The sequence below is a fragment of the Barbatula barbatula genome (assembly GCF_947034865.1).
Source record: "Barbatula barbatula genome assembly, chromosome: 20".
NCBI classification, from domain to species: Eukaryota; Metazoa; Chordata; class Actinopteri; order Cypriniformes; family Nemacheilidae; genus Barbatula; species Barbatula barbatula.
The window spans coordinates 9,750,073-9,967,950 of record NC_136783.1 but is presented as its reverse complement, the minus strand read 5'-3'; the positions used below and the strand labels follow the sequence as shown (position 1 = coordinate 9,967,950).

General features: G+C 39.8%; 17 protein-coding genes across 26 annotated transcripts; 10 read left to right on the top strand and 7 right to left on the bottom strand.

The window, feature by feature from the left end:
- Window positions 1-2,332: 2,332 nt before the first annotated feature.
- tbr1a (T-box brain transcription factor 1a) lies at window positions 2,333-4,919 on the bottom strand (the record flags this gene model as incomplete). The annotated part of the gene is made up of 6 exons (XM_079483794.1): window positions 2,333-3,083; window positions 3,244-3,305; window positions 3,391-3,543; window positions 3,640-3,761; window positions 3,999-4,153; window positions 4,342-4,919. The coding sequence occupies 6 exons, from the start codon at window positions 4,917-4,919 to the stop codon at window positions 2,333-2,335; spliced, it is 1,821 nt and encodes a 606-aa protein (XP_079339920.1).
- Window positions 4,920-5,898: 979 nt separating this feature from the next.
- On the bottom strand, window positions 5,899-11,274 carry psmd14 (proteasome 26S subunit, non-ATPase 14). The gene is made up of 11 exons (XM_079483107.1): window positions 11,153-11,274; window positions 10,549-10,605; window positions 9,144-9,215; window positions 8,937-9,056; window positions 8,524-8,594; window positions 8,271-8,421; window positions 7,001-7,108; window positions 6,673-6,747; window positions 6,443-6,568; window positions 6,205-6,267; window positions 5,899-6,081 (listed from the first exon to the last, which is right to left on the bottom strand). Exons 2-11 carry the CDS (start codon window positions 10,594-10,596, stop codon window positions 5,983-5,985), a joined length of 933 nt encoding a protein of 310 aa, XP_079339233.1. The 5' UTR covers window positions 10,597-10,605; window positions 11,153-11,274; the 3' UTR covers window positions 5,899-5,982.
- A 13,623-nt stretch (window positions 11,275-24,897) lies between these two features.
- rbms1a (RNA binding motif, single stranded interacting protein 1a) lies at window positions 24,898-40,504 on the top strand. Of its 5 annotated transcripts, none has more exons than XM_079483322.1 (14): window positions 24,898-25,235; window positions 29,475-29,644; window positions 33,051-33,109; window positions 33,492-33,583; window positions 34,383-34,540; window positions 34,625-34,704; window positions 34,809-34,915; window positions 35,130-35,176; window positions 36,421-36,508; window positions 36,596-36,643; window positions 37,207-37,317; window positions 37,438-37,518; window positions 37,648-37,729; window positions 38,208-40,504. In XM_079483322.1, the coding sequence occupies exons 1-13, from the start codon at window positions 25,179-25,181 to the stop codon at window positions 37,723-37,725; spliced, it is 1,176 nt and encodes a 391-aa protein (XP_079339448.1). In that variant the 5' UTR covers window positions 24,898-25,178; the 3' UTR covers window positions 37,726-37,729; window positions 38,208-40,504. The 5 variants fall into 5 exon arrangements, with proteins under 5 accessions (XP_079339448.1, XP_079339445.1, XP_079339446.1 ...); XM_079483319.1 differs by having other exon boundaries at window positions 24,902-25,235; window positions 34,809-34,924; XM_079483320.1 differs by having other exon boundaries at window positions 24,902-25,235; window positions 34,809-34,924; window positions 37,651-37,729; window positions 38,208-40,503.
- Window positions 40,505-43,080: 2,576 nt separating this feature from the next.
- On the top strand, window positions 43,081-55,217 carry itgb6 (integrin, beta 6). 3 transcript variants are annotated; one of them, XM_079483965.1, is made up of 17 exons: window positions 43,081-43,208; window positions 45,787-45,856; window positions 46,128-46,207; window positions 47,042-47,240; window positions 47,485-47,731; window positions 47,933-48,098; window positions 48,192-48,353; window positions 48,990-49,085; window positions 49,451-49,540; window positions 50,503-50,637; window positions 51,220-51,485; window positions 51,559-51,710; window positions 52,065-52,287; window positions 53,115-53,209; window positions 54,080-54,196; window positions 54,298-54,464; window positions 54,644-55,217. In XM_079483965.1, the coding sequence occupies exons 2-17, from the start codon at window positions 45,802-45,804 to the stop codon at window positions 54,731-54,733; spliced, it is 2,340 nt and encodes a 779-aa protein (XP_079340091.1). In that variant the 5' UTR covers window positions 43,081-43,208; window positions 45,787-45,801; the 3' UTR covers window positions 54,734-55,217. The 3 variants fall into 3 exon arrangements, with proteins under 3 accessions (XP_079340091.1, XP_079340090.1, XP_079340089.1); XM_079483964.1 differs by lacking the exon at window positions 43,081-43,208 and adding an exon at window positions 45,585-45,669; XM_079483963.1 differs by lacking the exon at window positions 43,081-43,208 and having other exon boundaries at window positions 45,685-45,856; window positions 46,074-46,207.
- A 137-nt stretch (window positions 55,218-55,354) lies between these two features.
- pla2r1 (phospholipase A2 receptor 1) lies at window positions 55,355-77,008 on the top strand. Of its 2 annotated transcripts, none has more exons than XM_079483580.1 (30): window positions 55,355-55,590; window positions 58,128-58,499; window positions 58,669-58,842; window positions 58,942-59,106; window positions 60,268-60,381; window positions 60,640-60,786; window positions 61,460-61,648; window positions 61,913-62,070; window positions 62,305-62,415; window positions 64,863-64,975; window positions 66,214-66,359; window positions 66,439-66,653; window positions 66,784-66,929; window positions 67,383-67,467; window positions 67,632-67,764; window positions 67,843-67,878; window positions 67,952-68,112; window positions 68,207-68,262; window positions 68,442-68,539; window positions 68,616-68,752; window positions 69,840-69,957; window positions 70,043-70,155; window positions 70,246-70,384; window positions 72,122-72,357; window positions 72,635-72,821; window positions 74,340-74,471; window positions 74,572-74,694; window positions 74,797-74,973; window positions 75,120-75,155; window positions 75,584-77,008. In XM_079483580.1, exons 1-30 carry the CDS (start codon window positions 55,437-55,439, stop codon window positions 75,799-75,801), a joined length of 4,389 nt encoding a protein of 1,462 aa, XP_079339706.1. In that variant the 5' UTR covers window positions 55,355-55,436; the 3' UTR covers window positions 75,802-77,008. The 2 variants fall into 2 exon arrangements, with proteins under 2 accessions (XP_079339706.1, XP_079339705.1); XM_079483579.1 differs by having other exon boundaries at window positions 66,190-66,359.
- Window positions 77,009-80,674: 3,666 nt separating this feature from the next.
- Window positions 80,675-102,187, top strand: ly75 (lymphocyte antigen 75). Its single transcript, XM_079482833.1, has 35 exons — window positions 80,675-81,039; window positions 82,647-83,015; window positions 83,965-84,138; window positions 85,263-85,421; window positions 85,692-85,808; window positions 87,850-87,984; window positions 88,057-88,257; window positions 88,593-88,750; window positions 88,891-88,998; window positions 89,338-89,426; window positions 90,188-90,357; window positions 90,479-90,687; window positions 90,795-90,937; window positions 91,035-91,116; window positions 91,230-91,301; window positions 91,780-91,903; window positions 92,120-92,155; window positions 92,252-92,421; window positions 93,010-93,083; window positions 93,213-93,286; window positions 93,522-93,658; window positions 93,763-93,871; window positions 94,309-94,472; window positions 95,727-95,856; window positions 95,976-96,202; window positions 96,320-96,482; window positions 96,680-96,838; window positions 96,987-97,109; window positions 97,219-97,407; window positions 98,218-98,441; window positions 98,587-98,770; window positions 98,849-99,004; window positions 99,851-99,973; window positions 100,146-100,328; window positions 100,691-102,187. Exons 1-35 carry the CDS (start codon window positions 80,934-80,936, stop codon window positions 100,861-100,863), a joined length of 5,214 nt encoding a protein of 1,737 aa, XP_079338959.1. The 5' UTR covers window positions 80,675-80,933; the 3' UTR covers window positions 100,864-102,187.
- Window positions 102,188-103,331: 1,144 nt separating this feature from the next.
- Window positions 103,332-121,469, top strand: myom2a (myomesin 2a). 2 transcript variants are annotated; one of them, XM_079483581.1, is made up of 37 exons: window positions 103,332-103,414; window positions 104,558-104,669; window positions 105,194-105,286; window positions 105,661-105,796; window positions 105,990-106,144; window positions 107,137-107,229; window positions 108,622-108,710; window positions 108,794-108,835; window positions 110,044-110,208; window positions 110,310-110,471; window positions 110,594-110,735; window positions 110,858-111,051; window positions 111,447-111,503; window positions 113,045-113,172; window positions 113,501-113,684; window positions 114,154-114,328; window positions 114,418-114,539; window positions 115,639-115,826; window positions 115,983-116,109; window positions 116,286-116,464; window positions 116,563-116,677; window positions 117,436-117,595; window positions 117,702-117,808; window positions 117,883-117,927; window positions 118,018-118,154; window positions 118,290-118,434; window positions 118,521-118,580; window positions 118,648-118,715; window positions 118,810-118,923; window positions 119,035-119,122; window positions 119,227-119,265; window positions 119,451-119,556; window positions 119,673-119,836; window positions 119,976-120,012; window positions 120,115-120,137; window positions 120,345-120,400; window positions 120,566-121,469. In XM_079483581.1, the coding sequence occupies exons 2-37, from the start codon at window positions 104,584-104,586 to the stop codon at window positions 121,061-121,063; spliced, it is 4,479 nt and encodes a 1,492-aa protein (XP_079339707.1). In that variant the 5' UTR covers window positions 103,332-103,414; window positions 104,558-104,583; the 3' UTR covers window positions 121,064-121,469. The 2 variants fall into 2 exon arrangements, with proteins under 2 accessions (XP_079339707.1, XP_079339708.1); XM_079483582.1 differs by lacking the exons at window positions 111,447-111,503; window positions 113,045-113,172; window positions 113,501-113,684 and having other exon boundaries at window positions 103,352-103,414.
- Window positions 121,470-122,162: 693 nt separating this feature from the next.
- On the bottom strand, window positions 122,163-127,186 carry lgsn (lengsin, lens protein with glutamine synthetase domain). The gene is made up of 5 exons (XM_079483699.1): window positions 127,046-127,186; window positions 125,511-125,782; window positions 124,752-125,382; window positions 124,495-124,664; window positions 122,163-123,872 (listed from the first exon to the last, which is right to left on the bottom strand). The coding sequence occupies exons 2-5, from the start codon at window positions 125,538-125,540 to the stop codon at window positions 122,685-122,687; spliced, it is 2,019 nt and encodes a 672-aa protein (XP_079339825.1). The 5' UTR covers window positions 125,541-125,782; window positions 127,046-127,186; the 3' UTR covers window positions 122,163-122,684.
- LOC306909706 (uncharacterized protein) lies at window positions 126,610-130,129 on the top strand (the record flags this gene model as incomplete). The annotated part of the gene is made up of 2 exons (XM_079483701.1): window positions 126,610-126,648; window positions 130,046-130,129. The coding sequence occupies 2 exons, from the start codon at window positions 126,610-126,612 to the stop codon at window positions 130,127-130,129; spliced, it is 123 nt and encodes a 40-aa protein (XP_079339827.1).
- On the top strand, window positions 130,046-132,219 carry ptp4a1 (protein tyrosine phosphatase 4A1). 2 transcript variants are annotated; one of them, XR_013788107.1, is made up of 6 exons: window positions 130,314-130,556; window positions 130,697-130,789; window positions 130,879-131,009; window positions 131,112-131,186; window positions 131,288-131,648; window positions 131,796-132,219. XR_013788107.1 is itself a non-coding variant. In XM_079483700.1 (5 exons), exons 1-5 carry the CDS (start codon window positions 130,452-130,454, stop codon window positions 131,403-131,405), a joined length of 522 nt encoding a protein of 173 aa, XP_079339826.1. In that variant the 5' UTR covers window positions 130,046-130,451; the 3' UTR covers window positions 131,406-132,219. The 2 variants fall into 2 exon arrangements, 1 of the variants encoding a protein (XP_079339826.1); XM_079483700.1 differs by having other exon boundaries at window positions 130,046-130,556; window positions 131,288-132,219.
- A 9,170-nt stretch (window positions 132,220-141,389) lies between these two features.
- col9a1a (collagen, type IX, alpha 1a) lies at window positions 141,390-153,226 on the bottom strand. The gene is made up of 31 exons (XM_079483970.1): window positions 153,031-153,226; window positions 152,507-152,581; window positions 152,317-152,355; window positions 152,157-152,219; window positions 150,729-150,782; window positions 150,519-150,554; window positions 150,130-150,153; window positions 149,663-149,716; window positions 149,503-149,556; window positions 149,385-149,417; window positions 149,105-149,161; window positions 148,948-149,001; window positions 148,673-148,726; window positions 148,344-148,397; window positions 148,212-148,265; window positions 147,635-147,688; window positions 147,502-147,555; window positions 147,357-147,410; window positions 147,225-147,278; window positions 147,086-147,130; window positions 146,917-146,970; window positions 146,757-146,810; window positions 146,614-146,667; window positions 145,019-145,090; window positions 144,798-144,833; window positions 144,647-144,691; window positions 144,135-144,167; window positions 143,422-143,568; window positions 142,973-143,216; window positions 142,762-142,839; window positions 141,390-142,540 (listed from the first exon to the last, which is right to left on the bottom strand). The coding sequence occupies exons 1-31, from the start codon at window positions 153,103-153,105 to the stop codon at window positions 142,335-142,337; spliced, it is 2,064 nt and encodes a 687-aa protein (XP_079340096.1). The 5' UTR covers window positions 153,106-153,226; the 3' UTR covers window positions 141,390-142,334.
- A 389-nt stretch (window positions 153,227-153,615) lies between these two features.
- On the top strand, window positions 153,616-159,141 carry hyls1 (HYLS1 centriolar and ciliogenesis associated). The gene is made up of 12 exons (XM_079483923.1): window positions 153,616-153,731; window positions 153,964-154,065; window positions 154,174-154,287; window positions 154,366-154,439; window positions 154,528-154,766; window positions 154,860-154,915; window positions 157,816-157,976; window positions 158,081-158,126; window positions 158,291-158,354; window positions 158,466-158,547; window positions 158,695-158,721; window positions 158,811-159,141. Exons 2-12 carry the CDS (start codon window positions 153,966-153,968, stop codon window positions 158,976-158,978), a joined length of 1,131 nt encoding a protein of 376 aa, XP_079340049.1. The 5' UTR covers window positions 153,616-153,731; window positions 153,964-153,965; the 3' UTR covers window positions 158,979-159,141.
- On the bottom strand, window positions 158,949-161,351 carry mrpl4 (mitochondrial ribosomal protein L4). Its single transcript, XM_079482912.1, has 9 exons — window positions 161,141-161,351; window positions 160,878-160,959; window positions 160,414-160,582; window positions 160,243-160,294; window positions 160,022-160,139; window positions 159,780-159,886; window positions 159,579-159,688; window positions 159,432-159,505; window positions 158,949-159,262 (listed from the first exon to the last, which is right to left on the bottom strand). The coding sequence occupies exons 1-9, from the start codon at window positions 161,186-161,188 to the stop codon at window positions 159,117-159,119; spliced, it is 906 nt and encodes a 301-aa protein (XP_079339038.1). The 5' UTR covers window positions 161,189-161,351; the 3' UTR covers window positions 158,949-159,116.
- Window positions 161,352-162,013: 662 nt separating this feature from the next.
- Window positions 162,014-163,902, bottom strand: cUnh6orf120 (chromosome Un C6orf120 homolog). The gene is made up of 2 exons (XM_079483742.1): window positions 163,797-163,902; window positions 162,014-163,168 (listed from the first exon to the last, which is right to left on the bottom strand). Exon 2 carries the CDS (start codon window positions 163,127-163,129, stop codon window positions 162,569-162,571), a length of 561 nt encoding a protein of 186 aa, XP_079339868.1. The 5' UTR covers window positions 163,130-163,168; window positions 163,797-163,902; the 3' UTR covers window positions 162,014-162,568.
- A 1,953-nt stretch (window positions 163,903-165,855) lies between these two features.
- On the bottom strand, window positions 165,856-168,072 carry krt95 (keratin 95; the record flags this gene model as incomplete). The annotated part of the gene is made up of 6 exons (XM_079483793.1): window positions 165,856-166,080; window positions 166,329-166,454; window positions 166,825-166,986; window positions 167,141-167,297; window positions 167,421-167,503; window positions 167,590-168,072. The coding sequence occupies 6 exons, from the start codon at window positions 168,070-168,072 to the stop codon at window positions 165,856-165,858; spliced, it is 1,236 nt and encodes a 411-aa protein (XP_079339919.1).
- A 1,854-nt stretch (window positions 168,073-169,926) lies between these two features.
- Window positions 169,927-174,195, top strand: LOC306909760 (keratin, type I cytoskeletal 19-like; the record flags this gene model as incomplete). Its single annotated transcript, XM_079483792.1, has 5 exons — window positions 169,927-169,974; window positions 172,820-172,981; window positions 173,356-173,481; window positions 173,730-173,950; window positions 174,135-174,195. 5 exons carry the CDS (start codon window positions 169,927-169,929, stop codon window positions 174,193-174,195), a joined length of 618 nt encoding a protein of 205 aa, XP_079339918.1.
- A 4,346-nt stretch (window positions 174,196-178,541) lies between these two features.
- On the top strand, window positions 178,542-181,476 carry LOC306909759 (keratin, type I cytoskeletal 19-like; the record flags this gene model as incomplete). The annotated part of the gene is made up of 8 exons (XM_079483791.1): window positions 178,542-179,309; window positions 179,634-179,716; window positions 180,134-180,290; window positions 180,371-180,532; window positions 180,683-180,808; window positions 180,914-181,134; window positions 181,302-181,315; window positions 181,403-181,476. The coding sequence occupies 8 exons, from the start codon at window positions 178,542-178,544 to the stop codon at window positions 181,474-181,476; spliced, it is 1,605 nt and encodes a 534-aa protein (XP_079339917.1).
- Between the last annotated feature and the right edge of the window lie 36,402 nt (window positions 181,477-217,878).

Sequence of the window (217,878 nt, the reverse complement as noted above, 5' to 3'; positions counted from 1 at the left end):
TCGACAAAGAGTTTACAACTAAACTCTGATGCTTTTTGGTAACGGCCACTAGGTGGCGCTTCGGTAGCGCGGCAGCCATTTAGCGCACCTACAGTGTTGTAGGCCTGTACACATTCGATGTAGTTTTAGCCTACTTTATTAAGCGTTTATATTTTACACAACGTCAGCATTTCCTGTTACTTTTATTAGTTATTACTCCACTAAGTCTGAAATATAAATTGTAGGCTACTGTACTTTTTTAATGTTTTCATGTGGCCTACCTCATGTAACTGCATATTCTTCATACACTTTCATATAGTGAAGATAAGATCATAATAAATATATTTTATTTGTAATCTTCAACATAGCATTCTATAGCTATACCTTTGACATCAAATCATGTGACAAGAAAAAAAATTATATATAATATATAGGCCTATATATATATATATATATACTGTCTAAAATATATAAATTTATAGATTTTATTAAAATATAAAATACTGCCATAAGCTGGATGCAGCTTGCAGGCCGAGGTGGCGAGGCTGCACACGTGTTGTAGGCTACTTTCTGAACAGTATTGTTATGATGTAATGAAACCCGTTTCTGAACAGCCGTTATGAGCACTGTTTATTCATATTACATATTACATGTTCAAAACGTTTATAAAAGAGTCTCCACATTAAATATGTTAAATCAAGTTTTAAATCACGCTATGAGTTTATATGTAGGCTATATTTCTTTTGGTTTTCCAATGGCACCTTATTCCCCCAAATCTATATAGGAATTCAATAATAAAACAGCATCTGATAAGCAGTTGAACCTGGAAGCGATGGTGCGTGACGTCAAATTTAACAAGCGGATTACAGGAGGGGTGTGACAGAATTTATGATTAAAAAACAGTTATGAATGTTGGTGAAAAAAAAACGTTAACTGACAATGTATAGTCACACACGCTGGCCAGCTGTGTAAAAGATTACAAGTAACACATATTTATTATCATCTTATCTTCACTACAATATTCAGTTTTTTTGGAGTATAGGCCACATGAGCAATACAACCTACAATATATTTTTCAGACCTAGTAGAGTAGAGTAGGCCTAATAACTAATAATAGTAACAGGAAATGTGTATAAGTGTGAACTTGAATAATGAAAACCTGAATTTCACAACCCGAATTTATAGAACGGTAAATTCTTAGAATTAGATGTTCAAATATTTAAAATTAAGAACACTAAAGCCGAGGTGATAAAGGATGTAGCTTTTTTTTATTCAAGTCCTGGTGATATAAATCTGACGTCATACGTCGCGACCGCGTCCATCACTATTTGGGCGCGCCCGCCGCGTGTCTACATTTTAATAGAACTTGTGCGCGCAAAGGACGCGAAATGTGAATCGTCCTTAAAAGACCAATTTTTCTAGGTCAAAGACACCCGCAATTTTGTGACCTCACGACCATACAGGGATGTTCGGGTGACATATGCAGCATTTGCCGGAAGGTGAGACTCAAACTCTATTAAAAGAATAGTTCACCCCAAAATCAAAATTCTGTCATAATTTGCTCCCTCTCAAATTGTTCCAAACGATCTTATTTCTTTGTTGTGCTGAACACAAAGAAAGATAATTGAAAAATGTTTGCAACCAGTTCTGGGGTACTGACTACCGTAGTAGAAAAAAACCCCACAAAAGAATATATTTTGAAGAATGTATGAAAGCAAACAGTTCTGGGGCTCTTTTAATTTCCGTTAAGTTCCTATTGTGGTAGTGGATGATGCCCCAGACTTGTTTGGCTACAGACATTCTTTCAAATATCTTGCTTTGTGTTCAGCAGAACAAAGAAATTGCAGGCTTGGAACAACTGGAGGGTGAGTAGCCTAAATGATGACAGAATTTTCATTTTGGGTGAACTGTCCCTTTAAATAAATAAATGAATAAATAGAAACGACTCTCTTTATTGTAATTTAGATTTAATGTCTATTTAAGATAACGTGACAGTTTCTAGCTTTAAACATTCTGACACCAGCAGAACGTCAACACTTAACATGAGCGTATACTGTACAGTATATTATACAGCAATCTAATCTAAAGGTATTGTTTTGATAGGTCATTATTAAACACTTAAACGGCATTAATTCTAGAAACAGTTCACATTCATTATATTGGGGCTGCATATTTAAACGAATAGACCTACTAGTATAATAGTCTATCGTCTTTGCTTTTTAACATGACCATCACAAAAACATAAACAGCACAAGGGCCTCATCCTTCTTCAAGTGTCATTACTATAAACATAAAACCAATAATACACATAAATCATTATACAGTAACAATATTATTGCTATATTGACAACAACTAGTCCACACAAGTTGATGTCTGAGTATTGTAATGAAAAATGTCTGATTCTTTGACACCATTTCTGTCATTATCCTGTGACACCTGCGAGTCTGTTGTCAATGCAGTCTGAACCTCCGAAACAGGAGTAATAGAGGGAGATGTGTGTTTTACCTCCTCTAAAATCCTAAAGTCACGGGAATCAACTGATTTGACAGAAGATTGAGTGTCAGTCCATGTCAGATCGCCCGCATCATTTCTTTCAAGTGTGGATCTGTCCATTTCCAAAATATCTCCATCCACTTGCAAGTAATTTGGCTGCGTTGATCTTGCATCCCAAACTGTGAGATTTGAGGTTTTATTGCCGATCTCTGCCGAATCCAGTAAATCCCATCCAGATGGACTGGTGTAGCAATCCAGACCACCAGTATTAGGCAGACTTTTGACCCCTACTGTAGCGTAAGAAAGCAGAGCTGCTGTGTTAATATCAGCTTCATACGACGGAGCAGCTGAGGAGGAAACAAACCAGCGCTGGCCAGGCATCATGCTGTCTTGAGTTTGTGTCGGGGTTATGGGGCTGTTAGTTAATGTGATTACTCGGTCAGAAGAAGTGTTAGAAGCGAGCGTTGTAAAACAGGATTTAGTGTAGCTGTTGAGAAACTGATCTTGTAATAAAGCATTTGTCATTGCGTACCGGGATGCAGACAGGGAATGGGAGTGTGGAGCATCGGATGTGGGGGTCAACTGGTCAGTGTCGCAGCCGATGTAACTTCTAAATACGTAGAGAATGAAAATGAGGCCATAACGTTTCCTTAACATGTAACATAACACATTTACACGTTAAAAAATATCTCATTTCGGTATGAATTCATCTTAGGAATCTGCAAGAGACATTATTATCAATGCATTCATTTGCATAGCAATATACTTACGTCTCATAATTGTCCCGAAACCCTTTAGCAAATGGATTGTGATCAATTTTCAGCTGCGTTACCTGAGGAAACATATTCACCAAATCCTTAATATGATATTAATATTAAATTCATGCAATATGGAGAAAATTATGGACTGGTTCTTACATCAGTGTTCTGGTAAGCTGTGACAGCCATGAACTGCGTCTCGGGAAAGGTAAAGGTTTGCGCTCGATCAGGACTTGCTTCCTCTCCGTTCTCGTCTATTTCGATCACATGTATTCTCGGTTGATACTTGTGAAGAGATTGCAGGACGATCATCTTTGAAGAGAACAAAGAGATGTATCCGCTTTTGTTAGAGAAGTTTCAATAAAAACAATTAATTTCTGATTATGACGAGCAAATGATAATAGAAACCTGTGTAGAGTTGCTGATAGCTCCTTTGTTGTTTGTCAGCTTTAGTTTGCTGAAAGAGATCTCTTGACGCATCCAGTGCGCACCGGTGTTTGGAGAGTCCGTGTGCATGTACACTCGGTTTGCTTCAAAGCACAAAGAAAACAATAAATAAATATTGACATAATAAACATCAACAATTTATTCATTACCACGTTTCATTATTATTATTAGTGTAAAATTAACATCACTAGCTTTTTATTATTTAGACAAAGACTGCCCGTGCGCTTTGGAGCGTCTTTATGGAAAGGTTTTTTCCGTTTTTACTACAGTAGTGCGAATCCACTTTGTATTGTTTCTGTCTGGTGACTACTTCACTTAACCAGTAAGATTTGTGTCCGCCTTGCCACACGGAATCCACTTTCCACCTTGGAACCTCCAGTGGTTCGGATCCGCCAAAATGACATCCACAACAATATTATATTGACGCGTTGGGTCAAGACCAGAAATGCTTAAACTTAGAAACGGGAACATCCGTCTGCAAGACAACGAATCCATTTTTTTAAATAACCAGATTTATTATTGACCATTTTATATAATTCATATAAATCAAACGGCCATGTAGCAATTATTTTCTTATTTCTAACCTTGGTTAAATTGTGTCCAAGAAAACACGCCATAAAAGTAAACATTAAATAATGATCAAGGGAAAAAAAGAGTTCTTACCGGCCCTGTTTAGTAACAATCATTTCCGTTTGGTGTCTGTGGAATTTGAACCAAAGAGCCCGGTTACACAGGTAAACCTGAGCTTTACCGGGTACCGAGGGGAACGGATAGACCGCGCTGTTATTTGCGTAAGTTTGTCCGTACGCCTGCGAGTACGCGTAGCTCAGCCCGTTATACTGCCCGCTGGCAATGGCCGGGTGAGGTGTTACGTAGTGACCCGAAAATCCCGGGAGCGCGGGCGCAACGTGCTGCTGACCAGAGTACAAAAACATATCTGACGACGAGACGAAATCTCCCCGCGCTTGAGTAGAGTCCGGTAAAAGACACTTGTCGGTTCTTTCCCCGTCATTCCGTGCCGTGACTCGAGCGCCCCTGTCTTCATCTATGACGTCCGTCAAATCGTGTGAAGGGTCTCTTATCCCGGTGGAGAATCTTTTCAGCGGAGGCTCGCTCTCCAGGGAGTCACCGGAGGAGGAGACGCGGTCCTCCCCCGGACCGGTGTTGCACGTGAACTCATCGTCCACGCAAGTCCGTTTCTCGGTCAGTCCGGAGGACGAGGGAAGTTGATGCAGGTGCATAACTCGGAGAGAAACTTCTGGAGCGCGGTGTTCAGGTTCAAACCTCAGACATTGTGCTTTGACTGGATGTTCAGCTTCTCTGCCACGCGCTTATTATAGGAAACTGACGTCGCGTTTGAGAACCCCAGAATGGGCTGGCATTTACATTTAGATTGACATTAAAGCTGGTGCAAGCGTTTTAAATGGGTTTTCACGTGACAAATGTCCCTAACATGAAAGACATCACTTAAAGTGATACTTCACCCAAAAGTGAAAACTCCGTCATCATTTACTTACATTAGAGTTGTTCCAAATCCGTATAATTTTCTTTGCTCTGATGAACAGAGAGAAAGATATTTGGAAGAATGCTTATAACCAAACAGATCTTGCCCCCCCCCCCAATGAGGAAAAAATACTTGAAAACAATTTGTTGTTCTGTTGAACACAGAAGACATTTTCAAGAATGTAAACAGCAAACAGTTCTGGGGCACTTTTGACTACCTTTGTATTTTTTCCTACTGTGGTAGTCAAAAGCTGTCTGGTTATAAGCGTTCTTCCAAAAATCTTTGTGTTCATCAGAACAAGGAAATGTTCACAGATTTGAAACAACTCGAGGGCGAGTAAATGATCTTTGGGTGAAGTATTCATTTTAAATAGGTATTTTGACAGCCTTGGCATCTGTGTACAAAATAGGGGTGAGTTCAGAACTGTTTGGTCAAAATGTAAATATTAAAAGGTATATTGAGGGTAAAATCGACTTATTACTCAGCTGTGTATTTGCTTGATATTCAGATTCTGAGACAGGCTTAAAGAGTGGTGACATCAAAATATTATAGATGCGTTTCAGTGTTTAAGTCAACCTTAGATGCAGAAACGCTTATCTACATTGAAAATACATTCAGCAAACTAGCAAATAAAAAAACATCACTTATTTAACATGCATGTAATAATAGTAACATTTTCAGCATCTGAATGATGTGTGGTACGACAAAGCTGTTACTGGAATTTTGTGTTTATTTCTTAAAAAGGCAAAAACAACTGTAGAATATGAACATTTATGCACAGACAGAGACTGAGAAGGAAATCACTGAAACACAACCGTGTCCAGCATTGCTGCAAGGCACTGGACAATGTTGGATGTCATGAGAACATCGACATGCTCTTCCAAATGCCGTTTGGGATCCTACACAAACAGAGAAAGAGAGATATATAGGTGGATAAGTGCACTACACACATTTAGAGGACTGCCCTGAGAAATTGCAAATAAAACAGTAGTAAAAGAAACAGAAGGACTATAACTAATAACCTGTTTTCCAACGTTCTTAATGGCCAGTTGTTCAGGGGTCATCTTGTCCTCTTCTTCTACAGCCTGAGAAGATGAAAACAGGCAAAATATGACATTATAAATATATAACTTTATACATTAAAAAAAACATCCGTCAAGATTGATCTACCCTACAAAAACTCTCAAAAAAGTGTGTCAAATCAATGGATTTTGGGATATTGATAAAAACTTAAGTGAGATTTACAGTGCAGTTACTCACTTTATTATAGTTTTTGGCCAGTTCAAGCATCTCTTTGACAATTGTCTCATTCAGTTTGCAGTGGTCGCTGTAATCCTGCAGGGTTAGACCCTCCATCCAGCTTTTCTTATGAAGGTTTAGTAACATCTGAACACAAGGCGAACACACAATGTCATTATGCAGATATGCACCAACAGTCTACGTGTTGTTCAAAAGAATAAAAAAGTTGTGCATTTTATTGATCTACAAACCTTCTGCTCCAATTCGTTCTTCCTGTAGTTAATAGTGATTGAGTAATAATGCCGGTTGAGGCCATGAATCAAAGCCTGTAACAAGAGAAACGACTTTTAATATTCTTTCACGCATTTTTAGTGAAGCGTTTTAAAGGATCAGATTTGAAAGTAAACAAGGTACTTGAAACATAAGTGCCACCAGATATTGATATCTGTACAGTAAAAACCTTATTTTTCATCTAAAGGTTGAAATTGGCATGGAATTGCCTGAAAGTAGTTTCGGATAAAAGCGTCTGTCAACTGCATAAAAATCTATACATGTACAAGAAACAAAAAGAGATGTGACCTGAATTGAGGGCTTGTTGAGGTGTCCAAGGTTAGATGTGGTCTGACGTGGCTCATGACCCAGAACCATCATATTGGCATTTATTAGCCTGAAAGCATCAATTACAACCTGTAGGAAAATAAATAATGAGACTTTATTAATCAATATTTAAAAACATGAACTTTAGTTCTGATGCATTATGGGATCTAAAGAAATACAGACATGTAAACTTGTTCTATTTCTAGACAGTGTGAGGAGGACACCAGCAAGACAAATCTATCTGTATCTAAAAGACAAAGTGTTAAGCATGGGAGAGAGCAGATTGTGTACCTCAAGAGCGCCAAACACTTGCTACACTTACAAAACACACTCATACACAAAGTAACGCCTCATGAACCCTGGGGGCTTGTTAAATCTGACTGAAGTGAACTGGTGTAAGATCCTGCAGTGTGCTGAGGGGGACGCTCTGTCTGTCAGTGGATTTAGGTGTGTGATTTTTGGGAAGAGTTTGGAATTATCGTGCACAGAAGACAAACAGAGAGAACCATGCTGGGCTGACATCATGTAGACCTCACAACCTTTTTTAAAACCACATACATCAAGTTCACAGAAACATGATGATGCTCTGATGATGTGGGACATGAATATTTTAAAACAGATATCAGACGAGTCCATTTAACTATTGAGCTTGAAAATCCAGATCCATCTAAATGCAAACAGCCAAATGAAGCTGAATCCGATCACAACGAACAGAAATATTTCGCATTAATCTTTACTTTCATAAAATCTATTGTGCGCATCATCATGATTATTTCTATACAAATCCTTGCTAACAAATACTGGGTATACATCGGTTTTCTTGAGTTGTTCATGCTCCCGTCCTCCTTCGTTAAAACCTTCTCTTCTCTTCCTGCCCCCACCCTCCCAGCTAGGAATGATGGGATAGATGGAGTCCTCACACTATCACACGTACTTCAGCGGGTGTTAATAGAGCTCACAGCAGCAAGCAGACAGGAAAAAAAAAATCACAGACGCTCTCACACTCCCAGAAAGTGAGAGCACACGTTCACATATATAGAAATGTAAAAAAAGATGGGAGAATAGAGACGATATGAGATAGGATAGGATCAGAAGAAATGAAACAACAAATGAAGCCATGAGAAGACAAGACGAGTGTGTGTCAGACAAGGGGAGATTAGACCACGCAAGACAATGTAATATTAGGTTATAATCTCCTTGTTGCTGACATATCTGCGTTTTTTTATTTGTATGCCATTGTATGGACCATTACCTTTCCCTTGACGCTCTGAATGGGGTCGACAACCACAGCGACAGCACGTTCCGATAGAGCCTCAAAACTCTGCTGTGTGTTAATGTCCACACCCGACAACCAGCAGCCAAACCCAGGGTGACTGTGGTACCAGCCCACCACCATTTCAGGCCTGAAACACGAAAACTGTTATAAATTCTTTAGGATTAACATGCCTTATACATTTCTACAAATTTCTTCAAATTATCAGGATCAGAATATTGTTACTACTCACCTTCCTGTCTGCTTCAACATGTCCAACATCTTGGCTTGAAACACAGGGTCCACGGCCTCAACGCTCACACCCTTTTAACACAGAAAAACATACGTCGCTCTAAAAACACCTGGGGAGTGTTGCTGTGTGATTGCTAGGGTGTTGTGGGTGGTTGTTAGGGTGTTGCTAGACAGTTCATTACTGGCTTCAATTAAAAAGGTAGGTTCAAAAATAACTTTGATTAAATTAGACTTGGTTCTAGGTTTGGGTGCATTAGAGTTTTTGCTTGTTTTATATTGATCACTTGTGTAACAGCACACCTTCGCATGATTTGAAGTATAATTCATTCAGACTGTCGCACAAATAACATGGGACTAAATTACACACCAGTGTTGTCTTGAATCAGAATGATGTTGTAAAATGCTCTCACTTACCGTTCCTGACTGCGGCATGGCGAACACGTCAATCACACGTACAGTGTAATCGTCCACAAACTCTCCTAACATCAGACCCATGACTTCCATGGGCACACCAGCTCGCCCGTGTTTCAACATCTGTACACAGAAAATAAATGACCATGCCTATTTATCTAGAAACGTATAATGTAAAAAAAGAGAGGAATGGCAATGATGTATTCTTACCTTCAGCAGGGCAAGAGAGGATATGTACACCTGTTCAGCAGTGTCCACAGCGGGGGCATCTGTGGGAGGACCCTGCATATAAAACACACAGCTTCGAATGATATGAAACATCACTGTAAAAGGGAAGCCAATGTGTCTCGAAGGAGAAAACAATACCCTGGGTGTGCTGCTACCTAAACATGACTCCAGTATATTAAAGAATCAGAAAATGGCTAAATAAAATAGATTTTAGTTAATACCTACAGAATCCAGCAGATTAGGCTTGTTTTATATCTGAAAGGTTTTTTTAATCAAGTGGGAGATGCAGGTGTTAAAAACAGATCGGCAGGGTCTGACTGACAGCTGTCACATAATGTGTAGGATTGTTGGCTGGCAATGCTTGATAAACCGGATAGACTGCGATATCGATCAGTCAATTTGAAAAGCTTTATGAACAAATGTGGCTATCTGGAAAACCATCAGGGCACTTAACCAATAAAGAAACTATGAATATAACATACTTGTGAGACTTAAATAAAACTTAAGTGCTAAATTAAACATTAGGCATGCCATATGCAGCTTCAAAGACAAAAATAAAATATGAATGTAAAGAAAAGAATCATGTGCTGTTTTTCTGCCCACACCCCATTTTTTCTCGCTCTCTTCCTTGCTGACTGGTGGAGTGAGGGTGTGAATCAGAGGGAGGCAGTCTGTTACAGGAAGTGTTAATTGGCAGACAGGGCTGAGAGCAGCCTCCCTCCCATCTGAGAAAACCTCGTGAGAACCCCCATCCTCAGGATCCATAAAAGCATCCTTTTTGTGCTTCTGCTTACCACCTGACACATTCACAGGAAGTCCTTAGAAGTCTCAAGCAGGGGACCAGGTTTTAAAATATTCAGCATGTAAGACCATTTTAAGTGTGTATTATTCTAACCGCAAATCCATTACCTGCATCAACCCAAATAAATAATTTTCAAGAATATTAAAGAAAAGCAAATGATGCACGCTGCTTTTATGAAATAGATTTACTAAAAAAAGCACTGTATGTCTTTAGAAGTCTTTAATAGTATATACAGATCTTAGGTCACTTTCGTGGTGAATTGTCAATGCTTCATTCAATTCAAGTTCAGAGATTTTATTAAAAAGAATCTCTATTCTTGTCTTCCACACAAAAAGTTGAATCAAAATAAGTTCATAAAGACAGGATCTGTTTCATGTACTAACCCTTTACATCTACATAATAATACACGTTAAAAACCTAACCGTACTTATGTTCCAAGTTACAAAAACCTTCTGTCATTCTGACAGCACACATAGTAAACATATCTGTGTGTAGATGCCTAATAACTGCAGGTGGCTGTCAATCAAAGCACAGGCCACATGAACAAGCAAATACACCTCAGCATCTTAATAAGTGACATTTTACCTGACTGAGTCCAGGCATTCCCCCTCCAAGCCTCAACAGCCGGTCCATGATGTAGATCTACCGTATAACAAAAGAAGCTTCTTTTTAAAATCCTTTTTATATTGCACTGACTTCACAGCTCAAATGTTGCTGAAGTGAACAGTTCACAAGCTGTAACTTATCCAAATAAACACATTATACACTGTCAACTGTTAGACGAATATAAAAATACATATATTGTATGGATGTATTCACAGATCAAACACAAACTGTTATTATCTAAGAGCTTTAAGTTAAATGCACATACATGATTAGAATGCTAACATGCTAGAGTAGTTAGCACAGTGATGTTTAAAGATTATAAACTTAAAAATAGCAGAAAGATAACCATTTGTACAGGTATCGTGGCACTGTATATTAAAAACAAATGTTGTTCATTTTACGCATATAACTGATTTATCATTACTCACACAGTATGAAACAGCAGTATGAAAGGCTAATGATGCTAAAGGGCTAAATACATCATTTAACCCCTTTACAACAGCTTATAAACACGCAAACTGCGTCGCAAAACATACTTTAATAAACTATCATTTTATGATGATACGTGTATATTATTCTTTACCTGTGCAACGAGAAAGTAATAATGTCAGAAAGCCTGCTGAGTTTAAACCCGTCTACAATGAATCAGCCAGAAATAACGTAGCGAAACGCACCACAACAGCGATATACACAGAGGGTTGATGTGGGTTTCAAAATAAAAGTTCCCCCGAGTTCGTTACCACAAAAGCATAAGGTTATCGTAACATTTAGTTAATGTCGAAATGTAGTTTTTATTATTTAATATTGTAAGATTAATTAAACTTGAATAGATCATAGAGTATATAATAACATACATATATATATGTCTGGTTTTAGCAAGTGATATAATGTAGAAGCATTTACAGCGAATACAGCTGCTTTTTCCATTTTTGTATTTCTGTTTTATCTTTAAAGGGAAAAAGAATATTGACATAGTTTATCTTTAACCGCATTTTCCCTCCTTTTTGGCCATTTTGACTCCTAGCAGGAGACTCAGCATCCTCCAGCCCATCACTCACAACCCGGCCTCCTCCTCCCCACAAATGTGAGATTCATAATGAACAATTCTGCTGGGAATAGCATCTGATAATTGTGTGACAACAGAGAAACATCTGCTCGTGCTCAGCATGCCTCTGATTTACAGCTTTATTTTGGATAATTCACAGCAGTGCATAAATACATTGTTTGCAGTTACTTGATGTGTACATGGAGGTTCAAAAAGTCACAAGGAAAATTCAAGCTTGTTTCCCTTTTCCTTTAAAACTTCAAAACACAAGTATTCAATTCCCTGGATTGGAAATGACAGACATATATGTGCAATGAGACCTAATGACCACTAGATGGAGGGCTTGAGCTTTCATTGTGTGGCTTGGTTCATGTAGCACCATAGAGTTGTATTACAAACATTTGGTCACAATAAATCCTTAATGCAGACATTGATAGAATTTGACATTGCAATTACTTCTGAACTGCTTTGCTAAAATCAATCTTTTAAAACCAAATGTAAACTTTAAACAACTGGTAGATGACTGATGTGTTAGAAATGTGAATTGTACAATGGTTTTATCTGTTTGGTCCATAATCCCAAGCATGCAGAATACATGCAAAATGGTTACTTATGGAAACTTCAGAATTCCACCATTAAGTTCTTCGCAAAACACTTTCTAGAGGTCAGAGTTCAGAACAGGATCTATAGAAAGATGCATTTCAACCAATCCTGTTTGAGCTCCTGAGTGTTTCCACGGCTGCTGAGGTGTCTGTTGTAGTAATTATTCCCACAGGACACCCATGTTTATGAGAGTCAGGCATGACCTCAGAGCAAAGTTCAAAGGAGACCTCTTGTCCTGGTATAAATGAAATGTTCTCCAGAGGGCGGCCCCTCTCCTGTCGAGAGATGTGCTGCATGACAGAGGCAAAACCCACTTTGTTGTGCAATTTTTCCTAGAAGAAAATGACGTACTCCTGTTTATATCAGATTTTGTTGTCAAATTGTTTCTGAATTGAAACTTGAGCTACTTCCTTTTCCACGTCCCCAACAGGAAGTGGTACATTGATATGTTGGATGACATCCTGTGGAAATCGATCCCTTGCTAATCGAATCAGATATGGTAACGTTCGGCCTCTGTCAAAGCCAACAGTCAATAAAGCTAAACAGCATCCTTCTCTTTTCCTTTTAATCATTCACAAGAGCCGAAAAACCAAAAAGTGTTCACAGTTCATACAGGTCATCATTTATTCAACCTCATGTTGCTCAAAACCTTTCTTGTGTGGAACACAAATATATTTTGAGAAATGTCTCAGTGGGCAAATTTGGCTTCTACAAAGTATTCACTAAATTTGTGCCAAAGTACTTCAAATAGTTTTGCCAAGTCACACGATCTTCCATGTCAAAACAAAAATAAAATCCCATTTCACTTACCATCCTAACTATGCAAAATGATATGGATGTGTTTATTATGCTGTCACTGTAACTCCATCAGAACAAACCCTTCGAGTCAGTATTAGGTCATGACCCACTGCTTTACAACACACGTGTAGGAAGTGGACATCTGCTTCATGATCTGGGGGAGGGATAGAGGAAAATATATACATCCACACATAAAAACACTTGTTTATATAATCCCCGGCTGACCTCTCACCTAAAGCAACGCTTCACCATTGATCCTTCAATACAGTTTATTCTGTCTCTTGTCACATCGGCAGTGACACGATACATCTACAAGACAGAAACCTATATGGGTAAACGTGAAAAAGATGGACGCTTTCTGCACCACAGTGTCCATGTAATGTGAGTTAGTCATTTACCCAACGGTTTCATCTCTGTTACCAGAGATTGTGGTTTGAAACTGATCTTACATTAGCACATGCAAGGAATGTGTTAAAAGCAATCATGAACCCATATCGGTGGTGCTGGTGGGGTGGGGGTGGTGGTGGTGGTTGATGTCATACAACTGTTAGCGTGAGAGGAGAGAGGAGAGAGGGGGATGATGCGGGTATATACAGATTAAGATGCACTGTAATTGTGAGGGCCAATCTTTGGAAAAATGTACTTGCCGGCAGTGACATTTGTGGCCAATTTAGGTGGTCCAAACTAGTAATAAATGCTCATATAATGGCTAAATCATATTTTAATCTAACAATATGGGTTTGATATAGAATATGAAAGAAACTAGCCTGATGATCTACACACTGTATGTGTGTGTTGTGTGAAAAGAACGGGATGGAAATGGTTGTTAAAACCAGACTTCATTTCTGGTATGTCAGTAATGCGTTATGACCCCCTCCCCAACACACACACTCCTTTTCTCTTGTGCACAAATGCCCCTCTAACCCACTCAGGGGAGCTCATTCCGTGGAATCTCGTCTCCAGACCTCTTGGCCCCCTCGGCAATAAATGCCTCCAGCCCTTCTCCGACCACCCACCCACCCTCTCCTGCAGGACAGGATCCCCTTACAGCACTTCCCTCTGGTCAGCAGGAGATAAGACTCAAGACTTGAACTAAGAAGCGCACATCGGCTCGATACGTCTAATCAATTCAATTCAATTTTATTTATATAGCGCTTTTCACAATTTGCATTGTTCCAAAGCAGCTTTACAGGGGAAAATAAGAAAACCACAAAAAAGGTAAAACACAGTACTTGAAAAGTTTAACTTGTTATATAAACACCTAGTAAATAATATCTAATGTCAGCAGTCTCCCGGTGGGATTTTTTTTGCATATTTTGCATCAAGTGAATGCTTGGCTGAAAAGATTTGTCTTTATTCTAGATTGAAATTGGGCGAGTGTGTCTGATCCTCGAATAATATCAGGAAGGCTATTCCAGAGTTTAGGTGCTACGTATGAGAAAGCTCGACCCCCTTTGGTGGATTTAGTTATTCTAGGTATTATCAAATCTCAGACCGAGTTCTGCATCCTGCAAGCCCGCATTACGTTCCATACTATCATGTTACTGCATTAGAGCCTGGGCCTCTAGAGCGGATAAAAGCTTGAGGATGTAGATGTTAACTGCATGGCTCACGATAATGGAACTGCTCGGATTCAGGAGCGATATTAACAACGTAGCTGACAAATGTGGAAGAGATCGGAATGCGAGTCATTAAGTCAACCTGTGGGGAATTTCGTCACGGGCCGGTGAAGGATGTGTGTTTTGGTGGGTGAGTGGTGGTGGGGTAGGGGGGGAGGGACGATGGCAATTCCTGGAATGCTAAGAGTAAAAATTCATAGATCGGATTACAGGAAGGAAACCACGAGGAAAAAAACAGCGAGAGGAAATAGGCATCAAACCGCCTCCTGGTTTTTAAGCCAGTAGAAGGCCAGTAAAGTATGTTACAATATGAAGCCTATAAAGGTTATGAATAAAATAAATAAAACACATACTCCTAAGGGTCAAGTAAAGTATACTTAAATAATTTACAAAATAAGTGTCAAATAAACCAACTGTCAAATGCCTTGGTAATGAGTTTGCATAAGTTTTCGGTTGAGACGTTAACAGATGTAGATGAAGTATTAGCAGTCATATTTTAAACATTTCATCAAAAATGTGGATTTTTGTGCTTCCTGTAGCCATTTCGTTATTCTGGTTGACCCATAAATGAAAATTCTGTTATCATTTACTTACCCTCAATCTGTATATAAATGCCTTCGTTCTGATGAAAACAGAGAAAGATATTTTGAAGAATGCTTGTAACAAAATACCATAGTAGGAAAAATTGCTTTATCAATATCTTTGTTCTGTTGAACACAAAAGAAGATATTTTGAAGAATGTAGTACAGCAAACAGTTCTGGGGCACTTTTGACTACTATTTAATTTTTCCTACTTTGGGGGGCAAAATGTGTCTGGTTATAAGCATTCTTTCAAATATGTTTCTCTGTGTTCATCAGAACAAATACATTTATACAGATTTGAAACAATTTGAGGGTCTTGCCTGATCTCATGGGGATTCGTAACTATTTTACGAGGAGGCTAATTCATACGAATTCATTTTCGATGTGAATCAAATCATACGATTGTTAAAAAGCAATACTGAAGCACCTCCTAACCTTACGTCAGTTGTGTCGCACTTAAATGTACAGATAAGATCATACAAATTCATACGAATCAACCACCTCGTGAGAACCGATTTCTTTGAGGCTCTTACCTGCAAATGATTCGTCTACATCATTCGTTTTTGAGTTTTATTCATGAGAAAGGACTCGTTCAATCTGATCACTGCGCCAAATTTCAAATTTAGTTAAGAGTTCATTCCAGTCCATTGCTATGCAGATGATCTGGGTGGTTGCTACGGTGTTGCTACTGTAAATTCAACTTTCTTGCTTAACAAAGGAAAATCATATCTGTTTGCACACCTCACCTCCAAACATCTCACGATATGAAAATTATTAGTCTGAAGCACCAAAATGCATTACAAGTTACGTTCCAAAGCTTTATAATTAGGGTTAAGTGCGAATTCCTCTTTTCCTCCAAACACATGTGGTGTAGTTTTCTGCGGTCTGACTGGGATCTTGAATTATTTTCTGACTCACATCCATTTGGCCAATAAGTGAACCGTGTTTGGGAGCCTCCCAGTAGGTGATCACAGTGGGCCTTAGGGCAAAGGAAACTCCTCTGGGAATAAGAGAACAGAATATCCCATCTATTATTCAGCAATGGAGTTTGAGATGTTGCTGGCCGAGAGCTCGCAGTGAAATATAACCCTGCTCTTCTGCTCCTTAAATAGAACCAGCCCAGGTTTAGTTGGTTTTGGATCTTGATAAATGAACGAAAATGCTATAGAAGAATCAATCATCTGTGAGAGAGATTTTATTTAAGAAATCTTATAAGGAACAACTTGCTTTGGATACAATGTAATTGTTTGCGAGAAGTTTGGAAGAAAAGCGTATGCAGATGGCAGCATGACCGTGGATTTCTGCTTTGATTTGTGCCTTTAACACTACAGCTCTGAATTTACTCATTCACTGTTATTTCCAAGAGATATTTTAAGTTCATTCCCTGTTTACGAGAAGCGAATGAGTCAAGCCTATTATGTATGTTAAATTGCTTTCAGCTGAGCACAACTGTTTCCTTCACAGCGATTTTAACATGCTTGTAAAAGCGTCTACTCTTAAGTCTATATGCCTAAACCGGCTTTCCTGTTACACTCTAGCCTGGCTCAGATCTGTCAATAAGCATCATGCATGTTTAATGCAGCAGAATTGCCGTACAGATCGCTTTCTGAGAAACTCAAACCACAGGGTTTGAAATCAAAAGAACCAGATCTAACATTTCCAAGCACTGCTTTTGAACATGAGCCAGGAAAGCGATGCTAGAGTAGATAAACGATCAACGTGTGTCTGATCGCATGTATCAGAATAGATCAGGATCTGACTGAGCAAATGGATCATTTTCTCAGACTGAATAATTAATGAGAGGCAATGCAAGAACATAAGCTATTTACATCCATCCCTCAGGAAAAATGATCCAGCCTGTCAGATAGGCTACAGTGTGGCACGTCTCTCCATCTGGTAATGTTGATAGCTGTGGAAGAGCTAAAGCTTCAAAAGCTTGGTCATTTTTGAAAGTCTCATGTTTCTTAATGCAGGAATAATAGCACATGCATTAGTTAGATATTAACATTCTTGAGACTGCTGTTGGATCTACTGAAAGCTTTCATATACGTAGGTGGTTTGAGCAGCAGCAACATAAACAAACGTTATGTAGCCCAGATTTATAAGGATACTTCACTCAATAATGAGATGTCTGTCATTGTTTATTCACCTTCGAGTTGCTCCACATCTGTATCAATTATAATAATGGTGAGAAGTATATACTGTACTGTATAACCAGACAGATTTAGCCCCCCATTGACTAACATGGTAGGAAAAAATACAAAGTGCCCCAGAACTGTTTGTAGTCCTACATTCTTCAAAATGTCTTCTTTTGAGTTCAACAGAACAAGTACTTTTTACTATTATTGGAGTCAACCGGGGGCAAAACCTGTCAGTTATAAGCATTCTTCCAAATATCTTTCTCTGTGTTCATCAGAACAAAGAAATGTATACTTTGGAACAACACGAAGTAAATGACGACAACTTGCAATAGACAGAAGCAAAAAATCAATAACTGTTAGTTTTAATATAATTTAATACACAATCAAATATCAATATAATATAGAAATATAATATAAATTATTATATAAAAAGATTTTTTACAATTAACTATATATTTATATAAACTGTATATAGATACTGTACTTATTATAAATTAAATATGAAATAAATTGTTGTATCATAACCAAACACGACCAGACCAGACATGTGCGTCTGATGAAACTATACTACTGCAGAAACAAATTAAGAGATCACATTTTCTATTATGTACTATTTCTAGGTACGTGATCAAGAACATTTTATTTTGTTTGTTTATTTTTGCATTCATTTAGAAAATATTGAAAAGGGGACAAAAAATATGACATTTTTGCAGATCTTGAATAGCCTACTTCAAAGAAAAGAAGGTCATATGCATGCTTAAACAATACTGTACTGATGTGTCTTCATGTGTTCCATGTGTCTTGTCATGCTGTCTTTCACATTGCTGCTGGATGATTTTATGTCACTCCTAAGGTTTGATTTTGTTGAATATCATCAGACAATGGACCGGAACTGATACAGTACATCTAGAAATGCTGATTAAAGGCAATTCTTTTTTTCATGGCTGTTAATGGGACGTCAATGTAAATATCTGTATTTAACTCATGAATATGACATGGGAAATGTTGAACTCATTTGGCCGCTGGGTTTTTGCCAGAATGCTTTTCTCTGTTCTCAGGGGACCGGATTTCTGACAGGCCACAGTTTATGACTGATGAACTGATTTTCCTCTGGAATGTAAAATGTGCTCAGTAAGACCAGCGGTCACACTGTAGTTATTGCAGATATCTGAGAATTAAGCGTGAACCTGAGGTCATTGGTCCCATGTGGGAAAGAGGTTATTAAAAACTAAGTGAAGTTCATGGATCATTATGAATGACCACACAGCTCTGATGTGTAGAAAGTGTAGAAAGGTTAGTTAGAAAAACGCTCATGTGGAGCACAAAAGAAGATATCTTGGGAAATGTCTCAGTGGTTTTGTGTCCATATGGAAGTCAATGGGGGCCGGTGTTGTTTGGTTACCAACATTATTCAAAATATCTTCTTTTTCTGCAGAAGAAAGATTGCAGGTGTCTCTACCAACAAGTGGCTTGTTTACAGCTGCCTCTGTATTTACATTTACATTTATGCATTTGGCAGACACTTTTACCCAAAGCGACTTACATAGCATTATCCTATACATTTTTACATAGGTATCTGCAATCCCCTCGGATCAAACCCACAAACCAACAACGCAATGCTCTTCCCACAGAGCTACAGGAAAGCTACAGGAAAGTATTTTAATATTTTAATAATAAAAACGAGTTTTTGCATAATTCACCTTTAAAGTTAATGCTTTCCATTGCATATTCACTTGTGACCTTATTATTCTCTGCAGACTAAATAAAGACACCGACTTCAAGTGAAGTGTTTCCTTATAGTAATGTGGAAAAAATGATCAGTTCAGAGCTATGCATTCTCACCAATCGCCTGTTTAATGGAAACTATGAATACTTCATCAAAATCTGTTGTTGAAATGTGTCAGGTAAGGCTGTGCATCGAACAGTGTGGGCTTGACCTTTCCCCTGTTACCATTCATGAGCGTGTCATGGGAGATTAGCGTGTTGTAGAAAAGGAGAGAGAAAGATAGCACGTGCTAGCCGAACTGCCCTATTTGTGTCTGGGCGTAAAGCCAAGCGTTCTGACTCTCAACCCTGCAGCCTTGAGAGGGGCCACCGGTCCTTTAAAACAGACCGTTGTGAAGCTTCTCTCCAACAGTCTGTACGCACATGTTAACGTGAAGCCGTGTGAGTTTACCTGTGCGTGTAAACGAGTGCGAGTGAACTCTGTAAGCGTAGTGTGCTTGTTGTTTGTGCAGCCCTGCAAATTTATGGAAAAAGAGGTGAACGCAACAGGGGATTGCACAAACTCAAGAGCAGAGACTCGGCCCTCGTTGCACGCAGACTCGACACTGTGTTTACAGGCTCAGTTTGTATGGTTGCACGGCAACGGCATCAGCCCAGTCACTGCGGGCCACTATTGCTTTGTTTTGCAGTGTTGTAACTGTGGGGAAGAGTGTGTGTGTGTGTGCGTGTGTGTGTGTCTGTGTGTCTGTGTGTCTGTGTGTGTAATGGGAGAGGAATGCATGTTAAAACCCATGACTTTTGGACAGGAAGTGACAGAACCCCCACATGATTCTCTCTGTGTGTGTGTGTGTGTGTGTGTGTGTGTGTGTGTGTGTGTGTGTGTGTGTGTGCGTGTGTGTGTGTGTGTGTGTGTGGTTTTACTAGTATGCAAGACAACTTTTTTTCAATAGTTGTGGGTGTATACATTTTTTGGTGTAAATCTTAGGGGCCAAGAATAACATTAACATTATCTCCTTTCTCTCCTTGGTGTGCAGAGAATGTGCAATCTGCATTCATGTGTTGACTCACACACCTGAGTAAAATCCATATCTACAATATACCAGAATATCGTTGCTGTCGGGTGGAAACCACATATGTTTAAAGGGGTCATTTGACGCGGCTAAAACGAATTTTATTGTTTGCTTTAGATGTAATACAATAAGTAAACTAAATTTAAGGTTTAAAAAACGCTGTATTTTCCACATATTGTGCATGTTTGTATCTACTCTTCGCTCTGCATTTCTGAATCGCGCTGATATTTTACAAATCTCATCGCTCTGAAAAGCGAGGTGTGCTGTGATTGGCCAGTTCACTAGTGCGTAGAGATTGGTCGAATATTGCACGGAAATGTAACGCCTCTTATAAACAAACTACCATATCATACAGAGTTTGTGTGAGATAGAAACAAGCTTGCATTACAGAAGGGAATGGTAACATAATAAATACCGTGAGTGCATCGGCCCTTCTTGATCAACCAGTGTTACGCTGTGTCTCGTCACGACTCAACAAAGACAAAATATACTTACAGGCTGCGAAACTGAAGCGCCAGACAGCCCTTGCAGAGTTTTAACTATTGGAATTGCCCCACTTTTTAACAAAAGCTTCCGTGCCCAGCCGGTCTTGATCTCTCCCAGATTCGTGAAGCATTCTTCCGTGAAATGCGCTGCACACACTTGAATATTCGGACTGTACTTTTCTGGAACAGTATTGTATATAAAATGTAACTATTTGTTTTTAGTTGCCTCGTCCTTTGGAACGAAACACACATCGTCTCTGCAACATGGCTGTGCCAGCGACAGCACAATGAGATTTACAAGACCTCACTTGCGTTTAAATTTTGCGGTCTCAGTCAAATCCTGTTATGAACTGACGTAGATTTGCCGGGATGTGGTTACATGAGGCGTTTCAGGCAGGTCTGGATGAGGATTCGATTTAGATAAAATACTTATTCTGTTCCGACACTTACATTTTTGCAATTTTACGTTTCTAATACATGCATAGGCAACTTATAACACACCAAAGACAAAGAAAAACACATTTCCGGCGAATCACCCCTTTAAAAGTGCTACTTTTCAGGAAGCGGATATTCAAAACTTTATCGATGAAATAGTTAAACAATGTCGACAAGCTTACATTGCTTAAATATTTGCAAAACCCACTAGCAAACATAAAGGGTGACCAACAGTAATGATTTATGAATAAAAATAAAACAAAACGAATAAATAAATATTTAAATCACCTAAAAATCATGAAATACCATTTTTTTATTGTGAAGGAACCACGCATAACACCCTAGCAACTGCATAGTAACAGTTGGAAACTGTCGTCAACACCCTGGAAATGTGTCACCCACTTTTGCATGGAAATTGATTTAAAAAATAATAGAAATCGAGATATTATTTCACTGTAAAAAACAGTTCAGAGTCCAACTTAAAATGTTCTGATTATAACCTTTCCTGATCATTTTTTTTCAATTGGCTCAGTATAAATGCATCACTTTTGGCAAGTCATTGTTTTAAAGGCGTTTGTGGATTTTACAAAACTTTAAGACAATAAAAAAGGTTAAGAGATGACTGAATTTTCTTAACAATGTTAGCATTTACTAAACTGGAGAGATTCTCCAGTTTACCAGCATTCAAAAACATTGTTCAAGATCATTCTCAGAAAAGCATATTTCATTGCTATACATCGCCATGTTGAAGAAGACATCTATCGCGCCAATGACCCAATAAAAAGCCAAAGTTAATTAAGCTGACAATGTCAAACTGTAACAGGCACAATCTGCTGTTCTACCTGCCTCTCCTCTGTGCCCTCCCACAATGCTGAATCAGAGCTTTCTGCCTCTCAATTTCTCTCGCTCTCCTTTCCCATCTCTGTTGACCTATTGAATTTTTCCTCTACAGCTTCATGGACTGTTGGGCTTCATTCTGTTTGACCTCTGGTGTTCAGTGACTGACCCTGTGCTGTGCGTGCACTCACCCCTGGAGAGATACAAAGCCTCGGCTGAATTTCCCTTCATCCACCCAATAGAGACCTGACCCGGCCAAACAAAAGACACCTCGTCGAACAGATCTGGGACACTAGCAGCAGAGAATACAGAACATAGCTTGCTTTTCAAGCGTTTTCAAAGAGCTTGACCGCATCGAGTACCCTAATTTACCTACGAGTAAGAACTGCCTACTTGCATAAATTACCCTCACAATTTGCTCGGACACCAATCACAGTGGGAATTATTAAGCCACGTTTTTTTCGCTTAGATAGCATATGAGATGCTTTAAAAGGTCACTCACACATATCTTTTTTAAATCAGTATAGATGTGGTTAAGATGGGTGTACGGCTGTCCTATCCAAGATCACTGAAATACTCTCAGCAGAACTCAAATGTGCAACGTCAATATTAAATCTAGTCCCAGCTGACATTAATGACATCCAGCTAACAAAGATTGATGAGAAATAAAATGTAGTTGTCAATCTTAGAGTATCTATTTATAATAGGAGACAGTTCCAATTGACTGGTTAAGCTTTAACTAAAATTTAGTATTGATACCAAGTTGTGGTTCGAGTTGTATAAGGTAAAAGAAGGGGTTGTTAGGTTGACTGTGGTCTTTTGGTGTGGTTGTGGTTATTGGTTGGGTCTGAAAGTGGGATTGTGACTTTTTGTGGTTACTGTGGTTCAGTCTTTGATTTTACAATACAATTGAAATGTTTGGGGTCAATTGCTTTAAGTCGTAAGTCGCTTTGGATAAAAGCGTCTGCATGCTTAATGACTAAATGTAAATGTAAATTGCTAAAAAAAATTATATTTAAGAATAATTTCAGGCTCATTAAAATGATGGAAACTCACAAATGTAATTATGGTATTTAGGCTTTAACTATAACTCCAACATAAATCTAAAGTTATTCTTTAGCATCATGACTGTTGCCAGCATTTGCCTACACTCATAAAAAAGGTGCTTCAAAAGGTTCTTCGATGCCATGGAAGAACCATCTCGTTCCAGAACGAACCTTTGACATCTGAAGGTTCAAAAAAGGTTCTTTGTGGCGAAAAAATATCTATAAGAAAGAGATGGTTCTTTGAAACAATAGTTTTATTTAATTAACACTGCATATAGGAATTTATAGTCTGTCTGATATTTGACCTGCGTTAACCTTATATGTTTTGCTTATAGTCAATGTTTTCTGCAGCTGCTTTGTAACAATGAAAATTGTGAAAAGCGCTATATAAATAAAGCTGACTTGACTTGAATGGTTCTTTGTGGAAGCAAAAATGGTTATTCTGTGTTATCACTGTGAAGAACCTTTTAAGTCGAACAGAAGAGTTCCCACCAAGATTTTGTACACAATACATCACTATGTTGTCACTAATACTGAATATTTTTGTCTATTTTAAATTCAAACATTTAGGCACACGCCTTCAGATAAAAAAAATAATTTTATTCAATTTACACGATAAAACCCGTTTTTAACTGTATATTGTAATATTATTGTTTGAGAGTTTGATGTATAGAATGTGTTTGTTTTTAGTTTTAGTTTTACTGTTTTGTTTGATTTGAGATATGTTGTTTGTTTTGCTGAAACTACTTAGTCAAGTTGTGTTCAAATAAGCTATGCATGAATGCAACTTGCATATTACAGATTCAGAATTTAGCTGTCACTCTGTATTAAATGACTTAATGTAAGAAAGTATGAAAAACATGATTTGTACAGCTGGTCTATTTCTCCAACACAAAATGGTTCTGCTCTTCACATAATCAGAGCTCTGTGGCCTCTGCTCTGAATCACTTTGGTTTTCTGCCTCACTAAACTCTCACATACATCACATTAATGCGTGTGGAACAAGAAACCTCAGTCAGACAAGAGTTCATAAAGGGAAAAATCAGCCAGTCAGTGTTTGCGTGTTTGTGTGCTAATAATAAGAAAAACAATTGCATGCCTTTACTTAGAGAGTAAAACTGCATGACGAAAGAAAACATGCTACTTTTGACTCTAATGCAATTTTTTAAATGACAGAGAAACTACTCTTATTCATACTGGATAAGAAATCGTTTTACCCTGCAAAAAGACTAGTCGATTCAAGACCCAAGCACATTTAAACATCATTGTGTCATTTCGGTTAATTTAATATTTGTTTTGTACCAAATTGCAAACTGCCATTGAATAGCACTAGGTGTTCCTTCAGTCAGTATATAAGCTGTGAAATGTGATTACAGAGGAACATTACCATGACAAACAGCAGATAAGAAAGGCCCTGGGCAACACGGTAGGAGGTGTCATTTAATTTCAGCCTTGTTATTACTGTTGCAGGGGGGAACTTGTTCACACCTCTGTCTTTTGGTTTGTGTTCCGAATCTCACAAAGTCGAGTTAATACTATTTGGTGCATCAAAATGTAAAGAAACTCTTCATCTGGGTGTAGTATCTGTAAGTGGGACTGTCCTGCAGGTTACTGCTGTGTTTCTATGGCTGTGTGTATTACAGCTGGATCTGATGGAGAGGTTGTGGAATGTGTTGCATGCATGCGGGATTGAACCAAACCACATGAAGGGGGAGACGTTTAATGCGTACTCATTGTAAAACCCTATCCGACTGTGTGTCCACGTAGAGTTTTCAAACATCAAGTTGTTTATAACTTCTTATTCACTGAATAAATTACATCGATGTGTATTTAAGAAAACATGCGTCGTAAATATGAATGAGATACGTCATCACCCTGCTATCTGACACGAGAATGGATCGGTCCTCGGTAGGTGGGTCTTCGCTGCGGGCAACAGAACCGAGATCAATGAACCAGGCGATTTACCGAAACTGGTCGGACAACCCAAGGTGGGAATAAACCATCGGTTAACGCGATCGCGCGAGGTTTTTATTACTATTATTATTATTTGGCAGAAATCGCACCTCCTCGAGCACGGATTAACGTTACCACTTTACTCCGATCCCAACATTAAAAGTGCGATGTGGAAAACCTGCTGTTCTCTACTGTAACCTAATATCATCTATCTGATTTTGAGAGTAGATTTTTGTATTCATCGTTGGGTCAGATAACGCACGGGAATACATGATGATCTTCGCGAATACGGCCAATCCGCTAAGAACTCCGTCATACCGAAAGCAGGTAGGTGAAGTGAGACACATTGCAGTTGATGATGATGATGATGATGATAAAGATATCGAGCTTTGTAGAATGGACTCACAGAGGGTCTATAGACCCTTTACCTGGGACAGATATTATTTAACCCCTCTTATTTGTGTGCGCGCGCTACAACTGCTGTGTTATAAAACTGAACTGTGCCTTAGATAGGCTGCTTTGTGAACTCACCTGATTAAAAATAATGCATAAATTCGGCAAACACCTAATAATAAAGGCCTCAAGATGCTGTCTAGATAGGCGGCTCACTAGGTTGTGAGACACAGACTTTGCTTTTTGAGTAACGTTATACCATTCCACTACTATCGTCTGGTTCGGGTTAACTAATCCGCTGTCGTTATTAGTCGTCTGCATTTATAAATTAGATTTTCTAATTCAGATGTCGTTTTTACACATTAATACTATTTACTGTAGGCTACTATGGCACAATGCGGCATTTATAAATTCTATTGACGGAACCGGAGTCCGGAAACCAGTTTCTTTTTCTTTCTCTTTACTTTGGGATGTTACAGCGAGTTTAGGAATATAAAACTGCATCAATGGCACTGTAATAAAGGGATATTCCGCTTTATTACATTTCAACATTTCGTTATTTGCGTGCATCCAGGTTGTGTGGTTTTAAAGCTCTTGAATTCGTTCCTCGCCTCGCTTTAAAGCGTCACAAAGTGTACAGTACGTCACTAATATGAGTGGCGTTTAAAAAGATCGTCTTTAATATTCCCAGAGCTGGTGTTAAAGGGTGGAGTGAGGCGAGGATGAGAGAAGTCTGTGATGAAAGTCTACCATGGCAACTTGCTTTAGGAGATAGTTGGGTGTGTTCTGAGGAAGAATCGCAGCCTATTTGATATTCATGATTGCATCCGGTAATTAGCGGACCGGGTGGGCGTGGCCTGTGAAATTATATTTGACATAGCTTGTCGTATGCGTTCCGTTTCTGTAAATGTGAGAACTTATGACGCACTCACGCACACGCTGCGTGAAATCACACATTTACACATGCATTTGCATAGGCGCTTATATGGCGCGCTCAGAGAGGGATGGCCTGTGATGGAGGTAGCACAAGTTAATGGGCTCCAAGATTTCACAGTTTATAGGAACCATATGGTCTAGGATGACTACAGCGCATAGCTCAGGACCCGAGGGACACGCAGACGTATGAGAAATGGCTTATCCCCGCCTTGCTGGCTCTCTCTCCCTCTTGCACTCTCTCCAACTCATTGCTTTTTCTCTGTCATGGTTACCCTTCCCATGACTTTGGTATTTTCCCTATCGCAAAATGGAAGATGTTCCTATGGCAGTCAACAGCGCCAACATTTATAGCTCTCTATGTTGAAAGGTAAAGTAAAAAATGAAAATGCGGGACCTTCTGTGATCTGACAGATTGATGCGGAAACTAGGACATTATCTCCATCTGTCAATCCCGTTCACCTTTCTCATTTCAATTTGTGGATGAGCTCTTTGTGTCCCCCAGCCTTTTCTGTTGGCTCAATCCTGTTCTGCTTTATGTTCCCAACAAATCATCGTGAGTGTGTGGTTTTCACGCTGCCGTGGAAGTAAAGTGGCGCTATCTCTTGCCTCGGTAATTAGGAGACACTAACAAGCTTATGGAGACACGTCCAGTTTCACCTCAGTGCACAAGTGCTTGTGAGGCGCTGCCGGGGAAATGGGTCAGTGTGTCAGAAAACAGAGATCTCCCACTAACCCCACTGAGATACTGTCAGGTGGGTTTTTATGTGGTGTGGCCACATATTCACACAAACCCGCATGCAAGTGAGCTCCTCTACATGAGTCTACAAGTGTATGCTTTCACTATTGAGCAGCGTTCAAGTGTCTGTTGTTTTTTTGTCACTTTTTTGGGACAAGAACAGTTGCCCGGTGATGTTTAACAGGCAGCCATTTTGTGACGGCTGTGAAAAACGAAGCCGCTTTAATGAATGACTAAGAAACAGGAAGTGAGTCAGTGATGTGGGCTGCGGTGGCCACTGTTCGGGGTGGGCGAGAGGCCCACACATCCTGTATCCCAGAGCACTCCTGCATCATATGATCGTTCTCTGAAAAACATTCCTTCCTCTCTGCTCAAGTAGAGTTCTAGAGAAATCACTACTTCGCTCAAGGGATGCAGTTTTGGTTCCCCAAAAACCAACTATCAACTTCAAAATTTAAGAATGTTGTGCAGTTGAGTGAGTTTGATGATGTTTTTTGTAACCAACAGTTGTACCACTGGAACTGAAAGATGGATAAAAGCATACCTCAATAAAAGTTCTGACCATGCATTGTTGTTGCGGTTACATGACCTTGTAAACACATCATAAAAGAATAGCTCACCCAAAGCATCTGTCATCATTTACTCTGTCGTGAGTACTCTGGTCATTTCAATACATCTGTTGATTTGGTTCACAAAACTGAATGATTCACTGACGACAGTCTTTAGTAAATGATGACTTTTTTCATAATTTTTTTCCATACCGACCACTAGGAGCTTTCTGTTTTTTTCCTGTTGCAAAGAAATTTTAAGCAAATGCGGCTGTCATTACTTTCACTTTTTACTCAGCTGTCCAATCACAATGCAGGAGGGTGTGACAAATTTCACAATCGCCAACCATCTCATCCTACTTGTACAATGACTGAACAATGCAAGTAAAGTTAATATTATTGCTGGTCTGTGAGTATCTACATTTGTACCAGATGACATCCCCAACTTTGCAGAATAATAAAAGTGTTAAAGACCCCCTGTGGTGATTTTTTTTATGTTGTTTATGTGATGTTTATGTGTTTTAAGACAAACCATAAAACTGCAGTTTACCAAAGACAGTTTAAGGCCACATCAACACGAAGCCAAAGCTTTCGCTATCCAATCTTTTTTTCCTTTTCACGGCGTCGTCTCAAGAAGATATCTGCGTACACACAAAACCACTAAAACCGACTCAAAACGATGTAGAATAAATGCCAAATAATTTTGTGGCGCTGTAATTCTGCTACAAAGAAGGAGCATGCGCATACACTTTGCATGCTCAGGGTGATGACATCATCGATTTAGAAAATATATGGATTGGCTGTACACACGAAAACGCAAGGGAGGCGTTTTCAGATTTATCCACTCTGGTACCTGGTTTCCAAAATAGCGTTTTTTTTAGTTTGGACGAAAAGCCGATACGATACAAAATCTTTACGTGTACAGATAAAAATGTCTCTGTGTGAATGGCCTTTAAAAAAGCGTCTGGAATTGCAGAATGCGGAGCATATTCATGCATCTGCGTATACTTAATGAAGGTGGGGTGTAGAGTTAAATTCAAGCTATGTTAAGGCAGGAAAATTGTTATAAACGTTCATTTGATGGTCAACAATTAGGGATACAATTATAGACTGCAGGGGACCTTAATAAAACAAATCGCAAACCAATCTGCAAAATCATGGATATTTTATATCATAGCTGGTGAAGTGCCTCCACAAGTGCCTCTCAAACATCCTCAGAAGAGCGCTAGCGTGTTTAACCCCTTAAAAACGCTTCAATGCACCCACAGCCTTATCATGCTTTTCTTGACTGTCTTTATACATGTGTAAAAGAGCCGAGGCATCAATACTAACTTTTTAAATTTCACGTGTAAGAAAGTTTGAGTAAAGAGACATTAAGAAAATAACAACAGAAATGTCACTATATGGCAGGAATTGAGAGCAGTAGGTGGCGCGTTATGAATTTCCGCAGTGTTAAATGGGCTTTCTACCAGTAAAATGGTCCCAGCACTTTCTGTTCTGGAAGAACGCGTAGATTGGACTGATATGAGTGTTGAAGGGCTGACTGTGCCTGTAGGCCTGTTTGTGTTTTGCTTTAATGGGAATAAGACTGTGGGGAGTTGGGATGTGGGTAGACTCACTGGTGATGACTGAGCGTGCAATAATAACACCAGGTCACTACAGATACAGATAGAGGTATAGATATCATCATGACGAATGGACTGGCCCCTACGCAGCATGTTTGAGGAGAGGGTGAGAGGTGTATTATCTTTTTGCTCTAATACCTGTAATGTCTCAATGAGTGAAGATTTTCTAATAAAGGAGTTTAATATTGAAGGAAGAATAAGAAGGTATTTATTATCTGTTTCAGCAAACAAAACTACACAAATCAATGGTCGCTAAAACAGTTTAAGCCAATGGTTGAGCTTTTGAATTCGATCAAATCAATGAAATTGTTGTTCTTCTCCTTGACAGCCTCCAGTTGCTCCACCCACCCTCCCCATGGCCCCGCCCAGTCCGAGCACCAACAACAGCAGCAGTAGCAGCAGCACGACCGGCTGGGAGCAACTCAGCAAAACAAACCTCTACATCCGCGGGTTACCACCAGGGACTACCGATCATGACCTTGTCAAACTCTGCCAGCCGTGAGTACTTTAGTCAGCGGTTACTGTCATGTTCTTCTGACAGTCATTCCATTCACGTTTATGCATTTAGCAAACATAATACAAACTGACTAAGAGTGCAGTCAAGGTATATTTTTCTATGTTTCTAAGTGTGTGTTCCCTGGGTTTCCAACCCATGACATTTGCATTGCTGGTGCAAGACGAATCAGCAAGATTATCAATGATGAGAATTTATGACAAATGCAATTTTATTTTTGTGTATTTTATTTATAGTGTGAGATTTTAGCAGGTGTCTGTCAGCAGGCCGAACATTGGTTGTCAAACCCTCATGAGCCTGTTTACCTTAAAAACATCCACAACAATTCAACTATCTTCACCACTAATATCCAGTTAAACCTCACCACCCACGTTGCTGATATTATGGGGTCTATTGAAATGCTATATAGTTTACAGAATATTGTGGAATTACCACTTTAAATCACATATTTTCTATAGTATTTATTTCATATGTTTAATTTTATTATAAATATAACTTAAGTCAATTGTTCATTTTTTGAGTATGTGAAACAGGACTATAAAACTTGCTGCATCATCTTCACTATGAACTAAACACATAGCTTCTTTCAAACAGCGAGTGGTGTTGAGCTCTGAATAGGTTATTTTTTTAATTTTTAATTCACCTTTGCTATCCATCAGCCTGGAGGTCATACCGAGTGCACTCAGTTGTGGGATACAGTATGTGCATTGTATTATAGTATATACAGCCATGGAAAAAATGTCTAGATGTGTTGTGTCCATTATCCTCAGGAGTGACATTAAGTCATTCAACAGCAATGTAAAATACTGACAACATGACAAGACACATCTGATAAAAATTGATGTAGAAATATGACTGTTTTATTGCTTTTCTTTGCAGTATTTGGGGTCTGTTTTTGACCTGATACTCCAGTGTTCATTTTCTGCAAATAAATGCAAACAAAATCATTTGAAATTTCATCATTGAAAATATTGTTAGGAGTATTGTAAGGATAATTTTACCTTAACACATAAAATAATCATTTTGACATGGACTATATATTTTTTTCCGTGGCTGTGTAAACTATTCCTGTGCATGCTCATAACATGACCTCGAACTTTTTTCACAAATGGCAGATAATGTTGATGTAGAACTCCCTATTCACATCAGACCTCTCTCTCTTTCTTTGCTTGTGGGTACACGATGTCACCATCTGAATCATCCCCAGTGTGTTTTGTGATCCGCTGGTTCATATCAGACCAGTGTGTGAGCAATGCCTGCAGTATTAGGCCAGCAGCCGTGATTCAGCAAAAACTGAAGCCTGAAAAGTCGCACGTCTATCAGAGAGTTCTGAGAATGTTTCCAAAACATTTGTTGCGTTGTCTAGTTCCCCTAAATGATTGCGAGACGGCCGCTGCTAATTTTAATGCTGCTGCACCCAGTGAAATATCTGGTATTGTTAACGTTATTTTGCCATCAGTGTGTCGTATCTAACACAACGTTATATTATTCGTAAACGTGTGTGTGTTTATAACTGCGTGAGAGGGCTTTTACAGCAGTGGCGCCTTGATCCTGTGTGTGCTCCATTCAAACATTCTTACCCTGGCTTAATTTACCCCTCACAGCCCCCGGGAGAACAGCCATCGCCATGGTAATCCCTCAAATTGATTGTAAAGAGACAGTTGGGGGGCCCATAATCCTCTTGGCTTGTGTCCTGGTTAAAAGTGAAGCCGGGGTCATACATGCATTCCAACTGTACACACAATACCACTGAATTCATGCTTGTTACCAGCGGCTCTATATTTCAGTTAAATCACCATATGTAATGTGTCCGTTCAGCTTTGAGGTCTCGCGTGACATTGTAACCTCGCTTTCCGGTGGCGGATTGATTTGCTTGATCCGCATCAGGCAGAAACGCAGTCGCTCTGGGAGTCGCTGACTGAATTCCGCCGGTGGGGGCAGGAAACGGGCCTCCCCGCTCGAGCACACGGGTCAGGGGCAAGGTCATGCGGTCCTCCAGCTTGTGAAGTCTTGTGATCCGCGCGCGAAACACGATTGGCTCTGCTTTTCCCTCCCTTGTGTCACGGGACACGCCTTTTCACAACAAGCGTTTGCTTGCGCAGCACTTCCAACGTCACACCGTGCATGAATAAACATTTATTTATTAAGCCAGGGAAATGCTTCTGTATATATGACAGTCGAAAATAGGGCCCTTGGTGGAGGGGAATGAAAAATAGCCCCTTTGCAGTCAGCACTACTGTCACGGCTTGCGCAAGCCCCGTGAGGGACGCGTCAATAAATCTAATCCTGCGGAAATGCGAATACATTCACAAGAAACACAGTCGTTCCAATTCGAGTCCAGTGGTTAGCGCACTTCTTCCATGACTCCTATGTTGTGTTAACATCACACCCTCTTTTCTGTCACTTCTATTTACCACACATTAAAATAAATGAAAGGGAAAGCCTAAAAAATAAACACATTGGCTGTGTTCAGTAAAGCGTACGACTGTAATGGGGAGCGTGCAGTATGTATACTGTGCATGCACACTATGCAAATTTTCTGTCTGCATGCAAAATAGGGATGACCTAATATTTCCAGAAACACGCAGGGTATCAGAGAGTTGTACGGAACTGTATCCCACAATGCAATGTGCTTGACCTGACCTTATATTACCTGTGTGATGAATGAACTGTTCTAACAACTGTGAAAGCTTTCTTCATGCAGTATCTAGTAATAATTTATAAAAATAATAATAATTGTACTATTAACTGTACTTTTAAACAGGTATCTTACCCTAAAATACAAATTCTGTCATTTATTTACCCATTTTTTCAGTTTAAAACCTGTGTATGACTCTTTCGTCTGTGGAACACAAAAGAAGATATTTTACAATGGAAGTCAATGAGGTACAATTATGTTTGGTTACCGATATCTTCATTTGTGCTCTGCAGAAGAAATATAGTCATGCAGACACGACGGATGAGTAAATGATAAAATATAAAAAACAATTGGGCGAACTATCCCTTTAACACTGTTTCCTTACATGCTAAGCACTGAGTTTTTCTTTGGACGGTGGTGATTCGTGTGCTGTAATAACAGGCTTCACATAGACTCTCATTAAAGCAGCTCGGCCCTTGTCTGTCACACAGCACCCGGAGTGACGGCATCAAGTGTCTGCAGATGATTCTGTCACAATCAGCCCTTTGTTTCTGCATTAAATGTGTTTAAAAAGGACTTTGAGAGCTCTTTTGGGTGGTGTTATTCTTTCTCAGCTCGGGGATTATTGAAGATCTTGAGTTTCATGTCCTGCAGGTCATGAATTCCTGTGCTGTAGTGTCATTTAACACAACGACTGACTTGGAGAGCTGAGCCATGGTTAACCTCGCATGTTTTGCTCTCTTTGTAAACAGATATGGTAAAATCGTGTCCACTAAAGCCATACTTGACAAGACTACAAACAAATGCAAAGGTTTGTCATGTAATTCTATGTTTACTTGTAACTGTTGTGTAACCAAGGTCTAACATGAACATTCGATAAGCCCCAAATTGGCTTTGGCGAGTAACTAAAACACAATAAAAATGAATAAAGCTCAAAATGCGACGTCTGTGGACAGCTTGATATTTATCTTCTAACATATAATTATGGTCTGATATGTAATACCATCATTGTAGCATGCTTATTGTTGGACCTACGTATGAAATAGTCATAATATAACCTCAAATAATGACTTCAGATATATGATGTTGTGGCCTCAACATTTCCCAGAGTAAGGATGTATGTTTGGTCTAGTGGTTTGTTTCAGATTAGGTATTCTGTGTGTGTGTGGTAAAGCATTGTGTCATTTTGGTAGGATATGGGTTTGTGGATTTTGACAGTCCTGTGTCAGCACAGAAAGCCGTTGCAGCACTTAAGACAACTGGAGTTCAGGCTCAGATGGCCAAGGTGAGTCAACGCTGACATCACTTTTTAATCTGTGTATCATGCCTCGTCTGTTCAGATCGTTTAGGAAATAACTGCTTTCTTCTCTCTTCCTTTCCACTCGTCCATTCACACACTCATTTTCTGTGCACGTTTGTGCGGCAGAGAAGTACTCTTGCAGAAATCCTGCAGTGACCTTCTCGCAGGTTCTGCCGAGCGCTTCTGCCTGCATCTTCAATTTTTAATCTGCCCTCTTTTTCTTCCTTTCTGTTGTCAGCATTTTACTCTCCCACTTTCCAGTTAGCGTGTGTGTGTAGCGTGCAAATGCATTTGATGGTCATGTGTTGAGGAATGACGTCTATTTCTGTCCGTTCCCTTTTTTCTGCTGATACATGTAGAATAGCTTTTTACACACTACAGCTTCAGTTTCGTCAAAGAATGACGTATTTAGAAAATTGCAATAATACTATGTATTCTGTATGTTCTGTATATTTTCATATTCAAAACTACATATTTCTATATGCACTTAAAGCTGCTTTCCAACAATGCAACAAAACTGTGAAAAGCGTTATAGACATTTATTTGACTTTTGTTATTTAAACCTCGGTTGTTAGAATTGTATAGTGTTCGCAAAGCTCTCACATCAAAAGAAACGTCAACCAGATCTGCAAACTTTCGCACCCTACCTTTTTTCCACTGTACATCTCATATCGTGTTTCACTTTGAAATACATTATATAACTGAATTAAAGTGGGTTTTGAATGACATTTTAACATTACGTAACTTCATTCCGTGTGTTTTACTATATATTGTTTGAATACAGCAACAGGAGCAGGACCCGACTAACCTGTACCTGTCCAACCTGCCCATTTCTATGGATGAGCAGGAGCTGGAGAACCTCCTCAAACCCTTCGGACAGGTCATCTCCACACGCATCCTCCGTGACACTAACGGAGTCAGCCGGGGAGTGGGATTCGCCAGGTCAGTGACAATCTCTTCATGTGTGAAACGTTGTCAGATACTTTCTTTCTCTGTGCGGATGTGTCATTCTCTCTTTATATTCAGGATGGAGTCCACAGAGAAATGTGATGCTGTGATCTCTCACTTCAATGGGAAGTTCATTAAATCCTCCTCTGGAATGCTGGGTAAATACACACACAAGGACATATAATAGTTTCGTCTATAGGCTATTTTGAGCCTTTTTCTTTGTCCGGTACAGTAAATGAGATGATGTGTGTGCGTATTACAGGTGCATCAGAGCCGTTATTGTGTAAGTTTGCTGATGGCGGTCAGAAGAAGAGACAGAGTCAGGCTAAATACATCCCCAATGGCAGATCCTGGACACGAGACGCCGAGGTGAGACTAGTAAGTCCTGTTTCTATTTGTGTGCGTGAGGCTGACAGACGGCGAGGGGTGTGTCATGATGTGAAAAGAGCCATTTATATTTGTTACTGCGTAGGACATCATGCATTGTTTGGTTCTAGTTATTTTGCCTTACGCAAATGTATTTTTTTATATTTTAACTGCAAACTAATGTCAACCGCTAAAAACAATTCTTGTACTTTTTTAGAGTGGAATGACCTTGACCTATGACCCCAATGCTGCCCTTCAGAATGGGTAAGAAACAGGGTACATACAGTATGTGTATATATAGGAAATATTTACATAAATATATATAAATCTATATTTAAATATAATTTACATTATGAATAAATATGTATCAGAGGTCTAAAGTACTTGATTATTTTTACTCTCTAGGATAAAATATGTTTACTTCATAAGAGTGTTTTTTTTACTTCCCTACATTATAACGCATAGCCTATATCATACTTTTCTAATGATATAGATACAACATTTGATAAATATATGTTCATTTTTACATTAAAGAGGTATATTAAAAATCATAGTATTTTCTTGCTTTTGATCAAGTAATTTTACTCCAATGTTTTTATGTAAAATTACTTGAGTAAAAGAAAGATAATAGATTTGTAATGTACTTGAGTAGTAAAGGAAAATGTCAAGTACACTGTGTGCATTGTAATGTAAGGAAGTAAAGCAAATAAAATTGCCCTAATAATGATACTTTTTACTAGACACCGCTGATATGTATTACTCCTATTTAAATATATACATTTCATCATCGGACGCGCGCGCACCTGACCCCCAGTTAACTTCCGTTTTGTGTTGGGCTAGTATCTAATAAAGTAACAATTTATATTTAATTTATGTTCATATTAATTTGTATTATTATTTTACTGTTTAATAATTGTATGTAATAAACGATTCGTTGAATTTCGTTGTATGTTCATTATATTAAATAAATAATTTGTTGCATTTAAACGAACAGTATGGTACATTGACATCTAGCGTTTGAGCTTGGTATTGCAGTCTAAATTAAAAATATTGGAGAGACAAGTTTAGCCAGGTAACGGTTCTTCTCGGTTTCTTTTGATTGTTATCAGAAATAACCTACAGGCACTCTATTGTTTGTGAATGTGTACCGGAAGTTTAGTTGGGGTCATGTGCAGTAACGTTTGTTTATGTTGTTAAGATGAAACGTCTATATAGATATAAATATACACGCCACACCCACATTCATTATATAAACAATTGATTACTTGGGATTAATCGATTTGACAGCCCTACTTTAGAAACATATAGCATATTTCATAAAAAGTCCAAAGCACGAACAATTAAAATAGTTTTAGACAATTTTTATCAGTACTCAGTTGCATTTAATAAGATACAAGTATATTTGTTATCAAAATCTCTCTCAAAATACCAGAAATATTTTCACTAAACTCATTGCCATGTATAATGAGGTATCGGACTCATTTATTCTTTTATTCAATGTCTCACAGGTACTATGCTGCTCCTTATCCAATGGGGAACCGGTTGATGGCTCAGCCAGGAATGTCTCCATACATCTCTCCCATGTCCACTTACCAAGTACTCTTTCTCACCTGTCTCACATTCACGCTATGTTGATATCAGCACCTGCTACCTGATCTAACATCTGTGTATGTTTGTCTCCAGATACAGAATCCCTCATGGATGCATCAGCCTTACATCATGCAGCACCCAGTAAGACCCAATGATTCTGCCTCTCTCTCTCTCTCTCTCTCTCTCTCTCTCTGTCTCTCTCTCGGATCACAGCATCAGATGGATGTGTGTGTGTGTGACGTCAATGTGAAATCACACTCACGACTCACGACACACTCACAACTTTATTTATGTAATGTGTTGCATTTCAGAGTGTCACTTTATCCAGGTGGAATCGATTGAATTGTGAGCAATTATCGAGCCTTTGTGGCCTTAGTGATGTCAGAAAAGTTGTTCCGAGAGAGAAGAAAGTTTTGACATTTTGTTTAAAGATAACAAATATTTATTGTGTATTTTTGATTAAATATGCATTGATGAATCATTCCCAATAAGATTGGAAACATGTATTGAGAAAGTACATCAGTGTTGAGTGCAGTGTTGACTCTAGGATAATAATGAATTCCCTGTAGTATTTACCAAGTCTATCCCCATGTGGGCAACATATCGCTGGTTTGCACTGCAATTGTACTTGAATAGTTTCCTTCTCTTTCCCTGTAGATGTCAAGTATTTGTTTTCTCATTATGTCCTCATGTCTCCACTGCAGGGAGCAGTTCTGTCGCCCTCTATGGAACATCCCATGTCAATGCAGCAGTCCGCTATGTTGGCTCCCCTCAGCCAGCAGATGGGCCATCTCTCTCTGGGCGGCACTGCAACGGTAGGATCCTCTCACACAGCTTGCGCTATTATGGCATGAGCGAATATGATAATTAATAAATAATATCAGCACCTGTGTTTTTAATAAATCCACTAAATTCCTGATTTTGCACTTCTGCAGTTTATTCCTGCCAACACAGCAATGCCAGGAGCTTACATCCCTCAATACGCCCACATCCAGCCAGCTGCTATCCCGTCTGAGGTCAGTTCTGTACTTCAGTTTCATTTATAATGCAGGTTGTTATCCTCGTTTGTCTGTTGTTGTTTTATTGAACCAATTATTTTGGATTTGGTCTGGATGAAAATGTAATTTTGTGACTGGTCATTTTAGCAGGAAACTAGTGTACAGCCGCAAGAGGTTTCCTCTTCTGACCATTCATCATATCCTTTCCAACCCAACAAGCAATAAAATGGTAATTCGTTTTTTTTGTTGTTCTTGCATTCATATTGTTATATTACGTATATTTTTTATGTTGTATTTAAGATATATATTTTTTTCATATCTAGAAATAAGGCAATTTAATACAATTATTATACAGTAAAATAATACAATTAATGAATATTAAAATAAATGATATAAAATATAAATAGTTATATTATTAGACACTTGTCAAACACAATCCGGAAGTTAACTGCACGTCCGATGAATATTGGTCTATTCAATAAAGTTGAATACAATAAAATACAGTATACAGAAATAATTATCCCTCAATTATTGCTGGAGCATTCATTTGCTGTAGCACAAGTAAAAATATAACAAATAACTCTTAGATCGATATAATATTGAACAGCCATGAATGAAATAAATGAAGGTTGTATTTATTGTTAAATATAAAAAAATGATTCGCAGAATTGTTTCTTGAGACTGATTCTGTGTTTGTCTGCTTGCAGGTTAACTGTCTGAGGTCAAAGCCAGACACAGTCCGCTTCTAGTTACTATGGTAACAGCTTCTGCTTTCTTTTAGAGGAAGTGACATCAGAGGAAGTGACGCTCGTGCACAGGTTTCAGAAAATGTGTCCACGGTTTAATCAACTGATTCACGCAATCAACGAGAAACCTCAGAAAACTCTTTTGAACGTGCAAATGTTTTCTTCAGCAACCAAGACAAGGCAATATTCCACCATCTATGGACATAAAAAGGGGAGCAGAGTTTTATTTTGCTAGAAAGAGGAAGGAGAAGATGGCAAATGCTTATTTTTTACCAAGGACTATTTACGCAGACCATGTCTGCGAGTAATGTAGAGTGCGCTGATGGTGATAAGACCTTTCGATGCATGACATTTTTTAAAATATGGTTTTTAATATGTTTTTATAGACAAAATATTTGCCGTTGCAATCAAAATGAAGAGTTTTTTGTTTGCTTTTGGTCTTCCACTTTTTGCCTTTTAGTAGTGGATGGGGTTTAGAATGATGTAATGCTTGCTGGCTATTGGTCCTTATTCCTGTCTCTAAAAGCAAAAGCTTTCATTTTTCCTTTTTTTTATTTTGCTCTGAAGACGTTTTGTTTCAGGGACTGTGTGTCTGTTGTGGATACGTTTTTTATTGAATCCACATGTAAAGTCTGTTAGATATAGAAGCTAATGTTGAGATGAAGATTAGGTGGGTGGGCGGGGTTTGGTGGGAGGTGGGGCATGACTGCTTGGGTTGAGTGGGTGGGGTTAAACTAGTTGAGGTATGTGTGGGTGGTGGGTGGGATTTATAAAGGGATTTGGGAAAGCTTACATTTTCCCTTCTGTTTTAGGTTGATTGTGATGTTTTTCGTGCCATTTTTTATTTATTTTTCTTTTTTCGAACACATCAAACACATGAGGATTTCTTTGATGTTCATTACAAGACAGAAGTGCAATGTTTCATTTGTTAGGAATTAGAAAATGTATAAATTTACTTAAATAGCGGAGGATTTTCTACTTTGCAAGGAAATAAAAAAATTCAGCACTCTGTAATTTGCAGAAAGATCCATAAATCTTAATGCTAAACGGATCCATTTAGAAATGTATGAAATCACAGTTTAGCAAAGGAAAAGTACCCCAAAACTTCTGAATCTGATAAATGATTCAGTTCTTCGATCAAAACAATGTAACAAACAGGCAACTTGAAGGCAACTATGACACTTTCCACCAAAGACTTTTTCTTGCCTGCTATTGATAACTTCAATAACTTACAATAGTATGGACTACTACAGTGGATTTTGGAAGAAAACCTGAATGGTAGCCTGGAAATTTGCATCTGTTTTCCTCAGTCTTTGCTTTCTGCTTTCCTCTAGTTTTCATAAATGTGGACACAAGAACATCTCTGAACAGGAAGAAGGAATGACTTACTTACAGGTTCATAACACGGTTGTAAACAAGCCTGTCGTCTTTAATACATTTAGTTTAGCCGAATTCTGTGTGTCTGTGTGTGATTGTGTATTTAGATGTGCGGGTCAGCTTGACCTTTGATCTACCTCAGAGTTGTATCTGTTTTCTGATTGGTCGGGTTGCAGGTCTATCCTGTCCAATCAGATGTAAAAGGACCGGCTCGGGAGCTGGTGTCATGCAGAACTTCATCTTTAATGCGTCTATTTGTCCTTCTCTTTAATAAAACATCTGTGTTTCTGTATCTGTATGTCTTTCTGTTGTCGCTTTTGTTGTTGTTGTTGTTTTTTACATGGCATTGTAGTGTTGAGCTTGACTGTGTGGAGAATTTCTGTTTGCGTGGAGAATTGTCTGCTGAGATTTGTTGTCCATTTTCTTCCTGATAGGATTCGCAAAAAAGGCTTGTGGAATTTTTTGTTCCTGCGTTTGTTCGTTTTTGTACCAAAAAACCCCCATAAATTACATTCTCTGGATGTTTCGTTGTTTGCTGGAGCCTCTTTGTGTTTAGAGGCCTGATTTGATCAACCAAAGTGAAATTTTATCATGATGAATAATGTGTCAAAGAGCAGCACATATGCTTTTGGACAGCCACGGTTCAAGTTTCTGAAAGTTAGTTATCCACACAGTGTAATACTTACAAGACTGTTGTTGAAATGCTGAATTTTTAAAAATGGGTTTATTTTATAAACACCTGCCACTTGCACGTCCAGAAATAAAAACTTGCTTTTGTGCTCTTTTTCTATTTTCCCCTCATTTTTATTTAAATGTTTTTTTTTATTTCTATTTTTCTGTTGTGAAAATACTTTTTTCAAATTAAAAGAGCTCAAACATTTGCTGGGGTTTTAATTGTGTTTTTGTGCATCTGAGTGGGAATCAGCGTTAATAGTTTAGATTTTAAAAATACGCTTTCAAAGTTTTAATTTTAGAAAACTAAAATAAACTTGATGGGAATGACCGGTGATTTCACAGCTGTATGAATGCATACTTGTGCGGGAACCATCAAAAACCCCGATTTTCTGGCTGAGTTAAGAACACATATGGTAGCTTGAATGTAAAAATGCTGTGAAAAACAGTTAAAGCAACTGGTATTTTAATTAATTTAGCTCTATTTTTAAACGCTCATGTCAACAGTAGTCTACAAATCTACAAATTCTGAATGTTTATGCTTTTAAACTTTACTAAAATAAAAATGTCTACGTTTACTTTCTATATTAGTGATTTATATAATATGCTTTTTACAAAGTCTCCAGATGGGGTCTTTGTAATATCAGCTAGGGGTTTTTTCTATAAAGCAGGCCTAAGACGCACAGGCACCCTGAATATCTCTGTCTACAAAATGATACAGAAATATCTGTGCTCGTTCAAATCCCTTAACTTAACTCTTGTCTCACTATTAACCACATTGACAACCATCACCGTCCTCAAAAAGGTCTTCAAAAGCAGATGTATTCATTATTATTGGTTGTTTCTTAGGGAGGAATCACTATTCTTGTTTATATTTATAGTTGAGAACATGTTGCTTAACTAAATGATCTATGGATTTTTGCAGACTTTTTTCACAAAGATTAGTGACAACCTAACATCACACTAGAAACACCCAGAGCAGTGTGAATGTGTGACACATCACACACAATAAAATAACATCAGAAATGTTATTCAAAACATGCAAATATCACATTATTACATCAACTGTCATTAGACCAGCAGATGGCGGTATTGTCTAATTCACAAAACTGTGCACAAGCACATGTAAACCGCACAAAACACATGTAAACTTGAATAAATTGTGTCTTTGCCTTGATTCCAATCTAAACCATTGCTAAGCTACATTGTTCTTGTTTATGTTGAGGTAATATGTCGGTTTTGTTGTCATCACTTTTGCAAGTGATTTCGCACCTCTTCAGCCGAGGGCATCCTGTGGATGGGCCCTTTGTAATATCAGCCCGCAGGGTTTTATCATAAATCCAGGAGATTATGTCTAAGACTCCCAGGCACCTTGCATGTGTGTCTCTCTCTCTGTGTATGTGTATTTTCCATTGTCTAATAACCACAGACTCTAACCATGTGCCGGTGTTAGACACCGTTTCTCCTGCTCTCTTTTTCTCATTGTCTCGTTTCTCATTGTTTCTGTCAGATGTTTGAATCCTGATCTATATTAATTACAAGTTCACATTTAATAGCATGTACACCTGTCTTCCCCCCGAAAACCCTGACAGCTGACAGAACACACAGCCTGTTCCTATTGGTAGTGTGAAGGTTAGGTGCATGTGTGTGTGTGTGTGTGTGTGTATGTGTGTGTGTGTGTGTGTGTGTGTGTGTGTGTCCATGTGCATGTCTGTACTTGAACATGTGTGTGAGATCCAATTTAACTCAAATTCAGAAATATAGTTTAATGTTTGAAATGTGTGTGTTAACAATGGTTGTGTGATCTTATGTAGACATATCTGTCTTTATCTATTGTAATCTAAATACAACTGTCATCCCACCACAACAACCTGTCAATCAAAACCCACATGTCAAACCCCACGATGGAAGGAGACATTTACAGGCAAACACCAATATCATTTAGCTGGTCTATACCTTACATTTTAAAGAAGTTTTATTATAAAGACATAAAAACTGCTGATATTCTTATTTTTAAAGCATATGGTCTAAATGTTTGTGTACCGTTTAAACTACAGTAAACTATACAGAGATATTTCGTGTAGTTTTAATCTGACAAGGACTTTTTATAAATAGTCTGGGTTAATGTGTAGCGATTTAAAATGAACCTAATATAACAAATAGATGGCTATGATGTGTCCTTATTTAGATAATGAAATGAGTCCGTGTCTGTGTTTGTGTGAAACAGTGCAACCACAAAGCTCTCGCTGCCCACATTATTTTCCCTTTGACTCTATATAAAAGAGACTTTCCTTCTCAGTTTTTCTCTCACTCTCCCTGGCTATCTCTCTCTCTCTCTCTCTCTCGCGCTTTCTCCGCGTTCCATTCATAGTTCATTGGGGAAGAATGAGGAGTAATTCAGTGCCAATCATTTCCGGTGAGTAACCCTACAGCACACACACACACACACACACACACACATATAGTGGGCATGCTTAAACCTGTCACAAAACTAAATGAAGTACATGACACTAATGTCAGATTTTACACCAAATTAGTTTAGTTCTAATAAACAAAAAAGAACAACACAGACTCACATGCAGTGCACACACACATGCCCATGCACTGTTGCCCTTTCTCTCACTAATGAAGAAGCTTCAGTGTGTGTGTGTGTGTGTGTGTGTAGTCCTGCAGTTGTTGCCATCATTCAGGCCTAGAAGTGTCTGTGAGAGAGAGAGAAAAGGGGGTGAGGAAGGGAGCGCAGGCGTCATGCTCCATAAAGCCACTGTGATAGTTTGAGTGTTCTGTTGCTTCCGACTCACAGTGCCAGCCGGACGGACATTCACACAATCCAGTATTTCAGTTGTATCCCGCTTGCTGCCGTGGTTTGGGTGTCGAGATAGGACAGCATGCTAGCTGCCGAGGCCTCCAGGGGTGAGTTATGGTACAAGAGCCAAACTGTCAAAGTACATTATTAAAGTTTAGAGTCTGATTTTTGTTCTGACGTGCGGTAAGGACTAAATCCAGCATATGATAGTATATAAGATAAAATATGTATTATATTATAAATATTATTATAATATATAGGATAAGACAAAACAGTAAAGTATAGGAATAGACAATAGAGTATAGAAAATGAGTAAGCTGGTATAGTATAGAAGAATCATTTATTGGAGAGATTAGTAAGACAGTATGGTATAGGAGAGGATATACCATACAACTGAACTGTATAGTACTGGAGACATATAGGAGACAAATAGATAGTATAGAAGAAGATATAAGACAGTATTGTATATGAGTTTATGACAGGAGTTTATAGGATAGACAGTATAGTATGAGTGTATAGGGGAGTTTAGTATGAGGCAATATAGGAGTGGGTAATATAGGAACGTAAATGGTAAAGACAGTATGGTATATGAGAAGATAGGATAAGGCAGTACTGTATAGTACTGGAGATGTATAAGAGACTAATACACAGTATAGAAGAGGATATGATAAGACAGTATAGTATTAGAGAGTATAGGATAATATAGGATGGGGCAGTGTAAATAGAAAGATTGAATGAATTGCAGTTGCCTGGTACCTTTCTGATTGACTTATAATCTTCCGTCTCCACCACTTCATTGCTACATTTCTGTACTATTCATCTCATCTTTCTTTATAATTTCGTCTTTTCTTCTTACTAAAAATGATAACAGTGAATTTAAGTTATCACCGGAGTAACCGAAAGACCCGAGGCTGCGTCCGACCTACTCATCTAAATGTTTTACGCTCAGATGTTAATCATTACTTTTTGACATTGTTTTGAAATATGAAAGCAAAGTTATCGGGTTAAAAATTTACACGCTATCACCTGTACATGTCTGTGCTCTCTGAGGTCTCAGACGGAGGCTGAGTCACAGGTGTCTATTAGCCAGGCGTGGCTCTCTTACACACCTGTTTTCAGCGAGTGTAACGTGTCACGCGCAAGACACTCAGCAAATATTAGGGTTATACCTCTCTAGGTCAAGGGGATTCCCACCGGCATTGTGAGAGCATCAGGCTGTTCCCTGAGGACATATAAGAGACAGCTAAATAAATCTGATTTCAAAAGTATACCGTGGAAAATTAGACCCCTAAGGAATTCATTCCCAATGATGTCTGTGACAGTGCCAGATTTGTTTTCATCAGCAGTTGATAGGAGCGAGCAGGTGTTTCATATGTATAGTAATGTGCTGATAAGGCATTATTTACGTGAAGTCATAACCTGAGGTTAACCTCTGTGTTTACAGAAGGCTTGTTGTCAGCTCCAGTTACAGTTAACCGATGAAGGGCCTAAGATAAAATCTCGACAGAAACTCAAAGCCGAATAATATGCCATATGCAAGTAAGAGCGGGTTCTCAGAGAAAGAAAGAAAACAAAGAATTTTAGAGACATAAGCCACAATTTCATTTAAATTGTACTAACACAAGGGCAACATTTACAAACAAATTAAGGTAGACTTTTTTAAGAGGAACTTTATGCTTTATGACATGGTAACCTGACAATTTTGAGAAGCTATTCTGTCTGATCTAAAGTGAGAGTGTTGCATCTGGAATAAATGTATATTCATTTGAATAAAAACTATGTGATTTATAAAGTGTATACTTAAAATGTATCATGAGGCGCATTTTTTAGGTTAACAGATTTTGTAGTTTACATGTAGGCCTATTAAATCGGTTTCCTCTCGAGTTCACACACACGCGTGGCCTTATTCCAGTAAACTTGACTATAAAATATATTTTCATATGATAAAATACAGGTTAGGCCTATAGGAAAATGCTTATAATTCGATTTACGTTTGCTCATTTCCCAATTTTCATGAAACAAACGTTCAATGTCGTTAGAGACACCACACAATACTGTATATGCAGAAGTGAGACACACAAACGTCTGTGTAGACAAATGCCACATTGGTTTAGAAAGTGCTACACTGGAAAGATGCATTTAATAAACGAACAGCATATATTTTATATTTGAATCGAGAATTTTTATTATTTATTTATGAGGAAAGCAACATGATAACAGAAATTAAAAACAGTGATGAATTCAGTTTGGGAAATTGCGGTTGAATGCTATCCTAATGGTGAGTAAAACATTTAGGAATATTACGATAAACAAGCCCATTTAAAATGCAATAACATGTTAATATGTTTATATATAATGCTTTTACGCACGTTTTAAATATTGGACATGGGCTTACAACTACCGATGCAAATGCTTTGAGTCCATTTCTAAATCAAATGCGATACAAAGTAAGGTGAGTCAGAAAGGCTTTCGTGAACTTCTCTGTTCGTGAAAGTGTTTCCCCCATGTGGGTGACTTACCTGTCGTGTCCTCACCTGTACGGAAGTGTAGCCTATATAAAGGGTTCAGGTAAGCGCACGCGCTGAGTCTGACTTGCCAGGTGATATCGGACCTTCAGCTCTTACTAAATGATCGCGTCCACGTTCGTTGTGAGAATATGAACTTTATTTTGTCTCTTGTGACCAGAAACCGTGAGGACTAATGGGGATTGTTTCACTCTGCCTTGTCCTGCACTTTTGGTTTAGCACTGTCGGAGGTAAGACTGAAAAACAAACCAATCACACATCTATGCGCTTTTGTGCCTGATCCATCAATTAATAGGCTACTGTATATATAAACATTAAAAAATATTATGAAATCAACCACATATCTATTCTGTACGTTCGGTAGCTTGTTGATTTAAATGCCTAAGGAGGAAAAGCGGATGATTTTCTTTGGTTTGTCATAGCGTGCGAAACATTTGTTCCATTTAGAAAAGCGAACCGCATCCACAAACCGCGGTGTGTCGTGTTGTGTTGTATGTGCAGGGACGTGTTCTCAATTCAGCGCCTTCTCCTGTGACGAGTGTCTGCAGCTGGGGCCAGACTGCGCCTGGTGCACGCTACAGGTGAGACACTTTTCGCTCCTTTTCCTTTAAAACCAAAAACCAGAGTTTTCGGAAATGACTTTTTCTAACGGTTCTTAAAAAAACGACGCTCAACCAAAAATGAGCTTCTAGGATGACATTTTAAAGCTGAAGGTGTCATTAAAGTAGTCCAATATATGACGCAAAATAAAGCAGAGACACTTTAAGGCAAGATTATTCAATACCCGACCTGCATCTAATACCTTGGGTAACCTTGGTTGCATTAAAATGTGCTTTAGAAATAAAACCAGAAATATGTGAAATACACAGCTGATCTGATCTGAACACATAGATTGTCCAGTCATTTATCAATTAATAGGAGAAATGTCATATATCTGTTGATGTGATGGAGATGCTGGTGTTTCCCAATGTAAGTAGGAGTTGTAAAGTACTTGCATGAGTAGAAAGAGCTGCCTGAGGGAATTACCGTTAAAGTTGCTGAGTGAACTACTTTCCCTAAACAGACTTAAACAAAAAGCTATTCAACTTTTTCCTAGATTTTGCACGCACTGACACAATGAAATGAAATGTGTCAAGGAGTGCTGCTGCGTCACGTTTGACACCAATGACAATAAGGGCTGATGGTTTGATGTCAAACCTGCCTGACTTTTCTGTTAAATAAAAAAAACGTGTTTAAATGACATGAGAATGAACACATTATGCTTTTAAAAATTTCATAGTAACTTTTTATGGTATTAGATCACCGAGCAATAATGTGCATATGCAATTATTTGTGATTATTGTTTGTATTGTAATGAAATATATAAAGACTGTAATATCAAGCGTTATCGATCATTTAAATGATTATTTATCCAGAATTTCACAGACTTTTTCTCCATCGACGAGAGATGCGACACGCCGGAGGGTCTTCTTCACAAAGGATGCTCGGGAGAGTTTGTGGAGTTCCCCGTCCCGAACGTCAAAGTGCTAAGGAATCAAAGCTTAGGAAAGAATGCCGGCCACGCCAATGTGTCGTACATTGCTCCCCAGAAGATGCATCTCCAGCTTAGACAAGGTATGAAAGTGGGTGACACAGATTTTGAAAATCAAAGAAATGTCTCTGTCTACCTACAGTCTCTCCTCTGCACTTGAGGTACTTTCCTGTATGGTAGGACTAGAAACATTTAGTCACAAAAAACCCTCTACAGACGAACTACGTAATGTCTAATTTTTCTGTGGGGGCTGACAGTTTGGTCTGATTTAGAAAAAAACCTAATGTTGCCATTTAGAGCTTTATTTGTTATTTTTGCCTCATGCAGGAAGTCAGCTGAACTTTCAGATTCAAGTGCAGGAACCAGAAGACCATCCTGTGGACATTTATTACCTGATGGACCTGTCAGCTTCTATGTTTGATGATCTGCAGATGATCAAAGACTTGGGCTCGGCTCTCTCGAAAGAGATGGCTAGTCTTACAAGCAAATTCAGACTGGGATTCGGTTCCTTTGTGGAGAAACCAACGCTACCCTTCATCAAGATAACACCTGAGGAGCTGGCCAATCCCTGCAGGTGATTCTCACAATACACCACCATAGCCAGATCTAAAGGGTCTGCCAGGAAAAACCCAACCAATGACAGCCAATGAGAGATCAGCGGGTTACCTGGGGTGCGATTTTATTTCAACCGTACTTTTTACAGCCAGTTAGATCAGTGATGTCATCATATCACCCTCCATTTATATGACAGTCTCTCGATTGTTTTCTCTTGCAGGAGTGTTGATTTTGACTGTCTGCCCACATTTGGGTACAGGCATATCCTGTCATTAACAAGCAGCACAGACAGGTTTAATGAGATCATCTCGAAACAGCGAGTATCAGCGAACATTGATATTCCAGAATGTGGGTTTGATGCTATCATGCAGGCAGCGGTGTGTGGGGTGAGACAGTCTGCACAGTTTTTATACAGTATTTTTCACCTGCACGTTGCCATTTTGTGTTTCAAGTTCATGGAAATGTATTCCTCACCTCAGGACAGGATTGGCTGGCGAAACGATTCCATGAAGCTGTTGGTGTTTGTGAGCGACGCAGACTCTCATTTTGGGATGGACAGCAAAATGTCTGGAATTGTTATTCCTAATGATGGGAGGTGTCACTTGGACAGCAAGAATGAGTATTCCATGACTGCCCACCTGGTAAGGTGAAGTCTAGAACTTTATTATAGAAACTAGGGGATCGCTCACCCAAAAAATGTATTCTCACCATCATGTTATTTCAAGGCGTTTCTTTCTTCCGCAGAACACAAAATAAGAGGGTTTGATTACTAATAAGATGGTTTGATTACTGTAACGCTACACAACACAACACTGGCCCGCATTGACTTTCATTTTGTGGGCACGAAACAACTGAGCCATTTCTCAAAATATCTTGTGTGGTGTTCCACAGAAGAAAAAAAGGTCATACTCATGTACAGTTTTGTAATGTTAATATATGTATTAAAGGGATAGTTTACATTATCTCTTGACATTTCAAACATGTATGACTTTCTTTGTTCGGCAAAACACAAAATACATACAATAGAAGAGAATGGTGCCGGAGCTTTTCGGTTACCAACTTTCTTCAAAATATAATCTTTAGAGTTCTGCAGAAAAAAGAAAGTCAAACAGGTTTGAAATGACAAGAGGGTGAGTAAATGGAGACTTCCTTTTTGGGTGAGCTATACTTTTAACTCATCAGCACTCATCATCATCTAAAATAAAGAAATTAAAATATATACTTTCTGTTGCCTGATGTAATCTGACTGATATCTTCTTGTTTTTCTCTGTATTTAGGAGTATCCATCATTAGGGCAGCTCATAGACAAACTGGTTGAAAACAATATCCTCCTCATTTTCGCTGTGACTGACAATCAGAGACAGAACTATGAGGTGAGGAAACACTCCCACAGGGACTTTCTCACTCATGTTTATTCATCTTATGCCATTATGAGGCAAACAAAAAGGCATGTGTGTTCGTGTGGATCTTGAGAGTTCCTCAGAAGCAAAGTGTATCAGCGGTGTGGATAAAGTGCATGAATCAATGTGTCGAGTTCTCCTCACAACATGTTCAAACACAGCATTATCACATCCCCAAGAATGAACTCTCATGACTCAAATATTTTATGAATTCTGAATTCTTTCTTTCTTTGTCCTTCCCTCCCTTACACCTTATCTCGCTTTCTCATCTCAGATTCGGTGGCTACTGTCCAGGAGTGTTGAGTTGATGGTTAACTACTTTTGTGTATTTCTAACAGAATTATGCGAGTTTGATTCCTGGTGCCACTGTTGGGGTGTTGGCGACCGATTCGAAGAACATTCTGGAGCTTATCATGACTGCATATAAGGTACACGAGCATGACATATTTGTTTTATGGTAGGTCAGAGCAAGTGTGCTTCATAAATGAACATAGTAACAAAGAAACAAGTAGGAACAAAATGATTTTATGAGAGAATGTTTTTCTTTATTCATGGTGACTTGAGCCTTATCTGCTCTACCTCCAAACCCCCCCCCCCACTCACTGTCTTGCGGTTTGCCGTGTTCACAGAGCGTGTCGGCACTCGTTCTTTAGCTGATGTTTGATCTCTTTAGCTTTGTTTCTCTATCCCCCCTCTCTCTTGCTGTCTCTCTCTCTCTCTCTCTCTCTCTCTCTCTCGCTCTCTCTCTCTCTCTCTCGCTCTCTCTCTCTCTCTCTCTCTCTCTCTTGCTGTCCATCTCTCTCTCTCTCTCTCTCTCTCTCTCTCTCTCTCTCTCTCTCTCTCTCTCTCTCTCTCTCTCTCTCTCTACTAATTTTTCTATCTCACTGTGGGGTGGTGTTTTTATGTGTAAATGTAAGTTAAGGTTTCAGAGAAGAACAGAGTTTAAATTTCAGTCGACTGTTGTAAAATTCTTTGGACATGTTGACACCTGGTGTGCTCGTGTTGCTTGCTCAGCATGCGAGTCATCCAGTCAAAAATTGATGGGCTTTACATATGCTCCAGTTTCATTAATAAAAAATCTATTTAGACCTCAGGATCATTTGACTGAATTATCAATCATGTGAATAATTTCTACTGTAATAATTATTAGCTTAAACAGTCTTGTATATTCATACATCATTGTATATCTTCTGTTAGGCCAATGCTGCTATGAAGATCCAAAGTAACATAACAGTATAGTACTTTGTGTGTTGTTTTTGTTTTAGTTGAATTATTTTTATTTAAAAACGAGGAACAGAGGGTCTTCGTGAGCATTGCAAAGTCAATTCAACTTTCATACACTTTTTGGAGTACAGTACACTCAATGGTGTTTTTGTTATTTTATTGATAGGAACTGAGATCAGAGATTGATCTGGAGGTTCTGGGTAACACAGAAGGTCTGCAGATTTCCTTCACGGCACTCTGTCAGGACGGGACCATCCTACCGGGACATAAAAAATGCTCAAATGTCAAAGCTGGTGATGTGGTCAGTTCTGGGTTTTTGTCAGAGTAATTCTGTTCTAGTGGATCATCATAAAACCTAGAAACATTAAATAAGGTATTATTATCTTGTCAATAGTGTAACCAAATGGAACAGCATCCTCCATTTGTTTGGACAAACATGTAGTACCACCCCAATCTCAATGCATTCATTTAATGTGATTCAGACAATTATTTAGATTTTTTTTTAATGCAGAATAGAACTAAAAATGGTATAAAGCTGTACTTACACATATACATAGACGGGAGAAAGTACTTAAAAAATACCAAATATGCACAGTTACGTTTTTTTTTTAAATACTGTAGATATTATATTACAAGCTCTCTACTTGGAATGCAAGAAAGTTGGCACACAAACAGTTAGCATATTGTATTGCACGAACATTACAGCTTTATTTATTTAACCAAATCAGCCTGACTGTTAGAAACAACCTGTCTGAACAAGTCTGACACATTTAGAAAATATTAGCTTACAGTGTTTGTGTAAAAGCTGGAAAGATAAGTTAATTATTATATCACATTTGCAAAATAAGACTCAAATAAAAACAGGTGATGTTTTTTCTCTCAGGTGTCATTTAATGTTACAGTGGAGTTAAAGAGCTGTCTTGATGGTCCCCGGCGGTTTTCACTACGACCTGTGGGCTTCCAGGATGCACTGGAAATAGAATTGGTGGCCCAATGCGTGTGTAACTGTCATCAAATCCCCGAACTAAACAGCACCCACTGCAGCCATGGCCGTGGAGCTCTGGACTGTGGAACCTGTGCCTGTGATCCAGGCTTTGTTGGGCCAAAGTGCGAGTGCCCGGAAGGCGAGGATCAAGTCAGTAACTGCAGGTGAGACAATACGTTGGTTACATGTCAACTTCGAGGCAAGCCAACACTTTTAACCTGAATCTTTGTGTGGTAGATCTCACGAAGGCACAGAGATGTGCAGCGGCCAAGGCGAGTGTTTCTGCGGCCAGTGTGTGTGTCACCCATCCGCTTTCGGGCGCGTGTACGGGACGTACTGTGAATGTGATGACTTCTCCTGCCTTCGGTTCCGAGGAGAGCTTTGTGGAGGTCAGAACCCGCCGTAACGCTGTCGGGAAAGCAAAAGAGAGGGAGAAAGACATTGAAGTTGAAGAAAGAGCTGACACACAGTGGGAGAGATATTTGATCTGTTCTCGCCCATGGAATGTTAATGAAAGAATAACATTGTGATAATTGCCAGAACAGTTGCTGAAACAAATGGGGGGGCTGGTTTAGGTGGGCTGCCGTGTGTTTATATTTACTTGCATTTACATTTTGGCATTTGGCAGACACTTTTATCCAAAGCGACTTACATTGCATTATGTAATGTAAGTCGATAATGAAATATCTTTACAGTCATAGTTTGTTTATTTACTTGATGTGTGTTTGTTTGTTTGTGTGTAGGTCATGGGGAGTGTGACTGTGGAGAATGTCTGTGTCACAGCGGTTGGATTGGAGAGTTCTGCAACTGTAGCACCAGGAACGACTCGTGTGAGTCCGCGGATGGATCCGTCTGCAGTGGACGCGGCAAGTGTGTGTGTGGAAAGTGCGAATGCACCGTTCCAGGTGCGTCGGGAGAACGTTGTGAAAGATGCCCTACCTGTGGTGATATCTGCGGTTTACACCGGTAAGACAGCACACGGCTCTGACTAAAATGATGACTGTAAGTCTGTAACACTTACTTTCATAATAATTATGCAATTATTTCTTTTGACTACGACCTGGTTTACTCTGCTGAATAATTGAGGGCTTTACTCATTTTACGTGGAATCATCCCTCTTAAAGAAATCCTTGCTAAACGTGTATTTTAAAAGTGAAATCATTTATACATCACCAGTATCAAAAATTCCAATCAGTAAGTCCCTCACACCATTGGTTGATCCATGATGAATTTCTTTCTTCTGCAGAACACAAAAGACAATATTTTGAAGAATCTTGGTAACCGAACAATGGCGGTACCCATTCACTTGCACTGGTTTTTGTGGGTACAGCCGTTGTTTGGTTACCAACATTCTTCACAACTATTTATCCCTTTAACTAATTTCTTAAGTCACAATTTTTTTACAGGTAAAGTTTGTAAATCTCATGTAATGTCACACAAAGTGTGATAAAGTTGTAAGTTCTTTATTTGACCATTGAAACTGAAACCGAACATCATCATGTGCTCACTTCACCAGGAATTCCCTCAGTGTTTTCATGACTGCATTTGAGCTTGTGTGAGTGGGTGAGCTCTTTGTGTGTTTGTGAGTCATGCTTTTGTCTACTCATTTCCAGAAGGCACGAAATGGCATGTGGTTGGTCTGGACAATTCTTTTTCCTTCTTTCTAAAGGTCCTGTCACCCTGTGGGTCATTTGATTCTATGAGAGATATCTAGTTGCTAGCTTTCTTCAGGGACCATTCTCTGTGTGATTGACAACTTGTTTTCTGTTGTGATATGTGTTTGTGTCCCGCAGGTCTTGTGTGGAGTGTTACCTTAAAGTTAAGGAGTCGTCAGAAGAATGTGCTTTGAAGTGTAACTCCCTTCATGCCACAGTCAGCAATTCCTCAGGTCAGAATAGATTTTTTTCTTTACTGTTTCCGTTATCGGTGGTCACATGGTCAAATTGGCTGTTGCACAAAAACATGTTTTTTTATTATTATTTTATTTTGGTATGTAGTGTAATTCTTAAGTAAACACTATCTATCAGTTAAAGGTGTGGTTGATCCAGTTTACTCACCCTGATGTTGATCAGAACCTGTATGACTCTGTACACAAAATGTTTGAATATTATTTACACATGTCTGTTCCTATACAGGCTATTTTTAAGAAGGGTTTTCAGGGTAACGATACAGATAAAAGCCAACCGATCATAATGTATTTCTAACAAAAAAGCTATTTTAATGTAAATGTACTTTTAAACGGCAGTAAAGAATCATCTTAAAATGTATGAAAGAGTACATGAAAACATAATCTCAAAGCAGACATCCTTTGAATTGGCCCTCTTGACACTCAACAAAAACGACATGCCACTTTGCTTGTTGTGGAGAGAGCCTATTGTCAGGGTTCGTTGGCTTCAGGTCCCTCAAGTGTGTATAGAACATCAATCTATTATATGGACACAGTGATCACAAGGCGACTGGTGTCTTAGGGTCTGTCTTTATACAGGGAGACACAATGCAAAGATACCAAACACCATATGTCTCTGATAAAGATACGATTGGGACAAAGGTAAGAGATGGAAAGAAAAGAACAGAAATGGCAGACAGAGGAGGGGTGGGTTTTGTGTGAGGTAATATCATACATGATGCGGCACATATAAGGGCATAAAGTTGACAAATATTTAAAGGATGAGCTGTTTTTGAGAATGGTCGATATCAGCACATACCATGGAAGTTGATTTTGACCTCTTATGTTCATTCAATGCTTTTGTTTCGTCAGATTTTGAGGACAGACGGGCAGCTTTGTGCACCTTACAAAGCGAGGACAACTGCCTGATGTCTTTTAATCTGGTGGACAGCGATCACGGCAGCACCATCTACAACCTCAAACTCTATGGTATGAGAGTTGCTATTATGATATTAAGATTACACATTACGTTTTAACATTTTTATTTTGAATTGTACACATGTACAGTATGTATTAAATATGTCTCGCAGACTGTCCCGAGCCTCCAAACGCTCCATTGATCGCTCTGGGCGTGTGCATGTCTGTTTTCATCGTCGGCATTGCGCTCCTGGTCATTTGGAAGTTTCTTGTTTCCGTCCATGACCGGAAAGAGGTCGCCAAGTTCGAGGCAGAAAAGGCGAAGGCAAAATGGCAGTCGGTATGTTGCTTTTCAGAACGTTTTGGCAAGTTTTCTGCATTATTTAATCCTGGTTGATATCTCGACTAATCCGCTGCAGAGTGACATTCGTCTGGCTGGTTTTCTGTCTAATTTGCCAAGTTTTTAAATCCCATATTGAAATCACTTGAATAATTGTGGGCTTATCTTTCTGTCCTCAGGGCACGAATCCTCTTTTCAGGAGCTCCACGTCGACCTTCAAAAATGTGACCTACAAAAGTACAGGGCAGCAGAAAAGTGATATTTCGTAGGCCAACTGATAGACTGAATATTCTGCACCCGTTTACCAAGAACAATCACTGTTTTATTATTATTATTATTTAATTTTTAATGTGTGTGTGTGTGTGTGTGTTTGTGTAAATGGGTGCATGGAAGTTGTGGAACATGACGTTTGGAGTATGGTACTTCTTTATTACTGCCAGCGAATGTAAATAATTCAAACTGTGTTTTGCTGCTAAACATTTCTAATACTTTAATACGTAAAGTGCTAAAATTAATGTTAAATCTGGGCACACTGGATCTTTTTATAGCTTTGGTTTTATTGCTCTGTGGTTCTCCCCTGTATTTAGTTTTTCGGTAGTTGGTATTTTTGACGTTTGTGATGGTTAGTCGAGGCTGAGCCTTGAACTGTCTTAGCCATGTGATAATAATTCGTGATTAATTATGATTTTTGCTGGATCAAATGTCTCGAATCTGTCTGTACTGCTGTCGTTTTGTAATATATTTGGTTTTCACACTCCGTGTCCTTTATTTCACATCACATCACATCGATCTGTACCGATATACATCACTGCACCGATACCTGCACCGCATCACAGTGACACACGACTGGAGCTCGAGCGTGCGCCGCGTGCAGAAGGGGAAGAGCCCCGTGGAAAAGTGACGTAGGGGACCCAAAAAAGTTTAGGAAAGTGGTGCGAAAACAGACAGCGGTGCTCATCTCCAGCTGAGGAAATGCGGGGATACACTGTAACTCTTCACGTTTGCTCCCATGACTCACTTTATGTCATTTATACGCTTATGTTTGTCAGTAGTTTCGCTTGTGCCTCTGTGGAAGTGTCGGGAAAAACTGGCGTTTCGGACAAAAATCGACTTCTCGATCTACACAGTAAGTGCATTCGGCCCGTGCGGTGTATTTGACTTATATCTTTGGGTTTCGCGAGCTTGTGTAGGAATGCACGCATATGGGTTTGGTCTGATCGGATCGTGTTTGTAGTAGTTAAAGCAGATATACTGAGCGCATAGTCCACCACTTATCTGTAGTTTATAAAAGATGTTTCGGGTCTAAATTGAGATCACCGTTCGAAGACTACAGTTTTAGTCTGCGCTCGGAGGACGACCGGCCGAAATAACGGTTTGTTGTTATGCGTTTTATAGAGTTACACAATGGTTTCCATTCGTCACGATTTAGTGAAGGTTTACGCACTCAAACGAACCGATAGGCGGCTGCTTATCACATGACACAACATATCCAATATTTCTTTCATTTGGGGTCAATACGCTTTAAAGAACATACAATAAACGATGTATTAAGCACAAAGCATGCGTTTTGAATATCGCTGATGAACACCCACGAACATAGACTAGAGGAGTTTTACTTTTTTTGTTTCAAATCCCAATTCGTTTTGATGTTACATGGGATGAGATATTGACGGTATGATAACCTTTAGCAAAGGTGTCACGGTATTGCAATTGCAACACTAAAACGTGTTCTTTTCAAATGTCTGCGTGTACAAACAACAACCTTTCAACTGGACACAAATACGTTTTATTTTTAACCAACATTCATATCATTTATTTTTGTCATAGCCCATATATTAGGCATAAACATCAAACATTGCATTACATGTCTATTTTATATATTTGGTGTAAACACAGCTCATACCTTAGAAAGGGTATCACAGAGAATTGAAGTGGTTTTGAAACCTTGACTCTTTCCATAATCGATATACCTTGAAACCAGTATTCTGCCCATGGCTGTGGTCTTACAGACCATATAATATCGCATGATGGCCCGTGTTGAAAGACATATTTTTTTAGTATTTGAAGTGTAATTTACAGTAAGATAAAAATTCTATCATCATTTATTCATATATATCTACATGGTTTGAAACCTGATTCTTTATGTGAAACGCGAAAGGACAAAACCTGAGAAATGTCTCAAAATGTGTTCACACTTTTATCCAAAGCGACTTACGAGTAGTTTTTTACAGTGGCACATTACTGTATGTGTTCATACGATGTAAGTCAATGGGAGCCAAGGCTGTTTGTTTGCCAACATTCTTCGAAATATCTTCTTTTGTGTTCTGCAGCGAAAAGAAAGTCAACGAATTTTCATCACTACCCACCTCACATTTTGAATCCAAACAGATTTTCAGTGCATTTAAAGTCATAGGGTTGTAAATCCATTCCCCAAATGCATTAAAGGTGTATTTTTAGCATTATGCATTCCCTGGTTATAATATTTTCTGCTGTTTCATCTTTTGAATGATATTAAGAGAATGCATAAAAGCATGCACACCCTCACACAGGCTGGTAACAACACGCTTAACATGTCCCATTAAGGACTTGTTGTTCCTTGTTGTTTTATTATCTCTCATCTATCAAATAGTTAAATCACCTGTTGGACACACTCCTGTATTATTTAAAAACAATGATATTCTGGATATAAAACTCTATTAAAACAAAACTCAAAGCGGAAGCTAAGCAAAATGGTTAATACCAGACTATACTTTGATGCTAATTCTTTCCGTCAGATAAATGGTGAGGATAATGCATACCTCTCCTCTCTCACAATACTCTGTATGTGTTCGGTTATTTGAGGATATCTTTGTCTTTACTCTGTGTCTTCAATTACTCTGTCGTGTCAACGTCCACAAAAGACCCTCACCCTCTGTCGGCTTGGAGAACTCTGAAATATTAAGCCCCATTTTGTGGTTGTGAAACTGGAGATAGTAGCTGTATCTTTCTATCTGTTCGGTGGATAATCAGAGCTGTCTGATACCTCAGTGCCTCTCAATGCCTTCAACTCTCCAATATCACTTGCCTTTATAATCTAACATAGCTCTAAATGTAAATGGTTATATAATACTCCTAAAGAAAGACTTTTCCCACTAGGTAAAAACCCTACGACCTCACTTTCCCAAGTGGGATGTATACAACAAGCTATATACATATTTTCTGCATGCTTTAGCTTGACCATGTACTCAACCTTCAAGTTGTTCTAAACTTGTATAAAGTTGTTGTTCTGATGAACACAAAAGAAGATATTTGGAAGAATGTTTGTAACAAAAAAAAATATGACCTTACGTTGTGTCAATCACATAAAACAATCCGGACTGGGTTAGATTTTCTGCGTTTTGCATCCATAGCAAGCATTTTGAGAGGCGTTTTGACAATTCAGAGACACTGTACAAACGTGCGTCAAATGCGAAAAAAACGCACACAAACATTTCGGATTAAATGTGCAAAGACCTTCAGTCTTCCAAATATCTTCTTTTGTGTTAATCAAAACAAAGAAAGGAAAACAGGTTTGGAACAACTTGAGTTATGTCTGAATTTTTGTCCCTGTCACTTAAACCAATACACAAACTGCCATATTCATTTTTTAAAATGTGTATGTTTTTGTTTCTGTTTGTGGTTTAGGTAAAGGTGTGTTTCGTTTGGAGAGCGTATCACAGAAGAAGTGTCTCTCGGCCTCGTCTGGTTTATCTCTGACTACTTGTGAACCCCCGTCTGCTGCCCTGCTCTGGAAATGGGTGTCCCGGCACCGACTCTTCAATCTGGGCACCAGTCGATGCCTAGGAATCAACATGCCCAAGCCTGACGTTGGCATCTTTGAGTGTGATGTTTCCCTTCCAACGATGTGGTGGCGCTGTGGGGGAAGCATGTTGTATGGAGCCATGAATAATAAGCTGGTGGTGGAGGACTCAAAGGTGATGGTGAAGAAAGCCGTCATGTATCAGTGGAGGATTTACGGGGCGGCCGGTGAAGGTCCTTGTGCTTACCCGTATGAAGGCAAGAGATCTGTGTACACATTCCATTATCACAAAGCCTAGTGGCAGACACAAATACATTCTTTTATTAAGGGGTTTGAGTATTTCAGTTATATTTCTATAATCATATGGGCATATGGGTGTCTGAATATATATATTTATCCTATAGCTGCTGTTTTTGGTGTTGACAGACATTCACACGCTGCAAGGAAACTCTCACGGGATGCCGTGTTCCCTTCCCTTCAAATATAACAATAAATGGTTCCGGGATTGTACATCTGAGGGGAGAGAAGACCGTCACCTCTGGTGTGCTACTACCAGCTTCTATGATCAGGATGAGAAATGGGGCTTCTGTCCCAATCCAGGTGAAACCACATACATACACTATGTATCATTTATACTTTTATATTTATTAAATAGGCACCATCAAGCTAAAGGCTTGTATTTGTGTTCATTGTCTATAGTATCAGGCTGTAGTGAATTCTGGGAAAGTCATCCTGAGCTGAAGTCCTGTTACCAGTTTAACGTGAACTCCATACTCACCTGGAGTCAAGCTCTTACTTCCTGTCAGTCGCAGGGTGGAAGTCTTCTCTCTATCACACAGTCCAATGAACAGACTTATATCAAAGGTATGCACACATATTTTGATGTGCATTTTAATATCATCTCCTCATTGTTCGTTTTCAATTTTCACAGATGTTATTTTTGGCACATTGCAAATGGTGAAATGGTGTGATGCCATTGGTTATCTTAGTGATTGACAAGCCTAATAGCTCAATTTCTGAAAGACGACATTCATTAAATAACTCTTGAATTTTGCACTATTTTTGGCCTTAGAAGATTTGGAATATGCTACACAAGCAAGGTTGGGAATAGAAAATCAATTACAACTCTGGAATCGGAAGGTTCCGAATCAGACACTTGATAAAAAAAAAAAAGCCATTATGACAGTTAACCATATTTTTACTATGATAATAATACAGTTTAACCATGTTATTTGAAGTAAGGCACAGTTAACCATTGTTTCATTGTGGTAACTTCATTTAATGATGATATTAGGAATCTGTCATTATTTATGCTACACGGTCTCTTGTCATTACAAAGCTTTATTACTTTCTTTCTCTTTCATATTTTTTTTAAATGTTGGTAACAGAAAACCGTTGGTTCCAATTGACTTTCATTTGTTTTGTGCCTATACATTAGAAGTCAATGGGGACCAACAGTTTTTGGTTACCAAAATTTTTTGGTTACCAACATTTTTCAATATATATATGAATATTTTGTTTACAAAATGAGATAAAAAATGATTAAAAATGATCGAAACTCATGTATTTATTGTGTTATCATGTTTTTATTTTGTTTAATTGTGTTATTATGGCTTATCAAAACAAACCAACTGCAGTTTGATTGATATTAATTGGAATACATAATAAAAAAACATGATTTTTAAAAAAGTTATCCCATTTTGGAACCAAACTCTTCATAAATTATTTAGTGTTCTGCCGAAGAAATAAAGTCAAACATGTTTTAAAGACAACAGGGTAATTAAATGAGGATAGAATTTTCATTTAAACTATTGTAATGCAAATTGTAATATATCTGAAAAAACATGGTTGCTACACTTACTATGTATATAAACCGTGCTCATAAATATTTATTTTTTGGCAAACCAGTCAAAAAGGAGTCAATATTTACCATGCAGGTTGATATTTAAACTTTGATATCATTTTTTACGACAGTGTTTGTAAAAATGTAATTTGTTCATCACTTTTATCATTGTGTATCACCAGAAAGGCTTTCAGATATGGGTGTGATGGTCTGGATTGGACTAAACCATCTCAGTCATCATGGAGGATGGCAGTGGTCAGATGAATCTCCTTTGGCTCTTGTCAGTTACACTACAGGTTAGAGAGAATGATGGTATTGAATTGATGCTTTTACAATTATAGATGCTTTTATCAAGCTGTACATTTTATCGACATGAGAATCAAACCCAATAGCTTGGTGATGCAAGTTTTATGCTTTACTAGTTGCACTTTGGAAAAATTATTGGCTTTTGTTTTTATGTAGTTATATTTATTTGTGGTTGAATGCCTGAAAAGGGTCGATGAGGTTTTTCATGGGAAGTGCATTTCAGAGGTCTCTTTTCTCTTCCTGTCCAGATTTGACCTCTACACCGGTACAGCAGAACCAACAGTGTGGAGTTTTTAACTCCACACAAGGTTCATGGCAGAGTCTCTCCTGTGAGTCAGCACTGCCCTACATTTGCAAGAAAACGCTAAATTCAAGTCGGAAAGCAGAGCCGCTTGGTAAATAGATGAGTGATGTTCATTCGCAGTAATCCAGCTTTTTGTCTATCCATCCATTTATAATAGCTCTTTGTCTGCATCTAATGATTTTGTCTGCATCTTTAGATTTTCCACTAATTTGTCTGACTTCTCCCTTTGCCCTCCGCCTCTTTTTTCAAGTTTGTTCAAGCTTTAGGTCCAGCGTGTACCACCACGTTTTAAGTAAAACGTGTGTCATTTTTTATTGCGCATTATTAAGTGAACTGGCCTTTTGTCAGATACAGACTTATGACTGTTGTCTCCAATTGAGTCAGCACTGAGAGTGATTGGTTAGAAGAGAAGATGTGGGCGTGTTTTGGATTTTACACAGCTGTGGCCTAGCTAGAGTCTGAACCCATGGCCCTGGCTATCCAACACACACATTCTCACTGTGTGTATGTCAACAAAAACAGATGGGGTCATCAGCAATAATCTAAGAATTCTCGGTCAACATTTCCCATCAAGCCTCTTTTCTCTTACATCATCATTTCATGTGCACTTTCTTTTGAATACTTTAAGTGGGTCTAAAATGTTTTCTTCATTTTTTTAGAGTCATTTTTTGTTATGTCCAGTCCATTATTTGCTTTCTTTGGTACATGTAAATATATGCAAATAGTGAGCATTTCATGTTCTATATCTTTTCTATGTTGGAAAGCTAACTGGCTGTACAAGGAGACGATTTGTCCTGATGATTGGTTGGAGCATAACGGGTTTTGTTACCATTATGTGGAGAAGTTGGTGAGCTGGGACGCATCTTCCAGTGCATGCAGGGCTCTTAAAGGAGAGCTGGTCAGCATCCACTCGCTTAGCCAGCAAGAGCTGCTGCTGGCACTGCTTTCAATGGGTAAGCCGAATATCTTACTGACGTAAAACAACAGGATTCTGACTTAATCCTTTCTTTCTTCTGCAGAACACAAAAGAAGATATTTTGAAGAATGTTGGTTACCACACTTACTTACATTGGTTTTGTGTCTATACAACAGAAGTGAATAGGTACCTCCATTTTTTGGCAACCAACATTCTTCAAAATATCTTCTTTTGTGTTCTGCAGAAGAAAGAATCACATTTTAGAAGAAAATGTAATGGTCTTTATGTTTTGTCGTTTTAGTCTCTGAATCTAAAGTGTGGATCGGTCTGTACAAAGAAGCAAAGTCTCCTGAAGTTCAATGGTCTGATAATTCTACCGTCACATTCACATCCTGGTACTCTCAGGAGCCCTCCCATCGCCATGGCGACAAGCGCATCTGTGTGACGGCAGATGCTAAGGTGAGATTAAATATGATTGGTCAAAGATCACATTAAGGACACAGGGCATTAGTCAAGAGCGAAGCATGCAGAAATGTAGCACATATCAGACGGACAGCTGCAGTTGGAAATAGGTAGACTTTAGGAAGACTTTAATTAAAATAGTTGTACAGTCATCATTTAGTCACAGGAGTGAAGTCAGGAAAGCATCAGTTTAGCCAAACACCAAGTCACAAGTGTGTGTTTGCATTGTAGGATGGCAGATGGCAGTTTGAAGGGTGTGAAGAGCAGCATATGGCCATGTGTAAAACATCAGGTCTTGTTCCTCTGCTCGCAACTGGAGAACAGGAGGAAGGTTGTCCAGAGGTAAGAGTGTACTTTGAACACGCATGCACACAGAATTGTGGACGCTCTGACGTATGTGGTCGGAACCAAAGTTTACATTGCTGAGTTATCTGGAAACCTCCCAAGCATTGGAGTTCTACATTCAGGTTGGTTGCCGCCGAACAGCATCATAGCTCATTACCATAAAGTTTACTTGATTTCACCTCTCCTCGAACTCCCAATGGCCAAGACTCGCCACTGCTCGCCAACGGCTGACATTGAAAATGAATGACTTCCGGCCACTTTTACGCTCTCCACAGCGGCGTTGTGAACGCTCAGTAAGATGCCGTCACGTTTTCGCTTCTTTGTTGAAGGAGATAAAGTGTTTACGAAACGAGCTCTGTAGAGCAGTTCATCCATTTAGGGCTACTGTAGAAACAACATGGTGAATTCCATGTATGGGGGCCGGTGGTGTATGTAGATAGAAACAGCTCATTCTAAGGTAATAAAAAAATGACGGTTCATTATGTACGGTCTTTCTACACCTCTGAAGCATAGTTATGTATTTTATATTGCATTTCTGACAATAGATCCTCCCAAAAATTACTTACAGGACCGTTACATTTACAATAATAAACGGCTGGGTTATACATTCAACCATTGATGTGGACAGGGGTGTAAACATGAGGGCTATAAACAAAGAAACTGATTAACTTAACAAAACACAGGTGCACATAGTTGACCTTACATCAATAACACAAGACTTTCTTGAATGAAAGCACAACATGAACAACCATCTTAACCAAAAGTTTCTCAAAATCATTCACACACAAATCACAAGACATTTACCATGTCACCCAAAAAAGTTGTGGAAAATATAAATGCAGTGATTCAGCCTTTGAATCATCACTAACAAGAAGTCTGCCCTCATTCTTTTTACCGTCACTCTCATTTCATCTGTTTGCGGCATTTCTGATTGGTTGTTGTCCTGAGATGGGCTTTGTGTGAGCTGAAGGCGGCAGGCATGCAGTCTATCCAGAGGACTGTCAGTGAGTGGGGTCACGGCTAGAGAACAACAGACTGATTCAGATCGGTGCTGCTTTCTTTCTGCTTGTACTTGTCAGGAAACAAAACGACTGTGAATAGACTGCGATGAATGCTGCCAAACAGGGAAAGAGCACGTGTAATAGAACCAAACACGCTAGCCCACGCTTCTGCACGTGCTCACAACCACACATACTCGGCTTGGGGCGTGTGCCGGTCACTGACGGTACATTCATACACACACAGCTATAGAAGCAGCATTTATGCTTCCAATAAAGATTTCTACCAAATTGGCAGACATGTTTTATTCAATACTGAAAAGAGTTGCTAAAAATAGCTCGGGGTCATTAGCCTCAAACTCCATTGAGATCAAGTCTTTTGCGCTTCTGGTGATGTTTGTGTAGCAGGGTCTGTTTGTTGCTAATAAAATGCTTGTTTCAGTCTGGTCCAAATTATATGAAGGACACGGACAGAGGCCAAAGAAATCAGAAACGCAACCAGATGGCACTGAAAACGGCTATGTCCCTCTTTGTCTCATTGTAGTGTTGCTGCATCCTGTTTAGAAAGCCAGAATTTCTTGCGTTCTTTGAATGAAAAGTGCAAAGAATGACACTTTGAAAACAAAATTGGTGCAGAAAACTGATGTCGCCCGCTGGTTTGTCGGTAGACTCATTTCCGGTCGTATATCACTATCGAATGTAAAAAGGATATGTCATATAGCTTTTATATAACTTATTTTTTATCTAAAAGACACCCATATTTGCAGGCCTCCTTTTCCCATAGGCTACAGTGTTATTCAACCGGAAATTATTCTGCCAACTCTGGCATCCCAAAAGCTCTCCGGCGCCATCTTGTGCGAATTTGCATACTATTTAGGACAGAACATTTGCAATAATTTTGGATCAAACCCTGCATACGAATCTCTGCATTCAAGTTTCCGCATCTCACACACTGTTTACTTGGAGTACATACAGTAAGCCTTACTCACATACTACGTAGGGCAAATCATAACATTCACATCTGGTACGAAAACCCAACCTGTAATCTTTTGTGTTTTTTGTGTTGTGTTGGGGTCAGTTGTGGCCTAATGGTTAGAGCGTTGGGCTTGTGATCAGAAGGTTGCTGGTTCTAATCTCAGTGCCAGCAGGTCATGACTGAAGGGCCCTTGAGCAAGGCACCTTACCCCTGATTGCTCTGCAGTAATGTGCCACTGTATAAAAAACTACTTGTAAGTCGCTTTGGATAAAAGCGTCTGCCAAATGAATAAATGTAAATGTAAAATGTGTTTTGTTTTCTATTATATGTCTGCCACTATCTAAGCATGGTTTATATCCTTTTGTTCTCTTATTATTTACAATGAATCAAATATACATAAAATCCAGACCGTCTGTTTCTTGTGTTTATAGATTGTATTCTGTATACATACTGTATGTTTTTGTGTGTAGGGCTGGAGGAAAAAAGAGAACTGGTGTTATATGATCAGTGAAACTGAGCAGACGTTTGAAGATGCAGTGAAAGGATATTATTGCAAAGCTCCTCTTGTGACTATAGAAAGCAGGTATGTTGAAAGTCCTTTAAAAGGGATACTCCACCCAAAAATTATTCTACACATCTAGAAGTTTCTTAGATATTTTTTTAAGATAATAGGATGAATGTTAGCAAATGACAAATGACGAGCGCATGGCGGACTGTCAATACAATGAGCCATGCGCTCAAAAAGACGAACACAGACCTTAGACCACAAGCACCGGGGGGGTGACCGGGATCACGACAGTTGACATTCTTCCAAATGTAACCCTGGAAATGTGCACATTTTTCAAAATTACGATTTATACCTCATCTGAAAGCTGAATAATGAGCTTTCCATTGATATATGGTTTGTAAGGATAGTATAATTGACCGAGATACATACCATTTAAAACTCTTGAATCTGAGTGTGTAAGAATCGAAATACTGAGACAATCGCCTTTGAAGTTGTCCAAATGAAGTCCTTAACGTAGCATATTACTCACAAAAATAACGTTTTGCTGTTCTTATTGTACAAAATTTCAAAAAACATCTTCATGGAAAATGGTCTTTTACTTAATATCCTGATGATTTTTGGCATAAAAGCAAAATCAATAATATGTTGGTTTTGCCACAAATATTCCTGTGCTACTTAAGACTGGTTTTGTGATCCAGGGTCACAAATACCTTTCTTTGTGTTTAAAGGGATAGTTCACCCAAAAATGAAAATTCTGCCATCATTTACTCAAACTCAAGTTCTTCCAAACCTGCATAAATTACTTCGTTTTTTTATTTGTTCTAGTCCTGGACAGTTTAGTATGGCATTTTGTGTATTATTGATGAAGAATAGCGGTAAAGATAGAAAATTGTGCAACTTTAACCTGTTTCTGAGGCAGCTAGCATAAATAGTTAAAATGCACAAATAAAACATCAATTGCTCACTTAATCTTTACTTTCTCTCTTTACTTTAGTGCACTGAAACCCCTACAGTATCAGGTGTAAAATAAAAAGAAACTAATTTGCCCTAGGCATCCATTTTATCCCAGGAAAATAATTTGAACACATCTGAACTTTGTTAGAAGGAACGTCCGGTGAGGATTTAAAGACAGCATTGGAATTATGACCTTGAAATGTGTTTATATACTGTAGCCTTTACCTCTTATGAACAGCTGAGTACAGAAATGGTTATTATATCAGGAAAATGAAAACGTTAGAATATGAAATAGGAAGAGATCATGGTGTGAATGTGGTGAGTCTGGGTTGCAGGTTCGAGCAGGCTTTTCTCAACAGTCTCATCAGTGAAACCGGTGGCTCTGATTCTCAATCTTATTGGACAGCGCTGCAGGACCAGAACAGAACCGGAGAGTATCGCTGGTTGGCGCAAAACGATACCTCTGAACCCCTCACGTACACCAACTGGAATCGGCACCAGCCGGGTCTGTAACACGTTTACCTCCTGTGACATAAACAAGAACAAACAGACTCTCTGCTTACCGAATGTCTCTTTATCTGCAGTGATTGGAGGAGGGTGTGTGGTGATGTCTGGGGGTCGGGCCCTGGGTTACTGGGAGGTGAAAAATTGTCACGCCCACAAGGCCCTGGCTGTGTGCAAACAGGAAGTGAACGGTTCAAGTGAAATGGACTCTAGGAAGCCAGTGCCATCAATAGATAAAAATTCTGATTGTCCCCCGGGATGGGAGAGCCGTGCAGGTCTGCAGCACTGTTACAAGGTAGAAAATTTTCATATACAACTGCAGATGACACAAACTCACAGATGAATAAATAAGGGTTATGTTTCAGATGTGTTTTACTGCTTGTTAATCAATGTTACTTTTTTGTCTGTTTGACGGGTTTGTTTAGGTGTATCACAGTGAGAAGATCCTGATGCGTCGCTCCTGGACGGAGGCCGAGTTCTTCTGCCGGGCTTTGGGCACCGACCTGGCCAGTTTTCATCACTATGAAGATCAGGCGTTTGTCAAACAGCTTCTCTCAAAGATGTTCCAAAGGTTGCTTTGCACCAACATTCCTCACACCTCACTTTTCTGCCAAATGTGTGCATTGAGCCGCAAGTGTGCATTGCGTATTTTTTTTACGTAAAGATGTGACTCACTTTAATTTTTACTACCAAATGGTGTAAAATAGTGCATACTGTATGTTATGTATGTTTATATTGAATCATTTTCAAAGTAATTCCCTAGATTCACTCACAATTTGAGATTGTCAGTGTTGGGTACTGACCATCCTTGTTTGAAGCATAGACGTCTTCAAAGTGCATATTTATAATAACCAACCACAGAACCACCAAGATCAATCAACCTATGGCATTTACACAGTTTTCTTAATAAAACACGTAACATGACTGAGCAAGCCATTTGAAAATATCCTAATGAAATTGCATTGTGTATTTTTGCCCTTTTCAAATTGACCGTTCCATCATTCTTTCTGTGTTTTGTTTTCAGCACAGAGGGTCGCTGGTTTTGGGTGGGCTTTACTAAGAGAGACCCCGTTTCTGGCGGCGCCTGGGAGTGGTCAGATGGCACACCGGTAAATAATAAATAAAAATAGAAATGCATTTAGCTTTCAGTTTATCTTCAGTGCATTTTATTTTAAATGGAGACACCGAAAGGTCATTAAGAAAAGTAATTATATGCATTTACAGTAAGCATACTAAATAAAATGCGATTTGAACTCTTTATGGTGTCCAACAGGTGGTGACAATGTTCATTGAGGGAATGAATGAAGTGGATTCTCGCAGCTGCGCTGTGTACAGTGACCTCACTAACACTCTCACGCCCCATTCATGTGATTCCAAATACGAATGGATCTGCAAGGTCCCTAGAGGTGAGTGTGTGGATATAAATCTAATAAATGTGGTTTTGAGCATATTTGGTGATATACAATGTTATATGGTTTCCTCAGGTGTGCAGTTGATCAAGCCGTACTGGTACAGCGATCGTAAGTACAGCCAATATTATTGAGATTAACTGATATTGACTGATGATAATGGATGTTTGGATTTGTGCTGCAGAGCATGAGCCGTGGGTGTTCTTTCGCGGCGCTGAATACTTCTTTGGCAATTATCCGTTTCCCTGGGAGTCTGTGTCTTTTGCCTGCAAGATGATGGGGGCAGATCTGCTGTCTGTTCACTCCAGTGAGGAGCTGGACTTCATCAAAGGACGTTTAAAGAAGGTTAGATGATCTAGATTATTAACACAAATAGAAACAAGTGTACTTGTCAGGGTTAAGTGATTCGTTTACTCTCTCTGTTTCTTTGGTTCGGTAGGAATCTCGATATTGGTGGATTGGATTGTCTGCTAACAGTGCTCACGATGGCTTCAGGTGCTTTTAAAGTAGAATTTAGTTGTGCAAGAGAAAGACTGTAAACTAAATAAAGATAAAGTATGCTGAGTCATTGAATTGCAAAAAAAAGCTTTTTCTAAACATACAAGCAGCCCACAAGGGCCATACATTATTGTTGTAAATAAGCTGAGATATATGCATATGTGTGTGTTGTGCAGTTGGACTGATGGATCGCCTCTAGATTTTGAGAACTGGGAAAACGGGCGACTTAACCGAAAGTCTGGCCAGAATTGCATCCGGATGTCGTCTCAATCTGGTAAACATCTATACACTATCGCTCAGGCCTACATTTGCCATTATATACTATAGCATTTCTCGATTATCTTGTGCAGGTCAATGGTCAACAGGAAGCTGTGCCGATCCAAATGGTTACACATGCAAGCGCAGGACGGTGACCATGACGGAGCTCCCGCAGGAGCCACACTATATCGGCAGCTGCCCAGAGAACTGGTTCTACTACAGACACAAGGTTTGGATGCACTCAAACAAGCTGATGTTCTGTTTTTCAGCCAAAATGGCTTTAAAACACTTCCTTTTTTATTACATTATATTTGGGGTAACCAGGCAGGCCCGGTATTAGTTTGGCTCTACTGTGGGGGGGATTCACATATTCTGGTTCGGTAGATATACAGTATAATCATAGTTCATTGCATGCATTATCTTTACATTTTTATTTGATTAAATTGACAGATCATTTTTTAATAGAAAATGCAAATAAGTATTAAGTATTTAATTAAAAGTATTTAATTTTTTATTATTTGAATTGTCAGCTGGATACTTTTGGGATTCGGCGAAAAAGCTGGGGGTGATATAGCCCCCCTAGACCTGGCCCTAAGCAAGTAATGTATATTTTAGATTCAGATGGGATTAAATTAAAGCCTTTTTCAAAACCTTAATACTTTATTCTGTGGCACACAAAAAATATTTTAGACTGCCTCGGTTTTCAGTTTTGCTTTCTTTCATTTTGTGGAAATACATTTATTAATGAAAACACTCAGAATGTTGACAGTATGATGTATACTTGGTCTTCAGGCCAAATCATATTCACTACACTTTTAAAGGACGTTCAAAATTATTTTAAAGAGTTTAAAGAAAATGAATAAGACAAACAAGTTGCAATCTGTAACTTTTGATTATATATCGCCATCTATGTGTGAATCATAAAATTGCAGGTTACTTATTTACAGTATTTACAGCGTTGAAATAAAAAAACATTTGTCACAAAATGATACTCGACAATTGTAAATTACAATTATAATGTCATTTCAGCTTTAAACATGTCATGTATTTAAAACTTAACTTAATGTAAGACATTTTAAAAAGATAACAATATCACCCCCTTGTGAAGAGCTTTGGGATGCCACTAAACAGACAAACACGTTGCATATTCACAGGTGTGCGCTGTTGCTTATAATGTATTTACTTTTCAGTATGTTTCTAGACAAACTTCTTAAATCTAGAAATTATGCTTATCGCAAGCATATTTATTAACCATAATAGGGTCTTGTGCTTTATTTGTTCTCATTAAAACTGGCTTGTTTTAAATTTGTTGCCAGTGTCTGTTCCTGCATCTACCAGCCCATCCGGAAGAGGGGAAAACCTGGCAGGAAGCTCAGTCCGTCTGCTTTTCCCATCGGGGAACTCTAGTTTCCATCGAGGATGAAATCGAACAGGGTAGAGATCACAATTCCACGATCTGATGGTTTCACATGCCTGTTATTTTGCAGTGTTGTGGTTTATTTCATCTGTACATTTCTAGCCCACATAGTCATGTTGCTTCACGGCCGGTCACCAGGTGTCTGGATTGGCATACAGGGCTCCTCATCTCGCAAATGGGCCAATGATAAGCCGCTTTATTATGAGAACTGGGAGGTATAATGGCCCTGAATTTAATTTATTTAAAATGTCATTTTACATCTTCTGTGTTTGTAAATAATATTCTATTTGTTTCTATGTCTATAGCAATTACCTAATGCTAAAATTACAAAGGAACCTCTGTGCACATACTTGTCCAACAGTCACAACTTTCGTGTTACGGGACTATGGCAAGATGCCATATGTACAGAGAGTGTTTACGGCTTTGTCTGCCAGAAAAATCAAGGTAGGGTTGTTTATCTCACATAGCCATTTATTCAATATATATACTTCATTTATAAGGGAAATAATCATTTGGTCCCCTTCTGATTCTGTATGTTTGCCTGCTTACAAAGAAACGAAGGGTCTATCATTTTTATGGTAGGTTTATTTTAACTGATAGAGACAGTATATCAAAAAACATCAGGAGAAAATATATAAAGGTTATAAATTGATTTTCATTTCAGTCAGTGAAATAAGAATTTGATCCCCACTCCTCTGTGAATGTTCTTGGGTGTCGTTCAGCAAATTGTAGTTTTAGCCTCTTTCACAGATTTTCAACAGGACTTGGGTCTAGAGATTGGCTAGGACATTTAATGTGCTTCTCCTTAAGCCACTCTTTGGTTGTCTTGGCAGTATGTTTTGGGTCTTTTTCATGTTAAAGGCACATACACGCCCCATCATCAGTGATCTAGTTAAGGGAAGGAGGTTCTCGTCCAAGATTTTACATTACTTGGGCCCGTCCCTTGGCTTCAGACACTAACAGTTGTCTCCTCACCAAGCTTCTGTCTGTAGCCTATTCAAGGTTGTGCAGGTCCACCATCTTGACCCTGACATCCTTTTAAACCTATTTGGTCTTGACCATGGTGGTGGAGAGGTTGAAATGAAAGATACAGATTCTGTTGGTAGGCATCTTTTATATACAAAACAAGCTGATTTAGGAGTACTCTCTTAAAGTGACAGAGGATATCTGTGGATCCAATACTTATTTTACCGACTGAAATGCAAATCAATTTATAACCTTTATGCAAATTCTTTTCTCTGATTTTTTGGTTGATATTTGGTCTCTAACAGTTAGAATAATGTTAGACCCTTAATTTCTTTGTATTCAGGCAAACTTACAAAATCAGCAGGGGATCAAATGATAATTTCCCTCACTATATATATATATATATATATATATATATATATATATATATATATATATATATATATATATATATATATATATATATACAGACGTGCTCAACTTTGTTGGTACCCCTCCACAAAAAACAAATGCACAATTTTCTCTGAAATGACTTGAAACTGACAATAGTAATTGGCATCCACCGTTGTTTCAATGAAATCTCACAATGAAATCTCAAGACTATTAAGGCATTCTGGATCGGAACATATTGACCAGTGTCGGAAAGCTCTGTCTCAGTCGCAGGTCATGGGTCCTCCAACAGGATAATGACCAAAAACACACAGCTTAAATCCCTCAAGAATGGATAAGAAAAAACATAGGACTATTCTGAAGTGGCCTTCAAGGAGTCCTGATCTGAATCCTATCAAACATCTATGGAAAGAGCTGAAACTTGCGAAGGCACCCAACAAACCTGAGACAGCTGGAGCAGTTTGCTCAGGAAGAGTGGGCCAAACAACCTGTTAACAGGCGCAGAAGTCTCATTGAGAGCTACAAAAAACATTTGCTTGGAGTGATTGCTTCTAAAGGTTGTGCAACAAAATATTAGGTTAGGAATCCCATCATTTTTGTCCATTCATTTCTTTTATTATTTACAATACTATGTTGAATAAAAAAATCAAAGTCTTATTTCTGTTAAATATGGAATAAACAACGGTGGATGCCAATTACTTTAGTCAGTTTCAAGTTATTTCAGAAGAAATTGTGCATTTTTAGTTTTTTGTGGAGGGGTACCAAGCACGTTTGGTTGAGCACGTTTGGATATCTATAATCTCTCGCTCTTTCTCCCCAACTCAGATACCACCAAACGTCCCACCCAGTCATATAGCTCTGCCTCTCTGGACGTGTCCGAGTATAAAAATCATAGTTACCATATCATCCATGGCAACCTGAGCTGGTATGCAGCACAGAAAAGCTGTCTGGACAGAGGAGCGGAACTTGTGAGCGTCACAGACCCGTTTCAGCAGGCTTACCTCAGTGTGTTGACGAACAGACTGGGAACCCCACACTGGATCGGCCTCTACAGTACTGACGTATGGGGTCTCCCATTTCACACTTATTATATAGATCACACCTCCAGTCCTCGCCCCACAGAATTAAACATATACTAGGATATACACCAATAGTTTGACATTGTATATGAGTTTAACTAGAACTATATGAGTATAAATAGCTTTCCTGTGGCTCAGTGGTTAGAGCATGGCACTCAGAAACAAATGTATTATACAATGCAATGTAAGTCGCTTTAGATAAAGGCATCTGCCAAATGCATAAATGTAAATGTAACTAGAACGCCCTCTACCTCCATAGGATGGTATTTCTTACCAGTGGTCAGATGGCACAGAAAGCACGTTCACTTACTGGGACTTCACTATTTATTACCCAGAGGTGCCAATGGGGGATGGAGGCTGCGTTTCAATGGATGTTAATGGACGCTGGAAAGATACACAATGTGACCAGCAGTTATCAGGAGCAATATGCTATATACCTCCTCCAAGTGAGTCCATTTCTCTCATTCACTTTTTCTCTTGTTTTATTCAGTTTTCGAGTCAGAAACCCTTGCGCAAAGAAAACATATTTTCCTTTATATTAAATAGTATCAATATAATACATAATTTCATGAATATTTGAGGATATATAAAATAATATATGAATACATTGAATAATACATAAGGAATTGCCATTTAAAAATATGAGCACTTGGTTTTAAAGGGGTCATTTGACGCGGCTAAAACAAATAATATTGTTTGCTTTAGATGTAATACAATGTGTAAACACAATTTAAGGTTTAAAAACGCTGTATTTTCCACATATTGTGCATGTTTGTATCTACTCTTCGCTCTGCATTTCTGAATCGTGCTGATATTTTACAAAGCTCATCGCTCTGAACTGCGAGGTGTGCTGTGATTGGCCAGTTCACTAGTGCGTAGAGATTGGTCGAATATTGCACAGAAATGTAACGCCTCTTATAAACAAACTACCATATCATTCAGAGTTTGTGTGAGATAGAAACAAGCTTGCATTACAGAAGGGAATGGTAACATAATAAATACTTTGAGTGCTTCGGCCCTTCTTGATCAACCAGTGTTACGCCGTGTCTCGTCACGACTCAACAAAGACAGTAAACCCCATTTTAAACACGACATATGTTGCCTCTAGTTGGAACTGATTATTAGGACTTATGTTGTCTTTTTTTCCATGTTGCGCGCGTGTTTGGATTTGCAGATCACACAAAGAAAAACTCAACTCGCGTTAGTCCGTTACAAATTATTTTCCAATGAAAATATACTTACAGGCAGCAAATCCGAAGCGCCAGACAATCCTTGCACAGTTTTAACAGTTGGAATTGCCCCACTTTTTAACAAAAGCTTCCATGCATAGCCGGTCTTGATCTCTCCCAGATTCGTGAAGCATTCTTCTGTGAAATGCGCTGCACACACTTGAATATTCGGACTGTACTTTTCTGGAAAAGTATTGTACATAAAATGTAACCTTTTGTTTTTTGTTGCCTCGTCCTTTGCAAGGGCAAACAAAGAGGCTTTCGATTTGCAATGAAACACACATCGTCTCCGCGACATGGCGGCAGCGCCCGCAACGGTACAGTGAGATTTACAATATTTGGGCGGTCTTAGTCAAATCGTATTATGAACTGACGTAGATTTGCCGGGGTGTGGTTACATGAGGAGTTGCAGGCAGGTCTGGGTGAGCATTCGCTTCTAGATAGAATACATATTTCTTTCCGTCACTTTTTTGCTCCTTTACGTATCTAATACATGCATGGGCAACTTAAAACACATCAAAGACAAAGAAAAACATGTATTTCCGGCGAATCACCCCTTAAATATATAATGTTTAAATGCTTTATATTATACTTTTCTGTATATTCCTATATATGTTTGTTTCATAATGGAGTGCATACTTTTTACACACTTGAAATATCTTTATATATTTTGTAAGTTGTAAAATGTTGAATCGGTGGTATTTGAATCATATAATTATTTTCTCTCGCCCATAGAAAGCATCGCTTTCTCTTATGAAGTTGTGTGTCCTGAAACCTGGGTGAAGTTTCGTGGAAGCTGCTATAATTTTAAATCGGTCATGCTGGAGATGAGCCTGGAGGAAGCCAAAGATCACTGTAGAAAGAAAGGTATTGTACTGTGAACTCAAGTATTTTGCTTATTATTGGTGACATTTGTTTAACCTGTTTTCTTAAAACACTTTTATACGGTTTTCCACCCTATTTTTAGGAAACTTATCAGACATTTTGACAGTTCAGGATGATGAGGAGAGCCGCTTCTTCCTCAAGGAGATGTGGCAGTATTATCAGGGGCCTCAGAACCTATGGCTTGGCATTATTTATGACACTGATAGTAAGATCAATTGTGTTCATCATTGATTATATTGATGTTTATTTAACGAATATAGGTATAAGTTATGTATTACAGACAAGTGACCAAAATGCTTCCCCTTAGATGATGCGTTGACCAGATTTGATGGTTCGCCGCTCCAGTACACAAACTGGCGTTCCAAGGCTCCAGATGGAAGTCAAATGCGGGCAGACACCTGTGTGACTATGCGTGTGTGGGACTCCACATGGCAGTTGGCCAACTGCAGGGACAGATTTGGCTTTATCTGCAAAACCACAACAGGTATTGTAAGACGTGGCCATTTGTAACATTATGTGCACATGCATCTGCAGTTGGATTATTTCTGGATCAGGATAGTTAATGGCAAATATGGTTGGTTTTGTGGCTTTGCTCTTCAGTATATAATTCAGATGTTTTTTGCATCACAGGTGCTATCAAAGAGGTTGAGGTGGAGCCACTAAAAGGTTCGAATTATCTTGTTCTTTCTTTCTTTTTGGGTTGATGTTTGCCAAACTATCTGTGCTCCCCTCTTTTTCCGTCGCTGTTTAACAGAGATAATGGTTTAATTTATTACAAAATATAATTCATTATACCGTTTTAACCACAGCCAGTCTGATTATTAGGGGAACCAATAAGATTTCAGTGTGGGGGGCTACCCGGCCACAAAAGGAGAAACCAAGTAAATTATGAAATATCCTAATGCTTGTGTTTATAGTTGTGACACAGCATTAGATAAAGGATGCAGAGTGTTACATTTTTAATAAAGACGGATGTGAACTTACATCCAAGGACGACTTTGAACATCTGAGAGTCACAACCCACATGAGATTGTGTAGAGCTGGGTTTTACTCTGTCATTTGTACTTCAAACCAATGTGTCATTTGTTTTTCAGGGATTCACAAGGGTGTGATCTTTGTGGCCGCCCTGGTGGCCATTCTGCTGTTTGCCATCATGATTGGTTTTCTGTGGATCCTTTACAAAAGAAACTCTATGTGCATGCGTAGGTTTCCGTCATTTGGCAGTGCGTACTACAGACAGACAAACTCGCAAGCCAGTGACGTAGATGAAAATGTCTTACTCCCAGAACTGGAAACACAAGCAGGCGACTAATGCGTGTGTGAATCTGTGTGTGCTTTTTACTTTAGTCAGGGAGACTGTAAAGTGGGAATTTGTTGGATCTGCTATGAAGATTCTTGTCCATGCTGTAGCTATAAGAAGGCGTCATGCACATACTGTGCAGGTCTTATGAAGTCCCGCAACAGTCACTTCCAAACCATTATGAAAGGGATTTTAAGAGCCAACAGAAGTCAGAAGTGGCTTGGAGGTTATTATTATTAGATTATACATGTTGCTCTAACTTTTGCAATGCTTAACAATGCAAATTTTGGATGTCTTTGGTCTTCAAAAACTCTTTGAAGTCTTTTAATAGACCAAATTCAATAGGAAATTTTCTCTCAAGAAAATCTGTTCTTCTTAAAACAACAAACCATAAAGGACCCACACATTCTTAAACCACTGCACACCAAAGCAGATAGGTAACGCTAGCTGTGTTAGGTAAACATTTTCTTCAAGTCACAGTGCATTGTGTTATCAGTATTACATCCTTAGTAACATTGTGTCTCCAGACCTGAAAAGTGTTTGATGTGATAACATGTTTGTTCTCACCTTGCAAAGCTTCCAGAGCACCAGATCAGTGTTATTATAATAAAGGCCACAGATGCAATTCAGATCCTTCCTATGTGGTTTACACACCCTAAATACCGCAAAGCTTAAACTTGGGCCCCAAAGTCCCTCAGGAAGTCATTGTGACAAAGATAAACTTTTGCAATAAGTCATTGCAATTAAATCATGAATGCAGGCTTCATTTTGATTGCACATGCCTATGTATTTTTTGTTAGACGGGGGTGTTTTAATATGGTAATATATACGTTTTTGGTGTAATAAGCCATAATCTACCTTGGACATTATGATTTTTTATGCACTGTAGGACAATCTTTTGATTGAATCATTCACACGGATTCGATATGTTTGTTTCAAAGTTTTGTGAGCCATTATGTTTTGGTATAGGTTGTATTTTGTTCAGACATAGCCTACTGTAAGAATGTTGGTTTGTGTGTCTTATGTGTTTGGGTGTGGCAGTATTCAAAGTGTCGGCATGATTTTATTGTTTCTCAGAGTTTACATTTTATTCTGTTTTTTATCAATTATTTTGAAGAAGTGAAATGAAACTTAAAGTGAAATTTTACGTTCCGGACCCGGACCTTTGGTTCGTTTCATCAGGACCGCATATCCTAATAAACCATTTAAACTTTTGACTATTTTGGTTGTTTAAATTGTGTCTTCACAACGGAGAATCACGTCAGTCTGTTTACTGTTTGGTATATGTCTTCCGCCTTTCGACCAGATTTGTGATATTTTATTAACCATACCATATTTATCTACATTTAGCATTAGTATTATTGGTCAGCATATAAACATTTGTGACCCTGTGGAAACCCAGGTTAACATCTCATAATCGAATTGATTATTAGACAACAAGCATTAAATATTAATTTCAAGCATTCATTTCACTAAGATTTTAGTATTATTCAGTCAATATTGAAGATATTGTTATATTTTCACAGAATATTCTTAGGATTATTTTATGAAGGACATTTGCAGGGTTTTCACAAACAGGTTTACATTTTGTAAACTACGTTCTGGTCAAAAGTGAAAAGGTCACAATGGCATGAAAAGGCTAATTTGGCAAGTAACTTTGTTTTCTGTTTATAAATTATTGGTGATTTTAATTGTTATATAGCATTTTAATTGGTACATTATATTTGCTGTTTTTTATTTACAAATATGAAATTATCAGACTTCTATGAAGAGGGCATTTCCCTAAAGCCAGAAAGCCTATACATACATATATTAAAATATAAAATAAATGGCCTGATAAAAGATCGTATCTTTTATACAGTGTATCCTACTGGGCTAAATTGATTAAATATTTATTTATTTAAAAATAATACATTGTCCGGACCTCCATTTGGAAGAAAATATAAAGACAGGACCTCTTGGAACTTTAACTGAATATCCCTGGTTTAGATGTAGGCTACTACAGTGGGGCAAAAAAGTATTTAATCAGCCACAAATTGTGCAAGTTCTCCCACCTAAAAAGATGAGAGAGGCCTGTAATTTTCAGCATAGGTACACTTCAACTATGAGACACAGAATTTGAAAAAAAAAATCCGGAAAATCACATAGTCTGATTTTTAAAGAATTTATTTGGAAGTTATGGTGGAAAATAAATATTTGGTCAATAACAAAAGTTCATCTCAATAATTTGTTATATACCCTTTGTTGGCAATGACAGAGGTCAAACGTTTTCTGTAAGTCTCCACAAGGTTTTTAGACAGTTGCTGGTAGTTTGGCCCCATTCCTCCATGCAGATCTCCTCTAGAGCAGTGATGTTTTGGGGCTGTCGCTGGGCAACACAGATTTTCAACTCCCTCCAAAGATTTTCTACGGGGTTGAGATCTTGAGACTGGCTAGGCCACTCCAGGACCTTGAAATGCTTCTTGCGAAGCCACTCCTTTGTTGCCCAGGTGGTGTGTTTGAGATCATTGTCATGCTGAAAGACCCGGCCACGTTTAATCTTCAATGCCCTTGCTGATGAAAGGAGGTTTTTACTCAAAATCTCACTGTACATGGCCCCATTCATTCTTTCCTTTGCACGGATCAGTCGTCCTGGTCCCTTTGCAGAAAAACAGCCCCAAACATGATGTTTCCACCCCCATGCTTCACAGTAGGCATGGTGTTCTCTGGATGCAACTCAGCATTCTTTCTCCTCCAAACACGACAAGTTGAGTTTTTACCAAAAAGTTCTATTTTAGTTTCATTTGACCATATGACATTCTCCCAATCCTCTTCTGGATCCTCTGAATGCTGTCTAGTTGTGCCCGGACATGTACTGGCTTAAGCAGGGGGACACGTCTGGCACTGCAGGATTTGAGTCCCTGGCGGCATAGTGTATTACTGATGGTAGCCTTTGTTACTTTGGTCCCAGCTCTCTGCAGGTCATTCACTATGTCCCCCCGTCTGGTTCTGGGATTTTTGCTCACCGTTCTTGTGATCATTTTGACCCCACGGAGTGAGATCTTGCGTTCTTGTAATAATTGCTCCCACAGTTGATTTCTTCACACCAAGCTGCTTACCTATTGCAGAAAATTACAGGCCTCTCATCTTTTTAAGTGGGAGAACTTGCACAATTGGTGGCTGAATAAATACTTTTTTTGCCCCACTGTATAAATACTGTAAGTATTTTTATACTAAGTTATTGTAAATATTTATTCTTCATGGATATCTCTGTAAGATTTGTTGAGATGTAACCATTATTTTACCATGTGTATGTTTTTTTACTAGTATATTTTACATGTATTTAATTACATTGCTCTCTTAATTACAAACCTCTTATTTGTTCCTTTAAGCGAAAAACTTTTTGGGGAAAGTTTTGTGAAAACTGACTTTGCAATGGATGAGCTTTATTTTGAACGGGTGCCGATGTAGTCATATTAATGGAAACTGCCACAGTTGTCATAAACTTCAAAAAACATATTCAACACTTCAGTACTCATTAACCATGATCATTTATTTGCATTAGAAGATGAAGGTCGAGAATGAAACGTTAGGCCCACACAATTACATGTCCAATAGGTTATCTAATTTTTATTTTAAATGAATGTATTTCAACATTTTGGTTTGAGTTTGTTAACTAATGGCATCCAAATGTTGAAAGAGGTGGAAACGGTCTATCCTGAAGGGCTAATTATAATTTGGAGAAAGGCCTTTCAATACTAAACTGTAAGAGGAGGATGAGGATCAGAAAGACATTTTTAAGGAATACAGTCAGAATAAAAAACCTTAAGTCTATAAGCTTTTTATGTATTTTTAAGTAAATGTATTTTAAGTTATAATAAGAATTTAATTATGTGAACAGTATGCCATAGGTGATCCAATTGGTGTTTCCTAATAAAGCCTTGGAAACCTACCAGACTTTGAAACCATTAGGCCACAACTATTTTGACCCATGTGGCCTAGGAATGATATGTTTTGCTCTGCTTACTTCACTATCAACATCCTTTAACTGTTAGAAATTGTAAACTGTGTATATACATCCAGTGATATTTGGAGATGTTTTGATAAACGTAACTCAAAGTATATACTGTATTCAATATAAATACATAGTTTAACAGTAGCAAATTACATTATTTTATTTAAAGATTATTTTATTTTAAAAGGTTAAATAATACATTTAATAATACAATTAATTGTGAATGCTGAATTATGACGGGTGACATTGGAAATGTAATTGAAATATTGCTTTAAAATTATAATATATTATACGTAATCTGTGCTTCCACGCCCACTTGACGCGCACATGCGCAGACAACCCCTGACGCTCAGTAACGTTTCCTTAAAATGAACTAACCCTGGTAATAAAAGATGATACAACAAACAAGACAAAAATCTATCATCCATATTTATAAACTCAAAACAAGAAATATGATATTATCGTCCAGCTTTTAATTACGTTCTTTTGACAGGATTTTTGAATACTGTCCCAATAATTCCTTAATACTATAAACAGGGTGACAGTTTCCATATTTTGTTATAAACCACATATGTTCAATTCTAACACAGTTTACCAATTTAACCACAATTATTGCACTTCGTCCGGGAATGAAAGAAAAATATGCTCCGTGTTTTCTGGAAACAAACACAATGTAGGAAGGATAAATATCACATACAATTTTTAAACTAATCTATTTGTATCTCGATAAACTGGACGTCTGTCAAAGAAACAATCTAATTTTTTTCCTAAATCCTTGACATGGTTGACAGGTTGTCTAATAACTTATACGTTTGAAAACATGTCTCACTTTTAAACTCAGATGGCCCGAGAAAAAAAGCGATAAAAAACGCGAACGCGATCTCTTCCATCGCTGACGTTTCCAGCGCGTCCGTGTTGCCTGCGCTGTTTTTACTCCTCCCCTTTGCTCCAGGCGCCTGTGCTCGTCTTAGTCTCAGGCGAGGCAAGGTGCATTTCAAACAAGCCTGTTTATTTACTGCTTCACTTCTGGCGTGTCATCCAGTGGGACTTTCTGTCGCTTACAACGTGAGACCACAAAACCCCGCCTGTGCATGTGCGGTGCGTCGAGGCGTTTTAATCCACTCCGGAGGAGTTGACGCTTATATTTATCATGATGGATTGGAACAGACAGCGGCTGTTTACTTCTGCTCTTTATGTCCTACTGTTAGCAGAAATCGCAGTTCATTTAGGGAGTTGCGCATCAGCTGTAAACACCGGTAAGCGTAGCTACACTACCCCATAATGTATGTATTCTTGCAGAGTATATAAAAGTAGTGCATTTGTTTTTGTCTAGAATAGCTTCGATGGGATATTTAGGAAGAAGGAAAGGTTAGAAGGGCTGTGTAATGAATACTGTTTTGTAACCGGTAGTAAGAAAGTGAAAGCATTCGAGTTGACATGACACAGGGTTGGTTTTGGCTCATCTGGTTAAGCTTGACTTCATTACGGGCAGTGTTCAGAAACCAAAGTACGCAGTTTAATAACAACACTAATGATGCTTCATTGCCAGTGTAGATCACTGCTGACATCTGCCTACTGCAAAACAGCTTCTCATATTTCAGTAAGACACGCGAGTGTGTTTTTTGTGCCTTGTGTGTGTTGGTGTGTCTGTGTAGTGGTGGGTGGGTGGGTGGGTGGGTGGGTCAGATTTGGCCTAAATTACACCACTCAAGATGACCTAAAATGACTTGGGCTACTTGTTGGACCAGTGGTCTATAAGGTCAACGGCCAAAATATCGAAATGCAAGCGTCCCAATTAAAATGCAAAACGTTTTGGTGTTGGGGAAAAGTTGGGGGTATACAATATCATGCACTTAGTTTAAAATCAACGTCAATGGAAAGTCCACATGATTTAAGAAAATCACGAGAAAGTCGTACACATCCCCTTTTAGATGTTTTATCATACACACAATTTATTCAAGTTTGATGGATTCTATAATTAATATTCATGAGAAAATATTAAATATGTAGATGTGTCTATATATATTCATTTGAACTATAATTCATTACGGAGGCTTTGTTTCGGGTGGTTCTTGACCTCCACGTCATGCATTAAAACCCTTTAACGCACGGCTAGCTTTGGATTATCCCGCTTTTATGTTAACAGTGTAATTTTAGATCAAACACATAAAAATGACAGTTAATGTCAAATGTAATCAAACTGACTCTATGCGTTAAAGGGTTTTAGTGCTCACCCTCCAGCCAATGGTATAAAATACCATGGACTCCCATATGTTTACTGTGTCGAGAAATGTGTTGTGTGTGTTTTAACACACCCTTGTTATATATATATATATATATATATATATATATATATATATTTCACATAGATAAACAAAAGAACCGAACCAGTGTTCTTCACAGAAATGGTGATGTTTGAAGTTTTGTTTTGTTGTGGTTGCAGTGACAGCCCACCCTCCCCAGAGCGCTGCGTGACTCAAAGAGGCCTTTGTTTTATGCCTGTTGTTCTAAACAAGTGCAAATCATAGCAAAGACTCAACTACGACTACGACTGTGCTTGGTCAAGAGTACAATAACAGTGTTTATAATAATCCTGTGTTTATTTAAATGCAATCCAAAGTTACTTATAACATGCAGCATTATAAACATACCTAAGCAGATCTGACTTGAGACATTTAGCACAAATGGATGTGTTTTATGACATTCTTTGTGGCATCTATATTTAACTTCCTTCACTGTGGTGAGCGAAATAGACCTTCGAAAGCGAATATATTGTTGCAGCCGAGTTTGGCATGTTTTGCCATATAAACATCTCACATACTTGTCATTGCACTAGATAACACGATCCATTGTGTTTCCACAGGAAATGACACGTTTACTATTCAGCACAATAGCACAGGGAAGTGCCTCATGGTTCAGAATGGAGCATTGAGGTTGGGAGACTGTACGCCGGTTCCGGCCGCCTCATGGAAGTGGGGTTCGGCCCACCGGCTGTTTAACGTGGAGTCGTCCATGTGCTTGAGTCTGGAGGTGCGTTCCAAAACGGTGACCCTGTCAAGCTGCACCTCCACGGAGATGCTAAAGTGGAGATGCTATGACGACATCATTTCCACTGAATATCAAATGAAACTGAGTGCTTCACCTGATGGCACTGTAACTGCCAAGAGGGACGCACAGGACGCTTGGAAACGAGGAGGGACCTCGGAAGACATCTGTCAGCAACCTTACCGAAGTATGACACGTTTGACATCTTTTGCACATTGAAATAATGCACACACCTAGATAATTTCGCATTTAGAGGTGGTGTAGCCTTATGAGATGTGTGGGAAAGTGCCAGTTATATTTTGAACCTCAGGCAGTGTGCCAAGAACCCATTTACACTTGATACAAATTTCCTATGAATTTGGAAAGCACCTTAGATCTGGCAAACTTCCCGTGGTTTGAGCACATGACTTTTTCAGTCACGTTACTTGAATACACATGATACTTTATTCAGACACTGAAGCAAGTTAACTAGCTATCTAATGTGTTTTACTTTGTTTTCAGAGATAAGTCTGTGAAGTTGTTGACCGATAGTAAATCTTTTAGTTTCAGCGAATCACAAATCCTACTTCTTGCTTGTTTTTGGTCATTTCTTAACAAGAGCCTCATCTTAAAAGCCTGTAATGTGTCTGTTGTGTGAATAACTGTATTGTTCGTCTGCATTCGTTGTGTGCGTGCAAAACGTTCTTACAGTTTGCAGTAGCTACTGTATATTTGGCACATTTGTGTGTGTTATTCTGTGTGGTTTATACGATAGGCTTCAGTATTTCACAGGTTTTTTCGTGCGAATAACCGTTCTAGATGCACCCTGTTTATCTGCATTCCCCTGCTCTGTCCTGATTCATGTCTTGGATATCTGTTTACTGGCTTACAGCATGACTGTACCCTTAAAGCTTATGTGAATGACATTTTACAAGGGAAAACTTGTCCTGCTCAAACAGTTTATGACACGTAGATTGAAAGCTTCATATCTGCCAGTATACAGCCACTCATTTGGTTTTGCTTTCATTTCGGCTTGTATTCAATATGTTACTTTGAGATTGTTAGATTTAGCTTTTTAACTTATGTATAGATGTGAACCCACAAACAGAAAATGATATATATTGGATAACATAAATGGATGTTTCTCTATTTCACAGATGTGCACACAAGCGGGGGGAATTCTAATGGGGCACCCTGTGAGTTCCCCTTCCTCTACAATGGGACCTGGCATCACAGCTGTCTGCCGGGCATCGGAGGACAGACACTAGACTGGTGCTCTACCACAGCAAACTATGATGTAGATGAGAAGTGGGGAAGTTGTTTGAAATACGGTAAGGGTTACATACTCCACAGCTCCTGGGCTTTCCATAGAGAAGCTGGGAAGATCAAAATACATTTAGACATTTAAAGATTTGACTCATTTTACCAACCACCCAGATGCTTTCAAACTGATTTCATTTACATACAATCAAACTACAAAAATTACAGTTGACGAAACCAGGAAGGAGAAAGGGTTGGTCAGAATACGAAAACGTGTTTTTGACTCTTAAGAAAGCAAGTTTGATTTATTAAGTTATCAAGATTGCAGTAGGGACCCAATGTGTGCAAGACATAGATAAAACATTTAAATGACACAAATATCATTGCTACAGCGAATTCGATTGTTGTAGCTTTCAGTGTCGACAAAATGAAGCTTTAACAAATAAACACTATACGCAGTCAACGTTTGACTCTATACACGTTTTAATCCATGTTTCTGGTTTACAATTGTTTCAAACTTGTTTGTCAGATTTTGACATGTCCTCGTAAACTTTAAATGAGTGTAATAATCGCACTTCCCTTTTCTGCTTTCACATGCAAGGCCACTCGGCTGAGAAGCCAACAGTCAAATATGTTTTACCCCTCCACCATAGACTTTAGTATTTAATCTGAGCAATTCTTTTTAGCCAAAAGAACTTCAGCAGTTGACTAGTTCAACAAGATTACTAAACCACTTTCCAGAAACGCCATGAGGGTCGACTTGCTGGGTTTAGGTCGGCTTTCAGAACACATTGTCTCACACAGTGCTGTTCTTGCCTATAAATAAAAACAGTTTTTTTGAAGAGGGGCTGAGCATGGTTTTCTTGAAACAGTAGAGAATGTGTCTCCAGCGTGAAACATTCTGTAAAGGTCAATGATCTCAGTGAATTTCCTAATACATGCCACTCCTATTTGTCGAGTCCTAGTTCAGTTTTTTTTATTCTTTCCCAGGTAACATCCCTTATAAAACATAACTACGGTGATGATATTGTCAAATTGTGTTTGTTTTAATCCAATTTATGTTTTTGTTCTTTCATTTTTTATTACCATGGGTTTGCTACCAATATCATGTCTAAAATATGGTTACTGTAGTAAAACAATGGAAGCTGTTTAGTTACTGTAAAAATAACCTCCCCACATGCTTTCTTTTGTTTAGTGAAAGGTTGTTCTGCTTTATGGCAAAAAGCCCCAGGGAACGGAAGCTGCTACCAGGTGGTGTCAACGGCGGTGGTGTCCTGGCACGAAGCGCGGGATGCCTGTCGCAGTCAGGGTGGAGACCTGCTCAGCATTTCCAGCCCTCAAGAGCTGGAGTTCTGTAAGGCTAAATTCACATCTTTCTGTGCATCTACATTTTCATTCGTTTTAATGTGCATTAAATTTCTTACATTGTTCATTAATTTGTGCTGCCGGTTATTACGTTTGCATCATTTTGTGCTCCTGCAGACTTGAATTGTAAATAGAGCTAACATCCATATTCTCTCACATTCAGTACTAATGCACCTCTTAATGGTGCCACTTATCTCGAATGAAACTAAATTTTCACTCATCTCTCTCTCTCTCTCTTTCTCTCTCTCTCTCTATGCAGTTAAAGCCCATGGGGATATGCCGAGCAAACTGTGGATCGGATTAAACCATCTAGACTGGATGCAGGGGTGGCAGTGGTCTGATAGATCTGCTTTATCTTTTGTCCCATGGGAAACAGGTGACTTCAATCTCACTGAATACAGAACAATCTTGAGATATGTAAAATGCACAATATTTATCTTAAAGGAGTGACTTGACTTATTGAACTCTCTTATCTTTGAATTACAGTACACACATGTCACGTTAAACGAAGGTTTTGGGATTTGTTTTCCCTGTGACGGAAAAATCTGAAGGCTGTCTGTCCTTTTGAAGGATCACAATAAGGGAAATTTGCAACTCCCTGTTTTGTAATTTCCCTACATTAGAGGGTGATCGTAGGCTACTAGCCCTGCCCTAAACACAATACTTACAATGCGTTTTAGAAAACATGCCTGCTGTCAGCGGAGACTCGCGGTGCTGATCATCTGTCGCAGACCTCCACGTACGCTGCCTAGTAGTGTGGTGTTTACGGTGGTGTTTGTTTCCTCCACAAAAGCTAAAAGTGTCTTTTTGGATAAACCTTAAAGGGACAGTTCACTCACAACTAAAAATTCTGTCATCATTTACATCATTAAGTTGTTTCATACCTATATACATTTCTCACAAAGAAAGATAATTGTAAGAATGTTAGCAATTTTAAGTTCTGTGACATCATCTGCTATCATAGTAGGAAATAAGATATATTTTGATGTTCTGTTGAACAACAATTTAAAAACACAAACAGGTCTGGGGCACCTTTGACTAGCATTACATTTTTCCTACTATGGCAGTTGTGGCGGGCAGAAAACAAGTCAGTACTTCAAGATTTTTGCCTCGGAGGGTTATTTATTACAAGACGTGCATGTGAAACCAGTGGTGGGAGCTGTGGGGGAATAAGCTCTGCCCGTTCCAGTAGTGAATCTTGTATCGAGGGTCCCCTGGCATGAAAGGATTGGGGTTCCATGGGTTGTGGGGTGTACTTGCTGATCGTCAGCCGCTGGTCTCTGAAAGGTGAAAACAGCAACACGTTAGTCTTAAGAACTAGCGGAGAACAAGCTCACCCTCTCCTCTTCCTCTGCCGCTTATATGGGGTGAGCTTGATGGGGAGCAGGTGCAAACGATCGGCAGGTGTGGTGACCATTTCCTTGGGGATGCTGATTTGCCATTGGCCCGCTCGCTACACAGTTAATGATGTCACAGATTTGAAAGTTGCAAACATTCTTGTCCGTGTCATCAGGGAAGAAAAAACTCATTAATAATCTGGTCATTCAGTATATTCAGCTAGTCAGCTGACCTCATTCTTTGGGTACATAAAGTCCCTGAACCTAGACCTCCAATCCAATGGGAGGCGCTTACCTATTTGCGAAGTTAAATCCAGGTGGAGACATTTTTGGGGACGTCCGGTGTATATGTCCACTTTAAAACCTGCTGTACCTCTCTCCCTTTGTGTCTTATCTATGGTACGCTATTTTCTGTGTGGTACGCCTACAAATTCACAATTATTTCACAGTTATTTCACAGGGAGAGCCAGTGCTCCGTTTTATCTTGGCACGATTATATTTTCCAACAATGACAATGACATTATTTTGACAGTTAACGTGGCTGTGTGAGTATGTGTATGTGTATAGGCATGCATTCGTAGTTGAATAAGTAGAATAACAAGCCGATGTTTTGAATGGTGTCTTTATGCAGAAGACACAAGATCCCGCTCTGTTTCGGAGTAGAGGGATGACAGCATTGTCTCTGTTACTGTCAGCTGTGATGATGGGGGAGGTTTGCCTCTTCTAGCCCCGTGTGTCAGTGAAATAAACTGTTCATTATGATTTTTATGTAAATGGTTTGCACTTAGTTTCTCCAGAGAAGTAATATAAATCATATATGTGATAATGAAATGTACCTTTGCCCAAATGCTTGGCTAAAAACATGAATGTGAAACGTGTTTTTTAAATTGGGTTAAAGTGTGCGCATAAATATAGGATGCCCGCAACTGACCAATCACAATCGAGTATTTGAGAGAGCCATGTCACTTTCCTTCCACATTGATGTTTTGGTATTACTTTCATAACATTGCATCATGTAACTTGTTTTTTAGAAGAACAGATATTGTAACCTGCATTTTTATTTGTCATTGTGGTTGTTAGGGATCCCAGTTAGGTCTCTTGTGTCCATTGAGGATTGTGGGGTTCTGACGGAGCCGCTGCGTTTCGGCGCTGAGAAGTGTGAGAACCAGCTCCCATTCATCTGCGAGAAGAACGACGAGCAGGCCAAGACATCAGGTTGGATACTGCCCTCTCTCTCCTTGTCTGTAGTTCTTTTCAGTGTTTTCATTCTCTGTCTTGAATCTGCAGTCAGGGAGGTGTATAAACCCACGGTGTGTGAGGACGGTTGGGTTGGATGGAAAGGGTCCTGTTATCAACTGCACCCAGGGTCAAAAGAGACCAAACTGACCCATTCGGAAGCTATAAACATGTGTAAAATGGTTGAAGCTCAGTTGGCCAGCATGCACAGCATAGAGGATATAGAAATGCTGCATGTGAACTTCCACAGAGGTAAATTAACATCTCACTTGCACCCACACACAACTAAAACAACAAATGTTTGTTAATAACAAGATGTGTGCAATGATAGATAATGTTTTAAAGACTAAGCTAACTTTCGAAAGGAAAGAAAATAACAAAATTTATAATCATTTTCTTATGGGGACTTACCTTAGCAAATTCTGATATTTGAAAATAATATTTATCTGATGAATCAATTGATATAAAGTAATATTTGAAATAAAATGTCACTGGCAATTTGTTTTGCATCAGTACGCCATAGTTTCGTGCTATACATCAGATTTATATCATTTTTGTTATATGTTGGTATCAACTGTGTGTGACAGATCTAAGGGACGAGGTGTGGATCGGTCTTATCGGCGATGGAACTTCCTCAGTTTTTGCATGGATCGATAGATTGGCAGTGTCTTTCACATATTGGGCCAGGGATCAACCGCCATCACTTCTACCTAATACCACAAACTGTGTGTACTACTCAGGGGAGGTGTGTGTGTGTGTGTGTGTGTCAAACAGAAAGAGACAGTATGTCTCACATTATCAGTTCTTGAAGATGAATCATAAGGAATTATTATAATCGTCTTGGAACTATTATAGTCTTTGTTGTTTCTCAATGTGTGTTTGCAGCATCATACATGGTCTGTGTCTAAATGTGAGAGGCCAAGGTCTTACATGTGTAAGAAGCCGGGAACGGTAAATGACGGCTTGCCAGAGGAGGGCTGTCCTACAGAAGGGGTGAGTGACCATCACTGATACATTAGAGAATAACTATGACATCAGAGTTGATAGCCTTGTGGTTAGTGCTCCGAGTTTGAGTCCCGACTGGTGGTCCTTTCCCGATCCCACCCCCTCTTTCGCCCACCTCGCTTCCTGTCCTCACTTTACTACTGCAATTATAAAGGCAAAAGGCCAAAAATAAATATTTTTTAAAAGTCACTATGACTCCTCCCTTATATGTAAATGCATGCATTTTGTTTAGGCTTTTTTGTTGTGCTCAATTTCTATTTCGCATGTGCTTATGAAACTGATTCAGAATATATGATGCAGACATGCTTTTACTTTTGTGATCTCTAGAACTGGAAAAGACACAGCAATGCTTGTTATAAAGTGGACACTGAGCAAGTGTACTATAAAAACAGCTGCCACATCACCATTAACAACAGGTAAAAAAGCTTTGATAAAAACAAATGCACACATGCTTGTAACAAACACGTACAGCTGATGTAATAGTAACACTTCACCTTTAGGAGCAGTTTGTTTAGAATGTTACAAGTTTGTGTATCTGTGTGTGTCAGACAGTTTCAGGGGTTTATCCTGCAATGGAAGTATTACAGAAATGTTCCTGGCATTGCAGCAGAGCAGCTACATTTGTATATTTTCTGCGTATGTGTGTGGTGCTTGCCCATGCAAAGCTCACCGCCATGATGCTGAGGCTTCTGGGTCAATGCCAGGATGTTGCTGCTCTGGGATGTTGAATTCTGACATATGTGTAAAGAGCAAAGAGTTCACCTTAAAAACAATTCTATCATCATTTACTCAGCCTCATGTCTTTTCAAACCTGCAGAATACAAAAGAAAATATTTTGAAGAATATTGGTAACCAAACAACAATGGCCCCCATTGACTTCCATTATATGAACACAAAGCCACTGGGACATTTCTCTAAATATTTTCTTTGGTATTCCACTGAAGAGTCAAATACAGGTTTTGAATAACATTAAGGAATGATAAAATAATAGTTTACCCAAAACTACTCGAAAACAGAAACCACATACTTCAAAACCTGACAGAGAAATGTAAATGTGAAGAGGAGATTGTACTGTTAACATGTCTGAAAATATTTACATTATTTCTGTAATGGTTCGTCTCTTTTTTTCGGTCAAATCTTTTTCCGGCAATAACATGTTTCCTTATGTTGTTGTTAGATTCGAACAGGCCTTTATTAACAGTCTTCTTAAGGAGTATATCGGCTCTGAGACATTATATTTCTGGACGGGCCTGCAGGATTCTAAAGGTTCTGGAGAATACCAATTTATCAGTCAGGACGGAACAGCGGAACGGGTCACATACACCAACTGGAAATGGCTAGAACCCGGTACTGTGAACACAGCGTATAGATGTTACATAATCAAATACATTTGTATGTTATACATGAAAAATTACATTGTTTCGCTTAGATTATTATCTTACTCTAAAAGGGTATGTTTGATTTGCAGTTATCGCCGGTGGCTGTGTGGTGATGTCTGCAGGAAATCCCTTGGGCCGGTGGGCTGCTAAGAACTGCACTCTGTTCAAAGCTGGAAATCTATGTAAGAAACCCGTCCAATCCATGGTGCAGCCCACCCCAGAGCCCATCGTGCCCAACCTCAATGTGTCCTGTGCACCGGGATGGGTTTCACGAGAAGATTTTCCTAACTGCTATAAGGTGTGTTCGTTTGCAACCAGCAAGGGTAGCGTTCATTTAACACTGTTGGATTATGTCAGAACATTTGCTATTTAGACGTCATGTGGATATGTTGTTTGGGTTTGTAGGTGTTTCATGGGGAGCGTTTGACCCGAAAGCGCTCATGGGAGGAGGCAGAGCTATTCTGTGAAGCGCTGGGAGCTCATCTGCCCAGCTTTACTGAGGAAAAAGAAATGGAAGGATTGCATTCTGTCTTGAGAGACTCTATCAGGTGCAGTATTATTATTTACAGTCATGTTCAGTAGACGTTCACAGTATGTGGCTCTGTACACGTGTAGATTTGTTTTTCTGTTTTTTTTTCGGAACAGTGATGATCGTTTTTTCTGGATGGGGTTAAATCGCAGAAACCCAAATAACGACAATAACTGGGAGTGGAGTGATGGGCGTCCAGTGAGTTGACACATGATCTTTCCTGAAGAAAAAGATTGTTCACTCATCTGAATTTTGGTTACTGATGCTACTGTGTGAAATGTGTAGTCATATTTTTTGATGCTTGGTAACAGGTCTCAATGACGATCTTACCGCAAGAGTTTCAAGAGGATGACGGATATAACAAGAATTGCATTGCCTTTAAGGTGTGACATACACTACCCCAAAACCCTACATTGTATTGGATCTGAACTCTTGTAATATTACAACCAAATATAGCTCAACAAAAATGATGATAAATGTCACAAATGAAATTGCCAATATTTCTGTTTGATGTTTGCTTTATTTACTATTGATAACAGGATTTTTGGAGAAATATAATATACATCAATAGTGTCATGGCTAGTATCAGTCATATAATAAACAACTTTAAAGCTGAGAGCATTATTTATTTCTTTTTATAACGAATTTCAGTAGATATCGTGATAACATTGCTGTCATGAATTCTTTTGACCTTGCTAAGTGTGTAGTCAAAATTTTTTATTGTGACCATATTGGTCTACAATAGACCATATTGTACTGATGATAAGATGAACATTTGTTGTCTAGATGTTGCTCAGCTGAAAACAGAAAAAATAATTTGGACAGCTGTTGAGAATGAATGTGTTTGTGTTTCATCACCAGAGTTTGAAAGAAACCTTCAAGCCGTCTTTCTTCAATCTGTTTCGGGATTTCCCCCCGCGGCCATTTTATCCCAGCACGTTTCACTGCGATGCTAAACTGGAGTGGGTGTGTCAGATACCACGAGGTAAACAACATCAAACGCGCACGTCTTCAGTCTCTATCTTAAATTTTTTTAACACATCCTTGTAAAGTTATGTCCGTAGAATTTTGTAAATTTGCACAACAAATTATTCTGTAACTACTATAATCCCGCACACAATATTTTGTGGTTATTCTGTTGTCAAGTATTTTTTATATTTGTAAAATAAATGTAGATTTAATGTGTATCTCCATTCTGAAGGTCAGACACCAAAAACACCAGAGTGGTACAACCCAGGTATTTCATTCAGATATATTCGGGATCTTGTCCTTTTTGTGTCTATAAATCAGTGATGCACACACTTTGTTTTCCATTCTTGTTTGTGTTCAACAGATGGACACCATAACACATCTGTGTTTGTAGACGGGCAGGAGTTTTGGTTTGTAACAGATCCAGTGTTGTCCTTTGATGAGGCCATCTTGTACTGCAGCAGCAACAACAGCAAACTCGCAGTACCCAGCGGCCTTAATGCCATCCGCCGTCTTCAGGAAAAACTCTATGAGGTATCATGGTAACACATAAACTGATAAAACGTGAATACACTTTTAAAATGAAAGGTACTTAAAGGGTCCTTCACAGCGATGCCGTAGAAGAACTATTTTGGTTCCACAAATAACCATTCAGTCACTTTTTTTATAATCTGAAGAACTTTTTTTCACCAATAAGAACCTTTTGTGAAACAGAAAGGTTCTTCAGATGTCAAAGGTCCTTTATGGAACCCAACATTTCTTCTTTGACATCCAAGATTCTTTTAAAGCCCATCTTTAAGAGTTTACAATACAAGACACTAAATTAAAAGCTACAGATCGCTTTAATCCATCTGAAACCTTGTTTCTCCATATTTTGTGATTTTTATTTCTCATAAATCATTATTATTAGTCACCCTTTATGTTTGTCACTGGGTTTTGGAAATATCTATCTATTAAGAAGTATTTAAAAGTGCTTGTCAACTTTGACAAGATAGAGTTTATTCGATTAGTAAGGAACCGTTTTTTAATTTCCTGAAAAACAGCTTATTTGGACATCCGAGGTTACAGAAGGACAGCGACGATATTAAAAAATGTATATGTCATTTTGAAAATCTGTCGTAGTATTCAAAGAACACTCCGAAGATGGAGAAATGGTGGGCATACCTTAATTTTAATGGCCCTCACGTGCCATATGGGTAAGTTCAGATTCAATCCAATCCAGCTTCATGAATCTGTGTAAATGCAGGAATTAACCGTATTTATTTGACTCTGTCAGTTTGTTTATGCCGTTTTTTGCATCCCTATTTTTTTTTGGTGAAATGCAGGCTGAGCCCCATGCGCTACTATCAATCCAACTTCCTGGGCAGGTGTCCCTTAATCATTCCCTACACTTATGGAGGTATGAACGTGCAATCGAAAGATTATTTCATTTGACTCTCTAAAGTAGTTTTAAAATCTTGCAAAGGTTGAGGATGTTTCATTAGTTATTCAGCTGTATTGCAGCATACAGTAAATTTAGGCCTTTCAGTTTGCATTTTCACTGTGTTTTTAGCATTTATGGATACCATGACTTTCGATCTCCTGGAAGAACCTTTAGAAAATCAAACTAGCAAAATAGATATTTTTGTTTGTAGGTTTCAGTGGGGACTGTAATGAAAAACTGCCGTTTGTGTGCGAGACCCTCAATGTCACATCTGTGGAGAAAGGAAATACTACATGGCATTCACCTGGCAAACAGTGTGGAGCTGGAAAGCAGCAATTCAGAGACAAGGTCTGGATTTCACTGATGCCCCATGTGTTCATGCACAGACAGCTCTCTCATACCTGGAGCTTTGAACCTGTGTTTTGTTTTTGTATGTAATACGTGTCTTACAGTGCTACTGGATTTTGAGTATGTCGTATTACCAGATTTTCACAAAAGCCAATGAGCTCTGTGAGACGCTGCAAGGCTCATTGCTCACCATTTCTGACCAGGCTGAACAAGGTGTGTTCAGTTTTACTATGAATCTGCCATATGTGTGTGTGCGAATGCATGGCCATAGAGAATGTGAAGCTGAGAATGTGAAGCCCTATGTTGCAGTGGCGCAGCCATCTTGGGAGGATCATACTCCACTGCTATTATTGTTTTGATATGTGCCATTACTTGTTTTGTTTGATATATGGAGAAATCGAAAGTGAAAGAACCATGGGATTTTCCTTAAAGACTCTGCTTGATGCTATTGCAGTTTTTATTACAGCAAGACCAACCTAACATAGTTACAGTATATTTCCTAATCAAACAAGAAAAAACAAAACACTGCATTGAACACACTAGCAGCGATACTCCCAAGATGGCGCAATATTCAAACATTCTCTATTCACAGTTTAAAGGTTGGTTAGCATTACTCTCAATCTCTCGATGCGTTTGTGGTTTCTGTCTAGATTTCATCACAACCCTGTTACCACAGTTTAAAGGGCAACCTAAAAAGGTGTGGATTGGCTTGAAGTTCAAACTTCATGACACTCAATGGGTGGACAACTCGCCGGTTTCGTATCTGAATTTCAATCCTCTTCTACACGGCCAGCTCCGGACCATGTTCGTTAATGCAAGTATCAATATCAGTGTACTTGAATAATTCTCACAAAACTAAAAAGCTGCCATACACATAAAGATATACAGTAGTTCACCTAAAGGGATTGTTCTACCAAAAACTCCAATTTGCTGTTTATCTACTCACCCCCAGGCCATCCGAGATGTGGGTGACATTTTGTCTTGTGTAGAACCATAAAAGAAGATTGTTTGGTAAATATGTAGCCCTCTTTGCTTCATATAATGGGAGTCTATGGACTCCACCTGTCTAAGAGTTCCTAAAGAACATTATTCCAAAAAGCCGGCTCCACGTTGAAGTCTTGTGAAGCAAATCGTTCGATATTTTCATAAAACTGAATGTAATTTTTAATAGTATTAGCCATACTATGCAGCCTCTGCACACGTCCCGATCGCGATCTTGCAGTAATATGGTGGCGGATGGCATACCAGCGTCTGGTGCGTTAAGCGCCACCTGCAGAAAGGGAGTGTTGAGCAACTGTCGCAGAAATGACGCTCAACACTCCCTTTATGCAGGTGACACTTAATGTACTAGACACTGGTAAACCATCCGCCACCAAAAACTACAAGTATATCGCGGTCGGGACGTGTGCAAAGAGGGCTGCGGATTTACCAAACAATCTGCTTTATGATTCTAATCAAGAAAAAATGTCACCTACATCTCGGGTGGCCTATGGCCTAAGTGTTTGGGTGAACTATCCCTTTGAACATCCAGTGTTTAATTTTTTGGAGGATCTTTTGACAGAAATGCAATTTAATATACACAACTACATGTTCAGAGGTGTAAACAGATGTTACATAATAAAGAGTTGTGTTTTTATTATCTTAGAATGAACTATTTCTATACATACCCCTTACACGGAAGTCGTCATGTTGTTTCTACAGTAGCCCTAAACGGGCAAACTGCTCTACAGAGTGCGTTTCGTAAATACATTCTCTTCTTCAGCAAAAATGCGCGAACACGGCAACATCTTTGTCCTATGTTAGCCCCTGTAGTGCTTCAAAGGGGAGGGGTGGCGTGAGCTGCTGGTTGCAATTCACAACCTCAATGCTAGATGCCGCTAAATTTCATACTCTGGTCCTTTAAAAAAAAAATTGATAGGAAGTTGCCAGGGATCACATGTTAATTCTCATTTACTTCTGTTGTGTGAAGAGTATTGAAAAAAAAAGTGTTTGTTTAAAGAAAGCAATATAAGCTTGAAACAAATTATGAGAGAATTTCAAAGTTTTCTCATTTTGATTTGCACGACAGCCATTTGAACAGGATTCCCTGGAGCTCTGTGCCTATATGTATACTGATGCCCATTCTGACATAATGGGTACCTGGGACTACAGCTCCTGCTCCGACCGTCAGTTTTCCAGTGTCTGCCAATATTATGCAGGTAGTCTAAAAGTTTCTTATACGTGAACGTATTTTTTATTACATTGTGTTTTAAAGCATTTATTATTAACTAACAAGCTACATTAAATCTTAAAAAAGGTCTTTCTTTGATTTTTGCAGATAAACCACAAGAACCAGTAATGAAAAGAGAAGAAGAGTTTACGGCTGATAATCATACATTCAAGGTGGTACTGGAGAAAAATCTAACATGGATAGATGCTCTTCAGTTGTGCCGTGAACAGAACATGACCCTGGCCAGCGTAGCGAATGCGTATATTCAAGCACTACTGACGGTTCATGTTAACCGCAGAAGACAGCCTCTCTGGATTGGACTCTTTAGTGTAGATGTAAGAGTTTGTGCCTTTCTAAGTGACTAACATATTGCAAAATATAACCGTAGAAGAATCTCTCAGTCATGAGAGACAGACTCATCCTAATGAGTGGTTGTTATTTTATTTGTGAAGAATGGGGAGCACTACATCTGGACAGATGAAAGCCACACCGAGTTTAGCCGCTGGACATCTGAAGCCACAGAAGGGGACTGTGTGTATCTGGATACTGATGGATTCTGGAAAGCTACCCAGTGTGAAGAACAGCTTGCAGGCGCTATCTGCCATGTCCCACGACGTGAGGATCATTGTTTCATTGCTTCATTCATAAATTAACTTAATTTTTCCATTGTTTAAATAAATTGGTCAATAAGAAGCTGGCACAATGTACTGTAGAAAGATCTCCATCATCATCATCATCACCACTAGAGGGGTGGAGGGGAAGAGTGTACTAAATAACTTTCATGTTTTGTTTTAAATGGATTTCGGTCACAGCTGAGATCATCACACCTGAAGTGGATTTGGTCAAATGTCCTCACAAGAGCAATGGACAGAACTGGATCCGTTTTAAGAAGAACTGCTATACTTTACTGCTGGGCTCCTCCAGGTGGACCAACAGCGACACCAATGACCTGCAGATCTGCAAGACACATGGTATTCATGATGCTTCCTTACTGGCCAGTTATTATGATGTTTAACTTTTTGCTTATTTAATCATTTCAAAAGCTTGGTTGCATGCAAAACCCACGTTATACGCTTTCATATGAAAAAACTAGAGGAGTATGTTGTATTTGTATTTTAGCTGGGTATGGAGAAATTCTAACCATTCGTGATGAAGAGGAAAATGATTTTATCAGACAGCAGCTGCAGCCATTCAAAAGCGTGGCCTTGTTTGTGTGGCTTGGAATGAAGAGAAACAAGACAGGTGAGATCATAGTTCAATCTACCTTTACATGCAAGAATGGGTGTGCTAAATTGTTCTTATCGTATGATTTGATGTTCATCTGTTCCTTTCAAACTCGTCTCTGATGCAGATGAGCAGCTGAAATGGCTGGACGGCACCAATGTGCAGTACTCCAGGTGGAAATCTGGTGAAAGACCAAACATCACACAACCCTTTATGGTTGGACTGAACCTGAACGGAGATTGGATTCCGATAACCAGTCCAAGGCTTTTTGTGGCTCTCAAACAGCAGAGTATTGTGGTGTGCAAGATAGAGAAAGGTATTTTCAGTAATTCATAATATCATATATACTCTTAAAAATAATTAACAATAATAATTATTGAAAATCCAAATGTTCATTTCTCTAAAATGTACAAATATTATTTTTAAGTTTATTTATAAAAAAATGAGCATTATTTGTAATATTAACATATTTTTAATATATACTTTTTGGTGAATTCTGATATTTTATATATATTTATAATTCAGATATTTGGTGAATATTTGAGATTAACATTTACTTATTTTTAATAAATTACACAAAAATGTTTGTGTAAATTGTTTCACGTAAAATAACTGTTAACTTTTTAAAAAAAATATATTAGTCCCTTATATATCATATAAAGAAACTTATTTGACACATTGCAGGACTTTTTATGTGAAGTTGCTTAAAATAAATGTAAGTTATGCTATTAAAAATTGTTGTTATCTTACAGTTTTAACTATTTTCAAATGATTTGACATTACTTCAGCTTATTTAAACAGTATAAGCATTGCTTTTACTTTTTTTGCTGCTAGAATTGTAAGTACAGAGTAAATATTTTTGGGTTGAGTATTTATTCAATTTAGATAAATGGCTTGCATTACAAATTACATTATCACTATTAGCATAATCTAAATAGTAGAAGGTTGTCATCTTTCATGATATCTTTGTTTTACGTTTTTCAAAATACTGAAACATTTGGGCCAAGTTTAGTTTTGTTATCCAGATTTTTCATTTCCTGACTTCCAAAACTAAATGTATTCAAATTGAACCTAAATGACCTTGATGTTAAAAGAACTAATGTTATTTGTCAACTGTGTTTCATAGAAGTCAAACATGAGTTCCTGAAGGATGTGGTTGACGTCAAGGCTCCAGAAGGCATAAGTTACCGTCGAGTGGCCAAGAAAATGGACTGGTATCAGGCACTTCAGGAGTGTGGCAGCAATGGAGGTCACCTAGCAAGCATCTCTGATCAAACAGATAATGACAACATGGCAGTCATCGCCAGAAGAGACGGCTTCTCTTTATGGATCGGCCTTTCCGATCATGATGTACAAATATTTCTATTACAGTAATGACTATTAACAAATATCAGTTTATTTCCTGCAAATTCCCTTTTCCAGATTTTTGGAATTTAAAATATGATAAGTAAGAAATTGTCATGTTCAAATTGTCAAATTTATCATGTTCCTGTAGGTAAGCGGGTGGCCCTTTGAATGGTCAGATGGGACGCCATTAAATTACAAGATAGAGGGTTTTGTGAATGATGGCCGGGAATCTGAGGAAAAGTGTGTGTTTGTGGACTCTAAAGGCACGTGGACGGCCGCCAGCTGCCATACGACACAAGAGGGGGCCATCTGCTATAACCACGCCAATGCCAGTAAGACCAGCACACATTCACCACAGTGCTGACAGAAAATTCTTCAGAAAAGGGTTAATCTGAAACTTGTTTTTATAGAGGCAAGTGCACACGTCTCTGCCCAGAGCAGCAGCTGTCCAAAAAGTAATGATCAGTTATCCTGGGTTGTGTTTAAAGATCACTGTTACTCATTCACCACACACAACTACTCAGTCTTGAGCATGGAGGAGGCCAGGAATGTGTGTCTGACACTGGGTAAGTGAATTTACATTGCTTCCACCTGCATTAATGTCTATTTCTTTATTAATCTGTACAGATGCAGCAAAATTAAGAGACCTTTTCCAAATTGTTTTCTATTTTTCAAAATTTACTGTTTGTGACCCTGTACCACAAAACCAGTCTTAAGTAGCACAAAAATACATGGTATAGGTTCAAATTATAGATTTTTCTTTTATGCCAAAACTAATTAGGATATTAAGTAAAGATCAAGTTCCATGAAGATATAAGATACATTTCCTTCACTAAATACTGTATATTAAAACCTTATTTTGTGAGTGGATGGCCTACGCTGCTCCAATTAACAACTTCAAAGCTGATTTTCTCAATATTTAGATTTTTGTGCGCCATGAGATTCCAGAGGCTTAAACTGTAAATAAATAAAAGGCTTATTGATTCACCTTTCAGATTATGTAAAAATCTACTAACCACTAACAATATTTCGCCCAAATTTCAAATCAAAATATTGTTTTTATTTGATTTATTATTAGAAAGTGAAAACCTGATAATCAGGTGAAAATAACACAAAAGAAGCTCTGTATTTTTTCAGACCTCAAATACTGCAAAGAAAACAAGTTCATATTTACTTTTATGCAATACAACAGTAAGATTTGTACATGTGAAAAGTTCCTAAATTAATATTTATGTGAGAACCTTAATTTTTATCACAGTTGCCATGTGACTTTTCATGTTGTCAGGACTGGAATGGCCACTATACATCTAGAAATGCTGATTAAATGAAAATTTGCAATGGTTTATATGTTCCCAAAACTTCCCAGACTGACATCAAACAGAACAACTCTAATATCACATTTTCTGTTTCAGATTCATCCTCCAAGTTGTTAACCATCAAGAGTCAAGAGGAAAATGATTTCATCTCCAGTTATTTAAAAGCAAACCCTTACATCACCAGCCGAGTGTGGCTGGCACTCAACATTGACTCCAAAGGTGAAATTAAGATATTCATTTAACTTCGTTCAAAGTCTCTCTTTACTTTAATGTCATGGTACCTTTATGTAATGCATTCCACTGCTGTTAAATCCCACAATGTAAAAGAGAAAATGTGCCTAGTTTATACCATCTTACTGAAATGAGCTTTGTACACCTCTCTTCCTCTAAGGTAAGCCTACAGGTTGGGAAGATGGCAGTGAGCTGGACTTTTCTAAGTGGGACACAAATTTAGGGACAAATATATCACAGGATACGTCACAGATCTGTGGAGTCATGGTGTCGAATAGTGGTCTCTGGACGAAAGCTAGCTGCTCCAACAGTCGCAGTCGAATCGTCTGCAAAGCACCTGCACGTGAGTGCCTAATGCAAAATCACTCACTTCAGACAGACTTTAGAAAGAGTAAGACCACATGTAAAATCTGGGATTCAATGTTTCATTAAAACCAGTTAATAACTTGTTTAAAGTTGTAAGGATGTAACTTTGTTCAGTAATCCGAAAAATGTATTGTAATGTTTTTACGGTTAGATATACTAATCTTAGAAACATTATCAGACTATGGTGGAATAATTGTTAACCTTGAGGTGGATATATTGTACAAAATAAATGTAATGTTCATTTTCACAATAAAATATGCAAGGAACATTTTGAAACCTTTTCTACTTGTATTGTTATATCTGTTTTCTGATTGGACGGTTCTGTCTCCCCCGCTTTAGAGTCCGGCAGCCCCGTGGCGTTGGTCTTCTTCATCATCCTCCTTATCTGCATCGCCGCAGCTGCTTCCTTCATCATATACCAGAAAACCAGACACCGCTTCACTTCAACCGTACGTTACCAGCGCAACTTTGATGACGCGGACAGCACAAGTATGATCACAGAAGCGGAATGATTCTTTATAAAGAATAGCTTTATTGTGCCTTTTAGTAAACACTTCTCTATGCGAACAACAGACACCTGGTTCAGCGATTCAAACTAAGGTTATTTATTTATTACAGTTCATAGCACAACACGGCTCAATCAGACATCCTAACAGTTGGTATTGATAAAAACAAGAGAGGTGTTATTTAAGATTTAATGTTTAAATTCAAATGAAACGTGTGTGTATTTGAATGAGAGGACTGCTGGTACTTAACAGGAAAAGTTCACCTGAAATGTTTTACTCCTCTTCATTTGCATACTTTTTATATACATTGTAGATGAGTGATGACCATAATATCCTGATCGCTATCCATCCTCAGTGTGTTAAAAAGAACATATTCCTTTTATTGTCACTCTATCGAAAATGTGAAGATGAGTAAAATATTTTCTGAATGTTCATTTTTCGTGTGAAATGTATTTGTAACTTTGCCTTTCCTTGATATTGCAATTTTCGATCCGGGTTTTTCACTCCCGTTGAGCAGCACTAAATAATAACTTACTTTTAGAGCTAACATGGTTTTAAGGTTTTATTTTTTTGACAAATTTTAGTTTTGTGAAGATGTGATTTTAACAAAGGTTTACTTTTCAGAAATAATTGAATGCACCTTGATGAGAATCCTTTCTGAATACTGTTTTGTTTAACTGCTTTATATTTTATATGAAATGACTTCTAGAAATACAGATTCAAAGATGTATTAGCCATCAATAGAAATGAACATTCCTGTCAAAACCTGCCATAACGGTGTTTTCCCAAAAAGCACAGAATATGTTTATGTAAAGCATCAAAGTGTTGACTGCATGGCTTACATGACATGTACTTCTCTCTTGTGGCCTTAGTGCTGTATAGCAGCTTATAGTAGCGCTCTGAATGCTGTACGTGATGTTAAAGTGATCCCTGGCACACTCAGATATGATATACTATGCAATCTCCTAATGTACTCAAACTACTGAGATCTGATGCACTTTAATGAGCTGTTTGAATTCTAACTTTAAGCACAAGTTTCACAGCTTTAGTGAGGGATTTAGTACTTGTTTTGTACATGTTTAGTAATACTTTTGTTGTTACCGTTTATTGCTTGTTTGGTTTTCTCTTTTTTTCAAAGACATGCAAAATACACCAAAGATGCTTTTGGATTTAATGGTAATCTTTTGCAATATTTTCATTTAAGAAATGCTGCTTTTGTAAAAATGCTTTTAAACCGAATCTCCTCTTTTGTAATTAGATTTTTATTTAAATAACATGCGTTTTTCCTGTTTGATCGCAGCACAATTTGATCAAAAATAAAAGTCTTCTGATTTGAAATATATTGTAGTGTTGAATATGTTGGTGAGTCGCTGTGTTCATCAGTAGACTAGATTGTGTAAGGGTACAGCAAACAAGGCATTTTCACATGAATATTATATTGTATTGTATTTTTTATATTATTCTTGTGAAAAAAGTGCTTGTAGAATTAACAGACTTGTTTTTTACACGGATAAGATTGATAAACATTTGCAATGGTGAATATTAACACTTATGGTTTTATAAACGTACAAAGTTTTCCCAAAGATTTACATCGGCATTGACAATCGGTGGCATAAAAGTCTCACATTGCAGTTTTTGTCAACATTTCTTTGAATTTCTTGCAACTGAAAGACGACTCGTTCTCTTTTTCTAAAATTCTTGTTTTGCAGCACCAATATTTATTATCAAACGTATTCTTATTTTAACGGTAGTAAATGTTCAACATGTAAAATTCAATCTACAGTTTTATGGATATAGTGATTACTGTACATGTCCAGGGTCTAGTGGGGTTGACACTAATGATCAGTTAATGTCTTGTACAGCAGTACTGTAACTGGTGGGTGTCATTTACAGTCGTGCTGTTTTATCTGCTGTTAAAAATAGATACTGGCAACTGCAGGTCAGGGGAGGGAAGATTAAAACCCTAAAAAGGGCTCCTAAGATGCCGACTTCAGCATCATTAAAGAATTACTTTGACTTAGTGAAAAAGTTAAAACATTGACAATAAAAGTATCCGGCTTAATTTTAAACCCTGGGTATTGTTATAATTACCATTTTAGGGGGTTCAGAAGGTCTCGAGAAGGAAGAAGACAGCATGATGGAGTTTTAAACAGACTTACTGTTACTGTCTTCATAGCAAATATGCTTTTGTCCCATATATGTTAGTGAGATGTTTATCCCCGGTAACTAACGTACAGTATCTCTCAAATCGATCTGTTTTGATATTATGATTCTCAGCATTTTTCCGTTTTACCTTTTGGTCTCAAGAAAAATCAAAACGACAACAAAAATAAACATTTAGCCTCTTCTAAACCACACTTGTCTGGTTGTCGGTCAATCTGTAAAATGGGTCTGAAATTGAGGTAAACGCTATATATAGTCTTAAGAGTATCCTTACATGGGGAGGCTGAGCAAGGCATTCCCTAAGTGAGCACATTATTTTTGTTCCATCAGCAAGAGCTTTGCGACTGCTCTCAGCGTGCTCTTCCAACTCTCAAAGCTCTTCTTTTCTCTCGGGGTAAGTACGGGTGTATGTTATTATTCTGTTTACAAACACAGTTCGGGAAACTTCTTCCCCAAATGTATATTTTAGTTTAACTTTATTAGAATTTTTTTTCTTGAGAAATGTAAATAAATTAATGAATCTCAAGGGGAGGCTGTCCTGTGCTGATATTGAAATTGCTTGTGACTGTTTAAGATAGTTTTTAAATGCTTGTGGTCCCTTTAAAGTGCTGTTTTTCTTTAAGTGCTAGTTATCCATTTTTCCGTATAGATTTTGTTTCTGGTTAATTTCTAGTAAAATGTCAAAACTTGCACAAATTCTTTAGTTTGTTTTTACATGAGACTTCATCACTATAGGTCAAAGGTCAACTAGGAAGGATTTTGCTAAGATCCTTTTGCTCAATTTATCTGCCACTAGGAGTTTTCTGCCATTGAGATATGTGTGTTTGTGTCCATGAGTTATTCAGGGGTCAGATTTGCACTTTCTCGCCTGTAATGTGATGCATATGAGCTCCTGGTGCTGCTGATGGGTTGGAATGTGAAGAAGCAGTATGCTGCTTTTTGACTATGTTATGATTAAATGACATTAGACAAGGACAAAATAAACTCAAAGATTATTTGTAACTGCATTTTCAAATCTCAATCTTGATTAATTAAGGTGGAATTTTTGGTCTTAAAAGTGGCAGAAGTTTTATTTCACCAGTTTAATAAATGTATTGATGGTTTCAATGGCAACTACATAAACAAACTTTATGTGGCCCAATCTTAACTTAACACAAACAGGAAGTTAACTTCAGGCCAGTTGAGAGCTTCCGATGAAACCGTCTGCCTTGATGATGGTAGTTGACGTGGATAAAGGCAGTTTGTTTGATTATATTATCGCTTAGTGTATTTATGTGTATATTTTGACATGATTTTCAAGAGCGTCCGATGAAACCGTCTGACTTGATGGTGGTATAGTTCACTTGGATGAAGGCAATTTGCTTATTTCTATTATCGCTGAGTGTATTTCTGCGTGTATTTTGACATGATTTTCAAAAACATCTCTCACATTTGTAATGCTACTATTCTACAAAGCATTCTTAAGTATACCTTTTATCCAGCAAACTTTTAGAGGTGGTCAGATTAAATGCCCGATGGGCCATGGTGTGGCCATTAGGTTTGCTTTTTCAGAGTGTTCCCGACATGCCTGCGAAGGCCGTAACACTTTATCGGCAGGAGCAAAAGCAACATCAAAGCTCCAAACGTGTTGTTCAGCACTCCTCAACCAGGTACGGGATTCGATTGGCTTACTTCACAGTCAGTTTGTCGTGAGCTTGACTCAGAGGCTTCAGCAAACCAGATCCATCATCCCTAAACACAACCATCTGCTTAAACTAATTCTGCTCTTTTCAGTCGCCTAGGGGAGTTGATTGGAAACTAGATTATGGCTGATTTAAACCCTATAGTAAGGGCACACAAAATGTCTTTAAAACAGAAATGTAAGTGTGCAGTTGTAAGTAGTCAGTATGTAGTACTGCTACAGTGTGAACACTACTATCCATTGCCTTTCGTTTAACCAGCATGAATAGACCTGTTTTAACCAAACCATGACTAACTGTAACCCGAAGGTACATTGATTCACTCCGTTGGATGGATTTAGCACCATTTCAAGTAGTCATCAGTGAACATTTTAGCCTATTACATATATTTTGTTGGGTCACAGCAATGCCACCTTAAGCATAGTATAAAATAAGCATGATAAATGATATCCACGTTGTATTAAATGCAGAAGTGCTGTTGTGATGTGTTGAAGGTGTTCCAGCTGTCAGTTGGTGATAAAGGAGCAGGTCCAAGCCTCTGAGGCTATGGCAGAACCAGCCTACACAGTGCCAACCTTCAGGGAGAGGTGAGGTTTTATTGGTTACCACATGCGTTACAGTTCTGTGGACTATTTTGAGACGGTGTAAGAGAAAACCTGAAACCCTTTTCCATATTTACAGATGACAAAAATGACACTGCCACTGTATTCTAAGACCTGTGGTTTAGATGGGATTTTAATGCTCATAATTTGCGACATGTGAACCCGATTTTGTCAAAATGACCATGTTACTTTTATTTAGTGATGAGTAATATTAGTTTGTATCTGGAAAAGTAGTTTGTTTTAGTGTATTAAATATTACACAATGTAGAAGGGAGGTTGTTTCCTAAATTCTGTATGATTAAGTAAAACATATAAAATGCCCATTTAACCTTGTATGTGAATTTCGTGTGTGTGTTTAGGGCTCCTGAGGGCATGCAGGAGTATCAGAGGATGGCCGCTCACTTTGGAAGAGACCTGGTCCAAATCCAACAAGAGCTGCACAGAATGAAAGTGGTCACAAAACAGCAAGTGGAAAACATTGAGATTACTAGAGAGGTGAACATCAACATCTTGCTTAAATGTGAATTGAATGCCAAAAGTACTTTGAAGATGCTGTTTGTGACATTGGTAACTGAACATTCACACACTGTCCTTCAGATGTCAGGCTGCTTTGGTCTTTTCGAAGTTCACAGTCTTATATAAAAGCGGATAATTTGACTATGACTCAGTCCATCTTGTTCTTTAACAGGTTAGGGCAATGATGCCAGTCAGGAAGGATTTTCTTGCTGAGGTTCCCAAAGCACCAGACTTTCTGGTCAGTCTGAGACCTCACACTGTTTGGGAGAAGACCCCGGTGAAGTTGTTCTGCACTGTGTCCGGCCAGCCGGTCCCTATTGTCAGATGGTATGGGCTTCAGTATTATATAGTATAAAGCAGATGTTGCAAAACACATTTAAACAATTGATTCAATTGATTTAGAAAAGTTGTTACTTGAAGGGAACTTCTGTCATAATTGTATTACTCTCATGCCGGTTGAAAACCTGTATATGACTCTTTCTTCCGTGGAACACAAAATAAGATATTGTGAGAAATGTCTCAGTGGTTTTGTGTCAATACAATGGAAGTCAATTGCTGCGTTCCAATTCGCGTACTATCCGTCCTAAATAGTATTCGAAAAAAGAATTAGTATGTCCCAAATCATAGTATGCTGAAATAAGTATTCTTAAAGTCCCCGGATTGTCTACCGTTCCCAGTGAAAATTCAAAGTGTAAATCCATGGACACTTAACGGCTGATACAACTCACCGCAAGAGGGCAGAGTTTGGAGACGCAAGACTGCATTAATTAAATTAAATAAAAGATGCTTCGCTGAATGAATGAATGAATGAACGAACGAACGAAAGTATACAGGAAACATTACATACAAAATTATAAATGAACAAACACTTAAATTCAAGGAAAGCTGTATCATGTCATTTACGGCCACTTCCATTAGTATGTCCCAGTGTATGCATACAGTTTTGCTACGTACTAAATATATATACTTTTTGTATACACTTATCCATAACAAAAACAGGACATTCTTTAAGGGCATAGTATAAGTAGGCGAACTGGAACACAGCAAATGTGTTTTATTACCAAAATTCAGCTTTTGTGTTGTGCAGAAGAAAGAAAGTAATCCAGGTCTGTGGTGAACAAATGATGAAAGATTTTATTTTTGAGTGAAATATCCCTTGAAAAATTCACAGATTTTCTTCAACAATACAAATTACATAATCGTACAAATTTTTGGTGTATTCTTCTAGAGAGCCCCGACACTTTCATTGAAGCCCTGGTTCTTTCATTGGTTTTCATTTAAATATTGTTAAACTAAATGCAATTTCTCTGTGTTGGCAGGTATAAGAATAATGTTGCTATTGAGCCATTGAGCGCCCCTGGAAAGTACAAGATTGAGAACAAGTATGGAGTTCATAGTCTGATCATTAGCAGGTATGACTTGACAACAGATCCTGTGATACTGTCGGTATAAATATTTTTATCATTGCATGGTTCCAAAATGTACTTAATGGTCCAGTGTGTAATTTTTATGGTTGACAAAAATGCACTATAATATTCATAACTATGTGTTTTGAGGTGTATAAAGACCTTACGTTATGAAGCGTTTACAATCTTAGAATGAGCTATTTCTATCTACACCGCGGGTCCCCTTGCATGGCATTCGCCATGTTGTTTCTACAGTATCCCTAAACGGACAAACTGCTCTACAGAGTGGGTTTGATAAATACGTTCTCCTTAGACAAAGAAGTGAAAACGTGGCAACATCTTAGTCCTGTGTCAGCCACCGTAGTGCTTTAAAGTGAGGGGTGGAGTTTGGATTAATGTCACATTTGAATTGGAGAACACATACCTGTTCAGTCATTTATATGATATTCAATGGACCTTTATTTGATCAAAAAGAGCTAACGTGTTACGACATGAGAGCTGAGCAAATCACGATTACTTAAATTTTTGGGTGAAATGTCCCTCTGCGTCCTTAACCAATGACTGGATCCAGTCTCAACCCTTCCCTCTCTCCAATGGCCAGTGAAAGTGAATGAAGACTAATGGAAGCGACACTATCCTATTTAGTCCCGGTGAGGTTGGTCTTGAAGAAGTCTCAGCTGTTGGTCCTGCTCAGCTTAGCTATGCGTCATTTGATCCTGGAACTCCCCATGCCATCAAGACTCACAGCCGCCATGACGGCAGCACCATTCAAAGACGTCCATCACTTCAGTCACTATTTACAGTATTCTAAATAGACACTCATTCATTATAAATGTTTCTTCTTATGTGGTTCTTTAACTTTTACAAAGAAAATGAGTGGTCTAGTTGTGTTGAGATCTCTGTGGATGTGGACAAACTCTCAAGCATTGCGAAGGAAACCAGTGGCTCTAAAATAGTCCTTGAAGGCTGAAGGTCACATTTCTGCTCTATTCTCACCCACTGCTCCAAGAACAGCCTGGCATGTCTTAGACCAACCCTACACTGTCCTGTCATGTGAGATCATGGTGTGGATGCAAACATCCCTTTTCCATTCATACCAAGTGGTTCTTTAAAAGAGGTGTGAGGAACACAAAGAGCAAGTGTTTCCACATGGTTGACTAGCCGTACACCCTCAGGGGACATTTAAGATGCTTTGATGGTGTACTTTAATGTTTACGTCGCTCCTAAAATTCATTTCAAGACAAAAAAGACAAAGTAATAATTAGTGGCTTACAATAAGAGCATAGAGTTATTCATTTAAGAATTGTTATTGGAAAGATTTGATGACAAATTTACAGTTCATGTTGAAACTTTTTTTGTATAATAAACACAGAAACAATTGTGAAATTGTTCTTGTAGATGTGGACTGAGTGATTCTGGGGTGTACAGTGCTGTGGCTACCAATCCCCATGGAAAGGTCATCTCAAAGGCAACAGTCTGTGTCAGGAGTGAGTTTTATAATTCTGTTTTCTCATATCTTGTCACTTCCTTTTGTTGATAGTTTTTTAATCTTGGTTGTTTTTTCATGTAGAGGCACAAGGAGGAGGAGAGCTCGCCCATCTGCCTGGACTAGGTAAGAAGGAGCTTCAGCATTTGGCTGATGGCCAGATCTGAACGACCTCCCTTGAGATCATGAGCCATAAATACCCTGATCTGGTCCAGCCTTGATAAGACATGGAAACAATGTTGTTTTTTTGTCCCTGGGTTCATTTGTTCTTGTAAACACAAGGCAGGGCGGTAAACACATTCTGGAGTTGCCAATGTCGAAAGATTCACTGGGGTCCGGTCCAAAAGACTGAGACCATTTTGAAATTGATACTCAAAATCTTTAACCTCAGAATTTACCAGACCTGGACAATTACTATTACTTACTTTATATAATTTATATATTGTCTTTGTCCTTCCTAAACCTAGTGTTTTTATGAATCATAGTAACAGCATAGTTTGTAAATGACCACAACTAAAAAACTCAAATTATTTTATTTATGAAACCTGAGATGTTATGGCAACCTATTGCCATTGAGTATATGAGTTTACAATTCTTATATTTATTTGTCTTAAAACTATAATGGTTTAAGGCAATTGGTTTCCTCAAATGGATTGAGTTACTGTTACTTGTCAAAGTTGACAGTGAAATTTCATTTTTCAATTCTAAATATGAAAAAATATGTTATGACAGAAATGTTTATTCCTTAGAATTATTCCTTGGAATTGTATCATACTACGAAAACCTTTAACCAAAATTGCTTTGTTACTGGAAAGTAAATTCTTTTTTGAAAACAGCTGAAATACTGTCACGCTACTAAAATTGTGTCGCTTATTCAATAACTGTGATTATATAAAGGGGTCATATGGCACAAATACATGTTTTTCTAAAACCTGATGTTCCAAATATGGTAAGAGGCGTTACATTTCTGTCACACGCTTGCAGTATTCCACCAATCACTAGGCACCCGTTAACTGGCCAATCGTAGCACATCTCGCTCTTCAGAGCAATGAGTTTTGTAAAAAATCTGCACGTTTCAGAGAGGCGGGGCAAATAGAAGATACAAACATGCACAGTAATTGGATAAAACTGTGTTTTTGAACCTGACATTTTTTAAACACATTGCATTACATCTAAAACAAACGATAATATTAGTTTAAGCCATGTCATATGACCCCTTCAGGTCCAGTTATAAAGCTGTGAGCTACCTCATATCCCAGAAATGCTCTGTCCATGACAGCCTTATAGGCATGAAAATATGAAATACGTGACACATCTTGTATTATTCCCTGCAGTCCCCCTGCTCAGTGGCATTCATGCCAGTAAACTGGATGTGACTCTGCTGGACAAGTTTGGAGTGACTTTTGGTACCGAGGGAGAATCTGTTAGTCTGATGTGCACCATGGTGGTTGTCCCTGATCTTCCAAACCTGCCACCAGAGGCCATGTGGTACAGAGACGGTGAGATGACTACTGTTCCCCTTTCTTTCTTTTCTTCTACAAATAACAGGGAATTTGTTTTTACAGCACAGCTCATTAACACAGTGTATTTGTATGTGTAGATACTTTGTTAACAACATCCAGGTGGGCTGAAATGTCTATTGGTGGTGGCGTTGCCAAGCTCACGTTTCCACACCTGAACAAGGACGATGAGGGCCTGTACACCCTTCGCATTTGGACCAAGGACGGAACCACTGAACACAGTGCTTACCTGTTTGTTAAAGGTTTGTAAAATGGCTTTATTAAATTATTTAGTGATGAATGCATGAGCAGTTTTGAATGGTACACAGCTGTGAATTGCTTTCGAAGAAATAAACGTTGATTTACCATGTTTTTGGTTTATTAGATGCCACTCCCACAGTGTCTGGTGCCCCTGGTGCCCCCATGGATGTTGTTGCCTCTGATGTCAATGCTGATTATGTCCTGATCTCCTGGAAAACTCCTAACACCACCCATGAGGCTCCCATCGTTGGCTACTTTGTTGACAGGTGAAATCCCTCCAGCTTAAACATTATACACTTTTACGTCATTAAAAATAAACAAATATTTTAATTTATTCATTTTGCATTGCATTGCGTTGTCTTACGCCTAAATCGTGTTACTTTGGTAGACGTAAGTCTGGAACTAAAGACTGGGTGCAGTGTAATGACTCCCCTGTGAAAGTGTGCAAGCTGCCCGTCCATGGCCTGACTGAAGGTGCATCCTACCACTTCAGAGTGAGAGCTGTGAACAAATCTGGCATCAGTCTGCCCTCTAGGATGTCCTCTGGCGTGATCGCTGGAGAACTGGAGATTGATGTGGAAGGTAGGGATAAACACTTTCCTGACAATTATTTTATCCACATTCAGGGTACCATGAATCCATGACGCTGGCATCATGAGTGCCTCAGTTGAGCTATCAGATCCTTTGCCGATACAACCCCCGGGATAACCCCACATCATTAAATAGAGCTTTACTAAAGCAATTGGTGATAGATCAGTAGTCAAAGGCTGTTTCCTGTAGGTCCGACTTATCAGTCTTCATGTATGGTAAGTCTACATTACGCAGGGTTTTTTTTTATCTCCCTAAGTGTTCAGTTGTGTTTTTGTGGCCATTTTAACGTTTGTACATAGATACATTTGTGTTGAGAGTCCAGTGTTTCATGTTAGATCCGATCTACAGTCCTGATGGCAAAGTATTATGTTTATGTATTGAAACAGTGGTTAAAATCGAAGGGAAATATGACATTGTGATTCGACAGGAGGAACTACAAGGAGGTACATTCAATAATTAACATTAATCTTTCTCCATCCTTTAAATCCAACTGCATGCTAACTTCTGTCAAAACATTTTTGGTTAAGATTTCACGTAACAAGGGTCTAACAGTAAAAAAATTTGTTCATTAATTCAGTACATTTTCCAAACGATGTATTCTAAAAACAAATTCGCCTTCCATTGAATTTTTTTTAAATAAAATCTACGAATTGTTTTTCAAAACAAATAAAGAATAAATAATTTTATTTTGAAGAAAAATCTGTCCATCTTTTAGTACATGGTAAAAAGCAACTTGTAAGATCTACGTGATGTTTATTTGCTAAAGATTTGCACACAGTTTTGAATTACATTTCACTTCAAATAAAAAAATTATCAATAAAATTTACTTAAAAACCTGCGTGCACAAACAATTACAGGTAGAATGGCTGATTTGGTAAGGTACTATCTTTAGCCTTCTAGCACTGAAATCCTGATCCCACCCTCCATGCGAAACACTGTCCAAAGCCACACCTCCTCCAAAACACATGAATGCGCACAAAGCTTTGTAAATAACAGCTTTACAACAGGATTAGATGCAACATAGTTCCCGTCAAACGCTGGGTAACAATGTCGTTGAGCTAATCCATAAAGGTCCACAAACTAAGCAACATAATCAAAACCCATTCATAACATATACCTACCTACATGCATTTACATTTCATTTACATTTAGTCATTTAGCAGACACTTTTATCCAAAACGACTTACAAAGAGTTTGGGGAGCAATAAGCAATATGTCATAAAAGAGCAATAGTACATTAGGAGCTGATACGTTGCCTTTCACAGACGATATACCGTATATAATTATAATTGGACCACTTTACTTAGGATGTAAAGAGATTTCCATCCGGCATGACAAAAAACAGGATCACCTATTCTGCCTTTAAAGTGAATAAAAAATAAGCAAATCCTTCTAGTTGTTTTTTACAGTGTACTTCAAAAGCATAATCATTTTTTCATTTAGATTTGTTTCCAGTGATTGTGAGAACTGGCTAACCAGCTAACAATATTAGTTGTGGTGATGTGTTTCCATCAAAAGTTGTAGTCATAGTGGCCAACCGATGAGTGAATCTAAAGTGTGCTCTTCAAAGTGAATTTAACCCATTATATTAATGTAATACACATATAAGACACTTATACAGCATTTAAAATTGTTCTTCTTTAGTGTTGTCTATCGTTTAAAATATCATTGCCAGGTTGTGACACTGAAATTTTGGCCGAAAGTGATTATTTCTCTCTGCGTTTAATATTTTAAAACTGAAAACTGAAAATGAATTTTCCTTTTATAAGGACAGTACCCAACAGTATCAGTGTTGTCAAACACTACCTGATTTACATTTCAATCTTATCTTTTAAAACAAGCATTGATGATAAATCATTTTGTGCCAAAATGTATGTTGTCTCAGCACATAAGAACTTAGTTACTAACCAACCTCAATTAAGTATATTATAGAAGTATATTGATGATTAAATGTACAATAAATGTTTGATTTATTCCTGTTTAGTGTATGTTACAATACCAGAACCACCCACCAATGTGCATGCTACAGAAATAAACAAAACATACATTGTTCTGAGTTGGACACCACCCAGCCCTCGTGGACGGGCACCCGTGTGGTACCTCATTGAGAAGGTGTGTGTACACTTTTCTGTTGTATAATCCTTCACATCTCTTTATCTGGTATATTGTGTTAAGAAATAGCCTTAAATATCCTATAATAAAAATGTTACAATTAAAATAGCTTAACATAGGTTTGAAAAAGTCATTATCTTCTGTTAGTCAAGAAGAAACGTCCTGTAATAGAATGGTGTTAAGAAATTGTCATTTTAAATGCATTAAAATAAAAAACTAACCTAAACCCGTCACTCTTTGGTTTAGGAGGGTAACTGTAAACCAATATAAATACTAACACTTCCCTTTGCCTCTTCATAATTGCCGTCTATGACTCTCCATGGCTTAGTGTGTAGGTGACAGTCACCTCTGGCAGAGAGTCAACACCGCCGTCCAGCTACGCTCCCCCCGTTACCCTGTTTTCGATATGGAGGACGGGAAATCTTACAGTTTCCGCGTAATCACTGTCAACAAATATGGCTCAAGTGAGCCGTCAGAACCCACAGATCCCATCCAAAAGGTGGACCCTCATGGTAAGCCGGCTCTAACTGCCCATGTGTGACTCTTGGGTCCTGGTGTTGGGGTTGTCTAACTCTAAGATGCCAAAATATGTAAACTCAGCTGCAACAGTGTCCATGAAGTCATCAAGATGATCTTCAAATGCTTTTTGTATAACTACTATACTTTCATGCTGTATTTCGCAGGTATTGTTCCAAACATTGGTATGTATGTATTACTGTACCACACTTTGCCACGGACTGATTTTTGCTTTTTGGGTCACATCTCACTAAAATGACTCAAACATCACAATGATCTTGAGTGCTGTTCTTCATAGTGTTGCTGTATGACACCTTGAGATTAACACTCAAAAGTACACATTTATTCTCTTGTAGTTTCACTTTCGACAGGCTATCCACCATCTTTACTTTCAGCTGGACTGACTACGAATTATATTTGTGACAATATCTAAAGTGTTTTGACATTGTATTTTGGTTTATGCAGGTGTCCCATCTGCCCCGGGACAGGTGATCGCTTCCAGAAACACCAAAACCTCTGCTTTCGTGAAGTGGGAGGCTCCCAAACACCCCAACAACCTCATGGGTTACTATGTGGACGCCTCTGTGGTCGGCTCCAAGACCTGGTTCCCTTGTAACCACAGGCCTTACAAACACACCAGGTAAAACATGAATACTCTGTTGAATACCGGTTATTACAGATAATGGTGAATTTTAACTTTAAGCTTGTCTATCTGCATTTATTTGTTAGGTTTGTGGTCCACGGTTTGGTTCCAGGTGATACCTACGTGTTCCGTGTGCAAGCTGTGAATGCTTATGGACTGAGCGAAGAGTCGCAGGAATCTGATCCACTCTTCATCGATGCTGCACTCAGTATGTCCCTTAAACTAGATTATATAACTAACAATAGTACGTCTTTATCAAAGTAGTTGCAGCAGCCGGTTATGACAACCAAAACAAAGTAACTAAATAATGTATTTGTATTACATTTGGCAGACACTTTTATTACAGTGACACATTACTGCAGAGCAATCAGGGGTAAGGTGTCTTGCTCAAGGGCACTTCAGTCATGACCTGCTGGCACTGAGATTTGAACCGGCAACCTTCTGATCACAAGCCCAACACTGTAAACCCCAGGCCACAACTGACCCCTTGTGTCTACAGTAGTTTTTTTGTCAGTACTGTATAAGATATTACTTAATGGTTGATGAGTGTAATATCAGTATGAATACCTACTGGCCGGTGGTCTTAGACTATATACTGACACCTGCTGGTGTGGATGCAACATCATGCCAAAGCAAAGAATCATGAGATTGCACATTGACAGAAAGAAACCGTGAAAACGAGTGTTACTAAATAATATCGAAAAGCAGCAAATGAAAGCTAATAAAGACCACATGAAGCTGCTTGATCAAATGTCATTTTTTTTTACTCATTTCAGGATTAAAATTAACAGACATTTGACTTTTGTTGGATTTTTCAATCCCTACTTACTTTGTAGTGTTCTATAGTTTTAATGCGTGTTTACCTGTAGTGTGTCATTTTAAACATCTACAAATGCTGCTAATTTCTTTAGGTTTACAAAATGTAAACACCTATGTTATTTTATACAGAGAGGGCAGTGGAGTACGGTATGTATGTGACATATTTTCATACGTGAAGTGACATTACACCTCCTCTCCTCACATCTGCACACCATCCCAATGATTTCAGTTTGTTGAATTGACAGTGACCCACTTCAATGCAAGGCTCATATAGAAGTCTTGCTTGTATACTAACTTGACATGACCACCTGTTCATCTCACAGTGTTTAAACAAAAGACTTTCACAATCAATGATTAAATCACGCACTTGATCATGATTTTATCCCCATCGACTGATTCACAGTGCCAGTCACTATATATGCTCGGCACAGGCGTCATGTACTGCATGAACTTCACTAAATCTTTCTTCCTCTATGCTACACAATCAGCCACCCCCTCCGCTCCATACGGCATTTGTCTGCTGAACTGCAACGGATCCTCTATGACTCTGGCCTGGAAACGCCCCAAACACACAGGCGGCACCAAGATCACATCTTATTACCTGGACAAGCGCGAAGCAGGATTAATAAACTGGAAGGAGGTCAGCCCCAGCCCAGCCGTCCACAGGATCTTTACGGTACGTTTCACCTCTGTTTGACAACATGCATTATTGAATATATGTCTGCCTTCTATATAAAAAGATTACAGACTAAATAACGAATTAAATAACACTTGTTAAATGATGTATTTTGTGCGTGTCTCATATTGGTCTCTGTGTCACATCTGCATTCAGGTGGAGAATCTGACTGGTGGAGTTTTCTATGAGTTTAAGGTTCAGGCCACTAACTTGGCTGGAGTTGGCTTGCCGTCAGATCCCAGCAAAGCTTTTGCCTGCGTGGCCTGGACAATGCCTGAACCTGGTCAGTATCTTGTTTGATCTACACTGCTCTCGAGCTAGAACAGGTGTAATCAAAAATGAGATGAACATTTTCCCTTCTTCCAAACAAAACATATCACTAATAAATGTTTCTGAGATGTCAAACACAGCACATGTGCATTTAAACATGACGCAAATCTTTGTGACCTATGTGACCAGGTCCAGCGCATGACATCACTTTCTGGGAGGTGCGTGATACCTCTCTCCTGGTACAGTGGAAGGCACCCGTGTACGCTGGAGAGAGTCCTGTCACTGGATACTTTGTGGACATGGCTAAGAAGGGCTCATCAGATTTTGTCACTGTAAATGCTGAGCCTGTTGGCCATCGTTACCTGAGGGTATGACAAGCCACTTCTTCTGTGTTCTGCATTAAAAGAACAAAAAATTTTTTTTTTACTCCAAAGCCCTCACCATCACCAATATTTATCCTTTGTAGGTAACTGGACTAGAGGCTGGACAATCGTATGTGTTTAAACTGCGGGCTGTGAATGCTAAAGGTGTTGGAAAAGCCTCCGATTTGTCTGATCCTGTATGTGCAAAAGCACTGCCAGGTAACCGCAGTGACACACAGCAATCTTCATGACCGTTATTTACAGCCTAAACTTAGGAATTAATATTAGAATAAAGACTATTATTAGAAAAAGGCAACAATGGAGTCCTACCCCTAAACCTTACCCAGCAAAGTTAATTGATTTAATGTTGGATCAATAACTAAATAAACATTGAGTCAACACTAAATCAATAATCTTTGTTATCTGGGATTGGCATACATCATACTTAAATGTAGATCATATGAATTTATACAAATTAGCCACTTCAGACAATAAGTACAAATTGCCACGCAATCATGTTGTTGTTTAAAGGGATGATTCACCCAAACTTCTGTCATCATTTACTCACCTTCGAGTTGTTCCACATGTGTATAAATGTCTTTGTTCTGATAAACACGATAAACACAGAGAATGATATTTGGAAGAATGCTTGTGACCATACAGATCTAAGACCCCATTTACTACTGTAGTAGAACAATTACTTTCTGGGGCACTTTTGACTACTATTGTCATTTTTCCTACTGTTGGGGTCAATGGTGGTCAAGAACTGTTTGGTACCAAGCATTATTCAAAATATATTTATCTGTGTTCAAAGAAATTCATACAGATTTGAGTAAGTAAAAGTGAGTAATTCATGACAAAATGTTCATTTTTAGGTGCACTGTTCCTTTAACATGCAACACATTAGCATTTTGTCTAGTTGACGTGTGATAGAAAAAATAGTGACACTCAAATGAAGTATGTGTGATTTTCTTAAGGTACAAAGGAAATTGTGTGCGGCGTGGACGAAGAGACCGGAGACATTTTCATCAAATTTGAAGCTTGTGAGATTTCTGAGACCTCCAAGTTCATTTGGTCAAAGTCCTACAAGGAAATCACTGAATCAAACAGGGTCTCCATCACATCTTCTGGAAGACAGTATGTTGGCCTTAACATTATGGATTTTGTCATTCATTCCCACTACATTATATCTGTATCTATCGCTATCTACATTCTGAAGTAATGTGCGATGTGTTTGTTCCAGATCAAAGATGACATTTGTAAACGCTGAGATGGAAGATCTGGGCACCTACTCTGTGGCAGTGACTGATACCGAAGGAGTTTCATCCAGTTACACCATCAATGAAGAAGGTCACTAATTCGGGTATAAATATCTTAGTTATTTTTTCAAAACATAAATCTAATCAATGTGTTTTCCTTTACAGAACTCAAAAAAGTGCTTGAGTTGAGCTACAACATCAGACACCCCAGTGAGTCGCCTGTGCAATGTTGATATGTTTTGGTTATAGTTTCAAAGGAATCTAGATGATTATAAATATGACCTTGCTTTTGTTTATCAGTCGTTCCACTGAAGACGGAGCTGAATTATGAGATTCTGGAGAAGGGTCATGTGCGTTTCTGGGTGCAGGCATTGAAGCTGTCGTCTTCTGCAAACTACAGGTTCATCGTCAATGATAAAGCCATTTCGAGCGCGGAGGTACAGCCCCAACACCCTTGCAAGAAACATAATATGCATTTATTCTCATAAAGTAATGTAATATTATTTATTTAGACAATTAGGGATTGAAAAAACAAGTAGACTGCTTGATTAACATTTCATACTTGTATTTAGGGATACAAAATCAGCCATGATGTTAACACCGGAATCATCCAGATGACCATTGAACACTTCACCAAGGCCAATGAAGGCACTTACACCATTCAGATCCACGATGGCAAAGCCAAGAGCCAAAGCTCGCTGGTTCTTGTGGGAGATGGTAAATGTCTAGTCCAACCGTCTGTGTCTAGTGCTGTTGTGGGAAAAAAAACTGTCACCAAATGTTCTTTGTTTTTTAAATTTTAGCATTCAAAGTTGCTCTGAAGGAAGCTGAGTTCCAGAGAAAAGAACACATCAGAAAACAAGGTTTGTGATTATCTACTGTAAGTAATGATCAGTTTGCAACGCTGTTACATTATACTTTTGTTTTCAGGTCCTCACTTCTCAGAGTACCTGACTTTCCATGTGATGGATGACTGCACGGTTATGCTTGTCGGCAAGGTAAACACGACCCTGACACACAGTAGAGAGATTCGAGTTATACATGTGTTTGAGGTTGATATCAATACTTTCTGTCCACATTCTTGCACTTTAGCTGGCCAATGTGAAGAAAGAGACAACATTCGCCTGGTTTAAAGATGATGAAGAAATTACACTCGATGTTAAACCAAACCCAATGTCTGGATCGTGCGCCCTTCCTATCCCTATGGTATGACAACCAGAGAAGTGTTTATATGAAGCATTCACATAAAGTAATGTTGTAATAGATAATTGACAGGCTTCATACATCCAAAATAACTTGTTTTTGTATATTGAACAGTTCTCAAGGAAAGACCAGGGAATTTACAAAGCTGTACTGGGTGATGATCGTGGAAAAGATACTTCTGTTTATGATATTTCTGGCAAAGGTAATCTCCTCATAAGATCTACAAGAGGGCACTAAAGGAAATTAGTGTGAGACTAATGTTCATGTTGAATTATGAAATTGATATGTTTTATTTTTTGTTGGCAGTGTTTGAAGACATCATCAATGCCATTGCTAGTATTGCTGGTATGGTAAAACACTTCAGATTTTATGATATTGTTATGTTCTTTTGCAAACAATACAAAATCATTGAACTTGATTCTTAGACACATCTGCCATATCTGACAAATGAGGATAAATCTGAGTATCTACTGTATATACAGTATCGCCAATAGTGTAATATGTATCCATTTAAAAATGTTTTCATGCAGGTTCCTCTGCATCTGAATTGGTTCTTCAGTGCACACCAGAGGGTATCAGACTGCAATGCTACATGAAGTACTACACCGAGGAGATGAAAACCAGCTGGTTTCATAAGTACATTCACAATAATTCAAGAATATTTATTCTTATAATATTTATAAGATAAGCTTTAAAGGAAAGCAAAACACATATCAGCGTTTATGGTCAATGTGAGTGTTGCTTTTTTATAGAGAGAGTAAGATCTCCTCCTCAGAGAAGATGAGAATTGGAGGTACGTCTGAAATGGCCTGGATGCAGATCTGTGAGCCCACAGATAAGGAAAAGGGTCATTACACCATTGAGGTCCATGATGGCAGAACATCACACTCTCGCACCTTTGACCTTTCTGGACAAGGCAAGTGCAGATTTAACAACTGAATTAGACGATTCTTTTTGTATTGGAACAGTAGGAAGGAAAAACCTTTTAATGGTTTCTGTTAATGTGCTCGGTTTCTGTCATGTTTTACCTATTTTCATTTCTTCTCTTTTAACAGCATACACTGATGCTTATGCAGAGTTCCAAAGACTCAAGTAAGATATTCTCCTTTTCTTATTATGAGTGTCTTGTAAATACAGTCACATATTTGTTTAGGAATCAAAAGTAGTTGACTAATATTGTCTCTCTTATACCAGGGCTGCTGCCTTTGCCGAGAAGAGTGAGTATTAAAGTCATTCAAGATAAACATGAATAAGAGTATAATTCAGTTTTCATGCATACTTTACCTGAGGCAGTGTGCCTAAAGTGAAAATATCTCATTCAGTCAGCTTTAATTCATATTCAGATGCCATAACTAGTCAAACAAAATCATTTTTGAGAAAGTTTTCAAATGTGTGCCCAAATGTGAACTATTTTCCCCCTGTAGATCGTGGCAGAGTGGTAGGAGGTCTCCCAGATGTTGTCACTATTATGGAGAAGAAGGTAAGATTTATTTTTCCTGGGTTCATTTAATACTAGGTGTGTCGCGAAGTGGGGAATAACCACGAAGTGGGGGGACATAATCTGATATTGTGATAGGCCTATTTGATACATTTGTATGTTTTCTTTGGGCACATACTGAACACTTATGACCTGTCACCTCTGCAGACCCTAAGTCTAACTTGTACAGTGTGGGGTGACCCCAGTCCAGAGGTCACCTGGTTTAAGAATGAGCAGGAAGTTTTGTCCGTTGACCGCTACAAGATCACCTTTGAGAGCGGCAAGTTCGCCAGCCTCACCATCAACACCGTGACCGTGGATGACTCTGGAAAATACAGCATCAACGTAAGGAACAAATACGGAGGTGAATTCGTTGAGATCACAGTCAGTGTCTACAAACAAGGCGATGAGATTCCTGAGCCTAAACTGGGACAGATGTCCAGACCCGCTGCTACCCCCAAGCCAGCCACACCCGTTTCACAGCCAGCAAAGACCCCGACTCCTCAAACTCCTACGCCCTCCATTAAGTCCCCAACCCCTACTCCACCTCCCTCTGTGAAGTCCCCAACTCCATCTCCAGCTCCCAAATCTCCAACCCCACCGAGATCCATGAGATCCCCCACTCCACCAAGATCTTTGAGATCTCCCACTCCTACTAAGAAATAAACTATGGCTTATAGCACCTACAAATATGTGAGGCATTGATAGAGCTGATGTATAGAGTTTAAAAACAACTTTACCTTTTAGTTTGCTGCTTTTTTGATGCAGTTGTTTATAAGTCAGTATGAGTCACCGGTACAGTTAAGAAATTATAGATACTTGTTATAAACAGAAGATTCATTTAAGTAAAGATCAGCTTAAACTCAAGACTATGCCTCCAATGTACCAGTTCATCTCTATAAATGAGAAAATCAATTGGAAGTTTGTGTTTTACGTGTTGCAATCTCATCAAAAAGATGAGAGATGTGTTTTTGGATCAGTCAGAATGATCACAAAGGCCATCGCTGTCTAACTTGTCATTGTTCTGTACCCCCAAATAAAAAGCAGTCTCCTCTGTGGAGTGAATCTTATGTAGCTGTGAGTTTGTGTCTCTTTCTTGATTGCAACAGGATATCATTTGACCTGAGCAGGTCATTACAAGCACATTTGACAGAATTTACAGACTTTACTAACATTAGTGTTATAAAGTTCTTTCTTGCATGAAGTATTCCTGTAGGTCATTTGGTAGAGCATTGCATTAGCAGCGCAAATGTCTGGTTTATATATTCATAAGAAACACACATACTGATATAAATGTATAGCTTGGATAAATTGTAATGCACTTTATTTATTTTATAAAAAATTTAAATGAGTAAATACACATTTACATTATAGTAAATATAATATAATATTCATTTATTATATTACACAAATTAATATAACTTAATATCTGTATTGTTAAAGGTCATGGCCTATAGGTTAGAGAGTCGGACTCCAGAAAGTTGCCAGTTCGATCGATAACGACTGAGGTGTGCTTGAGCAAGGCACCTTACCCCTACTTGCTCCCCGGGCGCTGCAGTGATAGCTGCCCACTGCTCCGGGTATACGTGTGTTCACGACTTGCTGTGCGTGTGTTCACTACTCTCTGGATGGGTTAAATGCAGAGGTCACATTTCAGGTGTGGTTCACCATAACTGACAAATAGGTCACTTTCACTCTCGGTTGTATTCACATTATGCAGTTTTTGATGTTCTACTGACACAACCATGAATCCTGTTTTTTCTTTATGTCTTCATTGAGGGTTCCATTACTATGAGTGATGCTTTACATTTTCCTTTAGTATTTTTTCTTAAAATATGACAGGTGTAAGCAATTCAGAAAAAATGTTGAGATAAAAGGCAGAAAATCTGAGAACCCACTTGTTGTGGGGTTAAAAGTCAGCAGTGTAAGTTTGAGACAAGTTTGACGCAGGTTAGACCTTCAAAAGTCTCCAGTGGCAGACTTGAGGCCGCTCTCTTCTTACGTCTTGGAGGTTCTTTCAATGTATTAATTCAAATATATTTGACACAAATTTAATTTAAATACAAACGGTCTCATTAAAAAACTAAAATGTATTTTTTACCAAATGTGATTTTTTTTAAATGAAATCAGTATCTGACAACAGAATCAAGCTAGTTGCATGTTTTTATTTTTTAAATCTTTTAAGAGATTATTTGTCTCCCAAACTAAATCAGTGGACAAAGAAATGCGTGTCTTCAGTTTGAAATGAAACATCCTTCAAATTCAGTAATTTCCTTATACTGTATCTTCAAATAAAATACTCAAGTCCTTTGTTTCTATCAGCATCCTGCTCTTGGGTCTCAATCTCAATACGTTTCATTGCAATGAAATACTCCACAAAAGGTTCTCCCAGCGCTCCACAGATCGCACTGTCATCTGCCAGGGCCACTAAAGCATCTTCCAGTTTAACGGGAACAGGGAAGTGTTTCTGCTGAACTGAAGCTCGGTTTAGGATGTGGTCGGTATTGAGATTCTGTCTAATACCATCCAGTCCAGCTGCAACTGTGGCTGCTAGCACTATGTACGGGTTGGCCATGGCTGATCCCAGCTTGTTCTCAATGTGTGTCTCCCGTCCACCGTGTACCTTCACGTTGAAGGTGCAGCTGTTGTCATTGCAGCCACACGTGGCATAAAGCTGGTGCTTGGAATCTTTTTTGTCACTGGCCAGCTGATTTCGACAACCTATCCCCGGAACCAGCAGGCAGCTTAGAGCAGCTGAATGGTGGAGAAGACCCGAGAGCCACTTCTTGCCAATTTCTGAAAGTTCTCCATCATCAGCGGGGAAGAGACTTCTTTTGCCACTGGCATCCCAAAGGCTATGAGATAGCAACCCGGAATTGTGGATGCTGTCATCCGTAAAGAAGGTGGCGATGTAGTCGTACTTCCTGGCAATCTCTTTGATTCCGGTGCGGAAGGTGAAGGCACTGTCAGCGGCCTCGATCCCGAACCTGGGTTTGAAGCATATCTCCATCTGCCCGGGTCCGTTTGCAGATGAGAAGCTCTCAACATCAACGCCCATGTAGTACATCCCCCTGACAAGCTGCTGTAGGAAGGGCAGATCATAGGTGCTCAAAAGAGTCGTGGCGGGGAAGAACACAGATTTGGGTCCCACTTTCTCCGGGGCTCCAAAAATGCAGCATTCATATGTGAAGGAGGAGTGAAGAGAGAATCCCATGCTCTGGAGCTGGCCGAGCATCTTTTTTGCGATGAGGCGGGGTGATGTTCGCAGTGGCATGCCTGTGATAGTGCAGGGGTCACAAATGAGACGAGCTGTCTGGTCTGCCCACGGGAGGATTTGGAAGGTGGAGAGATCTGGGACCAGAAGAACGTCACTACTAAAGTTGGGGGAACTTGGATGATCAACCTCATTAACCCGGGGGCTTAGGGTTAACTCTAGGTAACTTCTCGGCATTGAAATGCCATATAAAGCCTTTTCCTGTAATAAGAAATCATGTTTTTAAAGACTTTAAACTTCACAATATCTAAAACTGTGATATGAAAAACAATGGTTATCAATATCTTGGCCTCAAGAGCCACAATGGTCCTAAACTCTCTCTCTCTTCACCTCCATACACTTGTATCTGAAATGTGCTTCGTTGGCAAAAAAAGAGAACACAAAATAGACTAAATGAAAAAGGATTTGACTGATAGCATTTTTTATTTATTTAAACCCTTGTATAAAGGTGTTTCACAACAGCATAGCTGATGAAGAGAAATTTTTGTTCCACAAAGAACCATCCACTCAAATGTTCTTACAATAACTATTTCTTACTTTTTTTTATAATCTAAAGAACCGTTTTCCACTTCAAAAAAAACGTACGAAAGGTTATTCAGATATAAACGGTTCGTTATGGAACCATTTAGCCAAAAATGGTTCTTCTATAACATTGTGAAAGCTTCATTTTCATAAGGGTGCATTTAATTAAGTTTATGCATTTTAAGACAACACAAAAGGTATTTTAAGATTTGTCAGTGTAAGTTGTTTTCAGTTTGGACAGCTCTTACATTTATTTTAGTAACCCTATAAGTTACAAAAACATTTGAAATAAGGTACTCACTTGAAAGAACCGAGCTGGAATTGTCTTGGATCGGGATACACCATGAAGGTCAGTAGCCTCAAAGCGAACAAAGCTTATGTTTTCCCGAGAAATGTGCTGCTTTATGTGCTCAACATCAGAGATGAAGTTTTGAGATGCAAACGAGTGCGCCTGTGAGTTCTCTTTTTTATCTGGTGGAAATATAAATAATTGACAGACAGATAAATAAAAAACGTGTTTATTGAAAGTTTGCAAACTACAAATAGTAAAAAACTGACCTGTATGTAATGCACCCGCTTCACCCCAATAAGATCTTTCAACAGTGGGTGAATTCACATCCGAAGATCTGTTTGGTGGCCCATCAGTATCCGACGACCCGTCAGAATCCCAGTTAGATGAATATCCTTCTCTTAGTCCGGATGCTCTCCTAGAGAACTCTGACAAGGGCTTGAAGGTGCTAAAACTTTTGGATGGAATCTGGTCTGGTTTACAGTCCACTCTATGGCTCGGGGGGTACCTCTTGCCTTCATCTCTTGCACTTTGCAGGAAGCTCTCATGTAACTTGCTTTGTAGTTCTGCTATTGTTTTTTTGGGGACGCCACCATCACTAGTCGAAGGATAGCAGTGCACGCCTTCCCTTTTCCGTCCTTCGCTGTTGGTGTGGTCATCTTCTCGTGAGAGACCCTGGTACTGCGACTCGCTGGAAACAGAAGTACGATGATGTGGAAGGCCGATGGAAATAAAAACAGGGTTGTTTGAGGGGTCTTGAACAGGTACGTTCGATGGCACTTTGGGTACATATATCCCTTTTCTCTCCAAGTCAAAGGAACAGTGTTTTTCACTGCCTTTTGCACCATTTTTCTTTTCTGCACTCACAGTGCCCCCATCCACCTGGTCTGGTATGTTCTCCTGATAATAAATAATTGCACAATTACTTTCAACAAATTTCAAGTTCATCCAAATGACAACAGAAAAGTAATTTAGTAAGAACACAAAATACATTTCTCAATCAAATAAATTGTCTGATGGTGTTTTACCTTATCTCTGGATTCCTCTGATTCCTGCATTATGGTTTTCTTAAGTAAATGCCTGGAAAGTCAACCATCTACCCCAATCATAGTGACCCACTCAACTGACCAACAGAGACCAAAACAAACCAACCTACTCCCTTTCTCCCCAACCTGATCCGTGAAGCATCCAGGCTGTTCGATCCCACTCATCTATTGTCAGGTTTTGTGCATCAGCTCTTTTCAACAGCGCTTCATTCATCAGATCTCTAGAAAGATGCAACTATTTGTCCGAAAGATTACTGAAAATAAATACAAAGTAAAGTTAATGCAAAGTACCTGCTGTTAAATATAAGCAAACAAATGATGCAGTGGCAAAATGAAAGACTTTGCACTTGCATGCTTTGCACACATACCTTAATGCCTACAATCATTTAATTTTAGCATCTTAAAACCCCTCTTAATCTCTTTGATAACAGTTAGGAAATGTAAGTATGTCTTACTACAATAATGTATCCCTCAAACAGAGAGGATGCTTACCCGACGAACCCAGTAAAAACTCAGACCTCCTTTCCTCTAGTCATATTATTGAAATGGGAAATTCAACTGTGCTGAATGGGATTATAACGCGAATCTTTAATTCTGTATAGCCTATTTTATTTCATGGTATGCTGCTGTAGAATGCCTGAGCCTCACATCAAACATGTTGATGTACAAGTTATCACTGACATCTATACACTTGACAAATAAGAAAACTTAATGTACACTGCTATGGCCAATATAGAGGCAATATGAAACGTGTATGTGCATAAAAAATTGAATTGTTGTATGTTGCATAAATGAATAAAACACCATGCAAAGTGTAAATCAGTACAATATAATATCAAAATCATATAATACAGGTATTGGCTATATTTGTTTCATATAACAGTTATTATTATATATTTTAAATAATGTGTATAATTGTTCTGAGTTGAAACTCCTGTGTGAATGTTTGAGTATGTGTGTGTGTAGGGTGCGGTTTCTTCTTCAGTCCAGCTGTAACCGGTTACCGCAGATTCGTCATACACGCTAGTTGTATGGTCAGACGCCACAACACTTCTCGCACAGCTTTCTCTGGACCGGCTTTATGATTAAGCTACAATCTTCAATGAGTAAGCATATTCCAGTAAGTACAACGTTTGTACACATAACTCTAAACGGGTTCATTCCGTTTTCGCTCTTTATATTACATTTGTCTGAAGCGCGAGCTCTTGTAAGCTAATTAGCATACGAGCAAAACATCTTTCTTGGTGGTCACAGTTTACGCATTTAAGTTAAATTACACCCTAAATATATTTCCTATACTCGCCACCATCTGAGGCATTATATATTATATATATTTTCTAGGAATATTATGATTGTTTTCGCATTTTCGAAATAATTGGTTAGCATTGTTTTGCTAACGTTAACTGGGTTAGCTTGAATGCTAACGTTGCATCGATGAGAAGCGAGCACGGTGTTTTGCTGTTTGTTTCACATTCAGACGTTTGAATTAAACTATTAAAGAATCTGCATTACTTAACAAATTGTTGTGGCGTGAAGACGAGTAGGGTGTTTGTGAAAATAAAGGCTTTTTGTCCAATTGCTATTAATAGCAAATCTGACGTCTTTGTGTCTATCCTCCGTTAGCATGTGTTGGCGTCAGTATTGTTTTGGTCATATCTAATCATTGTTTTGGTGTTTAGATGACGTTGACCGATAAATGTAAACCACGTGTAAAAGTAGAAAACAAGCGTGTGCTCGTTTTCATGGAATCATCGAGGGGCCTTTTTGCTTTTTCACGTAATGTTATACTTCAAAGTAGTCCGGATAACAGACTGTGACTGATTTAAATGACTTGTTGATTGGATATGCGGCTCCAATGGTATTACTGCGTATTTTTAAAGAGGCTTAGTTCCTGATAGACTACAGACCTTCATGAAACACGTGTATCCTCATGGGACATAGGTGATTCATTTCCAGCATCAGGGCCCAGTTTTCCAGAAATCGCAATCCGAACCGGTTTACACGCCTTGACAATGACTGCGTGCTTCTTATTGGCCTTCCTGTATCGAGTTATTCTGTTTATAGTAGAGATGCACCGATTGCATTTTCTTGGTCGATTCCGATTTTATTAAGTAAAGCCTGCCGATTCCGATTTTCTACCCACAAACAATAATTTACACTATATATATATATATATATATAAAACCGTATTTACCTTCCTTCTTTACTCATTTTTTCATAATACAATTTTTTATTTTCATAACACAAATATTTGAACAATTCAATTTCTCCAAATATCCCTAAATTCAGTACTCAAAGCTTCATTAAATGACAGGATCTTCTTTTACATAAACGGCTCTTAAATTGAAGAACTCTGCGACTGAAAAGAAGTCGAAATAATACACATAACTAAACAATGTCACTTACTTTACCCTTTTCTCTTTTGTACTCATTTACATTTAGTCATTGAGCAGACGCTTTTATCCAAAGCGACTTACATAGAGTTCGGGGAGCAAATAAGCGATATGTCATAAAAAGAGCAATAGTACAATAGGTGCTAATACAATGTTACTAGTTTCAACAAAAACTAGACCACTACCTGTTGAGAGAAGAGGGTTTGTGTACGTTCCCCCCCTCATTTGTCTGTCAAGTATAAGTTGTACTAATCTCACAAAAGTCTAAGACTACAAGCCTATAAATAAAATAGTACTTTAAATTTATTATTGTCTTTACCTTGGGTCTGTAGTAGGGCTGGGCGATAAAACGATAACGATATGTATCGCGATAGACATGTAATCAATATCAATAAAAAATGCGCTCGATAAAAGTTTTTTTTTTTCTTCGTCGGAAGCAACCAATGAAGAAACCAGAGGTTTCAAAGCAAGTTTGGTTGCATGAACAAAGGCACTCGCTCTCTGGTAGCCTAGCAACGTAGGGAGTGACAAGCTAACAGCCAATCGTGTAACAGTATCAAGTTTGGTTGCGCTGTTTCGTTGTCTCGTGCTGGTCTGCTGGATTCCTCTCAGAAACCGGCGACTGATAAGCAGAAAATGAGTGCCGCGGCGAGCGAGGAAATTGTAAATAAAAGAGGAAAAGTCAGCTCGCCAGTATGGCAGTTTTTTGGATTTTACAAGTCTGACCGTAGTCAGACCAATGTCGTCTGCAAAGTATGCAAGACCGTTGTCCCCGCCAAGACTGGTAATACCACAAACTTGTTTTACCATCTTAGTCGCGCTCACCCTTTGGAGTACAGCCGTATTCAACCAACAACTTCTGCAGCTGCTGCAACACCGCACAAGCAGCAGACGATCATGGAGAGGGACTGAAAACATACTTTAATAGTTCAACTTCAAGTATTATTAGAGGAAGAATAACTTGAAAACTCGTTTGTTACTTTTTCATATTTCTGCAGGTTTCTAACAATGTTACTGTACTGTATCAGGTTTGTTATTTGTTACAGATGTACATCAGTCTACCTCAGTTTTCTTTGTTTACAAAACATTGTACATATTTTAAAAAACTTTATTCACCAGAAGGTGAACAGCTAGTGAACTTCCTAGCACTAAGTTTGCACTAAATTCTCAGGTTTTTCTTTATTTATATTTAACACTTTGCACTATTGTATTACACTTTATTAAGCATTTCTTACATTTTATTTTCATTTTGCACCTTAAATGTTAAGAGATAATTGTTAAGTGTTCATTGTGACTTTAGACTTATGTTTACATTTTAATTATTTGAGTTTTGCATGATTGTGTTGACATTTCTGTCTCAATAACTGAGGGGATTATGATCAGAGGAAGTTTAAGTTTAAAATAAAAATGTTTAAATGTACAATATTTTTCTCCTGGTCCTTATTTTAAATGGGTCATAAAAATATCAATAATTATCGATATCGACCGATATGAAACACTGATATCGTGATACAGTTTTCAGCCATATCGCCCAGCCCTAGTCTGTAGTATTGAAATAAGTGGGTTGGTTCATTTTAGCTGCAACTTCAGTAAAAAGTTAAAACTCGTATAAATGATTTCTATGCGTTTTAATCAGCATAGGTACGGTGGACCCACATATAGTATAATCGAGCCATGAAAGACAGGCTGTGTGCGCACACTTTTACATGTTTACTTGAGGCTTTAAGTGTAGGGACGGCTTTGATGTTATTACTGAACAGAAGTACCCGGCCGATCATGCGAAAACCCTGCCGATTCCGGTCTCTGACCAGTCAATCACAGCACCTCTAGTTTATAGTGAGAGAAAAGGTTGTCATTCAGATGTTGTCACATAGACATTCAGGATGACTTACTGTAAGGCCATAATAATTTACAGGCCTGTTTAGGGTAATTTTGACATAACCTGGCTGGACTGTATAACTGTGATGTTAAACCAATATTATAAAAAATGTACTTATGGCCAGATCTCCCATTTGCCAAAAGGTCATGTATAATATAGAATAAATTACCTTATAATATAGCGACATTAGCAAATCTCAGCCCTGCGTGTGTCCTGATGGTTGTGTCTTTCTTGTATTCTTGCAGCAGTTCTGTGGTGTTTTGGGTCACACATTTATGGAGTTTCTGAAGGGCAGTGGAGACTACTGCCAGGCTCAGCACAGCGTTTGAGAAGTGAACGACAAGCCTCGCTACCTCATCAGAAGAGAGACTTGTGTAATAGTTTTAACGTTGGCGGGATCGGGCTTGGAGAGCAGGCATCCACAGCTGTCGGCAGGTCTGGATGGGGTAAAAAAGATCTCTTGAAGTGCACTGCCTTCGTCGGCCTTCCTCCTTCACTCGCACCAGAGGACCAACCTTTTTTTTTTTCGTTCTTAGCGCTTAATCCTGCCTCTGGGTCATAGCTCTTTTCTCCTGATTGTATCTGCCACATTTTTCTGTTGCTGGAGAGAGTTTTCCGCATTTTTGGTTTGAAATAAAATCATCATCAAAAATGGCTCGTATGAATAGACCTGCCCCAGTGGAGATCACTTACAAAAATATGAGATTCCTCATTACCCACAACCCCACTAATGCCACACTTCACAAATTCATTGAGGTGAGTGTTTGTTTAAATGGGTTAAACACAGCAAAGTTATATAATTATTTTTGCTAAAGCAGCCACAGCTCAGAATGCACTTAGATGTAACACTATAATTACTGTAAGTGCACTTATGTGACATCACTCCTACCCATCAGGAACTGAAGAAGTATGGGGTGACCACGGTTGTTAGAGTATGTGAGGCCACGTATGATGCAAACCTGGTGGTTAAAGAGGGCATTCAAGTTCTGGTGAGTCTATTCACGTCAATAGTTAAGAAATTGAATGCACCTTAATGATTTTCATGCTAAATTTTGCTGTGCATTTGCTTGCTCTGCAGGATTGGCCCTTTGATGATGGAGCTCCTCCCTCCAACCAGATTGTTGATGCTTGGCTAAATCTTGTTAGGATTAAGTTTAGGGAAGAGCCAGGCTGCTGCATTGCTGTGCACTGTGTAGCAGGCCTTGGAAGGTAATATTACGACTTTATAGATCATTATTTTACACTTTAAATGTAACCGTACAAACATGCAACTTTATAAAATTTTGAATGTATTCAATCGTCCCCCCATAGAGCCCCAGTATTGGTTGCTTTAGCCTTGATTGAATGTGGGATGAAATATGAGGATGCTGTTCAGTTCATACGACAGTAAGTGAACTTGAAAGATTCTCTTGTACAGGCATGCTTTGGCATAAAGGGTGATATTGTCTTTATTCTTGAAGATAAATGTTGTTTTCATTTTTTCCCAGAAAGCGCCGGGGAGCATTTAACAGCAAGCAGCTCTTCTATCTGGAAAAATATCGTCCCAAAATGCGACTTCGCTTCAAAGATTCCAATGGCCACCGCAACAACTGCTGCATCCAGTAGAAGCCTGCTGCTCAGCCTTTTTGAAACATGAAATCAGAATCTGTATCCAACATGAATTGTTTGTTCTCTTAATTGGTAACTGTGAAAATACTGTTACAGAAATTTAGCTTATTTTATTACTAGTCCCCCTCCTTTTGTTGTGACTTTAGAGAATCTCTGTCGGCAAGGTTAAAGTGCTTGTTTGCTTGTTTTTAAAGGGCCATTGAACACACAAGCAAATGTTTTGCATTGGACTTTCTAATGGTAAGCAAGTTCAGTAACACCTCTGCCAAACACGTTACGCTTTATAATGTAAATGGTTTAAAGAAATTTAAGTAGAATGCATTTTTGTTATCAATGATTTTTAGCCTTTCTGTAATAAATGCCTGCCTCCAAAAAGATCTATTACAGCAGAAAGACTCCGCCTAGTGGATGAGTTGTCAACGGCATTTGGAGAGGTTTCATAATGTCTTTTGCAGAAAAAAATCTGAAAGAGAGATGAAAATAGAATAAAATCTCTTTATATAAGTATATTGAATCTTGGGTGTACTAGTTTTTTTGTTTATCCAAACTTTGTTTACCCATTTACTGCCATGTGAGTAGTGTGATTTTGTGTTTTGGCTTAAAACTGGAACCTCTTGTATATGCGTTGTTTTTATGCCTTTGTTATTTGATGTCCGTAACTTAATATTTCAGTACTTGATTTATGTACGGTATTTGAGTATGTGTACTGTCAAATCATCTATTTATATCAATGGATATGTGTTTTAGTATAGAGAGAGATAAGTTGCAACAAGTTTGCCAAGTACTATAAGAATAAAGGATACACTGAAGGAACACGCTTGTCTTATTCAATTTTGATTTAAGCTTTTAAAGGGGTCATAGCCAAAAGTAATATAATGGTTTGTTTTAGGTGTAAGGCAATGTATATAGACGATTTAAGGTTTAAAAACACTGTATTTTCCACATACCATGCATGTTTGTATTTCCTCTTTGCCCAGCGTGTAGATTTTTTACAAAGCTCATCGCTCTGAAAAGCGAGGTGTGCTATGATTGGCCAGTCAACCAGCTGCAATTTGAATGGTCCAATACTGCAAGTGTGTGACGGAAATATACCGCCTATTACCATATTTGGAACATCAGGTTCCAAAGCAAATAGTTCTGGCAGGTACGCACACCTTACTTTGTGTATACATTTGGGCTGTCTAAGTCAAGTCATACCACGAACTGACGTAGAATTGTGGGTGTGTGGTTACACAGGGCGTTTCAGGGAGGTCTGGGTGAGCATTCGCTTTTAGATAGAATTCATCTTTTTTTTTTCGAAACTTTAATATATGCATGGGCAACTTATAACAAGACACAGAAAAACAGGTATTTGTGCCATATGACCCCTTTAAATGGAACTCATGAAGCTGTTGTGGAATTTTCTTATTCCTTAATCAAGGTGAGTTTCTTAAACACTTTAGACAAATGCAACACACAGAGAGCATGAGTTACTTTGCAAAGTAGTTTTATTGACATTCAGTCTGCATCAAAAGACATATGCAGAGTGAAGGTGCCTTCCTGTTCATTTACAGGGGCTTTTATATGATCCAAGCCATGACACCCCTTCTTCTCCCCTCCCTTGAGCAAGAACGTATCTTTGGCAACACAAATGTGTCGCCATCCCTTATCTTTACCAGAACCTCTTGGTCTTTGCTCAAGGGCAAAGGAGCTGAGTGGTCTGCCACGTAGCAAAACATTTCTCAAGAATTTAAGAACAACAAGATAGAAATTCTTGAATCAATTTTTACAGAGATTAGCATGAAGAAACCCACGTAATGAAAATTTCCATCACATTCCCATCTTTTATCATATATGATAACCAAACTCATGATGCCTCAACCTGTAAGATGAGCACTGCCCTTTCTCCAACAGATTTCATAGGCCATTGTCATCGTACTCCCTAAATTACCCTTCCGTGAGATCGATGGTCTTCATCATGAACCTTTGTTCAATTGCAGCCATGCTCCCTAATAGTATTTTATTTAAACACTTTTGAAAACAGTAAATTAAACATGGTAACATAATTATAAGAAATAATAATCCCACTAGAATGGGTAATGCCACCTGCATCAGCCACGCCCCCCAACCTTGGCTATTCCACCATTTCAACAGACTGTTAGTCATATCATCCGGTTCCCTGATTGCATTCTTCATGTGTTTTATAATGTCTTTGACATTATCAGTATAATCCGGAATATAGAAACAACAACTGACCCCGAGCATTTTGCACACACCGCCTTTCTCTGCTGTAAGCATGTCTAAAACTAATCTACTCTGTAAAACTACTTCCCTCATCTGTGCCATCTCCTCGCTCAATAGACCCAAAGCTTTCTCAGTCGAGTTTGCCAATGCTAAAACCTGCCAAGCCAATCCGTTCAATTTTGTCATGCTTAAAGCTCCACCAAGACCTCCAAAAATATTCCACAGGACAGTGCCCTGTGGGGACGTCCAGGGGTCCATCAACCATGCTCCTTCATAGGTACTGGGCATGCTGTCAACGTCGAGCAAATCCCTTTTTTCTCTGATTTTTCTAGGTGCGTAGGCAGCTGCTCCTATGGACAGGAGAGCTGGATAACAACAGCCTGTCCATTTCATGGGCAGTCTGTGGAATGCTCTTTCCCCACAGACCCATACTACGCCACTTAGGCCTACCTCGTCCTCTGAGAACGGGCAGGTGAAATTCCAACTATTAAAAGAACAATTTGGTTGGTTGTCATTGGTTTCCACTATGATTTTGCATTCTGATGTTCCTATGAGTGGCCCCCCTTTCGCTCTACACAGGCAAACATGCCCTACCCTGGGGTGTATATTCAGAGGCCTGGTGTCAAAACTGATGCTGTACTTACCACCTGGTTCTTTGCAGTCTGTCTTTCGTGCCGCCTCTGCTTCGTTGGTGCTGTTTGCAACTGTCAACAGGGTGGTGGCTTTGCAGGGTAATTGACCCTTCAGCCTTCTCTCATCCTCTAATCTCAGAGGACTAACTTTCCAAGCCTGCTCGAGTTGCATACACCACCAACAACTGTCATTCACTCCTACCTCTTTCTTCTGCATCAGAGCCAATGCACATGCCTTATTGCCTTTGCATTGGTACATTGCCTTTCTCATATCTACGTTCGTTTCTCCTGGATCTATCCATGTCCTAGCCTCTACTTCCTGTGCCTCTTTTTCTGCCTGCTCTGCCGCCTGAAAATTCCTTGGCTGTACTGATATCTGAACCTTCTGACCTGTGTCTTTCCCCATTGTTGACCACATACACCAGTATTGCCCTGCATCTTCCATCGTCAGATTCCATATTCTTACTCTCATCTGTGGGGTTCCTCCCCTTCCTTCATATTTTAATTTGTCTGAGTTAGAGTTAAGGTTAAAATCCCTCTTTTCCCTTTGTATTTCACCATCCCTGGGGACATAATGGCCCTCATTTTCTAAATTTATTGCCTTGTCGGCCGCCACACGTGATCCATCCGATTCCCATGTTGTGGCCACCACATCACCTGAGGTACAAGCACCTCGACATAAATACATATTCGTTCCCCAATAATTAGCAGAATTGGGGTCCCACTGTCCCTCCCCATACCATTTTACAAACCCCCTGTATATAGGATCACACAGAAACCAAATGCTTTTCCCTTCTTCCCCTCTAATTTCCAATGGCTCGATGCGTCCCGACTCGAACAGTTGATTCCCCTTTGCGAGCTCCAACAGCGCCGCTCCTCCTGTCGCTTGAGTCAGCATGACTACTGCGAAGAGCCATTTGGATTCCATGGTGATGGGCCTATGGTTGGGGTTGCCACTCCTTGGACACCTTTTTGCAGTGGGAGGCGTGTATCCACGTAGCTCTCTCCGCTACTTTCACCGCGGTGTGTGTGATCAACAACACCTGGTAGGGACCTCTCCAATGTCGGCTTTTCCACGACTTTCTCCTGAAATCCTTAACCACCACGAAGTCTCCCAGCTGGAGACTGTGTAATGGTTTGTCCGCTCCGTCTGCTACTGCCCCTTTGACCTGCACAGAAATTTGCGAGAGCAGAACACACATTTGTTTACAGTACCTGAGCAAACTGTTTTCGGCATGGGTGGTGACTCCGGCCATTGCCTCAGGGTTCCACCCCACTCTCCCTGGCCTTCCATATAGGATTTCAAAAGGAGACATATTACATCGTGTTTTTACTCGCATCCTCATATACATGAGTGCAATAGGCAAGGCCTGAACCCAGTCTAGGCCTGTTTCTTCCCCTATTTTTCTCAATTTTGCTTTAAACGTACCGTTTTCGCGCTCGCCGGCGCCCCCTGATTGTGGATGATAGGAACAGTGTTGGGTAATGTTTATTTTTAGGAGTTTCCCTACAGAGGCCAATGCCTCATTCACGAAGTGTCTCCCGTTATCGCTCGAGATTTTCTGTGGAATTCCCTATCTTGGCAAAATTTCCCTCAGCAGGAGTTTTACCACCCCACTGCTGTCTGCCTGTTTGGTGGGCATTGCCTCCACCCATTTGGAGAACATGTCCACCAACACTATGCAGTGTTTTTGTCCCCTACACGGGCTGAGCACAATGTAGTCAATCATAACATGTGTGAATGGCCCTTCTGGAGTGGGGTGTGCAGCCCTTGGCATAGTTATGGCTCTGCCTGTGTTGTTGGTTATGCAGATTGTACATGTGCTGCAATGTTTCTCCGCTGCTGCTGTAAACCCTTTTGTGTACCATATTTTTTGTACTGCTTGTAACATTCCCCCTTTGGACGCGTGGTCGAGACCATGCGTCAAAATTGCAAAAGCAGGAAAAAAATGTTTTGGCAAGCAAGGGAGGCAAGTCGGCCCCCACCACACGTTGTCTTTATAGTTACATGAGCATTTTTTCCAAAGTGCTCCCTCAGCTGGTTCCGCAAATGTTTGCATCTCTGCAAGAGAAAGAGTTTTGTTAGTGCTTTCTGGAGACGGCGTGTGTGACAGACTGGTGTCTGTCTGCTTCTCTGATGCTGCTTGCTTTGCCGCAAGGTCATCTCGTCGGTTTCCTGCAGAAATTGGGTCAGAAACAGAAATGTGTGCAGCGCATTTACACACAGCAATCTCAGATGGTAGAAGAATGGCAGAGAGTAAATCAGCAACCTGTGTATGGTTAAGAATCTTTTTACCATCAGCTTTCAAAAAGTTCCTGTGTTTCCAAAGTGTGCCAAAATCATGAGCTACACCAAATGCATATCTACTGTCTGTGTGAATGTTGACACTTTTACCCTCTGCCAATTCGGATGCGCGTGTGAGTGCAATGAGCTCTGCTGTTTGAGCAGAGAAATGGTCAGGCAGGCGGCCTGACTGTACTGTTTCAAAATCAGACACAACAGCAAACCCCACGTGATTCTTTCCCGCCTCATCTTTTCGTGCACTGCCATCTACATAGAAAGTCAAGTCTGCATTTAGCAGGGGTTCGTCTCTGAGATGAACACGTGGCGAGCAGACTTGCTCTAAAGTGGCAACACAGTTGTGTGGGTCACCATTGTCAGGAAGTGGCAGCAACGTGGCTGGGTTTAGTGTGTTACATCTCTTTACCGTGATGTTTGGCAATTCCAGCAACGTCAGATTATATCTCAGCCACCTCGCTGTAGATAAATGTGACACTCGTTGTTCCAACAGAATCATAGCCACTGCATGGGGAACAAACACAGTAAGGGGAGAATAACCAACAAACTCCCTAGAGGCCAGCACTGCTTTCTCTGCCGCTGCTACTGCGCGCAGGCACGGTGGGAGACCTTGTGCCACACTGTCTAATCTGGATGAAAGATAAGCAACGGGGCGCAGCTGGTCTCCGTGTTTTTGGAGCAGCACAGAGAGCATTGTGCCGTCTTTTTCGTCTACCATTTGTGTGAATGGTTTGTCTGGGTTTGGGATACCTAGCGCAGGCGCAGATTGCAGAGCTCGCTTGAGATCACCAAAAGCCTCAACCCCTGCATCAGTCCATTCAATCTGCGCATTTGCAGTCATGGGCTTCCCGTGAATCAATACCGTGAGATGTTTTTCCATCTCTGTGTACCTCAAAATGAAATTCCTACAGTAAGAGGTCATCTCTAAAAATGTCATTAGTTGCTTCTTAGTTTTTGGGCGTGCGATGTCTGAAATTGCAGACACGCGCTTTGCGGACAGCTGTCTGCCACGGTCAGTAATTTCGTGACCCAAAAAACGAACAAATTGTTTTGCCAGCTGGACTTTGGAGATATTCACTTTGTGTCCTTCGTGTGCCAAATGAGTTAACAGTCGTACAGTGTGTTCTTCACATTGCGCTTTGGTGGGTGCACATAAAAGAATGTCATCCACATACTGAAGCAATGCCACCCCCTTCGGGAGAAGGAATGGCTCCAGTGATTGTCGCAGTGCCTCGTTGTAAATGGTCGGTGATTCGCAGTACCCTTGGCATAGACGTGTGAATGTATATGGCTTGCCATCAAATGAAAAGGCGAACCAGTATTGTGAGTCTGGGTGTACTGGCACACTGAAAAATGCGTTTGACAAATCAATCACCGTGTACCATTTGTCTCAGGCGGAATTTGGCTGAGAATGGTATACGGGTTGGGTACGTTTGGTGCTCGTGGCTGTACTGCGGCATTAACTGCTTGCAAATCTTGTACGAACCGCCATTCAACGGGTGCTCCCTTTTCTCTGATCTTTTTAACTGGAAACAAAGGTGTGCGCACAGGTGAATTTGGGCATGGCACAACTATGCCTTTTTTGAGAAACTCGTTGAATATTGGCCTTATGCCATTGAGGGCTTCTGGTTTTAGGGGGTATTGCTGCTTGCATGGGCGGAAATTACTCTTGGGCGTTATCACAACAGGCTCACAGTTCTTTATTAAACCAACATCATATTTTCCTGTTGCCCACAGCTGTACGGGCACCTTTCCCAGAATTTCTGGTATGTCAACATGCATCATCAAACTATCCGTGTGTGAAAACACTTCAAGTCCCCTTGTTGCTGACAGACAGGCATGATTCTCAACACGATATGCATGCAATGAGTTTGAATATTGCACGTCATCCTTTGTAACCCAATCTGTGGCATGCACACATTTGGTAGCAAACACACCCACATCTGACCACAGCACTGCATTTGGCTTGGTGAGTGAGATGTGGGGCTCTATATTATCTACATCATAGAGAGAACACTGATGTGTGGTGAGCTTTACGATCGCCGCACACCATTGGCCTGTCCACACGATGTGTGTGTGGCGGATACATTCGGGTCGTGTTGGTATCATGCTCCATCTGTCATCATACTCTTGGTCGGGTCCCTCAGACACGTGTGTTGTACAATGCAAATGACCTCGTTCCATAAACTTGCCTCCGAACACTAAAGCCTCTGCTTCTCTGAGTAATGCGTCAGATTGTATCTGCCACTCATACACATACAGGGGTTCGGGGCGAGCATCTTTTTGGGTCATAAACATTGTCCAACATTTCACTTCAATGCCCGAGGGATCACAGTTTAGTGACATCTTAGTTTTACACATTATGTCTCTGCCCAGCAAATTAATCGGGCAGCAATCAGACATTAGAAACCTATGGTGAAATTTGACACCCCCCAACTCGCATTGCACCCTTTCAGACATAAATTCTTTTACAGTAGAGCCACTAGCATTTAAGGAGTACACGGCTAGTGTTGATTCTGGCAAATTTAAACATTTCTTGTGAATCACAGTATTTGTTGCCCCTGAATCTATCAAAAATTCAAGCGGTTTGTTGCACACGAGCATTGTGCATTTTGGCAAAGTTCGGAAAGCGGTTTCATTCATCATAGAATGTGAGCTAAGCAGATCTTCGTTGCATACAGTAGGAAAAAGCATTTCTTCATTGCATATGCTAGGGAAATCATACTCACCGCCCTTGGAATGATGCCTCACCTCCTCACTTCAATCTCCCTTTTCTTTTGACCCCATTTGCCTCAGAGGCTCCGGACAGTCGTTCCGCCAGTGCCCCGTCTTTCCGCAATTGAAACATTTCTCTGGATCATAGGTGCTAGAGGGTTTAAAACCTCCTCTCCCTCTTCCACGTCCACGCCACTGACCTCCTCTCTTCCCGTTTCCTCTTCCTCCATGCCCTACTCCGATATTCATTAGAGCCATGTGGAGTTCTTTATCTTGGGTGTTTTTCTTTTGAAACTGTTTCTTGTCCGTTTGTCTTTCGGCGTGCACAGCGTGACGGACGATCTCGCTCATTCTCGCGCGATCTGGCTCGATGCATGATTTTTCCACTTCTCGTCTCAGCTCTCCCCTTAGGTTTTCGCAGAAAAGTGGATCTGAGATGTCCTTCGAACGGACCAATGTCCGGTCCGTCTGAATCAGGTTGAAGTCCAGAATGTTCTTTAAATTCTTCCTCCAGTCTGGCCAAGAAATCCTCCACCCTTTCATCAGTCTTTTACACACAAGCAGCGATCTTATCCAGATTCAGAGCTTTGGGGAAAGTAGATTTTAGTCCTTCTAAGAATTCTTCCAGAATCCTCCTGTACTCAGCATTGCTTGCGTGCGACCAATCGACATGTTCCCTTCTCTTATCCTCCACAGGCCATTTACCCTGTAGCTTTCTTAAGTCAGATGGTTTTAGTTTGACTTTCAACAGTCTCTCTAATTCTCTCGTTGAGGGGAGAATTCCTTGCAAAATGTCAAAAGTTCGTCAGCCATCAAAACTCCCCCTTTCTCTGCTGAACTTAGATGTTCCGCTGCCTCTTTCATTTCGGCTTTGGTCCAGGGTCTAAAAACCAGTTCGGGTCCCTCTGGACCTGCCACCTCGACCATAGGGAACTGCTGTCCATCTTCATCGAAAGATTCTTTGCGATAAAGGTCGTTAGACGTATTCTGCCATGCGGGTGAAGTATCCGTCTGTGTCTGTCTTTTTACCGATCCTCTCGTCACGGGAACTCTGGCGACCGGAGGGGCTGGATGGTCTTTATCCTGCTTTGGGGTTACCACGGGCTGTGGCATGTGCGGCATTGGTGCTGGTGGGGGCACTGGCGCTGCCTCGATCGGGTTCAGATGTCGGTGAGGAGGCACACAATCATCCTCCGGTTGGTGTTTGTAACAAGTCATAGATGGGGGTAAAGGAGACAGAGGGGTTAAAGCAATATACTCAGGCAAAACAGGGTATAATGGAGCATGCGGCGGTGGGGGTGTATGACACGGTGTATGACACGGCGGTGGAAGTTCTTCCAAAGCCTTTTCTTTAAAAACATGGTCACGTCTATTTGCTTCCTTTTCCCATAATTCTAAACATTTACACGCTTCGTCATATTTTTCCCTTTCTTTTGTAGACATTTTAAATATGTCTTTTTTCCCCATGTGTTCTCTTATTTTCCCTAATTTTGTGGTACTAAATGTACCGTTTTCTGGAAAGTTAGCTTTTTCTATTAAATAGGGTACACCTTGTAAACTTCCCGTTCCCCACCTTTTCCTCATTTCTCTGTATGTTGGTTTATCCATATCCATATGGGAACTTCCCTGCCCCATTTTTTATTCTGAATAGTCTCCCAGACTCGATTCTGAGTAGTCTCCCCTCTTTTACCAGACTGTTTAGAATCTATCTCGATTCTGAGTCGTCTCCCCTCTTTAACCAGACTGTTTAGAATCTATCTCGATTCTGAGTAGTCTCCCCTCTTTTACCAGACTGTTTAGCGCTAAGTAGTCTCCCCTTTCTTCCTTTAGACTGTTCAGAATATTTTCAACTCACCGTTTTTCACTTTTGTGCCTTGCACTGAGTTCTTTTGGGATCACGTCAGCCTGGGGTCCGGAGTAGAGTTCTCTCGTCCCTGTATGGGGTTAGAGCTGGATTTGCTATGTCCAGGATGATCAGTCAACCCAAGTCCGTTCTCCGTCAGCCTTGTGATCCCATCCTCGTCGCCAAATTGTTGTGGAATTTTCTTATTCCTTAATCAAGGTGAGTTTCTTAAACACTTTAGACAAATGCAACACACAGAGAGCATGAGTAACTTTGCAAAGTAGTTTTATTGACATTCAGTCTGCATCAAAAGACATATGCAGAGTGAAGGTGCCTTCCTGTTCATTTACAGGGGCTTTTATATGATCCAAGACATGACACCCCTTCTTCTACCCTCCCTTGAGCAAGAACGTATCTTTGGCAACACAAATGTGTCACCATCCCTTATCTTTACCAGAACCTCTTGGTCTTTGCTCAAGGGCAAAGGAGCTGAGTGGTCTGCCACGTAGCAAAACATTTCTCAAGAATTTAAGAACAACAAGATAGACAGTCTTGAATCAATTTTTACAGAGATTAGCATGAAGAAACCCACGTCATGAAAATTTCCATCACAAAGCTTTTATCAAAATCTTTTATTTTTTCCCTTTTTACAACTCCAGGTGTCACATCCAGGCCTTCTATCATAAATACTACATATAGAAAACATCTACATGTTTTTTCTAAACATGTTTCTCACCCACCAATGCAATGAACCACAAGAGTTTTTAAAAGTGTTTGAGAGTAAAGAAAAACTGATAACACAATGTCTGGAAATGATTTTTAACTGACTTCAATATTGACAAATTTACAAAGTTCTGTTAAGGTAGCTTCACCATTATTACAGTCTTTAATGTGTAAAGCAACCAAGTCGTGACAGTACTGTAAAAAACCAGACCTGAGCATGTATTCTTTGCAAACTAGGATTGCACTGATATTTGAACACTTGAGGTTTATTTTGAGCTATAATAGGAATATTAGAACTATACAAAACTTTCCCAAAAGCTTTTTTGTTAAACTGGGATGAATGACTGGGAATCGATTCCTCATTCACTCTTGTGTTTGATATACCATCAACACAGAAATCTCCTCGTAGAGGGAGTCACTCCTTGAGTCTCTCAAGTTTCCCTGTCCAGCAGTGCTGGGCTCTGATGTTCAGCTCTCTGATGGTTGTCCACTCATAGACTGTCTGGTCCCTTCATGCTGGACTCCTTAACGGAATGTGAGCCTGCAACTGCTTGAAGGACACACTGTGATGACTCGCAGTATCCGTTGACACCAGCAGGACCAGGTGGTCCGGGCACGCCTGGCATTCCATGAGGACCTACCGGTCCTCTTAGGCCATCACGCCCATTACTGCCGTATGCTGGCTTTCCAGGTTCACCTGAGAGAAGGTGGGAAACAGATCAGATGTTTCTAATATTTAGAAATGTGATGTGAGGTCATTAAGTTCCACCTCACTCAACTTCAGGGCTTAACACATTTAAAAATTGTAATGAGGCTTACCCATTTTTTAAGCACTGTTATGAAACCTAGCGTGTAGAATCTAAAATCCATATACCCAGGTTTCTTTTATTATTCCAAAATATTAAGTCAAGCTCTTACCTGGAAGTCCTGGTGGTCCGGGTATTCCCTTGGCACCCTGAACTGTAGGTCCCCTATCTCCCCTGTCACCTTGATCACCTACATCACAGAAAAATGTAATGTTTGTACGGTTTACTTTCCCGAAATGCCTTTCAATTATGTAACTTGGAAAGCTGATATTTTACTGCAAATAAACAGCTTGCAAGTGTGAGAGGCTGCAGTCTCTTCGTACCTTTAGGCCCTTTTCTCCCCAGAGGACCTAGAGGCCCTTTGAGACCTGGCAGACCTCTGCCCCCGGGATGTCCAGGAAAACCATTGTTTCCAGCAGGGCCTGGAGATCCAGGGGGACCGGGAGGGCCTGGTAACCCAGCGATGCCTGACTCAGGCCTTGTCAAACTGGCTGCCATCTGGGCAAGCTGACTTTGCATAACCCTCATGCAGACGTGCTTTATGTGCTCATCTGTAGGTCCTCGTCCCTGCGAAAAAAGTCATGTTGAAACTATTAAAGGGATAGTTCTCCCATAAATGAGGATTTCTTCAACATTTATTCACCCTTGTGTAAAAATGATTGATTGATAGAGTTTGGTGATATCCAATAACAGGTATAATGGACTCTATATGATAAAAGTGCCATGGCATGAAGTGTCATGTGGTTATTGAGATTATTAAAAACAAACGTACTAATCGTCCCTGTGACCCAGGCAATCCATGAACACCTCGATCTCCCTGCATGCCTCTTGGTCCAGGCCCTCCAGGTAGTCCCATGGGTCCAGGCTGGCCACGTGCTCCCTCTGGTCCTTTATTTCCTGTTTCACCTGGCTTTCCTGTCTAAATAATACGAAGGTGAGCAATAATTAATTCATGGAAGTGGTCACATGGAATCACATGGTATGCATTGAAAGCTCTGAAAATCCATTAGATTGATTAGAAAGAAAGACCTCATGTGGTCTCATGTTGTAACAACATTGAATCAAATTTTAATGTTCTTTATGTGTTTGTGCAGTGTTTTCAATGTTTCAAGATATTTATGAAAACATTTACATGTCATTTTGAGGATTAAAGATGAGTTTAAAAGGATAAAATTATCCCTTACAGGTGTACTTTAATATGAATATATAGAGCTGAGTATAGTAGTTCACTTTTAGTGGTCACTGACGACATTTATGAAATAGCTTTGTATACTGCGCTAGGCTTTAATGGACTAGTTTTTTGATGCACATGTATTTTGTTGCCTATGTTGTTATAATTGCTTCCGATGTTTCCTCATCTGTAAGTCGCTTTGGATAAAAGCGTCTGCTAAATGACTAAATGTAAATGTAAATAAATGAGATGACATAGAACAAAGCTCAGAAAAGTGGTTTAAGAAATCTTGTCATCACTTAATCCAAACTCACCGATCCTTTCTCTCCGGACTCTCCTTCATCACCCTGAGAAAATAAGTGGACATGATTCATATATTACTAAAATATAAAAACAATAGGCTATACTTTAATTTTGAAGACTGATGACCATTCAAACAAACTGGTAAATTTTATTAGTTAAAGGGATAGTTCACCTTCAAAATAAAAATTCTGTCATTATTTACACGCCTTCATGTCATTTTCTTTCTTTCTTCTGCAGAACACAAAAGAAGATATTCTGAAAAATGTTGGAAACAGAAAACTATTGGTCTCCACTGACTTGCATTGGTTTTGTGTCCATGCAATAGAAGTCTAATGGGTTTTTGGGTACCAAAATTTTTCTAAATATCTTTTTTGTATTTTGCAGAAGAAAATCACACAGGTTTGAAGTGACAACATGGTGAGTAAATGATGACAGAATCTTTACAACAAATTAAAATTGTAACATTTTTAAGTGAACTATTCCTTTAATCCCTGGAGATATATTTTTTGCTATTTTTACTTACCAAATCTCCCTTCTCTCCTGGTGTACCCTCTTCACCAGGTGGCCCCTAGATAAACACATAATATATTATTTGTATAATTTGAGTGAGACAAATTTAAATCTAGTAGCCATATTAAGTATATATAATGCAACTACAATTGATGTAGACCTACTTGCTCGCCTTTTGGACCAGTGAGACCAACACCACCCTAAAGCGTGAAACAAATACGTGAATATACTCTGTAATTAGGCTTGCATTGCAAAATTGTAAAATACTGCATACTCCAGAGAGGACCATGCTAGTATGCTGTTTAGAACATATTTGTATGGTCTTTCATATTATACATTAAACAAAAAACATGATTGATTATTGAAACATGTTTTTTAATCATACCCTATCTCCTTTTTGCCCAAGCAGTCCAGCAGGCCCAGGATGACCAGGAAGGCCTGGATCTCCTTTACCGCCCTGTGGAATACATAAACACACACATACTTATAAACAAACAGAAATACTTCAACACTGCCTGGCCTGGCCTGTGCTTGAGTCTGCCTTACAAACCACATCTGCTCTAAAAGAAAACACAGTTTGCTATGTGAGGAAGGTATTAGAGGGGCACATCTGAAGGTGTGTGCATGGATATGGATCATGATGAAGTCTGATGGCCTCCACTGGCTGCTTTAAGGAATTTCTGTAAAACAGAGAAGTCATTCAGGCCCCCCTCCTGCTCTGAATATCTTCTTACCAAAGAAAATACCCTCTTCCACTAGACCTACATAACAACAGGCTATTCATTCCACTACCAGTCAATTTCTGTACTAAGGCGAAGCAGTGCTTTTCTAAAGAGATTATGTTACAGATTAAGCACAGGAGGTAGTGTAAACAAGTCTCGGAAAGTGGCAACTACTAGTTTCTACTGGTTTATAGACCGGGTAACATGCTATTTCATGCATTCTGACTTCTTTAAACATGCTAGCTTCTCATGCTTAACATGATCAACTTGTTAAAAAACTAGTTGGACGTAGAGGTAGTATTTCTGGGCTTGATAGACTCTCCCAACACTCGGAACGTTTTTTATAAGTCTGAAACCCTTTGTAACAGTGATCCAATTCCTTTTATTGGGCAATTCTTCCGGAAAAGCATGCCCATGGCAAAGCGAAATAAAATGTCCAACCGACGAGCGATAGGAAAACCCGCTAATCAAGATTGGCTGCGCTGCATCAGCTGCAGCTCGACACTTTTGCGATAGTGAGAGATGTTGTATGTTTGTTTGTTCAAGGCACTTCAGTGATGGATGTTATCTAAACGGTGGATATAAAGCCTGGATTTGAAGATCGTTTGAAACTGATATATGGCGTAGCCCCACTGCTAAAAGATGCCGGACATGAAACGCACACATCAAACTAAGTCACATGTCTGTGCTTTGTTGGCAATTGGCGTGTATGTGCATAATGTAAAGAACACGAAGGGTATTAATACGATGTATTGTGTGCTCGTGCTGTAGTTCGGTCCCCTGCCTGCCTCCAGCAGCTTGTCTTTTTCCGGAAATAATCGTACATCTGTATCTCTCTTTTATACATTTGATCAAACTATATACTCTTTGAAGATATGACGTATGCAATGCTACTGTATAGATACTCAAGATTAATATGAGATTGGCAGAAACTGTGAGTGTTACCCGATCTTTTAGGACTGCTGGGTATTGGGAATGTTACCGCACAGGATGACGGGTAATTCTTCACTGTGACAAAAAGTAGAAATGTCCAATGGGACATGTCACAACATTGTGGACACATGAAGTGCGTCATTTTGGACAGGGCTTTGAGAGTTTGGAGTAGAAGGTGGATTCCGTACTCAGAATTTATGTTGAAATCCGAGTTGTTCTGTAAGGTCTTGTCTTTTATCTTTGTGTTTTACAGCAGCTATTTCTCATAATATCAGTACTATATAATAAAACAGGATTGGAGGATCGAAGGTTTCATGCAACTTACCCTCGCACCTGGCAACCCTGCAGGCCCATCAGGACCTTTTTTTCCTCGTTCACCCTGGAGAACAAAGAGCGAGAGAGAGAAACGATTATTGAAGTGATTATTTTGTATCTGACGCTTTGTGATGTGTAGGGAAGTATACTCACTGGCCCACCTCGTGCTCCAATAGGTCCAACCTCTCCCTGCTCACCACGTTCACCCTGAAATAAACATAGGAAAATCAAACTATTATTCAGCCGGTTTCATGTTTCATCATGTCATCATGTTTAGTCTTTCATATAGTTTATTGTAAACACTGGGACTCACAGTTTTTCCATTGTTTCCAATCAGACCTGTCACACCTGGATCACCTGTGTTTCCCTGCAGAGATCAAACAGGTTATCTTTCCTGTTAATGTGCACATAACTTAAGATTTGTAGTAATCATAAAAAAATGAGAAAATCAATCCAAGTTATAGAATTAAAGTACCACCTACTTTTTCACCCATATGGCCTTTTGCTCCTGGCATACCGGGTAAACCCTGGAAGAGATTAACATATCAATCTAAAGTGTATAAAGAAACAATACATGCAAGCCATAATGGATTCACAATAGAGGTCAAAGGTGATACGCACTGGGAATCCCTGAAGTCCACTCTCACCAGGTGAGCCAACTTTCCCAGGAAGACCCTAGAATAGCAATGGACACATAGATTAAAATCACTAAGCTGAATAATAATTTTTCACGGAATGGATCAAAGTCTTTACCTTTACTCCAGGCAGTCCAGGAATACCATCACGACCGTCCACGCCAGGCAAACCCTGTGACAAAAGAGAATTTAAATTGAATACTGTACGTCTATAACGGTAACAATGATATGTGATCAGTTCAACTGTAGCAACGGTAACTTACAGTTTCACCTTTTGGTCCTGGTAAACCATTTAGGCCCTGCACCCCCAGTGATCCCTAAATAAAACATCAACCAAAATGTAATGTTAGTGCTAAGCTAAGTTGTGTTTATGTGAATGAATGTTATATAACTCACCTGAGCTCCCTTTGGTCCAGTCTCACCTACTTTTCCTCTTTGACCACGATCACCCTTTAAAACATCACATTTTGTATTATTATTTTTATAAACGTTCCCATCCTGTTTTTCATTCTCTAAACAGTCTGTCCCCTTAAAGGGATAGCTCACCGAAAATACAATTCTGTCATGAATTGCTCACTCTCTAGTTGTTCCAAACCTGTATACATTTCTTTGTTTGGTTGAACACAGAGAAAGATATTTGGATGAATGTTAGCAACAGAGATTTCTGGGACATCATTAAAAAAATGAAAATGGTTGTTAAAGGTTTGCTTTGCTTAATTATTTAAAATATATTATTTTGTGTTAAACAGAACAAAACACATACAAATATTTTCCTACTGTGGTACTCAATGATGTCCCAGAGCTGTCAGTTGCTAACATTCTTCCAAATATCTTTCTCTGTGTTCAACAACAAAGAAATGTATACATGTTTGGAACAACCTCCTGTAGTGTGTGCGCAAACTCATCAATTATTTTACAAATATTTGCATCATAAATCATTTGATTAGGTGAAACAATACATTTTGGCACTTACAGGGGCACCCTGGACACCCTGAGGACCCAAATCGCCAAGATTTCCACGAAGACCCTAACAAAAATAAAAATAATTTAGTTACTAGATTACATATAATTGTGTTTTTTCATATAAAGACCTTTGGAGCCTTACCCTATCACCTTTAGGGCCCATCATCCCGGTGATTCCTATCAGACCTGGCTGACCCTTTGATTACACAACAAACACATGTTAAGATGTTAAGTGATAGCACAAACTCATACCAGAAAAAAATCACCTAAACCTTGTATCTCCAGTTTTAATGATTTTCACTTTTACATACAGTAAATTACAGATATTGCTACCATTCATGTCTTCTGTTGGATTTTGTATTTAATGTAAAGTGGCAGTTTTGGAGATATGAGCTTTCAGTCCCACAGTGACGATATGTAGTGTATTATCTTATAGTGTATGTATCTTATTATACAGGACAAGTTTTTTACAGGTAGTCCTTGTGCGCCTTGCTCTCCGGGTACTCCTTGATCTCCTTCTTCTCCCTGTAACATGAAATATTAAATATGTCCATTTAGTCATGATTCATTCCCCTTAAACACAATAACGTTGATTCAATAAGGAAAGTAATGACGTGGTGTTTCAAATTAGTCACGCAGATGTTTTGGAGGCAACATTTGGTAAATCACAAGGTCACTTGCTGACTTCATACAAAAACAATTTACGAAACATAAACGAAAAAAATCACACCAAATTTGACTTTCACCTTATGACCTTGTCGACCTGGTTCACCTGATTCACCTTTGACACCTTTGTGGCCCTAAAGACAAAACACCAAAATAAATGGAAATAGAGGACACGTGTTAGCATCAAGCGGTTGAAAGAGCTTATTCAAATCAATTGAAATATAATTTTAAATGCACCTTCATGCCTGGAAGACCAGTGTAACCAGTCAAACCAGAAGTACAGGCATTTGGACACTGAGAAACATAACAAAAACATTGATCAGTAAAAATGTTGATGCAGAAACCTTTTATTTCAGCATTTTTCAGCCAATAAAAAACAAACATTAGGAAGAAAGCAATCATGATGAATGTTGATATTCAACCCAAACAAATATAATATGGTTTTGTTAATCTTTTTGTAAATTATAACAACAAAAATGTGAGGAAAGACAAACAGAAATATAGCTCAAATTCTTACCAGCTCTTTACCATCCCAGACTCCAGGAGGACCCTGTTATGATAAGAAAACATGTTCTAGAGCTACTAAACAAAAGAAAAAGACAATAAGAACATAAAGATATGACCATACAACTTACTCTGGGCCCAGGCAGTCCCTGTGTGCCAACAGGACCTCTCGGTCCACGACTTCCCTTCACAAAAGGAACCAGAGACATACCTTTAAGTGATAGCACTGGTACAAAAGATATATTTTTATCGAAGATTTTATATTGTGAATCATTAAATATGAATACATACAGGTGGACCAACTTTTCCAAGTTCTCCAGGTAATCCATCCTCTCCATCAGCACCCTACAACAGCACATTAACAGAATTTAATATTAACATAATCCTTGCGTCCATTAAGGTCCAGTGTAATTTTGGGAGGATCTATTGACAGAAATGCAATATAATATACATATGTGTATAAAGACCTTACATTATGAAGTGTTATGTTTTTTATTATCTTAGTATGTGCAATTTCTATCTAAATACACCGCAGGTCCCCTTACATGGAATTCACCATGTTGTTTCTACAGCAGCCCTGAACAGACAAACTGCTTGACAGAACGTGTTTTGTGAAAAGTTATCTCCTTTGGGAAAGAAGCAAAAAAGTGCTTCGAAAGGGAAGGGTGAAGTGAGCAACCTCACCACTAGATGCCGCTAAATTTCATACACTGGACCTTAAAACTAATGACAAGAAATGAAAAAATTGAGACACTTACAGCCTCACCGTCCTCTCCAGCACCCTGTGAACACAGTAACACATCAATATCAGCAGAAAATTTACCCCAAAATCAAAAAAGGTGACCATTTATGTGATCTGCTAAATATTTGCCCTCATAATAAAATCATATGTAGGTATGCAGTGATACATGAATGTACATGAGTGGTTGAAGTACAATGTCAATGACCTGAACTTGACCTAATAAACTACTGCTTGCAACAGTAGATAAAAAGTACAGCCATTCTAAACTGGGAAGTCACTGTGCAAATATAAATATTTAACAAACTTATGGTATCAATATAATATGATTGGAATCTGCAGACTGAAATCATAGGATCTATATACAACTAAATACAAGAGAGGATAATGTGTGAATAATTTACTTACAGGAGGTCCTCTTTGCCCCGGTTCACCAGGTTCACCCTAATAAACAATAAACATCATAGCAAACGTAATAAATAAACCTTATAAACATACCAAATACAAAATCTTTTGAATAGAGCTAAAAACATAGTTGAATTATTTCATTGAAGCATCAGTCATACATAAAAAGAGTGTAGTGTTTTAAAAATTTTAAATGATTGTCTGAAAACATACTTTTTGTCCAGGAGGACCCAGAGGACCAGCTTCACCACGTGGACCGGTCAAACCCTTAGAAAACAAAGACATCAATGAGCTTTATCTTTAGTCAAAGCAGAAGTTTAGAGGTCAGTAATGATTTCTGTTAGTAGGAAAAATGTTTGTATCGTTTGTTCTGTTAAATACAAAATAAGATATTTTGAATAATTAAGGAAAGTAAACAGTTCTTCTGGGTTCTTCAGGGATTTTAATAGGGTAGTCAATGATGTCCCAGAAATGTCAGTTGCTAACATTCTTCAAAATATCTTTCTTTTTGTTCAACTAAAGAAATATATATAGATTTAGGACAACTTGGGGGGCAGTAATTCATGTTAGAATTTTTAATTTTTGGGTGGAGTAGCCCTTTAATTATCCACTTATTGCATTCAATGTTTCTTCATGAAATGAACAAAAATATTTGTATAGACACTGACAAAAATACCAATTTCCTTGCCAAGCCCCTAACTAGAGTAACAAACTCCGCCCACATCTCTTCTTATCTAGATCACAGCAGACACAATACTTCATCACTTGGACACATGACACACCTCTCAAAAATGACACCTATTCATAAAAACATATATTATATGTTTGGATATTTTCAATACAAAGAACCTTTTTAATACACTCCTCTCGATAGTCTGGATGATACTGTATATCGTTGCTGTCTTTTTGAAACCTTGTATGTCCAAAATCCGCGTTTTTCAGGAAATGGAAAAAAACACTGTAGTCTACTTTTTAAATGATTGCATACTGTGTTGTCAAAGTTAACAAGCACTTTTTAATACTTTTAATTGGTTCGATATTTGCAAAACCAGAGGCAAACATAAAGGGTGACTAATAATAATGATTTACGGCAAAAAATAAAAATCACAAAATATGGAGATACAAGGTTTCAGAAGGACAGCAGCGATATGTATATATAATATATGACTAATTTAGGAACAAATTAATCCACGTTCATGAATACTGTGTGGTTGGAGCTGGACACATCATTTATGTATGTAGTGTGTGTATACACGCATGTAGGTATAAATGATTTAAATGTGCCAGTCTGAGGGGGATGTGGTCTTCCTCACCTCTCATCAGTTTTTAGCATTGCACTCAGCACCAGCACAAGAGCCACAAAGAAGCTCCTGTACCTCAGTTTAATGTACACTCCCATCAGCAGCAGTACACAGTTCAGCTCCTGTAGCTCCACACTTACACAAAAGGATCTCTGTCTCCATCAGGAAGCACGTAAGGGACTCTCTCTTCCCTCTTTCATTTTTTTTATCCATGAGTTAATTTTTTCACCCAGACCTCTCCAGTACGAACTACACTCATATTCTCTGATGCTGGAAGAGTTATTTAAGCTGATTTAATCTTTTTTACCAGACCCTTAAACAAGTAAAGATCAAGACTCACGTCTGCTCCTGGTTTTCCTGGAAGGCCATTTAGTCCGTCTTTGCCATTGTCCCCATCAAAGCCCTGGTGAACACATTCATCTGATTAATCGATTGTAAAATATAATTACCAATATATGCTGGCATGCAAAACATTGGTTCTGAAAAAGACAAGTACTTACAGGGGGACCGTTTGGGCCAGGACCAGGTCCCCTCTCGCCCTGAATGTCATTTAAAATAATACATAAGATGACATTTTAAGGTGACATTAAGGTACCTTGTGCACAAAATAAGCATACATGTGTATTTTGATTCTACTGTGAAGTCGATAAACAGTGAGGAGATTCTAAAAACGAAACTGCCAAGACTCACATCAATGCCGTCAACGCCAGAAAACCCAGGAATCCCTGGAGGTCCAGGTGGCCCTCTCGGTCCTGCTGGCCCCCTCTAAAAAACATGCACACACACAAGAATGTCTCAGAATTAATTCTGAAATCCACATGGCTTAGTCCGCATAGTTCTTAGAACAAAGAGGTTATTGTCTGATGCTCTGAAAGAAGTAAGTCTGTAAAGGCATCACAATAGATGTTTTCTGATCCTGTGAAAATGATAACAGCTGTACACACCTGGACCAATTTAATGTAAATAACTTTCATATGTATAGAAGTTTTATTGGACTCAGATAACAGCATAGGCAGATATTGTTCAATAATAAATAAAAATATCTAGTGGCGTTCTAAAATAATCCATGTACCTTTCACACATCAAAACATACATTTCTCTATACAGACCCAGGTTGTTTTTTATATATTACAACATAGACGTTTTAAGAACAACAGTAACTCAATGCACTACTCAAAACACAAGCATACGCCAAATAAATCATTGTTTCCTACCTGTGCAGAGGTGATGAGGACTAACTGCAGTAAAATCCCCAGCAGGGATGCGCGTACAGTCCCGGCGTGCGTCATGCTCACCTCGATGACTTGGATGAGGCAAAATGGTATTTTTTAGGAGATTTGTTGGGGTTCACGGGTTTTCTGACAAAATCCCCCAACCAGACCTCCACACCATATACCAGTCGCTCGAAGTAGTATTAAAAATGCATGTTTATTCATGAGACGCGCTGGAAACTGGGAGGTGATTTGGTGGGAGGAAAAAGTTTGGAGTAAAGTGGGCGTGGCTCAGGTTCTTGTGGGTACCGCTTGTAAACAAGACATTTCTTATCAAAGTGAATAAATTGTATATAAAGTAGTTAAATATAACAATAAAATATAATATAATAGTTCTTTCAGGTTTTTGCAATGCGTTCATGTTTTCGCGTGGTAACCAGACGATTACTAAATATTTGTTACAAAAAGGTAAATATTTACTTACACTGTTAAATGAAAAATATAATTTACCCTAGTTAACTTTTGTTAAGCTCTCCTTTATTTATTTTAATGTGATTTTAGGCTGTAGAAGGTTTCCCATACACCAGAGGGCGCTAGAACCCGTTATGGACGCGCCCTCTTACTCGTCACTTTGTATTTTGAAAACGAAACCGCCGCCGTTGTCGTGACACTAAGGACAACAATCAAATCTGGCCGTTTTACAGGTGAGATAAACAGATCATTAACTGGGTTTTAACGTTCTTATATATCGCTGCCATTTTATATGTTTCCAAAACAATACTCACGTAAACATTTTTTACGCACCAACTCCGCGGAAAGATGTTGTCTCAACAGCGGGTTTTAACACAGCAAATAATGTTTCCTATTGAGTATAAAATATTATGCGATTGTCATCTGACAGTCATGAATAATAAACATGCGTCATTGTTTATCCAGAAATGGATCATCTCGACTTTTCAGAAGAGGAGATCCAGCAGCAGTTGGCTGCGCTTGGATACAACAATATTCCCAAACAAAGACTGCAGGAGTTCAAGCGAGGTGTGTATATTATCCTATTGTCACGTTTAACGCATACAAATGTATTTTACCTTTCATTTATATACGTTAACATAGAGATAATGATGTCATGTTATGAACCTCCACTAGATTTAGATCACCTAATTCGTCATGAAAAGTCAAAGAGTCACAGCTCGAGCGAGTGGAGCTCTCCTCCTGACAGCAGATCTGGAAAAAGTCCACCTGCGCTAGTCAAAGAGAAAGGTGAGTAGTCAGTCCTGCTTTATGTGATTTAAGGTCATAGCCTTTCCAGACACATGTTACTTTGCCTTTCTGTCTTAGTTCATTTGAACAACATTGGCCCCAGCCGGAACTATGCTCTCTTCAACACCAGTTCAGTGGGAAAACATCACGACGTATGTGATTCAAAACCTTAAATATACTTTAAACATTATGAACACTATTGGTTGTAGGCTTTATCTTTTTTCTCTTTTCCCCATCTAGATTTTAACCTCCACATTTAATGAGGAAGATATTAGAGATGCAAATCATTACTATGACTCATATTCAAAGCACTCAATAGCTCACAGACCTGCCCGGCCCTTCACAGCACCCAACAGACTTGAGACTGAGGAAAGACCTTCTGAAATCTTTTACTCAGTCTCAGATGCCAGTCATACCACAAGTCCTGAGAGGGAAAACTGGGCTCAGAAGAGACCAATGGTTAAAAGAAAAGTGCTAAGGTGGGAACTCATAACAAAAATATGTTTTTCTGATGTTATATCATCTCTGTACATTAAAATCATGTGCATTAAAAAAATTATTTGTTCATTTAGAAAATATCAAGGCCAGTCTCATGTCTGCGATGAGTCCACACACAGTGAAGATTCTGGTAAGTACAGATATGCTTTGTGATTCTTTTATGTTGCAATAAAACCTCCCACACACCAGGTGCCGCCATTGGCCTCATAACCCTATATAGGTTCTTCAGAGTAATCTTCTTAGTTACATTCCCCCTCCTTTCCAGCCATCTGCTTTGGTTCTGGAGCTTAGTTCATGTTCTTACTTCAAGGATGTATAAAGGTTTTGACAGTCGTTTGGAATATGAAAACAATGAAGATAAGGGATCCCAGTCATCATCCTTCTGGACAGATGAGGAGAGTGAGAAGGAAGACAACAAAAAGATTGTCAGAGAGCTTGAAAAAGATAGCAAGACTGAGGAGGAATATCTTGTAATGACATGTGGCGATAAAGAAGAGATAAAGGATACGTTCGACGGAAACATTCTGGGAAAGGACAACTGTATTCAGGCTGAGACAAATCCTAAGGCTGATGAATACGAAAACAAAGAGGAGAGAGAATTGTTCATTGATGAAGATGAAAACGATAAAAGCGCAGAGAAAACAAGAACAGAGACAGAGGGGGAAAGTGAGGAAGAGGAGGCGAATGAAGAGCAGGTAGAAGGTGAAAAGAGTGAAGAGGAATGCAAAGAAGAGGACACAGAAACCGACAGTGAAGAGGAAAAGGGGGACGCAAAAGAAAGAAAAGAACGTGAAGAGGAAGAAAGTGATGAAAATAAGAGTGAATATGAAGAAGGGGAGTATGAAGAAGGGGAGTGCGAAGAAATGGACACTGGAATGGAAATTGAAGCTCAAGAAGGAAAAGAAAGCAAAGAGGAAGAAAGTGATGAGAAAATTGAAAATAAGAGTGAATATGAAGAAGGGGACACTGGAACAGAGAGTGAAGAGGAAAGTGATGAAGAGCTAGGAGGAAAAGAGAGTAAAATTGATGAAAAAAGAGAAGTAAAAAGTAGTAATTACGAGGAAGATGATAGTAAAGAAGAGAACAACTGGACACAGAATAAGGTAGAAGAGATTGATGTAAGTACAATGAAGAGGAAAATGTTTAAAGAGTCGGAAGAGAATGGGGAGCATATGAGTGAGGATGGTAGTAAAGAGAAGAGTGAGTGCTTTGTCAGCGAAGAGACCACAGAGAATGAAAAGAGAAAAGCTCAAAATTATGATTCAGAAAGTGAAGAGAGCGAGTCTTCAAAAGAATGCTTAAATGGTGAGCAAAGGTGTACAGATTCATTGAGTGAGGGAGAGTGGAGTGAAGAAGAGAGAGAACGTGATGAAAAGAGAGCGAGTCACCGTATAGAAATGAGTGAGGAGAACAGTTATTTTCCAGAGCAAGAATATAAAGACAAGGATGAAGGGAGGGGTAAGGAAAGAGATAATACAACTTGTGCATCAGATGGCAGAGTTGTGAGGTACAGTAGTGAAGACAAAAGTACAGAGAGCTCAGAGATTAACAAAGAGTACGAGATTAAACGTAACAGTGATGAAGAAATTAGTAAAAAAGAGGTACAAACAGACAAAGAAGAGGAAGACGAATGTTTGATAAAAGAGATAACTGAGGAAGACGATGAGAAGACGAATAATTGTAGAGGAGATAAAAACAACGAAGAGGATAAAATGGAATGTTCTGTAAATAACAATGAAATGTATTTTGCCCCTGAAATAAAAAATGAAAAAAAAGGAGAATATTGCATCAGTGAGAGCAGTGAGGAGGAACTCATTGAGAGATGGCCTATAAGATATGAACCTGAGACTGGGGTGGAAGAGAAGAAACAGTGGATCATGATGATGAATGATGATGCCACTGACAGACGTAAAGCGGAACAATTCACCTCCATTGCAGAGACAAAAGACGTTTCTAAAGGAGTAAGCGAGGTCGAAGATGATGGAGAATGTTCTTTTGATGAAGCATATGCATGTGAGATTACCACCGTTAGTCCAAGCGTTATTGAGGAACGGGAGGGATATCATCAAAACCAAAAGTCATGCATGAGTGATGACCAAGAGCATGATGGAGATGAACAGGTAAAACAACAGAAGAAAAATAAAGAGATTGAGAAAGACATTCCTGAGTATTTTCGCGACATGGGTCTAAGCAGCCCTGCAGCAAGTATCTTAACGTCTGGTTATGGAACATACAGACCAGACTCGTCTAAAGATGGAGAGGATGTAGATTATAGAGATGACTGTACTCTGGCTGGATTAGAAGAAGAGAATGTTGCACAGGATTATGATGATGTCCACTTTCCAATGTGGGTTAAAAACAATCCATCCCTGGAGACATCTCAATCTGAAGTTCCTGCCGAGTTTTCAGAGAGACATGCTCGTAGAACTGAAAGCAGGCGAGATGTAACCATGCACGATATCGATCAAGGTCTTGGGGAGTCTGTAGTCTCAGATTCTCAGCCCAACCAGATTCCAGCTGAGTGTGGTGAAGGCATCAGTCCCCAAAATAAAGACATTGGGACACAAAATGTCTGTTTCGATGATATTTGGGAGGTGGCAGCACTGAGAGGAAATGTTGACCATCCTTTTAATATAAGAGACAGGAGAAGCAAGATCAATAGGAGATCAAAAGAGAAGCAATATGATGGACATGAGGATGACAACAACAGCAGAAAGGAGAAGACAATAAAAACATATAATGGCTACTTTGGTCTGTTAGACTTCTTTAAAAGTGATATGCTTGTTTGTAGGTTCAGAAGTAACGCAGAAAAGTGGAGGGCTGCATTTATTATAATCCCTATTTACGCAAAACAGTAACATTTGGTAGATGATTTTGCTTTTGTGCTTCTGCACATTTTAGTGCTGTGAACATTACGTTTACGTTCTGTTTAGATTACTCTTAATGTGTTTAAACGGCTTTATATTTATATAGTTGAAGTTTTAATTACATTTTTTTGTTCATTGAATTGATAGTATTAACATGTTGTAGGTTCAGTTACTGAGCTGGAGGAACGCCTGGACCACATGCAGATTGGTGCACCTCGTGTGCCATATGATTCTGGGAGTGAAGAGGCAGAGAACTATAGCGACAGATCCAGTTCTGCCACAGATGAAGCCCCAAGTGCCTTCCAAGAATACATTAAGGGCATGGTCAGTATATAAAGAAACATATTCTGTACGATAAGGAGCTTTAATAATGCGGCTCATGCTCACAGCATTTTGTGCCCTTTTATAATTGTTTTTCCCTGTCACAGACAAGATCGCACAGTGAGAGTGATATCCGACCTCGTCCCAAATCATGTAAGCTGTTTTGTTGTTTTTGATCACTTTTCATAACGAAGTTATTCTATATTTCTATATTATTCTATATAACTATAACTATTTTCTATTTCTGTGAGTTATTATAGTCATAAGTCACGTTTATGTATTTACGTACCACAAGTTGTTTTTCATTTTTCTTTTAGTTATACGGCCAGTTTTGGATCATCCTCACACCAGGAACTGGAAGAAATCTGATCCAGTCACAAAGTAATAACTAATTATTTTTTACTTAATCTTATAACATTTAGCACTGAACTGAGTGTTTTAAAAAATAAAACCATTGAGCACCACATATTAATGTGAACTTTGGTTTCTCAGATATTTCCAGTATAAGCAAGAATGGGAGATGTTTAAACCTCCAGGAGAGAAGAGCAGGAAGGAGCTGCACTGGGCCATCAGGGTATCCGCGTTCCTGTGAATTGTATTACTCATGTTACAGTTCTAGATTGTATTTTTGACACACATAGATATTTCTGTTCATAATAAGAATTATTAAAGTGTTTAAGTACAGATTATTAGGTTACTAAAATGTTGTTTTTGTCTATAGGAACGACTTCTTTATCAGCCTCCACCAGTAAGCAATAAACCACTATATTTTTCTATTTAATGCCATTACCTGCTTGACGCGATGTCCAGATTCTGATCATTCTGTTGTCATTTCAGACGAGACCCCAGAAGACATACATCCCCAACAATTATGTAGTTCCAACAGAAAAGAAGCGATCTTCACTCCGATGGGAGATCCGACATGATTTAGCACATGGCATTATTCCAAAAAAACCTCAAACCCCTGACAGAGAGGATGTTTCACTAATGCCTTTCACATTTTAATTTGTATTATATTATTCATGCTATTATTTATTCCTTTAACATTTGTTAATGTGTGTGGTATGTGTGAAATGAGACATCTGGATCATTGTTGTAATTAAATAAACATTTTTAATACATTTTAAAAGGTCTGTTTGTTGTTTACGGCAGGTCATTGTAGGGCAGTTTAAAAGGATAGAGAGGAGAGTAACGCACATCATGCCAAAGAAGCTTATTTTCTAGAAATTTGACAGTCTCCAGGGTGAGAACAAGACTCTCATGTTTTAGAATGCTGTGGACGTTAAGACCTGTAAAATAAAAACCAGTATTTTTATTCTCAAAGATCACATTTGCCTTCACAACTGAGCTTTAATACAAAATTCACTTTCATCTGCCTATGTTTGGTCACTTAATTAAAACGGCAGTGTTTTTTCTCTACATAATCGACTCTTAACACATTGATCTACTGAAGTTTACCTATGGCTGGAATGACATTCACTGTCATCAAATTTTCAGTAGCTTTAAGAAGGTTCTGAGGAAATTCATCACCTCTGAAACACATGTAAAACATTGTCAAAAACAAATGGGCGACAATGGGATAAACATCTGCTCTTGCAAACTTACACATCAACAATGAGAACTGAGTCCCCCCATTGTCTTTGTTTGATCAGGTCCATTAGGTAGGCAGGGTCTGGAGTGGGAATCTCCAACGAGTCCACAATATGAAGGTAATCCTGGGGAAACAATGATGATTTTCATGTTAAGATTCAATTGTAAAACTTAACAATTACATCTAAACAAAAAGTTTAGATGAAACCCACACACCTGTGCCAGCTTGGAAGTCAGGGCAATTTTCAAACCTTGTACTCGCATTTTCATGGGTAACATGTAGTAATAGCTGGTTGGTCCACGTGGACCATGGGCTACTCCTCCTGAATTGGCAAGGGGCATTTGTTAAGTAATTCAATAGGTCCAATAATAAATTATCGTAAATGTGCACGTTAAAAATGTTTTGGACCAAAATAAACTTATATAACACATGTAATGTGAAAAAGCCTGTATCTCACCTCCCCTCCAGTGTGGAGCACGAATGCTTCCTTGGCGTGCCCGACCACTTCCTTTCTGATTCCATGGTTTCCTGCCGCCACCACTGACCTCAGCTCTAGACTTGACCTTTGCATGGCTCTGCATACAAAAAAAGGGGTTTAAAGAAGAAAATTAACAACATTTTCTGAAAAAACATTGAAAGGACAAAACAGCATCTCCTAGCTGACAAACGAGCACTCACTATTCTTTTGAAATTTCGTTGCCAGACCTCAACAGCATGAAGAATATCCAACCTAGTAACCAGAGCAAACGTACCATGCATTAACTTAAATTACTCCTACTGTGCACATGTGTTAATAACATGAATCACAGATCTGTGCTTAAATATGACATTTAGCACAGTATGAGTTACCTGACAGGCACAGAGAAGACATCAGGGTGGAGGTCAACCACACCAAGGGTTTCACTGTCACAACTGTTTAAAGAATGAAGCCATGTCTGAGAGGGTGCCAGGTGAGCTGGAATTTCAGCCTCACATCTGCGCAGCAATGGATGTTCAGAGCCGGATGGAGGAGGCCTTTCTGAAACAAAACAATTTCACATTTAACACATTTTACATGCATTGGAAAACTACATTACATGGTAAATGGATCTAGGATAGAGAATACTCATCTAGCTGATAAACAAGTATAAATTGAGTTAGTTATTTTTACTTTTAAATTGTGCAATAAGCCTTTATAATCTTTTCCATTTGACAGTGGTGTAAAATGGTGTCTATTGAGTAGAGGATGGGTTAAGTTGTTAACACTTTATAGCCAGAACAAGTCACAATCTAATTTCAATAATACTTTTTTAAAGAAAGAAAGCTGAGCTTACTTTCTCGAGGGACTCCGATGAGATTTGAAGGAAGTCGCAGATTTGATGGAAGTGCGCTTTCTCCAGAGACAGAAGAGATGAACTGGTTTAAGAAATGAATAACAGATTTAAGACCAAAACAAAACCCACGATAACTCGAGAGCACTTGCATTACGAAAATCACTCGTCTTTCATTGGCCAATACATCGGTTGTTACTGGCTATTGTAAAATAAATATTAATACATCATAAACAAAGGTCCTGCAAATGATTTTGCTTACTCACTCTTTTAACAACAGTTCTCCCACATATCGCCACCGTGGCACGAAACATGATGGGGGCTAAATACAATTAAAAAGAGTCCTAATCTATCCTTCTGGCATTATTTGGTTTAACAGCTTGCTTAACAGAAGGTCGCGGGACGGTTTGCGCAAACTTCCGTCCACTCCATATGACGTCAGATGGGCGTTTGGCTCTTGAATAATACGCCACATTTAAAAAAAACGCCATATTTCGGTAATATATGCAGGGTTTCGATCTTAGTTCATATTCATAACTAAAACTAAATGTATTTTGAAAACCAAACGCAACACTATAACTTACGTTAGTTATGGGTGGAACTCTTTCTGTAATAACATGTTACGCCTATTTTCAGGGAGTTTTCATGTAACGTTAGTTAGTACCTAGCACAAAGTATGCTACACGTTACAAAACAAAGTACATTGTGAATAACACTGCAGGCATTACAAACTAACTATAAGCAAAATACATATCATAGTTGATTTAATGCAGTGCTTCTCGGTGCTTGTAAGGTGTAGCAGTAATGCAGGGAAGCGTGATCTAGGCTAAATCAAAATGCTAAAACCTTAATTAGAAATCTTACTGCAAGAGACTAAGCTGACTATGCAGATTTTGTTACAATCTTCAATGTCAAATGTAAATAGAATACTGTGTTATGGAATTTCGTTTTAAAACCATTGCAAACTAGCAGTTCATGTTTATCATCATTTAGTGCAAAGCAACAATCCACTTACATATTTATTATCTATGTTGCTTTTATAATTTGTCTATCAAGATACAAAAATAAAAGCCTTGGAACGCGTTCAGGATGTTTTTTGGGAGTTTGACAAACACTACTTTCCATCATATTTTGAACCTATTGACATTTATTATAAAGTACTAAACACATTGTTCGCAACCGTAGCATCTAAACAGGACATCATATTTATCAAAATTACAACTTCTTAAATGATGTGGATTTAGTGCAATTGTCAAAAATAAGTGATTCCTTTATTTGTATCTTACAACTACAGGCATGGAAGATTTTTCTTCACATTAGGCACAGCTTACAACCCTTGTCACAAGGTGGTTTGTGTGATTGCATAGTGCAGTTTAAAACCTAGAATTCACTAGCCTAGGTCAATAAAAACAAATAAACGCACCACACAAACAAATTTTGATTCTGTCAATAAAATGTTGTTTTAAACATAATAAGTGCAGTCAGTTGTATTGATATGCCGTCTAATTTTACTAGCAAATGTATAATTTGCATAAGAACAAAATTATAAATGTACATGTTACTTAACCGAATGGTGGTGACTCGCAATGTAAAAGTTACCAATTACTGTACTTTGTCAAAATGTTGATAAAAATATATTGTATTTCATCTAAATGGGTAGAATGTGGTAAGTGTAGTATTTTGGCACATCAAAATTAGAACAAAATTTCAAGTATGATCTTAAGAATCCCAATTAGTATAGTCCATAGAATTGATTCCTCCTCATCCATCTCTTCCTCAGGACCCTGAGTGTGCTGAGACTGACCAGGAGTCTCATCTGAGAAATAAGAGTTTTTCCCAATTTCATCTGCTGTCAGTGCTGTCTGGTCGTAAAACACCTTCATCTCAAACTCGCTCTCCATGTAAGAGGGATGTCCGTAGATCCCGATTCCAACAGGCCTAACAAAATCCCCAGGGACCACTACCACATCCTGGCCACAGGTGGTTGACTGAAGCTTGTAGGTATCAAAATTTGGCCGCAGCGTCTTGTCGGAGATGTAGAGATCTGCATCTCCTTTGAGGCTTTGCATGTGTAAGATAATGCGTCCCTCATGGTTGAGACGCAGGTAGCTGTAGTTCCCTGCACCAATGTGGCCTTGCACAACATGGAGAAGAACCCATTCTTCAGGCACAGAGGTCTCTTCTGGGTGCTGCTGAAAACCCAGGGCTTGAGAGACGACAACCAACACTAACAAACCACCCAAGAACAGCACCATGGTCACTGTTGCCAGACCCCCACTTCACCTGACAGCAGCCTGCAACACAAAATTAAATTGACATTAGACTTTAGACTGAGAAATGGCGTATGGGCACACTTTTCCTCCAAGATAATTATAACAGCCTTCCTCCATTATCTATAGCTTGCATATCCAGGAAACGACACCACTTGACTCTACTCACGTCATACATCTAGGCGGACAGCTGCGTTATCGACAAGATGTTAAAAATATCTAGCACTATATTTAAGCAGACAGAGGTCTCATTACAGTTAAATTTAAAATAATATTTAAATTAAAATAAAAGTACTATAACCAAATGGCCCACAAACGTCCCGGAAGTATGAGAAAATGTGAAGCAATCAGTGAAAAATCTACGTTAATAACACACAAATCTCAGAACATACACCTGCCCTCGGAAAAGCTATTACTTACATACATCATACGACATCGGCCTACAAAATAATTCTAACAACGCGATAGACAACGAAACATCCAGTCTCTAAATGAAAACGCAAATTAGATTGAAAAAACTTGCACAAAAGATCACGGCAGCTACTTAGCTAGCTGGCTAACGGACATGGTCAGTAGTTCTCATAAAATGATAGGTATACGTAATGAACGCCGATTTCTTTAATATTCTCTGATAAGTATGTTGTTATGTTACCGATGCATTGTCAAAAATAATCCATGGTCAAAGTATTTCGGCGTCGTTATGGTTAGAATTGTCTGTTACAGGTGTTTAGTTGGCTACTTGACGGTCTAGGACTTGATGCAAAAGCGCGAAATAGCGCCATCTGTACAGCCGGAGGATAATACTCGCCCCACGCCTACCAAATGTTATGAATTGTATCTATCAGTTATTCATATACTGTAAGATATTAATATTAGGCCTAATAAAAACGATTACACTACACATTGGAATAGAAATTTAAATGGAAATGTGTACAATTTATATATAGTATAGCAAACTTTTAAAAAGCAAACCCCTTTATTATTACTAAATACTAAAATACACGCCTATGTACACACAAATAATGCTCTTTGGAATGTTTTATTGGTTTGTTTTTAAACATTTATGCTAAACTGGCAATATTAGAGAGGGCAGGAAAACTGTCACGTGGCCTACCGGCCTTCACTACAACAGCACTTTTGAGTGTTATATTGTTTAATCTTTTATTGTTACTCAACCGCAAATGGTGCATTACAGATAACAAATTAAAAATAAATATTTAGCATTTTTGGGCACTTTGTCTACAAAAGAGCGGTTTCCCGGACAGGATTTAAACTAGTCCCAGACTAAAATGTTAGAGGCGTCTTAAACGAAACGAATTTATAACTTTAAATATATCAGTGCGTTTGTGGTGCACACCAGTAATGTTTTTTGTAAAGTATGCTTTTTAACTGGTGTCATATACACTAGAGGGCGCGTTCCGTGCACTACACTTGATTCAACTTGCATTCTGACACCACGAGCTCTCGACGGGTGCAGTGGCGCGCGCCTGTAATCCAAGCTACTGGGAGTCTGAGGCTGGTGGATCGTTTGAGTTCAGGGGTTCTGGGCTGCAGTGGACTATGTCGATCGGGTGTCCGCACTAAGTTCGGTATCGATATGGTGCTCCTGGGGGAGCCCGGGACTACCAGGTCGTCTAAGGAGGGGTGAACCGGTCCAGGTCGGAAACGGAGCAGGTCAAAACCCCCGTGCCGATCAGTAGAGGGATCGCGCCTGTGAATAGACACTGCACTACAGCCTGAGCAATACAGCGAGACCCAATCTTTTGAGTTTATATTCGTCACAGAGACACGATATGATTAGACATATTGTAAAATATACGAGTTATCGCACTGGCTACAAATTTAGCTTTTTATTGTTTACAATTGTATTAAAAATCGTATTAAATTGTTGTGCCCTTCTGCGGGTTCAGTGGCGTTATATCGCCCCCTCTGGAAAGCGTGTGACATTTCTGTGTAAATGATTTGCTTGCGCATTAGATGGCCGAAAGGATTCGCTGTTTCACACCCAAAAATGTTTCCAAACATGAGCCCTTTTTGGAGTAGCATTTTAAATATATAGATTTTAAAGTTTTAAACGCACATTATTATAAAGATTTATAAAAGCAGATATGCGTTATAAAATAAATGGAATACAAATTAATACCAAAGTAGGCAATGGGTTTCCAAAAAACATTTTATACTGATTTAACGTTATTTTATCCTGATAATAATCAATCATTAATCTTAGTAATGCATAAGTGCACTCTACTCAAGCTTGTGCCCTTTTTGAAGCATTAAGTGTGAAATCTGAACTATATTCACAGAAAAAATGAAGATAAGATTGATAAATATCAAAGAAACAGAAGTGAAATACTGGTATTGAACTTTATTGAGGATTACACATTAAGAATCTCTCAGCCAGCCCAGCAGGCCCATATTGGCTTAATGGGGAAATAAATCCACTATGATTCTGTGGTTTTATCTGACTTCTTTACATGTGAATACTGTATCCGCAGGTGTTGTGCACACATAGGTTGAAGTACATGTCCCTCCTGAGGATGAGAAACGTAGATATTTAATAAATAACACACAACACCACCCTCACAGAAAAGGTGCTTTAGTTACCTTGAACTGGAAACCTAGAACAGGAAAAAGATGTAATAGATTAGGGTTTGTTTACATGTTTGCATGACAAAAGACCAATATCATTGTGATGCTGGGAAAAGATGAACTTACTTAATGTCCTGATTTTCCAGCAGGCACCTGTAGGTGGCGATCTCCTTCTCCAGGCGGCTCTTGATGTCCAGCAGTGCAGCATAGGCTTGGCCCTGTTGTTCAATGCCATTGCGCACCTGACACAGTTCTGTTTCCAGTATGTTGATATGCTTCTGGAATTCAGCTAACATCGCACTGTACCGAGCCTCTGTGTCTGCCAGTGAACACTCCAATGCAGATTTCTATGTCAATTAACAGAAGAGGTGAAAAAATACATTTATTATTGCAATAATTCATAGACACTGAGCTGGAAGTTCAAAATACTTGAATGTGTCGAACGGTTTAGTTTAACTGCCACCTGGTGGACGATTAAAGATTACTGTCATTTTATATTTGGGTCAGATTATGTTTAATGAAAAAAAACCCATCCATAATCTATTCCTTTTTCCTTCTCCCACCTTCCACATTTCCAGTTTTCCACCCATTTTACCTTGTTGATTTGAGACTGTAGCTCGATCTCTAGGCACTGCAGTGTGCGTCGCAAATCTGCAACCTGTGACCTGGAGGTTTCCATGCACTCTGTGTTGCTGGCCACATCTTTGCACAGCTGTGCCAACTTAAAGAGTCAGAAAATACAAACAACATGATTAAAAGAATAATTAATGTAAGGAGAGTTCATCTTATTTTCATAATTTATCCTTGTCATTTCAAAGCTGTATGACTTTCTTTCTTCTGCAGAACACAAAAGAAGGTATTCTGAAGAATGTTGGGAACCAAACAACACTGCATTGATAATTATTGTAATCAGAGACATCAAAATACCTTCTTTTGGAATTGGGATCCACAAAAGAAAGGGTTTGAACAACATATGGGTAAAAAATTATGATGGAATTTGTATTTAATGTGTTTTAATGTTTTGTGAGATTAAAGTGAGATCATAATGGCAAATTCCTTTAAAAAGCAAAGGACACAAAGACAAATCTCACCTTCTCTTTGAACCAGCACTCGTGTTCCTCACGATGTTTACCAATAATAGCCTCATAATGACAACGAATTTCTTCTAAAACTTTGTTCAGGTCTTGCTGTGGAGCAGCATCCACTTCCACACACACAGTGCCGGTCAGCTGACACATCAATGCTGCTACATTCTGTAAGCACACAATGTTCAATTATAAGGTATTTCACTGAAACAATTATTCACAATTGTCTCATTTGTATACATAAACCAAAAAAGTAATGTGATTTGATCCATTGTACACAAGAACTTTGCATATGTTACAAGGCCCCATAACTGTAACAAACCTCCTGGTGGTTGGCTTTCAAGCATGCCAGATCCTCTAGCAGACCTTCAATCTGATTCTCCAGATTGGCCTTTGTCAAGGTCATCTGGTCCAACAAGCGACGCAGGTTACAGATGTCAGCTTCCACAGATTTGCGCATGGCCAACTCATGCTCATATCTGATAAGTGGATAGGTCGGATAAAGAAGAAAATACGAATCATTATTTAAATATGGCTAATGTAATCTGTGTACAACATGCTGTACTTCAAAAGCTCTTGGCATTTTTAAAACGACATCTCACTTCATCCTGAAGTCATCAGCAGCAAGTTTAGAGTTGTCGATCTGCAGGAGGATGTTGGCGATGTTGACTTTAGCATCTTTAATCTAAAATATAGACCATTGATATATCAATGCATCAGTGTATAACGTATATTATCACATAGAGATATGTTTCTGCTAATTCTTTGTACCTTTTCCTGGAGACAGTTGATAGTGTTAATGTAGCAGCTGTAGTCCCTCTGACAGATGGGTCTCTTCTTCTCATAATACTCCCTGATCAGCCGCTCCAGATTGGCATTGGCAGCCTCCAGAGATCGCACCTTCTCAAGGTAGCAAGCTAGACGATCGTTCAGGTTCTGCATGGTGATCTTCTCGTTCAGTTGGTGATAGTCATCATTCCTGCCATAGCAACCTCCAGCAAGGATTCCAGAACCTCCACTATTACACACTCCAGCATAATATCCTCGTCCTCTGCCGATTTTGCACTGCAGGTCAGGGAAGCAGCCGCCTTGGCGAAAAGAGGAGATGCGGACGTTTCCTCCAAGGCTGCAGCCGTACACGCTGTAGGCTTTGGGTGCACAGAGAGGAACTGTACCACATCGACGTGCAATGATTATGGAGTTTGAAGTCACAGCCTTGGGACTAGGGCAGGATGCACGGACAGAGCACGACATGGTCGATGGATGCTGAGATGCACTAAGATGCAGCAAGAAACTGTTTTCCAGAAGGTTTCCAGAAGTGGAAACTTGGAACCCAATTTTGATCTCTTATAGTTGAAGCTTAAAGGCGGGTCCTGTGTTTTGTGGAAGGGAGAGGGAAGGAATTTGTGTGTGCAGTTGTCTGTGTAGCCAAGGAGTGCTGAAACCCGTGGATCAGGAAACTTCAAGGAAATTTCTGGAATATCCTCACCCTGAAATTTACAGAGGGAGTCCAATGAAACTAGCGTTGACACACACTGAGTTTTGTTTGTGTGGGTGACTGTCCTTACAAGAGGAAAATTTTACAATAGAATTGTATTCAGTTATGTAGTATAGAGCTCTTTGGATGATGTTAACAATTCTGGTTCAACGCTGGTCCAGATTAATTTCATGTTTCAGTTCTTAACAGTACACAAATGTGTGAACAAAATACAACAAACAGATTTTTTTTACAGATTTAGAATGTTATTGAATTTGTACTTTTTCATAAATAAGATTAAGAAATACTGCTAATAAATAAATAAATAAAAACCGAAACCAGAAGTATTTAAACCTTGCAAAGTGGTCTATAAAATCATCTGAAATCAAGAGGCCAAATTCTTGCAGTGTGTAAAGAAATAGATTTGAACCTGCACATCTGTGCTTTGGTACAACAGCGAATATGAAAGAACTCCTTAAACCTTCAGTGGATTAAATGAAATAAAAATGTTAAACAGTGTTGGAAAAACTACACGCATTCATAAAAATGCACAACACATGCATTTAAAAAAACTGTACAAGCTCACAAACATTTTACATTTAGTCATTTAGCAGATTATTTTATCCAAGGCGATTTACAAATGAGGTAAACAATGGAAGCAATTGCAACAACATAAGGACAACAAAAAGCATAAGTGCAATAAAACTGGTCTCATATTACACCAATTATTCAGTTTTTATAATTCATAATAAGTAGATGAACTGTTATGGGTTATATAAACTAATATTGCAAAAGTTGTATAAGTAATTCAAATTGAGAAATATTAGGTAGACTTTATCTATTTTTTTCTAGTGTGTCATAACTCATAGCTGATAAATCTTTACTTAAAAAAATCTTATTGAGTGCAAATTGTTACCTCAATTTTATTTAGTAGATTCAGTAAGTTTGCATATGGTTTACTTTACTTCCTATTATATTTTAGTCAAATTAGACTGATTTGCATGGGTGGTGTTTACTAACCCTCAAGAATATTTTTTTTCTGTGAGTCTCTCGTGTAAAGTCAATTTATTCTTTTACTTTCCCTTGTATGAAATGTCCTCACATCAGGGAGTTGATAATGCATGGTGTTCTTTGACAATGTCTGCTTTGTCCTGTTTATTTAGGTGTGTTAATGCCCTTCAGCCATTCCAATAGTGACTGTGGAGAGAAACATATTCTAGCCCTACCCATGTCTGGAGATAATTTAGGATAAATGATTAAATGTAGTTTAATGATAATGGCTTAGAACATTATAATAGTGCACTAATTGGTCATTCCAGTTTAATGACAGATTCATTTGATACAGAAAGATATAATTTAGCATTATTATGTACTGTTTATGGTAATGGCTACCTACAGATTAAGATGAAGGATATTAGGTTACATTTTAAGAGTACTGGGAAGTGACAGACAACACTCACTGGTGTAGAGAAGACACTTTTCTCTGTTGGGCATCATATGCTTATAGTCAGGATTGGCACTGTGTTATGCAAAATCCAATCAATATTTTTAGGCTTTGTGTTATTTATTAAGTCATTGTATAGGCCATTTCTGCATGAGGCGTGAGTTGGTTGGCAACCAAATATGTGATCATGACTCAAAGTGACCTTAAAACTTGTGGTGTAGTGGTGCCTGGAGAAGTGGGTATACTGTTCATTTATGTCCCCATTTTTAAAGCGGCCCAGCAAAGGATGAATGCAAGATGATCTTGTGTTATAATGTAGCCAGGTTTCCACCCTGGTTTTATGCAATGAATGTTGGCCAAAGAAGAGGTGCAGATTCTGCAACCAATCCTTTTCATGTTGACTTACTTGATCTATATATGTGTATTTTAAGACTTTTAGAGTGAAAATTAAATAACGATAGCCAACAGACAACCATGCAGTGGCGGATTAACCATATGGGCAATTGGGGCCCAGGGTCACCAAGACTTTAGGGGCACCAAATAAACCTGCATTACAAAATAAAAATGTATAAATGTACATAAGCACTTGTTTTTTAAGACTTAAGTCACGCACCTGCGCTAAATAGGCGTTGCACCATGTGCGGGAATACCCCCCACTTTTAGATAAAAAAGGTTCTGTCCCCCGCACTTTTCGTGTAGGTAAGGGCACTTTTTAAGGTCCAAACCTGCGTTTAAAGTTAAAGTGAAGAATGGTGTCATCACTATAGCAATCAATTCATGTGAGTACTTTTTGTCTTGACATCATACGACTGAGCCACGCCTTCCCCTAATGGCAGGAAAATCACAATGAAAGGAGTTTTTTCAATTAAATACATTTTCCTTTACTAAAATGCTACTTTTTTTCAGAAAAATAACGTTTCTATTTTATTCTCTTTTACATTTACTGTAGTATATCTCTGTTCTTAGTTTGTCCTTTATTATATATTTTATTGCTTTTGTACCCCATCTGCAAAATATAATTTCAGGTAAATATGACAAAAAGATCTTGAATCTGTTAAAGGGTGATGTATAAACTAGCAACCTAATTAACAATATAATTTAGCTGAAGCAGGTTCGCTGATTGTAATGATCAATATTAAATAATCTGTCATTGTGTAAGGCTCTCATATTTGCATGATTAGAATCAGTTCTTGTATCACACTGGAGGGATTTATTCTGTAACAACCGACTGGATGCATTATCCTGAGGCTAGTAATTACCACATGAGTAAATAATTGTACACTAAATATCGATAAACCCACATTGATCCACAACCCAATACTGTTAATGGTGGCATTGTAATCAGCCTGGCATTATATTTTAAATCAAACCACAACGGAGTATCGATAGTATATCAAGTGATGTCATTAAAATACATTAAGGAATGTTATCAAGATAGTATAATTCATGGAATAGTATGATAGTAAACATAAGTGTGATGGTTTCTCTTAAGTTGAAAACAGTATTATTTAAACATTTTTTAAACTATTATTTGCTAGATCCTTTAATTATGATTTTCCTGCCATTAGGGGGCGGTGCGGCTCAGACGCATGATGTCATCAAATGCCACTCCTCTCGCTTCTGAGCTTTCTAGTGCACACAAGTTAGTTTTGCAACAAATTTTTCTGCAACTTCTAATTCAGAAGACAGATTTGTGAGTTTTGTCCACGAGTGCAAATCTCAACATTCAACTTCAGCTTTTTATTTTACAAGTTTTCACATTGGGGCTGTGAGTGTAGGCTACAGGTACAAATAGGCCTACTTGCTTTACAAGTTCACAAATTAAAATCTACATGTTCTCAAATTTTGCTACTGATTTACCTTCATAGCATTTGTCACCGACTTTCGTTTAGACCACGCGACCAAACGGGGTGAGACAACTGGACCCATGAACTAGGTTTTTGACTTAAAAGTGGCCCAGACCGATCCCAGTGTGTCAAAACTGTGAGAACAGACTGCTTTCAAATGGCTCTTTCGATGAGTTGGTTTAGTCTGCGCAGTCAAACACACCTCTTGGCAATTGGCATACAGGTAGCATCATAAAAAATAAATACATTTTATGTTACAGTTCAATTTCAGGGTGCGACGACTGACAATGTTTTTTAAGAAAATATATTTTCCACTAAATAAACCATCAATAATATATTAAATAATTTAATATGGATTTGGAAATAAATAGAGTAGTATATTAGTTAAAATAATATATAATACATAAGGAATTTACACTTTTCAAATATTAAGATGCACTTTAATTAATGTTGTAATATATTGCATTATATATTTTATATGGAAGGAATTTCGTAATGGAAAATAAATCTGTATTATAGTCAGTTTCATTTTTTTGTGTGCTCTATGTTCATTTATGCAAACAATTACTCTTTAACTACTATAGTACAAAATTGTATATAGATATACAAAACACAACTGATGCATTTACCTTAAAATTGTACTTTTTTATTCAATCAGATAGTGTTTTAAATTTAATTCTTGCAATGATTTGTGCAATGTTTTGAATACGCTTAATAGACAATCTCTACAATATAGCTTTAAATGTATTTGTGCGTATAGGACATGTTTTTGTGTGTTGTGCACACTGTGCCCCCTTGGGTGCATGACACCCCTGGTTATACAGTGGGGCAAAAAAGTATTTAGTCAGCCACCAATTGTGCAAGTTCTCCCACTTAAAAAGATGAGAGGCCTGTAATTTTCTGCAATAGGTAAACAGCTTGTTGTGAAGAAATCAACTGTGGGAACAATTATTAGAAAATAGAAGACATACAAGACCAGTGATAATCTCCCTTGATCTGGGGCTTCACGCAAGATCTCAACCCGTGGGGTCAAAATTATCACAAGAACGGTGAGCACAAATACGAAAGTTATACAAGGCCTTGTAACAATATAACAGATCACTCTGCAATTCTAAAAATCTTTATTTAAAAAACTTTTGGCTTATGTATACAAATAAAACAATTGTGAATATTTGTTTCAGTGAAATACCTTATAATTATATTATTCTGTAACATAACATTGTGTGCTTACAGAATGTAGCAGCATTGATGTGTCAGCTGACCGGCACTGTGTGTGTGGAAGTGGATGCTGCTCCACAGCAAGACCTGAACAAAGTTTTAGAAAAAATCCGTTGTCATTATGAGGCTATTATTGGTAAACATCGCGAGGAACACGAATGCTGGTTCAAAGAGAAGGTGAGATTTGTCTTTGTGTCCTTTGCTTTTTAAAACGAATTTGCCATACTAATTTGCTTAATCTCACAAAACAATAAACCACATAAAACACAAATTCTTACATAATGTTTTAACCATATGTTGTTCAAAACCTTTCTTCTATGGAACACAAAAGAAGATTTTTTGAGAAATGACTCTGGTTTTGTGCCATACAATCTTTGTCAATGGGGGGCAGTGTTGCTTGGTTTCCAACACTCTTTAAAATACGTTCTTTTATGTCCTTTAGAAGAAAGAAAACCATACTGGTTTAAAATTACATAAAGATAAATTATAAGAAATAGGATGAACTCTCCTTACAATAAATGATCATACATAGTTCTTTAAATTATGATGTTTTGTGTTCTCTGTGCAAAGATGTGGCCAGCAACACAGAGTGCATGGAAACCTCCAGGTCAAAGGTTGCAGATTTGCGACGCACACTGCAGTGCCTAGAGATCGAGCTACAGTCTCAAATCAACAAGGTAAGATGGGTGGAAAACTGGAAATGTGGAAGGTGGGAGAAGGAAAAAGGAATAGATTATGGATGGTTTTTGTTTCATTAAACATAATCTGACCCAAATATAAAATGACAGTAATCTTTAATCGTCCACTAGGTGGCAGTCAAACTAAACCGTTCGTCACATTCAAGTATTTTGAACTTCCAGCTCAGTGTCTATGAATTATTGCAATAATAAATGTATTTTTTCACCTCTTCTGTTAATTGACATAGAAATCTGCATTGGAGTGTTCACTGGCAGACACAGAGGCTCGGTACAGTGCGATGTTAGCTGAATTCCAGAAGCATATCAACATACTGGAAACAGAACTGTGTCAGGTGCGCAATGGCATTGAACAACAGGGCCAAGCCTATGCTGCACTGCTGGACATCAAGAGCCGCCTGGAGAAGGAGATCGCCACCTACAGGTGCCTGCTGGAAAATCAGGACATTAAGTAAGTTCATCTTTTCCCAGCATCACAATGATATTGGTCTTTTGTCATGCAAACATGTAAACAAACCCTAATCTATTACATCTTTTTCCTGTTCTAGGTTTCCAGTTCAAGGTAACTAAAGCACCTTTTCTGTGAGGGTGGTGTTGTGTGTTATTTATTAAATATCTACGTTTCTCATCCTCAGGAGGGACATGTACTTCAACCTATGTGTGCACAACACCTGCGGATACAGTATTCACATGTAAAGAAGTCAGATAAAACCACAGAATCATAGTGGATTTATTTCCCCATTAAGCCAATATGGGCCTGCTGGGCTGGCTGAGAGATTCTTAATGTGTAATCCTCAATAAAGTTCAATACCAGTATTTCACTTCTGTTTCTTTGATATTTATCAATCTTATCTTATTTTTTTCTGTGAATAAAGTTCAGATTTCACACTTCATGCTTCAAAATGGGCACAAGCTTGAGTAGAGTGCACTTATGACTACACGCATTACTAAGATTAATGTCAAAAACTGAAAGATATGTAGCCAGTTTCATTATTGATTACTATCAGGATAAAATAACGTTAAACCAGTATAAAAACATACTCAGGTTTAATTTTTTATTCATTTTATTTCATAACGCATATTTGCCTTTATAATATTATGTAGGCCTTATAAGAAAAAAATCCAAAAGGGTTTATGTTTGGAAAAAATAATCTGGGCTCCTTTCGGCCAGACATTTACACAGAAATGTCAAATGCTTTCCAGAGGAGGCGATAAAACACCAATGAAACCGCAGAAGGGCACAACAATTTAAAAATATTTTTACAACTGTAAACAAGACAATGCAAAAACTACGATTGCTTTAAGGTGATAATATCTCGAATATATAGTCGAATATTTTACTAAATGTCCAATCCTACCGTGTCTCCGTTATGTATAAACCCAAAAGATTGGGTCTCGCTGTATTGCTCAGGCTGTACTGCAGTGTCTATTCACAGGCGCGATCCCTCTACTGATCGGCACGGGGGTTTTGACCTGCTCCGTTTCCGACCTGGACCGGTTCACCCCTCCTTAGACGACCTGGTGGTCCCGGGCTCCCCCAGGAGCACCATATCGATACCGAACTTAGTGCGGACACCCGATCGACATAGTCCACTGCAGCCCAGAACCCCTGAACTCAAACGATTCACCAGCCTCAGACTCCCAGTAGCTTGGATTACAGGCGCGCGCCACTGCACCCGGCAAGAGCACGAGGTATAAACACTGCTAATAGCATCACCGAAAAAATCAACATAACCTTTTTACCACAACCATTTGTTTCACAACAGACGAAGACCCCTTTAACTGCTCTCTACTACGACACAATAAAACATACAAATTTAATTTACATCTGATACATTTAACTTATTGGACAATCAAAAAACAACTTAAATGTTTTGATAATTGTTTATATTACATGTTAAAAAAACAATACGTTTTTTATACAACATTGACAAGGTCTTACACAAACACTAATAAAGGTGCTTAAAGGTGCCCACAAAGAACAAGTCAGTCAAAGGTTCTTTAAAGAACCTTCTCTTTCTTGATTTTTTATAATCTGAAGAACCTTTTTTTCGCCACAATGAAACTTTTCTGAAACAGAAATGTTCTCCAGATGTTAAAGGTTCTGAATTGGAACCTTCTATGGCATCAAAGAATTTTTTGAAGTCATGAAACGGACGTTACAATTGACCTCTTTTCCATATCGTGACATGTATCTGAGTGAAATTAGAAAATAATGTAGGTCTGGGGTCTATTTCACCCTTCCCTTTTTTGAAGTTTGTTGTAAGTTGGACTTGAAGGGGAAGGCTAAAAATGCCTGGCCATTGGACAGTACGTTTAGTCCTACCTCTTTATTTGCTGCTGACGTCATGTGGTGAAGAGTTGTTGTTCAGAGGGGCAAAGGAGCTTAACGTTTTGATTAAATTTTACAAGTGCATATGAATAAAAAGAAAGAATAGTGTGTACAGATACATCATTTATAATAATGTGTAGTGTAAAACACTTCGAATTTTCCCGTTTGGTAGCATGGTGACTTTAAGCACCCTTTTTTGAGAGTGCATTCTTTTTTACAGTATTTAGGCCTATACATAGGCCGATATATATTATGTGCGTATGTACCGGTTTCACAAAATGTCTTCACAAATACAATAACACGTTTGAACGTTTTCCATTTGCTTCATATAAGGTTCATATTTTAGCCAGTCAGGTTTGACTTTAAAGGCAATAACTTTAACAACAGATTTGTGTGAGTGTGTTACTCACATGCACAGCCTTTAAATTCAAATTATAGATTTTTCACATTCACATGAAATGACACAATTGCCCTATTAAATGACACAATTGCCCTATTAAGTGATGGTGTCAGGCAGTCTTTTATTTAGCAATAAATTAGTCTTTAATCATCAAATGATTGAAGAGTGAACATATCAGGTTGACACGCACGTTTAAATATTCCTTTGTGTTGTTTCCTCCAGTATCAGACTGTAAAACTTTGTAACCACACTGACACAATCTTAATAATTTAACTTAGAGAAAAGCATATTATCCAAATCTATCAGAATACTACCATCATAAAAAGGGGTACCCTTTTAAAAACTACACCTTTACACCTAAGAGTGCACATTATGTTTTATAATTTTTTATGGAATCATTCAGACTGAAATGATTGACCCACTGCATCATCTAGCACTTTTTCTTAAAAGTGTATGTTTTCTAATACTTCTGTTAATGCATCACAACTTCGGGAAGTAAACTGCCAAGTTACATTAAAACAAATCTGACAATGTCATTTGAACTGCTTCTAAGATGAATTTGCTATGAGAATAACATGGCGTTTTGATCATGTGGCACACACACATGAACCTTTCACAACCAACATTTACATTACAGGCCCATGCTGTCCGGATAAAATGCTGTCCTGAAACTTTGACTGAACATAAATTAGTGAAACATTAAAATCATTCTGTTTTAACACAGTATTGGAATATTCACAGTATGTACATTTGCAATATTTCATCAATTTCTATATATTGTACAGCTATACTTCTTAACGACTTTTTTATCTTTATTCATCTGTTATTTTTTCACATTACATTCAGAGAGTTTGTTCATATAAACAGTATAACATACAGTACATTGTACATAAGGACACCTGACAATAGAAAAACTCAAAAAACATGGGTGTGGCCAGCCTGAAAACATTGGTGTAATTAGGTAGATGACAACTAATTATTAATTAAATAGCTGTTTTAAAAGGTGAACACACAAAGGTACGCCGTATTATTATTCTGACACATAACCTTACGTCTTATTTTAAGTACAAGAATTAAAGTTTGAATGCTGTAATAAAGGTAAAGCAGCTACACTCACCAGCTAATAATGATTAAATTCTCTTTGTGATACCAAGTGAAGTCTTTTTGAAATGTATCCTTTTATCTTAGTTTCACATTGCTACCTTTTTATTCTCTGGTCTAGGTGTTAAAGTGAAAGCACTATTAATGTTAGTATTCAGGACTTTATAAATACAAAAAAATACAAAATAACATGAAAATCATCTTTATGTATTTATTAAGTTACATAGGTTAGCAACAGTGTGCGTATAGAAACAGGATATTTTTTGTATGTAAAATGTTTTATTGTGCTGTCATACATGTTACACGCTATCCTATCATCTTTCAATCAGAAACGAAAATGTGTGTATGTTTCTACAGTGAAAACCCAAGTACTTTGAGTTGAGTCTCCCAAAACTTGTATATTAGATGAACCTTATGCTTATGCAGATTTAATTTATTGAAGGAATTCATGACCGACTCTGTCATTGAATGAAATACACATAAATATGCATGTTTGACACCTAAATAGGGTCCATGTTTACCAAATCTAACATAAATCACCTGAATGGTGAATTCACAGAAAGGAAAGCATGTAATTGTAAACAACATCAATAGTACTAAAATGATTTGAAAGCTTTAGAATTTTTTTGTAACCGCTTTTCTTTAATAACTGAATCAATTGAAGTTCATTGCACTTTTTATATGTTTGAATATAAACAAGTTGAATGAATTAAGATTTTTAATTTATCATTACTTGATAAGTACAATGTTAGGTCTTACAGTGTATGTGTATACATTTATCAATCTTTTGAAAAGTGTGAAATTAATGAATATGGATTTTTTTAATGACTGTCACATGCCATGCACATGATATCAAACCCCACTTTAAGCTGTCATTAAAGAGTCTGAATTCCTAAATCTTACTCATACATTTTTGCTAGTTGTCTAGTTAGACATTGGAGGAATGCATACCAATACACACAAATAGACATTCCTTTGTAGCTTTCTCACTAGGGTGTTAACTGAACATGAGTTTTCGAGTGTCAACACTGCTGTTGGTGGCAGCAGGGTCTGGTATGCTCACACACTCCTCCTCCTGACTTCAAATTGTAGGACCGCCTCTTCAGGTCCTACTATAAGAAAACTGAACTGGGCTCAAAGTCAACATCGTCTTTAGGACAACTCCAGCAGTACTTCTCTTGGTTCATTTGATCTCTGAATCCATCGACCATGTCGTTTTCTGTCTGCTCATCCTTCCCCAAGTCCATCTCCGAGACCTGTGTGAGGACCGGTCCTGACACGTGTGTAAAGACGTGCTCTGACCCCTGCGTGAAGACTTACCCTGACACCTGTGTGAAGGCCTACCCTGAGAGCTGCATGAAAACCTACCCTGACACTTGCATGAAGACCAATCCTGAGACCTGTGTGAAGACCTGCTCCATAACCTGCCTTGACACCTGTGTGAAGACCTGCTCTGACCCCTGCGTGAAGACTTACCCTGAGACCTGTGTGAAGACCTGCCCGGAGCCCTGCAAAAAGACCTCCTCCATAACCTGCCTTGACACCTGCCCCAAGACCCACCCTGCGCCCTGCTCCGTGACCTCAAAGTCCATAAAAATCCCTCACCGTTGTGGTACGAAAGCACACAGTGTGTATGGCTGTGGAGGAACCACCCGCATCTCCACCTGTACTTACCATCCAATTACTTGCTCTCCGTGCCTGCCATTTAAAATTGGTGCATGCCATGTTGGATTTGGTTCAAGAATCATGGCAGGTGGATGCCATGAAAAGGATTATGACTACCTCCAGAAGTCTGAGAAGGTCACCATGCAGAACCTGAATGACCGTCTGGCTTGCTACCTGGAGAAGGTGCGATCTCTGGAGACTTCCAATGCCAATCTGGAGAAGATGATCTGGGACTACTATGAAAAGAAAATGCCCATCTGTCAGAGGGACTACAGCTGCTACTTGAACACCATCCACTGTCTGCAAGAAAAGGTACAATTCTAACAAACAGCAAAACAGATGGCAAAATCACTGCAAATACAAAACAATTCAATTCACTACAAAACAAAAATAATGTTCGAATGTATGAGAATATTGCACATTTATGTCCTGAGTTTGATGAAAGGTGGTTTGATAAAGACAAAAGCAACATAGAAGTCAGAATGAACAAAACTGGAATTGCTTTGTTGTGTGTATGAATGTTTCTAAATCTATGTATCAAGTCCATTCATTGTCACAGTTATATCAAATCTATATTATATATATATACTTTATTAAATCTATACTATATTTTATACTAATGTTTTCAAATTATAGATACGCGAGGCTACCATCAAAAATGCCAACATCATCCTGCAGATCGACAATGCTAAACTGGCTGCTGATGATTTCAGAATAAAGTGAGTTCCCTTACAATAATGAGATTACCCTTTGATAGTTCACCCAGAAATGAAAATTCTGTCATGATATATTCCATCTCATGTCATTTCAAATCTGTTTGACTTTCTTTTTCTTCCGTAGAAAATAAAAGAAGATATTTTGAAGAATGTTGGTTACTGGCACCCATTGGCTTGCATTGGTTTTGTGTCTATACAATAGATGTGAACAGGTGCCAGCGCTGTTTGGTTACTAACTTCCTTCAAAATATCTTCTTTTAAAAGGTTTGAAATGAGATGAGAGTGAGTAAATCATGACCGACTTTCATGTTTAGGTGAACTAACCCTTTAAATATATCCATTGAGACAGCGCTGGATCATTTTTGACATGGTGATTTAAACATTGATGGATGTTCCCCATCTGACCTCTCCAACGTTTAGATTTGACCACGAGTCAGCCATGCGTCAGTGTGTGGAGGTAGACATTGCTAATCTGCGTTGCATACTGGAAAAGACATGCCTTTCAAAAACCGACCTGGAGGCTCAGATCTGCCTTATGGAGGAAGAACTTGCATTCTTGAAAAAGAAACACCAGGAGGTTTGCTGTTTAAAATATTTGTTTTAAATCACAAGCCGTTGTGTTGGTCAAAGATTTGAGTTCAACTTGTGTGGTTACAGGATGTGGAGGCACTGATTTGTCAGTTATCACAGACAGTGTGTGTTGAAGTGGATGCTGCTCCACACCAAGACCTGAAACAAGTTTTGGAAGAAATACGTTGTCATTATGAGTCCATTATAGACAAACACCGCAAGAAGCATGAGTGCTGGTTCAGAGAGAAGGTGAGATTGGTCAAGCTTTTTCAATTAGATTCCAAGAATACTTTATTTTTAAACCCATCGTATGTTTCATTTCCCTGAATATTACAGTCAAACATCACATTATGACTAGATGTGGCATCTAAATTTTGTGCTTCTGATTCTCTTAAAAAGACAGCAGAACTGTGCAAAGATGTGGCCAGCAACACAGAGTGCATGGAAACCTCCAGGTCACAGATTTCAGATTTGCGACGCACGTTGCAGTGCCTGGAGATCGAACTACAGTCTCAAATCAACAAGGTAAGATGAGAGACATATAGGAAATGTTGAAAGATTTGAGAATGAAAGGGGATATGATTATAAGGGGATTGATGTTGGGTTATTGAGTTCTCTTCATCAACACAGAAAGGAGCACTGCAGTGTTCACTGGCAGACACAGAGGCTCGGTACGGTGCGATGTTAGCCGAACTCCAGAAGCATATCAACATACTGGAAACAGAACTGTGTCAGGTGCGCACTGGCATTGAGCAACAGGGCAATGAATATGCTGCACTGCTGGACATCAAGAGCCGCCTGGAGAAGGAGATCGCCACCTACAGGTGCCTGCTGGAAAATCAGGAAATCACGTAAGTGCATTTTTTTCTTTGACCCAAAGATTATTTTAATCACAGAACATTATAAATCGCATTTGTAAAAGGGGCGAACTACGCCTCTAAATGACAGAACTTTATGTAATGGGTTTTTAGATTTTTTCACTGATACTCTTTGCTTTTCCAATGTTTTTCTTTTTCAGGACTCAAGGAGAAGGTAATTTTGACTATTATATATATATTTTAAATGTATGTAGTGGGGTAATATATTTTACTCTTAAATATTTCTCTTTTCCCCTTATAGGTGGACAGTGTACCCCGACCCCTGTGTGTGGCATGCCCATGGAAAAAGTGGTCCAATGTAAACAAGTCTTATAATACTGCAAATCAATATAAACACAATAATGCATGGGAGGGTCTTGGTTGCTATGCACTGGATTTACCATTCGCTGTTAAACCACTACAAGGCAGCAGACTGAGATTTTCTGATGTGTGATCCTCAATAAAGTTCAATCCCATTATGTTTTTTTCTCTTTGTATATCAACTTTCTCACACTATATATTCTGTGATTTTTGTTCACACATTTACATAAACTGGAATCACCCATCTACCCAAGTGTTCACTTGGAAAACATCTACAATACCCAAAAAACTATTAGTTTATTACAATGAGCCGAACAATGTCTACAGCAGACGCGACAAGGCAATAGAACACATAAGAATCCAATATAATTTTAAAAATTTTTCCACATTTGATGCGGAGTAACGCGACAATCCCATAAAGCAGTGTCTTGTGCCCATACACACAGTAAAGTTTAAAAAAAAATTATTTAATTATTCACTAAAAGAGCACTTTTGAGCGTTAAATTGCTTTAAACTCTCAAATACTTTAACGAATCGTTTGAACTCAGGGGTTCTGGGCTGCAGTGGACTATGTCGATCGGGTGTCTGCACTAAGTTCGGTATCGATATGGTGCTCCTGGGGTAGCCTGGGACTACCAGGTCGTCTAAGGAGGGGTGAACCGGTCCAGGTCGGAAACGGAGCAGATCAAACCCCCTGTGCCGATCACTGGTGGGGTCGCACCTGTGAATAGACACTGCACTACAGCCTGAGCAATAGAGTGAGACCCAGCCTTTTGTGCTTATTATACCAAAACATGTTTTTAAGACATAAATACTTTGTTTTTAATGAAGCTTATATACACACACACATTTGATGTTTTTTTATTGTTTGTTTTTAGACCTTAAATGCTAAGTCTGCTTATGTAAGAGGGCACGAGAACTGTTTTGTACCTCACAACAATACAAGTATTCACTAAAACAGCACTTTTGAGTGTTAAATTGCTGTAAACTCTCAAATACTTTAACAAAAACTGCAAAACGTTAATTTAGCTCCCAAGCTCTTGCCGGGTGCAGTGGCGCGCGCCTGTAATCCAAGCTACTGGGAGTCTGAGGCTGGTGAGTCGTTTGAACTCAGGGGTTCTGGGCTGCAGTGGACTATGTCGATCGGGTGTCTGCACTAAGTTCGGTATCGATATTGTGCTCCTGGGGTAGCCTGGGACTACCAGGTCGTCTAAGGAGGGGTGAACCGGTCCAGGTCGGAAATGGAGCAGATCAAACCCCCTGTGTGGATCAGTGGTGGGGTCGCGCCTGTGAATAGACACTGCACTACAGCCTGAGCAATAGAGTGAGACCCAGCCTTTTGTGCTTATTATACCAAAACATGTTTTTAAGACATAAATACTTTGTTTTTAATGAAGCTTATATACACACACACATTTGATGTTTTTTTATTGTTTGTTTTAGACCTTAAATGCTAAGTCTGCTTATGTAAGAGGGCAGGAGAACTGTTTTGTACCTCACAACAATACAAGTATTCACTAAAACAGCCCTTTTGAGTGTTAAATTGCTTTAAACTCTCAAATACTTTAACAAAAACTGCAAAAAGTTCATTTAGCTCCCAAGCTCTTGCCGGTTGCAGTGGCGCGCGCCTGTAATCCGAGCTACTGGGAGTCTGAGGCTGGTGAATCGTTTGAACTCAGGGGTTCTGGGCTGCAGTGGACTATGTCGATCGGGTGTCCGCACTAAGTTCGGTATCGATATGGTGCTCCTGGGGTAGCCTGGGACTACCAGGTCGTCTAAGGAGGGGTGAACCGGTCCAGGTCGGAAACGGAGCAGATCAAACCCCCTGTGCCGATCAGTGGTGGGGTCGCGCCTGTGAATAGACACTGCACTACAGCCTGAGCGATAGAGTGAGACCCAGCCTTTTGTGCTTATTATACCAAAACATGTTTTTAAGACATAAATACTTTGATTTTAATGAAGCTTATATACACACACACATTTGATGTTTTTTAATTGTTTGTTCTTAGACCTTGGATGCTAAGTCTGCTTATGTAAGAGGGCACGAGAACTGTTTTGTACCTCACAACAATACAAGTATTCACTAAAACAGCACTTTTGAGTGTTAAATTGCTTGAAACTCTCAAATACTTTAACAAAAACTGCAAAAAGTACATTTAGCTCCCAAGCTCTTGCCGGGTGCAGTGGCGCGTGCCTGTAATCTAAGCTACTGGGAGTCTGAGGCTGGTGAATCGTTTGAACTCAGGGGTTCTGGGCTGCAGTGGACTATGTCGATCGGGTGTCTGCACTAAGTTCGGTATCGATATGGTGCTCCTGGGGTAGCCTGGGACTACCAGGTCGTCTAAGGAGGGGTGAACCGGTCCAGGTCGGAAACGGAGCAGATCAAACCCCCTGTGCCGATCACTGGTGGGGTCGCACCTGTGAATAGACACTGCACTACAGCCTGAGCAATAGAGTGAGACCCAGCCTTTTGTGCTTATTATACCAAAACATGTTTTTAAGACATAAATACTTTGTTTTTAATGAAGCTTATATACACACACACATTTGATGTTTTTTTATTGTTTGTTTTTAGACCTTAAATGCTAAGTCTGCTTATGTAAGAGGGCACGAGAACTGTTTTGTACCTCACAACAATACAAGTATTCACTAAAACAGCACTTTTGAGTGTTAAATTGCTGTAAACTCTCAAATACTTTAACAAAAACTGCAAAACGTTAATTTAGCTCCCAAGCTCTTGCCGGGTGCAGTGGCGCGCGCCTGTAATCCAAGCTACTGGGAGTCTGAGGCTGGTGAGTCGTTTGAACACAGGGGTTCTGGGCTGCAGTGGACTATGTCGATCGGGTGTCTGCACTAAGTTCGGTATCGATATTGTGCTCCTGGGGTAGCCTGGGACTACCAGGTCGTCTAAGGAGGGGTGAACCGGTCCAGGTCGGAAACGGAGCAGATCAAACCCCCTGTGTGGATCAGTGGTGGGGTCGCGCCTGTGAATAGACACTGCACTACAGCCTGAGCAATAGAGTGAGACCCAGCCTTTTGTGCTTATTATACCAAAACATGTTTTTAAGACATAAATACTTTGTTTTTAATGAAGCTTATATACACACACACATTTGATGTTTTTTTATTGTTTGTTTTAGACCTTAAATGCTAAGTCTGCTTATGTAAGAGGGCAGGAGAACTGTTTTGTACCTCACAACAATACAAGTATTCACTAAAACAGCCCTTTTGAGTGTTAAATTGCTTTAAACTCTCAAATACTTTAACAAAAACTGCAAAAAGTTCATTTAGCTCCCAAGCTCTTGCCGGTTGCAGTGGCGCGCGCCTGTAATCCGAGCTACTGGGAGTCTGAGGCTGGTGAATCGTTTGAACTCAGGGGTTCTGGGCTGCAGTGGACTATGTCGATCGGGTGTCCGCACTAAGTTCGGTATCGATATGGTGCTCCTGGGGTAGCCTGGGACTACCAGGTCGTCTAAGGAGGGGTGAACCGGTCCAGGTCGGAAACGGAGCAGATCAAACCCCCTGTGCCGATCAGTGGTGGGGTCGCGCCTGTGAATAGACACTGCACTACAGCCTGAGCGATAGAGTGAGACCCAGCCTTTTGTGCTTATTATACCAAAACATGTTTTTAAGACATAAATACTTTGATTTTAATGAAGCTTATATACACACACACATTTGATGTTTTTTAATTGTTTGTTCTTAGACCTTGGATGCTAAGTCTGCTTATGTAAGAGGGCACGAGAACTGTTTTGTACCTCACAACAATACAAGTATTCACTAAAACAGCACTTTTGAGTGTTAAATTGCTTGAAACTCTCAAATACTTTAACAAAAACTGCAAAAAGTACATTTAGCTCCCAAGCTCTTGCCGGGTGCAGTGGCGCGTGCCTGTAATCTAAGCTACTGGGAGTCTGAGGCTGGTGAATCGTTTGAACTCAGGGGTTCTGGGCTGCAGTGGACTATGTCGATCGGGTGTCCGCACCAAGTTCGGTATCGATATGGTGCTCCTGGGGTAGCCTAGGACTACCAGGTCGTCTAAGGAGGGGTGAACCGGTCCAGGTCGGAAACGGAGCAGATCAAACCCCCTGTGCGGATCAGTGGTGGGGTCGCGCCTGTGAATAGACACTGCACTACAGCCTGAGCGATAGAGTGAGACCCAGCCTTTTGTGCTTATTATACCAAAACATGTTTTTAAGACATAAATACTTTGATTTTAATGAAGCTTATATACACACACACATTTGATGTTTTTTAATTGTTTGTTCTTAGACCTTGGATGCTAAGTCTGCTTATGTAAGAGGGCACGAGAACTGTTTTGTACCTCACAACAATACAAGTATTCACTAAAACAGCACTTTTGAGTGTTAAATTGCTTGAAACTCTCAAATACTTTAACAAAAACTGCAAAAAGTACATTTAGCTCCCAAGCTCTTGCCGGGTGCAGTGGCGCGTGCCTGTAATCTAAGCTACTGGGAGTCTGAGGCTGGTGAATCGTTTGAACTCAGGGGTTCTGGGTTGCAGTGGACTATTTCGATCGGGTGTCCGCACTAAGTTCGGTATCGATATGGTGCTCCTGGGGTAGCCTGGGACTACCAGGTCGTCTAAGGAGGGGTGAACCGGTCCAGGTCGGAAACGGAGCAGATCAAACCCCCTGTGCGGATCAGTGGTGGGGTCGCGCCTGTGAATAGACACTGCACTACAGCCTGAGCAATAGAGTGAGACCCAGCCTTTTGTGCTTATTATACCATAACATGTTTTTAAGACATAAATACTTTGTTTTTAATGAAGCTTATATACACACACACATTTGATGTTTTTTTATTGTTTGTTTTTAGACCTTAAATGCTAAGTCTGCTTATGTAAGAGGGCACGAGAACTGTTTTGTACCTCACAACAATACAAGTATTCACTAAAACAGCCCTTTTGAGTGTTAAATTGCTTTAAACTCTCAAATACTTTCACAAAAACTGCAAAAAGTCCATTTAGCTCCCAAGCTCTTGCCGGGTGCAGTGGCGCGCGCCTGTAATCCAAGCTACTGGGAGTCTGAGGCTGGTGAATCGTTTGAACTCAGGGGTTCTGGGCTGCAGTGGACTATGTCGATCGGGTGTCCGCACCAAGTTCGGTATCGATATGGTGCTCCTGGGGTAGCCTGGGACTACCAGGTCGTCTAAGGAGGGGTGAACCGGTCCAGGTCGGAAACGGAGCAGATCAAACCCCTTGTACGTATCAGTGGTGGGGTCGCGCCTGTGAATAGACACTGCACTACAGCCTGAGCAATAGAGTGAGACCCAGCCTTTTGTGCTTATTATACCAAAACATGTTTTTAAGACATAAATACTTTGTTTTTAATGAAGCTTATATACACACACACATTTGATGTTTTTTTATTGTTTGTTTTTAGACCTTAAATGCTAAGTCTGCTTATGTAAGAGGGCACGAGAACTGTTTTGTACCTCAGAACAATACAAGTATTCACTAAAACAGCCCTTTTGAGTGTTAAATTGCTTTAAACTCTCAAATACTTTAACAAAAACTGCAAAAAGTACATTTAGCTCCTAAGCTCTTGCCGGGTGCAGTGGCGCGCGCCTGTAATCCAAGCTACTGGGAGTCTGAGGCTGGTGAATCGTTTGAACTCAGGGGTTCTGGGCTGCAGTGGACTATGTCGATCGGGTGTCCGCACCAAGTTCGGTATCGATATGGTGCTCCTGGGGTAGCCTGGGACTACCAGGTCGTCTAAGGAGGGGTGAACCGGTCCAGGTCGGAAACGGAGCAGATCAAACCCCCTATGCGGATCAGTGGTGGGGTCGCGCCTGTGAATAGACACTGCACTACAGCCTGAGCGATAGAGTGAGACCCAGCCTTTTGTGCTTATTATACCAAAACATGTTTTTAAGACATAAATACTTTGTTTTTAATGAAGCTTATATACACACACACATTTGATGTTTTTTTATTGTTTGTTTTTAGACCTTAAATGCTAAGTCTGCTTATGTAAGAGGGCACGAGAACTGTTTTGTACCTCACAACAATACAAGTATTCACTTAAACAGCCCTTTTGAGTGTTAAATTGCTTTAAACTCTCAAATACTTTAACAAAAACTGCAAAAAGTTCATTTAGCTCCCAAGCTCTTGCCGGGTGCAGTGGCGCGCGCCTGTAATCCAAGCTACTGGGAGTCTGAGGCTGGTGAATCGTTTGAACTCAGGGGTTCTGGGCTGCAGTGGACTATGTCGATCGGGTGTCTGCACTAAGTTCGGTGTCGATATGGTGCTCCTGGGGTAGCCTGGGACTTCCAGGTCGTCTAAGGAGGGGTGAACCGGTCCAGGTCGGAAACGGAGCAGATCAAACCCCCTGTGCGGATCAGTGGTGGGGTCGCGCCTGTGAATAGACACTGCACTACAGCCTGAGCGATAGAGTGAGACCCAGCCTTTTGTGCTTATTATACCAAAACATGTTTTTAAGACATAAATACTTTGATTTTAATGAAGCTTATATACACACACACATTTGATGTTTTTTTTTTGTTTGTTCTTAGACCTTGGATGCTAAGTCTGCTTATGTAAGAGGGCACGAGAACTGTTTTGTACCTCAGAACAATACAAGTATTCACTAAAACAGCCCTTTTGAGTGTTAAATTGCTTTAAACTCTCAAATACTTTAACAAAAACTGCAAAAAGTACATTTAGCTCCCAAGCTCTTTCCGGGTGCAGTGGCGCGCGCCTGTAATCCAAGCTACTTGGGAGTCTGAGGCTGGTGAATCGTTTGAACTCAGGGGTTCTGGGCTGCAGTGGACTATGTCGATCGGGTGTCCGCACCAAGTTCGGTATCGATATGGTGTTCCTGGGGTAGCCTGGGACTACCAGGTCGTCTAAGGAGGGGTGAACCGGTCCAGGTCGGAAACGGAGCAGATCAAACCCCCTATGCGGATCAGTGGTGGGGTCGCGCCTGTGAATAGACACTGCACTACAGCCTGAGCGATAGAGTGAGACCCAGCCTTTTGTGCTTATTATACCAAAACATGTTTTTAAGACATAAATACTTTGTTTTTAATGAAGCTTATATACACACACACATTTGATGTTTTTTTATTGTTTGTTTTTAGACCTTAAATGCTAAGTCTGCTTATGTAAGAAGGCACGAGAACTGTTTTGTACCTCAGAACAATACAAGTATTCACTAAAACAGCCCTTTTGAGTGTTAAATTGCTTTAAGCTCTCAAATACTTTAACAAAAACTGCAAAAAGTCCATTTAGCTCCCAAGCTCTTGCCGGGTGCAGTGGCGCGCGCCTGTAATCCAAGCTACTGGGAGTCTGAGGCTGGTGAATCGTTTGAACTCAGGGGTTCTGGGCTGCAGTGGACTATGTCGATCGGGTGTCTGCACCAAGTTCGGTATCGATATGATGCTCCTGGGGTAGCCTGGGACTACCAGGTCATCTAAGGAGGGGTGAACCGGTCCAGGTCGGAAACGGAGCAGATCAAACCCCCTGTGCGGATTAGTGGTGGGGTCGCGCCTGTGAATAGACACTGCAATAGAGTGAGACCCAGCCTTTTGTGCTTATTATACCAAAACATGTTTTTAAGACATAAATACTTTGTTTTTAATGAAGCTTATATACACACACACATTTGATGTTTTTTTATTGTTTGTTTTTAGACCTTAAATGCTAAGTCTGCTTATGTAAGAGGGCACGAGAACTGTTTTGTACCTCAGAACAATACAAGTATTCACTAAAACAGCCCTTTTGAGTGTTAAATTGCTTTAAACTCTCAAATACTTTAACAAAAACTGCAAAAAGTTCATTTAGCTCCCAAGCTCTTGCCGGGTGCAGTGGCGCGCGCCTGTAATCCAAGCTACTGGGAGTCTGAGGCTGGTGAATCGTTTGAACTCAGGGGTTCTGGGCTGCAGTGGACTATGTCGATCGGGTGTCCGCACCAAGTTCGGTATCGATATGGTGCTCCTGGGGTAGCCTGGGACTACCAGGTCGTCTAAGGAGGGGTGAACCGGTCCAGGTCGGAAACGGAGCAGATCAAACCCCCTGTGCGGATCAGTGGTGGGGTCGCGCCTGTGAATAGACACTGCACTACAGCCTGAGCGATAGAGTGAGACCCAGCCTTTTGTGCTTATTATACCAAAACATGTTTTTAAGACATAAATACTTTGTTTTTAATGAAGCTTATATACACACACACATTTGATGTTTTTTTATTGTTTGTTTTTAGACCTTAAATGCTAAGTCTGCTTATGTAAGAGGGCACGAGAACTGTTTTGTACCTCTGAACAATACAAGTATTCACTAAAACAGCCCTTTTGAGTGTTAAATTGCTTTAAACTCTCAAATACTTTAACAAAAACTGCAAAAAGTTCATTTAGCTCCCAAGCTCTTGCCGGGTGCAGTGGCGCGCGCCTGTAATCCAAGCTACTGGGAGTCTGAGGCTGGTGAATCGTTTGAACTCAGGGGTTCTGGGCTGCAGTGGACTATGTCGATCGGGTGTCCGCACCAAGTTCGGTATCGATATGGTGCTCCTGGGGTAGCCTGGGACTACCAGGTCGTCTAAGGAGGGGTGAACCGGTCCAGGTCGGAAACGGAGCAGATCAAACCCCCTGTGCGGATCAGTGGTGGGGTCGCGCCTGTGAATAGACACTGCACTACAGCCTGAGCGATAGAGTGAGACCCAGCCTTTTGTGCTTATTATACCAAAACATGTTTTTAAGACATAAATACTTTGTTTTTAATGAAGCTTATATACACACACACATTTGATGTTTTTTTATTGTTTGTTTTTAGACCTTAAATGCTAAGTCTGCTTATATAAGAGGGCACGAGAACTGTTTTGTACCTCAGAACAATACAAGTATTCACTAAAACATCCCTTTTGAGTGTTAAATTGCTTTAAACTCTCAAATACTTTAACAAAAACTGCAAAAAGTTCATTTAGCTCCCAAGCTCTTGCCGGGTGCAGTGGCGCGCGCCTGTAATCCAAGCTACTGGGAGTCTGAGGCTGGTGAATCGTTTGAACTCAGGGGTTCTGGGCTGCAGTGGACTATGTCGATTGGGTGTCCGCACCAAGTTCGGTATCGATATGGTGCTCCTGGGGTAGCCTGGGACTACCAGGTCGTCTAAGGAGGCGTGAACCGGTCCAGGTCGGAAACGGAGCAGATCAAACCCCCTATGCGGATCAGTGGTGGGGTCGCGCCTGTGAATAGACACTGCACTACAGCCTGAGCGATAGAGTGAGACCCAGCCTTTTGTGCTTATTATACCAAAACATGTTTTTAAGACATAAATACTTTGTTTTTAATGAAGCTTATATACACACACACATTTGATGTTTTTTAATTGTTTGTTCTTAGACCTTAAATGCTAAGTCCGCTTATGTAAGAGGGCACGAGAACTGTTTTGTACCTCAGAACAATACAAGTATTCACTAAAACAGCCCTTTTGAGTGTTAAATTGCTTTAAACTCTCAAATACTTTAACAAAAACTGCAAAAAGTTCATTTAGCTCCCAAGCTCTTGCCGGGTGCAGTGGCGCACGCCTGTAATCCAAGCTACTGGGAGTCTGAGGCTGGTGAATCGTTTGAACTCAGGGGTTCTGGGCTGCAGTGGACTATGTCGATCGGGTGTCCGCACCAAGTTCGGTATCGATATGGTGCTCCTGGGGTAGCCTGGGACTACCAGGTCGTCTAAGGAGGGGTGAACCGGTCCAGGTCGGAAACGGAGCAGATCAAACCCCCTGTGCGGATCAGTGGTGGGGTCGCGCCTGTGAATAGACACTGCACTACAGCCTGAGCGATAGAGTGAGACCCAGCCTTTTGTGCTTATTATACCAAAACATGTTTTTAAGACATAAATACTTTGTTTTTAATGAAGCTTATATACACACACACATTTGATGTTTTTTTATTGTTTGTTTTTAGACCTTAAATGCTAAGTCTGCTTATGTAAGAGGGCACGAGAACTGTTTTGTACCTCAGAACAATACAAGTATTCACTAAAACAGCCCTTTTGAGTGTTAAATTGCTTTAAACTCTCAAATACTTTAACAAAAACTGCAAAAAGTTCATTTAGCTCCCAAGCTCTTGCCGGGTGCAGTGGCGCGCGCCTGTAATCCAAGCTACTGGGAGTCTGAGGCTGGTGAATCGTTTGAACTCAGGGGTTCTGGGCTGCAGTGGACTATGTCGATCGGGTGTCCGCACCAAGTTCGGTATCGATATGGTGCTCCTGGGGTAGCCTGGGACTACCAGGTCGTCTAAGGAGGGGTGAACCGGTCCAGGTCGGAAACGGAGCAGATCAAACCCCCTGTGCGGATCAGTGGTGGGGTCGCGCCTGTGAATAGACACTGCACTACAGCCTGAGCGATAGAGTGAGACCCAGCCTTTTGTGCTTATTATACCAAAACATGTTTTTAAGACATAAATACTTTGTTTTTAATGAAGCTTATATACACACACACATTTGATGTTTTTTTATTGTTTGTTTTTAGACCTTAAATGCTAAGTCTGCTTATATAAGAGGGCACGAGAACTGTTTTGTACCTCAGAACAATACAAGTATTCACTAAAACATCCCTTTTGAGTGTTAAATTGCTTTAAACTCTCAAATACTTTAACAAAAACTGCAAAAAGTTCATTTAGCTCCCAAGCTCTTGCCGGGTGCAGTGGCGCGCGCCTGTAATCCAAGCTACTGGGAGTCTGAGGCTGGTGAATCGTTTGAACTCAGGGGTTCTGGGCTGCAGTGGACTATGTCGATCGGGTGTCCGCACCAAGTTCGGTATCGATATGGTGCTCCTGGGGTAGCCTGGGACTACCAGGTCGTCTAAGGAGGCGTGAACCGGTCCAGGTCGGAAACGGAGCAGATCAAACCCCCTATGCGGATCAGTGGTGGGGTCGCGCCTGTGAATAGACACTGCACTACAGCCTGAGCGATAGAGTGAGACCCAGCCTTTTGTGCTTATTATACCAAAACATGTTTTTAAGACATAAATACTTTGTTTTTAATGAAGCTTATATACACACACACATTTGATGTTTTTTAATTGTTTGTTCTTAGACCTTAAATGCTAAGTCCGCTTATGTAAGAGGGCACGAGAACTGTTTTGTACCTCAGAACAATACAAGTATTCACTAAAACAGCCCTTTTGAGTGTTAAATTGCTTTAAACTCTCAAATACTTTAACAAAAACTGCAAAAAGTTCATTTAGCTCCCAAGCTCTTGCCGGGTGCAGTGGCGCACGCCTGTAATCCAAGCTACTGGGAGTCTGAGGCTGGTGAATCGTTTGAACTCAGGGGTTCTGGGCTGCAGTGGACTATGTCGATCGGGTGTCCGCACCAAGTTCGGTATCGATATGGTGCTCCTGGGGTAGCCTGGGACTACCAGGTCGTCTAAGGAGGGGTGAACCGGTCCAGGTCGGAAACGGAGCAGATCAAACCCCCTGTGCGGATCAGTGGTGGGGTCGCGCCTGTGAATAGACACTGCACTACAGCCTGAGCGATAGAGTGAGACCCAGCCTTTTGTGCTTATTATACCAAAACATGTTTTTAAGACATAAATACTTTGTTTTTAATGAAGCTTATATACACACACACATTTGATGTTTTTTTATTGTTTGTTTTTAGACCTTAAATGCTAAGTCTGCTTATGTAAGAGGGCACGAGAACTGTTTTGTACCTCAGAACAATACAAGTATTCACTAAAACAGCCCTTTTGAGTGTTAAATTGCTTTAAACTCTCAAATACTTTAACAAAAACTGCAAAAAGTTCATTTAGCTCCCAAGCTCTTGCCGGGTGCAGTGGCGCGCGCCTGTAATCCAAGCTACTGGGAGTCTGAGGCTGGTGAATCGTTTGAACTCAGGGGTTCTGGGCTGCAGTGGACTATGTCGATCGGGTGTCCGCACCAAGTTCGGTATCGATATGGTGCTCCTGGGGTAGCCTGGGACTACCAGGTCGTCTAAGGAGGGGTGAACCGGTCCAGGTCGGAAACGGAGCAGATCAAACCCCCTGTGCGGATCAGTGGTGGGGTCGCGCCTGTGAATAGACACTGCACTACAGCCTGAGCGATAGAGTGAGACCCAGCCTTTTGTGCTTATTATACCAAAACATGTTTTTAAGACATAAATACTTTGTTTTTAATGAAGCTTATATACACACACACATTTGATGTTTTTTTATTGTTTGTTTTTAGACCTTAAATGCTAAGTCTGCTTATGTAAGAGGGCACGAGAACTGTTTTGTACCTCTGAACAATACAAGTATTCACTAAAACAGCCCTTTTGAGTGTTAAATTGCTTTAAACTCTCAAATACTTTAACAAAAACTGCAAAAAGTTCATTTAGCTCCCAAGCTCTTGCCGGGTGCAGTGGCGCGCGCCTGTAATCCAAGCTACTGGGAGTCTGAGGCTGGTGAATCGTTTGAACTCAGGGGTTCTGGGCTGCAGTGGACTATGTCGATCGGGTGTCCGCACCAAGTTCGGTATCGATATGGTGCTCCTGGGGTAGCCTGGGACTACCAGGTCGTCTAAGGAGGGGTGAACCGGTCCAGGTCGGAAACGGAGCAGATCAAACCCCCTGTGCGGATCAGTGGTGGGGTCGCGCCTGTGAATAGACACTGCACTACAGCCTGAGCGATAGAGTGAGACCCAGCCTTTTGTGCTTATTATACCAAAACATGTTTTTAAGACATAAATACTTTGTTTTTAATGAAGCTTATATACACACACACATTTGATGTTTTTTTATTGTTTGTTTTTAGACCTTAAATGCTAAGTCTGCTTATATAAGAGGGCACGAGAACTGTTTTGTACCTCAGAACAATACAAGTATTCACTAAAACATCCCTTTTGAGTGTTAAATTGCTTTAAACTCTCAAATACTTTAACAAAAACTGCAAAAAGTTCATTTAGCTCCCAAGCTCTTGCCGGGTGCAGTGGCGCGCGCCTGTAATCCAAGCTACTGGGAGTCTGAGGCTGGTGAATCGTTTGAACTCAGGGGTTCTGGGCTGCAGTGGACTATGTCGATCGGGTGTCCGCACCAAGTTCGGTATCGATATGGTGCTCCTGGGGTAGCCTGGGACTACCAGGTCGTCTAAGGAGGCGTGAACCGGTCCAGGTCGGAAACGGAGCAGATCAAACCCCCTATGCGGATCAGTGGTGGGGTCGCGCCTGTGAATAGACACTGCACTACAGCCTGAGCGATAGAGTGAGACCCAGCCTTTTGTGCTTATTATACCAAAACATGTTTTTAAGACATAAATACTTTGTTTTTAATGAAGCTTATATACACACACACATTTGATGTTTTTTAATTGTTTGTTCTTAGACCTTAAATGCTAAGTCCGCTTATGTAAGAGGGCACGAGAACTGTTTTGTACCTCAGAACAATACAAGTATTCACTAAAACAGCCCTTTTGAGTGTTAAATTGCTTTAAACTCTCAAATACTTTAACAAAAACTGCAAAAAGTTCATTTAGCTCCCAAGCTCTTGCCGGGTGCAGTGGCGCACGCCTGTAATCCAAGCTACTGGGAGTCTGAGGCTGGTGAATCGTTTGAACTCAGGGGTTCTGGGCTGCAGTGGACTATGTCGATCGGGTGTCCGCACCAAGTTCGGTATCGATATGGTGCTCCTGGGGTAGCCTGGGACTACCAGGTCGTCTAAGGAGGGGTGAACCGGTCCAGGTCGGAAACGGAGCAGATCAAACCCCCTGTGCGGATCAGTGGTGGGGTCGCGCCTGTGAATAGACACTGCACTACAGCCTGAGCTATAGAGTGAGACCCAGCCTTTTGTGCTTATTATACCAAAACATGTTTTTAAGACATAAATACTTTGTTTTTAATGAAGCTTATATACACACACACATTTGATGTTTTTTTATTGTTTGTTTTTAGACCTTAAATGCTAAGTCTGCTTATGTAAGAGGGCACGAGAACTGTTTTGTACCTCAGAACAATACAAGTATTCACTAAAACAGCCCTTTTGAGTGTTAAATTGCTTTAAACTCTCAAATACTTTAACAAAAACTGCAAAAAGTCCATTTAGCTCCCAAGCTCTTGCCGGGTGCAGTGGCGCGCGCCTGTAATCCAAGCTACTGGGAGTCTGAGGCTGGTGAATCGTTTGAACTCAGGGGTTCTGGGCTGCAGTGGACTATGTCGATCGGGTGTCTGCACCAAGTTCGGTATCGATATGGTGCTCCTGGGGTAGCCTGCGACTACCAGATCGTCTAAGGAGGGGTGAACCGGTCCAGGTCGGAAACGGAGCAGATCAAACCCCCTGTGCGGATTAGTGGTGGGGTCGCGCCTGTGAATAGACACTGCAATAGAGTGAGACCCAGCCTTTTGTGCTTATTATACCAAAACATGTTTTTAAGACATAAATACTTTGTTTTTAATGAAGCTTATATACACACACACATTTGATGTTTTTTTATTGTTTGTTTTTAGACCTTAAATGCTAAGTCTGCTTATGTAAGAGGGCACGAGAACTGTTTTGTACCTCAGAACAATACAAGTATTCACTAAAACAGCCCTTTTGAGTGTTAAATTGCTTTAAACTCTCAAATACTTTAACAAAAACTGCAAAAAGTTCATTTAGCTCCCAAGCTCTTGCCGGGTGCAGTGGCGCGCGCCTGTAATCCAAGCTACTGGGAGTCTGAGGCTGGTGAATCGTTTGAACTCAGGGGTTCTGGGCTGCAGTGGACTATGTCGATCGGGTGTCCGCACCAAGTTCGGTATCGATATGGTGCTCCTGGGGTAGCCTGGGACTACCAGGTCGTCTAAGGAGGGGTGAACCGGTCCAGGTCGGAAACGGAGCAGATCAAACCCCCTGTGCGGATCAGTGGTGGGGTCGCGCCTGTGAATAGACACTGCACTACAGCCTGAGCGATAGAGTGAGACCCAGCCTTTTGTGCTTATTATACCAAAACATGTTTTTAAGACATAAATACTTTGTTTTTAATGAAGCTTATATACACACACACATTTGATGTTTTTTTATTGTTTGTTTTTAGACCTTAAATGCTAAGTCTGCTTATATAAGAGGGCACGAGAACTGTTTTGTACCTCAGAACAATACAAGTATTCACTAAAACAGCCCTTTTGAGTGTTAAATTGCTTTAAACTCTCAAATACTTTAACAAAAACTGCAAAAAGTTCATTTAGCTCCCAAGCTCTTGCCGGGTGCAGTGGCGCGCGCCTGTAATCCAAACTACTGGGAGTCTGAGGCTGGTGAATCGTTTGAACTCAGGGGTTCTGGGCTGCAGTGGACTATGTCGATCGGGTGTCCGCACTAAGTTCGGTATCGATATGGTGCTCCTGGGGTAGCCTGGGACTACCAGGTCGTCTAAGGAGGGGTGAACCGGTCCAGGTCGGAAACGGAGCAGATCAAACCCCCTGTGCGGATCAGTGGTGGGGTCGCGCCTGTGAATAGACACTGCACTACAGCCTGAGCGATAGAGTGAGACCCAGCCTTTTGTGCTTATTATACCAAAACATGTTTTTAAGACATAAATACTTTGTTTTTAATGAAGCTTATATACACACACACATTTGATGTTTTTTATTGTTTGTTTTTAGACCTTAAATGCTAAGTCTGCTTATATAAGAGGGCACGAGAACTGTTTTGTACCTCAGAACAATACAAGTATTCACTTAAACAGCCCTTTTGAGTGTTAAATTGCTTTAAACTCTCAAATACTTTAACAAAAACTGCAAAAAGTACATTTAGCTCCCAAGCTCTTGCCGGGTGCAGTGGCGCGCGCCTGTAATCCAAGCTACTGGGAGTCTGAGGCTGGTGAATCGTTTGAACTCAGGGGTTCTGGGCTGCAGTGGACTATGTCGATCGGGTGTCCGCACTAAGTTCGGTATCGATATGGTGTTCCTGGGGTAGCCTGGGACTACCAGGTCGTCTAAGGAGGGGTGAACCGGTCCAGGTCGGAAACGGAGCAGATCAAACCCCCTGTGCGGCTCAGTGGTGGGGTCGCGCCTGTGAATAGACACTGCACTACAGCCTGAGCGATAGAGTGAGACCCAGCCTTTTGTGCTTATTATACCAAAACATGTTTTTAAGACATAAATACTTTGTTTTTAATGAAGCTTATATACACACACACATTTGATGTTTTTTTATTGTTTGTTTTTAGACCTTAAATGCTAAGTCTGCTTATGTAAGAGGGCACGAGAACTGTTTTGTACCTCAGAACAATACAATTATTCACTAAAACAGCCCTTTTGAGTGTTAAATTGCTTTAAACTCTCAAATACTTTAACAAAAACTGCAAAAAGTACATTTAGCTCCCAAGCTCTTGCCGGGTGCAGTGGCGCGCGCCTGTAATCCAAGCTACTGGGAGTCTGAGGCTGGTGAATCGTTTGAACTCAGGGGTTCTGGGCTGCAGTGGACTATGTCGATCGGGTGTCCGCACTAAGTTCGGTATCGATATGGTGTTCCTGGGGTAGCCTGGGACTACCAGGTCGTCTAAGGAGGGGTGAACCGGTCCAGGTCGGAAACGGAGCAGATCAAACCCCCTGTGCGGCTCAGTGGTGGGGTCGCGCCTGTGAATAGACACTGCACTACAGCCTGAGCGATAGAGTGAGACCCAGCCTTTTGTGCTTATTATACCAAAACATGTTTTTAAGACATAAATACTTTGTTTTTAATGAAGCTTATATACACACACACATTTGATGTTTTTTTATTGTTTGTTTTTAGACCTTAAATGCTAAGTCTGCTTATGTAAGAGGGCACGAGAACTGTTTTGTACCTCAGAACAATACAATTATTCACTAAAACAGCCCTTTTGAGTGTTAAATTGCTTTAAACTCTCAAATACTTTAACAAAAACTGCAAAAAGTACATTTAGCTCCCAAGCTCTTGCCGGGTGCAGTGGCGCGCGCCTGTAATCCAAGCTACTGGGAGTCTGAGGCTGGTGAATCGTTTGAACTCAGGGGTTCTGGGCTGCAGTGGACTATGTCGATCGGGTGTCCGCACCAAGTTCGGTATCGATATGGTGCTCCTGGGGTAGCCTGGGACTACCAGGTCGTCTAAGGAGGGGTGAACCGGTCCAGGTCGGAAACGGAGCAGATCAAACCCCCTGTGCGGATCAGTGGTGGGGTCGCGTCTGTGAATAGACACTGCACTACAGCCTGAGCGATAGAGTGAGACCCAGCCTTTTGTGCTTATTATACCAAAACATGTTTTTAAGACATAAATACTTTGTTTTTAATGAAGCTTATATACACACACACATTTGATGTTTTTTTATTGTTTGTTTTTAGACCTTAAATGCTAAGTCTGCTTATATAAGAGGTTACGAGAACTGTTTTGTACCTCAGAACAATACAAGTATTCACTAAAACAGCCCTTTTGAGTGTTAAATTGCTTTAAACTCTCAAATACTTTAACAAAAACTGCAAAAAGTTCATTTAGCTCCCAAGTTCTTGCCGGGAGCAGTGGCGCGCGCCTGTAATCCAAGCTACTGGGAGTCTGAGGCTGGTGAATCGTTTGAACTCAGGGGTTCTGGGCTGCAGTGGACTATGTCGATCGGGTGTCCGCACTAAGTTCGGTATCGATATGGTGCTCCTGGGGTAGCCTGGGACTACCAGGTCGTCTAAGGAGGGGTGAACCGGTCCAGGTCGGAAACGGAGCAGATCAAACCCCCTGTGCGGCTCAGTGGTGGGGTCGCGCCTGTGAATAGACACTGCACTACAGCCTGAGCAATAGAGTGAGACCCAGCCTTTTGTGCTTATTATACCAAAACATGTTTTTAAGACATAAATACTTTGTTTTTAATGAAGCTTATATACACACACACATTTGATGTTTTTTTATTGTTTGTTTTTAGACCTTAAATGCTAAGTCTGCTTATGTAAGAGGGCACGAGAACTGTTTTGTACCTCACAACAATACAAGTATTCACTTAAACAGCCCTTTTGAGTCTTAAATTGCTTTAAACTCTCAAATACTTTAACAAAAACTGCAAAAAGTACATTTAGCTCCCAAGCTCTTGCCGGGTGCAGTGGCGCGCGCCTGTAATCCAAGCTACTGGGAGTCTGAGGCTGGTGAATCGTTTGAACTCAGGGGTTCTGGGCTGCAGTGGACTATGTCGATCGGGTGTCCGCACCAAGTTCGGTATCGATATGGTGCTCCTGGGGTAGCCTGGGACTACCAGGTCGTCTAAGGAGGGGTGAACCGGTCCAGGTCGGAAACGGAGCAGATCAAACCCCCTATGCGGATCAGTGGTGGGGTCGCGCCTGTGAATAGACACTGCACTACAGCCTGAGCGATAGAGTGAGACCCAGCCTTTTGTGCTTATTATACCAAAACATGTTTTTAAGACATAAATACTTTGTTTTTAATGAAGCTTATATACACACACACATTTGATGTTTTTTTATTGTTTGTTTTTAGACCTTAAATGCTAAGTCTGCTTATGTAAGAGGGCACGAGAACTGTTTTGTACCTCACAACAATACAAGTATTCACTTAAACAGCCCTTTTGAGTGTTAAATTGCTTTAAACTCTCAAATACTTTAACAAAAACTGCAAAAAGTTCATTTAGCTCCCAAGCTCTTGCCGGGTGCAGTGGCGCGCGCCTGTAATCCAAGCTACTGGGAGTCTGAGGCTGGTGAATCGTTTGAACTCAGGGGTTCTGGGCTGCAGTGGACTATGTCGATCGGGTGTCTGCACTAAGTTCGGTGTCGATATGGTGCTCCTGGGGTAGCCTGGGACTACCAGGTCGTCTAAGGAGGGGTGAACCGGTCCAGGTCGGAAACGGAGCAGATCAAACCCCCTGTGCGGATCAGTGGTGGGGTCGCGCCTGTGAATAGACAATGCACTACAGCCTGAGCGATAGAGTGAGACCCAGCCTTTTGTGCTTATTATACCAAAACATGTTTTTAAGACATAAATACTTTGATTTTAATGAAGCTTATATACACACATACATTTGATGTTTTTTTATTGTTTGTTTTTAGACCTTAAATGCTAAATCTGCTAATGTAAGAGGGCACGAGAACTGTTTTGTACCTCAGAACAATACAAGTATTCACTAAAACAGCCCTTTTGAGTGTTAAATTGCTTTAAACTCTCAAATACTTTAACAAAAACTGCAAAAAGTTCATTTAGCTCCCAAGCTCTTGCCGGGTGCAGTGGCGCGCACCTGTAATCCAAGCTACTGGGAGTCTGAGGCTGGTGAATCGTTTGAACTCAGGGGTTCTGGGCTGCAGTGGACTATGTCGATCGGGTGTCTGCACTAAGTTCGGTGTCGATATGGTGCTCCTGGGGTAGCCTGGGACTACCAGGTCGTCTAAGGAGGGGTGAACCGGTCCAGGTCGGAAACGGAGCAGATCAAACCCCCTGTGCGGATCAGTGGTGGGGTCGCGCCTGTGAATAGACACTGCACTACAGCCTGAGCGATAGAGTGAGACCCAGCCTTTTGTGCTTATTATACCAAAACATGTTTTTAAGACATAAATACTTTGTTTTTAATGAAGCTTATATACACACACACATTTGATGTTTTTTTATTGTTTGTTTTTAGACCTTAAATGCTAAGTCTGCTTATGTAAGAGGGCACGAGAACTGTTTTGTACCTCAGAACAATACAAGTATTCACTAAAACAGCCCTTTTGAGTGTTAAATTGCTTTAAACTCTCAAATACTTTAACAAAAACTGCAAAAAGTTCATTTAGCTCCCAAGCTCTTGCCGGGTGCAGTGGCGCGCGCCTGTAATCCAAGCTACTGGGAGTCTGAGGCTGGTGAATCGTTTGAAGTCAGGGGTTCTGGGCTGCAGTGGACTATGTCGATCGGGTGTCCGCACCAAGTTCGGTATCGATATGGTGCTCCTGGGGTAGCCTGGGACTACCAGGTCGTCTAAGGAGGGGTGAACCGGTCCAGGTCGGAAACGGAGCAGATCAAACCCCCTGTGCGGATCAGTGGTGGGGTCGCGCCTGTGAATAGACACTGCACTACAGCCTGAGCGATAGAGTGAGACCCAGCCTTTTGTGCTTATTATACCAAAACATGTTTTTAAGACATAAATACTTTGTTTTTAATGAAGCTTATATACACACACACATTTGATGTTTTTTTATTGTTTGTTTTTAGACCTTAAATGCTAAGTCTGCTCATGTAAGAGGGCACGAGAACTGTTTTGTACCTCACAACAATACAAGTATTCACTTAAACAGCCCTTTTGAGTGTTAAATTGCTTTAAACTCTCAAATACTTTAACAAAAACTGCAAAAAGTTCATTTAGCTCCCAAGCTCTTGCCGGGTGCAGTGGCGCGCGCCTGTAATCCAAGCTACTGGGAGTCTGAGGCTGGTGAATCGTTTGAACTCAGGGGTTCTGGGCTGCAGTGGACTATGTCGATCGGGTGTCTGCACTAAGTTCGGTGTCGATATGGTGCTCCTGGGGTAGCCTGGGACTACCAGGTCGTCTAAGGAGGGGTGAACCGGTCCAGGTCGGAAACGGAGCAGATCAAACCCCCTGTGCGGATCAGTGGTGGGGTCGCGCCTGTGAATAGACACTGCACTACAGCCTGAGCGATAGAGTAAGACCCAGCCTTTTGTGCTTATTATACCAAAACATGTTTATAAGACATAAATACTTTGATTTTAATGAAGCTTATATACACACACACATTTGATGTTTTTTTATTGTTTGTTCTTAGACCTTGGATGCTAAGTCTGCTTATGTAAGAGGGCACGAGAACTGTTTTGTACCTCAGAACAATACAAGTATTCACTAAAACAGCCCTTTTGAGTGTTAAATTGCTTTAAACTCTCAAATACTTTAACAAAAACTGCAAAAAGTACATTTAGCTCCCAAGCTCTTGCCGGGTGCAGTGGCGCGCGCCTGTAATCCAAGCTACTGGGAGTCTGAGGCTGGTGAATCGTTTGAACTCAGGGGTTCTGGGCTGCAGTGGACTATGTCGATCGGGTGTCCGCACCAAGTTCGGTATCGATATGGTGTTCCTGGGGTAGCCTGGGACTACCAGGTCGTCTAAGGAGGGGTGAACCGGTCCAGGTCGGAAACGGAGCAGATCAAACCCCCTATGCGGATCAGTGGTGGGGTCGCGCCTGTGAATAGACACTGCACTACAGCCTGAGCGATAGAGTGAGACCCAGCCTTTTGTGCTTATTATACCAAAACATGTTTTTAAGACATAAATACTTTGTTTTTAATGAAGCTTATATACACACACACATTTGATGTTTTTTTATTGTTTGTTTTTAGACCTTAAATGCTAAGTCTGCTTATGTAAGAGGGCACGAGAACTGTTTTGTACCTCAGAACAATACAAGTATTCACTAATACAGCCCTTTTGAGTGTTAAATTGCTTTAAACTCTCAAATACTTTAACAAAAACTGCAAAAAGTTCATTTAGCTCCCAAGCTCTTGCCGGGTGCAGTGGCGCGCGCCTGTAATCCAAACTACTGGGAGTATGAGGCTAGGGAATCGTTTGAACTCAGGGGTTCTGGGCTGCAGTGGACTATGTCGATCGGGTGTCCGCACTAAGTTCGGTATCGATATGGTGCTCCTGGGGTAGCCTGGGACTACCAGGTCGTCTAAGGAGGGGTGAACCGGTCCAGGTCGGAAACGGAGCAGATCAAACCCCCTGTGCGGATCAGTGGTGGGGTCGCGCCTGTGAATAGACACTGCACTACAGCCTGAGCGATAGAGTGAGACCCAGCCTTTTGTGCTTATTATACCAAAACATGTTTTTAAGACATAAATACTTTGTTTTTAATGAAGCTTATATACACACACACATTTGATGTTTTTTTATTGTTTGTTTTTAGACCTTAAATGCTAAGTCTGCTCATGTAAGAGGGCACGAGAACTGTTTTGTACCTCACAACAATACAAGTATTCACTTAAACAGCCCTTTTGAGTGTTAAATTGCTTTAAACTCTCAAATACTTTAACAAAAACTGCAAAAAGTTCATTTAGCTCCCAAGCTCTTGCCGGGTGCAGTGGCGCGCGCCTGTAATCCAAGCTACTGGGAGTCTGAGGCTGGTGAATCGTTTGAACTCAGGGGTTCTGGGCTGCAGTGGACTATGTCGATCGGGTGTCTGCACTAAGTTCGGTGTCGATATGGTGCTCCTGGGGTAGCCTGGGACTACCAGGTCGTCTAAGGAGGGGTGAACCGGTCCAGGTCGGAAACGGAGCAGATCAAACCCCCTGTGCGGATCAGTGGTGGGGTCGCGCCTGTGAATTAACACTGCACTACAGCCTGAGCGATAGAGTAAGACCCAGCCTTTTGTGCTTATTATACCAAAACATGTTTTTAAGACATAAATACTTTGTTTTTAATGAAGCTTATATACACACACACATTTGATGTTTTTTTATTGTTTGTTTTTAGACCTTAAATGCTAAGTCTGCTCATGTAAGAGGGCACGAGAACTGTTTTGTACCTCACAACAATACAAGTATTCACTTAAACAGCCCTTTTGAGTGTTAAATTGCTTTAAACTCTCAAATACTTTAACAAAAACTGCAAAAAGTTCATTTAGCTCCCAAGCTCTTGCCGGGTGCAGTGGCGCGCGCCTGTAATCCAAGCTACTGGGAGTCTGAGGCTGGTGAATCGTTTGAACTCAGGGGTTCTGGGCTGCAGTGGACTATGTCGATCGGGTGTCTGCACTAAGTTCGGTGTCGATATGGTGCTCCTGGGGTAGCCTGGGACTACCAGGTCGTCTAAGGAGGGGTGAACCGGTCCAGGTCGGAAACGGAGCAGATCAAACCCCCTGTGCGGATCAGTGGTGGGGTCGCGCCTGTGAATAGACACTGCACTACAGCCTGAGCGATAGAGTAAGACCCAGCCTTTTGTGCTTATTATACCAAAACATGTTTTTAAGACATAAATACTTTGATTTTAATGAAGCTTATATACACACACACATTTGATGTTTTTTTATTGTTTGTTCTTAGACCTTGGATGCTAAGTCTGCTTATGTAAGAGGGCACGAGAACTGTTTTGTACCTCAGAACAATACAAGTATTCACTAAAACAGCCCTTTTGAGTGTTAAATTGCTTTAAACTCTCAAATACTTTAACAAAAACTGCAAAAAGTACATTTAGCTCCCAAGCTCTTGCCGGGTGCAGTGGCGCGCGCCTGTAATCCAAGCTACTGGGAGTCTGAGGCTGGTGAATCGTTTGAACTCAGGGGTTCTGGGCTGCAGTGGACTATGTCGATCGGGTGTCCGCACCAAGTTCGGTATCGATATGGTGTTCCTGGGGTAGCCTGGGACTACCAGGTCGTCTAAGGAGGGGTGAACCGGTCCAGGTCGGAAACGGAGCAGATCAAACCCCCTATGCGGATCAGTGGTGGGGTCGCGCCTGTGAATAGACACTGCACTACAGCCTGAGCGATAGAGTGAGACCCAGCCTTTTGTGCTTATTATACCAAAACATGTTTTTAAGACATAAATACTTTGTTTTTAATGAAGCTTATATACACACACACATTTGATGTTTTTTTATTGTTTGTTTTTAGACCTTAAATGCTAAGTCTGCTTATGTAAGAGGGCACGAGAACTGTTTTGTACCTCAGAACAATACAAGTATTCACTAAAACAGCCCTTTTGAGTGTTAAATTGCTTTAAACTCTCAAATACTTTAACAAAAACTGCAAAAAGTCCATTTAGCTCCCAAGCTCTTGCCGGGTGCAGTGGCGCGCGCCTGTAATCCAAGCTACTGGGAGTCTGAGGCTGGTGAATCGTTTGAACTCAGGGGTTCTGGGCTGCAGTGGACTATGTCGATCGGGTGTCTGCACCAAGTTCGGTATCGATATGGTGCTCCTGGGGTAGCCTGCGACTACCAGATCGTCTAAGGAGGGGTGAACCGGTCCAGGTCGGAAACGGAGCAGATCAAACCCCCTGTGCGGATTAGTGGTGGGGTCGCGCCTGTGAATAGACACTGCAATAGAGTGAGACCCAGCCTTTTGTGCTTATTATACCAAAACATGTTTTTAAGACATAAATACTTTGTTTTTAATGAAGCTTATATACACACACACATTTGATGTTTTTTTATTGTTTGTTTTTAGACCTTAAATGCTAAGTCTGCTTATGTAAGAGGGCACGAGAACTGTTTTGTACCTCAGAACAATACAAGTATTCACTAAAACAGCCCTTTTGAGTGTTAAATTGCTTTAAACTCTCAAATACTTTAACAAAAACTGCAAAAAGTTCATTTAGCTCCCAAGCTCTTGCCGGGTGCAGTGGCGCGCGCCTGTAATCCAAGCTACTGGGAGTCTGAGGCTGGTGAATCGTTTGAACTCAGGGGTTCTGGGCTGCAGTGGACTATGTCGATCGGGTGTCCGCACCAAGTTCGGTATCGATATGGTGCTCCTGGGGTAGCCTGGGACTACCAGGTCGTCTAAGGAGGGGTGAACCGGTCCAGGTCGGAAACGGAGCAGATCAAACCCCCTGTGCGGATCAGTGGTGGGGTCGCGCCTGTGAATAGACACTGCACTACAGCCTGAGCGATAGAGTGAGACCCAGCCTTTTGTGCTTATTATACCAAAACATGTTTTTAAGACATAAATACTTTGTTTTTAATGAAGCTTATATACACACACACATTTGATGTTTTTTTATTGTTTGTTTTTAGACCTTAAATGCTAAGTCTGCTTATATAAGAGGGCACGAGAACTGTTTTGTACCTCAGAACAATACAAGTATTCACTAAAACAGCCCTTTTGAGTGTTAAATTGCTTTAAACTCTCAAATACTTTAACAAAAACTGCAAAAAGTTCATTTAGCTCCCAAGCTCTTGCCGGGTGCAGTGGCGCGCGCCTGTAATCCAAACTACTGGGAGTCTGAGGCTGGTGAATCGTTTGAACTCAGGGGTTCTGGGCTGCAGTGGACTATGTCGATCGGGTGTCCGCACTAAGTTCGGTATCGATATGGTGCTCCTGGGGTAGCCTGGGACTACCAGGTCGTCTAAGGAGGGGTGAACCGGTCCAGGTCAGAAACTGAGCAGATCAAACCCCCTGTGCGGATCAGTGGTGGGGTCGCGCCTGTGAATAGACACTGCACTACAGCCTGAGCGATAGAGTGAGACCCAGCCTTTTGTGCTTATTATACCAAAACATGTTTTTAAGACATAAATACTTTGTTTTTAATGAAGCTTATATACACACACACTTGATGTTTTTTATTGTTTGTTTTTAGACCTTAAATGCTAAGTCTGCTTATATAAGAGGGCACGAGAACTGTTTTGTACCTCAGAACAATACAAGTATTCACTAAAACAGCCCTTTTGAGTGTTAAATTGCTTTAAACTCTCAAATACTTTAACAAAAACTGCAAAAAGTACATTTAGCTCCCAAGCTCTTGCCGGGTGCAGTGGCGCGCGCCTGTAATCCAAGCTACTGGGAGTCTGAGGCTGGTGAATCGTTTGAACTCAGGGGTTCTGGGCTGCAGTGGACTATGTCGATCGGGTGTCCGCACTAAGTTCGGTATCGATATGGTGCTCCTGGGGTAGCCTGGGACTACCAGGTCGTCTAAGGAGGGGTGAACCGGTCCAGGTCGGAAACGGAGCAGATCAAACCCCCTGTGCGGCTCAGTGGTGGGGTCGCGCCTGTGAATAGACACTGCACTACAGCCTGAGCGATAGAGTGAGACCCAGCCTTTTGTGCTTATTATACCAAAACATGTTTTTAAGACATAAATACTTTGTTTTTAATGAAGCTTATATACACACACACATTTGATGTTTTTTTATTGTTTGTTTTTAGACCTTAAATGCTAAGTCTGCTTATGTAAGAGGGCACGAGAACTGTTTTGTACCTCAGAACAATACAAGTATTCACTTAAACAGCCCTTTTGAGTGTTAAATTGCTTTAAACTCTCAAATACTTTAACAAAAACTGCAAAAAGTTCATTTAGCTCCCAAGCTCTTGCCGGGTGCAGTGGCGCGCGCCTGTAATCCAAGCTACTGGGAGTCTGAGGCTGGTGAATCGTTTGAACTCAGGGGTTCTGGGCTGCAGTGGACTATGTCGATCGGGTGTCTGCACTAAGTTCGGTGTCGATATGGTGCTCCTGGGGTAGCCTGGGACTACCAGGTCGTCTAAAGAGGGGTGAACCGGTCCAGGTCGGAAACGGAGCAGATCAAACCCCCTGTGCGGATCAGTGGTGGGGTCGCGCCTGTGAATAGACACTGCACTACAGCCTGAGTGAGACCCAGCCTTTTGTGCTTATTATACCAAAACATGTTTTTAAGACATAAATACTTTGATTTTAATGAAGCTTATATACACACATACATTTGATGTTTTTTTATTGTTTGTTTTTAGACCTTAAATGCTAAATCTGCTAATGTAAGAGGGCACGAGAACTGTTTTGTACCTCAGAACAATACAAGTATTCACTAAAACAGCCCTTTTGAGTGTTAAATTGCTTTAAACTCTCAAATACTTTAACAAAAACTGCAAAAAGTTCATTTAGCTCCCAAGCTCTTGCCGGGTGCAGTGGCGCGCACCTGTAATCCAAGCTACTGGGAGTCTGAGGCTGGTGAATCGTTTGAACTCAGGGGTTCTGGGCTGCAGTGGACTATGTCGATCGGGTGTCTGCACTAAGTTCGGTGTCGATATGGTGCTCCTGGGGTAGCCTGGGACTACCAGGTCGTCTAAGGAGGGGTGAACCGGTCCAGGTCGGAAACGGAGCAGATCAAACCCCCTGTGCGGATCAGTGGTGGGGTCGCGCCTGTGAATAGACACTGCACTACAGCCTGAGCGATAGAGTGAGACCCAGCCTTTTGTGCTTATTATACCAAAACATGTTTTTAAGACATAAATACTTTGTTTTTAATGAAGCTTATATACACACACACATTTGATGTTTTTTTATTGTTTGTTTTTAGACCTTAAATGCTAAGTCTACTTATGTAAGAGGGCACGAGAACTGTTTTGTACCTCAGAACAATACAAGTATTCACTAAAACAGCCCTTTTGAGTGTTAAATTGCTTTAAACTCTCAAATACTTTAACAAAAACTGCAAAAAGTTCATTTAGCTCCCAAGCTCTTGCCGGGTGCAGTGGCGCGCGCCTGTAATCCAAGCTACTGGGAGTCTGAGGCTGGTGAATCGTTTGAAGTCAGGGGTTCTGGGCTGCAGTGGACTATGTCGATCGGGTGTCCGCACCAAGTTCGGTATCGATATGGTGCTCCTGTGGTAGCCTGGGACTACCAGGTCGTCTAAGGAGGGGTGAACCGGTCCAGGTCGGAAACGGAGCAGATCAAACCCCCTGTGCGGATCAGTGGTGGGGTCGCGCCTGTGAATAGACACTGCACTACAGCCTGAGCGATAGAGTGAGACCCAGCCTTTTGTGCTTATTATACCAAAACATGTTTTTAAGACATAAATACTTTGTTTTTAATGAAGCTTATATACACACACACATTTGATGTTTTTTTATTGTTTGTTTTTAGACCTTAAATGCTAAGTCTGCTTATTTAAGAGGGCACGAGAACTGTTTTGTACCTCAGAACAATACAAGTATTCACTAAAACAGCCCTTTTGAGTGTTAAATTGCTTTAAACTCTCAAATACTTTAACAAAAACTGCAAAAAGTTCATTTAGCTCCCAAGCTCTTGCCGGGTGCAGTGGCGCGCGCCTGTAATCCAAGCTACTGGGAGTCTGAGGCTGGTGAATCGTTTGAACTCAGGGGTTCTGGGCTGCAGTGGACTATGTCGATCGGGTGTCCGCACTAAGTTCGGTATCGATATGGTGCTCCTGGGGTAGCCTGGGACTACCAGGTCGTCTAAGGAGGGGTGAACCGGTCCAGGTCGGAAACGGAGCAGATCAAACCCCCTGTGCGGCTCAGTGGTGGGGTCGCGCCTGTGAATAGACACTGCACTACAGCCTGAGCAATAGAGTGAGACCCAGCCTTTTGTGCTTATTATACCAAAACATGTTTTTAAGACATAAATACTTTGTTTTTAATGAAGCTTATATACACACACACATTTGATGTTTTTTTATTGTTTGTTTTTAGACCTTAAATGCTAAGTCTGCTTATGTAAGAGGGCACGAGAACTGTTTTGTACCTCAGAACAATACAAGTATTCACTAAAACAGCCCTTTTGAGTGTTAAATTGCTTTAAACTCTCAAATACTTTAACAAAAACTGCAAAAAGTTCATTTAGCTCCCAAGCTCTTGCCGGGTGCAGTGGCGCGCGCCTGTAATCCAAGCTACTGGTAGTCTGAGGCTGGTGAATCGTTTGAACTCAGGGGTTCTGGGCTGCAGTGGACTATGTCGATCGGGTGTCCGCACCAAGTTCGGTATCGATATGGTGCTCCTGGGGTAGCCTGGGACTACCAGGTTGTCTAAGGAGGGGTGAACCGGTCCAGGTCGGAAACGGAGCAGATCAAACCCCCTGTGCGGATCAGTGGTGGGGTCGCGCCTGTGAATAGACACTGCACTACAGCCTGAGCGATAGAGTGAGACCCAGCCTTTTGTGCTTATTATACCAAAACATGTTTTTAAGACATAAATACTTTGTTTTTAATGAAGCTTATATACACACACACATTTGATGTTTTTTTATTGTTTGTTTTTAGACCTTAAATGCTAAGTCTGCTTATATAAGAGGGCACGAGAACTGTTTTGTACCTCAGAACAATACAAGTATTCACTAAAACAGCCCTTTTGAGTGTTAAATTGCTTTAAACTCTCAAATACTTTAACAAAAACTGCAAAAAGTTCATTTAGCTCCCAAGCTCTTGCCGGGTGCAGTGGCGCGCGCCTGTAATCCAAGCTACTGGGAGTCTGAGGCTGGTGAATCGTTTGAACTCAGGGGTTCTGGGCTGCAGTGGACTATGTCGATCGGGTGTCCGCACTAAGTTCGGTATCGATATGGTGCTCCTGGGGTAGCCTGGGACTACCACGTCGTCTAAGGAGGGGTGAACCGGTCCAGGTCGGAAACGGAGCAGATCAAACCCCCTGTGCGGCTCAGTGGTGGGGTCGCGCCTGTGAATAGACACTGCACTACAGCCTGAGCAATAGAGTGAGACCCAGCCTTTTGTGCTTATTATACCAAAACATGTTTTTAAGACATAAATACTTTGTTTTTAATGAAGCTTATATACACACACACATTTGATGTTTTTTTATTGTTTGTTTTTAGACCTTAAATGCTAAGTCTGCTCATGTAAGAGGGCACGAGAACTGTTTTGTACCTCACAACAATACAAGTATTCACTTAAACAGCCCTTTTGAGTGTTAAATTGCTTTAAAGTCTCAAATACTTTAACAAAAACTGCAAAAAGTTCATTTAGCTCCCAAGCTCTTGCCGGGTGCAGTGGCGCGCGCCTGTAATCCAAGCTACTCGGAGTCTGAGGCTGGTGAATCGTTTGAACTCAGGGGTTCTGGGCTGCAGTGGACTATGTCGATCGGGTGTCTGCACTAAGTTCGGTGTCGATATGGTGCTCCTGGGGTAGCCTGGGACTACCAGGTCGTCTAAGGAGGGGTGAACCGGTCCAGGTCGGAAACGGAGCAGATCAAACCCCCTGTGCGGATCAGTGGTGGGGTCGCGCCTGTGAATAGACACTGCACTACAGCCTGAGCGATAGAGTAAGACCCAGCCTTTTGTGCTTATTATACCAAAACATGTTTTTAAGACATAAATACTTTGTTTTTAATGAAGCTTATATACACACACACATTTGATGTTTTTTTATTGTGTGTTTTTAGACCTTAAATGCTAAGTCTGCTCATGTAAGAGGGCACGAGAACTGTTTTGTACCTCACAACAATACAAGTATTCACTTAAACAGCCCTTTTTAGTGTTAAATTGCTTTAAACTCTCAAATACTTTAACAAAAACTGCAAAAAGTTCATTTAGCTCCCAAGCTCTTGCCGGGTGCAGTGGCGCGCGCCTGTAATCCAAGCTACTGGGAGTCTGAGGCTGGTGAATCGTTTGAACTCAGGGGTTCTGGGCTGCAGTGGACTATGTCGATCGGGTGTCTGCACTAAGTTCGGTGTCGATATGGTGCTCCTGGGGTAGCCTGGGACTACCAGGTCGTCTAAGGAGGGGTGAACCGGTCCAGGTCGGAAACGGAGCAGATCAAACCCCCTGTGCGGATCAGTGGTGGGGTCGCGCCTGTGAATAGACACTGCACTACAGCCTGAGCGATAGAGTAAGACCCAGCCTTTTGTGCTTATTATACCAAAACATGTTTTTAAGACATAAATACTTTGATTTTAATGAAGCTTATATACACACACACATTTGATGTTTTTTTATTGTTTGTTCTTAGACCTTGGATGCTAAGTCTGCTTATGTAAGAGGGCACGAGAACTGTTTTGTACCTCAGAACAATACAAGTATTCACTAAAACAGCCCTTTTGAGTGTTAAATTGCTTTAAACTCTCAAATACTTTAACAAAAACTGCAAAAAGTACATTTAGCTCCCAAGCTCTTGCCGGGTGCAGTGGCGCGCGCCTGTAATCCAAGCTACTGGGAGTCTGAGGCTGGTGAATCGTTTGAACTCAGGGGTTCTGGGCTGCAGTGGACTATGTCGATCGGGTGTCCGCACCAAGTTCGGTATCGATATGGTGTTCCTGGGGTAGCCTGGGACTACCAGGTCGTCTAAGGAGGGGTGAACCGGTCCAGGTCGGAAACGGAGCAGATCAAACCCCCTATGCGGATCAGTGGTGGGGTCGCGCCTGTGAATAGACACTGCACTACAGCCTGAGCGATAGAGTGAGACCCAGCCTTTTGTGCTTATTATACCAAAACATGTTTTTAAGACATAAATACTTTGTTTTTAATGAAGCTTATATACACACACACATTTGATGTTTTTTTATTGTTTGTTTTTAGACCTTAAATGCTAAGTCTGCTTATGTAAGAGGGCACGAGAACTGTTTTGTAACTCAGAACAATACAAGTATTCACTAAAACAGCCCTTTTGAGTGTTAAATTGCTTTAAACTCTCAAATACTTTAACAAAAACTGCAAAAAGTCCATTTAGCTCCCAAGCTCTTGCCGGGTGCAGTGGCGCGCGCCTGTAATCCAAGCTACTGGGAGTCTGAGGCTGGTGAATCGTTTGAACTCAGGGGTTCTGGGCTGCAGTGGACTATGTCGATCGGGTGTCTGCACCAAGTTCGGTATCGATATGGTGCTCCTGGGGTAGCCTGCGACTACCAGATCGTCTAAGGAGGGGTGAACCGGTCCAGGTCGGAAACGGAGCAGATCAAACCCCCTGTGCGGATTAGTGGTGGGGTCGCGCCTGTGAATAGACACTGCAATAGAGTGAGACCCAGCCTTTTGTGCTTATTATACCAAAACATGTTTTTAAGACATAAATACTTTGTTTTTAATGAAGCTTATATACACACACACATTTGATGTTTTTTTATTGTTTGTTTTTAGACCTTAAATGCTAAGTCTGCTTATGTAAGAGGGCACGAGAACTGTTTTGTACCTCAGAACAATACAAGTATTCACTAAAACAGCCCTTTTGAGTGTTAAATTGCTTTAAACTCTCAAATACTTTAACAAAAACTGCAAAAAGTTCATTTAGCTCCCAAGCTCTTGCCGGGTGCAGTGGCGCGCGCCTGTAATCCAAGCTACTGGGAGTCTGAGGCTGGTGAATCGTTTGAACTCAGGGGTTCTGGGCTGCAGTGGACTATGTCGATCGGGTGTCCGCACCAAGTTCGGTATCGATATGGTGCTCCTGGGGTAGCCTGGGACTACCAGGTCGTCTAAGGAGGGGTGAACCGGTCCAGGTCGGAAACGGAGCAAATCAAACCCCCTGTGCGGATCAGTGGTGGGGTCGCGCCTGTGAATAGACACTGCACTACAGCCTGAGCGATAGAGTGAGACCCAGCCTTTTGTGCTTATTATACCAAAACATGTTTTTAAGACATAAATACTTTGTTTTTAATGAAGCTTATATACACACACACATTTGATGTTTTTTTATTGTTTGTTTTTAGACCTTAAATGCTAAGTCTGCTTATATAAGAGGGCACGAGAACTGTTTTGTACCTCAGAACAATACAAGTATTCACTAAAACAGCCCTTTTGAGTGTTAAATTGCTTTAAACTCTCAAATACTTTAACAAAAACTGCAAAAAGTTCATTTAGCTCCCAAGCTCTTGCCGGGTGCAGTGGCACGCGCCTGTAATCCAAACTACTGGGAGTCTGAGGCTGGTGAATCGTTTGAACTCAGGGGTTCTGGGCTGCAGTGGACTATGTCGATCGGGTGTCCGCACTAAGTTCGGTATCGATATGGTGCTCCTGGGGTAGCCTGGGACTACCAGGTCGTCTAAGGAGGGGTGAACCGGTCCAGGTCGGAAACGGAGCAGATCAAACCCCCTGTGCGGATCAGTAGTGGGGTCGCGCCTGTGAATAGACACTGCACTACAGCCTGAGCGATAGAGTGAGACCCAGCCTTTTGTGCTTATTATACCAAAACATGTTTTTAAGACATAAATACTTTGTTTTTAATGAAGCTTATATACACACACACATTTGATGTTTTTTATTGTTTGTTTTAAGACCTTAAATGCTAAGTCTGCTTATATAAGAGGGCACGAGAACTGTTTTGTACCTCAGAACAATACAAGTATTCACTAAAACAGCCCTTTTGAGTGTTAAATTGCTTTAAACTCTCAAATACTTTAACAAAAACTGCAAAAAGTACATTTAGCTCCCAAGCTCTTGCCGGGTGCAGTGGCGCGCGCCTGTAATCCAAGCTACTGGGAGTCTGAGGCTGGTGAATCGTTTGAACTCAGGGGTTCTGGGCTGCAGTGGACTATATCGATCGGGTGTCCGCACCAAGTTCGGTATCGATATGGTGCTCCTGGGGTAGCCTGGGACTACCAGGTCGTCTAAGGAGGGGTGAACCGGTCCAGGTCGGAAACGGAGCAGATCAAACCCCCTATGCGGATCAGTGGTGGGGTCGCGCCTGTGAATAGACACTGCACTACAGCCTGAGCGATAGAGTGAGACCCAGCCTTTTGTGCTTATTATACCAAAACATGTTTTTAAGACATAAATACTTTGTTTTTAATGAAGCTTATATACACACACACATTTGATGTTTTTTTATTGTTTGTTTTTAGACCTTAAATGCTAAGTCTGCTTATGTAAGAGGGCACGAGAACTGTTTTGTACCTCACAACAATACAAGTATTCACTTAAACAGCCCTTTTGAGTGTTAAATTGCTTTAAACTCTCAAATACTTTAACAAAAACTGCAAAAAGTTCATTTAGCTCCCAAGCTCTTGCCGGGTGCAGTGGCGCGCGCCTGTAATCCAAGCTACTGGGAGTCTGAGGCTGGTGAATCGTTTGAACTCAGGGGTTCTGGGCTGCAGTGGACTATGTCGATCGGGTGTCTGCACTAAGTTCGGTGTTGATATGGTGCTCCTGGGGTAGCCTGGGACTACCAGGTCGTCTAAGGAGCGGTGAACCGGTCCAGGTCGGAAACGGAGCAGATCAAACCCCCTGTGCGGATCAGTGGTGGGGTCGCGCCTGTAAATAGACACTGCACTACAGCCTGAGCGATAGAGTGAGACCCAGCCTTTTGTGCTTATTATACCAAAACATGTTTTTAAGACATAAATACTTTGTTTTTAATGAAGCTTATATACACACACACATTTGATGTTTTTTTATTGTTTGTTTTTAGACCTTAAATGCTAAGTCTGCTTATGTAAGAGGGCACGAGAACTGTTTTGTACCTCAGAACAATACAAGTATTCACTAAAACAGCCCTTTTGAGTGTTAAATTGCTTTAAACTCTCAAATACTTTAACAAAAACTGCAAAAAGTTCATTTAGCTCCCAAGCTCTTGCCGGGTGCAGTGGCGCGCGCATGTAATCCAAGCTACTGGGAGTCTGAGGCTGGTGAATCGTTTGAACTCAGGGGTTCTGGGCTGCAGTGGACTATGTCGATCGGGTGTCCGCACCAAGTTCGGTATCGATATGGTGCTCCTGGGGTAGCCTGGGACTACCAGGTCGTCTAAGGAGGGGTGAACCGGTCCAGGTCGGAAACGGAGCAGATCAAACCCCCTGTGCGGATCAGTGGTGGGGTCGCGTCTGTGAATAGACACTGCACTACAGCCTGAGCGATAGAGTGAGACCCAGCCTTTTGTGCTTATTATACCAAAACATGTTTTTAAGACATAAATACTTTGTTTTTAATGAAGCTTATATACACACACACATTTGATGTTTTTTTATTGTTTGTTTTTAGACCTTAAATGCTAAGTCTGCATATGTAAGAGGGCACGAGAACTGTTTTGTACCTCAGAACAATACAAGTATGCACTAAAACAGCCCTTTTGAGTGTTAAATTGCTTTAAACTCTCAAATACTTTAACAAAAACTGCAAAAAGTTCATTTAGCTCCCAAGCTCTTGCCGGGTGCAGTGGCGCGCGCCTGTAATCCAAGCTACTGGGAGTCTGAGGCTGGTGAATCGTTTGAACTCAGGGGTTCTGGGCTGCAGTGGACTATGTCGATCGGGTGTCCGCACCAAGTTCGGTATCGATATGGTGCTCCTGGGGTAGCCTGGGACTACCAGGTCGTCTAAGGAGGGGTGAACCGGTCCAGGTCGGAAACGGAGCAGATCAAACCCCCTGTGCGGATCAGTGGTGGGGTCGCGCCTGTGAATAGACACTGCACTACAGCCTGAGCGATAGAGTGAGACCCAGCCTTTTGTGCTTATTATACCAAAACATGTTTTTAAGACATAAATACTTTGTTTTTAATGAAGCTTATATACACACACACATTTGATGTTTTTTTATTGTTTGTTTTTAGACCTTAAATGCTAAGTCTGCTTATATAAGAGGTTACGAGAACTGTTTTGTACCTCAGAACAATACAAGTATTCACTAAAACAGCCCTTTTGAGTGTTAAATTGCTTTAAACTCTCAAATACTTTAACAAAAACTGCAAAAAGTTCATTTAGCTCCCAAGCTCTTGCCGGGTGCAGTGGCGCGCGCCTGTAATCCAAGCTACTGGGAGTCTGAGGCTGGTGAATCGTTTGAACTCAGGGGTTCTGGGCTGCAGTGGACTATGTCGATCGGGTGTCCGCACTAAGTTCGGTATCGATATGGTGCTCCTGGGGTAGCCTGGGACTACCAGGTCGTCTAAGGAGGGGTGAACCGGTCCAGGTCGGAAACGGAGCAGATCAAACCCCCTGTGCGGCTCAGTGGTGGGGTCGCGCCTGTGAATAGACACTGCACTACAGCCTGAGCAATAGAGTGAGACCCAGCCTTTTGTGCTTATTATACCAAAACATGTTTTTAAGACATAAATACTTTGTTTTTAATGAAGCTTATATACACACACACATTTGATGTTTTTTTATTGTTTGTTTTTAGACCTTAAATGCTAAGTCTGCTTATGTAAGAGGGCACGAGAACTGTTTTGTACCTCACAACAATACAAGTATTCACTTAAACAGCCCTTTTGAGTGTTAAATTGCTTTAAACTGTCAAATACTTTAACAAAAACTGCAAAAAGTACATTTAGCTCCCAAGCTCTTGCCGGGTGCAGTGGCGCGCGCCTGTAATCCAAGCTACTGGGAGTCTGAGGCTGGTGAATCGTTTGAACTCAGGGGTTCTGGGCTGCAGTGGACTATGTCGATCGGGTGTCCGCACCAAGTTCGGTATCGATATGGTGCTCCTGGGGTAGCCTGGGACTACCAGGTCGTCTAAGGAGGGGTGAACCGGTCCAGGTCGGAAACGGAGCAGATCAAACCCCCTATGCGGATCAGTGGTGGGGTCGCGCCTGTGAATAGACACTGCACTACAGCCTGAGCGATAGAGTGAGACCCAGCCTTTTGTGCTTATTATACCAAAACATGTTTTTAAGACATAAATACTTTGTTTTTAATGAAGCTTATATACACACACACATTTGATGTTTTTTTATTGTTTGTTTTTAGACCTTAAATGCTAAGTCTGCTTATATAAGAGGGCACGAGAACTGTTTTGTACCTCAGAACAATACAAGTATTCACTAAAACAGCCCTTTTGAGTGTTAAATTGCTTTAAACTCTCAAATACTTTAACAAAAACTGCAAAAAGTTCATTTAGCTCCCAAGCTCTTGCCGGGTGCAGTGGCGCGCGCCTGTAATCCAAGCTACTGGGAGTCTGAGGCTGGTGAATCGTTTGAACTCAGGGGTTCTGGGCTGCAGTGGACTATGTCGATCGGGTGTCCGCACCAAGTTCGGTATCGATATGGTGCTCCTGGGGTAGCCTGGGACTACCAGGTCGTCTAAGGAGGGGTGAACCGGTCCAGGTCGGAAACGGAGCAGATCAAACCCCCTATGCGGATCAGTGGTGGGGTCGCGCCTGTGAATAGACACTGCACTACAGCCTGAGCGATAGAGTGAGACCCAGCCTTTTGTGCTTATTATACCAAAACATGTTTTTAAGACATAAATACTTTGTTTTTAATGA

Excerpts from the sequence above, each read along its gene's own strand:
- psmd14 (XM_079483107.1), bottom strand. The coding sequence starts at position 10,596 with ATGGACCGGCTGTTGAGGCTTGGAGGGGGAATGCCTGGACTCAGTCAG. Across the intron at positions 9,216-10,548 it reads GAATGCCTGGACTCAGTCAG|GGTCCTCCCACAGATGCCCC; the intron begins GTAAAATGTCAC and ends TTTTATATGCAG. Across the intron at positions 6,569-6,672 it reads AGAACGAATTGGAGCAGAAG|ATGTTACTAAACCTTCATAA; the intron begins GTTTGTAGATCA and ends CCTTGTGTTCAG.
- rbms1a (XM_079483319.1), top strand. The coding sequence starts at position 25,179 with ATGATGATCTTCGCGAATACGGCCAATCCGCTAAGAACTCCGTCATAC. Across the intron at positions 29,645-33,050 it reads CTTGTCAAACTCTGCCAGCC|ATATGGTAAAATCGTGTCCA; the intron begins GTGAGTACTTTA and ends CTTTGTAAACAG. Across the intron at positions 33,110-33,491 it reads GACTACAAACAAATGCAAAG|GATATGGGTTTGTGGATTTT; the intron begins GTTTGTCATGTA and ends TCATTTTGGTAG.
- itgb6 (XM_079483963.1), top strand. The coding sequence starts at position 45,802 with ATGGGGATTGTTTCACTCTGCCTTGTCCTGCACTTTTGGTTTAGCACT. Across the intron at positions 47,241-47,484 it reads GCATCTCCAGCTTAGACAAG|GAAGTCAGCTGAACTTTCAG; the intron begins GTATGAAAGTGG and ends TGCCTCATGCAG. Across the intron at positions 54,197-54,297 it reads CTACAACCTCAAACTCTATG|ACTGTCCCGAGCCTCCAAAC; the intron begins GTATGAGAGTTG and ends TATGTCTCGCAG.
- pla2r1 (XM_079483579.1), top strand. The coding sequence starts at position 55,437 with ATGCGGGGATACACTGTAACTCTTCACGTTTGCTCCCATGACTCACTT. Across the intron at positions 68,540-68,615 it reads CCGGATGTCGTCTCAATCTG|GTCAATGGTCAACAGGAAGC; the intron begins GTAAACATCTAT and ends TATCTTGTGCAG. Across the intron at positions 69,958-70,042 it reads CGAGGATGAAATCGAACAGG|CCCACATAGTCATGTTGCTT; the intron begins GTAGAGATCACA and ends GTACATTTCTAG.
- ly75 (XM_079482833.1), top strand. The coding sequence starts at position 80,934 with ATGATGGATTGGAACAGACAGCGGCTGTTTACTTCTGCTCTTTATGTC. Across the intron at positions 85,809-87,849 it reads TTTTGTCCCATGGGAAACAG|GGATCCCAGTTAGGTCTCTT; the intron begins GTGACTTCAATC and ends TGTGGTTGTTAG. Across the intron at positions 98,771-98,848 it reads CTATAACCACGCCAATGCCA|AGGCAAGTGCACACGTCTCT; the intron begins GTAAGACCAGCA and ends TTGTTTTTATAG.
- myom2a (XM_079483581.1), top strand. The coding sequence starts at position 104,584 with ATGCCTGCGAAGGCCGTAACACTTTATCGGCAGGAGCAAAAGCAACAT. Across the intron at positions 116,110-116,285 it reads CTGGACAATGCCTGAACCTG|GTCCAGCGCATGACATCACT; the intron begins GTCAGTATCTTG and ends CTATGTGACCAG. Across the intron at positions 119,266-119,450 it reads TGCCATTGCTAGTATTGCTG|GTTCCTCTGCATCTGAATTG; the intron begins GTATGGTAAAAC and ends GTTTTCATGCAG.
- lgsn (XM_079483699.1), bottom strand. The coding sequence starts at position 125,540 with ATGCAGGAATCAGAGGAATCCAGAGATAAG. Across the intron at positions 125,383-125,510 it reads CAGAGGAATCCAGAGATAAG|GAGAACATACCAGACCAGGT; the intron begins GTAAAACACCAT and ends ATTTATTATCAG. Across the intron at positions 124,665-124,751 it reads AGCGGGTGCATTACATACAG|ATAAAAAAGAGAACTCACAG; the intron begins GTCAGTTTTTTA and ends TATTTCCACCAG.
- ptp4a1 (XM_079483700.1), top strand. The coding sequence starts at position 130,452 with ATGGCTCGTATGAATAGACCTGCCCCAGTGGAGATCACTTACAAAAAT. Across the intron at positions 130,557-130,696 it reads CACTTCACAAATTCATTGAG|GAACTGAAGAAGTATGGGGT; the intron begins GTGAGTGTTTGT and ends CCTACCCATCAG. Across the intron at positions 130,790-130,878 it reads AAGAGGGCATTCAAGTTCTG|GATTGGCCCTTTGATGATGG; the intron begins GTGAGTCTATTC and ends CTTGCTCTGCAG.
- col9a1a (XM_079483970.1), bottom strand. The coding sequence starts at position 153,105 with ATGACGCACGCCGGGACTGTACGCGCATCCCTGCTGGGGATTTTACTG. Across the intron at positions 149,557-149,662 it reads TTGGAAAAGTTGGTCCACCT|GGAAGTCGTGGACCGAGAGG; the intron begins GTATGTATTCAT and ends CCTTTTGTGAAG. Across the intron at positions 148,398-148,672 it reads AAGGCGCACAAGGACTACCT|GGTCAGCCAGGTCTGATAGG; the intron begins GTAAAAAACTTG and ends GTGTAATCAAAG.
- hyls1 (XM_079483923.1), top strand. The coding sequence starts at position 153,966 with ATGGATCATCTCGACTTTTCAGAAGAGGAGATCCAGCAGCAGTTGGCT. Across the intron at positions 154,288-154,365 it reads TGCGCTAGTCAAAGAGAAAG|TTCATTTGAACAACATTGGC; the intron begins GTGAGTAGTCAG and ends TTTCTGTCTTAG. Across the intron at positions 154,916-157,815 it reads CACACACAGTGAAGATTCTG|GTTCAGTTACTGAGCTGGAG; the intron begins GTAAGTACAGAT and ends AACATGTTGTAG.
- mrpl4 (XM_079482912.1), bottom strand. The coding sequence starts at position 161,188 with ATGTTTCGTGCCACGGTGGCGATATGTGGGAGAACTGTTGTTAAAAGA. Across the intron at positions 160,960-161,140 it reads GGAGAACTGTTGTTAAAAGA|TTCATCTCTTCTGTCTCTGG; the intron begins GTGAGTAAGCAA and ends TTCTTAAACCAG. Across the intron at positions 160,583-160,877 it reads CATCGGAGTCCCTCGAGAAA|AAAGGCCTCCTCCATCCGGC; the intron begins GTAAGCTCAGCT and ends GTTTTGTTTCAG.
- cUnh6orf120 (XM_079483742.1), bottom strand. The coding sequence starts at position 163,129 with ATGGTGCTGTTCTTGGGTGGTTTGTTAGTGTTGGTTGTCGTCTCTCAA.